Here is a 249,092-nt window from a genome sequence, read left to right on the forward strand (position 1 = left end):
CCCGGGGGACCCCCAAGGTCGGGGGGGGGGGGGGGGTGGGGGCTCTGAGCACCCTGACCTAGATGTCCCTGCTCACTGCAGGGGAGTTGGAACAGATGGTCTTTAAAGGATCCTCACAACTCAAACGATTCTGATACTCTGGGAGGGCTGCTCACGGCAAGCCGGTGACACCTCCCCATGGAGACCAGGTCAGCGCACTCATTCCCCCGCACCGCCAGCCCAGCCCCAGCCCCAGCCCCCAGCCCCAACCCCAGCCCGGCAGCCGCCCCTTCCGCCGGCAGCCCCGCCTCCTCCTCCCGGCAGCCCCGGCCGGCATGGCGGCGCCCGGCGTTTAGCGGCGCACGTGTGATCCGCGCTGCGGGGTTCGGGCCGCCGCCATGAAGGGCAAATCCTCGACCCACAAGTCGGGAAACACGCACCGGGTGAGCGCCCGCCTCACTGGGCCGGGTGGCAGCCGGGGGTGGGTCGCTGGGTTTTCGTCTTTAGTCTTCATTTAGCTGCGGTGCTGCCGGGGAGGGGCGGAGGGCTCAGCAGGGCTGTGGGACGGCTCCCGAAGGGCTCCCGATCCTGCAGGGGAGGTGTCTCGCCGGGCAAACAGCACAAACATGTGTGCCCTTTTGTTTTACAGTTTCTTACCTTCTCGGAGCGCTTAAGTAATGTTAATATCGATATTATTCATCGGATTGACAGAACTGGGAGCAGTGCTGAGGTGAGAAGAGCGACAGCAGTCATTTTTCCACACATCACCACACAAGTAGACACACTCCCTGAAAGATACACTTAAAATTTTCTTTTGGGAAGAATTTGAAAAAAAAAAAACCAAAAACCTCTTCCACGGGCTTCTTTCTAAAGTCTCATTTACTGTTTTGTTCCCTTCTTTTTTTGGAAGTGCTTCTCAGATTGACAGTGTCCCCCTGGTCACTTCGACATAGTGAGTAGGCCTATGGGTGACCATCAGCAATCCTAGGTCCTGTCCTGCGGAGACTTAAGGATGCTGAGTAGTTGCAGTGCTCACGGAGGAGTTGGACTAGATGGCCTTTAAAGGTGCCTTCTAACTCTTTATAGATCATAAAAAAGATCATCTGTGTGTCCTCCAGATCATCACTGTGAATACAGTGCTTTCAACTTATTGTCTATTGGGTTGTTTTTCTAAGCTTCCCACTGAATAGCTGTGAGGATGCCAAAATAAATCCCGAAGCATTTTTTTGTACTGGGTAGCTATGGTTCAGCATCATAGGTTATCAAGTCTAGTCAACAGAAGTCTAAAAAGCAATTATGTAAACAAGTCTAGTCACCAGAAGATATTTTAAAAGGTTTTTTAAATGTAGAAACGAAAGTCTTATTTTCAGACAAATCCCGTAACGCCCTCTGGAAGGAACTCATCGAGATTCCTTAAAATATTCTTAAAATGTTTGAATTGCTTGGCAGTTCTTTTCACTGGAACCTGTCATCTCTATGGGCTACATCCGTAAGAACTGGTGAACTGTTATTTTGTCTTTATTTTGACAGGAGGTTGAAACCTACTTTTTTGAAGGACTACAGAAATGGAGGGAACTGAACCTCACTCAGCATTTTGGTACTTCATTTTTATTTGTTGATATTTTCTGCCTGTTCTAGACTGTTAGAATACATTTCTTCTGCATTCAGAGCAGACTGAGAAAGTTTCTGTAGATTGGGCATTGGAGAGCCATTATTTTTGACATCCTGCTTGTTCACTGAACTATAGTCTTCATGATTTCTCTTTCATGTTTTGAACAGTGCAATTCTACAAAGAAGTGGCCAACAAATGCCAGTCCTTCAACCAGCTGGTCTATTACCAGAATATTATTGTGCAGAGCTTGAAGACACATTTGCAAGTCAAAGGCAGTCTTGCTTATCAACCATTGTTGGAGTAAGTATATGGTGATCAATCATAGAATCATTCAAGTTGAGAAAGACCTCTAAGATCTTCTAGTCCAACCATCAAGCTATCACCACCATGCCCACTAACCATATACCTCAGTGTCACATTCACATATTTCTTGAACACCTCCAGGGGCAGTGACTCCACCGCCTCCCTGGGCAGCCTTTCCAAGCACTTGACCACTGTTTTGGTGAATAAGTCTTCCTTAATATCCAACCTGAACCTCCCCTGGTGTGACTTAAAGCCGTTATCTCTTATCGTATCGCTGTTACCTGGGAGAAGAGATTAACCCCACCTCACTGTCAGCTCCTTTCAGGGCACTGAAGAGAGCGATAAGGTCTCCCCGAGCCTACTCCAGTCTAAATGATCTCAGCTTCCTCAGCCGCACCCCATCAGACTTGTGCTCCAGACCCCTCAGCTCCTCTGCCCTTCTCTGGACACGCTCCAGGGCCTCAATATCTTTCTTGTAGTGAAGGGGCCCAGAACTGAGCACAGCACTTGAGGTGCAGCCTCACCAGTGCGTAGTACAGAGGGACGATCACCTCCCTGCTCCTGCTGGCTGCACTATTTCTGATACAAGCTGTGATGCCCTTAGCTCATGTTCAGTCAGCTGACACCCCCAGTCCCTTTTCTGCCGAGCAGCTGTCCCCAAGCCTCTCCCCCAAACCTGTAGCACTGACTAGGGTTGTTGTGACTGAAGTGCAGGACCTAGCGCTTGGTCTTGTCGAACTTTATACAACTGGATTCAGCCCATTGACCCAACCTATCCAGATCCGTCTGTAGGGTGTTCCTAACCTCACTTCCTCCCAATTTGGTGTCATCTGCAAATTTAGGGTGCACTCAATCCCCCATCCAGATTGTTAATAAAGACATTAAATAGGATGAACAGCAATATTGATCCCTGAGGAGTGCTGCTAGTGACCGTTCTCCAGCTGAATGTAGTTAGAAGCCTGCCAGTATTACAAATATTCCCAAGTCTGTTCTGAGTATTCTTTTTATTTTTTGTACATGAGGAAAGAAATACGAGGTACTCAAAGTGGTCATATTTCCCTGATAGTGCTTTACGATCCTAGGTCTTAAAAAAAAAAAACAACAAAAAAAAAACCAAGGAGTGTTTACAGAGTGTCTGACAGCAAATTAATGTGCTTTGGTTTATGTTGATCATTTATGTTTGGTTGATCCATTTTTGTTCTTGTTTAATGTTACCTGCTTAAATTATTTTAAAAATGTTGCCATCCACAGCTGCTCGCAGGTAAGAAGCGAGAGTAATGTTGTTTGTCCAGAGAAATTGTGCTCATCTGCAAGCAGTGCTTGGCTAGCTTTTTATTGATTTAAAAATATATATATACTAACACTGATATATTTTTTTGAAACACAGTCTAGTGGTGCAACTGGCTCGAGATCTCCAGGCTGATTTCTATCCTCACTTCCATGACTTCTTTGTGGCCATCACCAAGTTGCTGGATACCCAGGACACAGAGCTGCTGGAATGGGCTTTTACCTCTCTTTCCTATCTCTACAAGTACTTGTGGAGATTGATGGTGAAGGACATAAGCAACATATATAGGTAAAAGTTGTTGTTAATGTCTGTGTTGATTGGCATTTATTAAATGTTACAGGAATGCAAGTGCCATACAGATATATGGTTTAATGCTTTAGTATACTTGTTAGCCTGCTTTCTCTGCTTTCTGGGACAGACTGTGAGCCTTGTTGTCATATGCAGCTCCTTTGAGATCCTCCTGACTTACATGGGGCACTGTATAGGAGGAGGAGTGTGCATTGATCTGCTGTGTTCAGCATTCTTCCTTCTTTTCTCCTGGTGTGTTGGATGCAGGTGGTGATAGGAGAGGAAGCAGCTACCTTGGCTGGTTAAACAATGCTCAGAGAGGCACTGGCAGCTTAGACAAGTGTAAATTCAACACAGGTCTCTTGAGTACCTGTTAAATACCTTGGTCTTATTTGTGTTGTTTCTGTCTTTTCCAATTGCAGGCACTTAGACATACAATGTTAAATGAATTCTTTTGAGTCTTTGATTTGTCCTGTTGCAGCATTTTGCCCTTTATGTTCTTGCTGTCTGTTTAGTGAGAGAGCAGACAGGCTGTGCTGTATGCTGTGAAACTTCTTGCCACAAGATTCTCGGCATGTAGAAGTTGAGCATAAGCTGAGAGGGAAATTGGCCAAGGTTGAGGGAATTTCCAAATGCACAGAAACCAATTCTGGCTTGAGAAGTCTCTGAAGTGCAGGTGGTTGAAGGCTGTTTTTGTACGTGCTTGCCCTCTTTAAATTTTTCCCAGACACCTGCTTCTGTCTGCTTCTAAAGACTGAATGCTGTGCTGGATGGACTGTGTTCTGACCCATGATGACTGCTTGCTCACTCTTAGGCTGTAGTGGTGGCAGCTCTCTTCTTTATGTCCTAGCCAGAGGGTCCACACTGCTTCCTACTAGTTTCAATTCAGAACAGATGGAGCAAAAGATGGGTTACAGATTTCCTCCCCAACCCAGCAAAAGCTGTCAGGCATATTGCAAAAACATCTGCTTCTCTGTGAATCTGAGGCATCACTCTCTACACTTAACATGTGCTGAGCCACTTCCAACTGTCACTGGTATTTACCAAAGAATTGCAAACACTTGTCATTCCTCTCAGTTGTGTTTTTGGAAAATCTACATGCACAGGAGAGCTTTTTGGCTCATTTGAAATACAAATGTGGCATATCAAGTAAATTTTGGTTTCACTGAGTGCTGCCGAGTGTGTCTATTGAAAGTCTTGATGCTGCGGTTAGATCTGTGTAGATCCAGAATTGTTACAGGTATCCAAGCTGCAGTTTAAGTTGCCTGGTGTTGTTATTTGATCTTCATACAGGGAGAGTGGGACAGAATGGCTTTAAGGAGGGTATCTGCTGTCCCTAGGAGGATGGATTCCTGGTGCTTGTAAAACGTGGCAATGTAAACTGAAAACATAATTTTTAAAACCAGTTGGTGGCAGTTCTTGCACAGCCTTTAAGACAGTTTATTACCGTGTTTCTTTTTAGCCTTTACAGTACCCTGCTGGCTCATCACAAACTTCACATCAGAAACTTTGCTGCTGAAAGTTTTGTCTTTTTAATGAGAAAGGTAAGTGAGGTGTTTGTACCTTGACACACTCTCCTTTTTCATGGCTTCAATGTATAATGAGTTTTCTATGAATGAGGGTTAACAAGGCCTGAACTGGCATTCTGCGTGTCCTGAGTTGTGATTTTGAGTGGGTGTTTTAAACACACTATGGCAAATAGAGGCCATAACACTCGGTTTTAAGAGCAGTTAAACCGAATGTTTGTAAACATTCATTTAGTTGTTTTCAGAAGTTGCTGAACTTCAGATCCTTAGGCACTGAGGGTTTAAAAATCTATGGGCAGAAATCCTTGCAGTATTCTCAGATGTCATTTTAGTTTTGGATGACTGGATTCTGCTTTCTACTGATGCGTGTCTCCTTCCACTCTGGAGCACTGACCTTTGTATTTCAGTTGGGACCAATTTAGCGGTGCGTTTATGCATGTGCTTAACTCTAAAATAGTAAGAATAACCAAAAGGACATATTTCAGCTGCAGTGGCCTCACCACGTCCTTGGTAGTTGCAAAAATGATGAGGTTGAACAGGTGTAGAAAGGCAGGACTTAAAAGTGCAGTGTGGTGCTGTGGAGCCATTGAATTGCCTCTGTCCGTCTCGTAGCTCAATAGAAGATGACTCTTTTTTTCCTCTTTGTGTTTTGTAGGTTTCTGATAAAAATGCCCTCTTCAACTTAATGTTCCGTGACCTGGGGGAGCACCCCAAGAAGGTGGAAGGTGTGGGACGGCTACTTTTTGAGATGTGCAAGGGTGTTCGAAACATGTTCCACTCTTGCACAGAGACGGTAAAGACAAGAGGAGAAGAAAGTTGGTTTAGTGGTGCTGCGATGGAGCACTCGGTGAAACCAATGAGTGCTGTCGTGTCCTTTCTCTGGATCCTTAGTGATAAACGTGCTGTTTGTAATTTAACAAGACCTGAAAGCCAAGTTCTAAAAATCTTTTTTTGAGATGGATTGTTTTTTAAGCATTGCTGTATGATATCGCTGTATATTGAAGCAATGCTGCTTGATAACACTATGCATGTTTTACACCCTCTAGGTGAATCTAGAAACAACTCAGATTTTAAGTGATAACCTAATTATTTTTTTAGCTAATCATTCTAGTGATAGTTGAGATCATTGGAATATAATAGTATCTTGCACTAACTGATTTTAGGATTTAGGGTTTTTTTTATTTATTTATTAGATGTATTTTCTGAGGACATGATATGCTCTTTCCCTGTACAGGCTCTAAAATTAATTCTGGTAAAGCTGGGGCCTGTTACTGAAGAGGAAATTGAACTACCATGGATAGCCATTGGAGAAGCCTTTGAGCAGATGATCAGATCAGCTGCAGTGCATGTACATAGGGAGCATTTTGACGTTGTGTTCAAGTGCCTGGAGGTATGCTTCTTTCCTTTTTTTTTTTTTTTTTTTTTCCTCCTCTGTTTGTAGGAGGCTGAAGAAAAGCTGTGCATACTTACCAAGAAAACTGTTTGTGCCCTGTTAGACCAGAACTGGGTTTTCTCTCCTTTGGAAACATTAACTTGAGTGTCGTATGTATGGAAAAAATGCCACCCTTTTTTGCAAATCCTTAGTGACCCAGGTGGCTGTGCTGCCATGTAAGCGGGAAGGAAACCACTGTGAATGAGACTTAGAGCTCAGTCCCACATCTGGGCAAGGAGTGTTTGTAGGATCTGCCTTGGCAGAGATGGGTATTGCAGGCCCCTTGCTGGGCTTTCCTTACATTCTGCTGAATCAGATCTACTGGTAGTTCCAAAGCAGCTTTGTAATGGTGAAGTGGAAGCTTCTTTCCCTCCAGTTCTTTTTACATCAAAGACTTGGGGTCTACTTGGAGAGCCAAGTTTAAGCCTCAGAGCCAAGTGCTGAAAGTCAGAGTGTGTGTCTTCTGTTTGTGCATTGCTGTGTTGCATCATGGTGGTTACACTCTGAGGTCTGAGGGAGTAGAGCTGAGTGCCATAGGCTGTGCTGGGTCAGGATGATGTAGAATGATAAGCAAAGGGTGTAGCGAGTGGCTTTTACTTGCCTGATCTCCATGTAGATGTTTTATTCCTAGGGGCTGGAATTTGCTAAGAGGGATTGAAACCTTTTGCAGATGACAGCATACGCTGTCAGCTTTGCTTCTCAGAAGGGTGAAATGGGAAATTGGAGGAAATGGTACATATGCAAACCTAATTTAGGGCAGTCCTTCTGGCACTGATAAATAATCCTATTTGTGTGGTACTTGGACCCATAACTACTCATAGTTTGAAATGGAAAAATAAATTAAACAGGGTCTGATCTGTTTTTTTTTGTTTTGTTTTGTTTTCTGAAGCATTTTCTTTTTCTTTTTTATTTAAACAGGAGTCACTCTTAAACTTGCAGAGCAAAATAACTAAGGCCAACTGCTGTATGGCTTCAGAGCAGATGGAAAGGGTTCTGCAAGCATATCTGATCCTAGTGGAATATGCAAATGGATCCAAAATCTCACATCCAGAAGAAGTCTGTCAGGTAAGGCAGTCCATCACGTTGCCTTGCCTGCCGGAGAAGTATTGATTGAACCTGGAAGAGAGATGGTCAGCTGAAGCACTCTGAAACATTCCTGCTGCAGCAACAGGCTTAGGATTTGTGTTACGTGAACAAAGAGATTTACGGGGAGTATTGCTACCTCTCCAGCTCCATGAGAATTTTCCTCTGTTATGTAATGCTGATGTAGTCTTCCTTTAAATAAGCAGGGGGAAAATTGAGATGCTGCTGCTAGAAACCATGCTGTACTGTAATTCTTGCTACTGTGAAAGAAAGCTAGGCACTCCCTGGCCTCATGCCTGTGGTAGAGCAGTTTCACCAGATTCACATGTGTATTTGACCCTGTGGATTCAGCTGCAGATTTCATGCCTTCAAACTTTGACAGGGCTGTTAGGATTCATTTTTGTGGGCTGAAGCTTACAACACTATATCCTCCTGCTCCAGGGACTGTCTAGGTCATTCAGACCAGACAATCCCTGTCTTATTACATGAATACCAGTTCTCTCTCTTTCATTTCAGGTTTTAATAAAAATGTTACAGACACCAGATCTCTTGTCATCTTGCTGCAAGATCCTGCTGAACACTATTTCTGCATTACTGCTGGCCGAGAATGTTCTCTTGCCTGACTCTTTGACTAAGGAAGCTATTGAAAAGGTAACAAAGGCTTATTACCAGAGAAATACCAGAGTCCAGGTTCCCTACAGCAGCCTGATTTCAGGATACTCCATTTCAGGCTGGGCAACAGACTACAAGGTTCCCTTTAGTTTTTTTGCACTGAAAAGGGAGAAACTGCCCAGTGCCTACAATAATGCCTGCTATGGTCTTGGGGCTCCTTGAGAGTCTTTCACAGACTGTCAGCGTGTTATAACAATGCTACTGTGGCAGACATACTTGCAATGAAAAACAGATCTTGCTTCAAACATTAGCAGCCTGTAGTAAAGAGAGAGAACAGAGAAGGAGCATGTTCTATCCTAGATAATGAGGCAAATCAGTGAGTTGGACTTGATTGAAAAAGTATGTTTTTCACTAAGTTGACAAACAGCATGGGTTAGGCTTGTGAGCAAGGTTCAGGCAAGTTTGATTCAGAAAGTACAGGGGTAGGCAAATTTTAGTATAACTGTTGCTCCTGAAACATTGACAGGATCAGTTGCATACATTCATATAGAGTACAGTGTAGCAGATTGGTCAGAGATGCTGCTATGGGGTGCTATGCTTCAGTTTTCCTGTTGCGGTATGTGATAATTTTGCAATTTACAGATGTAGGCCATGGTTGTACTGTGTAAGCAAAAATATGTATGGAAAATAAAGATGTCATGTGATTTGCAGTTGGAAAGTAAGGCTGTTGCAATTGTTTAGAGAAGATCATGTGGACTTCAGCGTTGGCTGTTGCTGAAAGTTCTGCCTGTGTATGGCGTGAGTCCAGTTCTGTTCAGGAGAGGTGATCCTTGAAACATTTGATTAAATTTGTGTGGGCTTCTGTTAATCTGAAGGAGGCTTAAAGCTGTCCTTATAATCTGAAGGGTCTGGGAAAGGAGTTCTGGATGCATATTTCTGTGTTGCACATCTCAGCATTGAAAAGCACTGATTCCATGTGCAAACAGGGCCTGTTTCCATCTTGTTTCCTTCAGAAGCATATGGATTGGCTCCCCTCCCCATGAAGTGGAAAACTTTTTCTGCAGCCAACTATGGTGGAGTCATATACTAGGGTGTACACAGCAAGAATGCTGAGTTGAAAGACCTTTTGGGCCTGAGCTTCTTTCTAATGGTTATAGTGTGTCTATGCTGCAGTCAGAGAACTTTCAGCCTACATTTTCCACGTTGTTTTAAAGAGATAGCTGAGCTGTCTTTGCACAGAACCAGCTTGGACTTGACAGGGTTTATTACAAGGGTTCTACTGCTTGTATACCCGAGCTGCCACTGGAAACCGTGTTGCTGTGTGTGGCTGCCTTAAAAACTCTGCTAGCTGTGAACAGAAAGCCAGGCTGGGTGTCTCAGAGCTTAAAGTGTGGTTGATTTACAAACCAGAAAAAATGCCCTATGGATAACAGAAACTTAAGTATAGGATGTCTCTTCTTAATGTGTTCCTGTCAACTTTTCATTTACGTCTTGCAGGTATTTGGAAGTGGATTTGAATTGTGCGTTCTTCTGGAATTCTCTGAAGCGATGTTCACAATGAAGCAATTTGAGAGGGTAAGTGGAAGCTCTTGTGCATTTTGTTTCTTTTTTTTGTTGTTGTTGCCAAAAGGAGTGTAAGATGCTATTGTGATGAGGACACCTGAACAGGAAAGACCTTCTACAACTAGAAAATTCATAGTGTATTTATTTGCCTTGTATGATGAATCACTTATCTGTATTGACATGATGTTTAAATAAACTTTTAGTGTGATCTGGTAAGAAAGGAAGAGGTTTTACTTATGCCATTGTGTTAGAATTTGGTGCTCGGGGTTGAAGAGGCTATCTGTGTTCACAAAGAGAATCTTACCTGTTCAGAAGTAAAGATGTGGGATTGTTTGAGACAGGATGAGGAGAGGGTAAGTGGAAATGAAGAATAAGGGATATCTGATAGATCAAGTCTGTAACTGGTGGTCTGGGAGGAGTGAGATAAATTAAAGGGAGTGGGATCTGAAAGCAGAGTTGAGCATCTGGAAGATACTGACGACTGATTTTCTTGGGAGCTGACTGAGTTTTTACATCAAACTGCTGTCCTGTCTCAGGTAACAGGAGGTCTATGTGCTGATGACTTGGAGCACCAGAACTGATGAGAAGTCTGGTGCTTTGGTAGCTCATTCGTGCTTGGCTTCCCCTGTAGCTGGTGTCATGTGCCCTTGTGGTTTTGATGCCAGTTACAAAGACGTTACTAAACTTTGATTATTCTTTTTCCCCTTCAGCACTTTCTTCCATGCTTTCTGAAGTACATTGAGCATTGCTTCTCTGGCACAGATGCACTTAGAAAGGATCAGGCAGCAGCAATTCTGGCTAAACTCATTCTGGTGAAAGCAGAGCCTCCTACCGTTGGTTCAATGGCATTTGAAAAGTATCCTCTTGTTTTCACCGAATCATCATCCATCAGGTGAGACTTCTCAGGTTTAGCAAACACTGCGTGTGTCTGCATGGCTGCAGGCCTGAAGGTCTGCAAGGCAATAAAGTGGGATCCCATTTTCCTTTCTGAGATGATTTAAGAAGAGATAATACTCTGGAAAGGATATCACACATCAAGACTAACCTTCTGTCTGTGCCTCATCTTTCTTTCATTTATGCATACGTCTTCTCCAGGAGCTTGCTGGAAGCAGTGCTGTAGGCTTACCATAGAGCACAGCTGGGTACCATTGTGCATATATTTAATCCAGATAGAGCAGTATGCTGGCACAGCTTGACTGCTTGTGGTTGCAGAACTAAGATGGCTACAGCAAGGTATTTGCTTTCCCACTGGAACCACTTTGGAAAGTTTTGAGTGACTGCAGTCAAGCACTGAATGACCATTTCTAGTCTTATGATGATGACTGTTAATGATCACTCTAGCTTAAAACTTGCCTGCTGAGAGTGGTGACTGATACTGACTTTTATGTAAGATTTTATCTCTCCGAAAAGCAGTTCATTCAGTGGGTTTCCTTCTGTTTTTACTGAGTGGAGGTATCAAGGTTTAGGGAACAGAAGGCTGTGAGTCAAAAATTAAAAAAAAAAAAAAAGAGCAAAAAATTCAAATTTTCTCTTACATTTTTTCTGTAGATTTTTCTGGATTTTCAGTGATACGGAGTACATCGCTGAGAGGATGTTGCTCCTGTAGTGTCAGCGTCTGAACTAAACTTCCTTTGCTGCAGATTAAATCCATTGTTGCTTATCTGCATGAAACACACAGAACAGATTATTTCATCCTCTTTGCATCCAGCTTTTACAAATAACAGACTTTGATCATCAGAAACATCAGAAATCATTTCTGTGGACCAGCAATCCTAATTCCTTGAGGTTTATCTCATAAATTTTATTTATTAAACCTCTAATCATTATTTATGATATGTTTTGTTAGGTGCTTGCTTTCTTGAAGGGTGGAGCTCATGGAGCTTTCCAGCTGTGGTTTTGCAAGTGCTGAGTGGAATGGGAAGGTTGCTTTCTGTGAGGTGTAAAGGACTCCTGTTTATATGTTCCAGTACGGTGTCAGCTCTTTGTGTCTGAAGATACGGCTTTGAATCTGGGCTCAACCTGTGATTCCTTATAAGTCACCGAACTGTTAGCTAGCAGGTTATTTTCTGTCTTCCGTCAGTCTTTGCTAGTATCTGGGTTGTTAATCAATAAGAATAACTGAATCCCAGAGACGACTCTCACCTTAGCTTCTCACCTTAGTTGTGAGGATGTCCAGCTGAGAACTAGTCTCCTTCCTTCTAGAAAGGCTTTTAAAATTTAAAATAAAGACCTGAATTTATTGCATGGGAAACACGGGACATTTCTATCACGGGAGAAAAAGGAACCATCTCTGATGTGCAGGGGGTTTAGTGGGTTGCTAAAAAGATTTGATTTTATTTCTAGCTCTAATACAAGACAACAAACAAGTAGAAGACAAGGAGGAAGGGCAGAAGTACCAGTGCTCGATCATGTGCTGTCTCTAATCCAATTACCAGAGAATGAAGACATCACTGATCTTTCACAGCCTTGGGTTGCCTTGGTTGTACTGCCACATATTAGGTAAGGGATACTTTAGCATGCTATTGCGGTGTATTCTCTAGTACTATCTACTTTGCCATCTATCAAAAGTCAGTTTACTAAGGTAAGCTCAAGAGTTAACTAACCCTAGTTTGGGTAAACTGAGGTAAGAAGGCGGGAAAAAAAAAAGCTGTGTGGAAATACTGGGTCAGTGGTAAAGTCAGGAGTGGGATTTCAGTTTCTTGGTTACGTGCTCCTTTAAATTTAGTACACTAGCATGTGGAGTTGTTCCTGACACGTTTTGGTTATTGTTTTTTAAGCACCATCCTTTCTAGACAGCAGCATTTTCAATAATTATTATATTCTTGTATGACAGAAGGAGTTGGAAAAAGGCTGCTCTTCTGCAGCTTAAATTGTGACTCAGAAATAGCAAATATGGTTTGCTATTTATTGATTTCAGACTTGGGATAACCTCTCTGTAATGTAACATGAGATAGATGTGAAAAGAAGTATTTGTACGTGCCTGGGTGTGAGTGTTAACACAGAGATAAAAGGCTTCCCATTTATTTTGAGCAGACCAATGGACAAAGAAATGATCCTGCCCTGTGTGACAAGTTTTATAGATTCTCTGTTCACAGCCATTGACAAAGGAAGCCTCTGCAAAGGTCAGTTACTGTTAGTTCCTGTTCATTTGCTTTCTGTTGAGACACAAAAGGGGGAATAAAAAAAGTAGTTTTGCTGGTGACACAAAACATGAAAATGAATAGCAGTAGCATTGTATCCAAATGTACTGAGCAATAAAACTAGAAGAGCGAGGCTTGTGGGGAACACCCTCCAGGAAACAATTCTGCAGTTATTGCTGGTAGTCATAATGAAGTGGCAGATGTTCCACAAAGTGGGGGGCAGACTGTCCAAACTGAGGCCTGATCAAGATAATTGAGAAGGAAAAGTCATATAAAAGAGGGTGGAAAGCCTTCCGAACCAGGTCCAGGCTGAAGCAGTCAAGTGGAGGACAGACTATTGACTGGCAAGCGCCAATTACACTGTTCTAAACCTATAGCTCAAATTCTGGGACCTTACCATCTGTGACAGCACCAATAATAAAATGATGTATATTCCCTCCAGGCATGGGTGGTCACGGGGACCCTGCTGATTGTCTTCTATCACTGGCCAGAAAAACAAAAATCTTTTAGCTTAGTTTGCATGGTACAGGGCATTTGTTACTCAAAGAGATTTCAAGCGTTTGGCTTTGTGACAAAGTATGAGCAAGTACTGGAATGCCCCAGGTTCAGTGTTTTTTCTTCCGTGGGTTGAAAGGGCTTATGTAGAGCCTGGCCTTTCTTTCTTTTGTAATCTCTTTATTAACACTGCTGATTATATCTGCCAACTGGTTCTGTTGCTTTTTCCTTTCCAGTGTTTGTCAAGCTTGGTCCTTTTTATTTAGCTTTCTTCCATCCTGTTTACAGGTTTTGCATGGTTTCGTGATTATGTGACTGGTAATTACTTACTCTAGAAAGGGATTACCCATGCCTTTTTGTGAATGGCATTCTTGGTGGCAGCATTAGCAGCTCTGTACTAGCTCTGAGTGTGCCCAAGAAGAGGCATGTTGCCATTTCCTCCTTTGCTGCTAAAGAAAGGATAACACATGCAGTGTCAGTCCTATGTTTGTTTCTTCTGTTGCCCTATACTACACTTCCTTACCTTCCTTCCAAACTGATATTCCTGGGCACTTTGTTCATCTTTTGCATTATCTTCAGCTTCATGATCTCTACAACTCCCTCACCTTCTTCTAGGACTCCACTCTCCTCTCACTGCCTGTGCAAGGCGCACCCAGCCCTGTGTTCTCTGTTAGGTCTGCCTGGCCTCTAGCCTGAGGCAGTGTGCAATTCCCAGAGCCAGGTGGTTTTCTACAGTTGGCTTGGGAGTGCAGAAAAGCAAGTTTAGAAGCTGGGATAAAGCTCAGGAAGAGGCAAATAAGGTAATTTTTTTTTTTTTCAACAACCCACTTGTCAACTTTAAGCTGGCAGGGAGTGGAATTGCCCTTCCCCTTCTTGCCTGGAAGGGCTTTGAATGGCCCATACTGTTGGGAAGCTCTCTATCCCTAGAGGAGGCTGGAGGTTTATGAAGGGGCTGGTGGTGTTGTAACAATATTCGGTAAACCCAATGTCCGTTCACTAACAGGAATTCAGCCTTTAAGTGTACGGGACAGCTTTGAAGATCTCACACAGGGCCTGGAGCACCTCCTGCGCTCCTTTTGCACTGACCATGGTGCCTCCAGGGCTGTTTCTCATTGTTCACTCCTCTCTCCTAGCTGCTGTTGCAGAGCAGTTTTCCCCTTCCTTAAATCTGCAGCGGAGCTCTGTTGGAGCAGCTGGAGCTGGCTCTGCTCACCAGAGCCCTCCTTGCAGCCCCCCCAGCACCCAAACTTAGCCATATAAGACCAATACAGCCTTTGAAGCATAAAGCCAAGGCTCCTGTGACAGTGCTTACTTAGCTCCAGACCTCATCTCTGTGTATACATAGGTGTGATGGAGGCAGATGCAAACTGGGAGCTGCTCACAGCTTTCAACAGTGGCTTCCCAGAGTAGACATTTATTTTGCTAGCCAGAGAAACTTTTCCTTTATGGGTTATAAGTGTTAGAAAATACATATATCAGTTCTGGGATCCATGTGTTACTCTATTTCTGTGACTCTAGCTATTTCAGGAAGGGCAATCGCCATGCAAGCACAAGTCATTGAGACCTGAGTAAATACACAGACTGTTCTTGTTCTCTCTGCTCCAGGAAGCCTGTTCGTGGCCTGCCAAGCTGTAAGTACTCTTCTCAGTTTGACAGAGTCTTCTGAAATACTCCATTTGTTGCCTGTGGAGCGTGTCAAGAACTTGGTGACGTAAGTAAGCTCTGCCTGTTCCATGATTCTCAGAGATTTTCCTTCATATGGCAAAGAGATGACTTGCCTTACATGTAGAAGCATGTTAATGCCTTTTTGTGAGTTGTCTGTTCTGTAACCCTAGCATGTTGCTTCAGTATTGTGGTTATTTAAGGTAGCAATGTTGTAGGCACTATTTAGAGAATTGTATAGGTATAATACCTGTTCAGTGGTATTTTCTCTGCAAACCCAAGCTTTCTTAGCCAGCTACAGGATAGTGTGTTAAATATGTTGCTTCTAGTTTTTCTAGAGCACTACACCTAGTAACGGTGTCTTACATTATAGTAATAAAATAGACAGTAACAATGCATTGAGTTGCGTCAAAAGCTTGAGATTCAGCAGTCTGCTGGCAGTGTTGGGATTCCATTGTGTCCTTACATATTCACATGTATGTTTGCTTCACAGTGGTCAGTTTTATTTATTTTGTATACTCGGTTTTATTTATTACAATTCCCTTCTACTTAAAATTAACACACAGTACTGAATGGCTGGAGAGATTGAGGGAGACTGTTGATCTCTCTCCAGAAAATCCTGCTGAACTTGTCATCTCCCGTCATTGCTCTGCTTAGAGCATCTCCAAGTCTTTGGTTGCTTGAGCTTCAAAACATCCTGCTTAGATAGGAAACCATGCTGCCCATGTCTGGGGCATGATGGAGGCAAAACAATTTGCCCAGATAAAGCAGGAAGTCTTGGCAAGAAGCTTCACTGTAGTGCTTTTGTACCAGCTTTGTGCTGGGAGTGTAAATCTCACTTGCAGCAAGGGTTGTTGGGTGGCAGAAGGAGGTTTCCATGTGAGCAGGCAAGATTCCTGCTGGCAGTAGAACTAATGTCCCACCTAGGCCTGTATTGTTTCTTTCCTATAGCAGTGGATCACTAACCAGGCACCTAGGCAGCGTCAGCGGGTTCGTTTTCAGAAGCTGTCTGTATGTGGGTCCAGCTGGCTAGCCCCAGCTTCATAGGCCCCATTAGTACAAAGGGGGGAATCTCATACCTCTCAGGCTGCTACAGGTACCGTCTTTGAGGCTGTGTGCCAGTGTGTTGGTGAATTCTGACTTCACCAGCCTGAAATCCCTTCATGCTGTTATTGTCACTACTGCCTTGTTTTCAAATATCTGTATTGTTGCAGTGCTCTCTGTATGCTAAATAAAGCACTCTCTTGTTCTAGCACTTTCCCTTCAGATCCATCAGCATTGCTGCTAGCCGATCTCTATTACACAAGACTGGCTTTGTGTGGCTGCCAGGAACCACTTTCCCAAGGGAACCTAATGGACTTGTTTGAGAAGTTGCACCCTAATATCTCCACTGGTATTTCTAAGGTAATCTGCCTTTTTTTTTTTTTTTTTACTAGATGGTTTGTATTTTACAAAGCAATTTAAGTAAGCTAGGTTAAATGAGAAAGACTGAAAGGAGAAACGTGAGACTGTAAAGGAATTGCTTCTGTTACATTTGTTTAGATCTGTGACCATTTCTGAGAGGCTACCACAGGGCATGAGTTTCCATAAGTTAACTTTTATCCCTGGGAGGCTTGCTTCTTCCCTAGAGGTGAAAGCATATCAGAAGTCTACTGTATTCATTCTGAGTTGCCTGCTAGAGGAGCTCATCCGTTCCTCAGCTTTGCAAGGAGCCTGGTGAAATCAAGATCCTGTGCAAGACATTAACCTCTGTGTAACTGTATGTGTGTCTGTATATGTAGCCTGCATTCTCCTGTGTGCTTCTGACATATGTTTCCACTTCGTACAGGTCCGACTCCTAACTGTCCGTATTCTAAACCATTTTGAGAGTCCGCCTTCTACAGTGATTGAGGTAGGGCTAAAACTTCTCATTTAACATTTTGAATCAATCTGATTTTGATGACTGTGAACTGTTTCCTGCCTTGCAGAAGCAGAATGTGTTTGTGGCCAAGGCTGTGCTCTGGTTTTGTGCTTTCACATTCCTGTTTTATCTTTTTATCCCTCTGCCCTCTAATGTTTTCACATGCGTGAGTTCTGATCCCAAAGTGATGAGAACTGGAACAAACCTCTTGACTTTGTTTTCTGGTTCAGAATAGCTCAGACTCTGTTTAGTTTTGTTGAGATACCTTTCAGTAAGAAGAGGATACTCCAACAAAATGTGTGTCACTTGTTTGTTCAGGGTGATGGCACAGGGGAGCTCCAGTCAGTATTTGCTATACTGCTCCAAGCAGAGCTTGTGCCAGCAACAGTGAATGATTACAGAGAGAAACTTCTCCATTTAAGGAAACTGAGATGTGATATGGTGCTGTCTTCAATACCAAGTGGATCTTTGCAGGAGGTGAGTAGTTTTTGTCGGTTGGCATATTTTTGGCATATGTCAGTTTCCCATATTCCAATACTTTTATTCCATTCCATGAGTTACAGAGTTTTTAATGAGTCCATCAAGAATGAATTAGATTCCAGGTCATAGCTCTCATTTGTCCTTGAGACTATTGTGTTTTCTTGGGCAATGGTGGTATCTAGATAAATGGCCCACAGACAGTTTAATCAGTTTTTGTTATTATGGAAAGGAGGGCAACTCATTCCAGGGAGAAGTGAATTGTCAGCAAATGTAAAATTGTGACCTTGCCATAAACTCAGCATGAGTCAACATTAGTAGGATTCGTACTGGCCATTGGCCAACGTAGCTTCTGGATCCTGCTGCAGGGTGAAACTCTTGTCTTCCATCTGGCTATTGCATCTCCTGTATGGCTGAGCAAAAGGAGCTCTCACCTCTCACCTTCTAGATGCTGGAAGGGTCATATTTCTACTAGTAAAACGTTCATGGAGGGGGGGATGGGAGGATTTTTTTATTATTTTTTATGGCTGTTGTAGTACTTTATTTATTTATTGCCTTGACTTGTGAACTCCTCAGAGGAGGGGTTGGTCCAACTGCATTTAGCACTGCTGTGCAGAACTGGTTTTTGCACATTCATGTTATGTAGATGTGGGGACTAGATCTCAATGCAGCTTAAAGTAAATGGGATCTACAAATTTCATCATGTAGCTAGCTATGAGACAAAAAATGATGCGTGTGACTTGATTCATTACAAGTAGTACTTCTGAGAATTTCTTAGATCAAGTTTCTTCTTGGAGAAGAGGAAAGGTTAGAGAAGGTTTGTTGGTCTTTAATTATTTTTAACTTCTCAATAAGGTGGTTTTATGTCATTCTAGGTGCCTCTACGGTATTTACTGGGAATGCTTTATATTAACTTCAGCCCTCTCTGGGATCCTGTAATTGAACTCATAACGTGAGTATATGTGGCTGGATGCTGCAGTCTGTGGTTGTTTCACAGAACAATTCCTTCCATTGAAGGCTGAGGGCAATCTTATTGTGGTCTACAGCTTCCTCACTAGGGGGAGGTGCTGATTTCTTTTCTCTGGTGACAGCAACAGGGCCCGAGGGAATGGCAAGGAGCTGCTTCAGGGGAGGGCGGGGTTGGGTGTTAGGAAAAGGTTTTTCATTAGAGAGTGGTTGGGCCCTGGCACAGGTTCCCCAGGGCAGTGGTCACGGCCCCAGGCTGACACAGTTCAAGGAGCATCTGGACAACACTCTCAGACATATGGTCTGAGTTTTGAGAGGTCCTGTGTGGAGCCAGCAGTTGAAATTGATGCTCCTTTTGGGTCCCTTCCAGCTCAGGGTATTCTCTGATGTCTGTTCTGTGAACAAAAGCTGAGGTTAAAGTGTCTTATTTGGAGAGATTTGTGCGTGAGAGCCTTTGTGTGAAATCTTTCCAAATGGATTTGATCTCTCATTTTATAATCTATGTACCCTGTTAGTTTTTAACTTATTTTCTGATTTTTTTTCTCACTATTAAAAGGAACTTGCAACAAATATAGTTAAGCAGCATCGGAGTTTGAATCCAAGATAGCACAATTTGATTAATATTTCACAAGTGCTTAAGGAACAGAAAGCGCCTTTCAATTTCCACATCTCCTGACTTTTCTGTCTTTACTAGAAAACCTCTAAATTCTACTGAAGAGTAGGGAAGTCTTACCATAGAGTCAACTGAGCTGAGTACTGAAGTTATATCTCTGCTTTCAGCATGACGTTATCTCCTTTTTTTTTTTCTCTGTTGTATTATTACAAAGGATGGGATTTGCCCCCATCAAACTATTGAATTAATAAAATAATTTTAAACCAGCTCTTCTAAAGATATGTCTACACTAATTCTTCCTTTGGTTCTATATGATACTACTGTACAGAAGTCAGTGGAAAGCTCAAGAACATTTTTAGTCAATTTTGAGTTCATTTGAAGTCAGGGGATACAACCTGATTATTTTAATAATTGACTTTTGGGATCCATGAATGAGGGCAAGGAAGAGCTACAGCTGTATCCTGCAGATGTCCTATCTTCGGACACTCTCATTAAAGCTGTAATCAAAGCCTCTGATTGCATTAGCTATTAGCTTCCCTTGATGCATGGCTTTTTCTTTTTTCTTTTTAATTTCATGCTCTTATGTTTTGTTAGTTCTCATGCGAAGGAAATGGAGAATAAACAGTTCTGGAAGGTCTTTTATGAACATCTGGAGAGGGCTGCTGCCTATGCTGGTAAGTCTCAGCTCCTAAATGGTATTTTGACAGTAACCCAGCTAATTGTGAATGACAAATTTACAAGTGATGGAGGAATTCAGAACCAGATCTCTTGACTGCCGGTGTTGTGTCCAGGGTAGGACCGGAGAAGCTTGAGAAAGAACTGTGCCTCCTTTTGTCCTAAGTAGCAAGAAGTAGATAGAAATGTCCCTCATATGGGAGGAGTCCTATGTTGTGGAAACCCGTGCAACAACTTCAACTTCATCTCTGCTTAAGGCTGGCTTTTTCATCTTTCTACTACATAGATTGAGTGGAATGCCTGCAGACGCTATGCCTTTCCTGACTGTACTCTGTGTACTCTTGAGATATATCTATGAATGTATGGAATCTATGATTTCACAGTAGAGATGTGAGCATGCAGCCGTTTGTGGGTTTCTCTGTTATTCAAGAGAACTGAACTCATTTAAGCTGTCAGGGCTGTAAGACATCCTGGCGTACTTTCCTAAGCAATGTGGGCCTTTCAGGTCAGAGTTGAACACAGTTGTCTGAGCAGGTGCTTGGCATCAGGAGTCTTACTTTCACGATGAGGGGAAAGATCTCTTTCTGCTGACTTGAGTAACTTGAAGATATTTACTTCATAACATCTGTTTTATAGAAATGGAACTGCAGAATGAACTGGATGAACAGGAGGAAAGCATCAATGAAACTGAAAGCGAGAAGATCTCAGAAGGAGGGGTGGGCGCTGTCTTCCTGGAGCAGCTGGGGGCGAGAACAGACTGCAGTGAGCGGTTGGACCACACAAACTTCCGCTTTCTACTGTGGAAAGCATTGGAGAAGTTCCCAGAAAGAGTGGAGCCCAGGTCAAGGGAACTTTCCCCACTTCTTCTGAGGTTCATTAGGTAAGTACGTTTTATATTGGTTGGGGGGGAAGACACGTTGCTTTCAGTTGATTTTGGTGTTGCTGAGCTTTGAGTCACCAGCTAGTTCTTCATAGACCTTATTTCCTAAATGCATTCCTGATACGATGCCTGTTCCCAGCTAATGTAACTTTTTGATTGAAATGTGGATTCTGTTAGAGTGTGATGCGCATGGGGTAGATGTGATATCAAGGCAAGGAAGAGTTTCTAACACTCCTTTTCTATGATTAGAATGTCTGTGTTTTGCTTGCCTTCCTGGAAAAATAAACTGCACTGTGCTAAGTTAGTTTCCTGCATCTGCTCTCATACTCTCACGCTGCCGTACACACTGTTCCACTGCCCACTCTAGCAAATACAGCTCCCCTTTCCCTCCTCAAAGCCTCTTTATGGAATTCTCATAATTCAGTGGTTCCCTTCTCTTTTCCCCTTTCCGCCTGGTACCTCCAGTATTCTTTAGTGTATATGATCACTGCCTTACATCTCTGCAGCTTGTAGGCAAAGAAGCTCGTTCTTGATGAAATACACTCCTGGGGGAGTTTTTAGCCATACGGCATCCCAAAACACAGCAACATGAATGAGAATGCTGAACTGTGCAGTTTGTATTTGTTCTTGCCCTGAAACGCTGAAAAATGCTTTTTAATTCCTTTCTTTTTTAATGCAGAAATGAGTACTACCCAGCAGATTCATTAGTGGCTCCAACTCAGGATCTTAGAAAGAAGACTAGTGGTACAGTCACAGCAAAAGAAGTATCTGCTGAAGAAGTGAATGATGTTAATATGGAGGAGGAGGATGAGGAAGAAAAGGAAGAAGGAGAACCAATTACTGTGGGGCTTCCAAAAAAGAAAACAAGAAGAGCTGCTGCTAAGTAAGTATTTTTAGTTTTTTGTTCCTAGTGATTTCATGGAAAGGCAGATTCAGTGGTTCCTTCCAAGATAAAAGCTATGTGTAGGTATATTCATTTCTCTTCTTTTGCTTGCACTTTTTTTCAGTGGATTTTAAGAATTTTAAAGTCATAGACTCAGCTCGCACGTTACCATACAAAGGACCTGCTCAAGCTTTATCATTGTATCTTTATACCTGATAGGCTGTGGTTTTGTTATTCTGAGTGATGTGGTATTCTGAAGCCATTTTGAAGTACCTGTACTCTCTTAGCTTCTCTGTTTCCAACAGTTTGTATCTCTTGGTCTTTTAAAGCCATGGACATTGCCAAACACTTTAAAGAGTCAGACTATTCATTTAGGTATTTTTGATACTGGGATCCTGTCATTACCTACCTGTTAAATATCTTGGTCCCACTTGTCTTCTTGTGGATACAGATTGTTCTACTTTGGTTGCATTTGTTGGTACAAAGCTTCATGGCATTGTAATGTCACTGTTTTACAATACTGAATACTTAGAGGAAGTGGTTCTGTATGAATTCTTTATGATTTCTTTAGTGGAGTCTCTTTACGTTGACAGCATCTGTCAAATGTCCATTACAAGCACTTCATTCACATTTGTCTTCTGCCTGTTTTTGTTGTTGTTTTTGCAAAGAATGGTGCTTGTGATCACAGAGAACTTCAAAATGTCACCTTACGTGTTGGAACACCATGAGTATTTGAGATGTAACCTACATTGATGTGTAATCCCAGGTTCCTTACAGATGTTTCATTTTGTTCTCGGGTTCTGGCTTACATTTATAGATTAGCAGCAATAAAAATACAGTGACAGTTCAAGATTTTTATATATAAAAAAAACCCTTCCATCTCAGAATGTACTTAAGTAGAAACTTTAGCTCCTTGTAGTGGTAACAAGTCTATAAAAGATTTGCTGGGGACATGTTAATGAGTTCTGGAGTGTCCTCTCTGTGTCTGGGCCCTGGGCAGTTCATGCTGCCAGGTCTGTGCTGCTCTCCTGGGGCTCTCACTGACGATGGCTCAGCTCTGGCTGGTGCAGCAGGAGGACCCGTGGCTGCCCTGTGCTGTGCTCCATGTGGGGTTGCTGACCAGTGTTTGGCTCAGCTGAACATCTGGGGAGCTGAGTGTAAACCACTGTGGGTAGCCACTGAATGGGGACAGCCTCTGCCCACCCCGCAACACATGGGGTAGATGAAATCTTAAGTCTTCCTACCTCAGTCACCTCTCTCCTCTCCAGTAGGGCAGATTTGGGGGTGGTGAAGCCTCTTCTATAGGAGCTGCCTCCTGACTGTGCCTGCTGCATGGCATAAGTCCAGCACAGTCTTGTTGCTGTCCTTTGCAGGACAGCAGTCCTTTATGTTGGTGGGAGTTAAGACAGGTAAATAAAGAGGTAAGTCCAACTGTTTGATGTTCCAGACTGGGCTGGGAGAAAGAAGTAAGCTGCATCCTCACTGTTTGTATTCCTTTCACACCAAAGGCCAAGCCCATCCAGTGCTACTGAGGAAGTGGCCTTCTCTTTGCAAAGAGGTGACACCTAGGAGAAACTGCATAGGTGCGAGAGCAGGATACAACCTGCCATGTCTATAAAATGGAAACCTATGGTCTTGGGATCCTGTTGGGTTTTCCTTCTTGTTAATCAACTTTATAAAAAGTTCCCCAAATGTTTGTGGTAACCTGGGATTATTTTAGGCATGTAAAAAAAATAATTGTTTTCTTTTGTTTTACAGGCAACTAATAGCTCACTTACAAGTTTTCTCTAAGTTCTCCAATCCTCGTGCGTTATATCTGGAGCAGAAGTTAAATGCATTATATACCCAGGTACATGCTGGCATTTAGAATAATTGCTCATAGATGCACCCTTATCTTTTCTGAATTGAGTGCCTGCAGCTGTGAAAACCTGTTGTTTTCTGAACTCCGGCATGTTAGCCGGAAAAGGAGCTGTGCTTGAGCAAGCTTCATAGCAGACTTCAGTTGAAATGAGCCACTTAGCAGAGACCTGCTTTTGAAATAACTGGCTTAGTTTTCCAGAAGTGGCTTGTCTGAATGAATCTGGCAACAGAAAAACTAATGGGCCTCAGCAGTGTGGAAATGTGGCTGTAAGGAGAGCAGGAGGCGCAGCAGGATCTGGAAGAGGATTTGGAACTCGAAGTCTGGTGAAGAGCAGAATACAGTATTATATCAATAGATAGCATGCTCACTGTGAAGAACAGATCATTTTGCACCAGCTGTTCTTCCAAAATTGTTATAGACCTACAGCTATCAGCATTTTGCATTGTGGCTTTTGTGATACAAAATGTGTTAAATTCAGGATCTTCATCCTGTCTAGCCTTTGGAGAAGGGAAGTGTGGCAGTGGCCGTCATTATGGAAAAACAAACTTTTGTGGAAAGAGAGAGGAAATACAAATCTCTCTTGTGTGTGTCTGTCTTTTTACTTTGTTTGGTTCTAGGGGCTGGTGATGGCAGTCCTTTGGCTGGCATAGATATGTGCACTGGCAGGGCATAGTGTCATTATCAGTAAAATAGAAACTGAAGATAAACAGACATTAAGTGAAGAAGAAGCAAACAAGAATTAAAGAGTGGAGCCTAGATAATGCCTGTCTAACCAAGACTTTATTCTAACTTTGAATAAAAATCTTGGAAAAAATTAAAAATCTTGGAAACTTTGGAAAACAAATCTAAAAATGGCATGCACCATTAAGGGTGCATTTCATTAATTTTATTGTATTTTGTTTGTTCTAGATTTGTTCAGATGATTGGGTTTTGCTCTGATCCCAGTCTGTGTTCTCTGACAGTGCAGTCTGTGGGCTGTAGTACTATACTAAATGGTGTGAACCTACTGGTTCTCTGCTCTGGGTTCTTTCTGATTCTTGATTTGGTGTTGGAAGGTCCATTTGTTCTCAAACTTGCGAATCTCTGACAAGTATCAGCTCTGGTTCAGTCATCCTCAGAATTTTGTGCAGGAGCAGTTCATCCATGTGTATTCTTAGGAAAATATTGAGCAGATGTGTACAGGTGAAAGCAGTGTGTCAGCATATTTATTGTTATCACTGGTGTGTCCATCTGTCAAAAGAACATTGTGGCAAAGTGGCCTTTGATGACTCCAGCCCGTGCTGTTTGGTAGGAGACTGAAGAGATGATAAGGATGCAGCCTGGGGAAATGATCTGTATTTTGTAGTGCCTAGGCTATGAGGATTCATATTCTAGAGAGGGTGAATCTCAGCGAGGCCTTGCATATCAGGTCTGATGAGCATTTTGTGTTTGTCAAAAGAAAGACAGGTGTCTTGGGTTGATTTGAGTAGCCTGCTTTTTAATTTGGTCTTACCAGATGCACAACTGGGGCTGAAAACTCAAGCCGATGGTAGTCCAAAAGATCATTATGAAAAAACAATTATAACTAGGCTACTGGAGATGAGGAGCTGGGGCATAAGTATGTATGAACTGCCAGCAGTTACGTCTGCTTTTTATGAGTGACAGTTGTGTTTACTCTTCTTGGCGTTAGACTTGCAACACATGTTCTGCTTCTGTTTTGGCAGACTAATCCAAAACATGCTTGAGTTTGGAAGCTTTGGGTTGTTTCACTATTTTTGTTAGGCAATTCTGTCTTCTGGATACGATCTCATTTCCTTTCTTTTGTCACCTGCAGTTACTGTCCCATCAAGACCAGAATGTGCAGAGAATAGCTCTTGACTGTATCATGACATACAAGCATCCTCATCTACTACCATACAGGTAAAAACCTTTGTATTATTTTAGTATCAGTGAATGAGCCTGCTGTCATACGTCTGCTTGGAATCAGTTGCCTCAGATAGAGACATCCTTTCCTGTGTTTGTTGAAGAAACGTAAATTCCAATCTTAGCCAGTTGTATGTTTCCTACCTAAAACAGAAAATAAGGCCATAATGAAGTAGTATGTTAGTGTGTCTTTTTTGTTTACAGAAAAACAGCGATACTTTCATTTTGTCACAGAATAGTATGTGCTTAGCAGTTGCATCATTTTCAAAGAGGTCTTTTGTTGCAATGGCTTATAACCATTGAGTGAAATAGCAGCATAAAACTGTAATTGGTGATGGAATATTCTCTTCAGAACATGTCCGGAAGGCACTTGCTTACCTGATTAGTTTAAACTTGCTGACTTCTATAATATATATTTTTAAAAAGGGTGGGAACACGATATTTATTAATTTATATACAACATAGATAGGAAGGTAGAGATGGGTAGGGGGGTGTGTGAGTGCCTGTTTATTTTTACAGCCCCCACCTGCCCACAAATGATATTTATTACTCTCAGGGAGAACTTGCAAAGACTGCTGGAGGACAAGAGCTTTAAAGAAGAAATAGTCCATTTCAGTATTTCTGAGGAGAGCACGATCGTGAAAATGGAGCATCGACCACATCTTGTCCCTGTTCTTATGAGGTTTGTTACGAAGCGCTGGGATAAAGGTTTCATGTCGAAGTACTGTGAGCAGAGATGTAATGCTGCTGCTTCTCTTTTTAAACAGTTGAGATACATCTCAGGTTAATGGTATAGTTTGACTTTGTGATGTCATACATAGCTTCCTTCTTAATGCCATATGTTAGGCAAATGGTGTCCTCTTTAAAAACAGCATTGTGGTAAATACTGTTTCTTCTAAGGCTTACAGAATACTGTGAGACATTCCAATTCATCGTTTATTACCATTATTCTTACTAAGGTATAATAATACAGGTCGTATAGATTACTTCTTCAGCAGAAACTACCCTCAGGCTAGCCTGCAGTATTTTAGTTTTATATGTGAAGTCTTCAGCAAAACTGCTAAAGTGGAAGCAGAAGCTGGTCTTTCACTGGGATGTTTGTGAGCACTGTGTAGTAATTCAGAGATCTTGAAGGGGGAATTTCCACCTGATTTATTCACGCTGGGCAAAGCTTTTAAACCAAAACAAGCGTCTCCCGCAGAGTAAGAGGTGAGGAAGCAGATGCCTTGCTGAAAGCTAACACAACCTCTTTTTGGCTCTTGAAGAATTCTCTATGGCAGGATGAGAAACAAAACGGGGAACAAAACGCAGGGGAAGTCTGCAGCTGCCACTCGCATGTCCATCGTTCTCCGATTTCTTGCCGGCTCACTGCCAGAAGAGATCCGGATGTTCTTGGATCTGCTCTTTGAAGCTGTGAAGCAATTCAGCCACGGTAGGTGCAGGCAGTAGTAGATCCTGCAGGTGTGCTGCTTTCTGAGCTGTTGAGAAGTAGGAGGATAAGTACACCTGGTGCTGTTTGTCTCTAACAGTTTCCTTGGAAGGATGAAAGGGTGAAAATCCCAGGGACTGGGATTTCCCTGAGGTTTTACTTACAAAGCACGATTGCTGTCTTTTAAAGATCTGAGTTCAGAAAAACGAAATGACTTGCCACAGCTGTGCAAGTAAACCATAGCAGGCCAGGAGTGAGGGATTACTGATGTAGGCTGGCCCTGGCTGCTTGGCAGCCTCTATACTGTCCTTCCCATGTGATGTGCCACTGTACACGAGGCTGCCAGTATATGATGGGAGTAAACAGAGGTTATAAAGAGTAAAAAGAGGTTATAAAGTGCTCTGATACTGAAGCAGTGGGAAATGTCTGAATGTCACAGGGAGGTGGATACTTGGAGCTGCCTTTATTTAAAAAGATGAATCTAAGGAACTGTATTTTTTGGCTGTTATACTATTTTTAATTGAAAAGTATTTTTTATGTTTTTACAGTGCTTTTCTAGGTAAGTTACTGTCCCTTTGTCTGTAACAGGGCCTTGCCAGACCGCAGTACTTCGAAGTATGTCAGAGTTGGATTTAGCTAAAGTCCTGCCTCTTGGGCGTCAGCACAGCCTCTTCAGTGGTCTTGAAGTTGTGTTGAAAAACATGGGACATTTGATCAGTCAGTACCTGCCTGAAATTCTACAAATTCTGCTCTGCATGACAGCTGTGGTATCCTGCATCCTCCAGCAAAGAGAAAAGGTATAGTAAACAACTACATATATGTGTACAAGATGTAGATGAAATTCCTTTTCCTACTCCATGGCTTAGCTTGCAGGTGTACACACACCTTCATAGTTTCAGGTAAAGATAAGTTCAATGCCTGCATGCGGTGAAGCTTAGCAGTTAGATGTCAGTCAAAATAGAGGCCAGTGATACTGAATGTGCTGCAGGGCTCCGACAGCACAAGCAGAGTTGGTTCTGTTCAGGACCCTGCTTTGGAGTGTGTTTTTATTTGAGTTAGTGAAGGCTGGAGGTTGCTACCTGCCTGCTCTGTGGAAGGATGGGCATGAGGGCAAGGTAAATGATTTGTAGTAAGGACGTAACAGGATCTTATGGCTGGAGGTTGAATTTGACCTTAGAGATGTAGCTTCTTGGCTGCAGGGGTAAAATACTGGAGCAGTTAAAGGAGAGGATTTCAAGTTTCTTGCCTGAGGACTTGAGAGTAAAACTTACCTTTGAGGTGCTTTGTTGCATTGCTGGGTCCCAAGGGAACTCAGCATTGTGGATGATCACAGTGATTATCTGTAATGATCATCCCCTGTCATGGGACACAGGGAGAGCGTGGCTGTGAGCCGTGCTTTCAGCACACTAGTAGCACATGCAGCTCTGCATCAGAAGCAGTCGTGTCAATCCAGCGTCACAGTTTGGGTCTCAGCCAGGTACCTGCGGAGCACTGAGAATGTTTTTTCCTTTGGTGTGCAGTGGCTGTACTTGCAGAACAAATCAAGCAAGGAAAATATTCTGTTAAAGATTGGCTGCAACTAAAGATGGGCCATGTTGGCTTATTGCCACCTTGTAACCAGGAGAGCAGTGCGGAGACCGCTGAGCTCATTCCCACACCAGTAATACCTTAACTGTGCCAGCAGGGCACAGAGGCAGGGCTAACTATCCGCGGGGAAGGGATATGGTTGTTCTGCTTTGAGTTGCCTGCTAGCACTTCTTTGTAACACAGCACAGCATCTTGTGGAGGCCCTGCTATCTCGTGGTCTCTGTTACCGGTTGCTTGGAGTTAATGGCTTTGAGCCAGGCTTTTCTGCCTTTCTAAAACTAGTGCCTTTGTCAGGCTTCAATCTAAACAGGACAAAGGATGCTCAAGTCTAGTCCTGTGTGGAGCCTGATGGTATATTAGATGATAAACAAGCAAACTGCACAGTCATCATCACCACTGCAATATTGAAAGGAGTTATGAGGTGATAGACTGAGCAAGTAATGTGTTGAAAGGAATTTTGTAATGATAGACTGAGCGAGGGATGCTAGGTAATGACTATTCTGTCACCAGGTGCGTGTTCCTGCCAGGACCCATCTGTGAGCATCTGAGGCTAGAACTTGTCTTGAAAACAATCCATCAACGATGCAAGCCCTTGCAATCAATTCGTTAGGATAGCAGCATCCCATAGTCTGACTTTAGCAGTGGATTGCCTGTGCTTACATGCTTTGAACTGAGAAAGAAGTTTCATGAGCTGCTTCTTTTCATTGCTGGGATAGTCGCATTTTGACTGGGCTATCACAATAAACCTGTCACCATTTTGTAACTTGAGGAGTGACAGTTTATCATTTTCCTGAACTTAATTTAGCACTTCATTAGTCCATAAGATGTTAAAAACTCCAGGAGGAGTGTGAGAAATCTGTTTGTCTTGGCTAACGATTAGCTGACATTCTTGGGGGTTGAGAGTAATTTATTGCAGGCTGATAATGCCTGGAGAGTTAAACATCTACACTGACAGTTTTAAGCTAAGTTATTCATTTCCCATTTCCTTCTGACTGTGTTCAGTGGTGAGTTTCTTTGTCCCCTCAAAGTCTTGATCTCAGAGGACGGCTCTTCTAGCAGTTAAACTAAGGGTTGCCACTAGCAATAGCAGCTTGGTTTATGCTTGCTGGGTGAAGGTAGGATTAGGTGTTTGGCCCTTCAGGCAGCTTATTGCTGCTTGGAGGCTGCATGCACACCATTACATTACCACATTTTCAGCATAGCTTGGGAGGTTCCAAGCGAGAGCGTCTTTGATTCCTTTTCCACCATCTCCTCTTTTTGCATAGACTTTTGGGTACAAAGGCAGTGTAGCAGTGTTTTACACTGTAGAGTGCGTTGTCTTCAGAAATTTGTAGGCAAGTACAAAAAATGTAGTATCTTTCAGTGGGACTTTGGCACCAAAGCTACTTTGGAAAATAAGGACATACATGTGTTTATTCAGCGTGGTGGACTGTGATGCATAATGGAGGCCCTGAGGATCCCAGGATGTAGTTCCAGTCTCAGTCTGACATGGCTCTGTTGTTTCTGAGACAGCAGTTGGTACCTCTGCCCTGTGCAGTGTACCTGTTCTTGGAATTATCTCAGGTTTTTCCTCTAAGCTGCACTGCACAGTATAGAAATAATATAGGTTATTGAAATCATAACAGGGAGAAGAGTCAGAACGTAGCAGCGTGTGAATAACTTCATGATTAGCTGTATGGCTGATTTCTTTCTGATTTACTTAAACATTTTCCCGAAAACTGTATGGAACATCCTTCTGTAACCAAATGCTGTATCCCACCCCATTCTATTGTATCTGTGGCCAATGAATTGCTGTATTTAATTTCACAGCAAGTAGTTAGTGATTGTTCTGCAGAGGTTTTACTGGGTTTTTTTTTGTTGTTTTTTTGTTTTTACAGGTTCAACCACGGTTGATTAATCCGCTGAAGAACTTGAGACGCCTTGGACTCAAGCTTGTGGTTGAGTTTTTTTCTGATCATGAGACCTACAGCTTTAGTGTGGAAGAGATTGATGCAGTTTTCCATGCTGTGGTATGGCCTCAGGTAACGTGTTTCTTCTTCCAGACCAGCGTCTATGTAACCTGTACCATGCAGAGACCTTCAGTTCTTTGGCATTCTGATGTATGTGTGGAAGGGCAGATTTTGGCTCAAGTCTGATTAATCCTGGGATAATTAAGTCACAAGCTAAAATACAGATGAGTTCTTTTGAATAAAATGGATGTGATATCTCTGTTCTTTAACCACAGAAGCAGACTTCTTCTTTAGGGGAGCAGAATGATACTTCTGGGTCAGTCCTAAGTGCACTTTGCTGGTTTTCTATCTGAAAGTTACTGGACCTGTGATGGGGGTTACAGAAACAAATACAAGTGTGCTTTCCTGCTGCTGCCAGTAAGGAAGGACTACAGCATCATTCATCAGTGGGCTGTGTGCTCTTCTGCTGGCCTGCCAGTAGTCCCATTTGAGCACAGTGACAAAGCACAGGGTTGCAGCTTTCCTCAGAGAAATTCAGACCCCCTTTAAGTTGGAAAAATGCACTCTAGGGAGAGGGAGAGAGAACAAACAGTATTGGAAATAAAACTGTGCTCATCACGTCAGGCAGTGTGTATAGCTCTGTATACCTCTAGGCTGAGCAACAGGGACTTGTCCGTCCCGGTGTTTCAAAGCCACTTGGAACAAAGCAGTGGAAATTTACTTTGGTCCCAGAGCAGTAAAAGCACATAGTTCAGGCTTTGAGTCAGCAAAGCACTTAATGCTTATGGGTGCGCTCTGTTTGGAAACGCTCAGTAAATCTGAACGGGATGTAGAATTGTTGAAAAGTTATAATTCCTGTTTTCCTGATAGGTGTCAGGAAGACAGTGCTAGTTTTGGACCTTGTAGTGTGATCCAGAAGCTCCCTCTAGAGGGAATTTCTGCCACTGAACTCAATGAGGATTTGGTTTTGGCAGAGGAATGTTTTGACTTGTGAGCTTTAAGGCTGTAGAACTGATACATATAAAAACTTGGTTTAATGCAGTGTTGCCTAAAGTTGCAGTTTGCTGCAGCTGGGAAGTTGGAGGTGTGGGAGGAGCAAGTCTTGGGGTTGTGCCTGAGATCTCATAGGCATGTCCAAGAGAGGTGGTTAGGTCTCTGTGGCAAATGTTTTAGCGGAGGACAAAAAAAGTAGCTGGAGCAATGTGCAAAGACAGAGTAAGATAAACTAACAGTGAGGGAAGAAGTATTGAACGAGATGGAAGAACAATAAAAGATTTGCTTTCTAAAAGAGGCAGTATAGTCTGTAGTGGGATTTTTGTTAGAAATGGGGTTTTAATTGGCCTTACCTACTTGTATTGCATAGGTGTCTGATTTATACTCCTTCAGGTTTGCAGGTTGGCTTCAGAGAGCCAGTATTCTCCAACTTTTCTGCTCAAACTCATTCACACCTGGAGTAAGAATCCCAGGTAAGTGCTCTTGCAGTGAAGCTCAAGCACTTCTCTCAAATACACAAAGTCTTTGTTAAAATAATCGCAACACTCTTAATAGGTTATGGATAATTGTGTCAAAACTCATCTTCTCCACAAGGCTGTTACTCTTCATAGCAGCCCAGATGCAGTTGTGAAGCTTTGCAGTTTATGGCAATTAAGATATTTTTAGTGGGCTGCTTTTCCCGTGTATGAACAACCAAACAGATACGTAGACCAAACCCGGCTCACAGGTCAGGAGGAGAGTGAATTCCTAGAGTATGCCTGTGTGTTAACCAATTACTTTTATTTAAGTCATCTGAGGAGGTGGAGGGGATGGTTTGACGATTCATTGATGGTTCATTCTTGTTATTTGATTCCCTGCTTCTTTCTATTTTATGAAAGAAAATGGGCAAATTCAGCACAGAATTCTGAGACTGAAAATTGCAAGAGAGTCTCTTTTGAGGCAGACACTGTGAGAAATTCCGTCTCTGGTATCTTGAGTGATTTTCACCTCTCCCACTGACATATTGCTTTTCCTTTGCAAAAAAATCCATTGTCTCTTTTGAGACTTGGCATTTGTAAGAATGAAGAACTTGTACACAAACTTAGATTTAAAAAATTGGTTTATTAAGATAGGAGCGGGCTCTGACAGGCGACTTGGGCAAACATCTGCCGAGAAGGGATTAAGTTTAGATGATGCTATCTTGAAGTTTGAAAAGGAACTTGATGACCTTTCAATCTCCATTCCTTCTACTTTTCATGACACGTTTCTGTGGTGTATGTATTTTTTCCCATTATCTTTTTTGTATGACTCTGCACAAAATAATTATGAAGTTCTGTACTTAAATTTTCAGTATATCCTTTTTATAATCTTTCTCTCAGATATTTCCCCTTGCTGGCCAAGCAGTATCCAGATCATCCAGAGTATGATATATTGTCAAATGTGTTTGCTGTCCTGTCAGCCAAGAATCTGTCTGAGGCAACATCCAGTCTTGTGATGGACATCGCCGATAGCCTTCTCAACAGCCCCAATTTTGAACCCACGGAGCAGCTTTCCAGTTTGAATGTGACTGACTGTGTTGTCCTAAACACTGGAGAAGTGACAGAAGGTATCTGTGCGTAAGAGCCTTGAGAGGCCTGTTGGGTGATTTGGAAAGAGGTCTTAGATCATGATGAGATTGTCTTTGTCCTGAGTGAGACTACAGGGAAGGGGACTTCAGGGAAAAGTCATTGTACAGATTTGTCTTGGCATGCTCAAAAAATGTTAAGTCCTGCTTGTCTCATAACAAGCGAGATCCACATTTGAATGTGGATAAGGAGAAATTCCTTATGAAGAACCTACACTTATTTGGGCTGTAATGGAAATCTGTGACAAGAGCTTTTAATTTCTGCGCGTGTGTTTTTTGGTCCTCGCTCAGACACACTAGACTCGTTCTCAGCAAATGCCAGTGCATGTTCCTAGCAACATGTTCATAATTCCCACTGACTTTCTTCCAGTGATGAAACCTCCTTTGCTTGCGTTTCCTCGGTTGTTTATGTAGGGCTGAATCTTCTTTCTGTTGTACGGAGCTTGCTTTGTTGCTTGCAGCACAGAGTTGAGTACTGATGGCTGTTGTATCCCCTACAGAGACCCTCAGCCTAGGTTGTCGCTTGGTCCTACCTCACGTTCCTGCCATACTTCAGTACTTCAGCAAAACAATGTTAAACGTGGAGAAAATGAAAAAGAAGAAGTACAGAGCTCAAGTCAGCAAAGAGCTGAGTATACTTTCCAAGTAAGTGATTCTTCAGAGCTCAAAACAGTTAAAGGGTTAGTAGAGGGGAGGAAGAAAGAGTCCTTTCTTAATAGGCTGTAAGTTAGAAACGTTGTCTGAAACTGTAAATTTTGAGTGTTTGTATCTGTCATTGGCCTTGGAAGCTGCTGATGACAGAGTGGAAGTTTTCAGAAATGGACTCTGGCTGTTTCTATTTGCTGGTGTTCAAACCAATACTTCTTGAGATAGGAAAAGGTACAGATGGGACTGCAGTCATGTGGAACTGAATACTTGGGCTGATAACATGATATTGTTGGAGAAGTCCATTAGCCTGGATACAGGTGGATGGGCTGTGATATGGCACTGGTGCTGACTGAGTCCTTCTTTGCTCTATGCTAGTGACTGGGTTGAAATAAACAGTAAATTATGTTGTCTTATCATGCAGGATCAGCAAATTTATACAAGAAAAGAGTCAGAATTCAGTGCTTGTGAGCCTCCTCCTCCCTTTCCTTCACCAGAGTAACATTGAGCAAGTAAGTAGAAATGACTTCTCCTCAATTAAAAATGCAATTTCCTTTCAGTGAAGTAGATTAATTTAAGATGCATTTAAAGGCTGTTGGTTACATGCCATTTCTCATGATTAGCCTGAAATCAAGTCTTCATAAGTGTTTGTAGTCCACTCAGCCGTTCGTTATTGTGTGTTGATGGGGACAAAGCCACTGGATGCTTTGCAGGAATGCCAGTGCCACAGCTGACTTTTGCCCCTTTTCCTGGGAAAGGTTTGCAGAAGTGTTTATACAATCTTTACTTCCGTTGCTGCAGAAGTCAGTTCACCCAATTCCTTGCAGTGTTTGAAATAAATGCTGCCTTTAACTTGTACTTCATACATCACAAATCCCAAGTGACAGAATTTGGACAGAATGCAACAGAGCTTTCATTGCTCTGTTGCAGAATAAAAGGCAGATGTATAATACTATTAACCTGCTCCCATATTTCCTCTTTCCATTTCATTCTCTTTCAACTGTTACTGAATTACTCACCCACCTGTGAGTACAGATGTCAATCTCAGAACTGAAACTTCACTAAAATCTTAAATTCTTCTGGCATGCAAAGCCTGGGGGCTATCATTGAAGGAAACTGAGCTTTCTGTGGCTTACGCTTTTGTAAACCATAAATGAAATCAAGCACTGAGAATATTGGTGTGCTCTTTAGTCTGGGGTCCTCTTTTCTTCTCTGCCAAAGCTTGTTTTCAAACATATAGTTCCATCTATGATGAATTAATCTGTTGATTTTTCAGCTTGATTGCCTGCATCCTTGATGGTGTGGGTGTTGTTTATCCTTAAGTGAGACCCAGTTGCTCAAGGAGAGGTTTCAGGGTTTCAGAAGGAGGCAGCAGCCTCTAACTTCTGCTTTGCAGATGGTCGTATAATTGTTTGTAGTTTCTTTTTTAAATTTGTGAATCATTAGCGAACCATTTATAATTTCCTTTCAAGAAGATCATACAAGTAGCTGTTCATGTTCATTTCACAGATTGAAGACAACTTCGTAAAACTCTTACTAGTTTTCTAACCAGTGAGTAATCAGAGGAAAGACAAAAAAGAAGCTAGCATTGTGACAGCACTCTCCTCTAACTCTGTACTTGTGTCTAATTGAAAGGTTGCAAGTGCTTCTGAAGTGTGGTGGTTGCAATGAATGTCCTCCCAGTTTTGTGTCCAAATTCAATATCTGTGATCTGAATAAAATACAGCAAAGTTCAGTCTATGTCTTGAAATACTTCCCAAGTAATCTCATGAGGTTTCAGTAGTTACTGATGGCGATGTATCTCTTTCAGGATGCAGAGATTGACATTCTGGAGACAGTGCAGAACTTGCTGAGACATTGCTCAAACCCTGCAAGCTTTCTCAAACCTCTGGCAAAGCTGTTTTCTGTCATCCAGAACAAACTGTCTCGACAGAAGCTGTGCTTGGTATTTCAGGTACTGCATTTTTACACATCTTTCTGTTCTTTTCTCTCATTGTTTTAACAGATCAGGAGCAAAATAAATGCATTTATCTTTGTTGCACATGAGCTTAAGAACCTTTTTAATCTCCATCATCTGTTAAGTGGAAATGAACCGAGAGTAATGCATATGGTAGACATTAATGAACTGCAAGAAGACTGGTAAAACTTTTGTTTGCAACCTGCTTGGTGTGAGCATCTCCAGGGGTCTGTCGTGGAAATGAAGCCAAATAAAGCACGCTGCAGCCATAATAAATCCTGTGTCTTTATGAAATAAGAGTGGCTTTTAGCAGCTTGTAGATGACTTTTACTTTTATTCTTCTTTCAGATGTATAGCAGTCAGGCTGTTCTGTACTTTTTGAAGTGACTTATCTATCTGTTGGTGGTTTTTGGTTTTTTTTTAGTAGGAAAACCCAGGAAATCCTCCATGTAAATATTTAGAAACTTAGGAAGTTAAAAGATACTTAGTTCAACTTACAGGAAAAAAATACACTGAAGGCAAAACGACTCTTACTGATCTTATAATAGGACCAATACTGATACTTTTTTTTTTTTTTTTTTTTAAATTTCAGATTATTAGAATTGAAGTAAGTCTGGAGTCCTCCAAATCTATAACAGCTATAACAATTAAACTATTTTCCTTTATGTTTCTTTTCAGACTTTATCTGATTTGGACAGTGAATTGAAATACATTACGGATGTTGTTAAGGTATGTTCAGTTTCTTTGCTCCTGTTTTTTCCCCAGCATTGTGCTGTCATGTTTCTAGCCTTTTTCATGAATGACTTGTTACTCTCTTTCAGTTGAATGCCTTTGATCAACGGCATCTCGATGATATCAACTTCGATGTACGTCTGTCAGCGTTCCAGTCAATCACTGCCCACATCAAAGAAATGCAAACTGTGGATATCAACTTCCTCATCCCTGTTATGCACAACTGCTTCTATACCATCCAGGTGGGCTAAATTTTCCTTCTCTTGCTTTGTGCGTCATGTTTGCGTGGTGAATCCATCTTAAAAATTCATTCCATTGACTGTCGGAGGTTTTTTTGACACTGCAAAACATTCTGAGAGCAGACGGATTCTTTTCACAAACACCTGTTTTTAAGTTTCCTCCACTTGCCTTTTCCCCTGTGTGTCCTGAAGATATAAGGAAAAAGGTTTCTTTTATGATAAGGATGGTGAAGCACTGGTACAGGTTGCCCACAGAGGTGGTGGATGCCTCATCCCTGGAGACATCTGAGGTCAGGCTGGATGGGCTCTGAGCACCCAGATCATCTGTAGTGTCCCTGTTCATTGCAGGGGAGTTGGACCAGATGGCTTCTAAAGGTCCCTTCCAACTCAAAGGATTCTGTGATTCCATGTTTCTGTGAAATGCACTGCAACAAGAAGGATAAGCCAAGTGCCAGTATAGCTCTCTACCAGTGAGTCCTGGAGCTGCCTGGTCCATTTGCTCTGTACAAAAGGCATATTACAGTCTTGATAGGCTGCTTTTGTTTCTGTTGCAGTGTGTTCTAGCTGTGTAGGCTTGCTGCTAAGTCAAAAACGATTTTTCTTCTGTTTGAAAAAGTGGGCATAAGTTAAGGACTAGAACTTCTATAGGAGTTGGTAGAATTACTGGATCGTTACAGGCTTTGTTCTGCTATGTACAGTGTTACTATTCATTCCAGTCTGTTGAGTAGAAAAAGTTGTTGTATCCAGACTCACGTGGTATGATTTCTTCATCTGCTCAGCTCGGAGATATGGCTCTTAGTGACAACGCAAACCTTTGCCTGACCAGTTTTATCCACCGCCTGGCAGAAATTGACCACACAGAAGATGATTACAAGGAGCTAATCCAGCACACTCTCCTGGAGTCTCTGAGAAGGGGGCTGAAGAGTAAGACTGAGGTAAGGCACTGCTGTATGATAGCCTATATCCAGGTGTATTGGGACACCAGAGTGTCTGAGACTTGTATAGATGAACCCTTTGAGTTTCTTCTTGAGGATAAGAATTGGGTTTGTGTGGCAAGGCCCTGGTAATAGGAAGGCTACAGGGGCAGCCTCTGCTAGCAGAGCCCAGCAGCTACCCCAGGTTAGATCGGAGCCAGCTCCAGCTCCAAAAGGGACCCACTGCTGGCTGTGGGGACTCGTGTTGGAGCAATCTGGTCCTGAAGGATGGGCCCTTGTGCTGTGGATCCATGCTGGAGCAGCGCTTGAAGTGCTGCAGCCTGTGGGAAGCCCACATGGGACCAGTTCAGGAAGGATGTCATCCCATAGGAGGGATCCCACGTGGAGCAAGGGCAGAGAGTGACCATGAAGGAGTGACAGAGAGTAATGATTAAGGACTGATCACAGTTTGCATTCTACTGCTACTCTACACTGCTTGAGGAGGGAGGAGGTTGGAGAGGATGAATGGGGAAAAGGAGATTTTAGTTTGCTTTTAATTTCTCACTGCTGTAGGCAGTTATATTTATTTCCCTACATTGAACCTTTTTTGCCCATGAAAGCAATTGGTAAGCAATCTCCTTGTCCTCATCTCAACCCTTGAGCCCTTTTTCATTGCATTTTCTCCCCCTCTTCCTCTGAAGTGGTTGGGGGGAGTGAGTGAGTGGTTGTGGTGAAGTTTAGCTGCCTCTCAGAGGGAAACCACCACTGAAGTGCAGATACAGACTGTAATCAAACTTAACCTTCATTTGAAATCATAATAAAATCTAACAAATTATAGAACCCTGCTGTTGTGTGTGTTTTTTTTTTTTTTTGCCACTGTTTATTTTCTCAGTTGTAGTGCATTCTTTGGAGCAGAAACTTTAATTTATGTGCAGTCCAAACTACAGGTATATTTGATGTTACCAAAGAATGTGAGCTGTTGGCCTGAAACACTGTAAGTGGCAGCATAGTTGTTCTGAGGAGCGTGTAGCTGCCTTTCCAAGGGATGCTTAACCTTCATTTCGTGTTCATTGCAGAGCATCCAGCAAGACTACACGTCTTTGCTTTCCTGCCTCATTCAAACATTCCCAGCAAATCCCGAATTCCGAGATTTGGTCCAGCTGACCAACCGCCATGATCCTGACATGGACTTCTTTGAGAACATGAAACATATGCAGGTAAACAGCAATGCGCATTCCTTAACGTCCCTCTCCCCCTTACCAAAGCAAAAGCATTTTACTGTGGAGTAATGTTTTCCCAATCACCTATGCCATGCCTTTAAAGAAGAATTGAACCCGTATCATTAGATGTCATTTAAAAAAAAGAGGTATGGACATGAAAGTAATGTGTCTGGTAGCCAAAGATGACACATTCTTGTGCCTGTTAATTCACAGTGAAATATCTCATTGAGTTATAATATTTATTGGGGCAAAAACCTAGTGAAAGCCCAGATAAGAATGAAAAGGCCATGGCCTACTCTTGGAGATGACGATACTGTGTTTATGTCATTACCTCATATTGAGCCACCTTCACAACTGCTGTATGTGTATGCTCCCTTGTGCTAGCTGTGACTCAGTGGCCACCTCATTCACTCTCCCTTGTGTTTGGCTCAGATCCACAGGAGGGCACGAGCTCTGAGAAGACTGGCTAAGCAGATGACCGAGAAGAAACTTGTGCTGTCTTCCAGATCCCTGCAGAACTACATCATGCCTTATGCTACTACTGCCATTTTTAGTGAAAAAATGCTAAAGGTAGACTTGTGAATTGTATGCATCCGGTTTTTGTATTTTCACCTTTCTTGGTTTGCTCTCCTTAAAAGACCAAATGCTTTAAAAAGCTGATGGGTTTATGGAGTGAGTGCTCCCCTTTCAGAGGAGAGCACTATGGTTCTTTCAGTGGCAGAAAGAGGGTTCCGAGGGTGCAGATGCAGTCTGAATCCAATTCTCTGTCTGCTAAACCTGTCCTGTTTTTCCAAAGTAATTCTCTAACCTTGTATGGGTTGGGTTTTCAGTGCGGGTGTTGTTGTTGTTGTTTGGGTTGTGTTTTTGTTGTGTTTTGGGATCTTTTTTTTTGACTTGGGTTTATATCAATTTGCATTTTTTTGTAATCTGTTCGGTTTTTCCCCCACTCCCTCCGAACTACACTCTTCATGTTCAGTTGTGAGATTAGGCACTGTTTGGCAGCAGAAAGGGTGTGTGTGGAACGTGGGCTGTATGTAGCAACTGAGTTGGTAATAAATACCATTTTCACTGGGACTATGAGAGGGACTACAGGAACTGATTTCAGAGGTTCTCCGCCAGCAGCAGCTTTGTAAATAATGTTTGAAGGGCAACACCCTTTTAGTTGTGTTCTATACCTTTCATTTAAAGCATGAGATGAAGTTACTTGTAACATCAGTGTAGATGGACTTTCTGCTTATAACTTGTGTGAAACCTTGGTTTTCCATCTGTACAGTTCCCTGCACGCTATCAGGGGAACAGCAGAGCTGCTTGTGTCAAACCAAGCCGATGTCATTTGTGTAATTCACTTACTTTCAGAAATGTTCTTCTAAATCATGCCTGAATTAGTGCTCAGGCACATGACCCAGCACCTGTAATCATGCAGTCTGTGCCCCATTGACAGGGTGAATGTTGCTGCCCTTTGACCAACAAGAGGTAAAGTACATCGACAGAAAATATATCTCCTGAAACCTTGAAGAAACAAACACATTTTAGTTTACATTAGCAGTAGGTTAGCAATGTGTATTGTGATTGCTTTCAGTTCTTCATACAAGTGGGCCCATAGATTTAGTTATGCGAGGAAAGATAAACTACAGAAATATTTGGAGGAAGTGGATCTAGAGATCTGCTTGGTGAGCTGTGATGTTGTATTTGTTTAACCTGGTAACTGAGAGGAGATCTAAGAAAGTGGAGTACCAAACATCCTCAACAGACAGGAGTTACTTGTTCTGGCTCCTGATACTTTGGGTAAAGTATACTTTAGAATGCTTGAATGCTAACAGCATCTGAATTTCTGTTTTTTGGGTAGCATGAAAACATGGTAACAGCCTCTGTTGAAGTTGTTGGAGCCATCTGCCGACATCTCTCGTGGTCAGCATACTTGTACCACTTAAAGCATTTCATCCATGTCCTGCAAACGGGGCAGATCAGTCCCAAGCTGGGAGTCAGGTGGGTACCGTGAGTGATGCTGCTCTAGCTTGAAAGACTAAGGCAAAATTCAGTGCCTTAAGGAGCATCACCTGGATTTTAAACTCTTCGCTGGCATGAGAGATTTCTCACTTATGCGAATGAAAGTGGGCATGGCTTTGCAGTTCTGCATAACTGAGCTATGAAGGATTCATAGGTCACTGCTTTCATTTGCTGTATCTTGCTGTATGCATGTGAGCATTAGAGTTTCTGCTCCTGTTTGGCTTTCCCAGCTCCTGGGATGTCTCTGCAACTCCAGTTCCACTGTCTGTGAGGTTTCACTCTGAGCTAGGGGACAGAGTCCATCTAGCTGAAAAACAACCCATTTTTATTTCCCGATTTCTTATTTCAGGATAAACCTCTTCAAGCTGCACTGCTGCTGAGTCTGAAATATTTTTTTTTTAAAGCATTTTTAAGATTTTCTGTTGTGTTGGTTCTATGCAGCCTCTCCTTTTTTGTGCAGAGAGTTTATCTCTCTTTTTGTGTGTGTTTTTCTTTTTTTCAGCTTGTTAGAGACAGTGCTGGAAGCCTTTCACTTTGACCATGAAACACTTGAAAAACAGCTCGTGACCATTGAGAACCAAGGTGAGCTTTCTGCTCCTGATGATAGAGACACTCCCTCTAATAGCTCAAAATGCATCTGATTGACACATTTTTACTTTGGAGGTTGGCTACTCAGTTTTTTAAAGCGTGCATGTTGGAAAACCAGTTTTAATTTACCTTCTCGGGAGCAGTACAGACCGTCTTCCTGTGTGCTGACGCAGTGAGGAGAGGTTGGGGGAATCACCTCCAGATTACTTCTCCATCCCAGGCTTCCATAAATAAGGCCAGCCCAGACTGGGATTATGTTAATGTGGGAGGTTCTCCATGGTGTACACCCAACTGCGTTGCTGCTACCACATTTTATCTTGTCATTGGTTCCTATCACTGCTAGCCTGAGCAGAGTGCTTTGTGCCCTGGCCCTCTTCCCCTGAGGATTCATGAGGAGAGATTATATCTTTTGACTTGTCCACCATTGTGGTTATTCATTTTGTGTTGTGGCCTCTAGGATATTCTGAGGAGGGAGGAGTATATCTCACAGCTGGGCTTGTCAGTACTTCTTGCCTTGTGAAATTACCACATGTAAATGAATGATGCTTCTCTAAGGTTTAGGGGCATTGACCTTTATTAAACTGTCTGTGGAGTTCAGCTGAAGAACAGCCTAGTCTTTGCTTTAAGCCAAGCCCCGAGGGATGAAACTAGCACACCAGAGCTGCTCTGCCCAGTGGAACAGCTCTAGTGTTTATTAATTGTTTACTGTTACTGATGGTAGGTGGGAGCTCTGTCCAGATCAAAGCCGTCCCAGGAGTCTGTTTTAAAGGCTCCATTTTTGTAGCCTCCAGTATTTACCTGTGGTTTTAATAATTACTTGACAGAAGCTGCTGCCATGGATCTTGAGCCAGAGGTGGAAGGTGAAGAAGCCATGGAGCTGGAACAGAGTGAAGGGGAAGAGGAGGTGGTTGAAGAAGACAAAAGGGAGAATATCCCTGAAGAACCAGCAGAACCTGCACTGGTTCTGCCTGAAAAGGCAGCTGAGACACCCGAAAACACTGAGCAAGTGGCCAAACCAGTTTCCTTCTTACCCCGAAATAAAGAAGAGCTGGAATATCTGATCAAACACATTCAAGATACAGTTATAGTCAACATTTTGCCGAAATTGCACAGGTGCATTGTTGCGAAGGTGAGAAGCTGGCATTGGAAAGGCAATTTGCTGACCTATGCTGCTACTGTGAGGGTTGGGGTGGTATTGGAAAGAGCCCTATTGAAATACAGTACGTAAAAATAATGGACACAACTGGAGAGAGACACCTGAAAGCAGAGAAGAGGCTCCATCCCATTTGATGTGTCATCAAGAAAACGGACAGACCCTCTGGTCAGTGTAGGTGTGAAACAATTCACTTAGTGCAGCCTCTTGAAAATTTCTCAAGCCACTTGTTAGCACTCAGCTTTCCTTATAGAAAATACAGGGATTCATCTTGCCCATCCTTTAGCTGTCTGGGCTTGTCATGTAGTCAGCATTGGAAATCAACTTGCAGTATTGGCCTCTTCTCAGGTTTTGCTGAGAAAAAGCAGGGTTTTTTTTTTTTAAACTGTTCATTACGCTTCTTTATATTTAACTTGCATTGTGTCTTGCTCTGTCTTAAAAAGGTTAAAAGAGATGAAGAACACAAGCTTGTGAAATCCAGTGTTGTGAATGATGATGAGGTAGTCCGTGTGCCTTTAGCTTTTGCAATGGTCAGGGTGATGCAGTGTCTTCCCCAAGAAGTGATGGAAGCCAACCTGCCAAGGTAGGTCCCACAGGAGCTCTTTGAATACTGCTTGTTCTGCTGGGAATTAGTGCAAGCATGTTTATTAAGCTGCGGTTATAGACATGGCTAAATCCTGGAGGGGCATCCTGACCAAATAACATTTCTTTTTCTTTGGAAATACATTTTCCTAGTTACATTCCCCCTTGCATTTGAGTTCTGCGGAGTCAAGTTTGAAAGGGACTTGGAAAATCCTTAAATAAGAGCAGAGTGCAGAGGTAGGAGTGGCAGAGCTGAAGAAAGAGTAGCATACAGAAAGGACAGAATCTGTAAAGTTTTTTGAAGGACAGTAGATCTGTGTGTGACTGTAAAGCCTTTCTTTGAGGTTGGCTTTGGGCATACCTCTGCTTATAAAAACGTTCCTGAAGGCCACCTCCTTGGCTAGCAGTGTAATTAGTTCTACTGTGTTTAGGGGCTGAACTGAGCTGTCTGTCTCTGCTTCCAGCATCCTCCTGAAGGTCTGCTCATTTCTGAGGAACAGATTTCAGGAAATCCGGGATGTTGCTCGTAACACTCTCACTAAAATCATGGAAGTGCTGGGAGTGCAGTACCTTCTGTACGTTTTAAAAGAGATGCAGTCAACTCTTATCCATGGGTACCAGGTAATGCTGAAATTCTTTGTCTTCTGTTCTTTGTAAGTTCTGGGGGTTTTTTTGAGGGTTGTGTGTGTGTGTGTGTGTGTGTGTGTGTGTATGTGTGTGTTAGAAGAATCCAAAGGGAAGTTACTACTGAAATTGTTTTGCACTGGGAGAATAGATGGATATTGTACAACTAAATAGTACTGCTACGCCTACATCAGTCTTTGTTATTCCAAGTAGTATATAAACATATGTTAACTGAGCGTCTATACCCAAAGAACATACAGTCTAAGCAGGGAAGAAGAGTAGATCTCTATTTTCTCAGTGAAGAGTTGAGGTATGGAGTTGAAGAACGAATGTCTGGTTCCAGTAAAATTATTGGGAATCTTTGCAGTAAATTCATTAGGGCCAAGCATCATCTGAGATGAATTGCCACCAAGACTACGTAGACAATATGTAGTGATGATAACTGAACTCTTGCTGCTTAGTTAGCCAAGACCCTAGCTCTTAACTCACCTTTCCTCTTTACACAGTGGTTTGTGGCAAGAGTAATTTCTGATATGAATTACCAGAGTGGAAAAGTGAGAGCTTCTATCTGCTATAACAGTGAAAGCACTGATTAGGAGAGCCTAAAAATAGTTCTAAGAACACTGGAGAAAGAGGAAATTCCAACCCTCTGCCAATGTGTGGAGGGATGGAGGTCCTTTACCTCCTGCCTGTATGAGGATTTGTATCCTCCCAGTATTTTTTCCTGTAGCAAGAGCTCAAGTATATTGTGTGAGTTGTGATACCTCTGTGAAGGAGTCTACCTATCCAGTAATACAAGAAGTCCATGCAAGGGGTTGGAAACTTGATCTGTTCTCTTCCTCTCTAGCTCCATGTGCTGACTTTCACTGTGAACCTGCTACTGAAGGGTCTTACTAGCAGGCTGAGTGCTGGTGATTTGGACCCCTGCTTAGATATCCTGATTGAGGTAAAAGTTATTAAAGATTGAAGGAAGTAGCATCATTAAATGCTTGGGGGACAATCTAAGAGGAGGAGAAGGCTGTGTGTAGATTGCCTCAGACTTGACGGCAAACAGGGCTGGTTGTGCTTGTACTTCAAAGGGAAGAGACTGTTTTCTGCTGAGGTATGAGCATGCTCCTGGTAGAAGAGCAGAGTACTTCTGGGGCTGTTTCCTGAGCCCTGCATCCTGGGAGGGGAGTGATTCAAGATTAAGACACTTAACCGTGTTTCCCTGCAGCCTAAATGGCTGAGTAATAAATGACAGATATCTGTTCAGTGGGGTTATTCCTCCCCAGGTGCCCTTGTCTTTGCTGTATTTTAAGAAATTCCTTTCTGCCCATCGCTTCAGCCTGTTGAAGTGCTTCTGAATGGTCAGCTTGGTCTGACTAGAATCCCACTGTTTGCATCAAAATACCACAGAGGGTTGTGAAAACAGCTTCCCCACCTGGTGTGTTCAGCCTGGGGTGTCTTACCTTAACAAGGGAATGGTGGGCGTGATTTGTGGGGAACCTGAAGAACTAAGTTTTCTGCAGCTTGGGAAAAAGTAGTGTGGTTTTGCTGTTAATGGAAGAATCTTGCTCTGTTTTTCTGCTCCTCTCCTTGATTTCTTCGGGCTGCTTTCCAAAGATTTTCAACCAAGAGCTATTCGGGGATGTGGCTGAAGAGAAGGAAGTAAAGGGAATTGTCTCCAAGGTCATGGAAGCACGCAAGAACAAGAGTTACGATTCCTATGAAATTCTTGGAAAATACATAGGAAAGGGCCAGGTGACTAAACTTATTCTGCCACTGAAAGAGGTAAGAAAAGGCAGCCAGAGTCTTGCCGTACTCTGAGTACTCTCAATTCTCTATGATCTGGAAGAAACTCTAGAGCCTCCAAATGGCTACCAACATAATCCCACTATGGCTCCCTGTTTTTCTTCTGGGAGGCAATACGTCACCAGAACGTATTAAGTCTCTGTCCGTGTGCAGTCATTGCCTTTACAGAGATGCAGTTTTTTGAGTGAGTGTAAGCTCATGCGGAAATGGACCCCTGTTTGCTCATGAGCTCTGGGGTATCCAGGTGGTGACAGGTGAACTGGTTGGAGTCTGAGGAGATGCTGGACAGTATAAAGGAGGGATGGTGGGGCAAAGTTGAGGTGATGGGAGAGCTGGGGGCTTAAGGCAAGTCATGTTGGAGGAATTCCTCTGGCTTTTCCTATGATTTCTGAAGACAGAAGACAGGTATCAGATCACTACCTTCCTGACTGTCATGGCGATGCCTTTGCAGATTCTGGAGAGCACCACAAGCTTGAAGATAGTCCGGAAGGTGCATGAGACACTGCGTCACATCATGGCAGGGCTGATCTTCAACTCGGACATGAATGCAGAATCTCTCCTCCTCCTCAGCCATGGTCTCATCAGTGAAAACCTGCCTCTACTCACTGAGAAGGCCAAGTGAGTTCCAAGAAGTTATCCAGCTGCTCTGTTATCATTTGGGAGGTTTGTTGCATAAATGACAGCTCTCAAACCAAATGTATGAGGGTTTCCTTCCATTCGTATGCCCTTTCTTTTGGGTGTAAGCAAATAATTTGGGCAGCCAGAGTGTGAGGGGAAGCTTGGAAATGGAAGTTATCCTTTCCTGAACAAATGGGAATCTACTCTTAAGAGTGCTCATGGTCTTGAGTAATGTTCTTTCACCATCTGGTAAGATGATATATGTGTTTCAGTGAAGGTTTTTTTTTTTTTTTTCTGGGGAAGAGGAGGCTGAGGAGAGACCTTACTGCTCTCTTCAAATACCTGAAAGGTGATTGCAGTGAGAGCGGGGTTGGTCTCTTCTCACTGGTGACAGGTGATAGGACAAGGGGAAATGGGCTCAAGTTGTGCCAGGGGAGGTTTAGATTGGATATCAGGAAAAACTTCTTTACAGAACGGGTTGTTAAGCACTGGAACAGGCTCCCCAGGGAGGTGGTTGAGTAGCCATCCCTGAATGTGTTTAAAAACCGTTTGGATGTGGTGCTCAGGGACATGATTCAGTGGTGGGTTGTTAGAGTTAGGGTAGAATGGTTAGGTTGTGGTTGGACTTGATGATCTTGAAGGTCTTTTCCAACATGAGCAGTTCTATGATTCTGTGATGGTGAGGAAGGAGCTACTAGCTAGCATATGAGGTGATTGGGGTTCTGGACATTTTCATGGGATCAGGAGCCATCAGATTTCCTCTCCATTTGGTGATGTCCCTTCTTAGAATGGGTTTGGGTGTTTTGCCTTTCCTGCATTACATAAGCTGGCTTGCACTAGGATCTGACAGTTGTTTACAGTTTTTAAAAGCTATCAGAAATTTCAGTAAATCATCAGTAAACCATACAGTGGGTGTATTTGCTTGAAGGAACTACCAAAGTTCTGACTGTTCACTGAGCAGAAAAAGTGGGAATGTTACACAAATCGATGTGCGTTTTATTATCTTTGTAATAGTGACATTGTTCTGAGTATCCCGTCTGTCCTGTTGCTCTTGAGTTCAGTTTATTTCATTGTATTCACAGACCTGCTTGTACTTGCTATGTGGCTATGAGCACACTCCAACTCTCTCCACAGCAAACTTGTTGTGGAAAGGGTTGCAATCTGAATTTTCGCTTTTGCCGTATGCTTTCTTTTCAGAACAAAAGTTGCCCCTCCTCCAGATCCTCGGCTGCAACCAGAGAGCTGCCTGCTGCTCCAACCCACTCCCACGAGGGGGGGGCAAAAAGCTCCTGTCAGCAGAAGGACAAACACGTATATCTTGGTTGAATCAGGACTTCGGGTAAGGATCTCCTCAGATAGGAAGAGAAAGCTGTGAAGTCAGTATTTTTATTAAGAGTATCCAACGAAAGGTATTTTGAATACATCTTGTTAACAGTATAACCATTTGCCTTAACTTTATTTTGCACATGATGCCTCTACAAGAGCTCAGACAGTTGCAAATATTTTAATAGGCATAAATTCTACTGTAACCCAAACCAACGTGGTACTTTACTTGAACTTGAGTTCCAGTCTGACTTTGAGATGAATGTCTTCTGTTTTCTGTGCTAGCTGCTACACATGAGCCTGAAGAGGTCCAAAGTAAATTCTTCTGATGAACACGTTTTGGAAATGTTAGACCCCTTTGTTCAGCTACTCATAGACTGCCTGAAATCCATGGACGTCAAGGTATGGTTCTGAGATGGAGCCCATTTCCTCAGCTAAGAGTCCTGCCCACAGATGTCATCTTACAGTTGATCTGCAAAAACAGAGAAGTGCATTCTGTTTTCAAGCCTCATTTTATAGGTGTACAGTTGTCTGAGGACATGCTATCCCAAAGGTGAGGGGGGATTGTGGCTGATGGGGACTTAGTGTTCTGCCTGTAGTGCTGCTAGTTCAAAAATGAACAAGTTCTCCAGGAGCATGTTCATACAAGGACTTCACAGGCCATCTGTGAGGAGGTTCCTGAGGTCATGCAGCTGCACAGAACAGCTGTGGTTTCTTTTGATCCAACTCTTAATGTCTTTGTGCCCAGCACCACAGCCTCCCTAGGTTTGAGTGAGCCTAGGAGGGAAACTATTAAACCCCAAGTTTCATAGGAATGGGAGATGTGCCCCAGACAGCATGAGATACTTCTAGCGGGGCTTTCAGGTGACATCATTTTTTGGCAGAGCAACTTCTGTGCCTTGAAGGCACCTCTGCTTCAGAAAGAGTTCCTGCCCTCTGCTGAATCAACACTGTATTAATGTCTTTACCTCCTAAAATCCAAGTTGGAGAATTAGAGTGGCAGATAGCGCTCTTAGAACTGAGAAACTCTTTGTATTGCATATGAATGGTTTGAAATATGTTGATATTAGCTAATTCCCTTTTGCTACAGTTGCAAATAGCCTGAAAACATCTGTAGCAGAGTGAAAAGTGTTCTTTCAGTACTGTTGTACCCATGTGCTGATCTCTGGCTCTTTCTTACAGGTGATAACTGGTGCTCTGCAGTCCTTAGTATGGATTTTAAAGTTCCCTTTGCCTTCTATCAATACGAATCTGGAGTCACTAATCAAGCAGCTTTTCCTCTTGCTGAAAGAATTTGCCAAGACAGGAGTAGCCAAGGGCCAGAATTTCCACTTGGTTGTGAACTGTTTCAAAGTAAGTCAGAGCGAGGTCTGCTCACCTCTCTTTTAGAATGAATTCTGTAGAACGAGACTTATTCCACTGCAGATCCCTCCTGTAGCTGGTCCTGGAGAGTTAGTCTGGAGACCACAAGGCAGTGTGGGAAATGGGGTCTTGCCCTGAGTCTTTCCGAAGTACAGACTTAGAGAAAGTTATCCTTTAGAGCTGCGCACAGCTTGGAGCTGAAGGGTGATGTTTTACAGAAGCAGATTTGCCTTCTTCCTTTCCTGATAGTAACTTATTACCACCCTGTCTTCTGAGAGGCATCAGTTTTGAGCTCGAATAGCCTGCTTTTACTGTGATTCGTTGGAATAAACCCTCACAGATGAATTGAGGCAATTGTAGGAGAGCGATTAATTGTAGTAGTAACTGCTGTTATTGTGTGCACTGTCTTCCTTTACATGTCTTCTCAGTGCATTGCTGAATTAGTTACAGCTTCGCAATCATAAGGGATAGTGAGAGCCCCAGCGCCAGAAGGATTTTCTCTTCCAGTCTGTGTTCCTGCATTGTGGCTCATGTCAGTGAGCATCCCCACTCATTTCAAGGGCTGAATTTGTGTATTTGTATTTGTATTTAGTTTTCATCTCAAAATTGCCAGCTGAAAGCAAAGAAAACAGCACTGACAGTGTTAGCTGCACGTTTGAGAGCAGCAGTTTGTCCTGTCAAACCCAGGTGCTATAAACAGCCAGGTTTTGGTGTGGGGTTATATTTTATGGCACTGTATGTGTATTGACAATGTGCAATTTGATTTTGCAGTCTGTAACAATACTTGTGAAGAATGCAAAGAGCCAAATAACAAGCAAACAGCTCCAGGTGCTGCTTGGCTTTGCTGAAGAAGATATTTATGATTCATCACGGCAAGCCACTGCCTTTGGCCTTCTAAAGGTATTTCTGTGGAGCAAGTGTATGAGTTTTGTGAACCACTGGAATGGTAGTGATTACATTTTGGTGGAAGTTTGTAAGGTCTCATGTCTGGAACAGGCTGTAGAGTGACACTGGGGTTCTCCGTTACAGAAAAGGAAAAAGGGAAAAAAAGGAAAAGCAACAGAGCTTTCCTGTTTGACTTGTAGTCTCTGTTTAAAATAATTTGGGAGGCTGTTTGATACACATGGAATCACAGAATTATTGAGGTTGGAAAAGATCTCTGAGATCACCCGGTCGAACTGTCAGCCCATCCCCACCATGCCCACTGACCATGTCCCTCAGTGCCACATCCACACGGCTCTAGAACACCTCCAGGGACTTCCCCACCTCCCCGAGCAGCCTGTGCCAGTGCAGCGCTGCTCTTTCTGAGAAGAAATTGTTCCTCGTATCCATACTGAACCTCCCCTGGTGCAACTTAAAGCCATTCCCTCTTATCCTGCCATGGTGCATATGAGGATGCATTTGGGTGGCAGGATGTTTTTGCTAAAGAATTCACATTCCTAGCCATTAGACCAGGTATTCTGTGTCCTCCAAAAGGAGATGGTATGGATTTGCTAGCCAACTTTTTTGTGTGTTGTTGGTTGATGCCCTCTGGCTATGTTTGAAGATGTGCAAAAGTCACCGTTAATGTACCACTTGGTACCGGTGTAATCCCTGGTTGTAATACTGCGTCTTACACTGTGCAAACAAAACGATGTGACTCCAGCTGTGCTTTCACATTTTCAGGCTATTTTATCCAGGAAGCTGATTGTCCCTGAGATTGACGATGTGATGCAGAAGGTTGCCCAGCTTGCCATCACAGGCCAGAGTGAGCCAGTGCGAGTCCAGTGCAGGCAGGTGGGTACCATGAGAAGTCTCATGTTGTTTACAGCAGTAACAGTCTGGGGGGCTCTGTGAGGCCATCCCAGCTCTTGCAGAGATGTGCCTTAGTTCTACTGAATCCCAGCCCTGTCTCTCCATTCTCCTAATCTTTGTTCCCTTGTTGTCTGGCTGGTTTTAGCTCTTACAAGAATCATAGCAGAATTTCAGGCTGCTTGCCTGCAGTGAAATTGCTTGCCCTGGCATGCCTTCAGAGGGCTACTCAGCAGCACTGACACAGATCCTCCTTTGAAGGCTTTTAGGCTCGTGTAACTTGCTGTTTTTTGTATCCCAGCAGAAGAGAATTTGCCACAAACCGTGATTCCTTCCCACTATTTCTTTCTAAGCTAAGAGCAACCAAAAGATGGAATTGGTTGCTTCATTTCAAGCATTGGGATACAGATGCAGCAGGAGCTGTGTGTGGCCAAGCAGTGCTTTTCTACAGTTACCAGATGAATTATGAAGAATGCTGAGTTTCTGTTAACAGAAGCCTGGGCAAGGCACAGTAATACTCTGAGGACTGATCTGGCAGATGCCGGATGCAGATCCTGTTCCAGGCGTGGAGCTTCACCCCTTGTGGAACGGGGACTAGCGCATGCAGGAGGATGGAAGAGTTTATTCTCCCTTCTGATCCATGACTGCATATTCCTTGTATCTGTTTTACAAGCTTGTCCAAGTGTTTCTTGTAACTCCTCTCTGTTGTGTTGTGTTGTTTTGTTTTCCAGATTTACTTAAAATATATTCTGGACTACCCCCTTGGTGACAAGCTGAAACCCAATTTGGATTTCATGCTCGCACAACTGGAGTGAGTTTATATTCCCCACTTCTCTTTCTCAGTACAGAACCTTGGTGCTTTAAGTATGATTTTAGCATCATCCTTTTTGTATGCTGTTCATGAGGAGGAGTTGGTGCACTGGACTTTTGATTTTTCCCCCTCTAAAGCGCTTCCCTTTTTTTCGGAGGAGGGTGTTTGAGAAATGAAGCAATTTTCTCTTCCCCCTTTCCCAGCTGGTTTTGTCGTTCTTCACCTATGTAAGCAAAGGTGCTGTAGTCTGCCTGGTGCATCATGGGTTGCACTGCTTGTGAATCACCTCTCTGTGAATGTGCCCATTCTGTAGCAGGCGGGGCTGAGTGGCCTGTTTGCTTCTCTTCTAAGCATTAGACCGGGTCAAGGGGCTGTTGTAAAAAGATCCTTGTGTGTTACTAGCACTGGCCATTCTTGTAAATCGTTAGTAACTTTACAGAGTGTCAGCCCAGCCCTAACTGTTAACCATTTCCTCACAGCTACGAGTATGAAACTGGAAGGGAGTCTGCTCTGGAGATGATTGTGTACCTCCTTGACATGTTCCCACAGGTAATGATCACCTCTTGGTACCGTGCATCAGGCAGATGATTCCTTTCAGCTCTTCGCAGTAACAGCGTTTTTAGAGCAGTTTGTTTGGGGAGCACTTGGTATTTCATATTAACTTCTATCATAAGTGAATATTCACTTATCTCCAAAAAACTGGCCTTGCTTCAGGAGAGAAATGACATGCTGGAAAGTCTGCGTTGCTTCTGGATCTAATGTGCTCAGTCTGCAAGTGAAGAAAAGCTCTTGTCAGCAGGAACTTGGATAAATGTGATGGAGATTTATGCACTGGGATGTGATGTGTAATACCGGTTTTGTTGGCCTGACTGGAGAGGGAGGGCTCCTCCGTAGAGTGGATCAAAATGAAAGTTAATAGTAACTGCATCTATGCAGAATAACATACACAAAATGCTAAGCTGCCCCGATGCTTTGCAGCTGAAGCTTGACTGAGCGTACAGGAGGCAGAGAAGTGCAGTCAAGCAAGAATTTGGGAGGAAGGAAGAGAAACTGTGCACAGTGAGCTGTGCTGCTCTGCCCTTGGTTAGCTTTAGTACCTCAGCTCGGTTCCCAGCAACTCTGTAGGGCAGCAAAGCACTGCTTTTTCTGCAAGGGAAGGGCCCTTGGGCCTGACTGAGGCAGTGCTTAAAGACATATGCCTATTTCAATGCCAGTTAGTTATGAAAAGGCCCTTGAAAGCCTGACGCTCAAGTTGCTGTCCTAGGGGCACGTTAGCAAGTCGGGGATGGAGGGGTTGCTGTGCATTCCCTGCCTGCATCAACAGTTGGGCTGTCTTCTGCGTTAGTTCACCTGCCTTGACTTGAAGCTTACTCAGGGCTGTGCCACAAATATCCCCCTTTTACACTTTAAATGCCAGACCCTCCTTAGGGATGTATCGCTGACTAATGGTTGTTTCTTTCCAGGAGCTCCTCCACAAATACTGCGGGCTGTTCTTCATCTCCTTGTGTATGATGATGATAAATGATGACTCGGCCAAATGCAAAAAGATGGCAGCTTTGACATGCAAATCTCTGCTCAGTAAGATAAACAACGATAAACAAGATCTGCTGTTTTCACTGGTCACAGAGTGGTTTCACAGCAAGAAGGTATTCATCCCATGCTCTTTTTGTTGGCTGAGTCTAGACTTTGGGGACTGAGTAAGATTAAGGCAACTGGGATTGCTGCTGTCAGGTGTGGTGCATTGATGGCTTCAGTTAAGTCTGACTTAGAGTTTTAGAAAAGGAGTACGAGCAGGAGTCAGCGTTAGAAGAAAAGCTCTTTAAAGTTGTGCTCAATAACGTGTTTCTTGTTAGCAAGTAGAGAGGGAGAAATGATAAAGGTTTGTGTAGCTGCACAAATGCAGAGAACTGCTGCTGGTGTAGATCAGGATTATCCTACAGATCTCCCAGCTGCATTGCCTGCATTCAAATGGTCTCACCTAGGACAGGTGTTTTGCCATAAGAGCCTCTGCTGAGGTTTAAGATTTGAGCAAATTCCTTATAGCTCTTCTGATCCCATTGACCGTCATGCTGCCTTTTGCTAAGACTTGCTTCATTTTGTGGTCAGCAGCTGGAGGGTGGCAAACCTGGTCTTAGTGACCTCCCATTTGATCTGAGTGCCTGGCTGTTCAGTTATTCTCCAATAGGACTCAGTTTCTTTCCCTTTGCACTAGTAGAGCAAGTGTTCTTCAATACCTCATCCTTGTCATCTCTGTTGCATTCAGTTCTGATTTATAGCTCTGAGCTTTCTGTGGTATTGTGAAGAATCAATGAATGCAGAGTTGCCCCCAGTGCTCTGCAGCTGAGACCTGGGCTGGAAACAGCCCTTTGGGATTTAGTTGTAGGGTGTCTTCCCTGGGATAATGTGTCCCTAACTGGCAGCATCTCCTATTTCAATAGTAGTATGAAAATCAGCCTCTCTTAAAATGCTGCTACTACAGGTAAAAATTGTTGCTACTCACTTGTGGGCGCTGCAGCATTTGATGATCAAGAAGTAACCGGTTGTTGCTCTTTTTGTTGTCAGAGCTCACACCGGAGGCTGGCTGCGCAGGCGTGCGGCTTGTTCGTGGAAGTGGAGGGAGTCATGTTTGAGCGGCGCCTTGAAGCTGTCCTCACCTTAGTTGAGAAAGAAATCAACCCAGTTCAGTTTGAAGACGTAAGTCGTACTGCCATTTCCTTTTAGGGAAGGAAAATGGAAGAAGGGAAGTGTAGGAGAGATGTAACCTGTGGTGCTACTGTTGTGAGGAAATGTATAAAGTACACACACTTGTCCTGAAGGGGACATCAGTGACCTAGAACCATACTTTGCTTGTAGGCCCAAATTTCACGTCGTGTGTCGCAGCACAAGGAGCAAAGGAGCTTTGTGAAGCCCCCTGGCCTCAGCCTGCAGCCGTGCTGTGTAACCAGCAGATACTCTGCTCCTTGTCAGCCTCTATCAGGATTTCTGTGGGTGGAAGGGTTCTTGAGACAACCCTCGAGTCACGGGCTATTGGATTTTTAGCGTGTGTGAACTGTTGTATAGAATCACAGAATCGTTACTGTTGGAAAAGACCTCTAAGATCACCTAATCCAAGGGTCAGCCCATCCCCACCATGCCCACTAACCATGTCCCTCAGTGTCACATCTACCCTTATTTGAACACCTCCAGGGATGGTGACTCCCCCACCTCCCTGGGCAGCCTGTTCCAGTGCAGCACCACTCTTTCAGAGAAAAAAATGTTCCTAATATCCAACCTGAACCTCCCCTGGCACAACTTGAGGCCCTGTAGCAGTGTGTATGTCCAGGCAGCTTTCCCTGCCTGTGTGGCCTTTGCTGTGATGGCAGGAGAGAAGGGATGGAGGAAGGAATGGCAGGATGCATGCATAGCACTGGGATGGCTTAGAATCTCTTCAGTTAGGAAGCAGCTTCATACCATGCTGACACCTGTTTAGCTGGGAAATGTCTGCTAGATGCAGAGATCAATGTGAGCATGGGTTGTGACTGACTGCCTTGTTCATTGTTACCCACAGCTTTAACTTTCTGAGGAATTCCCTTCCTGTACTTCAGACCGTGGTTTTGTTGTTTGGTGGTTGTTTTTGCTTACATGATTAACTCAGAATGACAAGGCTGCCTCAGATCCTGTACGGCATGTGGCACTCCCAAAGAGATCCCAGACGCTTGGGAAGCTGCCTTGTGTGCTACTGATGTGCCAGGGCAGCATGCTGAGCAAGGGAGGAGAGGCTCAGGGTGTGGAGATTGGCAGGAGATGAAAATACGTGCAGTGATGAGAAATGCCCTGTGATCACCCCCTGTGCGGGGCCGTGGATGAGGTGCGGGCTGGCTGCATCCCACCAGCTTGGACTGCAGGCAGTCAGGTCCTGCACGCAGTTCAGTAACACACAGTGTTGCTCTGATGGAGCTACTTCCCTTGAGCTGATTATAGGAACTGGGTACAGGTCGATCCTCTGCTTCCTTGTGGCATTGATCTGAAACGTGCCTCATAGGGAAATAAGCACGGTCTTCACGCCCTGACAAGCACATTTGTGGTCTTGCTGATTTTCTCAGATAACAGAGGAGGAGGAGGAGAAGGCTGCAGATAGGCTGCTGTTCAGCTTCCTTGTGCTGGTGACAAAGCTGATCTCGGAGTGCGGCTTGATTCAGCTAACCAAGCACGGGGACACTGTCAGGCGGATCTGGGGTGAGTATGGAGAGTTACGATGGCTGTGTTACAGGGAAGATCCTTGGTGTGCCTTGGGTTTCTTCATGCCTCAAGGGAAAGAACTAGACGCCGTCACACAAGGTTCACGTGCTGCAGCATGCTCGTACATGGCAGCTGCTGGGCAGCGAGAGCAGATGTTAATGGAAAAGGTTACGTAGCTGATGAAAACAATGTGCCATCTGTCTCAGTTGCTGGGAAGTATTTCTTGTCGTCCCAAGAGCAAACACTTGTGAATGATGGCACGATTGACCATAATTACAGCCTCTTCGATGAAAACTTTCAGTTCTTCCAGGAAGAGATTTCCCTGATGAGATCACGCACGCAGCCAGTGATGACATGTGGTAATGGCACTGTAAATACCACGTGCCTGCCAGCACGATAAGGCCCGGAGATCATCTGATTCCAATGATTTCCATATCAGTGAGATTCTACGATGTTAGGCTGCCTTACTGCTATTTTGTCAGCTTGTTTTCAGTTGCTTTATTTGCTGATAGCAGAAGGCCTGTTGCTGGCTGGGCTCTGTCTTCAGCCTGCCAGGTGCCCTCAGTGGGAGACAAGGTAACCCTGGCAAGTCCTGGATTTGCTTTGGCTCAGCAGAGATCCTAGGAACAATTCTGTTATGTTCTGAGCACCTTTTATTTCCTTCACCATTTTACTGCGGTGTGTGCTGTGGTAGCTCTAGGAGAGATGGGGTGCTTTTTCTGCTCTTGCCAGACTGCCTCCTGTACTGAAAGAGGTTTTCTCTCCCCTAGATCATGTCCAGTCTCACCTGTGGCATCCTCACAGCTGGGTCTGGCTGACAGCCACTCAGATCTTTGGCTTGTTGTTTGCATCCCATAAGCCAGAAGACCTCGTCGCTAAGTGGAGGGAAAGGCAGGCAGTGAAGAGGAAAAAGTCATCAGCAGAGCTGCCTGCTTCCATATTCTTCTTGACTGCTGAACTGGACAGAAAGGTGATTATGTCTGTGCTGCTCCTTCCCCTGTGCCCACGTCCATTCCCTGCCTGGGACACAAAAATCACTTCAGCAGTTTGGTGTGCACGTTTCTCTTAGGTGCTTCTGTCTGCTGCCTAATCCGGATCACTTAAAGCATCTGAGCAGGTGGCTGTGCTGGTGGGAGGGGGCTTCTCTGGGGTCTTACTCTAAGCAGCACAAAGATTCCCTACAGGACTGCAAGGTGCAGGCAGAACTTGTGCTGAGCCAGTTCGTTGGCCTCCCTGGGAGCCACCTTTGGCGACTGCACAACGCTGCTCTGGGGTTCTGCTGCTGGCTTCCTCTCATGTAATAATTCCTTCCCTGTTTTGTCCCACCAGGTGAAGGAACTTGTGTTTGCATTCTGCCATCAGCTGCACTCTAAGTTCCTGGACCAGTCTCTGGGAGAGCAGGTAGGAGCAGCAGCCTGTCTGTGGCGGCGGGGGGGCACATGAGGCAGCGTCACCTCCTGGTCAGGACAGTAGTGCTGCTCAAGGCTCTGGTGTCAGTCTGCTGGAAGAGAGGGTGGTGGGGACAGATATTTTGGGCACCATACAGAGCAGAACAGGGGTCCTTTCTGTCCAGCCCTTGCCCAGAGGGAGTCCGGCTACATGCAGTGAAAACTGGAGTGACTGCCTGGAGCAGGCAGCCAGATCTCTGGTGCTCTCTCTCTGCTGCAGCACTGAGGTCCTGGCTGCTTGCTTGTTGGGAGCATTTGGCTCAGCTTTACACTGTTGCTTGGAGGTGTGACTCCGGTATGCACCATCTCGTGGTGTGCTATGAACCCATTATTTGGTTGGCCAGTTCCTCTTTTAGACTTAACGTTGGCTCTTTCCTATCTTTGGTCACTGCTGGTGCTGGCACTGTGGGAACCCCCAGTGACTGACAGCTCTGCTTTCACATTTCAGGTTATAAAGAATTTGCTGTTTGTTGCCAAAGTTATTTACTTGCTAGCACCTGCCTCAGAAGAAGGTGAACAGCCCGAAGGAGAACTTGGCTGTGAATTGGAAGAGCAGGAAGCTTCTGAAGACGAGGAAGAGAAAGATGTTTCTGCTCAAGGAGAGGGAGAAGGAGAGGACACAGAAGAGAAGGGGCGGCCAGCCACGTTGATATGGCTGATGAAGAAGCTCTCTCTCATGGCAAAGCGAGAGGCGGCATATTCCCCCAAGATCCCATTAAAGGTGAGAACAAGGTAGGACCAGCGGCTTGATGTGGCAAGCACTTGCACAGGCTCTTTGCTACCAGAAGCTGCTGGGAGCTGGTGCTGAGGTGAGGAGTGGTAGGTGCCGATGGAGAAACCAAGTGTTTCAGGTTGGGATTCTTAGGAAGGCCTTCCAGCAGTTCGCTTCTGCTTTGCTGGTGCTTCCAGGTAGTGGAAATGTGGGAAGCCAAAGGCACCAGGGTGCGGGGACAGAGTGCTGCCTTTGAAACATGGGTGTCCAACCTATTGGCTTGCCTGGGCCACACTGAGTGAAGAGGAATTGTCTTTGGCCATGTATAAAACATATAATGTAGTTCACGTATATAAGTACCAGAACTTCTTTCATTTTTTTGTCATTTTTTATTAAAACAGAGGGCAACAAAATGATTAAACTAGCAGGTTGGACATGTACGCTTTAAAAGCTTGACAGTGCTACTTTTATGTGGGCAGGGGAATGGCAGTGTGGAATTACTTGTCAGAAGGGGAGGCCGTGGGAGTGACAGAAGCAGCGCTGTGATTCCCCGTGGTGCAGAGGGAAAGGCTGAGCTTTCGTGTATTCTGCTGCCTCAGTACAGGACAGAACAAGCTTGTTTTTAAAGTGTTACCAGCTAAGAAGTGAAGTCACAGCTCACACATTTACAGATCCCATGGGGCTGTGTCTTGTCTGAAGGCTGTTCTTGGCTGCACTAAGACCTTACACCAGCAGTGACTTTCTGATGACTGTCTGAAATACCTCGCGCATTAAGCTGTGATGCAGTGTTCTTGTAGCTGCTCAGTTAGGCAGTTTCCTTCTTACCTGCTTTCATGTTCCATGCACTCATTTTCAGAGGAGCTGCATCTTTAAGTTCCTTGGAGCAATCTCAGTGGATCTGGGGAAAGACAGAATCAAGCCGTACCTTCCAGCAGTCCTCACTCCTCTGTACAGGGAGTTGAACAGCACCTATGCAGAGCAAGGTAAGTTACATCCTTCGTCATGAATGCCTCCTGTCATCCTTTTCCTCTGTTGAGGACTAGATGCCTTAAACAGTGAATTTCACCTCCTTGCAGTTTAACCAAAATGTCAGGAGAGGAGGAGAATGCATGAGAGCTGGAACAGAAATGTACACGCTGACAAAGAAAAGTCCTGGAGTTAAGTTAGGCAGGCTCCTGCGTGCAAGTGGGTAAAGCTTGAGCTAATTAATGTGGAAAAAGCTCGAGGGTGGACTCATGGCAGCAGGACTGACTCCTCAGCAAGGGGAGGAAGAGAGCACAGGTCTCAGAGAAGCCAGAACAAAGCTGCTGCCAAGTGTCTTTCTTTCTGAATTGCCCTATTAAGGTCTGCTGTGAGGATTAGGGGCTCAAAGATTTATGTCCGATAGCTAAAAGTGTGTTTTGGTTTTAATGTAGCAGTGGGGGGGTGTTTATGGCCACATGATACCGTAGAGCAAGGAACTGTAGAGTTGGGAAGTGCTAGGTTGGTGGTAGCTGTTGTTTTCCCCAGGCGTCCCCATTTGAAATAGAGCATCCTGAAAATGAACTTCAGTGGGTGTCATGTGTTTACAGTGACTGAAAGAGAACAAAGGCTGCAGCGAGGGGAGGAGAGCTGTCTGCTACAGGAATGCTGCACGCTGTGTGTGCAGGCAGACGTGCACCTATTGTATTTCACCCTCCAGAATGAGTCCGGGTCACTCTGCCCCACTTGGTATTACCTGAGCAGAAACCCTTGTTCCTCCCTGGGGACCCGTGTTTATTTAAAATTAAGGAAACCTGAGGGTACCTACTGTGGAAAATGACAGCAAAGATCGCAGGACGGCCTCAGCACTTAATTGCAGAGCAGTGCATCTGTGTGCCTGACCTGTATGAAGCGATGCTGGTTAGAGAAAGACCAACTAATTTCCCATTCTGAACTCTTAAGAACAATCCTGGTGATTACATTGCTCATGAGAGTGTTTTACGCAAATCCAATGTCAGGATAAGCACAGACAACAAAGCAAAAAACAGTTAAACAACCACGCATTTAGAGTAACACATGCCTTCAAAGTATGTTGTGCAGCACTGGGTCCCTAGAGAGGATATAAACGAACAGGAAAAAGGGGCAGTAACGGGGTTCTGGGTAAGGAACAACTGACCTGGCCATTGTTTTTCAGCTGAGTTCAAAACGATACAGTAGAGATGGGTAAAGATGAACTTCTTGCTTTCTGTGTCAGCACACGAAGCGCCACTTGTAGTCCTCTGGGAAAGCTGGCAGAGAACCAGCAGATATTTCATCATTTGCACCAGCGGAGGTTCAGGTTGGATAGTAGGAAAAATTTCTTCTCCCAAAGAGTGATCAGGCGCTGGCACACACTGCCCAGGGAGGTGGGGGAGTCACTGACCCTGGAGGTGTTCCACAGCCGTGTGGAAGTGGCACTGACGGACGTGATCAGTGGGGAAATACTGGTGGTAGGTGGATGGTTAGACTAGATAATCTTGGAGCTCTTTTCCAACCTTGGTGATTCTGTGATTCTGTCTTTGGTACCGTGCATGCAGAAATACTGGCGAATATCCATCAGCACAAACATATTTAGTAAAAGGGGTAATTCCCTATTGCGTTCTCCGCTTTTGCTCCATATGCTGAAACGATTAAGCTAGTTTATTTTGTTTCATTAGATCCAACACTGAAGAACCTTTCCCAAGAAATTATAGAGCTGCTCAAGAAATCAGTCGGTCTGGAGGCTTTTTCGCTCGCCTTTTCTTCTGTGCAGAAACAGGCCAATCAGAAAAGAGCTATGAGGAAAAAGCAGAGGGCTTTGCAGGTAAGTTTATTCTGCTTCCTCTTCCTCTTCTGGGAAATAGGGCTTTTCTACAGGCTTGAGAGCTGACCAGGAAAATGAGTGTTAAGAATAACTTCATCCTGAATTGGGATGGTTTCATTTCAGAAACTTAACAGGAAACTATGGGGGGGCTGATGAGGCACCACAGAAGTCTCCCCAGGGCAGTGGTCACAGCCCTGAGCGGCCAGAGTTCAAGGAGTGTTTGTGCAACACTCTCAGACACAGGGTTTGTTGGCTGCTCTGCTGCAGAGCCAGGACCCAATCATCACTGTGGGTCTCCTCCAACTTGGGATGCTCTATGATGCTATGGTTTTATTTAAGGTAAAATTTGTGGGCAGGTTTTGACCGACAGCGGTGCCCTGCTGTTGGGGTTACCTGAAGAGCAGTGGTAAACTTGGCTCCAGCAGCCAGAATAGCCTCAGTTTTGAGAAGCCTTGGAGCTAGTGCACTGTCTGTCAGTCACACATTCCTTAGGAACTGTCTGATGTTTACAATTGTAACTAAGCAAACAAATGTATTCGTTTTTATTAGACTGTGGCAAACCCTGACATTGCTGCAAGGAGAAAGCTGAAGAGACATAAGAATAAAGCAGAAACGAGGAAGAGAAAGATAGAATTCCTGCGCCCCAGCTACAAGGCCAAGAAGCATCGCAGTCATGCACTGAAAGACTTAGCAATGGTGGAATGAAAAGCCTTTGCCTTCCCCGAGGATTAATTTGTAAAAATGAATTTCAAGCTAATTACTGTTGGGGGAGAAAAAAAGAGTATTTACATATTTTAATTGTATTTATTTGTATTTTTTCCACGTCCTCTTTTTCATCTAGGATCTTAAATAAAAGCTTTTTAATAAAGCTTAAGGCTTTGTTGTGTTTTTTCCAAAACTTGTATATTTATTAGGTTAAACTATTATATTTATTAGAGCCATAACTAATGAGAACCGTGGTGGATGGTTGGACTGGATGATCTTGTAGGTCTTTTCCAACCTAGCTAATTCTATAATTCTATGATTCTATGTATGTACAGTTCATTGGACAACCACTCTGTTACATTACATTTTACTCCATGTTTAAAAGAGGGGTTATATGACGACTGCATTCATGCCTGTGACCCTCCTACCTTCTGGAGAAAACAGTCTGCATCGACCTTGATTTGTCTTTCAGCTTCCACAGCTGTAGGGAGAAAGCTGACTGACTTCCAACTAAGCACAGAATATAGAAGGAACAGCTCCTGGAAGGGGGGAGTTCAGTTAGTGCCATGCCACAGCAGGCAGTTAGCAAAGAAACAGAAAAAGCGACGCTATGTTAATAGGTACAGTATTATCTCAGTTGTACTTTACTTCATTCTAACCGTATCTGCACCAAGGGATGCTGAAGCATAATGACATCAGCTTAAGGAAACCTGCAACATTCAGCCACATGTCTGTTGTAACTGGCTGCAGTTGAACACAGGTCTGCTTCTGCAAGTAAGCAACGCAACTCTGAGTACAGCTGATGGTTGCAGATTTTATTAGTGTTTTAATTACACAAATAGAGTAACCACACCAACTTCAAACTACCCAGTGAACGGAAGAAGAAAAAAAATAAATCCCTTTGCCCGCCAAAAAAACTTTCATACAAATTATTAAGCACATCTTTAAACACAAAGTAAGACAATGAAGATCATAATGTACACAGACATTCACTCGGTTCAGTTTTCTATTTAAGAGAGGCATCCAAATACATTACTTGACTCCAATGCAAACCTGCCCTATTTACAAGTACTTGTGGCCTGACCGTCTTTGACTGCAGAAAGAGGGATGCTGGACACAGTTGAAACTTCTTTGCAGCTGTCAGCTTTGTATCACTGCCTACTCTTCAAGGCTTCCACCAACCTAGGAAAAAGGGTAAACCAGTTTGTTGAGAAGTCATTTCAAAGATGCCGGGACACCTTCAGGAGTAAGCTGCCCTTTCTACTCATGTGGGCTCTTGTTTTGTCAAGACGATTGCCCAGAGCAATACAGCCCTAGCTAGAATGCACAGTGAACAGGCAGGTCCTGAAATGCTCATCTTTCTGTTCTCACAAGTACCAAGGAAGCGCTGCAAACCTGTAATTCATAACATAATGCTTTTACGTCAGACTTTCCACAGATCCAGTCTTTCCAAAAGAAGATGTATTAAAAGACACTTCACTAATGAAGCTAGTACAATTCGATTTCTACTCACCATTCCATTGCTTCATCAAGCCCAGTGCCCTTGGTTGCAGAGGTTTTGAATATCTGCCATTTTCGGTCCTTCAATGCTGGCAAGCCAAGTGCGTTCGCCATTTCTGTGGGAGTCATGGCCTGTTCCATGTCCTGCTTATTTGCAAACACCACCAAAATGGCTTTCTTCAATTCTTCTTCCTAAGAAACGGGAATCATGCCAAGTTGTTTGCTGGGATTTTTACTACATTTATTTATGCAGAGAAAACCCATAGGACAAAAAGGAGTTTATATCATGACTACCCCGTTTGCCAATTGTAGTGCGTTAACAAAAGAATGACACCTATTTTGAATTCCATTTGCTCCCACAGCATGATATCACATAGGAGCACTTTCAAAACAAGGCGGATTTCATAATATAACAGCACTGTAACAGGAGGTGAATTTACCAAGGCATACTGTTAAAAAGCGTGCAGCGATTTTGGAAGGAAAAAAAAGTTTCATTTAACACATCTTCCTTATTACTCTGTTCTATGCACATTCTTCAGCTTCACTACCCAGTCAGACACCACTGGAATTCCTTCGGGCCTGGATTTTCCATGGCTGACGCACTGAGCAGCTGTCCTTGTGGCCTGGTAAGTTTTCATGTGACCAAAAGGCTACATGTAACTTACTGTCCAGAGAATTACTGTGCGCAAGTATAAAACACCTGCAGCGCGTGGAGTTTGCTTCAGTTCAGTTAGAAGTGCTGCACAGGCCTGTTTGAGGGCTGAATCACAGAATCATAGAATTGCTCAAGTTGGAAAGGACCTTCAAGATCATCAAGTCCAACCGCAACCTAACCATACTGCCCTAACTCTAACAACCCACCACTAAATCATGTCCCTGAGCACCACATCCAAAGTTTTTGGACACATTCAGGGATGGTGACTCAACCACCTCCCTGGGGAGCCTGTTCCAGTGAAACTTCACAACTGAACGTGATCCACTGAATCAAATTTCACATTTGCTCCCAGCACTGTAACTTCATCTCCATTTCATCGATACGGCCATCGTTCCCGTTTTCTTACCTCTAGCATAGCAACAAGCTCTGATTTTGAAGTGCCAATTCTGTCTCGATCGCAGCTGTCCACTACGTAAATGACTGCATCTGTATTGGAATAGTAACACCGCCAGTACGGCCTGCAGAAGACAAAAAAAGCCCAAAAAAGCCCTCTGGAGGTTTAGCAGTACTCTACAGGCAGATAACGAAAAACCAACCAGAGGAAGTAACAACTGTCTCTGGGGTGAGAGACAAAGAACTTATCATCACAAGGTTATGAAAAAGACCAGAGTGGTACAACTAATCAACAACAAAAACTAAGAGGAGCTTTTTAAACAGCTAATTCATATAAGTACGTAATTACCAAGGGTCACAACAAACCACCTTTTTCAGGATTATTTCACTGCAGCTAAAAAAGAAAGGAAACGAGCACTGCCCCTTACTACGTAGTGTTCAAAGTACAATCCTGAGGAGGGCTCACAGGGGTCCTGCACAAACCATTACAATTCCACATGGAATGGTTTGTTACAAAACTCAAAGCTCACTACTCCAAAAATTACTGTCTATGTCCAAATTTAGCCTTATAGCTTCACACTCTTAAAAATATGCATATTTAAAGATAATTTTTCAGAATGCTGCCTAATTACACACTAGACAAGTACACGAGCTTTTCAAAGCAGAACTGTATACCAGTGAAATTCACTTGTAGTCCAAAACAGAGGTGGCAGTAACAGGACTCTGTCAGACAAAAGTGCTCGCCTGACAATGTGCTGGTTTTAAATTCAAAGCAAACAACTGTCAGAACCGACAGCTATGAGAACTCCAAAAACTCTGCAAGCGCTTTTTACAGAACTTTGATCACATCTTTTCATTTTAAGACATGTATTACCTTATGCTTGTCTGTCCTCCCAGGTCCCAAACTTGAAATTTCAGATTCTTGTATGTCACCGTTTCAACATTGAAGCCAATTGCTGAAAGAAAGTAAGCAATTTCACTGATGATTCCTTTTTTTTTTTTTTCCTGAAATACACTTAGTTTAAAATCATCATGCCTAAAAATTCCTCATGAGCAACACAGTGATGCCCACACCCGTTGAAAAGTCACTCCAACAGGCATTTATGACTGAAAATAATGCGTCGTAAACGTACTATGCATGTGCCACCAAAGTTAACGTTGTTACAAATGAATAGAAGTGTGCCTGAAAGCACCAGAAGAAACAAAGCAGCAGTTAAAGCAGTGGCTTGCTTTGATAACCAAGTACACATCTGACAGCAATAGAACACTAAGGAACACATCCTATATGTCAACACCAGACCTGCGGTCTCCTAACACCACAGCAGAGACTGCTCGTCAGCAGAAGACTTTACACCATGATATTTGGAAGATGGCAGTGAAGTTACAGCATGTGCATATGTCATTCCTTTCTCTGTCAGCACAGAGAAACACAGAGCAGGAAAACCAATGCGGACTGCCTAAAAGACCTGACCAAAGTCAGTCAGTTTATCACAGCCATTCAGGAAGGCTTCAAGAGACATGGCAAGGATTCAACAGCCAGCATGCTGTTACACTACAATTTAGACTCGACATCAGGAAGAAATTCCTTACTGTGAAGGAGGTGAGACATTGGAACAGGTTGCCCAGCAAGGTTGTGGGTGCACCCTCCCTGGAAGCATTCAAGGCCAGGCTGGATGGGCTTTGAACAACCTGGTCTAGAGGGAGGTGTCCCTGCCTATAGCAGGAGGCTGGAACTAGGTGATCTTAAAGGTTCCTTCCAACCCAAACCATTCAATGATTCTATGATCCCAGCCAGAAATCTTTAGCATGCAAACCTTAGCATTTGTTATATGTGGGTATGACTGCATGAACGCTAAAACAATTGGTGAAATCAGTTTGTGTTTTTTTGTTTGTTTTTTTTAAGTAAATACCCCCTACCATGATATCTCACACTGAGTTGTGACACTTTCTACAGAATGTAGAAGAAGAAACGCAGGTAGTTTTCTGTGTTAAATAGAAATGTTTATATAACAAACGTAAGACCCTTGTCACCAACAAGAAGTGAGAATCATAGAATCACCAAGTTTGGAAAAAACCTCCAAGATCACCCAGTCCAACAGTTTACCGACCACCAATATTACCTCACTAAACCACATCCCTTAAATGAAATATGTGTGATTCGCTTATGCCATCCCATGTGAAATCCTGTATGTACAATAACAACAAACTCTAGAATTCACATCAGCACTACGTTTGGAGACAAAAAATTACAACAGTCCACAGCTACTAGTTAGAGAAGCCTGCCAATCGCAGTAACAACCGTGAGGTCAAGTACTTTTTGAATTCAGAGTAGCATAAAAGATTCTTTTTTGCTGTATTTCTATAGCACACTGTAAGAGCATCATACGACAAAGTTCTTAAATGCAAGTGCCAGACTGCAACAACATAAGGTGCTTTTGTTCACAAAGTAAGCATGTGTGAGTTCAGCTGACAAAGCTGACATATGAGAGCTAACAAACCAGCTGTGTTTAGTAACGGACCAACTGCTTACTTGGAATGGTGGTAACAACTTCTCCAACCTGTAACCTGTAGAGGATGGTTGTTTTTCCGGCTCCATCCAGCCCCAGGATGAGAATCCTCATCTCTCGAGTTCCAAACAAACTGGAAAAGATGGTGGAGAAAAAGCCCCCTGCAAAAAATAGAAGCAGAACAGAAAGCCACCTCCACATCAGCTGGCAAAACAGACGCTGTCCCAGCTTCTCACTAAACAGCAGAACATCTCTTATATTTGGAGAAAGAAGACAAGTTCAGAGTGCTGAACCACATCCTTCTCTCATGGTCTTATGCCGTTATTTTAATCACAAATCTCCCGGGCAAAATGAAGCTTGCAGCCGCATCAAGCTTCCTCCTTGCGGTTAGTTTTCTCATTTGCCAAAATCTGAGCCACCTACTACTTTATTCGCATCGGCCTCTGCCTTGTCAATGCAAGAGACCCCATAAGGACACTGTGGCGCAGGAACGGACTCCTCCTGACGCGCAGGGTCTCCCCCGGGACCACCTGCTTCTCCTACCTTAAAACGAAGCGCAGTTCACCAAGTCACACCGCCAACCACGCATCGCCCTCGCGGAACCGCGCCGTGAGGTGCTTGGGCAGAAAGGCCCCAGGCGCGGGGCCGCACCGCTCACCGCTCCGCACCGTACCGCTCCCCCGCTCCGTACACCCTCACGCGCTTTTGCCACCACAAAACGCCGCTCTAACGCCACGTCCGCAGGTTAGACTCGCGTGAATCGCCCGACCCCTACGTGAAGGGCCTCCGCGCCTCCCTCACCACGAGGACAACCCGGCCCATCGCGCACCCCTGCCCCGCCGCCCTCACCCATGTCGAGCCGCTGCGCCGGGCCCTGCGCGCCCTGCCCGCCCTGCCGCTCCTGTCAGCGCCGCCGCGCCCGCCCGCAGCTCCACGTCGCACGCTGCGGTGAGTAAAGGAAGCGCCCCCCCCCCACCCCGCCTCGCCGTTTCGACACGGGGGCGGGACGAGCTCTGCCTCCAAGGAGGAAGGGGGAGCAGAGCGCAGGGCGACCCTAGCCCTCCTGGTGCAGGGATACGCAGGAGGGGAAGAAAAAGGGAGGAGAAATAAGAAGGAAACGATAAGGCGGGCCAGTGCGGAAATGTGACGAATCTGCCGATGCGGAAGCGGTGTGTGCGGAAATGAGGGCGGCGCGGCCTGACCCCAACACCCCGCCCTCACAGCCCGTCATGCGTACGCGGCGTTACAAGTGCAGGTGTATCCGCTCTGATTATTCCCGCTGTGGCCAAAGAAATAGGCACGAACCGAGTCGCTGCACGAAAGGCAGAGACTTGCGGTGTGTAAAATGGCGGTGGAAGCGTTACCCATTACAAATACAGCGTTCCACACAGCGCTGTGTGATATCTGAGCCACCGGAATCCCCAACATTACCTTCTAGAGCAGGCTTTCTCATTAAATACAGTGCTTCCTGATTTACTGATGAGTAGAGAAACAAAACCGCTGCGAACCAGCAGACAAAAGGCAGCTCTGTAAACCATTAATAACTAGCAATTCCTACAGAACAGCTAGCAGCCCCCAGCTGACAGCAGGGTGCAATCATCCCTGTGTGAAAAATAATATCAGCACAAATTAATTATGTGAAGTATAAAATCCGTAAAAATGTGAAACACTACATAACGGAAGCTCAGGAGACACAATCACAAGGCAGATGTAGAGAGTGAGCTGTAAGATCAGACAGTGTAATACGAAATCCAACCAATCGCACGTCAGAAGTCAGTGGTTTCGCTATTCTTTTTTACATAAGAGACAATGAGAGATGAAAATCTCTTCTGAGAATAATCTGTAAGTACAGAACCAATCTGCCACTCAAACCTGCCAGCTCCCTCTTCAAGCACTGTCTTTGTACTCATGTTCCAGCTAAAGCAGCACAGGAATATTTAGCCCTCCAAGCCATAAGAACATCATCTTAAGTCTGTCACCTTCTGCGCCTTTCCCAATGTTTTTTTTTTTTCCTTGTATCTAGAGTTATCCAAAGAGAGGAAGCTTGTACCTGTGTCAGCTGAAAAAAGGCAGGGCAATGGGGAAGAGAAACAAGCAGCTTACAGTGCAAAAATGATCACCTTTCTCATAAAATCCATATCAAAGAGTCCGATCACATTAAATGTGTGTGAAGCAAGAACAGCATGAACAGACAGACCTTTCCATTTTCTCTGAGAGCATCCATAAGTATAGCACCATCGCAGTCGCAGAACAACAGCTTTTGTTTCCTCTATGTCCTCTATTCGAATTCTTTCTTGCTTTAGTTTTTACATTAATCAGAACTCACTTAAAAATGATTCTTTATTTTTCCTTTCAAGTTGGGAGCAGTAAGAAAGAATGCACAAAACTGATCCAAAGGGATAAGAAAAAAAAAGTAACAAATTTTTTTTTTGACATTGTTTAGAAAATGTGTGATCTATAAAAATCTGATGATCCAGAAGGCCTGCCAACATGCACTGCTTCAAGGGACAAGCTTCATGTATCAGAGTCTTTTAGGTCCTTGATATCCTTAGGAGGCCACGGATTCGTCTAACAAGAGCCTGAATAAAGGTGTAACGTGACCGAACCTTAGAATATAACCCCTCAATGTCCAGAAGCTTCTTCTGTAGAGATTCACCAAAACTGTTGGTGGTTTCAATCTGAAGCTGAGAAAGAGAGATTTGTTTCAGTCAACAATACAAAATCTTATCATTCGAGAACATCTGTTTATCCATCACCTGTCAACTCTTTCACAATACTTTACAATCAAACTTTCGTTTTTTTCCAACTCCCCTAATAAATACTAGTTGCATTCTTCATTATCCTTGGCCTTTCAGTGGAGGTTTTTGGTGACTCAAAGCATTTACAGATTATCCACATATTATAAACTTACAACCTCTCCAAGCACTTTCGGAATTAAACTAGACTTTTTCTTATAGAAGTGCTTGATATTACAAAGGATTTTAAAACTCAGGCTCTCTTCTGTGCTCAAGGAGCAGCAGAAATGTCAATGGAATTTCTTAATAAACATGATCTTTTTTTTTTCTGCTGCTTCTGCACCCAATTAACACAATCTATTAAATTTCTGCGTAAGAATAAATCAATTCTGTTGCTAATATTCACACCTTACAGTCTGCTCGGTTTCTGTTACCCTTCCCAATCTCATTTCTCCATGATCAGTTGCTGCTGACCTGTTGTAAACAGTTATAGAATCACAGAAAATTGGGAATCCTGCCCTCAAATTGCAAATTTCAGAGTGCTGTTATTAATAAATATATAACATTTGTCTGGTTTATTAAAAAAAGGCGATTAGTTTCATTTGTAATACTCTAGTTCATTTTTCATTTTCATTTAATTTTATATATTAAGTCTTGAAAATGTGTGTGCAGCAGTGCAAGTGCTACCTGCTTCATAACATTTCCTAAAAAAAAAAAAAACAACATGCAAGGCATCATTAGTTCTAAATCAAGTTATTTACTGTTGGTGTTACCACAGGTTGTTGAGAGATGGGAGAATCGTGCTCAGACTGCTCTCAATAGCTGTATGGTAACCATGTGCATTTTGTGTTTCTCAGTAGACTGTCACATCTCACCTGATCTATATCATGCTGACTCACTCGATTCAGTCCACTGCCGAAATCCAAGCTAGACTCTGAACCAAAGGAATCTAGCAATTGAAAATAGGAGGTTAAAATTATGTTGGCTACTCAACACCATAATTTTTCCACGTTGTCATAAATTATTTTAAAATGCAATACTCTAAAATTTGTCACTAAACTTGCACATTAGAAATTGAAGTAATTTTTTGACTTAACATATTTTCTCTCAATCATTGAGCAGCTACAATCACACATGATGGCACTTTAAGCAAAAAGCTCCTCCCCAAATCACTACTCTTTCTGACTTACTTCCATCAAAATTCAACACGTTCTGTCAAATCAACAGTGCCTACAATTCTAAAAACACTTTCAAAAACACCAGTCTCCATTCTAGTTCTTCATTTCCTCTTTGTTTACAATATTTTCATATGCACTGTTTTGGATCACTGGTCTGATTTTATTACTGGAACTTCATCCTGTTTGAACTACATATATAAATACAATAGTAGTTCATTTGAAGATTATGTGTAATAGACAAAACCCCGAAGTCTGTGGCTCAATAACAGTTGTATTGTCAATTCTTCAGAGGAAAATACAAACATATGTCCAAATCAAAAAAAACCTCTTTATTAAATATAAATGGCAAAATGTTAGTAGTAACAAATCAGTTTTAAATTGAACCATCAGATTAACTCAAAGGTATCTTGACATTTCAAAAATTTTACCTTGCAGTCTTCCTCTCTTAAATGATGTCCTGGAAGACAGCAATGAGTCTTGGGAGTCAGTGGGCGTGTAATTCAATAGATAGTGTTCCAGATGACGCCAAAGAATGAAGAGACATGTTTCTATAATAACTGTCGACACATTTCTAAGTGAAGGAGTGTAAGTTTGTCTTTAGATTGTACATTTACTACATAAACATATTTACACAACCACTGTGAAGCTGTTGCAGATGTTATTTCAGCCAACTCTAACTTCCTCCAGCAGCAGGTTCCCACCCCCACTGCTGATAATGAGGGCCTGAACAGATCACATGGATCCTTTACCTGCTTCTATACTGGCTAGGCTAGTTCAAATGACTGCTATACATAATCTGAAGAGGCTTTAAACCAGCACTCCACACCAGAGCAAAATACAACTGCTAATGTGCCTTGTAATGGTAGTTCAGTTGCAGTACTGTGTTAGAGCTGAGGTCGTGAAGCTGGAAGTGGCTGTACCAGCTACAACAGGTAAGTCTGCAAGAGCATATCTTTCCTAAGCTGGATTTCAGAGGAAAATTCTGAGCCTCTGCAAAATTGTTTTATGCAGTACTAGTTATTTCCAAAGAATTGCTGGCATTCACAAGAAAAAGCTTATGCACAGTTCACTGTAATACTGGGAACTCCAGTCACTCATGAGCATCTAAATTATTTTTCAAGTACTTTTGCCACCACACTCGTACATATGTGTACATACCTAGCGGGCCTAAACAATGAATTTAAGAGCTGGTCTGTAATAATATTGGCAATATAATACTGGAATAATATTTAAGAGCTGTGCTTCATCATAATATTGAGAAAAGTCCCTGTAAGGGTGTCTCTACGATGGGAATTATCACTAACCTTATCTTCCAGTCAAAGTACTAATTTAAAAATTTACTTACAGCCTGAAAGTTGCAGAACAACGTGCACTATTTTAAGTTCCTGTACTTCAAATTTTCCTTTTGCAAGATGTGTCATTCAGAGTGGTCAGAAATCTAGGTTAAAATAACCTGTTCCTATTTCTCTGCATCTTTGGAGGAAATTACTTTGAGGGTAACTTCAATTTCAGAAGGATACAAGAACAAAGAGAAAGCAGCTTGGCTCGGTTGTTTATTAGCTTCACCAGACGTCGCCTTGCCAAAACATATTTTTGGGCAGTGGAGATTTTATCAACTCCAGCTGGCATAACTGACTGACACAGCTGTGACAAGAAGAGGAAAACCAAGAAAATTTTAGCAAGTAAGAACAGAAGGAAAGAATAATGAAAGAAATAAGCACATAAAATTACTTACTGATATCTAGAACTTCACTGTCAATCAGTTACTATTTCTTCAAAACTCTACTCTTCAATTTTAACTTGCATAACACTGCTTACCAAAACATGAATAAATTAAATGTATCCTCAAGCAACTTTTCTACCAAGCAAAATGATCATGTGGTTTATCACTATGATAGTGTTTCTATATCAAGCACTCATTCTCTCTCTAACCCAGTCATCTCAGCCAAGGTGTGATGCAGAAGTTACACGTACTACAGCTACTTAGAGCTACTAAATGCCATACAAGTTTCATCTATTTAGTCAAGGAGGAACATGATGAACAGTCCCAAAGTGTTGACAATGGTTTTCCTATACAATGAAAAGTCACTCAACTTTTAACAAGTCCAGTATTACTCCCCACCAACTTTATGTCACTCATTCTATGGTCCCTTTTATCAACAGTAAAAAGGACCACGCAAAAGATCTGGAACGGCTTATTTATCTAAGATGATTCAGAGTCCCTGGTACAGCTGTAAGTGTTAACAAGCAACACAGTCCCTACCAAGTCAGCAGAACTGTTACCTCTTTTATTTCATCTGGTGGGAGTTGCTCCACATTTTGCAGTTTGTTAACACTCTGACGATGGCTATCATAGTAACTGAAGAAATCATTAGTGCTCTGTTTCAGTAGATAGATGATAATGCCCAAACCAGGCAAGCGCCAGTATGGGACCACTGGTGCTTGTGTATCTAGAAAAAGATGAGCAAGCTATAATAAACAAATTAAATTAAGAAAAATGATTAAAAAAAAAATCAAGAAGTTAATACAGTATCCACTCTATCAATAAAGCAGAGAAAGACACGGAAGCACTGGCAAGTCTGTGCTATATTTCTGTGCCAGAATTCACACAAATGGAACTCAAGGCAAAAAATTCTGCTGCAGCAGTACTAGAAGGCAGTCAGCAAAGTACAGAATAACACATGAAACTGTAACTAGAAGACATATGGTGTATATTTCTTAACCAATCAACTGCATAATAGCACAGCGTAACCTGTTGCCATGTGTTGTAATGAAGAGTCAACACCAAAATAAATCTTACATGTCATAAATAAGGGCCTAGTATTGCCTAATTTAATTCAGCATAGCTGCTGGAAAAAAAAATCCTTATCTTTCCCTGTTTTGTACTATTTATTTATATCCACATTTTTTCCACTCATGCACGCATTTCTGAGGCTCCAATGGGAAGCAGATTAAAAAGTATTTTTGGTTGTATTTGTTTTAACTTGATTAGTTCCCTGATTTGGACTCGTTGAAGGCTGTAAAAGCATTTATTGCAGAGTATGAAAATGAGCAGCAACATCGTTGGCATAAAGTGTACGTGAAGCTACACTCTCTGCTGTGTTATCTTCTACTAGCCCTGATGTCGCTATCTGATCTCAAAAAAATAGCAAGCCGAAAATCTCACCTTGACGCGGCCCATCTCGGTTGGTTGACTCTGACAGGCTGGGAGTGAACAGGCAAACTGTGTGCTCAAAACTGGGGGCGCTTTGCAACATAAGCGACTCACAGTACTCCATCACGTTTGCGCAGATCTTCAAATAAAAAGAAGGAGACGGTATGCAAGTTAAAACATGGATAAAAGATAAAAGTCAATGCATAACATTTGATTTTTCTTTATCTCTATTCGGTTGAATGTGATGACTCTGATCAGTTATAGCCCCGCTTCCATTTCAAGTCTAGGATTTACAACCTTACCTTTCCCAAAGCTCCTAGTCACAATTTCTGGTCACTCATAACTCCTCTTGGGTTCTAATTTAGTGTTCTCCATGCTCCCTGTATCCAGTCTTTATTTTGAAATTCTCTGATCAGTTTAAAGCTTTGAAGTTGACAGACTTTGTATCCAGAACAATAATGATCACTAATGCAAATTTAAGTAACTAAATTTTCAATGACTATTCTGAATAGAAATGAAATGTGGGATCCTATACCAAACTAAAGATAGCGTAGAGCATTAAAACTAGTCAAAATCACGTGAAAGTACGACAACAAAAGTAACCTGCACAACAGGTAAAATACCATAATTTGAGACTGAGGGGTCTCGCAACTTCTTCTGTCCTTACCTGTTGCATGGCCAACTCAATTTCATCTCTCTTGTTCACTCTGTCACCTTCTGCGTTATCATCCTGCAGTTTAAACTGACGTAGCCTGTCTGAACCACCAAACCGACTTAGAAGTCCTAAGCACTGGCGCTGCCATGAGAATCACACAGTTCAATTAGAATCTCAGCCAAGGAAGTGCATGATCCTTGCCACTCTTAAAAGCAGAAGAGCAATACATAGCCCTTACCACACAAGAGAAAGACAGCAATGCACATAAAACTTTTAGAACTTCATAAGCTACGTTTGAATCTTTCAAAACACAATGCTTTAACTCACTTTTAGTTAATTTAAGCTAATGACATCCTAAAATAGTTCCTTGAAAAATGTGATTCAGAAGTGCACGTTGTCTTATATCTCTTTCAGACTGTTATACTGACGAGCAGCAATGACAGTTTAGGTTTATGTATACCCATTTAAAACACTTATAAAGGAGCAAAATCTGGATATGGAAATACTAAGTTGCATAAAAGTAATAAAAAAACCCAATTCAGTAGTTTCATAAAAAGGAGGAACAACCTATAAATTTGGTTTTAGTTCATACATAGCTGTTAAGATCATCATAGTGACTCAGAATGGAAGTCAGTTTCAAATGAAGTGTTCAAAAAGATACTGAAGACGAAACATTTATTGGTAATTGCTTTTAGGAATAAGTATTTTTATTACTTGATGAAAATAACACGACAAACTAGAGACAAAAGTTACAGTAACAGATGACTGATTTGCAGTTTTGCTCAGAACAGCTCAGTTTCAAATTAACCAATTAAAACTCCTTATAACAAGAAACATTTCTGCTGTTTTGCACGAGAGTTTCCTGCTGACATGATGCCTCAGAGAAACAGCAACCCCAGCATTTCAGCAACCGTTTACATCTTGCTACTCTGCTTTAGGCTGGTCAGTCTAGTAGTTACCATCAAAATGCCCAGAAAACACATCCTTCTCTTGGCAACCAGAATATGAATGATGAGCTGCAAAAAGGTCAACAGTTATAGCTTCTGAGCAAAACTTACTCTATCTTGGCTTTACTTTTGGATTCTAAGTCAGAGTTATTCTTAAGAGAAGCGCAAAGAAACTCAGCATTAGCATGCTAAATGTCTTACATTGCTGAGCTGGAGGCATGCTTGTGGGAGAAGTGGTAACAATATTCTGCACCACTTCACATGCTTTAATGTAGACTTCAAATTGTTCTCCACATAAGGTGAATCCCAAGCCAGGGAGAGCAGAAAAGACTCTGACCTAACTCTTATGTTGCCAAATGATGTATTTTATATTTGTTTCAAAATAACAACAATCACATCCCAAAATCCAATTACAAAAAAAAAAGAAAGAAAATAGAAAATACACACCCCAGCCACAAAACACACACAAAAAACAAGCACTGCACATTCTTTTTAATGTTAGGCAACTTGTTTCTTAACTATTAGAGTATAAAGAACAAGGAAGCAACTCTAATCTACATACACAGTTCCAAAAAGACAGGTTTTAAATATGTAACTTTCTCACCTGAAATCGACCTATATGTCCTTGCAGCTCCATCTGTGTCCCTTCATTAACATCAACATCCAATTCATTTAGCACTCCTGATAAAAGATACAGCCATTAAATTAACTTTTTCAAAGAGAAAACAAATTTATGCAGTATAAAAGTATATTTAAATACAGGCACTGATTCGAAAAAAAAAATCAGGAAAACAATCTAAATTTTGCACATTTTTGAGGAAAACACATTCAGATATGAATGCAGCTTGTATGCATGCTATGTAGCTTACTAATCTGCAAAGTAGTTTAAAAAAAGCACAGTATGCTATACACAAATTAACATTTGGCCTCAACCTGCAATTCTGTACACCTACACCTTTCTATTGTACTCAGATTTTCCTTTGAACAAAACTAGCCATTAAATCAAAATAGAGAAGTTATTTTCAAATTGTAAGCAAGTATTCTAGGATCCAGTAGAAATCTCTATCAAAATAATGATTAGTCCTCTGCAAAGATAAGTCACCCAAGATAAATGTTAGTGTGATAATCCACAGAAGTTCCACGAAAAATAATTATTTTTAAAGTAAACATATAAATAAAAATGTAGAAAACATTAATGAATGTCTTTATTTCCGCAGCTGTAGAATTTTCTGAATGAAAATTGTTTTTCACAGAATCACAGAATATCAGGGATTGGAAGGGACCTCAAAAGATCATGTAGTCAAATCCCCCTGCTGGAGCAGGAACACTTAGATTAGGTCACACTGGAACGCATCCAGGTGGGTTTTGAATGTCTCCAGAGAAGGAGACCGCACAACCTCTCTGGGCAGCCTGTTCCAGTGTTCTGTTTTTGAAGGTGCTACATGCACTTTGAACACTACTACTAACAAGTGATCTCAAAGACAGAAAGCACTTACTGCCAGGTAGCATAATGAAAAGAAAATGAAAATCAAATGCTAGTTTACTAATTCTTTATAGAAAACAAACTCCAAGATACACACAGATGCAGGTAAGAGAATTGAAAACCACAGTTCTTACCAGGCAAAGCTGCCTTGCTGATTATTCCTGTCAGAGAGGCCAGCTCTTGGAGAGATCCAACACTGACATCTTGACACCTCAGGATTGCCTGGATAGTATCTGAATGGGAAATGAGAAACTGCAAAACCTGTACCACAAGAAGAAAAAGGGAAATATGAATCCATCAAAATTTAGCAGTAGCCAAAGTGGAAGCAATGTTCTAACTTCTGAGAGAATTTTAGAGCAATCTCTCATTATCAGCGAAGATGTTGTTTTAAAATAGCTCTGCTTAGCAGAGCAAGATGACACACAATTTGATTGAAGGAACAGTAACAGTGACACTTCAGCATCTTTCAGAACATACCTGTCCTGCTGCTTGCAGGTGTTGTGCCATGCTGGATGTGAGGATCACTTGGCACAGCTGAAGAGCTGGAAGAAGAATCTGGCGATAACGCTCCACTGGAGCAGGAATGAAGACCGGGGGATCTCTCATTCCATACATTCTTAAGAGGTTCAGAAGGAAAACAAGCGTAAAGAAAAAACAATGAAGAAAAGTGAGGCCCACTCCTGAAGCAGAGCCTTGGCTTAAAACCACCCTCAGCCTAGAAGGTTGCTGTCAGACATTTTCTCCATGCAGAGATAATTACGTCTTTGTACTATACTACATGAAAACAGATATATATATATATTTTTTTTTTACATTGTAGAAATAAGACATACGTTTTCATTACTTATCCTGAAATAAAACTAAATATTCTCAAATCTTTTAGGGAGAGATGTGCTCGATTCTACAGCAATTGAAAAGTACAGTCCTCTATGTCGTGGTTTTATGACTTTTGTTATCGGTATTCCACATCATAACATCGTGTAGCGCACTGGGAGTTAAAGAGTTAATGCTCCAGTTCCATGGATTGTCAGTAGTTCTGGGTATACCTGTCTTAGAAGAGAAGAAGAACTACATACCCCAGAGGACTTTTCACTGTTCTGTTTCTGTTTTCCAATCAGAGGAAAAGATAAAACTGTTTGCAAGTCATGAGACATCCCCTTTTCCCTTTCTGCTCATCTCTGCATGTGTGCTCCCTAGCCATCTTGCCTTCAGCATCAGAGTAAGGCCTTCAGTTTTTGGACACTCTCATTTTATTTGTTTTACTAGCTTCGATTCCAATTATATTGTATTACATAGTGTTATCTTGCATTCCGATATTATATTTAGTAAATTAACTTCCCTCCTCAGATCATTCCCGCTGTTTTGTTTTTAGGCCCTTCTCCCTACCCTTTCCCCTTTTCCCTTTTCCAGGGGCATGGGTCTGTGGGTCTCTCTGCCCCATTAGTCACGGAACAGGGCTGAACCATCCCGTAAATTGCTGACACTCTACAAATGCCCTATAGATTTCATATGATTTTATACATGTCACTGATATTTTTAAACAAAGTATTTAATATAACCAGAGAGTTGTTCAGATTAGAAGGGACCTTAATGATTATCTAGTTCCAATCTCCCTGCCAAAGGCAGGGACGTTTCCACTAGATCAGGTTGCCCAAAGGCCCATCCAACCTGGCCTTGAACACTACCTGGGACAGGGTGCCTACAACTGCCCTGGACAACCTGTGACAGTGCCTTACCACCCTCAAAGTGGAGAATTTCTCCCTTACACCTCATCTAAATCTACCCTCTTTTAGTTTAAAGCCATTACCCTTTGTCCTATCATTACACTCACTGATAAAATGTCCCTCTAACAGCTTTCTTGTATGTATGCTTTAAGAAATGGAAGGTTGCCAGAAGGTCTCCCTGGAGCCTTCTTCAGACTTAACAGCCCCAACTTTCTCAGCCTGCCTCCACAGGAGAGCTGATCAAGCCTTTTGATGCAGCCCAGGATACAGTTGGCTTTCTGGGCTGCAAGTGCACACTACTAGCTTATGTTGAGGTTTTAACTAACTAGCACCCTCACATCCTTCTCCTCAGGGCTGCTCTCAAATCATTCTCAGACAGGTCTCTATCCATACTTGGAATTGCCCTAATCCAGGTGCAGGACCTTGCATTTGGCCTTGTTGAACTTTGCAATGTTCACATGGGCCCACCTCTAAAGCCTGCCAAAGTCAACTGCACCACACAACTTGGTGTCCTTGCTTACTTGAAGAAAAAAAACCTGAACAAATGCAAAAAGAATATACCCACAAAAAGGAATATTTACTCAAAAGACTCATAGGTATAAAAAAGATATCATGTGCTCTCTTTACAGTATTTTAGTTTCAAAATCAACCAGGGGAACAACGCTTACCCCTGATGGTCCGTTTCAGGTCGCATGTCGTACACTTGACACTGGGCCAACCTCACAATCACACCAGAACGCAACAGTTCTAACGCCCCTTGCTGACTTTTAGCTACCCTGGTGAGGAATGCCTAGAGAACAGCAGAAAAATCTAAGTACTTGCTATTGGAGATGAGCAAACAGACTTATAAATAATTTCTCTCTTGACTTTAGCATCATTTCAAATACTATTATGTTAGTACATTATCACTGCATACAGTCAGTTTAGAGTTTAGATAAGCAACTCTGATTTAGAAACAACACAAAATTGTTCCTTAGGTGCTCTTACCATTTTGGACTCATAGGTGTACAGTGCTTTAAGTAAAGGTGGCTGAGGCATGAGTAAGCTCTGAAGAGTGAGATCATCATCTGCTAGGCTATCCACAAGCACCTTCAGGTAGCCACTATTGGAGAGATACAATAGCCACTGCTGCTGCTTGTCTACTGATACAATGCGGTCAAGCAAAGCCAATGCCAACATCTGGGATGGAAAAGAAAAAAAACAAGCAAAATTGGAAACAAACAAACAAACCCAAAACAGGATTAAATTGATAAGATGAATGAGATTTCTAACAACTATCCAAGCATATTAAATGCTAGGGAATTGTTTATAATCACTTCTTAAAAGCAGAACGCATTTCTGTCTACAATCGTAATCCCTTCTTTGTAAAATATTTTGTAAAAATTCTTGTTTTAGTATAGGACAAGCCAATTATCTTTCCTCTATTACTCATTCTTTAACAAAACATTACAGATATTATTCACCAATAACTATGCCAAAATATTTTAATGAAGTACTGATACAAGCACTATTAGTAATTAAAATCAGTTTGCGTTCTGACTAGATTCTTGTCTACTGAAGTTATCACAAAATACTTATTTCTGAAGTCAACAAATCTTTCCAAAGTGGGAAAATTAACCAGTAAGTTCGTGATTTAAAGATAACAGATAAATGTCACAGCAGCTCATACCTACAATCTTATGCAATAGTCCTTGATACTTCTGTTTTTAAACAAAGGGACACATTACTTTTTTGACAGAATAATACATATATACATCCATACTTTCAACAGCTTGAAGGATGAGAGGGAGGACAGAAACGTGAAAGAGACAAAGTATCTACAAAGAATGTTCCAGTTTTACCTCATGAAATTTACCTTCTCTGCACAGTAGGAAAATGTTCTTTACAACAAACAAAGCAATGATTGCAGAGGAATAGATTTATTTACCCGGCCTATCTCATGGCCATCACAAGCATCACGACAGACCACCTCCATGAGAGCTGCCCCGTAACTCTCAATAATTGCCATGTTTTCTCGTTGCAATTTACTAAACACATCTTCAGGAGCTGTCAGACGTTCCCACATTGTTTTTTTAGCTGTAAAAAAAACAAAACAAAAAAAAAACAAGTAAAACAAAAAAGGAAAAATACAAAGATGGGCAGCTTGGCATTAGCTTAGCTATAGCACAGCTCAGGCTACTTCCTTCAGGGCATTCTGTGTGTTGAAACAGAAATATAAAAAACATGGGATGATGGGTTTTGATTGAAGCGCAGATGTTTTCCCACAAATCCTTTTTTTTTTTTTTTTTGAAGTATCACATACACACCAGCCAGAAACAAAAAGGGTTTGTGCCTGTATACGTACACCATGATTGTAAATAATCTGTGTGAAATGATTTTAAGATTCAATACACACAACTTAAAATATCCATTAGGGCTAAGAACTTTCACCGGGAATAAAATGCTTGGTTTGAAGGAAAGTAAATAAGATGAGTTAAGTGGAAAAGTCCTGACCTCAAAGCTGACAAAAAACTACAGAGAGGTCATAAAAATTTCAGCATTATTTTCACTTTAGCTCAAAAAGCTGATCAAGTAATAGCAGTCTGTATGCATAATTACTGACCCCAAGTGTTTTTTTTTTCCATCCTCATTCAGTGTCTAAGATGAAATAGCAGTTTTAAATGCTGATGAGTCAAGTACCCAAGCCATTAACAGAGACAATATCATTTTAGCCGTAAGCTCCCTTGGCTGGTTAAGCAGCATCTGACTAGCTTGAAAAATGTATTTTAGTGAGTTTTTTGTTGTGGGGTTTTTGGTTGGTTGGGGTTTTTTTGCTCGTTTTTTTTTTTTTTTTTTGGCTTTGTTTTGTGGTTTTGTGGTTTTGTTTGTTTTCCCCTGGAATCTCCCACTAAATGAACAGGAAGAATATTATTTTTGAGGTTGTTTGGTTGTGTTTTTTTTTTTAAACATAATCACAGTGGCGTGAGTGTACACAGAGGTGCGAAGGCAACGTATTTCTACAGCTGTAACTGTTCTGAGGTCCAGATAATCTCCAGTCTTTCAACAACTTTGTAGCTATGAGACATAGCTTTAAATGAAAACAAATGATATATCTTCTTGAGTGCATATGCAGACAGACAATTCAAATAGACAAGATTTGTATCATAACTGTATCTCGGCATGTACTGAATTTTTTTTTTTTTGCCCTTTCCCAAAATACAATTGAACCATACCAGCTTCTAAAGTGTCTGGTTCATCCGGTCTCTGGGCAATCTGTAAATAATAAAGCAGTGATCCATAAAGGTGTGTCCTCACTCTCTGGAAGCCGCCACCTGTTCACAAGAAGTATTAATAATTAGAATCAGTAGATGCAAACTCCATAAACCTATCTTCCACAGACACATAACTTTTCTGAGGAAGAGCTAGTAAAACAGATTTCTTAAGAGTTCTACTATTTGTATAAAAATGTATTTATGAGTAAATTCAGCAAGTTTATGCTGCTATAAATACTACAACATGAAATTCCCTTTAAAGTAATTTACACTCTCTTCTGTTTGTTCTGATTAAAAAGAAGTCTTTTATTTTAACTGTTCTTTTTCTTATGTGCAATATCACTTATAAACATCAATGTGAATCTTGGAAGATACACCTAACTGACTGCAATTAAAAAACTTCAGTGCAGTAGGTTTGTTAAATTGAGCAGTTCAGTCCATCCTTCCACTCTCAGTGGTTAGAATTCTCACAACTGCCATGCAAATACCTGTTTTCAAAATGAAATCCAGCAGCTTTTTTAAGATGATGTGGAGTGAAGAGTCGCCAATGGAAGCAAAACCCATGGATATGCTCTCGGAGCCAGGTGATGAGGTAAAAGAACCATCCAGCATCAAGACATACTGGGACTGTCCCGTCATTGGAACCGCAAGTGGCTGTTTCTGCTCTGTTTTCACAGACTGGCTCAGGTGGGCAGTGAGGGTGAACACAGCCCCTGCCACCACTGGCATCAGTTCCTGAGCTGCGTCATCATCTAGGATCTTAGCACAGAAGAAAACAAACAAATGGTAGAACAAGAAAGGAAGAAAAAATGAAGTCAGTAAGTGTCCAGTTTCATGAGTATGGGAATCGCTAAGTCATGACCTCAACCAATGACTGAGCACCTGGTGAAGGGACACAGCCAGTCCTGGGAGCACAGATGAAAGCAATTCACCTGTGCAACCGGAAGGGGTGGGTTCCACCCCTCCCTAAGCCTCATTTAAGGGCTGGCTGCCACAAAGGAAGGATCTCAACCTAGAGATCCCCCCTTTTGGAGTATTTGGTGAGCCCTGATCCTTGGGATGGATAAGCAAATCTTCCTTTCTTTAACTGGATTGTGACAATCACCCTTTTTTTTGGGTAATTTAGAACTCGTTATCTGCTACAGCCTTTCCTTGCAGTTATAGAAGTAATTAATTGAGCCTCTCACAGTTATTTAATTCATATATGCATAAGAAATTAATTAATATGGCACTATTTAAAACAACTTAAAATCAGGCGTGTCAGATAAACACGTCCAGAAAGACAAGCTGAAAACATCTGAGTCAATAGTAACTGCCTAGTCTGTCTCAAAATTAATGTAATTCAGTAGTAATCTTTGACTTTAAATATTTTAAGACAAAGCAAGCTCTCCTGGAGTTTCCAGAAAGCTTTCTAATTACAGAATCCATAGTTTTTCTACTATAAGACTCTTTCACTCATCAGAACTAGTGATTGGATTTGAGTATTTAACTGCAATAAATTAACAAATGCAGTAATGGCTGCTTTCATCACTTCAGTGAGTTCTTCTATGTTCACTATCAAAATGGGCTGTCTCCTTCTCACTTATTGGATTTGAGTATTTAACTGCAATAAATTAACAAATGCAGTAATGGCTGCTTTCATCACTTCAGTGAGTTCTTCTATGTTCATTATCAAAATGGGCTGTCTCCTTCTCACTTATCTTTTCCAGACTATCATAATTCCAGTTTACACTAAAATGTCTTTGAAAATTTGCGAGTATAAGGCTCGCAGTTCACACAGCTACTCTGTCCACAGTGCATTCAGACTTCAGCACAACAGCAATCAGAAAGCTGAAAAGAATACTAAATGCAGAGAAATTTTGTTTTGCTTGTGATCAAGAATGCTACATGAAGAGTAGTTTCTCTTCCAGTAAAACAGAGCAACAAAGTTCAAGGAGAGGCTTGTTTTCCAGTAAAGCTTTACCTTGTCATGAACATCCTGTAACAGATCACGGATAATCAATTGTCTGTCTTCAGCCTGTATAAGATCCTGAGGGCAGGCAGTGAGTATAATTTCCACCAGCTGTCTCCATGACTCTAAAGCATGCTTCTTAGCATGGAGGCATTGCAGCAGCTTATTCCGTTCCACTACATATTGCAGGATGGTGTTGATCTCCTGACCGCCCATGACAAAGAAACTGAGTTACAATATGCTAAAAGAGGTTAACGACAAAGACAGATTTCAAGATAACAAGTTTTAATCTATTAACAATAGTCTTTGGGGAAAAAAAGGGTAAGTCTTCAGCTTCAGAAAAAATAAGGAAATTTTAACATACATCTTAAAAATGAAAACAGACAACTGTGGAAAAAGCTGTCTGTGTATTTTCTTCTCATTTTAGTGACAGTCATCTCTCCTTCATCTTTCCATTTTCAAATCCACTGAGCCAATTTCAAATAAAAAGATAGTAGAAGCATCAAAAAATAACTAAGATCCTCCACTCCAAGTTCAGAGAAACTAACTGTGTAGAAGAAAGCAGAAATAAAACCGGTATCTCCTACAAGACAGACAAGACAAACTTGGCTGATACTGTACAGAGAACAGTATATTAAGAACTAGTTTATCTTACCAATGTCTGTCTTTTTTATTCCCCTCCAGGAATTACTAACTCAAAGTTCAGGACTAAAATCTACAAGTTTTCATGGTAAAGCTTCCTGTTTAACACTTTATGAAATTCACTAAGAGAAACAACAGCATTTTGTTTTTTCTGTTCTTACCTCCATAAGTAATGGTCTTTGACCTATTGCTGCCATTCCTTGCAGGGCATTGACTTCTGCAACCAGAACTCTGTGAAGATGCTGAAATGGAAAAGGATTTAAAAAAAAAAAAAGAAATTTTAACCATAGGAAAGATTTAAAATTATTTAGGAGGTAGCTACATAGTAAGAAATGCTATTAAAAGACTGAAATTCAAATGAGTTGCACCCATTTTTTAGGTTTCTCACATATTTAATTCTCTAGCTACTTTTAGCTGTCCAGTCTTTCCTTGCTGACGGCACTTCTCATATCTGCACTTATTCATCTCCTTCCATTCCGAAGTTGTTCAGTCTTTTCATCAGTTCTTCCAGTACTTCACACTCCCTTTTCTTGTCAATCTTGTCTCCTCTCTAAAGCACATTTTACAACATACAGTAGCTAGTCTGTAATGTGGAATAGCAGTTTTCTCATTGCCATCAAGATCACTTTTATATTCTGTTCTACTCCTGCTTCGCTGACTGTCTTTCAGATCACAAATGTTTCAGGTCTATCTACTAGGTCACTTTGAAAATAATGCCTCCTATTTATTTCCATGAAGACTACAACAGATACAAAAAGCACAGTAACACAATTTGATAGAGAAAATTCTCAGCTACAAAACGTTCTTTTTCAACACAGTCAACACCATTAGCTAATTTGTGTGGATGAGCTGATAGAGATGCTCTTTATTTCATGTTGTGACAGTGGTGCATGGCCATCCAGAATATTGCTTGTCTTTCACATCATTGTCACCACTGCTGAAACGCACCACCCACCTCTGCACTAACATCCACTGTTTGGTCTCCATAAATGTTCAGCAAACATCAATGGGCGCAATTTTTTTTCCACATGGAGGAATTTAGTGACACACTTTTGCTCCATTTGCACTTCCATGTCAAACATAAGTTTTGTCAGACTGCCCCTCTGCTGCCATCTGTTGCACGGCAACAAAACATATTGAAATATTGGCAAGAAGGTTCAGCCTCTACTGCCATTCCACCATTGTGGGCCAACACAATAAAATAGGAGGCATTACTTTCAGAGCAGCCCTCATATTATGTACTTGTCAAGTACTTATCCCCATGAGACACTATCTTAACTGAAGCCTTTAAGAACAACTGCAGTACACAACTATTTTACGTACATAATTGTGTACATATGCAGTATTACACAGCTGTGTATTGCAGAACAATTAAAGGCAAAATGTAGAAGTCATTTCTGCAATTTCATTTGGCTATTCTGAGGTGGGAAGATCATTAAAACAGAAAACATTTCCCGAAAGCATCTTGAACTGATAAAGTGTCAAGTGTAAATGAGAAATCTTGCATATAGCTATACTCTTCGTGTAAAAGCAACTTTCAAAGTGTTATTAATAAACTGATCAATTAAAGAAATTATTAATTTATCAGGATATAAATGGCACACACAATTTGAGAACAAAGACTGCTGCACACCTTGACATTGCACACCACTTGCCCGCGTGCATTCTTGTGTTCACAATTAGCAATGACTTGCTCGATCTGAACGCGGTCAAAAAAATCCAGTTGCAAAGGCTCTGGAATGTCCTGACTGAAGTCAATCGAATCCAAGATGCTTAAGATTTTCCTGCGTACTGTAAATACAAAACAATTCAGGAAGTATTCCAAAATACCACAGGGAGGAAAAAAAAAGAGTAAATAACAAGACTGACAATAGGAGCCTTACTTACCTCTGTAAATTCAAATCTTAATGTCATTTCAAAAGAAAACAACCTTCTGAAAGTGCTATCAATCTGCATAAGGGGGTTAAGAACATTTTCTAGGGCCTTAAATTGTTAACTCTGATGTTTTCTATTGTTCTCTGTTACGTATACGCTTAATCTAACTTACAACTACACGACTCTAAATTTTGTCTCTTAAAAACAGGCTGTTTTTCCTGCAGTCTTTTGCTGACATTTAATAAGATGGTACGGAATCTTAAGTTAATTATCTGGTATTTATATTCTGTGGCATGAATATATGAGTATGTTTAGTCTTAGCAACAGTCTCACTGTTGTTACTGATTCCAGTACCTCCCATTTCTCCCTTCCACAGATACTAAAATGCACTGTTCTTCCTTCCTTTCCAGTCTGATATTTTCTACTCTCCAACTACCTATGTCAAGGTTCTAAAATTCATTTATTCCACACTAAATAAAAGTATTCCATGTACTGCTGCTGTTTTGAAAGTCTATTATTTTTTCACAGTGTCCCCTCTAGAGGCAGCCCCAATTCAGGATCAGAATACTTTACTGGGAAATAATCAACAGCCAGAATGGTTACCTTTAGAGGCAGTGTCAAAATGGAGAAAACCGCTGACTGATCGACTTTCGTCTTCCATCCCTCCTTCACCATCAGCTGAAGATAATGAAACAATTAATACATTAAAAAATTAAGGGAAAAATACCACCTATTTTATCAATACCAAAAGAGAAGGCAGAGAGACCACACAAGTTTTCATGTTGAAGTTATTAATACAAATACAGCCCTGACTGCTAATAAAAGTGAAAACAACACATCTCAGAAGTTAGCCAATTATCAAATACAGATTAGACATTGCTGGAAATCCTAAAAATACATCCAATTCCCCAGTATGTATAATGCAGTTGGATGAACACTGTAAAATGCAAGAGTAGAGTATCTGAACCAGCAGCCACATGTCTGCAAGAGAGAATGCTCACTTTTATTAAAGTGAGGGAAAAATGCCATGCTGCTGCAGCCTCTTACAGTATCTTCCTGCTACTCTTTTTCCACTCATTTATATTTCTCTTGATTCACTTCTAATCTGTTCTGAAATTATGAAGTTGGGTTGAAATATCTTTTTCGTGATGTTGTACTGTCAAAAGCCAAATAGACCTGTAGCTACTGTATGAATCAAAGACAAAGCACTGATGAACAAGAAGATGCCCTTCTTTCTTTCACTTTGGTGTATTACAACCATATTCATCATCTTTCTTACTGCCTCTCCAGTGGCAATTCCAGACCTAAGAACACATTAATTTTCAAAAATCAGAAATGAATGTCACAAGCCCATAGAGAGAAGACTTCAAAATAAGCCATTTTCTCACACTTTCATTTATTTGAGTTTATTTGTCCTCGCAACAAATTCTTCTTACCCAAGTATGGTTTCACAGGCATGTCATCAAGCAGCAGATGCAGCAGTCTCTGTGTATGGGAGCGCTGGCGGTTAAGTGATGTCACTCGCATTTCTATAGCTGCAGTTTTCATCAACCACGACATTTGGTTCAGTGTTGAAATCTCATGTTCTGGGTGGGGATAAGGAAACAATCATAAAACTGAACGTAAATAATATTGCTTACTCCAAGGAAAGCATTTTTAATATGAGAAATTCTTTTAGAGGATGCTTTACTTAGTAATTGCTCACCAGTTGTTCACGAGACAAAATGAATGAGGGATCTGACAAAAGCTGTTACATGCATATTAATATTTTGAAAGAATCATATACATGCATGCATTTAGAATTATGTAGGTCCAAAAAAAAGTACAGGATATAACCTGTACAAACAGTCATTGTAGGCAACGTATGAAAAAACAAGATCAATTATGATTTCAGTGAAAATAATCAGACATTTACTAAATGTGAACTATTATTTTTGTTTAAAGTTGTTTAGGCTTGAACTTGGATCTCCAAAGGTCTTCATATTCTATATTCATCTAATTTAGATACTTAAGTTATGCAGGAGATCATCTAAAATACTTCACCTACTTTGGATATGTGTATTTGAATGCTAAGCTTACTATCATTTAACAAATGACTTGTGGTCTAGTGTGAATTAGCAAGTAAGTACATTTAGTCAGTTCAAAACACTGGAGAAGTGTTGGTCTGAAACATTAAAACACCTCTATTTACTTAGAAACTAATGTAATCACCAAACAAAATCAAGATATTTATTTAAAGGGAGAGAAGCTACAAGTGGTTATAACGACCGACCTTCTATTCTCTTAGTTATGCATAGCATTCTTTTCAAAAATACACTTATTTTTTCCATCACCTAAGAAAACTACAATGATTATTAAAATATAGATAAAGATTTGCTTCTGTAGAACTGATGCACTCCCAAAGTCACAGAATCATGGAATCACAGGGGTTAGAAGGGACCCCTGTAGATAACCTAGTCCAATTCCCCCCACTAAAGCAGGTTCTCTGAAGTAGGTTACACAAGAAAGCATCCAAGCAAGTTTTGAGTATCTCTAGAGAAGGAGACTCCACAACCTCTCAGGGCTGCATGCTTTAGTGCTACGTCACCTTCAAGGTAAAGAAGCTGTTTCTCATGTTCATATGGAGCTTCCTGGTTTCCAGTTTGTGACTGTTGCCACTTGTCCTGTTGCTGGGCACCACTGAAAAGAGCCTGGCCCCATGCACTTGACTCCTGCACTTCAGATATTTATTTCTAAGTGTTGATAAGATCTCCTATCAGTCTTCTCCAGGCTGAACAGCCCCAGGTCTCTCAGCCTTTCCTCACAGGAAAGGACGCTCCAGGCCTGTCATCACCTTTGAGGCCCCCTGTTGGACTCTCTCCAGGAGTTTCCTGACTTTTTTGAACTGGGGAGCCCAGAACTGGACACAGTACTCCAGATGTGGCCTCGCCAGAGAAGAGGGAGAGGATAACCTCCCTCAAACTGTTGGGCACACTCGTTTTAATGCCACCACAGAATACCACTGGCCTTCTTGGCCAAAAGGGCACACTGCTGGCTCATGGCCAACCTGTTGTGCAGCATCAACAATCTGAACTTAAATCATAAAATTATACCTATTTAGGCAGAGTCCAATCTTTACAGAAATAAAAGATGAGCAAAGAGGCAATAATTAGTTCAGTCTAATCATGCTACGTGTCTTTCCTCTGTGATTCCTAGAGATGCAAAGGATGCATTGAATTTTAAGCGTGCACAATCTTATCCTAGTACAAAAGTTACCTCTTATAGAAAATGGCAAATACTGCAGCTGAGTGAATAAGAAATCCTGACTGGTCCTCAGGTATCGCATGGTTGGACCCGATGTGTCAGAGCATGCACATAACTGATAAATCACCTGACAATTAAAAACAGTAAATACTCATTTATGAACTTCATTAAAAAAAAAAAAAAACAGAAGAACAAAACAAATCATCAAATCAAAAGCAGCATAACTCTGTTTTACTGCTCAAACAGTATAGCCAGTATTTACAGTAAGTAAATATTATAATGTTAAAGGATTATCAGCATGTGGACAATTACAACAACTAGTCTCAACTTGACACTGAATAATCCTTCCTGTTTGTCCATTTCATTTAAATGTCAATTTTTTTTGTAGGATCCAGGTTCATCAAGACAGGAAACGTCATCTTTTTTTCGCCTTCCACACTAAGTATTTATTTTTTAAAATAATTTCTAGATTTCACAGATTAACTGCATGATAAAGATGTGTAATTTTATTATTTTATTATTTAAGGCCAAACACCAGCCAACCTTGCATACATGTCAAATCCAACTGTCTTCTCTGCCTGCTCCCCCTGACAAGACAGACAGACAGACAGATGTCTCTGCTGCAGAATGAAGAACATAATTTCATTTACTTATTTGTGATTGTCTATCATCTTAGTTGCTGGCAAATTGCAGTTCCAAACATGAAAGAAAAAAAAGACACGTGGTCACAAGAGACTCAAAATCTTGACAAAAATATTTAGATCATTAGTTTTGTAAGTATATTCCAATTCCAAATTCTGCTATAACTGTACACTATCGTGTTGTTAGAAGATGAAACATTTTCACATGGGAAAAGGTAAAAAGAGAACGAGTTCAACATATCCCAGAAAAATCTGCAGATGCATGTTGAAACAAAAAAATTACCCATTTCACCAACCATGAAGCAGCTAATTTTACTTAGGTCATTCACTCCGTGTCAAAAGAAAATATATTGAATACCTGGTAACACAGTTCTGCAAGATGAGGAGATTCCTGAACTGCTGTAGGCCCATTTCTTGTTTCAGTGCCTTTCTCCAGTATGTTCAAAATAGCATGAAGGCAAGTCCGTGGACAACCCAAGACACCTTAAAAATACAAAAATTTCCTAGCATTCTTGATCTTACTCGCCTCCACGACAAATACAGATTAGTACACAGAATTACAGAAACTGAATTCTTCAGATACCTTGCACTGCACTATACTGCTTCCAAGAGCAGCAGAAAAAAACATCCAAAGATTTTTCTGAATTATAATAAAAGGAGGAACTCTTTCAGCGAAAATGAAACAAAAACATCCATAGTTAGTCTGTAGGATTTTGAGACTGGTGAAAGAAGACAAACTATGCAATCAAAACTTAAATAAAACTTTCTCTCCAGTTCTGAAAAGGACATTCAATTGGTACTTTAATATTCTGCATGAACCAAAGGAAAATCAGTATAGCCTTAACCTTTAATTGGATACTCATTTGACAATTTCAAAAGCGAGTTTTAAATCTTTGTATTTAGACATAAAACAACTGTAATTGTTAAATAATGCTCAAGTAGGCACTTGATACTGCAACAACGGGAAAGGGGGAAAAGACTTTAATACTGAAGTAAAAATCCTGTAAATTAGTTCTTTAATCAGCCCAGCAAGGTGTCCTGAAGTAGCAAAGGCATCAATAACCACAGTTCTTACAGATAATCTTCTCTGTTTGGACCCCACATCATTTTTGCTTTAGTAGGAAATTATTTTGAGGCATGCAGCTGTCATCATTTCTGTACATTATTAATCGGATAATTCAAAGGGGTCTGCAAGACTCTTTCATGCCTGTGAGACATAAATAGTCCCCTATGGCAGACCTGAGGTATGACCTGTAAAGCTGTGTGCTTGCAGATCAGTTATCTGCATTCTGTAGGTACAAAATTTCAAAATATCCAAAACATGGTCTGCAAGCTATTTTCCAAATTAAAAAAAATAGGCTGGCATCTTTCTGCACCTTTCTGATACATGCAATAAGGCTTTTTTTCAAATGAAATTTAGGTCCTACCTGCCTTTCTGCAACCCTAAAAAAACAAGATCTGCTGGGATGACAGCATCCAGCACAAAGATGATGAGAAATCACCTTCACTAGCCTATCTGTTCATTCCAGTACGGCATTGTGGTTTAACGCAGCACGCAGCTGAACACCACACAGGCATTTGCTCACTACCCCTTCAGGTGGGATGAGGGAGAGAACTGGAAACCAAATAGAACTCACGGGTTGAAATAAAAACTACCTACTGAGGCAGAAGAGGAAAATGGAAATAAAAATGCAGTGACAACTATGTATCTATATAGAGAGAGATATATTTAGCCACAATGCAATTACTCGCCACCAGCCGAGCAATGCCCTGCTGACAACACAACTGCCCACCAACCAACGCCCAGCAACCCCCAAGCAGTGGCCAACTCCCCACAGCTTAACAGCCTTCCACATGGCCGTATGGTGGCATGGGACAACTCCATGCCTCATTCAGGCACTATCCTGGCTCTGCCCTATCCCCTGCACTATAAACGTGTACTATTTTTCACATCTCTTCAAGAAATATTTTGAATACCGCTCCCGTTGTTTTGGAAGTTTGTATATACGCATATATGAATTCAGAAAATAATGAAAAATGCACATATTCAATAAAGGTTTCTTTTGCATTGTTAAGCAGCAAGACTGACATTAATTATCGAGTAGGTGAAACAAACAAGAGTTAGAGAAGGGGCAGGATAGTACTCAGGCAGTGTAACAGTTCAAAGTGCTGTCATACGTAGGGACTTTCTGAGTCATCAAATCAATTCCTTTGTACTGCCGATACAACCACAATACATGGAAACAGTAAATAAATTAACGCTTCATTTCTAAATTAACTTTTTCTCTCATATCTCTAATTTTGAGTCTTCCAAAAGCAAATTTATACAAAGGATCAAATTCTGAAGTTTAAATACTGCATCTGAGTATCAGCTATCTTTTAACTCAGATTCTAAGGAATAGAACAAGGCCTGTTCTCTTACTCTTAACATTCAGAGGAATTGCTTCTCCCTCCCCATGAATTTTCCAATAGATACTCTCGGTGGCACCAAAACTGAAAAAATGCTAAATCAGCATTTCCTGTTCATACCTGGGTCTTGCAGGTTTGTGGTGCTGACAGGTTTCTTTAGTTCATATCCCAAAAGATACAGAGCAAGGCTGGGAGGACTACACTCAAGAGACGTAATGAGGAGGTTCAGAATATGGATCCTTGTTTCATGATGGATGCGTGCCCGCTTCTTTTCAGGCTCCAACTCTTGATGAAAAAAGATCAAGTGAGCAATGAAGTAAAGAAATCCATTTAATGGAACAATCTTTGGAGTCTTCAGATTAAATGCAACAAAGTTAAGGCATCAGCTTATATTAGTACAAAGTACAAGGCCAAAGTTTCAAATTACTATTAATAAAACTCTAAATAGTACATCCAGAGCAATGTTAAATGGTCGTCTTCTGAAAATGTACTCAATTTCTATTAGGTTCAGCATACTGTGGACATAGCTTAACAAGATGTAAGTTTTTTTCATTCTGTTAAGGGTCTGTCTCTACGGAATGTAAGAAGAGTTTTTTCTGACTTAGAAGCCTCTTCTTTCATTAATTTCATACTATACAAAAGATAAACGTAAATCATTTTTTAAAAGCCTTTTTTACATACCTTCATCTGGATTAATTAATTCTTCTGCATCTTCATTGTCCAAACATTCCACAAACCCGGCCATCAGCTTCTGACTAGTACTCTGCATTCAACAATGGAAGGATGGAAATGAAGGGGATTTTAAGAGTATTAGAAACAGTAACAATTCCCTCCACAGAAGTTGTAGACAAAAAATTAACCTAGTAACCTGAAGAGTATATCCTAAGCTTAGCTTAGCAAGTAGCCACTGAGCAGGAGAAAAAGAAATCTACTGTTCTTGCATATGCTAAACTATCCTTAGAAGTTGAAGACTACAAAGTCAAGAAAAAGTCTCAGTATCACAAAGAATATTGTCTTTTTTCTTCTTACAAAATATGTGTGATTTTGTGGTTTTTTTTTTTTTCAATTAGTGAAGTAGTCACAATGCTGTAAAAGACTTTTTGGAGGCAGGCAGAGATAAAACAGTGGAGTCCACAGTACAGGAGAGACATGGAGCTGTTAGACCACATCCAGAGGAGGGCCACAAAAATGATCCCAGGGATGGAATACCTCCCCTGTGAGGACAGGCTGAGAGAGCTGGGGCTGTTCAGCCTAGAGAAAAGAAGGCTCAGGTGAGACCTGAGAGTGGCCTTTCAGTATCTAAAGGGGGGCTATGAGAAAGAAGGGGCAGACTCTTTAGCAGTTTCTGTTGTGACAGGACAAGGGGAAAAGGTTTCAAATTTAAAGAGAGGAGATTTAAACTGGATATAAGGAAAAAGGTTTTTTTACAGTAAGGATAGTGAGGCACTGGCATAGGTGCCCAGAGAGGTGGTGGATGCCCTGTCCTTGAAGACATCTAAGATCAGGCTGGAGCAGGCTCTGAGCAACCTGATCAAGCTGTAGATGATCTTGTTCACTGCAGAAGAGTTGGACTAAATGACCCTTAGGGGTCCCTTCCAACTCAAGTGATTCTATGATTGTTTTAATGTATTTGATCTAGAAATACAGCTTTGAAAATAACATTATGGAGCACTAGGATTTCTCCACTAGTTGGTCATTCCAGCTCCGAACAAACTGACACTTACCTGATCATGTGTGAAATCACCAACTAGCTTTATCTGGATGTTGGAATTACAAGAAATACAACACAAAATCTTGGCGCTTTCAAAAGCCAGTTCAGGATTGCTGTTTCCATGATAAAGATACCTTCAAAAATACAAGATTATTGTAATGACTGAAGCACTTAACACTACTCCATCAAAAGTATAGGCTGACATGCAAATTTAATAATGACTCCCACAATTTTCATCATTCTTTTTATCTAATATCTACCTGAAACACTGCAAGATGAAGTTAAAACAGCTGATCACAGACTTACATAAAACATGTGGAGAAAGTACTTTCAGCTCACGCAGAAATGAGTATCACTGAACATCAAGACTACCTAAATTCAACTGCTACCTATTCCTAGAATAGGCAAGATTTAAAAAAAAAAAAAAGCATCTTTAAAGGCACACTTTTTTTAAAACTACTCATCAACTACTGTTATGTGAAAAAAAAAATAAGGCAAAAGAAAGACAAAAAGAGAATCTGATTTCTCAGAATCTCACTGCTTTTTTATGCAGTCTGCTCTACTATTCAGTGCCGGTTTGTGTGTAAAGTCTTTGTAAAAATACACAGTAAAACAATAGAAATCACAGTTTCACATTAAATATAGCAACTAATGGATAATACTATGAAACGTGAAAATGGTCAGCAGCACCAAAATGAAGCTTTTGGTTGTCTCCCACTCTACGACATCTATACAAAGCATGTGGCAAATTGAAAATTATATGCCGGGGAACCACTGCATATAAGGCAAACTGAAAGAAATTATGAGGAATAAAAATTAAAAAGAAAAAGCATAAAGCTTATGTTTACCAGCTTGCAGTGCTGGTAAAATGAAAGAATAGGGATCCAATGACTTCTGTGCCTCCAAAACTTCTTCCTTCTCAGTACTTTGAACATACCTAGCGATATTCACCACATGATCTGCCTTTTTGGTGCGAGGATTGATTCCCTGAAGCAGCTGCTCCAATGGCGTGACAATTAGGGAAAGATGGCTTTCCCGTAACAGATCCATAAAAAGATTCTCTTTCTGTAGGGTTAAGTTTAGAAGTGCAAGGCAATACTGTACCGCTTTCTCTAAATGCTTCTTCCCTGCAGTGCACAAACAAGAACAATAAGAAAAAGAAAGGAGCAGCTAAATAGGCCACATTCCTAAACACAGTTCACCAAGTGTCGTACCAAGAAAGAATTCCATCTGTTATTTACTACTAGGAAAATTATGAAACACAATTTCTATGTGGAAGACAAACAAAAATCAAGCTGAAGTTATACATGAGCTTTAGATCCTATGTAGTATGCACTTCAAGTTCACACGGAGAGTAAATTCTAGGCACGTACCAGGAAATGGGGCGTAAGTATCCAGCTGCTTAACCCCTTCCTCCAGCAAACTCAGGGACAGTTCCAGCATTGGGGACTCATTCAGTAGATGATACATCAAATTGAATCCAGGTGGTTTGTATGCTATTATTTCATCTCCTAAAGGCAGAAGTAAAAAAAAGAATACATGAAATAAAAAAGAAGGACTTCCATTACTCAAGCTAGCCCAAGCTAGAAAACAGAGCAGCCCCTGTTGCTGCAAGCAAGAGATGTAAGCAACATCTAAATTTATGAAACTTACTGCATCCAAAGTCTTCAGAGCTTTTCTTTACACACAAGCCATTTAGGTAGCTTAGAAAGTTTGGGAAGAATAGTAATGCCAATTACCATTATTTTCAATATGGCATGATTTCAACTTTAACCAGCTAGACTCTCCCTAAGTTGATCTGGCCTTGAATTCAGATAAACGATACGACTTTATAGAATCACAGAATCATAGAACTATCTAGGTTGGAAAAGACCTACAAGATCATCCAGTCCAACCATCCACCTACCACCAATAACCCCACTAAACCATGTCTCTCAACGCTATATCTAAATGTTTCTTGAACACATTCTTATACTACATTGGAGCTACGTTAAATGGTTTTGTGAGGCTGAAAAGTCACTGAAAAAACAACTCCCAAAGCCTGCATGAAGATCCAACATGAGGAAAAAAACATTTCCAGAAACCAATGTTGAGAAGGTCCACTGAAGCACTGATGCTTACAGTCTAAGATACTTGCTTATCTGCTGCAACAACATACGTAAAAAAACAAACAAACAAAAAAACCCAAACTACTAGCCTGAAACACAAAGACACAAAGTTCCTCAATAAAATAAGAGAAAAGCAAAACTCAAGATTGATGTTTCTGGCTTATCCAGTCTCCTAGAAAACTGTGGTTAAAAAATAAACATGACAGTAGTCAGAATAATTTTTCAATATGTAAGTGAGAAAGAGTGTGCAGTTTCTTTTGGCATTGGAGACAGCTTAAACAAATCCTTTCCCTCTCTCCTTTTTCCATTTATTCTGTGTCTGTGCTTCCCCCTAACATGTCGATAGACACACCATGACACTGCAGACACAATTAATTCAATAAATGGAGCTGGCTAAAATAAATAGTTTTCACCCATTTTTCCAATACATCACATAACTCACAAATAATCACACAAGCTGAAGCAGTAGCTGAAGCCAGGAATGAAATAACAGAGATTGCTCAAGCCAGTTCAGCTAAAAACTGTCAAGATACAGGGCACAGAGACCTCTACAGTGAGCTTGCTGCAGTCTCAGAGTGTCTTCAAGTTGTTTTCATTTCAGAAGTGATTCTAACAGCTCTCTACTGGTACAGCAAATCAATAAGCATCAGGTCAGCCTTCAATGTTAAGAAGAAACTTTCTATTTAAAAAAAAAAAATCTGTGGCCCAATGGAGTTCACATAAGCCTTACAATGAGGTAAACGCAACCTGACTTGGTCTTTAAAAGAACAGCTGTACAGAATTAAATGATTTCAGATCATAATTCTACTATTATTGACTGCTGTGAATAATTAATATATTATTAATACTAAAGTATATATATCAAATACACTGATACTTTTAAATTAACCCTATGTATAATGGGGATTTAAATATAGACCAAAAGAAACAAATCCAGAGGGATAAGCCCACCAAAATTTTTGGATTTTATTTTCTACAAGAGTCAAATGCAGGTACTAACCAAATCAGCAATGCAAGAGAAATGTAAGTCACCCTCCTAGTACAGCTAGAGATGTTCGCAATCATTTACACAAAGCTCTACTGAATCAGGAGTATAACTCCCTATAGTATGTGGACATTTTTAGTGTCTTCCTATCTTATTGCCCTGACCTATCTTTTTGCCTGCTTACTTGCCATATTAACAAGATCACAAGATAGAGGCAAGAGAGCAAAGCAAGTTACAGTTCCGTTTGTTGTAAACAAATGTAAGTAAGTGAACAAGTGAACCTTGTAACTCCACATATTGGTCCACGAAGTCTTCAAGCTGAGGTTCGTAGTCCCGCAGCAATTTGTAGAATACCTCCAGTACTACCTCAGCTACTTCCCACTGTAGATAATCAAAAAACAAAGAAAAATCATACACAGAATTTGACTAACGCTGCAGCAACAAGACCAGAATGCAAATACATCAGAATGCAGCGATGTAGTGGATCAGATGCACAGCATGATTGTCTCATTCTAAAGTACTATCCCACAACACTTTTAATCCATCACAACAAATAGTATAAACTGCCAACCTTCCTTTTTGAAGTAAAATGGAATACTAAAACAGATTTATTGTCTATTTTGTCCTCTTTCCTATATTACACATATTAACGTATTGAAAACTACAAGTAATAAACAGACTATAGGTATACAGCTAGTAACAGTTCCTTCACAGCTTTCAGAATACAGTGTAGCATGTATGCTCATCCAAAAAGAAATTCAAACTCCTTGCTTCAGGGAGAAAGAAATATTCTCTGACTTAATAATGAGGAAAGGACAAAAGTGACTTGTAGACTTCAGTACGTGAGGTTCAGAAGTCATTAGCCAATTGGTTCAAATAATTTTGATCACAGAATGCGTAACATAACCATACCTAGAAATAAAAATTCTTCCTTTATGAGCTGCCTGCTCTTTTAAGTAGCTGAATGTCTGTCTTCAGCAGTGGATTACTCACAGTGCCAGATTCAGTATAACTCTTATCCCTTCCCTTCTCCTCAGCTTTTTAGAAACAATCGCTGTCAGAAACATTTAGGTGCTTTTTGTTTGTTTGTTTTTTACAAGGCAATGATTTTTTCACTCTTCTTTTCCTAGGTCTTTAACGCTTTTGTAGTTTAAACAGGCTCCTAAGAAGTAGTCCTAATGTCATATGAGTTGAAAAATCATCTGTTTACAGAATGAACTGCTCCAAGTTACCTCTGCTGGATCGAACTTGCATATAACAGCTTTTCAAACAGATCTACGCTTCATCAGCAATCTCAAATCATTTTAAATTAGATATGTACCAGTATATCCTAAAAAGAAAAAAAAAGAATTTCAAACAAACATTACTTTCTCAGCAGCTCTTCGGTAAGCTCTGGTCCGGAATCGAAGAAACACAGAGTCCCTGAGGAACTGGAGGTAGGGATCAAAGCCTGGTGGGCGGAGACCTGCTCCCAGGTTTGAGGGGAACGAACTCTCTACGAGAGTGCTGATGAGTCGACAGAATGCACGGGTTAAAGGATACTCCTCACATCTGGATTCAATCTCATTCAGTTCAACCTTCCCAAGAGGACAGCAAAAACAGAAAAGCAAAGATTTTGAGTGAGAAAGAAACACATGAGAGCAAATAAGACAAGGGCATCATCTATAACCTGTTTTCAGTGAATTGACTTCATTGCACTTCTGTCCACAGAACATCACAAACAAAGCAAAAGCAGTGAAGCAACAATACTGTCATTTAAGTTCAGCTCTTCATTCATTTCTGAGTTATTAGGAGATATGCTTCAGCATTTAACTGCACTTAGCTTTTAATTACCATTTTATTAAAAATGGAACTGAATTGTATTAAGATATAATAAAAATGACTCAAATTTAGGAAAATAGGAAAATCTTAAGATGAGCGCTCGTAAGGAACTTGAAGATTTAGACACTGTTCTAGTATTAGTACAATGCTGCACTAGATTCATAAATGTGTAAGATTTCCAGAAATTGTAACAAGCCTCCAAATTTACCCTGTACTCATATGCAGAAGATGAGACAGTCTGCCTAGGGACAAAGAAGCCCTTACCTCAATACCAATTGCTTGTCTCTGGCCTGGAGTTCTCACAGTTTGTAATATCTTCAAAACAGAGAGAGGAAAAAAAAAAAAACAAAAAAAAAAAACAGATGAACAATACACTTCACATCATCAAAGCATTTCTCCATCATTCCTAACAGTACTAAAAGGTACTCATCACTTTGTAGCTGTAAGCAGTTTTCTATATCCTCTTAAAAACCAAAAAGCTAAGATTTGTCTGTCTGAAAGGCTGAATTAGATGTCATACCCGTACACGCTTTTAGCTCTACATCCCCAAAGAACTGCACCATGCTTATTTTTTTTAAAAAAGAAGTTTTTTCACTAATTTATTAATTTTCTTCTGATAGTGGTCATGGAAAAGACATCTCCTTTTTAACCTCTTTCAGCGGTGTACTTTAGGGAATGTAATAAATTAAGAAGCAGAGGTGGTAAGCATTTTAAATTCTACTATTATAAGATGTCATTACTGTCAGTGCCTGTTAATTAGCAATTAACAACAAGCAAGCAGACACAGTTCAAATGTCTCAAGTTCTTTCAAACAAAACAGAAATGAGTCTGAACTATAATACACACTATAATGTAATTCCATTCCTTATAATTATTGAGTTAACAACACTGAGAGTATTTTCATTTGAGATCAGTCTTCTTTAGGAGTCATATTTACACTTTTTCTCTGAAATCAAGAGAAAAAGGAAAAGCTACTTTTTAAAAATATCCATCTGATGTTTGCCATCTAATTGTGAAAGCCAGCAACCACACACTGTAAATTGCAATTAACTTTCCCTCTGAAAACCCTGAAAGCAGAATTTCCCTTCTTTCTGTGAGCACCACTCACAGCAGGAGAATATTATACATATTCTAAAAAATAATAATAATAACACCACAATGGAAAAATATGTAACCTGTAAAACATTAATTATTAATAACAAACATGGAGGGAAAGAATATACTGGACTGTCTGTTACAAAGCATATTTATGTAAAAATAAGCAGAGTCAGCGAGATCTGAGACATAAAGCCATACCGTCATTTTCAAAGTTGTTTCAAAATACAAACTGCATTAACTAAGTGAAAAGCCTGATATTCAACAATGGAAACAAGAAATTAGAAGAAAATGTAATACTCTTGGTACAAATGCATCATTTAAACACTCTGACAGTTTTATCAGACTGAGATGCTATAGTTGTAAGCGCTGAAAATCCTAGGTTACCTGGGTGTATTCCAGAGATTGCCAAAGTGAAGCAGCTATTTCAGGAGATTTCCCAAAAGCAGCAAGAGTTTCTAAGAGCTCAGCTTTCAAAACAGGAGGAATGCTGCACTGCAGAAGTCCCAGAATGACAACCACTGGTGTCCACTGCGGGTGCTCACAAAGAGCCAAGCGAGCATTCTCACTCTGGAGTTCAACATTAAAAAAAAAAAATTGTATGTTATAATTCTGCAGATTATTTGTGATTTATAATCTCTAATTTATTATCACTAACTCACAAGTCAGTAATAGCAACAACAACTGCACAGGTACACAACACATCAAAAGAATGGCAGACCATTCCAATGCAAACAGCTTTCATTCAACAAAAGCCCAATTTAACGATTCAAATTTTGCCTAAAATTATACTGAAACAGTCCCTAGCCATAAAGAAAACTTATGTGCATTATAAATTCATTATAATAGCCTTTTTTTTTTTCCTCGAAGTATATGTACATACATGCAATTAATCCTAAACAAGTACCTAAATTCTATCTGGACATTTGCTAGGAACTTACATGAAATAGTTTAAGTCTAAGAGCAGGATCATCCTCATTGTGAGCTCATTTGAGACATTCTGATCCACTTCGAAGCACTGGGCAAGATCAAGCCTCTAGTCTCATCAAATGATAACTGCTTACATACTCAGATGTTTACTTCTTCCCAATTTATGATTTGATAGTGCTCAGATAATACTTTTTCCTCCACTCATTCAATGCTGACGTGACAGTTAATGTAGGTTTCACTGAACTAATTTGGCTTTCAGGAGTAACATCCCAACATCAGCACCACAAAAGATAATTTTTTAAAAGCCTGATTAGTTTCACTGATCTGTCTTGTGTTTGTGTCAGTAAAATCAAAGGCATCTTGCTAAATCACAGAATTTTTAGGCTGGTATTCTTCAAACCTCTCAACTGCAGACTGGTGTGTTTTAAAGAACTGAATTCCACAGTATCCTGAGTTATACAGCTAATTCACAATATAAAGCCTGTTTTGCAGTTTTATTTTCTTAGATTTCCTCTTCTGGCCACTCCATGGCACATTTTGCATTATTGGTTTGGGGATATTTTAAATTTAACTCCGGAGGCAAGTTTCAGAGTAGATCAGCTTCCTTGCCAAGTTTCTACCATTTCCCTGGAAAGTCTTTTATTTATATCCTTATCAAAGAACTTTCCTACTCTCTAAGCATTTCTTCTGAATATATTTCACTTCTGAAAGGCATCTTCATGACAGAAAAGCGTCAGGGAAGTGACAAAATCAGTAACATTGGCAATATGTCATAAAAGTTATTTCTCACGCTTCTCATACTTTTGAAGTTCCCTAATCAAATGAAAAGAGCTGCTAGGTAAATTTGCCCCAAATAATCTTTTTGGTCTAGTGAACATCACAGCTGAATGATGACCTTCACAAAACAAAAATTAATATATTAAAGAATAACGAATAAAACTTCACTTACCCAATTTACTGTAACAGTGGTCAGCTGTAAAAAGGCAATTAACCCATCCTGCTCTTTCTGTGTGATTCCTCGGAGGGGCAGGTGACGATACTGAACGCTGTCTGCACTTGGCAAGTCTTTCCTTAAGTGTTCATGATAAAGCATCAAAGAGTGGAAAAAATGCTCCCAGGAGACAGGGCTGCCACCTGCTCCTTGGATGTTTTCCGCTAGAAAAATGACAAAAAGGTGACAAGATTTTTTTTTTTTTTTTACTCTTTCATAGGGCAACAAGGAAGGTAGTTAAATTTAAAAGGAAAACTTTCTTATCTTAACCCAACAATAAAGTTCAAAGGAAAGCTATTGTTTCTGAAATTAGCGGTTCTGTTGTTTCGCTGGAAGTTGTTTTGCTTCTTTGACAACAGAGACATCAAAGTGCTAATACAAAAAGCCAATAGAAACAAGTTTTCTGTTTTATTAATCAGAATGTTTGTAGTACTACTTGGAGGTAGTTTTCCAATTTGATCATTGCAAAATACAAAACTGACTACCAATTCTTTATCTGTTCTTTGAGAATTTCTTATACACGTAATATTTCTTAAAATACTTCTGGAAAACAAAAAAAAAATAGCTTCAGAAAAGATAGCTGTATTTAAAATATATTTAACCTATGTTGAAGACATTACCCATTTTATATTTCACATTGAGCTATACTAGTATTTTCAATCTTGTTGTAAGACGTGCCTTTTTGAAATGCACTACTTGGTTAAGTAATTTACTTGCTAAGGTACTCAGACACTTAATTACCTAATCAGCCTTTTTTTCCCCTGGATTACATTTTCAAGCAAAGCATTTTAATTTCATCTGCGTACTAATAATGCAAAGTGTATAGCCATAGTTCATCTCACATGAGTCTTCATTTTTTACTTTATTACTTTAGAAGGAAAAAGAGACGAGAAAGAGCTGAAGCGTCATTTTTCTTACCGTGACTACTGCCATTGACTTTTAGCAAACTAAAGCAGTAATGAGCACACTGAGGCCCACTGGCCAGCCCCCGCAGCATTTTCAAGTACGGGATGTAAATTGTGGAGGGAAGCAGATCACCCATTTGCCTAACAAATTTTGACAAGACAACCTAGAACAAATTAACATCAGTGTTAAAAAAAAAAAAATCTGAGTATTTTAGGAGAACAATAGCCAGCCAGAGTCAGAAAACAGATTCTGAAGTAATCATAGGGGATGGGGGGGTTACACTAAAATGTATGTACAGGTCATCAGACAGAAAACACAAGAGCACTGACTAATTGCAATAAAACTAACGTTTTAAAGAGGTTAATTAGACTCTCTCTTACTAAAGATATTGACAACCGTGAGTAACTTGCAGTAGTTCATTTTAGAGTAAGCAACAATAAACATATCCTGCAGAACAGAACATATGCGGTTAAGCCAGGGAGAAAAGATAATAATGTCTTCTTAGAGGCTAGCTGTAATAAGGTAATAAGGATACCAAACTTCTATTTTTTTAACTCATACTATTGTAGAAACTGCTTTTGCTTCGGCGTGCAACTATTATTATTTTAATTTGACGTTAACAGTAATTACTCAAGAAAATAACTTTCTTCCACTTAAAAAATGTAAAACTGATAAATGTAGATAACCTGGCGTTGAGGAGGTCGCTGATGAGCTACTCCAAGATAGGACCCCATGATGGTAGATGTCTGCAAAGGCTCTGATGGACACCAGTATTCAAGCGCAAGTTCCAAATTAAAGGGATCTTTCCTATACAATTCAGCAATCTGTCAGAGAAAGGAGGATGACAAAAAACATCAACTATGTAAAGATGAGATTATTTCTGTGAGTACTGCCTCTAGGTAAGCTAAACATGTCTGAAACACAAAGCATTCCACACCTGATGTTCCATTCCTTAAAACTCTCTGAAAAATGTCAGCTGCTAAACAATAACATCAGAACAAATGGCAGCCAGAGAAATTAAAAAGTGCGTCAAACTTTCATAGCTTTGCTACTTTCTATCTAATTCCTGTAGATGAAAGCATTGCAAATGAAAGAGTGGCCTTTCTCCTTAAACAATCATTTGCATACCTTGCTGTACTGACTTAACATACCAGTTGGTATCATGATCAGAAATTTGACCTATTAAATGAACATACAGTTTCTCAGATAACTTCCACTTCTAGATCTTCATATAAGTTTACTACATACTTCAGAGCTACTTAAGAAAATATGTCACTAGAACCATTTATTTCAGTGAAGGCCTACCTTTACAAAAGACAAGTAGTCCCTATGTTAAAGACTGCTATATTTAAAACTCCACACTTGTACATCTGCATGCTAGTTAGTGGGAAATACACACTTGTTTTTAATTAATAAATGAACAGAAAACATAAAACACAGTCACTAGATTTAAAATTTGTTTTCTGATTTTTTTTTAAGTGTCATTAGTGACTAATACTTAAATTAACATACAGACTCTATTTTCTTTCTTTTATTAAAAAAATATGACAGAAACAAAAAGACTTTTTTTTCCAAATGTGGTCATAACCAGGGAAATGCTGGAACAGCATTAGACTTACTGGGGTCACCGTGCCTAGCCTACTCTGTTGCAAATATAAAATAGTCTTTCAAAAGTCTCATTACAAATATATCTCATATTAGAAAGAATTGTTTGAATTATTATCAGATTAATTGGCAATAATGGGAAAAAAAACATAGTTTTCTCCCCATTTACTACAGATGATTTTGAAGAATTACAGAAAGATCAAACATTGGGTAAATAGTAAGGCATCGATACACAGAAGTGTTTAGAACTTCTTTTTGTCAGATCTTAGCTTCAGCAATAAGAATTTTAAGAATAAAGATTGTTTCTCAGTTACATTAAAATGTTTATATTATATTACTTTATAATATTATAATATGTAATATATGTTACAATCTAATATAATATGTTTAAGAAAGCAGTTAAGAAAATCTTGCTATAATTTAAATTATAGATATTTAACATTTTCTACAATAACAATAGCTCAAGAATTCTTCCACCGGAAGAAACAACATAGTATTTACTCACTAAACAGGAATGAATTCAATCAGAAGCCAGGGTGGTACATTCTTCTAACAAAAAGTTATAGCAAATGTCAATACTAATGTAAGAAAAAATTCAATCCAAAGAGGGCAAGACCCACTGCTGTAGTTTATCATTCAAATACAGACTTTCTGATGAAGAAGGAAAGTCACAATCACTTTCTTTTCTATGATAATTTCAAAGAAAATGGGGCTTACTAAAAGCATTAAATGCTCCAGATCTCTCCGAAGAGAAATAGGTGGATCGTTTCCCATCTGAATACTCATGTGGATCATGCGAGCATCTTCATCAGCACGGTTTCTCAGCTGCTTCACCTACACAATTTAAGAATTGGAGAAAAACGCCATTCTATATTTAGCTCAGAATGAAACAGAATAGCCGGAATAACTGCATTACCTAAACAGCCTATTAAAAAGTAAGAAAGCAAATGAATTTGCTTATATGTGACAAGCAAATTTAATAATTTCAGTGATTTACTTATAATAGAGCCTACATTCAAAGATATGTTCCAGCAGCTCTTTACTGCAAAGGCCCTGACTTCACCAGATCCCCTGGCTTGGCTGTGAAAGGTAGATCCTTTTCTTCTTTTTATTTTGAAAGAAAGCTAAAGTTAGCTAGGTTTCAAAGAAACTGTGACTCAAAAGGAGTGAACAGTAATGAAAAATACCAGGAAATATTGTCTTCTATATAAAGATCTGTGGACTGCACCTTTCTTAGCAGTTTAACGCTACCTCTAAATACAGATACTTTATCTTTTGAAAAGTTTTGGATTGATGCAATTACTTTGGATCTAGGAATGTTGTCTATCACAACTAATAGCACCACAACACATCAATAAATACAATAGGACAAAGGAGAGAAGGGAAGAAAAACTGCAGCAATTAGAAAAAAAAAAAGTTTTAGTCTGTCCTGCAAAATTCTGGGTGTCAGAAATACTAGTTAATTTAAAAAAAAAAAAAAGCTGATTTAATTTTATTGTCAAAAAGCCTTTCACAAAGCATGCTGCTAGACGTGTAAAGAAAAAACAGCCATGGGATAAAAAGTTCAGCTGTGTTAAATATTAAACAAAGATCGAGAAGCAGCCAATTCTACACGCCACAAATTAAAATGCAGTGATGCCCAATAGAGACAAGTTCACAGTTCTATAATATATCTTGAATTGCAAAATTGAATGATCAGCTAAAGAACTGAGTTATCTCAAAAAGTCAGTTGAAATTAGAGGTAACTATGGAAAGGTAAGAGCAAAGTATCCAAATCAGTATACTAACAAAACTAACACACGGACAAAACGGTGTTAAGTTAAATAGTGAATTATCTAACTTACTAAAGCTAACTATAAAATTATGAATGTAATGCAGTAAACCAAAAGATTTATCCAAACCATCACTGGCAAGCAGCAAATGCATTAAAACTATACAGAAGAGTTAAATAAAATGCTGACTTACATAAAACTAAACAAAGATTATAAATGCCTTAAAAGAAAAAGGATCCTGCAGAGCAAACACTTCTATTTCCCTAAAAATTGAGACTCAGTAGAAATAACTCACAACATGTAAGCTAAGCACTGAGTAACTGTAGTTGGACAAACGAACCCCTTCTATGGCTACATCCTAATTGCCTGCCAAGTCTTTCCTCTAAAACAACTGGTGCCGGCCTCTGCCAAGCAGGAATACGAGCCAGTGGTCAGACTTTTGTTTATGAACTTATTACAAAATCCTGTTTCTAGTGAAGAATTTCTCTTCATATCTAGGCATTAAGTATTACAAATCACAGGTCTGAACCAAAGCAAAAAAACTGCAGTACTCTTCCTAGAGCCTCGCATTCTATAGTGCAACAAAGAGAGATGGAACAACAGACCAACAAACTGCCTTGGGGTTTTCATGCAGCTCTGTGGGATACAGGAAACAGGGTCAGCTGTGCATCTAGGAAGTCAGCAACTTGAGCCTGAGTCAGTCTCCAGCTTTTCCACCTTCATTCAAATAATCTGTCTATATCTCTTTCACAAAATTTGTTATACTTACAGTAATACATGTAATCTTTGGTGAAGCAGCACTATCTTCAGAACTACCTCATAAAAAAATAAAAACCTCATTAAAAAGTTCCAAGTGTATTTGATTGTTCAAGGAACTTTCATAAAATACACCTCACATACTGCTCATATATTTAAAATATTCCTAAGGGCTACTGCTTCTGCATTACAGAAGACTCCACTGCAGGCAGCCTTCAGAGAAAGTCCGTAGTCTGTTACAACGCAGTAAGTTTTGTATGCAGGCAGCCACTGCAGCAGAAGTATACTGCTAGAGTTACCAACAAGAACTTGTTTGAAATGACATTATATTTGTTCTATGGATATTCTGTGGGTTAAACCGACAGCTTCAGAAAACGACATGTAAAACCAACAGATTATAAATCAGGATTAAAGATAAAAGCTATCATCTCCAGCATGATCATGTGCCCTCAGAGATTCTTAAGGCTCAAACAATGTTTTCCTGCCAATACTGTTCTTCTTCTGCCAGTTTATAATGAACAAAATGTATTTTAAAATCCTTCTTTTTTTCCACATTGAAAGAAGTAATTATTTGCAACTCCAATTACAGCTCAACACAATGAAGGTCACAAAATAAAGCTTCTATCAATTAAATAAAAGTATTTTCATAGCATTTTAATTTTCCATGCCCAGATACAAGGTCTTACACAAATAAAGCTGTTGTAATTGCTTCACACTTTTTTAAACCACTTTCACAGCATTTCTGTTCTAGCTCTTCTACCAACAACTGATGGTACTGAAAGAAATGGCAGAATCCTTCCCCTTAAACATGCAAAAGTTCATCAGTAAAAGAATGAAATAAACTATGAAGGACAAAAACAGACTGTTCTTTTAGGTTACACCACTGCCTGTATTGAAAGAGGAAAAAAAAAAAGACAAAAAACACATATATTGGCCAACAACCCCAGAATTCATTAAAATTCTGAGCATTTAAAACAAAACAAAACCACTACCACCACAACAACTTTCTTTGCACCGAAATAAAACATGATTTTTAAAATGCTTCACTGTGGAAAACAAATCCCACATGTTATGGATTCCACAAGAGTTTTGAACTGCAGGACCTCAAGGCTGAGAGCAGATTCTCCACATTATCTGCCCCAGTTATAGTAATATAGAAGACACGTCCACGTTTCTCAAGAACTGCTATTTGCAGAAAAAAAAAAAACTTACTTTCATTGGCATGAGCGCAAGGAAGTCTGTGACAAGGTTATGAATCTTGCGAATGTAAAATTCCTCCTGGTAGAAATTTTCAGATCCCACAACTGATTCCGTCAGGAACAGAAAGACATTATCAGCAACCGCCAGCTCTGCCATTGCTTCATCTGCCTCTGTGAATTCTGCAAGAGCTGAGCAGTTAAAAAAAAAATAAATTACAAAAGAGGGAAAAAATCAATTAGAACTATCTGTTAACAAACTAACGTATTTCAGAACACCTATCTGACTATCCGCTAAGTTTTTTTCCACTATATAGGAAAAGCCCAGACTAGAAAAGACAAGTTAATGTAGGGTGATAGTCTCAGCTTTCTTCTTTAAGTAAGATAAACAGCATAATCCATTTACCTGATCAATTCTAAGGCTGTGAACTAAGAAGCACGAACCAACCATAATTCAACATTAATTACAATGATTACATTTTCTTTAACAAATATTCCGTAGTAGACTCAATTCTGACTTAAGAGGGAGCATGGAAAGCTTGTGAAGTACAGGAAAAAAAAGAGATTTGTCCTCTTAAGATACAGAGGTTTTATATCTCCAGAGACAAAAAGCCATAAACATGAATCTATTTTTAATTTAAGCATTCAAGTTATATTAAAGCAGGTAAGATGCAATTTTTCACATTTTTCAGTGTATTAAAACACCTTACTTAGATACAATATTAATGTCTAATGACTAATTATTTCTAAACTTGTGTACTTACCAGAGCAATTTAATTCTCAACAACCAAACTCACGTACTGAGAAAGCTTTGAAGCAGTGTCAACAGTAGCTTTATCATGAAAGTAAATGCCAGTGCTTCAAGAAGGGAACATAGTTTGACTTGCAAGCTCAGAATATTGAAGTGCAACAGCTGCACTTTGGGGTAATTTACCTGTCACATCAGATAATTGGGATATTCCTCGTAACGCCAGTGCCCAGGCTAATCTAACAGTCGCTTGCAGGCCTGGTAGTTTCCAAGGCTGAGACTCCTGAAGACGAGTGTGAATTGTTGCTATGTACTGTCTTTCTGCTAGTAGAGGGAGCCGGTGCATCAGATCTTAAAGAAAAACAAAGCCACAAATGCAACACCATCACCCCGTGAACGTGAAAACAAACATGCAAAATTCTACCAATTTGTTATCAACAAACAAAACTGTCTAAATAACGTATCCGTCTGCACAGCATAACCTTCCTGAGAAGGAAATCTGTCAGCATTACCTTCACGGTCCTCTGTGCCTTGCTCCAGAAAGCTGACATCGAAGCAGTAGAGGAGCGCCATGAGAAGAGACAAGTTGACACCGTCCAATGAGCCATCAGCTTCTACTGTTACTTTCTCCAAGTAACTTATGAGGATTAGAGTGTCATCCTTACTCAGCGGTGACTGGCAGGTCCAGACAAAGAGACTTTCAGCCAAGGACTGTCGGCACTCTTTGATGAGGTCAGAAACCTTTTTAAAAGAAATAAGGGTATGTAAATGTACCAGCAACGCATTCAGTTTGTCTTTCTTAGTCAATTATGATGACCAGAATAAGTTAAAAACAACTCTAAAAACAGCAAGAGAAAACGCTGATTTTTTTTTCCCTCGCTGAACAACAAAAGGCACATTTTTTTCTTGTTAAATGCCTTCATATTTCCTGCCATTACACGTGAGGTGTGACATGGTTATCTCTGAGTATGACAATATGCAAACCAGCATGACAGTCAAGGTCAGAAGATGTGAATCTACACAGAATTTTTGCAGCTATAAATGTAATACATACAGAAAACTAGAAGGATATTCTTTGCGTAGTTTCTAGATAAATAGCAAAAATGTAAAACTGGTTATCTGGCAGAAAATGAATTAGCTGATTACACCACAGAATAATTTTTAGATACATCACGTATCAGAAAGTTCAGGAGTTAAAATGCTTAAACATTTAAAATCTTCCCGTTGCAAACACACTGTACAGCAAGTCACAGTCTCAACTGATTCCAAGGAGTACAAAAATGAGAACTGGTTTTCAAGCAGTTTTTACTGTTTACAATTCAAGATGCTTCTGATCATATTAACACAAGTGGATAATTAAAAAAATGCATTATTTGCCTGACTAGACTTGGTTTCATTCTGTTCTAATCATCTGTGCATTTTAGTTTTCTATTTTTTATTCTATTCTACTGTTTTTATTTATGGCGGTGGTAATGGTGGTGATGAAAGCAGATGATTAAATATACACTCTTTAGAATACAATAGCAAAAAAAAAAAAAATTGCACTACATGTAAATATTATGTTTACTTCTATACAGCCCTGAATTCCTTTCCTTCAGAAAAGATAACGTGTGTCCTAATATAAAGGAGCAACACAGAAACAGAAATGCAGGTAGTAATCCTGATTGCACAGTGATATAGTGTAAAATGCAGAGTAGTTACTTTTGTGTCTCAACCAGGAACCTAGCTTCCAAAGGCAGAGAAAAGAAACCAGAAAGTAGGGAGAAAAACAAAAATCCATCTGTATCTCTTCATGATCTGACTGCATTTTGTCCTGTGCAGTGATTTGGAAGAATAATTGCACCCAGTCCCCTCTTTACCTCTTTGCGATGTTTCTCACTGCCCAATCCTCGCTCTCTCTGGAGTTTATCAAATTCATTGTTTAAATCAATTTGAGACACAAGTGTGAGGATTTTCTGAGTCAAACCCTGCTCCATTAGGTCATCTGTAAAGCGTGTTGTCATGGACACTAGCTCTTGACTATAACAGAGAGAATATAAATTTAACAATTAATCTTATTATTCTCAGTCACAGAGGAATTCTAAAATAATGAATCCCGTCAAGTGCATATGCTAGCTGACATAAAATGTACACCTACATTATATATATAAAATAATTAAATATACGTCAGTGATCAGTAAGCAGTGCTCTCTCAAAACATGCTCAATGGATACAAAGTCTGTAGGTAACTAGGTTCAAGAACATGGAGTATGAGAAGACAGCATGGATTAGGTAGCTTCAGATTTCTATCAAAAGGCAAAAGTATTATATAAAAGATGTACATACTTCATAAGCTCAGAGCCTCTTTCTCATTAGTAAATGCAATTGTCCAATTATAGATATCGTACTGAAGCAGTAGAATCCGTTTTAAAGCAATACTTTCTTTTAAGTTACAGAATTTAATTTATGCCATAACACATCTTTTAGTCTTTCTGTATTTAGGCAATCACAGTGCGCTGGAACTAAGCAGTGCGTAATGTTTTTAGTAAAAAAAAACATTATGCTTGCCAGTAGACACTGCATCCATTTTAAGTAGAAGCCGGAGCACAATTCTCTGCTTTGTGGGATGTGGGAAGTCAGAACACAGGCAGAAACTCAGTCTCTCAAATACTGAGTAATCATCACTGGTTTGAACAGCACTGACTGGGAGGGTGTATGAAGCAAAACACTGCTGAGAGCTGAAGCAGTATGAAAGAAGTGAAAATAAAATGGATATCCTCATAATCTGCTAAACGTACTACTAAGACAGAGAATATTACGTTTAGGCAGGAAAGCAAAAAGCAATAGCATTAGGTTATGAGTAAGACAAACCTGAGAATAATTGCATTCCCTCAAGTCTAAACAGTCCTAAAAGCTTTAAAAGTAGCTAACCCTAATACAGACCTGAGTTCCAATGTCCACGTCTTGCCTTGGCGTGACTGGATGAGAGTTCGCAGTGAATTGGCTATGCATCTTTTTCCATCCCAGTACAACAGCACAGCCACGAGACCTCTTGTAAGGCCAGGAAAATGAGGTTGCTGGTGTTCTCCTATTGAGTGAAAACGCACAGAACATCTAATGACATTTGAGCATGCATATTTTGATAATAGCTTTATATTGTTATATTTCTAACTGAAATATACACATAGTATTCAAAGCAACCATCCTTACTCCTTACCATCACTTTGATTTGTTTCAGGCATTTCCAAGAAATTACAGATATTTGGGGTGATATTAAAACTCATATTCAACTATTAAAACTTCCACAAACTTACGAGGAGAAGTGCAAGTCCATGAATAACCGAGGTCAAACGGTATTTGCAATATCTGCCTGTCTTAATAACCGGTTCAAGCTAATTATCAGAAAAATATTTCTCCTTTGTTCAAAATGAAATTTTTTGTCTGAATTTACATCAAAAATACAAGTTCCAAATAGAAATTGAGACTCGCTTCAAGGTGTCTTTCCAAAGGTGACAAACTAGAAAGTCATTTCTTTATGAATTTGAAAAAAGTTAATGATGAACAGTAGCTAATAATGGTATCTAAGATATTATATTTTAATAACATTGAAATCAAATTTCTATGTGGAAGGCACTTGTCACTTTCCAGAATACATCTCTTACTAACCATTTATTAGATTATAGCTAAATACAGCTACATATTAATATGTAACTAATACATAATTTGCAGAACCAATGTCTATTTTTAAAATATTTAAATTATTTTTAAACTATTTTTAAATTCAGTGATAGAGAAATAAATCATTTTAAGAAATCAAATTACTCCCTTTTGCAAAATCTGCATGAGACATAAACATAAAGGTTCAGAACACTGCCTTTATATTAAATGACAGTGGGTAGTGGAGTTTGTTTTAAGAATATTCTAGATGTTAGGAAACTCGGGCCTTGACCAAATCATGCATTCATGTTAAGCATACACTTAACATAAAAAGGAGGCTCTATTTAAGCTGCATTTCTCCAGCTCTTAAATGTTTTCCCTTCTCACCAGCTAGAAGAAGCTCAACAGCTGCCAACTCTCCGATATCAAAGAGGTCACTGAGGATAAAGGCTTCTCTGATGAGCTGTTCTGGCAAAAGCCTGGTTCCCTGCTGACCTTGGATAGCAACCCCTTCTGTACTTGCTTTCTGAATTTTCTCATGCTGCTGAACATTCTTTGGCTGGAAGAGAAACAGGCATCGGAAGTTATTCAAAATGGCAAGATGAAAAACCAAACGAAGCTTTACACATTAATCCCTTTCTCACAAATACAGTTCTGACAGGTTAGATTGTCATCTTAAAAACAAAGGCAGCATTTCTAAACACAAAGATAGTAAAGGCATCCTAAAAATACTTTATGCTTGCACAGCAATGGTCTTGTTGCGGGAATGCATCAAAAACAGTATTATATAATCCAGATGGAGCTGGAAATTAAATTTTGATAAAATTCTCTACAGAAATTGGTATCAGTTCAAGGAAAGGTATCAGGAATGTTGATCAGAACCGCTGCATTTCTCCAAATCACTATTTTCTACATCATTATTTTTTCTATTAAACTCAGACACTCAAATACGCTGACAAATCTCTATACCTCACTGCTAAATTTTCTGATCTACCCATCTCATAAAGCCACACGCTACTTCAGAAGTAACAACAGGACACATTTATAGTTATTGCCTTATGATCCATTAGCCAAATCACTTCACACTCTGAACAATTTATATTCCATATTTCGTAAACTCACATGTTTACCTGTTCTGTGGGCTCATTTATCTAACTAACTGAAGCACCAGCATGGACCAAAGCCAGAAGAAATAGTTTTATGCTTCATTTCAGACAAACAGGAATACTCGGGAAAAAGGAACACTGAACCAACGGATCACCAGATACTCTTACTATTCCTTTCAAAACATTCAAGTAATCAGAGGAAAAAATGTTACAGATACAATTATCCTCTACAAGAAGCAAAATAACACGTATTTTTCAAGCTATTTCTCTTCGTACAACAGAAGATTTCTGTAAGACATTTGTGTTGCGTATTGTAAAAATGTAGAATAAAAGCTATAGTCAGTGCCAAAATAGTATGCAATCCAACAATACAAAACACAGTAAATCATCAATTCTCCAAAACATTCTGCAAGAGCATTAGTCCAGTACCGGATTTCTGAAGAGAGAAATGAAGTCAGATCTGTGTTTCTTTAAAACCTGGTCGAGGCGATGAATAGCTTCAGGCTGCCTTTTCCAAATGGCATTCATTACAGTCTGCCATATGTCCTTATATGGACCCCACAAGCTGGCAGCTAAAAGAAAAAATACAGAGAAATAAATAAAAATAGAAATTTTTAAAAATAGAAAGAAATGAAACAAAAAAAATGCATATGAAATAGGAAAAAGAAAAAAGAATTCTTCATATAGTATTTTCAATAGCCTTTTTTTAGTGACAGTCCCAGCTTGGCAGTATGGATTGTTACGCACACCGAGCAAAACATATTTTCCCTTTTTACGGCACGCAAAACAACAGTCATCTAATATAAAACCTAACTGATTTAGAGATTTAGGGAAACAGAAAAGATGATGCGAGCAGGTAAGTTTTGGGGCTAAAAGTCATCACCCCGTGTCCTTACATACCAATGAAATTCCACCCACTTCAGTAAGATTAAAGAATAACTACAAACTGAGCAGCAGACCCTGAAACTGAATGAAATTCAGCAAGGCAGGCTTCCTGCTTTCTGTTTTTGGCAGAATGACCAAAACAACGAAACACCCAGTAAGAGGGACTATGAATGAACAATTGTGCTATCAGAATGTAATGCATCATCAGACTATGCAGAATAAAATATATATTAGAAACCAAAACCACAAGTGTAAAGGCAATGTTATAAAAATTATAAAAATCATAAACCTAAAGACACTTTCATACGTTCATCCTTCTTACTCTAATTTAAAAAAAAAATAGTACTTTGAATTCATGACACATTTGCTGCTATCATTCTGCATTAGTTTCTTAAAGATATAAATTTCCTTTAATAGAAGTAGACAGATCAGCACAAATAATTACCTCAGTACATTGAGAAGAGACTAGGTTATTTCTGGAAGCTAGCAAGCACAAATTTAAGTCAAGTCTGAGCCTATTCCAGAATCTCTCCTCCGCCTCAGTACTGAAAAAGAAGTTTCCTTTGCATACTCCAAACCTCAATTCAGTACTACAGCTGTCAGTACTCACTAGAAGTAGCATCATTCACAAACCAAAGTCTGCAGTATGAAGATTACCCTAGAATTTTCCCCATTTGCCTCAGGTCTCATGAAAATAGTATGCCAACCTATTCCCCAGACTCCTGGCAGTATTACTGTGTAAAGTGACAACCGCCACCAAGTATTAACATCCCATTAAAAAAAAAAAGTGAGAAAAGAAGAACACTCAAGATTATAAGGCCCACATTACAAGAAGTACCAAAATGTTTCCCTTGCTAAGGATCATCTGTAATCATGGAAGTTTCAGATTCTACACACAAGCCACTGCTAAGAGCACGATCACATCTATAATCCAATTTGCTCTGTGACAGGCATGAACCATACAAGCACAAAGATTTGCAGAGAAAGGAACAAGCAACTGGGATGGAAATCAGCTGGATCCTTTGGCTTCTTTTAGTGACCATGCTAACTTTTACCACTTACATTATTACTGTTACTCCAGTTTTAGATGGACTGCCCATTCTACCAGGGTATGCAAGGGCAGGCTGGGCAGCTTCTTTTGACAACAGTAGCTGATGCTTATGCCTGAACTTTATGTGAAGCTATAGACTCGTCCCTGGTAGGTCTGTCCTCACAAACAACATATTATAATCTAAGACAAAATCTCCATTAGCTCTAGTGCTACATCTGGCTTAATTTTTATCTTGTCTTTTGTGCATAAGTTTCCACCTTCTTCATCTATTTTTCTTTTACCTGCAAGGCTAAAGAATTTGTTGTATAAATTACATAGCAAGGAACTCTAGTCCCACTTGAATGACTATCATTTTCACCTTAACAAAGTCACTGTTCTGATTCTGGGGAGTTGTAGGAATAATCACCCTTCCTCCACCCTCAGATGAAGACTCTGTTTTATTAACATTTTCTGAGGTGGGGCAGGGAGTGTAATTGTTTCACTTAGATCAAGGCACCTTCTATGTAAGTTTATTCCTTGCTGGGTGTAGGAGCTGAGCTTTTAAAATCGGACAGCTTTATTACCTACCTCACTACGACAAACATCACCTTTTGTCCATGCCCACATCCTAGTCATAGTCACAACTGCTTTTCAGAACATCTCTGCTCTCCATTTTAACCCAGTCCAAGACTAGCAAATGCAAAGTCCTGCACCTGAGAGAGAATAACTATGCAGCAATGCAGGCTGGGGAAATCAACTTTAGAAAAAAGCACCTGTGTGTCCTTGCAGACAAGAAGCTGAACACTCTCACAGAAAGGGCAGCCTATGCACACTGAGCAGCATTAACAGAATGGCAGCCAGCAGTGCACAGAAGTGAAACTGTGTCAAGTTTTGGGCTTCCCAGAGCAAGCAAGACAATGAAGCAGGCAGGCAGAGAACATAATGAATGAGAAGGCTGAAAGAACTGACCTTGTTTGGTCTTAAAAATAAAAGGCTAAAGAGGGAATGGGGGTTTGTTGTCTTCAACTACCTAGTGGCACTGGACACAGAAAACAGAGTCAGAGATATAGCAGCAGAAGAACGAGCTGTCATGGAATAAAATTACCATGAGGGAAGAGATGCCTAAAGCTAGTTTGGATAAGGCCTTGGGCCACTGCACCAAGCTGGCCCTGCTTCAGGTGGGCAGGGGGTAGGTGCTGCACCGGGTGACAAAAAAAAATCACAGAACATCCTGAGCTAGAAGGGACCCATTAGGATCACCAAGTCCAATTTCCGGCTCCACACAGCGCCACTCAGACATAGATTTTGGTTTGTTTGTCGTTGTTACCGTCGTTTGGTTTGTTTGCTGCTTTTTTTTTTTTTTATGTTGCATTTTATTACATGTGCTATTAAGAGCACAATACAGATGCACCGAGTTACCACAGTCCACCCCGAACAGAGCGGCAGCTCGGACCCTCCGCACCCTGACCGCCGGGTCCAGGCCTGCACGGAGCCCTCCCTCCCCACGCCCGGCGGTCCCGAGATCCGGCTGCCCCGCTGTTCCCTCCCGGCCGGCTAGGGGTGGGCAGAACGCGGCCGCTCGCCGGGCAAAGCCGCGCTCGGCGCCGCCGCCCAGAAGGGAGAGGAGGGGCCGCGCGAGTTCCTCTTACCCGAATTTACCGCCAACGGCGCCGCCATCTTGGCGAGAGGAGGCGCGGGCCGGCGCCGCACCCGAGGAAGGCCCACGGGGAGCGGGGCTGCCCGCCGCAGCGCCTCCGGGGACAGGGGCAGCGCCGCTCCGCTCCGCTCGCCTCACTGCCGGACGGGGCGAGGTCCCGCAGCCGAACCCCGCTCCCGCCTCGGAACTCGGGAGGGTCAACGAGGGGCGCTTCAGGCCTGGATATCGGCAGCCCAAGGCCGCCTTGCGGCGGGGCCTGTGCCATGCGGCGGGGCCTGACGGGAGTTGTAGGCGCGCCGTGGCCGTCTGCCCGCTGTGGGCAGGGAAGGCGACGGCCGAGGGCGCGGGGCGGTGCGGCTCCGTCCGCCACACAGAGAGCGCTGCCTGCGTGGTGCCGAGGTGCGTGGTGCTGTTTGTGTTAACGCCTTTCCACCGCCGCGACTGCAGGGCGGCACAAGGAGGTGGGATGCCGGGACAAGCGGAGCTCCATCGCGCGCTGAGGTTCTGCGTTTCCGTATTCGTTCGTATAATGTAAATAATGAAGTCACTCTTATTTCATTCATTTCCTCATTCAAGAATGGGGATTCTTACCATCCTAAAGGGAATCTTTCATGTCTCACCCATATCAAAGAATGCCTGAAGTCAGATTCTGCAGCAGGGTGTAAATTTATTAGAACATTCCCTTCAAGAAAAAAATGTACGTTTTTTTCCCCCCTCAAAATTAGAGTGATTTCTGTTTGTTTCTATGTTTGCAAACTTAAGTCTTTATAAAAATAAATTATTTGTAAATGTTGTATGGCAGATGATCCTTGTTTAAAATACAATTAAAACGACGATCCACTTAAAACTAGTAAACTATGTTTTCTGATCAACTTTGCTAGCAAGTGTGGGACATCTGAAAGCGATATATTTCTTGGTCTTCTATGCTAAACTAAGGTTTATAATTTTGTATAAGAAAAGGACCTTGATAGGGGTTATACCATGAAGAAATATGCCTTTAAACTCTTAAGTATAAGAAAAAACTACCAGAAGTAAAGGAAAGAAAGAACATTTATACACGTTGCTGGAGCTAAAGAGTGAGTGTTACTATCTTAGAAGTGTTGCCCATCTGAAGTCAAGTTACTGTCCTCCATCCCAGCAGTAATTATCTCATTCAGAAATTCTCTCTTGTATTACCATTAAGATAAAAGAATCCATCAAAACTATGTATTCGTTTTTAGTGTCAATAGTTTCTCCTCTTTATTAAAACAGTATTTTGCCAGTTGCAAAAGAGCGTCCAACAAACTAGACTCATGGGAAACTGGCAAAATAAATAAATTTGCTTCAATATAATTGGATGGCAGAGGGGGCACTATAGAGAAAGTAGTGGTCCTGGGGTGAGAGTGAATTGGCGAGATAGCTATAGGAAAGAGACCAAAACCAGAGAAAGTTTCTGGAGAGAAGAGAGAGAGAAGAAAAAAATAATAAAATAAAAAGTCCGTCTTGTCAAGAATAGCTTCTCACAGATTTCATTGGACCTCATTTATTCATTTGGTCAAAGGGCTTATATCTCCTTGATATTTCCATTTTTCCTTGTCTTAGCCATGAGACTGTGCAGATCTATCATAAGATTGGTGATGAATTATTTATTTTGTTCTAGGAAAAAAAACTCAGTGCTAAGCGAGAGGTAAAAGTAGAAAAGCTAAATTACTCCACAAACAGGAGAACTAATGCAGCCTGTGTACAGTGTTTTTGCACCTTCTCTTTTTACACTCATCACTGCAAAGCCATCTCCCTGCTCTTACAGTACACATGTGCCACCCCAAGACTTGTGGCTGTGAGAGAAGGAGGGGGCAGGTATTAGGATAAATTCACAGTCATGTGCTGATCACCTGGCCATGGCAAACCTAACGAATACTTGAGGATTTGTTTCAGACTTTCCAGCTGCAGAGGCCCTGATTTTCATCTTTTTCCATATTCCCTGATTTACACAAAGCTTGTGAGGACATAAACTTTTGAGCCCGTTAGCCCCTGATCATATTATGTTGGAAATGGTTCAGGGATCACAACAAGTTCAAAAGCTACTGAAAAAAAATGGGCAGACAGAGTGATTTCCTAAGACTCATTTTCTTAAGAAACAAGACCCAAAAAGAGAAATAAATAAATTAATTTTTAATATATATTTTTTAAAAGCCTTTTCCAGGCATTAAGAGCTGTCATATTTCTTTTGGCATTCGGATGCGGCCAGATTGCATGCACTTTTTTTTTCATCTCTGTTGGAGAAAAAATCCTGACAAACCACTGCAGATTTAATACTTCAAATTTCCAGATAATTCTTTCCTGATCTTTGCCAAGTGGCCAACAGTAACATAGCAACATGAAGAAAAAACACCATGAAAAGAGAGGATGGCATGGGGCAGGCTGTTGGGCACTTGAACTTCAGAAGAAAAATACCACAGTTAGCTGCAGCTCCCTTCATTCTCTGTTGGCAATGTGATTATTTTTTTTTTAATACAAAATAGTTGTGACAGTATAGTACCTAGTATGGATAGAGAGATGCATCTAGGTGAACCATACAGTACATTCTACACATATTTACATCAGCATAGCAGCATTCATCCACACTTTGATGAGTAGGCAAGTTCATGCATGGTAATTCTTTGCTTTTTCTTGCTTTATTGGCTGTTCTTTAATTTAGGATCTTATTGTTTACCATGATCACTTGCTGGCACGGTAGACTATTTTTACCAAGTCACTAAAGGAAAAGACTACCTCATTCCTCTTCCTAACAATAGCTCTCAGCAAGTTCTCCTCCAAGACAGCTGGGTTCAGCGAGGGACGCATGCTTCCTTCATCCTTAATTAGAGGATGGAAATCTGCAAAATATCAAAGGCAAGCTGACACTAAATATCTACGATGGACATTAACTCCTCAGGATTCCAGGGAAAGGAGGTCCCCACATTGCCTGTAGGGTACTGAATTCTGCTTGTGCCACGTGAGATCTTGTATAAAATATGTTATTTTCTGGAGTTAGAAATAACTACTAATAAGAATTAAAATGAGCTGCACAATGGAAACTTCATCTTTGTTTTGTGATGTAATAAAGGTAATATTAATACTAGATCTACTCATTGTTTTTCATAGCCAAATCACATACCAAAATAAAAGATAGTAATGATGATACAATTTACTTTGTTTGCATCATATTATGATTAGGAAGAACAATTATTAGTAATATACAGTTCTTTCTAATGCCCGAGAGACCATCCTTAATCTCCTACCATTAATCTTAAATATTGTTGTGATCACATCCTGCACGATATAAAACGCATTGTAGCTGAAAAAGATGCCTTGTAAAAGTATTTTTACATATAGACCAGTGTTCACCTTCTGAAATATGCCTTTTTCTCCAAAAAGTCAGAAGCATTTCTGGCTACTGATCAGACTATAAAACTTCTTTGAGCTTTTATTTTGACTGATGCTAACACTGTGCATCTCAGCTTACTCATCTGTAAAAATGGATATAACATTTCACAGTAGCCTGGAATGCTGATCAACTGGATCTTTAGCCTGGCCCTATCTGAAAAAAGAATGCATTTTTGGGTTATATTAGCGGAGTAAAATCCTTGACTTCTCTTGCCATGCAGGATAATTTTCCTGAAAACTTAGCTGGCTAGAATCCTGTCTTTGTTGCAAAAAGCTGTGTTTTATACATCAAGATAATTAGCTCAGCATCAAATCTTAGAAGAAAAGTGTGAGACCTTTGCCTGCAGTGATTCTCAAAAAAATTACTTTCTAATTTCTCTGTCTTTCATCCTAGATATTTCTACTGTCACCATGGTATCTAAGCTCATCGGAGAAACTGTGTGAGGTTGTTGCTAGCTTGGAAAAGTGGTTTATCTAGTCCAAGACAACAAAGAGCTAAATGTTCTCAAAGTTATATGAATACCTTCCTCAGGATCTGGGAGTGAAGAAAAGGGAGCAGAACAATGGCAAGTGCTGTCCTTCCTATGTCAATTACAACAATTATTGACTGTAGGCATCTGGTCATAAATGAATGCCCTGGTAAATGCCGTCAGTAATTTCCCTGCTCAGCAAATGGGTATTTATGATCCCTGTTTGAGCTCAGGTAAAATGAAAAACACTGTTCTTGGCTGTGTAATATCTCATGAACTGTTTTGGCAATTAACTTTTTGCTATTCTTCTCTCTCCCAGAATTAAAAATAGTGTTTGCCTTCATGGCTTTTTTTTGCTTGTTTGTTTTTTATAATTCCTTCATTTAGGTTCTGAAGGGAATGAGCCAGTTACTAGCGTAGGAGATATGATTACTGTAGTGTTGTAACAGTTAGTAACCGACAACAAGAGGTAGAGAAACATACAACAGGGAAAATGAGAGAAAAATGAAGTAATGTGGAGCTATTTAATATAGTAAGTAGAAATGTTGGCACATCAACTGCCTTATTGATATTCATTCTGTTCAGTGATTTCTGTTTCAGATTTACAGATGGTTGATGTTTTTGCTAGTCGCCAGCCTCACAATTTCAGACTTTGTTCTGAAATGCACATTGAGCTATTTCCAAGGCACCTTGTACCCTGCAGGCTGACTTACACACTTAACTGTTGGATTCTCATCAGAGAATGGCTGTGCTGAAATAGATGTAAAGCACAGAAGTGTAATGAGGTCACTGGCGAGACTGAAGGTGTGAAAGGTTGCACAAAAATGTCTGTGCTAATACTGTAAAGCACAGGGTTTTTTCAAGCGGCAATGATACGGGAGATGGGAGAGAAAGCATCTTGACAGTCATAATCTGAGCTAAATTGGAAAAAATCAGGACTTCATGCCTACAAACTGAGTTAATTTGATATGGGAACCCGTGAGACTCAGGAAAAATGGCATCTCAAAATGCTTCCTCTATTGCAACATAAATTTGCCTCATAAATTATAGTACCATTCATTATTTTCCTAGTGCCATCTACTCCTTTGGAGTTCTCTGAGTACAAGATGATAAGCTCCTCCACACTAAAAATGTGTGTAGAATTTGTCTTGCACACTTCAGGCACTCAGTTACTAAAGTACTTCCATGTCTTGGTGCTCTGAGATTGCCTGTTCATACAGGGGTCTCTTTCAAATAGGCTACGTAAGAAAAGATTTGCTTTTAGCTCCAGTCCATTTTTGGTTTGTTGAAGTTTTCTGAGGATCAGGAAAAATTATCTTCAGCTGCAAGAATCTGAAGGACATGGACAGAGCAAATCAAATTTTTGGAATGGGCAACTGTGTTAATTGGCTGTGTTGTCAAATTATTTCACTAAAAGTCACCAATCTGTTAAAAGTCTCCTCCTGCCTTATTTGGTTATGACTCTGCTGCAGAAGGATAATGAGAAGCAATGTTAGCTGTTCACATTTAATAGGGCAATTGTTGAGACCACATGTTCAATAACTCCTACCAAGGTGACACCTTAGACGGTGAAGCACCGAACTATATTACATGCTTGAGTAATCAAGGCTGGAGTTTATGGCTTATGCTCATTCAGTTGCTTGAGTGCTTAATAGTATAATAGTGGAAAACCTTTATCTTATGTGCAGGTTTTCCAAGCTTCTTGGCACATATAACTTTCATACCTTTCTTCTAGATGGTGTCAGATAGTCAAAATGAATTTCCCTTATCAGTCAAGAACATTCCTGTTCTAAATCAGACAAAGCTAAGCTTCTGTCTTTGAAATGTAGTGCTGAAAAACACCTTGTCAGCTAATCTGAACTCTTAAATAAAATGAGACCTAACCAATGGAGAAGACAAAATCCTTAGAGTTAATTTTGTGTCTGTAGGTGTCCAACATGGTAGAATGGTAATCCTTCATGTCTTCCTGCAAGTCCAAACTACTAATGTGGTAAATTAACTTTTGTGGAATTATAATGGATAACAAAGCATACTTAGGTGAATAGTTCACTCCACAGTTAATGACCTATTGAAAGCATACATTCAAGAAATACTGATTTGAGGAACAGAAATCCAAAGGTCAAGAACATGCAGAAAAAAATATAGTGACCCACATTCATCATTACGGTTGGTATCCGCATAAGGGTTCATACTAGTTCTCATTCAGTAGACAGCAGTAAATTGTGGTTATGATCTCAGGATACCTTTGCATCTAGTGCTATCTCTTTACAAACGGCAATCAATATTTGCTTGGAAATAACACTCCAAATGTGTCATTGGGCTGCATTCCTAGGCATCTTGCTATTAACAACGTCATTCGTTTTTTTTTATGCATCACACTCTCTTATTTAATGCATAGTCTGTCTGGAGAGACAAGAAGTTGCGGTAAAGTCCAGCCCAAGAGAAGCTTGAGGTACATACCCATTCTAAGACACCAAGAAAAAGTTTGCTTGTAGGTGTATTTAGAATGTAACTACACAAGGACACTAAGCTGTGTAAAACACCTGAAAATGAGGTGGCCTTATTTCTAATGAAGATTTGAATGCGCATTTTGGGTGGCTTAGTTTAACATTGTTTTATCTTGGCAGATGGCAAATGTGCATCAAAGTAATTTTCCAGAACTTCAGAGAAATTTGAGTATCAATTTTGCAGTAAGAGCCAGCTAGCGTTATACGAAGAATTAATGTCTCCCTTTCACTGGAGGAGTTGAGATCATTTGTTCAGACTGTGAGAGGCTTACTGTGTCTTCCTCCTCAGTTTAATACGTATTCCCTATCTCCCATAAAGGTTGGAGGCAACTTTGGCCATGTACACTCTCAATCTGTCTTAGTGCCACTTCATTTTGCAAAAATAATTGAACTTTCACTGGATATGGAACTGGAACCTGTCAGGGGGGCTTAGAGATAATTCCACCATTCAAATGAGAAACCTGACCGCTAGGTAAAGAATATTTCTCATGCAGTCTGCTTCAGTCTGTAATTCTTTTGGGAAAAAGCATCTGCTTCAGCCAAAATTAGTGAGAAAAGCACAATCCAAAGCATCTCTTTTTACCTGAACAGGAGCTCTGGGCATGTGAAACTCAAATACTAATTCCCTTTCTGCCTAAATAATGAAGAAATATAACCTAAATTCCTACTACTTTGGAGAGTTCTTGAAAGCCTGAGCCATGCGTGAAAGGGGACACCTCTTCCACCAGGTCTGTGAACCTGACCAGCTATAACCTTTTTTTCCTTCTAAGTCTTTAAACCAAGCTAATCTATATTCCCATCTTTTTTTTTTCCTGATCTCAGCAAGTACAAAATTGGGGTTTTATTTGTATTGATCTAAACCACTCTTTTAATACTTCGGTTTTTTTTACCTACTCAGATAATTCAGTGAGTCATATAGCCTCAGCACTCTCAGTAGACTGATCTCTTGTCTGAATGTTCTTTCTTTTCTCTTTATTCATAGCTCCATGAAAAGGATCCAACTCCAAGTCTGGCTTTCATGCATTACCCCAGAAAAAGGACTTTTTGAGGAATTAGTCTCCCTCAGGATATAACAGCTTTCTTTATTGCTAGGACTCCTTGTTCATATAAAAACTTACCTCCTTATCTCTTTAAATACAGTGCAAACACAGACTTGGAGAAAATTAGGGAAGAGTATTAATCGTAGATATATAAAATTAAGGGGGGAACTAAAAGGAGACAAATTAGTAGGTTCTGCCACCACACAGAGCAAGTGTCACTGAGTGTGATGTATGTTCTTGCACGATGCTTCTGCCAACATCCTTCTCAACCAGGTTGTGGCTGGAGGAAGCTTGCCTGCCAGAGCCGGCCAGCACAAGCACTGCTGTGGTGGGACAGGAGGAATCACCTTTCTGGTTGCCTTTTGTTGCATGTGGTAACACGAACAAGCTAACCAAACTCAGACTTACAAACCTTACAGGCAGTCTTGCTTCCAGTCCGCTCTTCTGCAGCCACAAGCTCTCTGCAGACTGTGCTGCCAGGGCTCACTTTTAGAGCTTTTATTTAAATCCTGCTTGAATTTCACAGGTATGAAAGCTTCAAAGAGGGCTTAAAGCAGCCATCCTTTTGAACCTGTGCGTGTTGAATTTCTTGGAGACTTCTCTCATGAACTGTTTGCTTCATGACACACAGAGCTACTAAACTGTAAAGGCCTATAAAAGAGACAGACAAGTCATGAAAACCTAAGGCGGCTCTATTTATCCTCCTAATTCCTCAGTTATCTGAGATGAAAGGTACCATTTAAACGTGGATGCTGTGTCATAACCAAGTTTTCATAAGGATTTAAACTACTCAAAATATTAGCCAAGTGCCTTTTACAGTTTGATTGTTCAGTCACATCAACAATTAGAAAGCAGTGCTTAATAAAACTCAATTAGGCCATCAAGTTTGCTTTTGTATAGGAGTACAACAGAGCCATTGTTAGTCTTTTAGCAGTTTTACTTTAGCAGATTTTGAGACCTGCATTGTTTCTACTCTCTGACTTTTCATGAAAATAATTTTACCTCGATAAATTGATACTGTACCTATTCAACTATTTTAAAATGAAATCCACATTGGTGTTTTCTCTTACTAAACTGAGACAAGAAGCTTGGATTTTAACTAGATCTTGAAGATGAAACGTTAACTTGCTCATCTTTGTTAGGATCTCTGCTGAGACGACATACTGTTCACCCGTCCTGAGGTGAGAAGATACGACTTCATTCTAGTGAGGTGTGAGAGATCTCACTCTGATTCCTGCACCTTTGAAGTAAGACAGCAGTGAGTCAAGGTATAAACTGCTCAGAAGAATGAGGAAAGGTATATATTACTCAGAAGGAAGAAAGTCCAGTGTCTAGATTCCTATCTGCAAAGAGGACTAAAGAAGAAAGCAAGTAGCAGCTCACTTCCCTCATGTCCCTAATTTTGGCAAAGTCTCATTACCAAAGTGGGAAGCAGCAGGCTGCCCACCGGCTCTTGATGCTCTTACTCTGCTGGTTCTGTGCAGGAGGGTGAGGAAAGCACCTACCCACGGGTAAGCTGAATGGATACCTCTGGAAGGCAACAAAGCTGCCTATGTGCAGGTAACCTATAGCAAAGCCTCCTCTTACACATCACTCTGTGCATCTTGCTCTACAGCAAATTCCCTGCTTTTTCCTCTCAGCAGACTTTTTGTTACACACTGTTCTTGCTTAGTCATAGCTATACCCTGAAGTCTTTGTAAAATCCATTGCAACATAATATGTCGATGAGATTAAACATGGAAATCTCTGGATACATTTGGTAGAATCTGGTGGGTGCCTACCTCTTTTTGTATCATGCGTAATAGTGTACCAATGCTTTCCACAGTGAAGGTCTGATATTAAGTGTGGAAATCCTGTGCAGGAAACTGCAGAATGGAAACTCATCTATCAGAGGAGCTGAGTTTTCACTGTCCTCAAGAAAAGTTGCCAATGTTCACCTGTTGTGGAAAACAATACTTTCATGGGATCATGCACAAACAGAAACATCTGAAAGTTTTTGAAGTTGTGGCTTTTAGACACTACATTGTTAATTTCTTAGAAGAAATGCTGCTAGGAATGGACTAAAACAAAAATTTCAGCATATCCTTCCTTCTGCCCACATCAACCCAACAACTGTGCAGTATGTCCTAAGGCCCACCAAAGAGTGAGATTGCATAAAACAAGCTTCACACAAGAGTGACATAAGACATTAACAGTGGAAGTGCTGATGGCATCTGTGCAGAAGATGGTCCCTGCTCTCAGTGGCTCTTGGTCCAGCCCTGCTGTGTCACCAGAAGAGAGATGCTCAAGGGGAGGTAGAGCAGAAGGAGACGAGCAGACTAACACCAGGCACACAGCACAGCCTTCACTCCGTCAGCACGTCAAGTGCAGGCTGTTAAGAAGAGTAAATGTTCTCTACCAGAATATAAGGGCCCGATTTCTCTGTACAACAAGCACATCTATGTCACACAGAGTCTCAGCTGTGGCTCTGCCTATATGCAAGACTGATCTTATTATTCTGGGATCTCTCATTTGTCATCATTAAAGTCAGGTTCCTGCAGCTCCTTAAGGAACATACTCATATTTCTGATTAACAAATGCTTCAACTTTCCTATTTAATGTATTATTTTGGCTATCTTACCTACCTAATCTCAGGCTTGTCTCTCTATCAGCGTTATTTATATAGCATAAAATTAGCTGCAGTTGCTCACATTCCTTTGGCTAAAGGAAGCAGAGCTGCCTGGAAAACTGCAAGGTTGCAGCTAGAGCTTGGCTGGTGCAATATATTTACAAGCACAGAATTTCACCCCTGCCCCTTAGTGCAACATCGTACTCCTTGACAGGAGAGCTCCTGCCACTCCCGGCCTGTGCAGAACGTGGACTCGAGTGCTGCAAAAGACTGAGGAATTTCTTTTTACTAACACTCTGTGTTTATATCGTGACTATGGAATCAATACACAGTATAAAGTATTGCATTTTCCCAAGTCATGCACTTTTGAATTTACTCTCAGCAAATCCCATATGGCTGAGGCATTTTTATAAGAATGCAAGCAATTCTGAGCTCTGTAGAAAATGCTGAGTGCTGCTGGATGCAGGCAGAGAAGGGCAGAAGAGAAAAAAAATACATTCCTTTGAACACACTAATATAGAAAGCAATTAAGGAATACAACAATAATGAGCAATAGTTTTCCCTCATAATGTATGCCAAACTTTAAAGAGCAGGTGAGGACTCACTGAAAACAATAACAAGTAGCATAATGAAGTCCTGTCTACACAGCGATGTTACTTCAAATGCTTTAGATGAGTTGTCTCGCGTGCATTCTCAGGGATTGTTTTAAAGTGACTGGGCTTTCGTTTTGCATGAATGAAACCCAGGCTTACCAGCTATAAGCTGCATTGAGCTCAGACAAGGATTCTGTCCATTCTCTCAATGATTTTCCCTCATTGCATAACATGATATGGTTTATTTGCTGTCTGGCCCCTGAGTGCCCTCTTCTGTTACGAGATCATCTGGATTAAATCTAGCTGAATGCTGATGACTTCCTTTGCAATTCCAGCCCCGCCAGCCAAATTTGCACACTCCAGAGCACAGCCTCTTTTCTTCCCCTGATACTGTACCATGGGTTGCGTGTAGCATATCCATACCCAATTCTATGACATGCCTCAAGTACCACGATTTGTCGAACTGAATGCAAGAGAGAAGCATTCCTGAGAGAGGGACCAGTGCCACCAGAAAGCAACTACTGGTTGGACTACAAGAGCACGAAAGATGTGAGCAGGACCTCCAGGATTTTCCCTTCCAAATGCCCAGAATTGGGTGAGTTGGAAAAGATTCATACAAATCACCACTGAACCCCCAGTAGTTATGGGATTTACAATAGCTGTCAAATGATGTCACTTCATATGGGGAGATGTAGAGCTAAGGTATTTTTCAAAGCGCTACACTGAAATACAAAGGTCGGAGGTTACAAAAATGCTTTTTGAAATCCAGATAGATGATGAGCTTGAAAACGCTGCAGAGGGAAATCCTGCTATCACATCCTGTATTAGATTGCAGTCCTGCACCTCTAACCCAGGCAATATCTGGATCCCATCAGTGACAGTGGAAATGAGCTGCGGGAACCACAAGCCACTCTCCACCAGCCTGGCACTGCCTTCCCCAGCGTGGTCTCTGTGGTCTTCCACAAATGAGAACCCAACCCACGTCCTCACCTCGCGCTGCTTGGCTGCTGCTCTCCCTGTCGTGTAAACAGAACGGAGGCCCTGCAGGAGTTAAAGGGAGCATGGATTGCAGGGCATGCTTGCTGTTAACGGTGGAAGTAGAAAGAGAAAAGGCAAGAGCAGAATTGTTTTGGCTCATGCTATGTTCCGCACACTGCGCTCTTAGCTCCTTTCACATTTTATGAGACAAATTACCAAAATTAAACATTTCAAAATGCTGAGATTATGAGACACTTACAATCAAATCTTTAGCAATATAAAATTCTTGGATTTGGGCCAGTTGTTCTAAAGTCTGTTTCTTTCTCGTGCACATGGTTCTGACCTGCACGTGCTATCAGATACGTTAATGCAAAGACTGCATTCCATTTTACTATTTTACTATTTCACTATCACATAGAGCAGAGCAATTTTACCTTCTTGCTTGTCAGTATGATATCTCTCATTTACTCCTGCAGTTGAATACATTTCAGTACCGTTCTATGCAATGCTGCATTCCTTTCTGATCTATTCATTGCCTTTTTTGGTAGGACTTTTTCTTCATCTCTTGGAAACACACTTCAAGGTAACATCCCCACCAACATGCACATAGAACTTCAAGCTTGAATCCTATTGCTGGTCAGCTGTCACCAATCCTGGATCTTCTTCTCTCCTTCCCATTCCTGCACCAGCACAGGCTTTCTATAGAAAGGAGATGTGAAGTGGGAGGCATCCTACTTAGTTAAACACCACTGGCTTCCCTGGGAACATCAATTTCCTAGGGAAGCCCAGGCTGAAGAAGCAGATGGTAATGACATCCCAAATTTGAGAGAAAAAAGAAACCTATTATCATTGGCACTGTGTTCTGTGTAGAAATGACAAATATTTGCAATTTGTCTTTGGCAACCAAGACACCATAATGATGACGAACATGAGCCCTGCAAGCTGCTTGATGCATGAAAAAATGTTTCAAAATAGAGAATAGGAAGGAGTTGTCCATGAATCCTGTGAATGGCTTCTAGCACAGGAAGCAGAAGGCACTAAAGGAGCTGGAAGGATGCTTGTGACAATTTGTTTTAACTTGCATGCAAGTATCTAGCTTCACAGGAGGCTGGGACAAGGAATGCAACACACAGGGAAATTTGCTGGAAATTATGCAGAAGGAAAAAAACCTCTGAAAAATATTTGGATGTTATATTCATACCAGTACCTCAAGTGCATACCAAGGTTAATAAGAGTAGCAGTTACTTCCTGTAGGTCCCCAAGGATCTCTATGTTCTTTCCTGAATGCGGGAGTCATTTCTGCTATCCTTTCCAAAGATAAGTGTACTTAGCACTTAAGGTGTGTCCTGCTGGAGTTAAGCTGTGTAAGTAAAGGTCATCGTGAAAAAATGGGCAGAGGCATCCCAAAGTTCTCACCTTCCCCTAATAACAAAAGTTCTTAACAAAAAAAACAGTTACAAAGATGCTTCTCTTTCATATCTTTGGCTACAACACATTCATTTTTCATCTCTACATTCTCTCACTTAAGGAAGAGCAGAACAAAATCCCTCATCCTGTTTCCCTGAGCAGTTTGGACACTTCCTCCTTCTCTCCTAGATTTTGAGCAAGACATGGTGAACATCTGTCACTTGCAGCAAATATTGATCAGTGTCTGCAATGCTCCTCCACCTGACCTTCAATTTTCCAACAAAGCCCTTCATTATTCTGCAGTTACTTGGAACAGTCATCCAGTTCCTTTCTCCAGCACATTTGCCCAGTAAAAGGCATCACTGGCCAGAGAAGCAGAACTATGTCTAGGTCTCCCAGAGTGACAAGAGGAACGGCAACTGTTAACATTCACAGCAGTCCAGGGAGAAATTCTTATTTTTAATGCAGAAAAGAAGCCTGAATTTCTAAAAATCCTGTCATCAACTACTGTGTATCATTCTGTATAATTCATGAACTTTCCACTGTAATCTATGAGACTCTGCAGAAGCTTGAAAAACATCTTTTTTTTCTGTTTATGAAACCTGCAGCATTAAACAGGTGCCCCCATCCAACCACGGCTTCCAGCATAACTCAGCAACATCAGCTTTCCAAACGTTGAGGGATTTTCTCAGTCCTAGCATGCTTGAAGGTCACACGTGGTCTGTATTTCCAGAATTCTGACAGACCAGGATCATTCCAGCGAGCAGCACCTATCCAGCTGACTATTCAGATGGCAGCCAGAGCAGATGCTTTGCAGCCTTTACCATCTTGAAGTCCTAGCATAAGTACTCCTCATCCAGACTAGGCACGGAGAAGAATTACTCTGTTTCTACCTTTTTTTTTTTCTGCCAGGATCGGAAGGCCACAACCACGTCTCTTCCCAAGATGCTCTGCTGTATCACTGACCTGTTTGTATTAAGGGCAGGTGGAGTTCTACCATGTTTCCTCCATGCAGCTCAGCTGCCATTAGAAGTGGCATTGATTAACAGAGGGATCATGAAAACAGCTTGGTTTCACCCCAAACTGCAGAATCTAGTTGGCTCCTGTATGCAGTCTACACAGCACTGACTGTGCAACATGGCAGTTCTGCTACACAGTGTGAATGAATGGAGAGCACGGTGCATGCATGGGGAAATGGAGGGCAAACCAAAAAATACATCATTTGGATCCACATTTTTACTCTAGCTGATATACATTGGTTATTTCCAAGAAAATGTACTCTGAAAAGTTTTCCTTGTAGATATGGAAATGATTTCTTAGAAAGTCTTACCAGACCTATTCAAAACTGAAACATTCAAAAATGAAAAATAAACCTTTCTGAAGGCAACTAAGGTGTCAAAATGGGGCCATGTCGGATAATCTATCAAAACAGTTACAATTACTTAAAAATCAAGAAAATAATTTAAGGACATCTTACATCTAACAGTGGCCATGAGGTGGCCTCCTGAATTATTCTCAGCAAATTAAAGTAGGGCCATGGGTAACCTCCAGGAATGTCACTCGAAGCAATCTTCACCCGTGAAGGGGTTTTTCAGATTATTATTGGATGGTCCTGAAATCTGTGTTCATATGGGGCTCAAGCAAAGGAATACGAACAGCCGCTTAGGAAGGGAAAGTCCCCTCAATAGTGGATTTAAAAAAAACATAGACAGTTTTAACTCTGATCCATGAATTGCAGTTTTTAGACATATTCTTTTAATGTATATTTAGAGTCAAAGTACTTACTTTTATTCCACAGAACACATTGCCAGGTATTAGATGTGTCACCAATTACATTATTTATGTAAGCTACTTACATAATAGGCACTTATGGAACCTAATCGTTTATATAGAGCTTGACACAGAAACATGCAAAATATACACTTTTTCACATGGATATTATTTTTATATATACGTACTTGAATTTGATTATTATGTAGCTCTATATATGATGTATGTGTTCCAGTTGGATATATAAGCAAAGAAGGATTTTCTCGCATAGTATAGCTGTTTCAATTTCACTGTGTGCTTTGTTTCCCAAAGAGCACTACATTTGTGTTACATATGTCACGACTACTAATGAAAACTATTTATTTTTATGCGATCTGTAGCCAGAAGTAGTAAAGTTAATTCATTGAGCTTTCCTGGTACAGATATACTTATATCAGTAGAAAAAGTTACACGCATGAGGTAACGTTAGCTTGTCTCAGGAAGAACAAGCCATGTCAACATGAGGCACTTTACTGCTAGTGGAGCATATGGCTCAGGGCTGTTCAGCACCTTGAGATACAACCGTGAATCACAGAATATCCCGCGTTAGAAGGGACACATAAGGATGCTCGAGTCCAACTCCTGGCTGCACACACCACCACGCAAAAATCAGACCTTATGTCTGAGAGTCATGTCAAACGCTCCCTGAACTCCAGCACCTCAGGGCTGTGACCTCTGCCCTGAGCAGCCTGTTCCATGCCCACCGCCCTCTGGTGCAGAACCTGTCCCTAACCCCCAGCTGCCCCTCCCCTGACACAGCTCCATGCCGTTCCCTCGGGCCCTGTCGCTGTCCCCATAGAGCAGAGCTCAGCGCTGCCCCTCCGCTCCCTGTGAGGAGCTGCAGCCGCCATGAGGCCTCCCCTCAGCTCCTCTGCTCTGGGCTGAGCAAACCGAGGGAAGGTGAAGAACATCATCATGTCACTAAACAAAGCAGCCATACCAGCATGCTGTGTGACAGCTGCTCCGGCACGAACACCCCTCCCCTAGCAATGGCTGAAGTAACGAAGCCCGTACGAGTTTCCGACAGCACGGAGACGAAAGGCAGGGGAGAGATGATTCCTTCCTTCAGAACTGGCAGGAAGGAAGGTGCTTCGGTCAAAGTTACTCACGGCCGCTACACACGAAAACACAGTTTCCCTGGATTTTGCAAGTGGAGAGAGGAAACCAAGCACACGCCAGTTCCCGTGCCGCTGCTTTCTGCTTCGGGCGGGCAACGGGCCAGAGATATCCGTCAGCACCGGCCGGCCCAGTGCCGACGTCCTCACGGAGGAGCGGGGGGACGTGACACAGTTGCGGGTCGGGGGTCTCCGACACTCCCCGTGGGCGGCGGCGGCGGCGGCGGCGGCAGCGAAGCGTCCCCTCGCGTCCCGGCTCAGCCGCCTACAAGTCCCGTCGCGCCCCGCGCCGTCGCGCCCGATGCCGTCACGCCCCGTCCCCGCGGCCGCCCCCCGCCGTTGCTCCCCGCCCACTGTCGGCGGCGCAAGCGCACGGAGGAGGCGTCCAGGGCAAGTCTCCCTAATGTAAGATGGTGGCCGGGCTGGCAGCGGAGCGCCCCGAGCTCGGAGATTTCCCGTCTCTCGCCTAAAGGTCGTCGGAGCAGCCGCCTGAGCGCACGGCCGGCCGCCGTCACAGGTCCCGCCCCGGGAGCGCCGCTGCGGTTTCTTCCCCGCGTTTCTCCTCGCCTCCTCTCGCTTTCCCTCCCCACCCTTCTCCTCCTCCTCCTTCTCCCCTCTCCTCCTTCCCCGCACGCTCACCCACCGCCCGCCCCCGCCGGCCCGGCCGCCGCCGCCGGGCAGCGCCGCGCAGGGAGAGCCGCGCACACGCTCCGCGGGCCGGGCAGGGACGAGGAAGGCGGGTGAGTGCGAGCCGAAGGCCGGGCCGGGGAAGGAAGGAGGGAGAGGCGAGGAGGAGGGGGGGGAGCTGAGCCGCTCTGCCTACCAGAGCGCCGAGGCTTCGCCGGGACGGCGCAGGCCTCAGCCCACCCCCCCCGGGCCGGCCCGGCCCTGGCGGCGGGGGGACGCGCTGGGCCGGGGCGGCGCGCGGAAGGGCCCGGGCTGGGCGGGCAGGGCGCGGGGTGGTGCCTCCCGGGCCGGGGGCGCGGGGCGCGGGGCAGGGACCGGGCCGGGTGCTGCGCCCGGAGCGCCGGGCCTCCCCCGCCGGGCGCCCGCCGCCTCCCGCCCCGCTGCCGCCGGCCGTGCGGGGAGGCCGGGTGCGGGGATCGCGGCGTGATTCACTTCGGGGCTGCGTGGAAATTTCCTCTCTCCTCTCCTTCCTCCTCCCCAGAGCTATGGGCTCCATTTGTTCTTATGATTTGCACTTTTTTTTCTGTTCCTTGAAAGAGAGGCAAACATGGTAAATGGCAGCATCTTGTTTTTCGTGTTATTTTGGACCGTCTGTGTAACCTCCCGAGATTTGTCTGTTAGTAGAATAATTGGTATGTAACTTTCCGTCTCCGACTTGCAAAACACTGCGAGCTCTTTCCATTTTGTGCCTCAGCAGAGGCAAATGACAGGGCTGCGTGCGGACTCTGCGCCGACTTCCAGTGACTGTCAGAGCTCTGCCTGCCAATCTGAGCGAGCTGCTGCTGGCTGTGTGTGTGTGCAGGAGCGGGGGGGGAGGGGGGGGGTATATGCTGGATAATTACCTCAAAACGCTTCTTTACTATACCCGAAAGGATGTAATTGGCTTCGGCTTAGACATGTGTGTCAGCACGGTAATACCAAGCGCATCGTTTGCAGCAGAAAGTTCTCTTTGGACCATATGTTAATGTAAATATGTTAATGTAAGTCCTCAGCAGGTTAAAGCTGTGGACGATCTCTGCCTGCAGATGTTAGCTCACTCCTGCCCAAAAGTTTCAGAAGTTACTGTTGGCCAAGGGTATGTTTACCGAGCCTGTACCAATTTCTAACTTGCTGGGTTTTAACTCTCTGCATTTCATTTTAGTTTTAAGATCTCTCCGCTTGAGCATCCCTGTACTTTGTCTTCGTGTTCACGTGAAGATTGACATGAGCAGAAGACAAACTCGTACAGACAGATGAGTACACGGAGGAATGAAACTGCTGCTGTCCTCCCTGTATTCCTGTTTGTTTCTTGGTAGCTTTTTTCCCTTTTTGTTAAATACAGTCTCACAAAGAGCAGAGAACAAAATAGCTGTTTGGTTTGAGTAGAGGAATTGTTTTCAGAAGGCATTCAAATACTCAAATGTGTGTCTGATTTCTTAGCATCTCTCTAACATATCTGAACCCTAGGCTATACTCTAGTTCACTGAGTTGTACCTTAAGCCCTTGGGACTCTGTGTTAGTTCCTAGCTCATAAGCAAGATGAACACATGTAAGTGTTTAGAAACGCTTGGCAGTGGAACTTGGCTGAATTGCAACCAAAGTTCATTCTAGGGGAAGAGATTGTTTTGGAAAGGGGGAATACAATGATAAAATGATCTCTGCTGTGAACTTGCTGTTTCTTCAGGTGCCTCTTTTACTTTTTTTAATGGTGACTCTTGGATGATCCTAACAGCTGCTCTTTTTCCAGAGAAAAGGTGGTGAGCGCCTTTCAAGAATAACACTCAGTTAACGCATTGGTACCCCTTCTTCAGAAAGTTCAGGAGCTGCTAGAGAGTGCCCTCTGAATAAAGGGCTGGGGTTAAAGGACTTGGGGAGAGAATGTGTGCAAGTATGTGCCTTTTTTTCTACTTTTTTCTTTTCGCTTCATGGCAGTTGTTCAGGAAAGTTAGGGTAGTCTGTATGCAAGTGAAACATTTTGGGATTACTCTGACCAAGATCTTAAGTACAGGCCTTGAAGGCTTAACTTTGGCAGCTCTCTCAAAATTTTGCTTACCTCTTTGAAAAAAGTGAGATTATCTCAGATAGCAGTTACCTGTGCTTACGAAACATCTTAGCGGTGGCTGGTTTGGCCTTGGCCTAAGGCCTCTTAGGCCTTGGATGGCTGCCTTCATTGCCCAGGTAAGGTGAGACTGGTCACTAGACCTTACCACATGGAAGGAAATCAATTGCTCAGCAAGACCAGTAGCATCAAGGGTTGCTGAACTTTCATACGGAGGATAGTGTCTTAGGTTGTACAGACCACTGTTTGTCCCGCTTGCATTTGTGTAGTATTATTCCTTCGACAACTCTGTACAAAGATTGCCTAATTTACATTTTTCTGATCTTTCGACTGAATGTTTCGGTCCTTTAGGATTTTGGCGCTTTCTTTGCTTTTTAGTGTGTATCTTTGGCCTGTTTCATCACATGGGAACAGAGTAGTCAAGACTTGGTGAATAACTGGACATCTATTCAGGCCTCTTCTAGTTCTTGGAGAATAGTCTAGGAATTGGTACCTTTCAAGACATGGTTTAACATTTGTAAACACTTACCAGAGTTGGAAGCTGAAGTTAGGTAGGCTCAGGTCTTCTGGTGCTGCCTGTAAGCAAATCGGGAAGGCAATGTAAGTATCTAGCAGGCAGTATGAGTATAACCTCTGTGAATGAAAGTGTGCTTATGTTCTTGTGTTAAACTATTTAGATCTGTTAGGTGCGTGTTTTCATCAAACTAGGTTTTACTGTGTCATATCAGAAACTTTGATTGTATGTTTGGTTTTGTCAGATGGCATTCTTCTTGATGAAGATTCCCTTTAAACTCACACTTCTTATTTCAGAATTGTGTTAAACAGTCTCTCTAGTGTACATTCAGAATTCATGTTCAGATTTCTGGTTCTGGCTAGCTTTTATTACACTGCTTACGCTAGCTTAGAGAAAATAATCGGTGTTTAAAATAGTGATTTCCCCATAGCACTTAAATCAGGTGATTAGGTTTGGTGTCCTTTTTTTGAGCAGGTGTGGTACTGTTTTTTTTCCTTCCCCTGGCTGTTCTGAGGTCATGGCAAATCCATGGTATTTTTTTGTAGGCAGTCTTTCATTTCAGTGGGCCTTAGAGTGTTTCCTTGAACACGCATTTACAAAGTAGTTTATATACGTGTTATCTTTCCTCAAGGTGTTGCAGCATGTGCATGCATCTAAAAACACTCCAAAAGTACAGGCCAGAGAATGACAGTCCTTCTCATCCCTTTTCTGTGAATCTTAAAAGCTCTGCACTGTATTCTGGAGCAGGATATGATAGAATTAATCTCATACAGGTGAATCGCTCATTTGAGTATTTTTATCAGTTACTCGCTCTCTTGCTGGTTTTCAAACTGGGGAAAGGGGTTGAGGTCAATGTAATGGGTTCAGTGAGTCTACTAGTCAGTGAGTTTAAAGATGGATACAAAGGCCAAGCAAACAGGTCACTGAATTTGGTGGAAGCAGAGCTTAGCTCTGGGCTGGGGCTTGTTTCCAGAGCAGTACTGCGTGCTTCTACCAAGATCTGCTTTCTTATAAACGAAGATGGCAGAACTTCAGTTGTCTGTGAGTGACCTTCTCCTGCAATCTCAGCATCATTTCTTCAGTCTTGCTGCTCTCTCAAGAATGCAGGATAGCTACAGTGAAGTGAAATTTCAATTGAATGCAATATCTAATGTAAAATAACAGCAGTATTAAAGTTTTGGTTGTGAGCTGAGAAGTTCCCTGGTGTAGCACAGATCACTGGACTATGTCCTTCCTTTAGGTTTGTTACTTGTCACAGCAGTCCTTTATTGCTGGAAGGTAATGTTGCTATATCTTGTATCTGAGGGCAAGTACTAGTTAGCAGCACTATGAATTTCATTTCTTTCAGTTCTTGACATTGGATTTCTGCTAATGAATTCTGAGCAGAATCTCAGGAACTTTGTAGGAGTGACAGGAGTAAGTGAGAAAGTACTACGGCTTTCAAACGGTGCTTCATTCCTGCTACTACTTCAGCCCACTTTTGTAGGCCTCTGTGGTGAACTGCAGCCTAATCTTCTGGTTCTGACAACTGAGTTCTAATCTCTTCCACCCTGAACAGAAGGAGCAGTTACTTTCCCAGTGTGGATGTCCTTAAACAGTTTCTGTCATATAAAACTTATTACAGAGAAGTGGCAACTAAAAGGGCAGGTATCTTGCTTGTAGTAGGGCAGAATATGTGGCATACGAAGACTTGCCCAACTTCTCACTTTTCCACAGCGCTAAGCTGGCAGCAATTTGTTTTAAGAACAGTGAATTCAACAGATGAGACTTGCAAGAAACACATGTTGTGCTTATGTTAAGCTTTCTGTCGTGACTGTAGATTTAATGTGAAACCTGTTTGAATGATATGTATTAATTTTAATTTGCAGGGGTGCCGGCGCTAAGAGTCATAGAACTGTGAAGTGCTGTATCTGCCGCTGAAGTAATTTTATTACTTCGAATCGTGTTACAATAACTAACCCCTTTAAAATACGTATGTTTAACAATTTGAGTGCAGGAATGGAAGGAGACAATTCAATGATATAAACACCTGCTTTGGCATTGCTGACCTGAGGGAGTTTCAGTGATAAAAGTTTTGATGCAGGTAATGTGCCAGATAGGTAAGCATGGTGACTCATTCAGAGTTCCTGGTTTGCAATCCATCCTAGAAATTAAAAATTTAAAAAAAAAAAAAAGAGGAGGGGGTGGGAGTGAAGTACATACTGATAGTCACTAGATGTGTGGAGAAAGTGCTCAACTGCTTTCTTCCATCTACATTCTCTACAAATGTAGTGAATGAAGACAGGTATAGGTGGCTACAGAAGTACCTGTCAGCTCAAGGCCTAAAGCTTCACTGTGATCGGTAGAAGTTACCTTGGGCTGCTGGATAATTTAAAAATAGAAACTGTACCCCCTGTATTGAACAGCTACTGCTTCATTACATACGACTTTATTCTTTTTTGTCTTTTAATGACATCTAGAATTTGTCTTCAGTGTCTTATTTATAAAAAAAAAAAAGTCCTCTGAGAGCTCCTGAACTAGCATCAAAAGAAAGGCCAAAACTTGCTAGGTCAAAATCAGTTTTTATAGGTCATCTTGCCTTATAGTTAATGAGTGCATTTCCCCCATCAGTATGAAATGTAGGGGCCTCTAAACTGCTGGAATCAGTTAAAAGCACTAGTCGAAATGAGAGGGACCCAATAACATTAATCCAATTTGTCTTGTGACTTAATCTTTTCGCCATTTACCGTGCAACTGCTGCTCCTCTGAAGCAGTGCCCTTGCATGTGCTTCTGTTGCTTGTTTAGCAAGTTCAGTCCCTCTTCTGAAGACAGTAGGCTTTCCTTCTACATCATCTTAAGTTAAGGGTCAAGGAAGTTGTAACTGAGGAACCATGTTTGAGAAGTTATAGCTGCTTCTCATCTCTTAAAGCTTCCTTGCTAATACTTTCATTAGTGAAGTGTATACTTAATGTATTAATGTTGTGGTTTCAGTTATTGGCGAACTGGTTCTAGAGCACAAGGTGGTAAGCCTGAAAATAGAGGATGATGATCACTGGTGGCTTTCTTTAACATAACTGTTAGTGTATGTTGAAAATAAGAAAGTATAGCTGGGAAATTTAAGGGAATGCCAGCTTCATAATCATCAGGGCTGTCTTCTGCACATAGGTAGTCATCTTCCGGCTTGTTTACAGGTTCTTTTACCTCAAATAGTAGTTAGAACTGCAAGCATGCTTTGAGGTAGGTCCATTCTTTTGTTCACACCAGTTGTAGTGGCTTCCTGCTCTAATTGAGCCCTCTTAAAGCCATTAATTTCTTTTTGCTCATGGTCTCATTTTGATTTAACCTTCCAGGCTCGTGATTCCCTGGGGGTGGGGCAGTTGCATACCTTGTACAAGAACTATTGCTCTGGTTACTACTATATAAATACATAGCACAGTGAAACTTGGTAAGAACCAGCTGCGTTGTGTGACCATATGACTCCTTGACAGTGTTAAGAAAACACCTTACCTCAGTTGGAAACTGCTTTGAAATGATTCTGTAGACAGCAGTGTCTTTTTCTGGGCCACCAGCAAACTGCTCTCAAGTTCACTGGCCAAAAGGAAAGCAGCCATCATCAGAAAGAGGCCCACAGTGGCAATGCTTTTGTTTCTTTGGCTTTGTTATACAGAATGTAATCGAAGTGAAGAACAAGAAAACGGACATTTGGAATTTAAGTCCTTATTCTGTCCTTACTGATTGTCCGTTTAAATTTTGTGTGTGCGCACGCTCACACATCTCACCCTAGCGTGTAGAGGTGAACCAGAATTTTTCACATAAATGTAAATTGGTATGAAGAGGTGAGAGGCAGGTTCCTTTTGGTGTTTACAGTACTGTCATCAACCATGCTTAACAAATGAGCCCCTTATTATTGGTTGAGTGGAACAACCAGCTGCTTTTTCTATTCCAGTGAGAATATACCTCTGCAAGCTTGAAGACCTCTTCCATAGAGGTGCAGTGCAGCATCTTCTGATAGTATTGTGTTTTCCTAGGATTGATGATGGACTAAGGAACTACGCTATTACATGGAAATGCAAGGAAGGAGAAGGACTCAGTGCCACTGTATGTTTTATTTTACTAAATAGAAAGCTAGATATTAGAGAGCATCCTCTGATAACAATGTAAATGTTGGTGAGGCCTCCTTAACGTTGTATTCCTCTTGTATATTTTTCCTTTAAAAAAATAAAAGTGTGGCTATTAGATTTCTCTTAAGGCAGTTATTTGAATCTTGTATGTATTCTGGTTAGTTTATGTCTCACATGGGTGTAAACTTCTGAAGGTACTGCGTTCAGCTGCTTTTGCTCAGTAAGAATTCAGAGCTATCTGTTAGCATGGGAGGAAGCAAATAAAACCTGTGAAGTAAAGCCACAGCACTTAAAGAATATGCTGGGCAAGTGCATTTGCAGTGCACTTGAGCTTCTGTGCTTTTTATAGCGTATTTGTCATAGTCTGGCAGATTTTTTTTTTTTGGAGATTGAGTTCAGTGTTTTGTACGTATCTAGTGACTTCTTAAATTCACCTGTCTGAATGAAAGCAGTTCCACATAGATTAGTAGAAGGAATTTATCTAAAAAACAGTACTCTACACTCCACTGAAGTTTGTGGAAGTTGGTGCTCTGTTTTTGAGTGTTTCTTTTTAGAATGCATTTTTTTTTTCCTTTTTTGCCCAGCCTTTTTGGATAACAATCTGGAGAATGATGTCCCTAGGATACTTCTTAATATTCTCCCTTCTTTTTTTTAAGACAACTGTTTTGTAGGTGACTATCTCTAGAATTTGTTTACTACAGCATAAAGGTTATCTTCAAGCAATTATATACTCTTCCCCATTGAGTTAAAGATACTTCCCTGAATGCAGGTCCTGATCTTCCTCAACATTGTTGTTTAGTAACAGATATGTATTTCCCTGTACAGTAGAAGATTGTAGCTCATGTACTAGACATGTGGGAGGCAGGATTTATGATCTTGAGAGAGTACTACACAAAGCTATCATCGCTCTGGATATATAGCAGTTGTGTGGAATGAGAGTGATAGGAAGATTCTTCCATCCTCTGAAGTTTACCCTGCCGCTAGGTTGAATATATGAAGTTTGGTTTGCTTTCTGAAATATAATTCTTTTTTTTGCAAATACAAGCCAACGTATAAGCTACAACTTATTTTAATCAGTTTTAGACTACTTGCAAGTGCTTATACCTTCTTATTGTAAACTTGTGAATTCTTGAAGCTCGCTAGTATTTATCCTGTTGGAGATGCAGCCTTCTCTTGGAGGCATTGATGCAATGTTGTTATCAGGTGTCTTTAAACTCCCATTTTTAATTAGAATAAAAATTCCAAATTATTCCAAGTTATACCGAATTTCTGCCAAAAGGAATTGAACTTAGTTCTTTGTAATGTAACTTACCAGACTGTCTTCTGATTGTAGTTTCAGTCTTTATCTTCATTTGTATACTGTCTTAAAATTTCTTATCCTTAATTCTCTCTGGTAAAAGTGAATGATAATTTGAATGATAATTAATAATTTCTGGGACTTGTTGTCTCAAATGCCTAGGCATGTGTATCAGAGATCTGCTCTGCATTGTTTTTTGTTGCAGTGACAGTCTTGTTAGGTAAAGAAATGCTGAATTAAGTATAATATCTCACTTTCTAAAAGGTATATTTTATAGAAAACTACAACGTATGCTAAATTGGTAGAGAAGCTAGGAACAGAGTGGCTACTTCTGAAGTAGATTTCACTCTGGAATTGCTAGTATTTCTCCTTTTTGCCCCAGCAGTGTCTTCAGGAGATGTAAGGTTCTGAACTACAACCCAGTCAAAAGTGAGCAGGGAGGACAAACTTTTTAGTGAGCAGTTGTTCTGTTTGAGTTCCTGATATGCTTCCAGTTCTACGTGGGATATCTTCTGTGTTCTTTTCCCTACCAAGTAAAACTTAAAACATTCTCTTAAAAAACAGTAATAATCCCAAAATGTGCTTGAATGTGACTATGACATGATAAACATTTATGCTCTTTGCTGTTGCGTGAGCTGTGACGGTGAATCTCTTGAAGCAACATCCTACTGTCGTCTGTCCCAAGAGTGACCTAAGCACGGTGTTCTTATTTTCCATGGTTAAACCAAACTGAGTCAGTGTTTTTCTTCAGCTAGTAGAACAAATGTGTCACTGGCTTTATTTGATACTGCATTTTAGCTAATTGTGCCTATATTCTATCCGACTAATTCCTCTAAGTTGCGAAGAGATAGTAGATATAATTCTATACATTAAACTGTAGAATTCCAGATTTTGGCGAAGACCAATCCTTTGATGCTTTCACTGTAAATCAAGAAATAGGTGGAAGTTATACCTTTGGTTTGTTTCAGTAGTGTCACAGATCTGGATACAGCGCTATATTTGCAATCAACTTTACCTTCCAGATGTGCTTACACAACAAAAAAAGTTGAATTGCTTTAATTGTGCATTTTATTGTTACTTTGCTGTTGCTAACCACAGGGGCTAATACTTCAGTTACTTGCGCACTCTAGAAGAGTTCTGAATGTAGGTGCCTAAGTGTAGATATTTTGTCCATTTAAAGTAAAAATGGACTTGTGTATGTTAAACTTCTTCTGTAACTTAATAGTTTCACTGTAACAGATGGTTTTACATGCTAAGACTGTTTCATTGTGCAACAACAATCTTTATGCTTTATTAGAAGATTCTCTAGCATAACTTTTTGTACCTGATGTTGCAAATACAGGCTTTGTTCTGTGATTTGAGCACACTTCTAAATCTCATTACAGCTAAAAGATAAATTCCATTGCGTGAAGTTAGATACTACTTAAGTGTTTGTAGGAATCAAGGCATTAATTTTTAGTGTTCTGTTTTCTGCCTTAAGCGCTGTACAAGTTCACCTTATAATGCATTGCTGTGTTGCCTGAGGTTTAAAGTGAAAGTATAGGCAAGCTATTCATCTAATATTATTGTATTTCCAAGCTGTTAAGTGTTCCTTTGCCCCTGGTTAACAAACTGACTTGGCTACTCTGCGGTAAAAGGTAAACATTGTCACTTCTGCAGAAGTCAAGTTTGCTTTCTTTTGCTCTCACGTGGCTATAAGGATCCAAGTGAGTCAGTGTCTGAAGCAATGGTTGTGCTGTTTCTCAAGTTTTAGAATAAGATTGAAGGCACTGACCCATTATTACTTTTGCTGTACAATTCTTGGTAGCTCAGGGATACTGAATGATTTTCAAGCAAGTGCAAGGTCTTACTTGGGGGAATTGAGGGGAGAAAAAGAGAACAAACTCTTTGGATAAGGAATAGAGACCCTGCTCGGTTATAGAATCATACAATCGTTTGAGTTTGAAGGGACCTTTAGAGGCCATCTGGTCCAACTCCCCTGCAATGAACAGCTGATCAAGGAGCTCAGAGCCCCTCCAGCCTGACCTTCGATGTCTCCAGGGATGGGACATCTACCACCTCTCTGGGCAATGTGTGCCGATGCTTTACTACCTTTATTGTTTTTAAAAAAAAAAGTTTCCTTATATTCAATCTAAATCTCTCCTCTTTTAGTTTGAAACCATTTCCCCTTGTCCTGTTACAATAGACCCTGCTAAAGAATCCATCCCTTTCTTTCTTAGAACTCTCTGTTAGATATTGAAAGGCTGCTCTCAGATCTCTCCATAGCCTTCAGCATGTCTGCTCTCCTTCAGCTAGGAATGAAAGAAAGGAAGGGGGGCTTCCCTAAGAAATGCAGAGAAGATTTCCTGTTACTTTTATTTAATTTTTTAATGAAACGTTGCTGTTTGTTCTATTATCTTTAGATCTCTCATCATTCTTTTGAGGAAAAAGAGATGGAAGACATCTTGGTTATGGGATTTCTCAGTAGCTAACTATTTCTGATTTTACTTGCTTCACCCAAGAGTGTCTGTATATAAATAGCTAATACTGCCCCAAAGTATCTTGCCATTAGCCTGCTCAATTACTTTGGACTGAATGGAAGATTTGGGAAACTGACATAAAAAAACTTATAATTGTCAGTAGGGCACTATGACTTCCCAGAACATTGGAGTGCTTGTGGCTCTTTTGTTGTTTCACTTTATCACCTGATGGTTTAGATAGCAGCCCTAGTAATGCATTCTTATTCTCTCTTTGAAAGAAAATAAACTTCCTCAAAGTACACATAGCAGAGTTTTTTTGCTTAATTTCTGTGGATCTTATTTACTTGCCCTGCTAGATCCAAATATATATATGTATTGACTGTAAAAAAATTCTGCTCTGCTCAGCAGAACTGTCGTTCATTTGCGTGGGTCTTTTTAAAGTTTTTCCATGAACTAGAATTAGTTAGAAACAGAGCTGCAGACTATGTATGAAATCTTCATTCTCCCTCTCTCCCCCCCCCCACCCCCCTCTTTCTGTAGAGATGTATCTTGGTGAGGGATTGTTGTGAGCCTCAGGAAGGTGGTGTGCAGCTCCCATTTCAGCTTGTAGTGTGGCAGGTATTGGTATGTCTTGGGTCCTGCTGTTGTCTTTGGGAAAGTGCAGAGATGAAGCAATACCCACCCTGATTCAAACTTCATATTGTTACATGAGACTTGAACTTCTCGTGTACACCTAGTAAAACTGTTTTGCTGAAATTCTGTTATTTGTTTAATACCAGTATTGACTATTGCTGGTACTCTTATCAATGCTGATTTTAGGCATTACAGTATAAGAGGGTGACAGACTGGAGCGGGTTCAGTGGAGAGCCATCAATGTGACCCAGTCAGTTTGGTGTCCTTTTACACTGGGTGAGAAGAGATGAAGGGAGGTATTCAGCCTGGAGAATGGGCTTCAGTAAGGGGAGAACTAATAGTGACCACTGGTACCTGTGGGCACGCTGTTGAGAATACTGAGCCAGGCTCTTCACAGTATGTGGAGGGCAGGGTGGGCATGAGACAGCAGGATTGAGTAAAATAATTGGATTTAAGAATAATGTTTCACAGTGAAGATGTTAACTGTGGGAAGAGATTGCTGGAGGAATTTACTGTGTCTATCTTTGGCTACTTATGTTACCCAGCTAGATAAAGCCCTGAGTAGCCTGGGCTGTTCTTGCTGGCTATGCTTTTGAGCAGAAGGTCAGTCAGAGAGCCTTTTAGGTTCTTTCCAGCCTGAATGATTCTATGATGTTGTAACAGAAAAGGCATGAAAACTCAAATTCATAAATAGGAAGTTGTCTGTGCTGGCATTTGAAACTGAGTATCAGTCCTGAGCCTATGTTAACAGCATTAATGTTGATAATGTGGGTTGAGTGGAAGCACAAAAAAGTTTTTAAACTTCAGGGAACTCCTTGAAATAAACACTGGAGCTTATGGGTGTAATACAGAGAACTGCTGAATTTCTTTCTCTGGATAAGTGTGTTATTTAAAAAAAAAAAATCAAGAAGCTTGAGCTGATTGCTTCAATCATCTCAAAAATTCAGTAGTTCAGTGCTTAAATTCTCAGAAATGAAGAAACTTTTGTATACACTGTCCATGGTACTGCAGGTGCAGCCTGTGCCCCTCTGCAGCTTTAGTAAGCCTGAGAATGCAACAAAAGCAGTGATGATGGGACCGAAGATGGGTAGCTTGTGTGTCTGTTGTTTTCTCTGCTTTGTTTTTCTCTCCTGTAAGGTTTTCTTTTCATTTACCCTTTGAGCTAATATTTCTGTTTGAAGCCTCAGGAGTAGTAACAGCACTGTTTGTGGCTAAATGCTGGTTTTTGTAGTTGTCTCACTGGGTAAAGCATGAGAAAGTGAGCATGCTTCACTTCCGTTGGTTAAGAAGTACAATTTTATTGTAGATAATCCAAAATCTACTTGAAACTGCAAGTATGCTGTAATTTGTCTTATAGCAGAATTTAAAGTCTCAATTTTTTGCTTAAACCAAGTCCTTTAAGTAGCTTGCTAGTGAGTGGCAGTTATGGATCAACAAATAAAATATAAAATTAGCTGTTGAACATAGCTCTAGTGGTTCATAACTTCCCCAGTGTCCCCTGGGAGCATGCAAGTGAGAAAGGAAATCTAGTCCTAGCACCCAAAACGTAATTCTCTTGTTCTTTGCGCTGTGCTTATGGATAGTATCCTTTATACTAGTTACTCTAGACCTTACAGGTATTCTTTTTTCATTCTTGGGAATTTTCTTTGTGTAATTAGGAAAGCTTTTAAACTATTCCTTTGTTATGATGAAATTGTTGTTAGATGGAAGTGTAAGGATACAAGTAGCAAAGTACTGAAAAATTATTTATTTGCTTTAGAAGAAGACTGAACAAGAATTCTCCCTTTTCTAATTGTTACATACTATTTTGGCTTAGTGGCACTTGGAATTGAAAACTGATTATGGACTAATGAACTAATACAGATATTTGTAAAATATTCAATACCTTTAAAGAAAGCTGTGAAGAAAGATAGTGCTTGAACTTTTTGCATGTTCAGTAATATTCTTCGATTCTTTGTCCATCAAATAAGTTTGGCAAGAATAACATAAATAATCATACAGATGTACCTTAATTATGGCCTGGAGGAATGGGGAGGTAGTTTATTCAAGTTCACGCTGGTTTGTGACTTTTCAACACAACCGGTAACTTAGTGTGGTAAGGGCAAACTGGGGAACTGTGTGTACTGGATATCTGGACTGCAGCTGACAGTTATGATGAGTAGTTTACATATCATGGTCACCACTAACCCTGAACTAGATCTGGGCACCAGCTAAAAGGTCAGAGTTCTTAAACTTTCAGTGTCTGCTGGAGAACTGAAGTTCTGCAAAGGACATAATTTTGGCTTTCTACTGTAAGCAAAGCAGAGTAAATGAAGGACAGGATCTTCCTCTAAATGTGTAAATACTTTCTTGGAAATGTGGAACACAGCAGTACCTTTTCTGTTGTGAGTTGTTGCCATTTGCCTCTTGTGTAACTTATCAGTGGATTACATTTGTTATTTTGACTATTGTTAGATATATTGAAAATAAAATGTTAATAATGTTTCTCCATTTAAAAATGCAAATGTAGTGCTTAGCTCAAGTGTTATTTTTGAAGAGTGTGTGTAGGGGGAAACTACTTACGCCATATAAGCACTTCTGTATCGTAGTCCTTTTATAGGTAATTAGTCTAAGGGAATGATTCTGAAAGACAAAATGACCTGGAAAGGTTGGAAAAAAGTTGAGAAGCAGACTTTAACAATGTATTTTATGGTGAGAAGTAAACTTCTAAGCTTTTTCTTTAAACTCATTTTGTCAGTTAATGTATTTTTAGGGTAAAATACATTATGAGAATTAATTCTAGCAATGATTGACTTCAGTTGAATCTAAAATATTTGACGTCATTTACATATAGATATGTAATGGATTTTGCCACTTATACCTTAAATCCATGTTGAACTGTGGGCAAGACTAAGAGCAAGCTTTATAGACGTGTCTAAATGGGAAGCAAGTGTGGCTGGGGTGTTCAGCAGCTATAATGCTGCATGTTATAGATGCAACGTGATCATTCTGTAATAGATAGTTAAAAGATCTTTGATCCCCTTTTAAACTGCTGCAGGATGTTTAATTTACTGCGCAGATATAGTATGAAGAAAGCTCTATTGTCCTTTTCCTCCCTTGTCTGAAAAGACTTGGCTGTGAAGGGTAACTTGTGATGTGTTCTCTTGCAAGAGTATCATAAAAAAATCCCTTCTTGCTCCTTCCCCTATTGGTGTAGCCGTTGTCTTCCTCTGCAAAGCCATAGTTGATCTTGAACTTCCAAAACAGCCGTGCTTCTTTTTGCTTTTTATTGAGAATTTTTAAATGGATTTAATAAAGTATTCAATTTCGGTGAGAATTTAGGACATCAGAATTTGGGATCAAGGGCTGAATATATTAAGGAGCCTATTTATAATTAATAGCAGTCAATAATTACTGAATTTTTGAAGTATTGTATTCTGTCATCCTGTCCCACTGTGCAAAAATATGCTTTGCTATAAGCTGGCTGAAATTGACACTGAGGATTACTACAGGTGTGCAAGGCTTGGATACAGAGGTGGTATCTTTTTGTAAAACCAGTATGCCTGTTTACTATATGTGTTGATTTAATAAGATACCACCTCAGCCTGCAAACCTTGCTGATGTCCTTAAACCATGGTGGCTGCTTTGGCGTAGGATAGGAGTATATGTGAGACACAAGGATATGACTTCTCAGTCTTTGGCAGCCCCAGGACTCTGCAGCGGTGCTCAAAGCTAGGAGGAAGATGAGTTTTCTTTTCCTATATGTGCGTTCTCACCCCTTCTTGTGACTGTCCTTGACTCGTGCCCCACTGTTCAGGAATGGCTGCTGTGGTCTCATGCTTTGTTTTTGGTATTAATACGTTTGTGTTCAAGTACAACAAAGTGACTTGTGATTTGAAGTGGTAAACCTTGATTCTGAGTAATGTTATATCTTTTTTTATCTTACGTGCTGTGGTCTTAATCAAGGAATTAAATACCCAGTGGCTGTTAATATTCACTGAATAATGTTTGGAACACTCTTCAGGCTTTCACTGAAACTGTTTTCCTATGAAAATCAAAAAGCTAAACTGTAATGCAACTTTTGGGCAGTAGTACTTTACCTTGGGTCTTCTTGCAGGATTGGTCTTGGGGAGCAGCAGGAGAGCCTGGCAGCTGTTGTAATCTGTAATCCTAAGGAATGGGGGCAGTGGGAAGAGTGTCTCTGCTGCTGTCAAGACTTTTTCTCCTGGGAGAGGACGTTACTCTTCTGTTTCTCTTACTTTGGATTTCTTCTTCGTGCTGCCTACTCCACCCAATGAGAATTTCCTTCCAGAGTTTGGGAACTGAGTTGCTGACGCCAGCAGCAGCAGGAGCGCTTCATCCATTTCCAAAGGTTTGCTGCTAGTATGAGAGCTGGGAATTTATCTGACTGGTGTTCTAGTCTAAATTTGGGAACGATGAGGTAGTTGAGACATGCATACATCTACAGGTTTCAATAAACAGAGTGAAGGAAAGCAGTAAGAAAAGCCCATAAAATTAAAGCTGCTCTTCATTCACCCTGAATTTTCATTGCCATGTTAATGCTTTACAGGTTGTCTGAACTACCTGTCTCTTTCTATGTGCATTATAGTATCAAATAAAACTCTTGATAACATCTGATTTATCTCTCCGTGTGCACAATACTGATTACAAGCCTTTCTTTACTGTAGTACCTAAGGGGAAAAAAAACTGCTTTTCACATTCAAATTTTCTTGCTTGAAAAGCAGACAAACATTTTCTTCTGCTGTGTGTCGTACAGAGTATTTTATCCTCTTTGTTACTTTATGGATCTGGCCCTTATGCAGATACATATTAAAGACTTGGAGTATGTAGACTGTTCCAGTGAGGTGACTACAGAACTTGCCAGGAAGCAGATAACCTGTGTGCTATGTCTGTGAACATGATCCTCCCACCCCCCAGACCTCAAGGGAAGGTGTTCTTGGACTATTTTGTTAACTAGATAAATGGTTTTGAGAAGTATCTTTTTAAAAACTGGAGTATGTCTTTGGTGTGGTGACTTCTGATTATTTTGAAACTGGGCATCTTTATTGGAGGCAGCAAAAGCACTCCTCTGCTGTTGGAACATTAATGAGAGTTTTCTGGATGCCCTCTAAAACATTTAATTGCTAGTCAGCGCCTTGCAGATGAAGGCTAAACAACACTGTAAAGTTGCTGTTACAGGTTTGTAATCACATGGTAGCCCGTACAAAAGTGGCTAGGCATGAACACCCATTGTTTTATTTTCTAATTTCTGCATGCATATTTCAATTGGTGTATCTGGTTTTAAGACTAATTTTTGGAGATTTTTTTCTCATCAAGATAAGCTCCGTGCTTAACTGCTCTTGAAAAACAAATACAGCATGTTAGATTCCAGGCTGTGTTGGCTGCCCTGTGATTTATAGCCATGGTAAGTGTAAATGTAAAAAACACCTATTTGTAACTCATTCTGGTTCATTGTCACTCAGCCTCCTGATGCCAAGACCCTAGAAATCCTGAACACTAAAACAATAGATTGAGCAGATTATTTCTCTTCTGGAATGCCGCTGCTGAGCTTATTTGGGTTTATTTGCATATTAATATTTCAGATACCTCAATTAGTAGGTATATGTGGCTGTATATATAATAAGCACACATACAAGCAATTTTCTGTTTTAAAACAGAATTTACAAATGGTCTTCTACACTGGTAGTGTTGGTTGTATTTCTGGAAAACAGTTTTAGGATATGTGCAATAATGCTTTAGTTACATCCAGAATTCAAACAACAGAAGCTTACTGTGTGGAACATCTTAAGGAAAATAAAACGATGTCAGAAAAATAGCCATAAACAGTTGAGCTCTGAAAACTGGAGTCAGCAATCCTAAACCTAAAATATTGGATCGTGGCAAGGGAAAAAGATGCTTTAATGCTCGCTGGATTCTGTTCAGTTGTCTTGTGTGTGGATCTGGCCGCGGTGAATAGCTGTGTACAGAGCAGCTTCTGTAATTGGCCTGTGCAGCTAAAAGAATAAGTCTGGTTGGGGCAGCTTTTTAGTTCTGCATCTCCTGGATTTAAGAATTATTTGTTGTGTGTGATAGACTATATGGCTGCTTGCAGTGTGAGGCCTGTTTTGGAATATGTTGCTTGTTCAAATTGCAATTCAGTGGTAATGACTTTCAGAGTAAAGCGCCTAATAATAGTTATTTGGAGAAATCCCTGCAGCTTTTTTAACTTCATTTCTTGATGACCCACCTCTTTTTAATATGGGCTCAGTTTCTCTAGGAAAAGCCCTTAGAGTTCTGTTCTGTCTTCTATGACCAGCATCTTGAAAAAAAGTTCTACTCGAAGGCTCCTGTTGGTTTGCCATGCTGATAAATGAACTAAGGTGTTTCTGTAACCTACTGTAGGGAACCTGCTTTAGCAGGGGGTTGGATGAAATGATCTCTAGAGGTCCCTTGTAACCCCTGTGATTCTGTGATTTAAGTCTTTTTGGACTTGGTAGTTTGAGACTTCCTTTGAATCTCTATTCTGACTTGTTTCTTTAACCTAGTGAGGTCTGTCATACTTGCACTGTTTTGACTTTAAGTTTTTGGTGATTATCACTGTGCTAGCTGTGCAGTCTTGTGCTGAAACAGATCTCAATAAACAAAGCTTTCTGGTTGTGTCGGGGGGGAAACTTGGAGCCAGTATAAAGATGCAGTCTGCAAAATTCCTTTCCTTGTCTGAGCTGTCTCGGCTGTATCTCTGGCCCCCAGCACAAAAATTATTTACTAGTGGCAGACAGCTATGTTTCTTCTGTGCTTCTTCTCATGGGAGTGAATAAGGGTGGTGATAATCGAGCCAAGGGTTTTCAGAAGTACTATAGCCTTTCAGAGGAGGCATAATGGTATGCTAGGATATATTTGTTGGCGGGCAGGAGGTTGGTTACTTTCTTTGTTTGGTTTCCCTCTCTTCCCTGATCTTGGAATCTTTAATCATGTCAATTTGGATGATGTAAACTGCCATTTACAAAGACAGATCTCTGGAATCTTCGAGGGAAGACTGCAAGGCAAACCCTTCCAGTTTCTTTTTTAGAAAGAAATACTTCATAGGTGTACCCACATTTTACTCTGCTCTGTTTATCTTTTGCAGAAAATGTGTGAGGACGATCTTTTTCCACCTAGTGGGAGTCTTGATATGTGATGTTTGTTACCAGATGAGAAACAGAGACCCATCTGTTGGCTGTTCAGACTAGGCTTATATAGCCTCTCTTGTTTGGAGATGTGAAGGGGGAAACAGCAGTACCTCTAATTCTTTGCAGAGTTCTGTGTATTATGTTGCTGTACTTTGATTCCAGAACTGACTTCAGTCACTCTTCAGGTAACACTGCACTTTCCGCTGTTAAGAACTATTTGCTAATAAGAAGGGACACCATCTGTATGAAAAACATCAGAAAAGGCCCTTCTAAACAGGCGATATGAGGCCATGAAATGTACGGACTGTGGATGAGTTGTTTCTTCTTTCCTTTAAGCACTTAAGATTTCAGTTGTGGCTGCCACTACAGTTTATGCCTTCTTGTGGTAGATAAGGAGATCTGAGGTGCTTGAATGTGGTTATGGGAGATGCTGCTATGTCAAGAAGCAAGGCTTTGCTTGTAAATCTAATCGCAGGGAGTTGGAAGAGACCTCAAGAGATCATCTCATCCAACCCCCTGCTAAAGCAGGTTCCCTACAATAGGTCGCACAGGTAGGCATCCAGACAGGTCTTGAATATCTCCATAGAAGGCGGCTCCACAACCTCTCTGGGCAACCTGTTCCAGTGCTGTCACCCTTACCGTAAAGAAGTCCTTCCACGTGTTTGTATGGAACTTTCTATGTTCAAGTTTTAGGCCACTGCTCCTTGTCTTATCACTATGCACCACTGAGTAGAGTCTGGCCTCAGAATCACTGTGTCTGTTGAGTTGTAGTAATCATGAAAGTGAGTTTATAAAAACATTAGTCAGCTCTTGTAGATAGGAAGTGAAATCAAAAAGATGTGGAAGGATTTTGGTTTCTAAAACATCTCAAACTCATTGGTACGTATTACAGGATCTTTCCTTCCTTTTGTGTTTCTGAATGTGGAACTTTCTAATAAATTAGACCGATACTGTGTTCAAGAACTACTGTACTTGATCAGCATAGAATTACCTAGTGTAATGTCTTGCCATGGTTAGTGACTGGTAGCGGATGCTCTGAAAGAATACAAGATCGGTGCAAGCATGGTGTTGCTTCCTGGTGGTGGTCCCGAAGTCTCTACTTCTCCAGCTCAGGAAGCATTGGGAACAGCAGCTTCCTTTGCAGTGTATTTTGTGTTCTATAGTGTTGAAGCTACACACTCAACACAGCTTCTTCCACCCATGGTCATTTGTGTGATGACTTTTTAGCCTTCTAAATTCTATTACCGGCAACCTTTGGCAAGGATTTTCACAATTTACCAGACATGTGGAATATTGGGACTTCCATATTGACTTCACCTGTCAGTTTTAAATGCTTTTGCTTGTGTTTAAAGCATTTCTTTGCTTACTGCTTGATAACGTATGCACGTTCCATTTGTCTCCTCTTTGACACATATGCTGTCTCACATGCTCTCAGCGCCCTTTTTTCCAGTGCATCAGTTTTGTTCCTTACAATACACTTGGTAACACTTGTTACTGTTCTGTTTCCTCACACATGTGGTAATGGATGAGTTGTCCCAAGTATGGGGTGCGAGTGCGCTGTTGATTTCTACGTGTCCCACGATCTGTGACATTCTTCAGAATCATTTGTGGAGAGTAACTTCTCTCCACAAATAGCTGGATGTTTCTCTTGTTCTGTCTGCCTGCTGACTGGCTCTGACTTGCGTGGCCATTGGGCTTGATTACAGGCTAAACCTTGAGAGCTTCTGGCTTTGCGTCACTTGCTCACAGCTGGAGAATCTGACCTGTTACTGTTCATAAGCAGATGCTTCTTTGGGTGCCTAATGTCGGGTGGAAGCCGAAGTGTACCTCTGATTTTTGTAAACCTAGTAGGAGGAGATGCAGTGATGTTTAAAGTACTTATTTTCTTGGAAATATGTTAGCGCTTTTCTAACCAACAACACGCACTTGTCCTTAATTGAAGGAAACAAAGTTCCTTCTAAAAAGTCTTTACAGACAGTTGCTGCTCTTAAAAACCTTCTACAGCAGCTGTTTGTTAAACAGCGTTGTGTAAACTCTCTGGCAAAAAAAAATTAAGTATGGGTTCCTGGGCTGAAAGCTGCGCTGCTTTCAGTCCTGTGTGTACTACTGAGCACAGGCTCTGCAGACAACTTCTCTACTAAACTTGCAGAGAAAAGCCTGGTCAAATTCTTAAGCAAAACACCTCTAAAAACAGCCTACAACTTGCTCTTTTGCTTAGTGTTTGTCAGAGGATTTATCTTTTACTCTGTTTGAGTTTGATTTTAAAATAATCTGATGAACCATTAATGATATTTGGTATTAGAAATTTGCACTCCTCATCTGTCCTTAGTCAAGCTTGTATTTAGAAAAGGTATCAGATAAAATCTAAAGGTATTGAGGGAAAAAGTTTTTGCCATTTTTTCAGGCTGTATGTATTAACGCACTGGGGCTTTTATGATTACATTCTGATAAATGGAGGTAAGAAATCCCGGTTGTAGACAACTGTTTAATGCAAACAAGATTTTTTCATAATGCATAGCAGCAGCAAATTGCAGTTCGCACATGAAGATTCTGTTACAGGTTTCCCGATATCACTGCTTTTCCCATACTGAGTTTTCCTTGAAAAATGAAAATGCAACTTGGTTAACTTTGCCTTGATGCTTCTAAAGAGGGGAAAAAAGCAGCTTTGTTCTTCCTATACTAACTAAGGAACAACTTGAACCATGAGATCCTTTAGATTCTCTCTTGCTCTCCCCTACCCCAGTCAAGAAATGGCTAGACAAAATGTAATGGCTGACTTTCACATCAAACCCATATGTGGAAATTCCTGTTGCTGTTTGTTGTGGTTGCTTGCATTATATGTCTGGTCTGTACAAGTAGCTGTAGACCACAGCATAGTCAGAAAATGTGACATTCATGAAGAGAAATCACTACTAAGTTGCCTGATTATTTAATGAGGAAAAAAAAAAAGATCGGGGTTGGAAGGTGTTTATCGTGGTTTGACCAAGTGTAACCAGAGTCATTAAAAAGCAAAATGCTCAATTCAGCCATGGAAATACTTAAAATAAAATAGTATGAAAATGCTGATAAAGTAAACCACCAATGCATGAGAAACCATTATTGCTTAGCAGTTCTCGTTGCACTGTCTCCTCTGAAAAGGAACAGTAGAATAGCTGCACAATTGCTTGTACACATTGTCTTTGGCTCTAGAAATATAGTGATTCAATGGCTGCAAAATAAATTTTAGTATGTCTGTTCCATTTCTAACCTTTTCAGCAATGTATTTCAGATGATTAGCAGTCACCTCTTGATTATTGCTGCTTCCTTGTTCTCTTGCTGTCTTCAGTTGAAACCAAGTGCTGTAGTTAATAGCCGCCTGCCAAGGCTTCTTTTCATAGGCCAACCAAGGTATGTACAGTTCTGCCTTGAGAAGGGAGTGGGGGGAAAGTATGGGTCCTGCTTGCTTTGTAGGGGAGCAGTCTCAGCTCTGGAGGAGAGCTCTCTCTGCAATTCTCTCCCTTGTTTTCCTTTCTACATGTTTGTAAGGATATAATATATATTCCGTTTGCTTTTCCTGTCTGTAGGAACTTCCAGGAGTGAGACATGTTTGCTGATACCAAATAGTATCATTCAGACTATTTTGTTTATCACAGTTCTCATTTAACATCCTGTGCAGGCTTCATAGCATCCAGTAGGGTGCCTTGAATTGTCAGGAATGAAGCCTCATCCTGGAGAATCAGAAGGTGATTTACTTTTTTTTGTAAATCACCCACGTAATTCTAAGGTGAAAGAAACAAAGAACAAAAATCGCACTTAGTTTTTTCACGAATAAAGGTTAGACTTAACCTACTGTTAGAACTGAAGGCAGGTGTTGATATAGGTGCTTCATGGTTTCTGGCCAGGGAACTGACAAGAAAAGAACAACTTAGTTATTTACTTGTGTAAAACTAAGGAGGCATGTTCACTGTGGTGCTCCATGTGGCTGTTGGTTTGTTGGGCATACAGAACACTGTATGCCAATCTGCTGGTCTCTGGCATCAGCTGTCAGTGAGTTTTGAGATGGAGATGTGCGTGGGCTTTGACAAAGAGTTTTTATTCTTTTGAGGTCAGTGTTTTGCGTTATTCCTTGAGCTCAGCAGAAGCGCTCGAGCTGGAATCAGTGCTCCTCCAGAACCTAGAGATGAGCTGCATAAGGCTTCTTCTGTACAGATTTTTCCATCTAAACCTTATTTTGGTGCTTCTCTTCCCTCCAATGCAGCTGAAGTACTTAGGCTTGTTTTTTCGGGGGTTATGAAAAAGCATAGGATATCTAATGCCATTGTTGCTAGGAAAATAATTTTAGGCCAGTCCTATGTTCGTATTTTTAAATGATTTGAAAATGGCATAAATCTATCACTGGTAATATTTAAAGGCCAAGTTATCCTTTTGTTCTGTCTTCATCATGTTGAACAATTGCAGGACTTGAAGCCTGGAATAAGTTATGCCTTAGTTGAGAAGCTGGGGAGAAAGCAAATCAACGCTGGTTTATCACCAATTTTCACAAAGTTTGTTAAGGAGTTTTAAACACTTCCAAAAAAGAGCTTTGATCAGAATTATTTAAAATGTGTTGCCCCTTTCAAGTTCTTAAAGCATAAGCTGAGACACCAAACTTGAAGGATACTGCTGAACAGAGTTGTGGGGCTGTCAGTAAGATTAGCTGCATCTTCCATATCCTAATTCTGGAGCACCTTAAGCTGAGGTTAAGCTTCAGAGTGAATAAGTCTTCATTTCATTCATGTCACAGTGATGCTGTAATAGTTACCAAGTTGATTCAGTTATACTCTGTTCAAGAAAACTTACTTATTTTTGTGTTTTATTTTGTGTGAGAATAGTACTAATAGAAGGTTTATCAGCCATATGTCTTGTTATCACGTAATACTGATGTGGCAACTCGGTGATTCAGTTGGGAGAGTTAAGGAATTTCAAAGGTTCCTGAGATATTTGGTCGCTAGAGACAGGAAGCCAAAAGCTGTGCTCATCCAGTCTTCCACTTAGTACTCAGCTTTCTGCCGGTCACTTGGGGAATTCCTGCAGGCTTAAAGAATATCTTTGGCACTCTACAGTGAATAACACTACAAGTAAGAATGCAGATGTCTTTGTGATCAGCTTTTATTGTCCTATTCTGTGCCCTTTCCCCCAAACCTAACTTACAGAATTATTATGTTTAAGATAACTTCACAGTTGTGCTCCAAGTACTAGATACCGTTCCCTGGAGCAAAAGATAACACTGGACTTCTAACAATTAGAGATCCTTGAATACTTTAATTTTCACAAACATTCTGAGGGAAAATTTCATGTGTGATGTGCCTTAGCTCAAATTGTATTTTCCTTAGCCCTGGTTTCTGTAACTGCTGCTTCAGCCAGCAAATAACTGGCTATAGTTATGCCACTGAAGAAGGCATTTATGTGGAAGATAATGTTCTCTGGGGATTTGTTTGCAGGAGGTTTAGCTGAATATTTTTTCCTTCACTTGGATAATTTAAATATCTAGGAACTAATATGAAAGCACTAAAGGCTTTTTGCATTGTAGTACAATTACTGGCTACAGTTGGACAGGCAGGCTGCAACTTCTGAAGATGCTGCAGCAATCTTGTTCATCCTGCACCGTGAAAATGCAAGTGAGAGTCTTGTTTAATGTAAAATCTGAGCTGTCCTTTAGTGCAAGTTTAAAAAAAAAAGTGAACGTTTCTCTGTGAGCATCCTACATTGATGGTGCTCTGTGCTGCTGTGTACTTAGTGATGTGCCTCTTGTTCTTCAGACATCCTTTGAGATCAGACCAGCTGTAATATTAGGCGTATGTGAACAAATGCAGCTGAAAGCAGCAGGTCAGAAATAAGTCCTGATAAGTTATCCAGATAATAGTTGGCAGCAGAATGTTGGAAACTTATTTTCAAACAGTCTTGCAGCCTCAACTGGTGTGATTTTTGTGTGAGAGAGTATTTGTGGGTAGTCTCCCTAAAGGCTGTAGAGCTTGTCAGAACTGAGCTTTTTTGTAATTGGGCCAGGAATGCTGGCTATTATTACTGGGCAGGCAGTCTAATACAAGCTAGCAGAAGGTGTTTTGATTACAGAATGGCATGTTCTTACCTCTCTTCTTCAGTGGAGAAAGAAACAGACTGATAAAAAACTCCAGTAGCCGGAAAACTGAAGCAAAGTCTTGAGCTTCTCTTCTCTTGGATGAAGACTTCCTAACTAAATAACTAAAGTCTCATTAACAGCTGTACTGAGTTTTCTTAAAAGTGCAGTCAGGCCACGTCATTTTAATTTACTAGTTCAATGATCTGTTCCCTTTCTTTGGAGGAGCTAGTTCTCTTAAGGTAGAAGAGCTTTTTTATTTTTTTTTTTCTCAGGAAACGAATATGAGGATATGCTGTATTGGTTTGGAAATCATGTGGAATTATTTAGTGATAGCAGCTACTGTAACATCATTACTTCTGGTTAATGTAATAGGTTTCACAGATTCAGGGCTCGAGGGGGGGGTTGTAACATGTCGAATGAAGCTTTAAGCTGTTCCAGCCAAACAAACAAACATTGTTCCCCAAAGTTACTCAGGGTATCATCAGTGAAACCTCTGTTTAGGATTTTTTGATCTTCAGAGCTAAAACTGTCAGGAAAAAATTGTCGTTGGGAAGTTCTGTGAAGCACATGAAATCTGGTCTGGTGAGGTACAGCTGCTGTCACTCAGCCTCTGTGCCTTGCTACGGGGAGCTTGAGTGGCTGCAGTCTATTAGCCAGTTACGGTAACACTGAGCACTTGGTCTGCCAGGATACTCTGCCCTGGTGTTGAATACTCTTTATTATGTTAGTGACTACCTTTACAATTAAATGCTGTCATATCACAAATTGCTGAATGTACATTAACTAAGCTTTTAATCGCTGAACCATCTGTCTTCTACAAAATGCTTTGTTTTGCCAAAGTACTGTTCTGACTGCCTAATAATGTTTCTGTATTGGAATGTGGATCTCTTACAATGAAAGTGATAATCTAGACCTCATACACAGAAAGCTGGGGTGTTAGGACTTGGAAAGAATATTCCACTTCTTAATACTAGTGATGCTTTACAACCATACAAGGGTGATAGAGGTAAGTAGGTGTGCACTTGTTCTTGCTGTGGGCTAGGGAGAACACAATGTTAAGGAAAACTTGAAGTATTGGCAGGCATGTGGGTACCCCCATTGTGGTTGTTGCATGGTTGAGCAAGCTGATCCATTTCAATCCTCTTTCTGACAATGACTATCAGCAGATGCTGTGAAGAAAAAAAACGCGAGAAATGGGAGTAGCATTTTTTTCAATAGTAATGACAGATTTAGGGAACTTAGGGTAGTTCTGAATTTTTTCATGTTTAACAACAGCTAATAGATGTAAATCTTGACTTTTTTGCATGACATTTTTGCTGTCTGCAATATTTGATAATTTATTGTATGCGCATCTATGGAGGTATGGCTTTTTTGGTTTTGCTGCTTAAGCATTTCCTGCTAATGTCCCAAGAAATGGGAAATAATCTTGCTGGAATATTTATTCTCATGTTGTGTGGTCACTGACTGTGACATAAGAAGCTTATGAGTATCTGAGTTTCTAATTGTGTAGTCCATTTCTCATACATTTTCAAAGTTCTTTTGGTATTTTACTTGTAGAGTGAAGTTATAGGTTGGAAAAGAATTCAAATGAAGTCACATAGAAAATAAAGAACGTTAGCATTCATGTTAATAGAATCATAGAATGGTTTGGGTTGGAAAGGACCTTTAAGAAGGTCTAGTTCCAACTCCCCTGCTATAGGCAGGGACGCCTTCCACTAGACCAGGTTGCTCAAAGCCCCATCCAGCCTAGCCAGGGTAGGAGCATCTGCAGCCTCTCTGGGCAACCTGTTCCAGTGTTTCACCACCCCTCAGAGTAAAGAATTTCTTCCTAGTATCTTGTCTAGATCTATCCTCTTCCAGGTTAAAGCCATTTCCCCTTGTACTGTCTCTACATGCCTTTCCAAAAAGTCACACCCAAGCTTTCCTGTAGGCCTCATTCAGGTACAGGAAGGCTGCTATAGGGCTCCCCTGGAGTCTTCTGTAGGCTGAAGAGCCTTAACCCTCCAGCCCTCTGATCATCTTCATGGCCCTTCTCTGGACCTGCTCCAACAGCTCCATGTCCTTCTTGTGCTGGGGGTCCCAGAACAGGATGCAGTACTCCAGGTGGGGTCTCACGAGTGCAGAGGGCAGAATCACCTCCCTCAACCTGCTGGACACGCTTCTCTTCATGCAACCCAGAATACAATTGGTCTTCTGAACTGCAAGCACACATGCCAGCTCATAGTGAGTCTTTTGTCAATTGACACCCCCAAATCCTTCTCCTCAGGGCTGCTCTCTAGCTGTTCTCGGCCTAACCTGTTCTAATATGAGTGAATGTGAGAAGTTAATTTATACAATTACAGATCAATATTATGCTTTTAATTTCTTTGAGCGAATCAACTTAGATGCTGGAATATTTTCTTATTGCGTCCAAGGCTTTATTGTGGATGAATTTGTCAGAATCTTATTTGGCTTATTTTCTTTCTGAATAAAACTCAACATCTTGGTTCTACTCATGCTTTGTAGGGAAGTAAATGAGGTTGTGGGAGGAAAGGATCACACTTCCTTTCCAGACTTTGTGAAGATTGAAGTGGATGGAGGACAGCATGTGAAAGGGATGGCCTGAAGAAGGTCCCCAGACTTCTGAACTGTGAGCATAACGTAAATAAAGCCTGAGATAAGAAGTTTTGACTGGGCTAGTAGTAGATGACTTGAGATGTATGTAAGTGATCTTCCTCTGTCACAGGTTTGCTAGATGACTTGGTCTCCCTCAATTCTGGGTGCTTGAAAGCGTACCTTTCTGTTCAGCCTCTGCGTTAGTGGGCATGGTGGCTGATGGTTGAACTTAATTTTAGAGATATTTTCCAACCTTAATGATTCCATGTACACCTTGCGATGACCACTGTGATAGCCTTTCATATGTTGGGAGACTAAATAAGGCTTTTTTTCCTGATAGCAGTAGTACTAGTGCAAGGGCCTAATCCAAATGTGGGCCTCTGGACACCAGACTGGCGCTGCCTGGAGGAGAGTGCTGTGCTGAGAAAGCTGTAGCTTTGCTAGATGAAGGAAGCAGAGTAATCCATTATAACTGACGTTTTACCTTTCTTTCTACCTCTAGCTTTTAAACAGAGTCACAGTAGAGATTAGGTTTGAAAGGGGAATTGATCCTTCATCACAATGAGGATGGGAGTTTCCAGCGGCTGCCTGTTGTGTGAAGTTACACAAACAGAATCCCCAGTTCATTCTCGAGATTTCTCAAGGCCTAGATGAATTTCAGAAGATACAAGACTGAAAAAATGCATGAGTTTGTGCAAGTTTAACAGATGTTTACTGAAGGTTTTGTGCATAGGCTCCGACCTGTTTCACTTCAAGTGTCAGGTGTGTTTGAACTTCATGTGAACCATTAGCTGACACATGCCTGGATTTCTCTTTCAAGTGGCCTTAAGTCTCTAAAATATTTTTGGGGGTGTGGGTCTTTTACTCAGTTTTTTTTTTACTTGATTTTGACAACTTCAGGCTGCAATACTTTAAGTATCCTAAAGCGTGTAGCAAGGCTGGATTCAGCCTGTTGCCTGGCAAAGGGGCCAAGGCATCTGCATCCTCTGGGGAGACCTGCCCTCCTGAAAGGGGAATTAAGGAACACTTACACTAAGGTGAACTGCTAGCAGATAGAAATGTTCTAGTATTTATTATGCAAAGATGGACTCTGTGTGTCTGTCAAGTCTTGAACTAGTGCACTTGAGGAACAAGAATGAATGACAAGATAGTTGCTTTCCACCTGCCCCCCCCCCCGCTTTTTTTAAGACCTCTTCTAAAACTAAGTCAGGAAGATTATGATAAACTGTGGGAAGCTAAACTTGCTCACCTCATATAAAAACCAAAAAGGTAATGTCAGCATCCTAAATAGACTGAAACCACAAGTTGTGTTAGTTTAAATATTTTTTTTCATTCTGTATATGTTTGGGGAAAAAAGGAACGCTATCTTTGTGTGTCTTATCCCTTCTACCACACCAACTAATTATTTCTATTTTCTGATCATTACCTATTACGAATTCACTGTATCTACGAGATGCTGCTGGACACTGTCCACCTTTGCTCCTTCCTGCTCCTTCCTCTGTGTGAATGTTTTCACACAGTCTTCTTTAAACAGGATGGAGCTGCTGGAGTGCTGTTTGATGGCAGTGTCAGTTCTATGGAAAGTGTATAGATAAATTCTAGCTGCTGTTATTTTGTGTGTGCATGCACATACATGTACACAGCATTCCTTTTTTTTTCTACTGAGATGCTATTAAATTAATCCCTGGGAACTTGATCCCAAACACCACATACTCTGGTCTGAATACAGTATGTAGTATTGCCTTGTGTGGTTTGCTGTCACTGCATTACTTTTCCTATGCGGTTAATTTTCAGAATGAATTCTCTGGAATAGCCTTAGAACTGGCCAGTTTTGTTGTGTTTCTTGGTAGCTTTGTATGAATGTTACTTCTGTGGTTTTGAAAAATGAGCGTTATTCTGATGCAGAATTGGGCCACAGTCCCTGGTTTATTAACCCCTCTCCACCCCCCTTGACCACCCCCTCCCCCGCCCAAAAAAAAAGGAAACAATTGGAGAGAATCTTTAGATTGGATGTTTGAATGATGTTTTCCCAAGCAAATAAATATTGCTTCTCAGTTAGTTACTTGAAACATAGCACACAGCTGTTCTTTACTCCTTGTTGTGAAATAACAGGCCATTTACTGACTGATGCAAACTATTGGCATTATTGCTAACAGATGCTGAACTCTAAGTGTTAACTTAAACAGCTCATAAATGTCAATCATGTTGCAGTTTTGTTAAGAGTTTGTCTGCATATCCCAGAGGCACTGGCTAATATGTCACACTCTTTTTACATGAACTGATAATGTTTCTAGCAGAGATTCCAGAAACAACTTCATAATTCAATAGGTTTATTGTGATGAGCTGGAAGTTCTTCAAAGCCGTGCTTCTACCTACAGCTTCACTAGTAGTAGCGTAGCTTTACTTACACACATTTCAGCAGGTTCGAAGTTGCTGGATGTGCAGTGGAATGAGTACAGTGTTGATTAGAATATGCTGTTTACTTACTGACCTGTTGTTTGGCAATCTGTAGAAAGTCAAATCCAGGTGAAAACTGAACAAAATCTGTGCAGTTTATTGCGTGCTTCAGTTTTTGAAGTCACTTTCAAGTTGTAATGCTTTTTCTGCCATACAAGTGTGAAAAGTTTGTTATAGCAAACTTAATTTGCATACAGGGAATGCAAGAAGTGTTAGAGTTGCTGCAGAAATGTGTATTATCTGTGTAACAAGCAGTTAAGTAGTGTGCTGTGGCCTTTTAACAATCCTTGCAGCTAATGTGAATGGTTTTTTTAAAGAAGTCAAAGCTCCCAGGCAAAGTAAGCCTTTCCTTCTTTCAGGCCAGATTCTGTTCTATCTAAAACACTGGTAAGGTCCCATGATATGGTTTTGAGATGATCAAAAGAATTGTAATATACCACTAATTAAATCACAGATAATTAATGGAAAGCTGCCATGCTATTGTAGGAGTTGAACTTCTTTGATTTTAATCCTTGTGAAGGTCAGAAAGAGGGCAGTGTTGTGGCTAGTGCATGCCATGTAGAGAGAGAAGATGATGGATCTAGTATACGTTCTCCCTTCTTTAGTTTTATTTGAGCGTTTAATGGAACTTGTATTCTTTGTTTTACATCTTAAAGGCAATGCTGTGTGTTTACCAGAATTGTGTTTCGTACCTTGAGGCTATACTCACTACGAAAACAGACTAAATTGCAGTTAGTCTAGGATGCTGTATCAGCTGGTGAACACATATAAACCTGGCTACAATGCAACAATCCCATGCAAAGCTGTATACTGTTTTTTGTTCTACTGTGTATTTAGTTTGTGCTTTGACTGAGTGTGTCTGTGCTGTTACTCCTCAAGCTTCTCTCCTGGCTACCTGCAGAAAATGTTGTCCCTGAAGAAATGTGTAGGACAGAGACAAGCATTGCGGGCTGCTTCTGAACTGGTCCTGTCCTTCAGAGTGGTTGGTCCCAGCATGAGCTGGAACCTAAGAGGCATTATGAGATGGGTTTCATGTGAGGAAGTGTGGTTTAGAGCCAGAAGATGATGATAAACAGAACTGGGTTTTGTGGTAGTTTAGGTATAAATCACAGATATGTAAGGCTGATACTGCCGCATACGCAGATCTGTGCGCAAGGAATTGATCTCAAAACTCATTTCTGAGGATAGGATTAAATGTCACTCTTCAAGTAGATGGACCTAAGAATTTCTCTGGACTTTCTCCTAAAAGCATGGGGAAGGATTGAATTGTACATGGTCTGGTTTGTTTTGTTTTGCTTTGGATAAAAATGAAATGGAAAACTCACTGGGAAGGTAGAGGAGACTCCACATGGTGTGTGACCTTAATTTATATCTCTATTTGCATGATAACATGCTATCGGAGGTAGTGTGGTCATGCAGGTATCAATTCTGGTTGGATATTTTTCAATGCTTGGGGTGAAGAAGGCTGTATCTGTAGGCGTGTAACTAGAATATCAATCATGATCTTGGGGGAGGCTTAGTGGTGTGGGGTTTTTTGTTTGTTTTCCTCCAAAAGATCCACTTTAAAATTCTGTTTCTTTAATTTTCTTTTATATAAGTGCATATTTCCTGTGGCAGGTAAAGACAGCTTGCTGAGACTAGATACCACTTCAAGTATCCATGTTCATAGTTAACTGGAGAGAGGAGGAAAACAATGAGAAAACTAATTGAATATCCCAGTTAGGACTATGTCCTTTGTGAATATGACAGTAACTTTTTCTTGTTCTGCATTCTTAAGCTGACAGAAAGGAAGCATGTTCAAATGACTGAGATCAAGAGATGAGTTAAGAAAATAGTGGCATGAATTTTGTTTCTTTTTCAGAGTTCTGATCCAAAAAAGCTGTATTGTCTGATCTCTTAGCTGAAACTAGGGTGCTTTTGTTTTTTTTTTGTTTGTTTGTTTGTTCTGGGCACATAGAACATATTTCAGCTTTAGTTTGAATTAAATGCTGATAATAAGTGTAAATGACGTGATGAAAGTTGTCTGACACGTGTAGAAAGTTTTGTACCTGACAAACCTTGGTTAATGCTACTTTAAAAGTAGTCCTAAGGTTTGGTTGGTCTCCATACAAAAAAAAATAAAAGGGGATGGACAAAGAAGTGAATCATTCCGTGTAAGAAGCTTTCGTTGTTTCTGTTCAATAATTCTGTAACCCTACTGAAAAGTCTGAATGGATGACCTAAATGTCGTTCCAAATCCCTGGGAAAAGGAATAAATTGGTCTTGAGCATGAAGTCCTGAGTTGAATTTGTAGAAGTTTTCAAGCAAACAGTCAGTAAAAGGAGCTGGAAGAACTTGACAGTGTACATCATACATTCTAAGCATTTCTTTGCAACTGTACAGCTTGAAACCCAAATAGGCTACTAAATATCAAAGAAGTGCTTACGTATCCAGGTAGGGAGGTACATCATCAATAGCATCTTTCATATTATCTGTGTGACTCATAAGTAGGAAGGCAGACTCAGACTCTGGTTATTAGCTAGTAACTCTTGTGGGGAGAAGGAAAGTGATGGAGAAGTGAAATATGAAAAGGGACAAAAGAAAGGTTGTCAAAAGTACTAATCATATTCCTTTGTTTTTTTTCTTGCAGCCCCTCAAGTGCTGACCTTCTTTATCTATTAAGTTATTATAAACTTTTGCTGCTCTGCGAACATATAAAGATGTCTCGCAGCCCTGATGCTAAGGAAGACCCTGTGGAATGCCCTCTTTGCATGGAGCCTCTGGAGATTGATGACATCAACTTCTTCCCTTGCACCTGTGGCTACCAAATCTGTCGTTTCTGTTGGCATCGTATCCGCACTGATGAGAATGGACTTTGTCCTGCTTGCAGAAAGGTAAATATCCTGGATCAGCGGCTTGTCTTGCTCATATCACAAGGCTCTTGCCTTGTGATGATACCAAAGACATCCTTTTCCTTCTGGGAAACATTCTTCTAGTAATGGCATAATTCAGAGGTGAGGTGTTGGATCTTTGAGGTTTTGTCTGCATGTGTCAAAGCTGTTGTGCAACTGCTAGTCTTGGTTTGTTAATTTCAGAACTGGATTAGTAGGGGAAGCTGTGGATCAGAACCAAGGCATGCTGATGCTGGGAGAACTGCCAAAAAAAAAAAAAGTCCTCTGATTTGGAGTGCTCATGCATTGCCAGAGTTTCTTTCAGGAAGGACAGTGAGGATTCCAGCATTAGGGATTTTCTAAGGGCTGAGGTTCAGCTAAAGTAGCAGAGCTGTCTGAGGCAAGCTTATAAAACACCTGCTTGTTTTGTTTGTGGCACCAGAGCTCTTAATCCATTTTTCTGGACGCTAAACATGCAAAACCTTTGGAAAATATATCCAATGGTATTAAACTTTAAAGCTTTTCAAAATCTAGGCTAAGTCTATTTGTCTAGTATTCTGATCTTGTTGCCAAATGCTTAAAGGTAGTATTTTCAGAGTCTCACTTATTTTTCCCTATCTCTTAACTAAAGTCTGGCCACTACTGTGGTTGGCCGCAACTATAAACTTCAGCTTCACTAAGTTGCCCGCTTTTTCCTTTGAATTATTTTCCTCCTTCTCATAGTGTTTTGTATAACTTATTACTTCCTTATCTTCAGTGTTTACTATAAAATTATTTCTCAGTATCTTCTCTTTAATTCTAATTGTATCCCTTGATTGTAACTTTCTTGCTTGGCCTTCCTCTTTTTGTAACTGCAGCTACTTATATCTGCTTTTTCTCCTGCTATTTAATTGTTTTCCTACCCTCAGTTTATGCCTTTGGCTTCCTGTCTCATGTTACAGCTCCCTTCTCAGACCCTGAGTAATCTTACCTGAGTTCACTATCTTGATTCACTGCCACAGCTTTCCATAAACACTTCCAGTCATGTTTTCTTGCTGCTCTTTTGGGCTTTGGCTATGCTAGAGCTCTCCCTGCTAACCTGTCTTTGGATACCTCTGCAAGCTCCAGGGCTATTGCACAGCAACACTGTTAACATATTGCGACAAGTTTGTGCAGTATTTGATCTGTGAGTCTACAAGGAAGATCTGCCTGTCATTGGCCAAACTGGTTTCCACATGTGTGTCACCTGCAGCAGGCATTGTGCTGTGTAGTACTTCTTATAGTACAAGCAAATTCCTACTCTACAAACATGTGATTTCGTGGTACAAACATGAGATTTTTTGGAATTTCCTCATCTGTATAAGTTTCTTCGTGTATTTGGATATATTATGCTACTATTTTGCCAACAACTATTTGATTTATCTCTGATCGTTCATTATTGGAAGTTTGGGGAATATATCTGAAAAATCATACGATCAGCATGATACTCAGTGCCTCTGGGATTCTTTGAAATATGGATATTGCCACAGCTGAACTTTCTCATGTGGAATAATCTGCCTTATGATTGGTTATGCAAATATTTTACTGAGTTGGATACAATTTGCTTGGAAAAAGGAGAGGTTCTGGAAGAAAAGCTAGAATGAGCTCTGCAATCAGAAGGAAGGAAGCACACCGTTCCAGGAAAGGAAGGAGATTTATTTCACAATGGATGTGGATTATATTCTCGATGTTTTCTTCATCTGTGGACTGCAAGATGCTCCTAAGGAGAGTTGCAGCTATTTCATTGGATTGTAAAAGCATAGAGGAAGCTGGAGTATGCACCTTTTTGTGGCACAGACGGACATTGTGGTGCAAAGACCCCACTGAGATCCTGGGAGTAAACCTCTTGGAGCCATACAGTTGATGGCAGCATTGAAGAGGCCTGAAGAAACCACCTTGTGAAGTGCACTGAACCTTCTGTACCAGGTGTGTGTTTTGCATGCAGTGTGTTTATGTATTTCCCATCTGTACGTAGTAGGGTTTCTGGGGAAAAGGTCTAAGTAGTCTTCTAATACATGTTAACTGTGCTATGCATTGGCTGCGATCACTTAATGCTGAAGTGTAGAAAATGGCAAAGCAGTAAGATTTCTGCATATGCTTTCATTGTAGGAAAGTTACAGTAGGTACTGTGCTCTCAAGAGTTACCTCTTGTTAATAATGCATATGCCAGTGCGGGATTCTTACTGCAAAATGGACTGTGAATATGCATATTCAAGCAAGACCTCATATGTTAAAGCATAAAAGTATGTCATGCACAGTTAAGAGGAAAACTGTTCTTAGTGCCAAGGGTGTTGAGTGGCAATTAATGTTCTCCAGCGGTTTGGCTGTTAGTCTGTGGAGAGTAGCAGTGAAGTTCCCTGGCTGGGGATTTTGTCTGAAAGGTTTGGGGAAGATCTTGAAATAAGTCTATGATAAAATCTATTGGCTCTACTCTTAGAGTGGTGTCTGTGCCATATGTTTGACAGACTTGGACTGCATATTATGTGTATATTATTTTCCTAAGTTTCTCTAACTAGCTTCTAACCAAAAAGATGTTAGCTTGCATTATTTCCCACCAAGGAGAAAATACCTCTACATACTTGAACTGTTAGATAGCTTGACATGCACGTGTGCAGAAAATAGTCACATGGTTGTAGTTAATTGAGTTAGTATGTATTTTTTTCTGGTTATTAATGATAGTAGACACACATTTGCTTGGCTTGTGAGAGTAAGAAAGTATGACTTAAACTTGAGTGCTGATATTAGTGTTTGTTAGTCTTAACATAGCAAAGGCATCGTAAACTTTAAATGGCTTTTGAATAGACTTACAAATTGTTTCTACTTAATTCATTAGCTATAAGAAATCCTTACTTTAAAAAAAAAAAAAATAGAACTGACCTGTTCTTGAGTTCTTGATGCCCTTCAGAATTGTAGGTCTAGTCAATCGTAAGATGCTAAGCAAGCATTTCTGTTTTTTCCAGCCAATTGGTTTCTTAACTGTGAGTGAAATAGACACTAACTGGTCAAATTAAAATGAAAATATGCTGTCCTTAAGAGCTACTTTACAAGTCAGCAAACTCACTAGTTTCAGTTGTGCAACTGGTGATTTTTCTTTGTGATTTTTTTCTTTAAAATTCAGTGGCCTAAGTACTGTTTTTGTATGAATGTCTATAATTTTTAGTGACTTATGTTGCTTTGATAGTGCATAGCACAAAAACCTTAGTGTCAGTTATTACAACTTTTAGATGTCACTAAAGGGAAAGCTTAAAAAACCCCATAAACAATCAAAAAGCGTGATTTCTTCACATTTCTTAATTGCTTTGCACTTCCACCAAAAAGTATAATTTGATATGCTGCTGTTCTTGTATCTTGTTATGCCAAGGAACTGGAGAACAAACCTTGTTCGTCCTGGTGCATTGTATTGGAGATGAAGATTAGTATTAAGCTTACACATTTATGACCAAGAAACTAACATGTTTTACACGTGTTCTTGTCTGTTTTTTCTGTTCCTGCCTCTGTAAAAGCAGCAGTCTTCAAACATCATTTCCTCCTATGCTGCTAGTGCCATAACTGAATAGTTCAGTGCAATAGTTGATATTTAGGAATTACTACTTGTTGATATAACTAGTGTGATGTATACTATAACATATACATAAACCTTATTGACTTTTTCTGTATTTCTCATTTCAGAACCTATTTTGTAGCAGTGCAGCAACCAGGAAATGTTGGTACATCCATTGTGTGGAAGGAATGTGACCCATCTGGGAAATGACCAAATCAAAATGCTTGATAAATACCAGCTCAGCTTTCAACAAATGGGAAAATGTGGGGAAAAAAGTCTGAAAGAAAACAAAATTTAAATGACAAGACAAACTTAGTGAGGAGGACTAAGAATTCATCAAGGGCCATCTCTGCTAAAAGAAACGAGGCTACAGAAGAGACGTCTGAACTCCTGAAGTTCTTGTAGGACTACCAGCAACTTGTAGATAGTGTAAACAGTCGGGTCACTATTCATCTTGGCAGATCTTGTCCAGTTGTTTTCCTTAGGTTTTTGGGAATAGCTTTTGTAGAACTCAAGAGAACTATGTCAAATTTAGGCAGTGAATCAGTGATGTTGACATCTCTTAATGTCCTGTATCTGAAGGTATATAAACGCTGATAACATTTGATGTAGCTGCTTTGCTTGGAGCTCAAATTCTCTACCATCTAAGGGAATTGGTGATAGTAAGTTAAACAAGTACCATCTTATCTGTCTTGGCCTTTAGGAACATCTAGCCCCTTGTTTTATGCCATGCAAAACAGAAATAGATTTGTGCTTGACTTAAGTTTGTTGGGCTTTTTTAGGCATGTCTAGTAGCGTATTCACTTCTACTGGCTGAGAGCTTGTGGGGATCTATGGTCCTCCTTTGGTTTCGTAGAGTTGGACAGAGTAAGCAGCAGGCGAAATGATATTGTGAGATTACCCCCACAGTCAGTTCACTTTGGCTTTCAGAGCCATTTGCCATCAGTGTTTGCTGCTTATATTCTGTCTGTAATTGAACTGTCACCTGAGTTCATGAACTTCACTGTCAGAATCAGTCACTCTGAAGATGAAATCATTTTTTGTCCTATTTGTAGACTGAGTTTATGCCATTATTTGAAAGTAACGGAATTCTTAGGACTCAGAATTTTTAGAATGAACTTCTCAAATGCTGTTGATACTGTGCTTACTTGTCTCCCTCCTTAAATGCATAATTTTACTCAACTCTCATCATGCTGCATGTTTTATATAGATAGTAATTTATCACTTAGAATTGGGTTTCTGATTCACTCTTGGGAGTCAAGAGGTGCGTAGATTCATTTACAGGTTCTGCAAGTCAGGATGCCCAACTGTTCGTATTCCTTAGAAGCATTAGATATGTCATGGAAGTCTTAAGTATACATATGAAACACTTCATATACAGTACAGCACTACACTATCTAATGAGAACTTTTGATCATTCTGTTGCTGAAACAAGTTATCTATGGTGGCAAATAACTGCTGCTACTTTTAAATGATTAAAATCCTTATTCAGGTAATCTTGTACTACCTGATGAGAAGGCGTTTCTACTCTTTGATTTTGAAGTTACTGCTGTTTAGTTGCGTGTCTCCCAGCAATTCTCATACTCTCCATTACAAATACAAAGCACTATTCTTATTATGGACAAATGCTCTCCTCAGGCATATGCTTAAGCCATGTAGGAGGTTTGCAGACTAGTGTTGAGGACTTCCATTAACAAATTGCTGTACAGAGAAGGGATGTACTGTCTCCATGCTTCTCATTTGAAGATACGCTCTTAATGTTACTATACATGGCAAGAAAGAAGTCAGTGAACTTTGACACTGTTTGCTGTATTTTCCTTGGGTCTTTGTGGATCTTACAAAACGTACTGAAGGCACAGTACCAGATAGTAGCATGTTTGTAAGTCTTGCCTTGCACTGTATGAAATTCGGGGAAGAAATTTATCTGCAAAAGTCTGATTTGTCAAGATGACACCGCACTGTTCGCTGTAGGGCAAGCCATTTTATTTCTGGAACTCCATCTTGTACTGCTGCACTTGTTTTGTTTCTTTTCCTGAACTCAGCTTGATCATCATAACTGAATTATATCTCTTTGAGCACTCTTTCTCTTCCCCGGAACAAACCAGTATCTCCTATATTCTGAGACTTTGAGAAGTTCTTTAAGTGAAGCATACTATAGGATTACTCTATATCTGTTTTTTCATGTACGTGTTAAAAATCAAGAAAATCATTGGCTATAGCTAGTTTGAAATGACCTTACTAACACGGGCCCTTATCATCAAATGATCACTAAATGTTCAGTAAGTGAAATCTGCATTAAGTGGTCAGTGTTACTTATGAATGGAATAACTTAGAGCAATAGTACAATCTTAAGTATTGTTCTTAAAGGATAATGTGAGTCCTTATGGTGTTTTCATGCAGAGCACTTAAGTGTGTACTTCTGATTAATGCTAGATATCGTACGAGTTTAAATTCCATTGTGATACTAAAAACAGATCTTGATGTTTAAACTTTCAGTACCATCTGCTGAAGTTGACCACGGTGTATTTGCAGATGTTGTCTCAAGTATAGTGTAGTGATGCTAGACTTGTAACTTACTAAACTTGAAAGTGAATCTTAGTTTTGTTGGGAGATGTACTCAGAAGACTATCAGTTGTAAGAATTCGCTGAGTGGCTCTTCCAGTATCAGAATATATGTGTTTAAGCCAAACCTTATTTTCATTTGCTGCTGTAGGTTTTCTTAGGTCATTTAGTTTGACAAAGTTTTGTATTCTGGTATTAACAAAGGGCAGTAAGGAAGGTTAGTACATTTTTTGTTGGAAATTCAAACCTTTGGTTATTGTAGTATAGGCTAAGAGCTTGGCTTAACATACTGGTCAGCTTAAGTTCTTTATCTCAAATCTTTACCTTAATGCATGTATCCTGTACTACTCTTCTTTTTTTTGACTACCTCTTCAGAGTTTAGAAACACTTTGAGGTTTGTTCTGTGCACCTTCTTCTGTGCCTTAGCATTGCTTTGTACATAAAGTATGAAATCCAACTTCTCAGTATGAAAAAAGTGGGACAAGTAAGGAACATGGACTGCTTTGAGAAGTAGTCTGGGACAAAAGGTTGTGCACTGTAGTCTAAATGACTGGGCTAAAATACTGCCTTTATAGCAATAGGTGCACACTCTACATGAATAGAGCAGTCTTTCTAAGTAATAACAAGGACCTCTTTTTTGCTAGTCAATTTTGAAATTAAAAACTAGTGTTGGGTCTGTTTGAGAAGTCATCTGTAGTTTATAATATTAAGGTTTGAAATACAACTTTGTCCAGGGAAGACAAAGACCAGGTTTCAAACTGATGAATAAGCATGGCAAAAATACTGTCAAATCAGTATGCAGTTAGCTATTCTGAAACCTGTCTCTTTGATCAGAGAAGGTAACTGTGTAAAGACTGAGTCATGTAATAGTGTTGCTGTTGTCTTGGGTCACTGAAATTACATTAATACTTCAATTTCTTATCCTGTAGTCTTCATGTTTGTTAATACAGATTTGAATGTATCAAACAACTAAATACAAAGTGAATATGCAGAATACTTTCACTCTTACTGTGCAGTGTTAGTGAAATCTTAATGGGACGTGTTGGTTGTCATGTTGTAGCTGCTTTTAATGTTGCCAGATAGACCAGGCAGCTCAGTTAGAATGTGGCTCTTGCTTACATCAGTATCATGCCCATAAATAGGAAAACTCTGAAAATTTGCAGTGTTTACTTAATATGCTACTCTCATGATGTGGTTGGTCATAACAATCAGAACAGTCTGATGGAGGAAAGAAATGCATGTGTTAGAATGTTGGGATTAATGATTTTCAAATATGTTGTCTCCTGTATGGGTTGTTTTTAATTGTATTTGTTATATCTAGCCATACCCAGAAGATCCAGCAGTGTACAAACCACTCTCCCAGGAAGAGCTGCAAAGGATAAAAAATGAAAAGAAACAGAAACAAAATGAGAGGAAACAGAAGATATCAGAGAATCGCAAACATTTGGCCAGTGTACGGGTTGTACAGAAGAATCTCGTCTTCGTGGTAGGGTTATCTCAGCGCCTAGCAGACCCAGAGGTGAGCACTTCATATCTGTAGATTTTGCTCTTAACTCGCTATCAAGAAACTATTGGGACACCTTTGTGCCCACCCTTGTCTGTGTCTAGTGGACACTAAATGAAGCAGCTTTCAAAAGGCTCCCCGATGCTGACTGGGGCCTGCTTAAGGCAACTACTGAGCTTCCTACTCCAGAATATTCAAGGTCAGGCTTAACTAGGCTTTGAGCAGCCTGATCTAGTTGTAGATGTCCCTGTTCATTGCAGGGGAGTTGGACCAGATGACCTATTAGGGTATGTTCTAACTCAAACGATTCTGTGAGAATAAGCTCACAATAAGTGATTTGTGTCTTTTGTTTTTGAGAATACAGATGCTTTATTTTTTAAGGAAATTTTCTTTGTATTTCTTCAAAAGAGTCTGTTAAGATAAAATGAGCTTAAGGATTTTTGTTATTCATCTTATTATGCTGGATCTGCTGGCAGTACCCAGCTCTGTCACGCACAACCTATTCTGAAATGAGAGCTAGGTCAGGTTATAAAGAAAAAATATAAGGGTAGGACAATCCTGTAAGGACAGAAGAAGAAAGCGAACAGCTAAGGCATGCCTAGGAAGGAATGTAAGGGTGATGTCATTTGAAGAAAAAATTAGTAAGAGGAGGACCCAGGAAAGAGGATTGTTACTCTGTCATCAAAAAGAAGCTTAGAATTAGTATGTGAAAGGAGTATACTACAGGATAAGATGTCTTTGAAACTACTGTGCCAACTTGAATTCACCTGATTGGACTAAACTGTCTGGAGTAACCTCAGATGTAAGTGAGGACTTGTTGAGAATGTGCTGTGTTTTGGTAGACTGGAAAAGAGCAAGTAGAAAGCTGCTTATAGTGGAGGGGAGAAAAGGATATGAAGGGAAGAGAAATATCTCTTAGCATTGTGGTTTTGACAGTAATGTAGGAACCAGTTAACTGCACTTGCAAACCGCTGTTGACATTGACTCAGTGTTATTTATGACTAAAAGATGTATTAAATTTCTTGGACAGGGTAGTGGATTTGCAAGTTAGAAAATAGTATACACAAACTTCTTTTTAACCTTAGGCAGATTCACGCTAACTTTTTGGTGTAATAAGTTATAGGGTTTTATTAGATTTTGTAGTGATGAGTATTTTCGCTGACATACCAGCTGATAATGGATATGTGCTGAACATTGCAGCACCCAGATGACATGATTTCCAGGAAACCTAGCCTGAAAAAGAGAGAGGCTAAAAAGAAAAAATGTATTAAATATGTCCAGTTTAAATTTTCCACTTAAGGAGGCAAAAAGCTCCAACACAAATAGAAGTGAGTTGAGAGGGGAGTCTGGCTGCTATTTTCTGTTTCTGAAGATAGGTTCGTAGATCAAGATAGAGTGCAGGTGGATCCAATCCTCTTGACATGCTCTCATGAAAATTGTGATGGCCATTCTGCCTCGTGTTACCAGGAATGTAATCTATAAGATGCTTCAAGAAGTTCTTCTCTCAGGACTGACAGTCTCTGTAATGGTGTCCAAAGGTAGGCATAGGGTCATTGAGGAAGGATGCAGATCAGTTGAGGAGAGGTCAGAAGAGACCAGCAAGAGATTCTGGTTGAATGTTGAAAAACCGTCTGGATGTGGTGCTCGGGGACATGATTTAGCGGTGGGTTGTTAGAGTAGTGTTGGGTTTGGACTTGATGATCTTGGAGGTCCTTTCCAACCGGAGCAATTTTATGATTCTGTGTTCAGCTTGCTCAGTAGTTCTAAAGGACTTTCCCAGTGTGAATAATGCTGCAGGATCTTGAAGACCTTGATACTACCTTAAGAAGAGAGAGTAGGAGGTCAGGTGTAGTTCTTGGATCAGTACAGTTTAACTATGTTATAGTGATGTCTGAAGATGGAGCTGATGGATTTGGGGCAAGTAGAATCCTGCTGGTGGGCAGAAGTTGGACTCAATGATATGGTTGAGTCCCTTCCAACTTGGGTTATTCTGTGATTCTGTTCTTGCTTCCTTTCAGGCTGTAGTCTAGAACTAGAAATAACCTTTACTTGACATAAATTCAGTTTGAGTAGTTGCTGCCACTGTCATGGGATGGAGAAAGAGAGGCTTTTGGTTACAGTGTATTGCCAATGCTATTTGCACACAGGGAACAAGTTTTTTAATATGCTGAAGATGTTGCTGTTTTGAGTAGGATCCCCCAGTGATTTGTTATTGCTTAACTGGTGCAGCAAAGAGCAGAACAGGAGGTTTTTTCCCCTTCTGGGGTTTGATATTCAGTCACTTGTTTCGGTGCAGTGTTGATTCTGCTATGTTGGTTGGTTTTTTTTGCCCCTGGGAAGTGTCCTAAGTTGCTCCAAAAGTAATGATTCCTATTTATTTCCATGGAAACTATAACAGATACAAAGAGCACAACAGTACTATTGGATAGAACAAATTCTCAGCTACAAAATACTTTTCAACATAGTCACCGCTTATAGCTGATTCACATAGATGAACTGATTGAGGCAGTCTTCATATTGTGGTATGGCTATGCATGGCTGTTTGGAATCTGGCTTGTCTTTCACGTCACTGTTGCCACTGTTGAAACACACCACCCACCACTCACATCCACTGCATGATCTCCGTAAGTGTTCACCAAGCATCAGTGAAATGTCAGTGGGTGCAATTTCTTTCTCATTAAAGAATTCAATTCTACTCCTTTGATTCACGGGCACTTCCACATCAGATGCTGTTCTGTCATGCTGCCCTCTGCTGCTATCTGTGACACAGCAACAAAATGTAATGGCATGTTGGTGGGAAGGTCCAAACTCTGCTGCCATACCACCAAAATCTGCCTCTGGCATTGTGAGACAACCCAAAAAGAAAATAATAGGAGGCATTACTTTCAGAGCCACCCTTGTATACTGTCTTCCTATACTTAGTCTAGTTTTCTAAATGGCTATCTTGAGTTAATTGATTTACTTTTTCTCTTTGGAGTAGAGCAAATGAGTCAGAATTCAGTATTTTGTTCCTGGCAGTTAATATATCAAGGTGATTATTTTATTCATTTCAATTTTATAATTTTGAATTTTTCCTCAAATTGTAAAATAGGTATGTACGGGCGAATGAGATGCATGTTACCAGAGTAGGGTTCGAATATTCTGGATTAAAAAAATAATAATAAAAAACCAGATGATAAAACATAATATCCTTCCTTTAAGTTCTTTACTTCAGTAGCATTGCACTTGTGTTGTACGTCACCATAATTCTCATTGAAAACAAAATCTCCGTCTACTTGCTCTCTTCCACTTCAACAAAAAGCACATCTCTACAGTTACAGCTCCTGATTGCATAGGTACACAGACTACTGATAAGTAGTATAGCGCTTTATCTTTTTTCTTCTTTTTGTAGGTTTTGAAACGACCAGAATATTTTGGGAAGTTTGGTAAAATACATAAAGTTGTAATTAATAACAGCACATCATATGCAGGCTCACAGGTAAGTCTGTAGAGACTCTTGTGATTTTTATTCCTCTAGAGAAAATGCATTTGTGCCAAGTGAACGTGGAGCTCTCTGTTTCTGACTAGGTAGTAGGTCAAAGTAATACAAGGGAAAACTACAATATTGTAGAATAAGTTATTGTACAAACTGAGACATTGTCCAAACAGTCTCAAAGTTCAGTTGCAAGATGCAAAATAAGTAGAAAGATTAAAAATTGGTAGATAGGATGGAAACCTTCAAAGCAGTGGAAACACTGCTTTTTTTCATTATTATTCTGCATTTGAAGGTCAAAACACCACATCTGCTAGCTATTTTTGTAACTTTAAGCAATATTTTGATGTTTCTTCTTTTGTTTATTATTTATGCATCACATCTAAATTTCTGTGTATTCTTGTGTTTTTGAAAATAAGTGATAAAAACATCCGGCCTTGAATGTACTAATTTATTTAGTGAACTACTATAAAAGCAACTTAATGCTCAGGTCTGAGGAGATTTAAAAAAAAAAAAAATTGTGGCCTGTTTTCTTTCTAGGGTCCAAGTGCCAGTGCATACGTAACCTACATCCGGTCAGAAGATGCTCTCAGAGCCATACAGTGTGTCAATAATGTGGTGGTAGACGGCAGAACACTTAAGGTGATAATATTTCTATATTTTCACATTTTATTTGGTAGTACGCTAACATCATCACATCCTGTAAAATGTTATTTGTATAGATATGCTTGCCTTCTTGAAGAAAAATATCCATATAAAGCTTACTGCGTCATCAAAACTACTCCTGTCTGTCTTTGCTTCATATTTTCTTAATACTCTTTGCTTCTTTAATTAGACTTGCATTTATTCCTTCCTACTGAACTTAGCTCATTTTTTTTATATTGCATGTAGAATCAATGGGAATCTGAAGGTCTGTGCTCAGTCGTCTTAAAATCCATGCTGTGATATCACATGATTTTAAGTAGTTTAAAAAAACAAAAGCGTCTCAAATGCTCTGTGGAAGTGTAAGATTTTTTCCTCTTGGTGTCAGTATAAATGGGTATAGAGGATGACTTGGCAAAATTGGTTCAATTAATTACAGAAAAATTTTGGTTAACTTTCATTTCCTGACCCTGTTACAAAATATTAACCAGTTGAACACAATGCAAACTCCTAACTGCTTTCTCAATTTAGCTTCTTAAGAATGAAAACATTTACTGAGGCTATTATTTTGAGATTTATTTAGATTAGATGAAAATAGAAATCCGTTCCATCTATCTTATGCTTGAGCACATGGTTTTCTCACAGATAGACTTGTTAGTCTATCTGCATCAAAAATGCATTACATTGGAACTTTAAATTGTGAGAAGAAACTTTTTTAGTAAATACAGCCTTTTTTCTTCTGCTGCAAATGGTATCCTTAACTTTTGGTACTTAATTTACCTAATTATTTCTTTTTCCAGGCATCACTAGGTACAACAAAATACTGCAGTTATTTTCTAAAAAATATGCAGTGTCCAAAACCAGACTGTATGTATCTACATGAGCTAGGAGATGAAGCAGCCAGTTTCACAAAAGAAGAAATGCAGGTAAGAATAATAAATGGAAATGCGTGAAATGTGGCACTTATGTATTTTCTTGCATTTAATTTAGTACAACATTTGTATAATGTAGTGATTTGCAGAATGTTACAGAGTCGAATTTTGAGTTACACGTGGTGTTTAGATGTTTTACCAATTGGTTATTGCAAGTCAATATTTATATTCTTCATTGTGTGCTACCTTTAAATGCTGAGAAGTTCACTTAGTGTTGGTGAGAGAAAAAAGTTGAGCTTCACTCCATGTTATTTTAATTTCTGATTAGGAGTTTACTACTTGCCCTTTCTTCATACCAGTGTTAAGTCGTGTTATTTTAAATTTCTGTGAAAGAGACGTGTATGTGGTCGGTTATCATGGCTTAACTATTGTATTGCTATGTAACTGTGCTATCTGGATTCTGTTGCATCTGTTAGCCTGTGAAGGGTATAGAAACCATTAGAAAATACAATATTGGAGGTAACTAAAACAGAGCATGTAGGTTTTTTATGACAACCTCCACAGCAAAATGTTTACCATGTAGAGCAGAGAAGCAAGTAAATGGATAGCCTTAATTTCTCGATGGTGGTATGTTCTGAAGTCTTTTGAGATTGTCCATCTACGTAAGGTACGATACAGCTTTTAAACTCAACCTTAAGTGTACTGAATTTGCATCTATGCTGTAATTTTTGCATGTGGTCTGTCCATGAAGCAGATGGTCCACACCTGCAGTGCTAGCACAAATGTACAGGTGGATTTTATTTAATGTGCCACACTGATTTAAGGCAGAGAATAAGGAAGAATGTCTTTTAAACGTTTTTAACAAAGTAGTAGTTATTTCCAAGAATTTAAGTTTTATTTTTAATTCAAGAAAATATATATACAAGCAGGATATATCTTCTCTCGGATGATTAGGAATAAGAAGTAAATTTCAAGAACTTAGAAACCAGGCAACTTCCTCTGTTAATTCTTTTCTATTTCTACCACCAGTTAGATCTGTTAATAGACAGGAACATATCCTCAGACATGTACAGTCATCTTAGTTTCTTATAGAGCTGTCTGTTGTGAATTTACTTAATCAATTTTGAACCTACTGATGCCATCATGTCCACAGCCTTTTGTCCCAAAATTTCACCAGCTGTTTTGTAAAGTAGTACTTTTTATTGTTAATGTTAAACTGATTTCTAGTTAGTTTTGTCGGTTGTCCCCTAATTGTAGCATTGTGGTAATTGCTAAAAGCTAAATGCTTTGTCATGTTATCCATTGTTTCTGTGGTGTTCTGAGACTTGGTTTGTACCTCTCTGTCTTCTCCCCAAATTGCAGATTTTCTGGTCATTTAAACTTTGGTAAAGCCATTTCTCCCTTTCAGTGATAATTTTTGTTGTTCTTCTCTATACTCTGTGTCATCCTTGAGACGCAGAGACCAGACACGTTACATTCAGGATGCAGAGGCAGCAAAGATAAATATGGTGGTCCTCAATCAGAATATTTCCTAATGATGCCCAGCACAGATCTGGTTTGATTATCAGTGCATAATGAGCTAGAGATTTCAGAGGTCTGTTGACAGTGACTTCAGTATCTCTGGGTTTTAACACCCAGTTCAGAAGCCAATACTGTGTAAGTATAGTTTTAGATTAACTTTCCTTAAGTGTGTTACCTGACAGGTCTCCATGGTGAATCTTTGCCACTCTTTGGCCTGTTTGGGATAGTGGGTTTCTTCTGGAGTTCCTCATTATCGATGTGGCATTTTACTACCCAAAGGAGTTGGGTATCAACTAAGAATATGATGTTAACTCCTTTCTCACACTCACTGATGTTGTTGCGTAACACTTAGGTCAGTCATCAGTCCTTATTGCTTGCTTCTGCATCCAGTTATCAGCAAGTCCTATCTTTGCCTTTCTGTTTCTGAGCCAAGAACCTTTCCTGCATCTCACGGCAACTTTGTAAAAGCTTTTGATATGAAACCTTATGAAAGGGTTTTTGAAAATTTCATGAATTCTCTTTATTGGTGCTTATTGACACCATTGTGAAGCTCCATATTAGTGAAGCAGGATTTCTCTTTACAGACAATGTTCTGACTCATTCTCAAACAAACCGTTTTTATCCATATGCTTCCATTTTTTTCTTAAATTTTTTTTTGAAAATTGAGTTTATCATCTTATGAGGGCTGGAGGTTGAACTCAGCAGTGTGTTCAGAGGATCTCTTCTACACCCCTTTTTGTAGATGTCAGTTACAGAGGCAGTCTGTCAGTGCTCTGACACAGCTGCTAATTAAAACTGTTAGGCTCACTTCAGCCAGCAATTTAGCTTCATACTTCATCTTGACTTGCTTACCTTTCTTTCCTGTTTCTTGTTAGATTGCTTAAACTTACAAACTTATATTTGATTATGTTTTCTTGACAATCATTTGGAAATAATTATTGGGAAGTACTTTGTGTTTTTCGTGTAAGCTCTGACTGAACTCGAAGTCTCCAGCTTTCTTGTTTTGGTTGCTGTCAGGGAATTTGTATTTATGTTCTTCATCACTAAATGGAGGAGGGAAATGGAATGGATGAACTTAATTTCTAGGTTGTATAATTGTGAACAGAACTAAATATTTTGATGAGCTGAAAAGAACTGGTAGAACTCCAGGAAGTCTCTGAAAGTGAAGTTGGCAATTTAGATGAGATGGGTTAGAGATACTGGTTTTGACCTCTGGAGTGGTTCATGTGAAAGACATTAGTGGAAGCTTCTATGTAGGAATTTAATCTTGATTCATTCTTTCATTTGTGTAATGGGTAAGTGAGCTTAGAGCTGGCTTGACATTACTGGCCATAGAGTTCAGTCTCTTGCAGCTGAACAGTTAAGCTGATATCTCAGTGAGTTTCTCCTTGCTCAGCTGTTTAATGTTTGCAGCGTAGTATTTGAGCAGTAACATATTCTGTTCTTAGCAAATGGCCGAAGAAGCATTTCTAGGGTATAATGGATCAAAAAAAAATTTTGTTTAGATGAATCACATTCTAGGTGTAAATCCTTACTCTGCTGTAGAAGTAGCTTGGGTATAGATAAGTACAAAGATGGGTAAGAATGCATGCCACTAGATGTTTCAATGCCCTTTTGGGGATTTGTGTAGTGTATGTCAGACACATTCAAAATCAACCAGTAATAGAGAACTAAGTACCAAAATCATTAAGATACCTCTAATGTTTGACTGATTTGGAGAACTTAGTTGAAATGGGGTATGGAATTGCCTTTCTAATAGCACCCATAAAGACAAGTTAAAGTTAGCTATTTAGTATGTGGATTTTCTTATTGTTTTGCTAGATTTTGTGGGGGGCATTTTTGTTGTTGTTGTTTTGAATCTTGTTTAAAATGTCAAATTTTCCTGCTTAATTTTTGGAGGCAGAGAAAAAGGAATAGCGTTCTTGTAAGCTATAGTGTTTCTCTAGGAGGATGTCTGTATTGCCAGTACACTCACTTCGATTCCTATCCCAACAAAACCTGTATAAAGGGAATAGATTAGGTAATGAACAAATGTTGATTTTTGTTGTATATATAGTTAGAGAGCCTTCAAATCCACACTGAGGATTCCATAGGTAACTCTTGTTTTCAGACTCAAGATTGAGAAGGTCTAAATCTTGACGATTACTTGCTAAAGGACATTTTGTAATATCTGAAACCTCTAGATAAAAGCTATTGAATTCACTGTTCAGTTTTGCATCTTGATTCAAATTATTATAATACTTGCAAAAAGTATTTTAACACAGTGTTTATAGGTAAGCTAGAATGAAAAATGCTCTCGCTCATCAGGCCTAGCATTCTGAAGTTGGATCAGTCCTCAATTTCTGAAGGCAAGAAAATGTTCTCAATTATTTCAGTTAAAATAATTAAATTTTTCAATTACTGGGAGGAATGATTTTTCAATTACTGCTTAGAGCACACTCCTTGTCACATGTTAGGTAACGCTTATACTGCCTCAGTGGTTTTTTATTAAGCCTGTATAGAATGATTTATGTAGTAAAACTTCTGACTGAAAACAAACTTTCTGGTTTTGTTCACTCCTGTCTTCTGAAAAGATTGGTATAGTCAATACACAGAATGCAGACTGTACACTTGTCTTTGAGATTAAGCTATTTACAATGTAGAGGTTATATAGTCAAACTTGTTATTAGAACAGAAGAGTAAGTTTTAACAAGATTGCAATTATTTTTCTGCTTTAGAACAACAACAAAAAATTATAAACTGGCTAAATTCATCTGAGTTATTTCTAGGCAAGCTTTAGGTTTGCTGGGATCACGTCAATACTGAGGTTAAGAAACACTTTTTGAGTCTGTCAGGGTGACCTCTTAAGCTGGTATAACTCAATTACTAAGTTTTGGGATGTATGTCAATATGTGAAATTAATGTCAGTTCATTGTGAGTTCCTCTTTCCTTGTAGGCGGGTAAGCACCAAGAATATGAACAGAAACTACTGCAAGAACTATACAAACTAAACCCCAACTTTCTTCAGTTAGCTACGGGTACAGTTGACAAGAACAAGAACAAAGTGACAGCACTGCAGAGGTACGATGCGTAAGTACTGATGCTGGACTACTTGGCAATGTTTTCTTTCTGGCTGCTCCACAGAAAACATTCTTGTTCCTCTTGCATTCCTTAAGTTGCCTGCTCTTTTCAGTGTTTATTATGTGAAAAACTTGCATATCATTCCTCTCTGAAGTTAGAGGCCTGTGCAATGCTTTGTTCTAATACTCCTACCAAACGTGCATTTGGATCAGCATCTCAAAGTGAGGCTTTCTTATTCTAAAAGATATTTTATTTCATATTTTTGTAAATATGTATTGTAATAATTAAAGAGCAGATGTTAACTTTCTTGGTATAGTGTTGATAGATAAATGCAGTCTAGTTATACAACAGACACCTTATTGTCTTGATACGCATTTCTTATTTTGTTTTCATATCATGACTTTGAGTGTAACTCTTGTATTAAGTATAAAAACCCTGGAATCTGGAAATTTTCTTTGTGTAGTAATTCACAGGAATGATTTATTTTCACTGTTTTAATCACAAAATAACACTTATTGCTGTTTCTTGTAGTAATGTTCTGTTGTGGTAGTTTTTATTCATTAAGTTATGAAAAGATTTCTGTCCATGTGAGTACAGTCATACAAACATGAATGAGAGTCTAAGGTTATCAGTCCTCGTGTGAATTATCTGCTCAGATCTAAAATATAATATGGAAGCTATTAATAAATTCCTCCACTCCTTTTTCTCATAATAGGATTCTTGTAATGAGACTTGTAGGGTGAAATGTAAAACTTAAATTGCACTTCATATGCACTTTGGCCTTGTGATCTTGTTTTGTGTTGTGGGCCAATTCATCCACTGAATTTTCAGACCGTTTGTCACTGGTAACATCACTGCAGAACAATTTAAGGAAGAAAGGGAGCTCTGTATCTAAAATAATGTCAGTGGAGCTTCAATCCACAGAATACAATCCTGAGAATTGATATGCCAAGTGATATGCTGGAATTATTTTCTTGAACTTCTACGGGAAGTGTCATACACTCTTTGAAAGTGGTCAGGGCCTCCAATTTGATTTTTTTTCTCAAGGACCTGTTACATCTTTTGTTTCTTGTGCATGGGGTCAATATTGACTTGGAAGGAAGAGTATAGCAAAGAAAGCAAACACACCACTTCCTGCTTTGTTTGGACATTGATTAGTTCAGGCTTTGAACATAAAATAATAATAATTTGAAACCTAATTAGATCCAAGCAAGACAAATGGAGACAAAAGATACCAGATATGAGAGAATGCTCCATCTAAAACTGCAGCAAGTATTTACGCCTTCAGAAAGCAAGTATGAATTGGAGTGCGGCCAGTCTGTGATGCTAAAATTTTTGGCACTTCTGAGACAAATGGCATGTTTCTGTAAATGGAACAAGTAATCTGGAGTGGGATTTCTCTTTTCACCTGAACAGCATCACCACACGGAATCTGTTCTTTCCTAATGACTAGGCACCATCTTGTGGGTTGCGAAGAGTGTTTCTTCTTGCAGCTGGGATTCTTAAGTATTTTCTTAAAGTCCTGTCTTATCGGTACAATCTTTAGCTTGTGAGCTGGTGAACGTTTTGTTTTTCACAACTTTCTACCTAGTCATGTACTGATTTGTTTTGATTCACTAATATGATACTAGATCTGTGTCATTCTTTGTCACGGAATCGGGCCTAACGCCCGTAAACCATTGACAATCTGCCAGTTTATCAGAGCTTCTGACAACTTTGTGTCAGTCACATTTCTCGCATGCGGAATTTCTTTCACTTTGGAACAAAACCATAGTTGGCTTATGAATAGTAGATGGATATTTATAAATAAACAGTAATAGGGAAGACAGCGTTTCTTAAACTCTGCAGAAATGCTTTTTCAGAATTCTGTTCTAATTTCAAAGATCCTACTCAATGTTTTTTGCCTACTGACTTTTCCCCGAAGAGCTGAAACAAATGTTTTCATACGCTGGAAGGGGAAAAAAACACTTGTTAGGCACTTACTGGTCTTTTAGAGAAGGCTTTTGGAAGCATATGGCTTTGAACATAAAAGAAAAAACAACAAAAACATGTACAAAATGCCTCATAAGACTGTTAAGTTTACTTTTTATTTTGGTTGCAAAACTGATTGTAACTGTGACACTTTCAAATTGCAGTATGAAGGTGACTTTATAGTGTTGTGGACTTAAGTGTATTTGAAGTCTGTTAATTGATTTAGTCTTGTTAAATCTAGATTTGTGACTCACCTTTGTGAAGGGGACAGTACGAGACAGTATTAAATTACTACAACGATGTACAGGTTGTCTTCATTGCTCAATATCTGATCAACTTGCTATCTCTCTTTCAAATGTGTACAAGGCAAGGATGAGATACATAAACTGGTTAAGACTCTCATCTGCATGCCTGTTGTATAGGTAGGTGAGAAGAGGTACAAGTAGTATAGCAAGTCTTTAAATACTAGTAGGTATTTGAGTTTAGCTAGTAATACCAGTCCTATCTGAATGAAACAGCTGTAAACAGCTACAGGAATCTCCAGATTATGACTGTTAACTTAATAAATTGACCCAGATGTGTAGAGTAGATGTTGGACCAGTAAGAACACTAATGAAGGAGGCAGCAGAAGAAACATATTTACCAAAAAAATATATTTTTTGAAAGCTTTGTTGTTACTAATACAGCATTTGAACTATACTACTTGAACACTAAAAATAGCATTGTAATTGATACAAACAAAAAGCTGAAGCTAATAGGGGAAAAAATGAAGGTAAAGACAAACCTTTCATATTGAAACTTCAGGTTATTATAGTTTTATTGGATGACGTACTTGAATGCATTTGGTTATAGGTAATATTCTAGCATACTTTAATTAGTATAAAATATAACTTTTCAGTGATACTTTTGGCTTTGAGTCTTCTGAAATTTTCAGATCGAATGTGCTCTCTGAAATGGAATTTAATGGGTCTTTGTTATGAAAGAGGAGTAATTATAGCTTTAAACTGGAAGGGAAATGAGCAGTAACTCGAATGAAAAATGTTCATCTGACTGGCCTCATGGTCTGTTAGTAATGCTGTGGACTCTTATGCAGGAATAAAACACAAACTTAATCTGAGCCAGGCTCTATAGGTTCTGGAATGTGAAAGGTTTTTTTATATAAAAATGGTTTAGTTAATTATTTAAATGACTTAAAATGCTTATGGGATGAAGCCAGTAACTCAAAACGAGGTATACATAGGTCTGGATACTTGAAACTGTCAATGGATTTTTTTTATTTTTTCCTGAGTGAACATGTTCAGGCTCCAGCATTGGCAGTGCAGCTATCTATTCAGTGAGGAAAACTGAGAGTTCTGCCCAGTTTTTTTTCCCCTCGATTCTTTTTTTTTTAAATCATCACCATTTAAATTCTAATATCCAGATAAATCTGTTCTTATGGATTATCTGGTGGAAGGATTCATTGCCTCAGTGCTTACAATTTTTTAAACACTTTCTTCATAACTTGAACTCTTCTTTTTTTTTCTTTCTTTTTTTTTAACTCTTGCCTTTTTCCAGACCCAACAGCAGTAATATCAAAGATGCCTGGCCATCATTACAGAGTTCAAGTAAATCAGCCAACGGCTTAACAATGGAACACAGGAAAACGCCTCCTATATTAGAAAATGGCACAGACCCAGAACACATGACTCCAGATGGTGCAGACTCAGATTTCGGGTAATTGTGCTGCCTTTTATACTTCAGATAGCTTGTTCTCTCTCACTGACTGGTGTGGAGAGAATTATTCTTCAGTCTCTCTGGTTGGAGAACTGGATTGAAATCCTGATCAGGACACAGAAAACCAAGCTTGGCTTAGCCCATGTCAAAAAGGCTGATTGGCAGACTGCAGGAGAACCCTCACATTGCTAGTGAGGGTACAGGTAAGGGCTGAGGGTAGCTGCATAATCAGGGCATCAACAGCTTATACAGCTGCCTGCTGCAGGGCATGTTCCCAGCCAAAACTGCGCCCTTCAGTTCTATACAAAACCTTTTACAAATATAACATGTCAGTTGCTATACATCAGGAGACTTAATACTTGAAAAACCTTCAAGAGAATGAAACAAAGTATTAGGGTTGAATATTTGTCATCTCTTCACTGTAATGTGTTCCAAAAACACAACCACAGAAGTAAAGATTCCATGATTTTTGATCAGTAACAGGAACAAGACAGCACGTTCAACTGAGGCTTCTGTGTAGAAAGCAAGTAATTCATCTGCCTGCAGTAACTTCTTTATTATTGGCTAGTATTTTTTTTTTTTGCCCAATTTTGGTGCCTCCCTTGCATAGAATTGTTGTGTTCTCCCATCATAAGCATCACTTACACTTAAAATCATACTGTTCCAGTTTTTTACTGGACCAAATTGCTTGGGCCCATTCAGAGGATGAATGGGAAAATAGCAAGGTGAATACTAAATATTTCAAGAGGTAGTGTTGCTGATTAGGCAGCTGATCCTCATTTTAAGCCAGTATTGAGCTGATACTGAGTGCTGCTGTAAGTTGTACCTTCTTAGATGTAATAGCAATTCAGCTGAGATGTGGACAGATCCTATTGTTGCATCTCAGTATTAACATGTAGCTTCTTCCTCATCTTTTCTGGAAAGAATGTACTACATCTAAGTAAAAATACTATGACCAGTCAATAGTGAAGAATCGTGCTCATTCTTGAGGACTGGAAGCATGTCTTAAAATTAAAGGCTCCTTAAGCAGGTTCAAGTATAATGGTCATTGTCTTTCTGCATCTGTGTTGCTAAAAAACAGTTGTCTGTTGCATAGCTTTAAGCTGTGGTTTTGTGACTTCTTATCGAAGGCTTTGAGAAAGTGTACCTGGAACATGAGCTCTGCAACCAACTTTCTTTTATTAGTGAAGTCTACAGCAAACTTCTGTGCTGTAGGAATCCAGAAATTACTAACATAAGGGAATTTATTCAAAGTGGAAGAACTTTTAATGGTTTTCAACTACCAAGGACTCCAGTAAGTCCTTACTGGAGTAATACTTGATTGCAAATATTTCTCTGATTTTTCTTTTGTAATCGTAAATATTTGACTTTCAGTTACCTTTGGGATACCAACTCAGCATTCTTTTGCTCCCAAGTTGCTTTCATTGATGAGTAACTTGTATACAATTTCTTTAGAATGGAGAAGAGTTAATTTTACTGTCTTTAGACTAGTTATTCTGGGAGGGGGAGAACAAATATTAGTGGAGGAGCAAATTCTTGAGTTCTGGACTTTGCTGTGTGGCTTTATGCAATGTTATGCTTTCCAACAGCAAGGAGTGTTTGAAAACAAAGTGTAGCTAGAATCTGAGGTCTGCACCCAGTTAAAATGACTTCTATATTTATATTTACTTTGCACTAACAGGTTACGCCTGTAGTTTGTCACATTTATAAGAATCTTACCTCTGGTCATTGTCTATAGGACCAGTGTTCTGGGCTGTGTAGTCAGATGTTTGTCTGTATTCTCTCTTATGAGCTGATAAAATATCTTTAAGGTTTAAGGCAGATATTTTCAGCTGAACTTTAACTTTCACCATTTACTTATTGCAGTATTTAGTATAATTAAGGCTGTTCACAAGTGCTTGTCAAATCTTGAATCCTGAGGTGTGCCATTTTAGCTGAGTCATGTTAATTCTCAGTAAACAGCTTTCTGAGGCAGCTTTCTGCTGTACCTTCTCTTCTTTCTACATTTATTGGCATTTTTTTGTTATATTTTCCTGCATTTTTCCCCTTCTGTCATCCTAAAAATCAATTTTCTCACCTTGAAACTAATTTTTACTAGGTAAAGCTTCAAGGCTGACGGGAAGTTTGTCTTACCACAAGGATTAAGTAGTTAATTTAATCTTTTATTTCCCTAGAATTATTTAGGATTTATAACTGACAATTTAGGTATTTAGAAAACAAATCTGTTCCCGAGTTTCAGTCCAGTAATAGAATAGATAGAACTGACCACAAACGGAATACTGCTATAGTACGAGTCCTTTTTTTGAGTGGTGAAAAGTTACTCTGAAGATGTTTATAACTTTTCTTTTGTCCCATAACAGGGTACTCCACAAGCAGAGTGGAGAGTGGTGGGAAGAAATGTTATATGGCAAATGATTTGAATGTTTACAACTAAAGTCTCATAAAGAATTGATTTTTTTCCTTCTTAACTCCCCCAAATTTAATTTTGGTTTCTTTTTATTTCAAGGCTTTTCTATCACTACAAAATCAAATGTTGATGTTCACGTTAAATACTTGAGTGACTTACTGACTCTTTCCCTTCCCACTTCTGCAGCCCTATCGACAAACCTTCAGATTCCCTCAGTATAGGAAACGGTGACAGCTCCCAGCAGGTAAGACAAAGATGAATCCTGTGAACATAGTAATTGAGTTTGTTTGGTTTGGTGTAACTTATGCTTTGAGAGGCATATACTTTCTGAAGTGTGGCGTAATTTTAAACAAAACTAAAACATGCTACTGCTAAGTTGATTTAATATTAAACGTCATACTGATGTTTAACTTACAGCCGAAAGTTTTGAGGAGAATTTTCAACTATTAGAGAAGGATATATATAAACTCTCATGATCTAATTGTCTTTCTTCCTCCTTTGCTTGTAGATAACAAACAGTGACACACCTTCACCACCGCTTGGTTTAACAAAATCCAATCCAGTCATACCCATCAGTTCATCTAACCACAGTGCACGGTCCCCTTTTGAAGGAGCTGTAACAGAATCACAGTCACTCTTCTCTGACAACTTCCGGCACCCTAACCCCATCCCTAGTGGGCTTCCTCCGTTCCCCAGCTCTCCACAGACTTCAAATGACTGGCCTACAGCACCAGAACCACAGAGCCTCTTCACATCAGGTATGCACACTTCTACACCCAGCTTACAGTGCTGTGTGTTGCTTGCTTTTGCAACTGATGTCTAAAACTAAACTGTAGGATATGCTTTATCTTCTTCCATTCACAAAAGTATATCGTGTTTCACTACCATAAAAGTGAATTGCATTGACATAAACTTTCTTCCAAAAGAAACTTTCGGAGTTTTCCAACTGCATGGCTAAGTGATCTGAGTGTTTGCTTTTGTTTATCTTAGCCATATGCCCATTTCTGTGCAGCAGAATTCCAAATTTTCTTTGGTATCCTGCTTAGTTATCTGAAGATGAATAATCTTTCTGAAGAGAGATTATATGTATTCAGAAAAGATAGAAGTTCAGTTAATGGCAGTAACTGAAAGGCATAAAATACCACTTCATATGAATGAAACATCTTTTTAGGTCTATTGGTACGGTCTTGAGTATGGTTAACAGTATTTTAGAGTTCACAAACTAGAAACCTGGGATATGGTAGAAAATTAAATGAAACAAGAATGTTAATAAATAGAACGTAATGATACTCTTATGTCCAGTAGTTTAGTGACTAATCTTTTAATGCTTTTCTTCCCTCTGGGAAATATTTTTAAATAATATTATCAAAAAAATCACATGCTGCTAAGATACTATAGACACAATATTGTAAATATTAAGTAGCAGTGAGAGACAACTTCCAGGTAGCAGAAATTTTTGTTCCATAATTAAAGTATATTATTGCTTTTACAGTAAGAATTTGAAGGACAGGGATTTTTGTCTGTCCGGTGACTTTTTTATTCAGGAAATGGAATTGTAGTTTTTTTTTGAGAGGACACTAGACTTAAGCAGCAGTCTAGGTTCCCTACCAGCAGAGGGAGTTAATGTAAGTGATGCTACCTTGTACTTTGCTTTCTTCAGTGCACTTTTAAGGAGAAATATTGTGGAAATAGGATTGGCGTGCTCTAAACCTGAACTAAAAAACTTAAGCAGTATAATGAAATAAAGTGCTAATTGAAAATTCAGGAAATACTAATTTTTTTTTGCAATGCTGCTTAAGAATATTTAACAATATCTTGTACTGCAGTGCCTTATTTCCTGTGTTTAATCAGAGTGCACACTTAAGAATTTGGCTTGTTTTTTCCATAATAGAAGACAATTTTTTCTTTAGCTACTACTCAGAAGTATCTGAGAGAGAATACTCCCCCTCCACCCTACTTCCTCACACCCAGTTTCTTGTTCAACATTAATACTTAAAACAAAATACTAAGCTGAATAGCAGCTTAAAACTCTGGTTACACATTCCTCCAGTAACTGGATGTAAAGTATGTTATAATGTTTATTGGTCTCTTTCTACTCTACTTTTACTGAAAAATACTTATTTGACAATAGCATCTATGCAATTGAAGGAATTCTGCAGTAAAACTACTACTTGCTAGTTCTGCTGCTTCAACGAAAGTAGAAATTTGTCTTTTGTCTGAAAATGGAGTTCCAAGCTGATGAATAAAGAGTCTCTGAGCAGTTTACAAACAAATGTTACATGAGGGATAAACTGGTGACAGTAAAACGCACTAAGGCTGAGATTTTTGTACGGACAAGTACTTACTAATCCTTGTTCTAAATCTTATTCCTCTCCAACAGAAACTATACCAGTATCTTCCTCCACAGACTGGCAAGCGGCTTTTGGGTTTGGTTCCTCCAAACAGCAAGAGGACGACTTAGGGTTTGACCCCTTTGACGTCACCCGCAAAGCCTTAGCAGACCTGATTGAGAAGGAACTGTCAGTTCAAGACCAACCTTCCCTCTCGCCCACATCTCTTCAGAACCCTTCCCCACACACTACAACTGCCAAAGGGCCAGGCTCTGGGTTTCTGCATCCTGCTGCACCTGCAAATGCCAACTCTCTCAGTAGCACCTTTCCAGTCATGCCACAGAGGTTCCCACAGTTTCAACAACATCGAGCAGTTTACAACTCCTTCAGTTTTCCAGGCCAAGCAGCTCGCTATCCTTGGATGGCCTTTCCACGCAATAGCATCATGCACTTGAACCACACAGCAAATCCCACCTCAAATAGTAATTTCTTGGACTTGAATCTCCAACCACAACACAGCACAGGTCTGGGAGGGATCCCTATATCAGGTAGGTGAATCAGGACAGCCGTGAATGTGATTTATTTCATGCTTTCAGCTTAGAGCTCTGAGTCAGGACAGGAAAAGGAAATAGCCAGCTACAAGTGGTAGAACTGTATCTCTTAACTGTCATACTAGGCTTATGAAGAGAGGGAGAACATCATTTTAAATATGCCCTCTCCATATGTTTTTCTAACATGGACGTTTAGCCTTGTAACATTGAGCTTTATAAGGAAGGTGGAGTATTCTGTGCCCATTTAATTTTGTGCCAAAACAGATTGGTATTTTGGTTCTTCAGTCTTGCCAGACTGAGCTTTCTTTAAGATTAGTAAGTAGGCCCTGTAAGTGCATTGTGACTTCCGTGCTGATGTGCAGGTGCTGATCAGAGTTCCTAAAACTGTGGAAAAAAATTAATGTTAATTTGTGCCTGATGTCTTGGCTGGGGTTGTTCCCTCTTGCGCATAACCAAATGACTGCATAATAAAACATTCAGTGCTCTTCATTCCTGTACTTTAGATGGCCTTACTGTTATGATAATATTTCACTGATTGGATGCTTGCAATGTGTGTAAGAGGATTCATCCTGATTGTGAGGGCTGTGATGTTGGAATAAATAAATGTGCAGTCATGCCATCCCAGGCTGCCTTGAGTGAATTGATACGCTCTTACAGCAAGCATTACAACTAAGGAACTAATTGTAACAATCATTGTTCTGATTAAAAGTTCACTTCTGGAATTTGAAATCCTTCTATGGTTACTACATACCTTGGCCCACACAAGTTCTCTTTTTCTAGTAGGGAAAAAAATGTTAGTTGTATAATGAACTACAAGTAGAAACTCTGTAAGCTCTTTGTAGCCTTGAGGTGAAGAAAACTGCCGCTTGAGATGTTGCTGATGTCGTTGTTGTTGTTGAATTTTGAGAAGTATCAGCTCTACTGTGAGACAGTGACCTAGAAGAAGCTACTTGGTTTTAATGCTCTGATATAAGAGCTGATTCTGGCTGTTATTTCTCTGTTCTTTGTCCTCTTTGGAGGCTTGTTGAGGCTACAGTACTGCACTAGGGTCCTTCAGCTGATTCATAATATAACCATTTAGTCCCGAGGACAAATGCAAGTAGTTCAGAAGTTTTTATGCTGGTGGTGACTAAGGTTTTAAGCAAAGATGACCGTTACTGGTTACACTGAAATGTTGGGAGAGGGTTGGTTTTTTTATATGGAGTTATAAATGTGTTTGCAGGAGTGCAAATTGTTGCTCTCAATGCTACAAGCCAAGTTTTGCCTTTACCTCAGAGTTCTAAAACCTGCCAGTCACAGGGCTGGTAGCAATACTGTCTTGTGGACTAGGAGGGTGGGGAAAAGTCATTCAAGGTTGAAAAATAATCTGTTTCAGTACAGGTTATTTCTAAGCTTGCAAAAGTATTCTTTAAATTGCATTATTTTAATTTTGGCAGTTTGAAATTTGATTTCTTTGTAGATCCTTGTAGTACTCCTTGAAGAGCCAGTTGTGTGTTCCAGGTTGATACGCACAGCCCATTTTGTGTGCTTTCCCTGTATGTTTTAAGGCAACAGAAATGATACTTAAGTGTATCCTTTTTTGTATGCAACTGCTAGAACCAATTGATCTCATTATCTTTGGCAGTTACAGTGCTAAGAGTGGAAAACAAACATCTGCTGTAGTTTCTATGGAAAGTTCCTTTGTATTGGTTTTAGTCTTTTGTTAACACTGTTGCCTAGTTCACAGTTAGCACCAGTTGCTGCTGTGCAAATGCTCCTCAGCTGATCTGCATGTTAGTTCTGATGTAACTTGAAAAAAGTCTATGCAGACACAGATTTTCTGCTTTTTTTCATGTTGTCAGAAGTCTCAAGTAGATCTGGTGTTGCTTGCTAGTTGGAGCTTGTGTTATTTGTATAGCATGTAGTACCTTAGATTTCCTTCAGTGATTCTAATAATTTGAACATCAGGAAGTACCCGTGTGCTTCTTGTTTTGATATGCTGACTTGATAGTTCTCAATTTATTGAATTTATTTTCAAACCTGTAGTGTAGTGTACAAACCTCAACAAATTATTTTTTGAAAGAATAATGCCAGTTCCTTATGCTTGCTTTTAATCTATCAGCAGCAGGTATGTAATTGTAGGACTTCCCTAGTTTCCCTATTTGATTTACAGATTCACCTATTTGATGGTCTTATGGGGAGGGAAGTTGTATATCAATAAAGAAACCACAGAAACAAGGCTTTACTAGTGGTTTATAACAGACTCTAGCTGACCTAAAAAGGCCACATGTATCGTTACACCCATTCAGTGGTATGGAGAGGTTAACTGTAATACAGCTGGAGCTCCTCTTGTTAGGTTTTTTCTTAGTCTGCATTAGGGTGTTTTAGAAAATGTCATCAACTTGGCTGTTTCAGCTGTAACAGCAAAAGAAACCAAATGTAAGCAAAACTTGAGATTGTTTTCCAGCGGAGATCCTCAACTGCTGTCAAAGTTGCGTTTCCTAAGATTTCTGATCAATTTTTACAGTACTATACACTTGTAAAGCAAATAATATTTGACCTGTCATTAAAATAATGGAAAGCATTCTTTTCTGTTCATCACCTGATTAGTTTGTCTGCTGTGGTTAACCAGTCCTTTTCTTGTTATCCATTTATGTGAAAACAGGGAGCTTTTAAACTCACCTTAAAACCTCATTTCGAATTTTGTGTGCTGTTTTCTAGGCTTTTTAAATCCCAAATTTAGTTGATTTCACTTAAATATATTTTGTTTTTGAAACTTGTATGAGGAAAACAGTGTCTTCTGAACTCCTGCTGCTGCTTTTTTGTGGGGGCATTAGTACTCACATGAATGTGAAGTATTTATGTTTGGCATGTTATGTGTAATATTCTAAAACAGTCCCTTGTCTGGTCTCAAATCAGAGCTGTGCTGTGTTTATACCTCCACATATCCAAGTAGTTCTGTTCCGTGAAGCACAATAGATTTAAATGGGAGGATGCAGGCCTTACCTAAGACTTTTAAGCTCTCATTTGAAAATAATTTGTGTGGGATTTGGTAGCCTCTTTCTCAGAAGTAGTATTTATTGATCTTAACTCTACTGTTTCCAGTGAAATGCCACCATGACACAGTTGACTTAATAATAAAATTGTGTGTACTTGAAATTTCAGAAATGTCTGTCCCTGGTCTTTAGAATCTTTTGAATCTCCCCCAGAAAACATAATTTTGCAAAACAGGTGATGCGTGGTCCCACTGTAAGGGACAGTTCAGGCTTGTTGTTGTTCCGTGGGGTGGGATGGGTTAGAAGGTTTACAGTGTAATTAAAACTATAAATATGCTTTGGGAGAAAAGTTTAGTGATGACTTTCCAGACAGCTTGCTTGTTGCTAAAACCAATCTTAACCTAGATTATGTGGCTGTCCTTTATTCTTCAGCAAAGCCAAAGGAAAGATGCACTGACAGCAATGCTAGTGGAAGTATGTTACACCTTTTTTTTTTAAAAATATTACTTTAGGCTATTAGGAAGCCTTGTACTGTGATAACTAATACACTGTCATCTTTGCTACTCTGCTTGGTGTTATATTCTAAAACTGCAGGAATAGTATCAGTCACAGAATAGAGTAGATCTCACATTATCAGCGTGTTTTGAGGCACATTATGATAATATGAGATACGTGCATATTAACACTGGAAAAATAAAAAATCCATAGCTTACTGGATGGTTGATAGCTGTGGATTTTAGTACATGGAAGTAGTGTAAAAATAAAATTACACAGTTAAAAGTAGAATAAAAAACTGGAAATTAGTCTGCCTTTCCTGTCAGTTTTATGTAAAATGGGAGTAATTGACATTCTGAAACACTGGCTATTATTTCATGTATTAATTTCATAATTATCCTGAGTTTAATTCCAAATGAAAACATACTTGCAAGAACTTCTCAATTCAGTAGCAATGAGGTGGCTGAATTCTAACTTTTCCAAGACTAATTCTATACCATATTGTGTGTATATTCTTCCCACATATATTAGGAATCTAAGATAGATTAAATAGACAATTGCATATAGAAAGAGGTAGAGAACATAAGGAATTAAAGCCTGTTTAGAGTAGGGAAAGAAAATTTATCTGTTGTCTTTGAAGACAACAGCTGTAAAATCCATCAAGTTATTTAATCTGTGAAGACCATTGGAGATTGCAGCAGACTTTTGTGAATTGTTGCTGGAATTTCAAAACGGGTCTTGAATGTCGTAAGTCTTTGTACATGGAAATAATTGGTAAATCCAAATATTGTTCTGTCAAGGGCTTTCTGTTGTAGCTTTTATCTCTTTAATATGCACAGTTTAACTGATGGAATTATGCATATTTGAAGACTGAACCAATAAATAGGTGGACAGATCTATTGCTAGATTAGGTGCCATCCAGCACTCATTGCAATAATGGCATCACATACCTAACTAAGACTGATTAGGCAAGACTCAAAAGTGTGCATGATACATTTAGACTTAAGTCCTGAGCTTTTCCATGTTTGAACAGCTGTACTTGTTTACATCTTCTCCTGATTCTGTGTCCTTAGCTATCGAGCTCATCTTGAACATCAGATTCTTCCTTATCTAATGCCACCTTTGGGGCAATGTTTTAGTGGAAGAAGGAGATGTCCTAGTATGTTGGTAATGACTATTGCTTTAAAGACTTTATTTGGACTATGGAGAAGGGTGAAGTATCAGAACTAGTACTGTCCTTCAGTACTGAGAGTCTTTGGTGTTTTCCCAAAATGCAACCGTATTTCCCCTTCAGACACAAATTGCTTTGTTCTTTGGACTTTGTCTCCTGTCTAGGTTGATGCTTAATAACAAAACCATGGCTTGTTTTACACAGAGGCAGAAAACCAAAAAACTGAAATGACAGCATAGCTGCTGACCTTTTTCTATGGCTTTTGGCTTAACATTTGGTATGAAGTTTTTCAGGATTTGTTGGGGTTTTTTTGCTTTCTAAAAGAGGGTCTGACCTGTGTCGTACTGCTGTTGAATTCTGCGTGTTGTAAAACTCAGTCTCAAAATGCTGTGTACAAAACTTATTTAATCCCATACATCTAACAACAGCTAATGCAGTTCAGATAGTGTTGCCTCATGTCCCTTTATTTGGTTGTGGTGGATTGGAAGAGCATTTTGCTACACTTTTCCTCTTCACCTGGCAATGTGTGGAAGGTTTAATGCCAGTTTTAAGTACAGATGGTCTTACACTTAACAGTAAGATGCATTAGTCTGTTAACTTTGTTCTAAGCCTTTAAAGAAGACTGCTTGCTCCCTTGTTGGTCGGTCTTCGCTGACATTTGGCATTCTGTCAGCAGCAGAGTAGAAAGCACTGCAGCTTGAATGTTTGTCTTTTCTGTGCTCCTGATTAGATCCATGGCTGCCTGTAGCTCAAGTCTTATCTGATGAGGTATAAATATTGGAAGTGATGCGGCTAATAGTTTAAGTGTCAGATTTGGCACCTCTGAAGGCCTGAATCTTTGCAGAGTACAGGGAAGCTGCTCTTTGAAATGGATGTTACACCAATATCAAGATCGCTGCTCAGATGAAATAAAAGGGCTGAACCTTGCTTTTAAATTGCCCTTGGGAAAGAAAATTTAAAAAGCTGTTTGGACCACTGCAGAGGTCATGTGTGTTCTGTTCTCCTCAAAAGATGATGCAGTTCTTGGTGTAACCTTTGCCATTGAATATTCTGCTATTCTCATCAGTCCGTGTGCATGAGGTACCAATTTCTGTCAGAGAGGTTCTGGGGCCTTTGCCTTCCTCTCTCCCCATCTTCTTCTGGCTGTGCTTTGTGCCTATGTGTGTTCTCCCCTTGAAATCCAGCACTTATAAATGAGCTCCAGTTCTTGTTGTTCTCCTTTTATTTCCAGTTAGAACTAATGTTGTATTTTACTCGTGAAGAGGTGAAGTGTTCAGCACCATATGTAACAAGTTAATTCAGTCTGGAAATGAACTCTTGGCTTGGTTTCTTCCCTTCCTCTGGAGGTGCTATTTTTAATGCTGCTAAATTAAAAGTATGTGGAAGTAGGATTTCAGATTCATTTTTAAAACATTAAATCAGCGTCAAGATTTGTCGTTGTTTGAAACCTGCTATGGATATTCATTATTGTAGCTCTGTTATCTTGTTCCTCGCTTCCATGTACTTTGTATTCACTGTTAAGTCCTGTCTAACATAACATAGTCTTGTCACGATCTGAGAGAATTTCATCCGCAGTGCTTGTCCTTTAAGTCTTGCTATTTCTCCATCTGTCTTAAAATCTCATCTCACCCCCTCCTTGCCCCATTGCCTTTTTAGTGCCGATTTTTGCAACTGTTCTAAAAAAGCTGTGGATTTCTTTCTTACGATTGTACAGGAGATGTTGTCCTAAAGAAAGCTTAGAGAATAAATACTTACGTTTTTATCCCTGGGAGCTTTGTTTATGCTCTTACAAATTATAAAAGCCTTTGATTGTATAATTATTAAGGATGGCAGTGTAAGCCATTTTTTGAGTGGCACAATGCCTGTTTTTGAATGTATAATTTCTCTTTGAAAGAGTGACAATGTAAAGAAAAAAGTGTAATAAAAATACTCTAACTTGTCTTGGCTGCAGCATAAGAGAAGGAATGACTAATCACATTAACATAGCTAGATTTGAAATAAATGCTGTGTTGGCTAAAATTTGCCTTAGTGCCTTACCTAATTTGCATTCTGGCAGCTCTGGGGTAAGTCTCCAGCAGCATCCAGGGGAAACAAACAGGGGGGAGAGATTTCTAGTCAGACTTTCCTGACTGTGCCATGTCTCTAACATTCTCACCAAAGGAACTTTAGCAGCATGGGCACTGTGGCCTTGCCTGTGTTTTAGGGATGGTCGACTGAACTTATTGGTTATAAAAGCAAGAATTTCTTACTGCCAAACTATTAAATGATGATTCACCAAATGTTATAAAAGCTGTGTTGAACAAATAGTGTCAAACAGGGCCACATCTTGTGAAAGGGCTTGAAACTTCACGTCCTTGTGGATCAAGCCAAATATGCAAATTTCAGTTTGATTGTTCTTAACAAAAAGCACAGACAGCTAATTAGCTTTCTACGTAAATTTATTTTTAAATAAGCCTAATTTTATTTAGGTATGTATTTATATTTAAAGTGGGTCATCTCTGGAGGATAGTAACTAGAATTTATTGTCATGGAAGGTTTGCTTTTTCTTTTTAAGTTTCTTGAAGCTTTATCTTCCCACAGAATGATATATCCACAAATACACCTCAGCAGTAACTGTTACACATTACGTAGAAAAAATGGGTTTGAAACTTCTCAGTCTATGCATTCACAGTACAAAAGCTGTTCTCACAGTCTGGGTCAGAAGATGAGTTGGGAATTCTTGGAATCCTGAATCTTCAGCAGTATAGACTCTGGCTAATTATTGATATAACTCTGGAAATGGATGTATTATCAGTTCTAGTTATCAAATTTTCCCTTTGGTCAATATAATATGTTTTCTTTTATATCCCTATATGCATGCACCACAAGTACCCTTAGAGGGCTTTCATTTGAGATGAAAGCTTTTTTCAACTGAGAAGTAAGCTGTAACCTAGTGAGATTGAAGTCTGGTGCAGGAGCTAAGAGTAAGCAGCAGATACTCTTTTATTAAAATTACTACTCTTCCTCCAGTGAATAGGAATTGCATGTCTTTCTGGGATTTATCAAATTGTCCTCTATGTAGAATTCAGATTATCTTTTTAATTGCAGTGCAGTGTCTTAACAGTCTTTGTGAGCTCAGTTTAGGTATACATTAAGATTTAATATTATCACTGGGGAGAACTGTGTGTATTCTTAGAGTATCCATTTATGGATGAGGAATTAGCTCGTGAAAGGATATTTCCTGACAAAGGTGAAGGTACTAAAAAATATGCTGTCATTTTTGTATGTAGATGGAGGTGGTACACTGTAATGCTATATACTTCCAGCAATAAATAATGAAAGTCAGTAACAAAAAGGCTGCAGTGCTCCAACATACTCCGGAAACATCTGACCTGAGCTCGGGCGTATGTTTCAAAGCGAGCTAGAATCTTTGATGTGAAATTTCTTAATAGCTTAAAATTAGATGGCTGGTTGCTGTGATTATGTATTAGATTTGATCTTTAAGCCACGGTAAGTATAAGTCAGTCACAAGGACAGTATACTAATATAAAATTGCTTTTCTCAAATCTAATACAAGTTCTGATGTTGTACATTGAAGTGAATACGAGCCTTCCTATTGAATATCTCTCTCAGTAATTACTTAGTCACAGGTTATGCTGTCAGATCTTCAGGAAAAAAAAGCAAAACTTTAAAAAAAAAAAACACAACTTATTTTCCCCTTTAAAGTATGTTCTTTAGAATTCTATGTATTCATTTTGTACTTGATGGTTCACTTTACTGGCATGTTAAATTGCACTTTAAAAAAAAAAAAAGAAAAGTAGTGCTTTTTGATTCACATGATCTCTCTTAAACTGGGTAGATGTGGAATTGATATAACCGTAGAAATTGATGTGGAGTCAAGATAAAAGCTGCTTTACTTGCATTACTTCGAAGTTCAGAGCAGAGCAGTGTCTCTATTACCAAATCCAATTTTGTGTGTGTATTTCCTTGTTCCCCTTGCTCCTGGAGCTCATGACCATATGACCTTCATTCAAAAACTGCCCTGGGGAATGATATTTAGGAAGGTCTAACTTTTGTAGATTGCCGATTTGCTTCCTATACATAGAGAGCGTCTGTGAAGCTTTTACATGTTTTCCTTAAACAGCTTTATTTTCTAGTACTCCTGTCACCTGATATCTCCCTTATTTGAAGGGGTTATTTGTATTTCTGATGAGTAGTGCTGCAGTATGAATGTGGACAGATTCAGTCTTCTTCTGACAGTGATGTTTTCAGGCCTCTGTGAATCTGCGTGAAACCTCATGTGGTTTAAGCTTTGTGAGATTCCTAGAAATCACAGGTTTCAGAAATCTGAGTACTAAACCTTTCAAACTATGGAAGTGGTACGTAAAAATTCTGTGAGGAGACAAGCTTTATTTGTATTAGTGATACAAGCATAATTTTTATTATCACTGTCTTGATGATGATTAAGTGAAGAGGCTTTGGTTCAGAGACTTTTCAGTGTATCTTCCGTAATGGGAATCACTTCATTTTAGGATGTATGAAAATGTCCTCTCCTTCTCTTCCTCCTGCAAAGCGAATTACTGGACAACCAGAGAAATACCAACAGGGGAGGGTCATCTTGAAGAGTCTGCCCCGAAGTGACAATGGCTTCTTTAGGAGGGTGTTTCACAGGATACGTGGGCTACCTGTGGTATCCATTAAAATGGAACTGATAGAGATTTCATTGCAAAAGTGCAGGGTATTTTTTTTGGTGGTCACACTTGTCTGTGATTAAGTTGAAAAACTCTTGCTGAACTCTTCCAGGTTCTCTTTCCTGTCCCTTTTTTTATTACTGTTATTTTTTTCTCTCGGACCCAACTTTGTCATTCTGGTTGTTTTGCCAAAGCTTCAAAGCCTTTATTTTACAGTATCCGTGAAGATTTGATAAGGGCTTTCTTTAAGGGCTGATCTTTAAGTCAGATCACTGCAATAAGCATTCAGTTACTGAGTATACCCTGATGCTCTCTGCACTTGTTGCTAGCTTGTGCAGTTAGTTATGTGATGTTACAATACGTTCATTATTTTTCTCATGCAGTGGTTTTTCTTCTGAATTTCTTTGGTTTATTTGAGGCTCGTCTGCAGCACTGTTGAGTGCCTTGGTCACACACATTGGCATGCTGATGGATACTGTTTATTAAAAAAAATAATTGCAACCTACATTTGTAGAATTGTTGACTTTTCAGCAGGACAAGAATATATAGGACTCCTTGCATAAAGGTATTTTAAGTTTTATGCAATTAGTACAATCAGACTCTTGTATTAACTTGGAATATAGTTCTGGCAAAGAACTACACTTGTTGTGCACTTAATGTGATGATCTTGTGATCTTTGTTTTTAATTAAGAGGGTACTGTTTAAATGTTGATACGGACTGGATTGTAGTGAGCTCATCTCCCACCAAACGTGCTGTAAGACTTGCTATCCTATTACCCTGGACATAAATCTTAAGGAACCAGCATCATCAATGTGGCATAGCCAGATTTGAAACAGCTCTGGGTCTACATTGTAGTGTTGCCTATCAGAATATATTAAGTTATGAAAAAACCTGTTCAATGCCATAACTGTGGGACCTGTTCACCTCTGGAAACTGAAGTTTCCACTTGACCAGATGAAACGCACATCAAGAGAAGACTGAAGTTTAATACCGTCGGAGAACACTACTTGATTCTATTTTTCATGCAAATAGTGGCGCTTTCAGTGGAGCTTACCAGGTTATTTTCTTGTCCCAGAGACTAGGCTGGGAGGAATCTCTAATGTATTCTGTTTTATCTTGATGTATAAAGTCTTTTCATTACTGTTAACTGGATTTGAACTTGTTTTCTTCCATGTTTTCCCATTGTCCTTGGTCATCCTGCTTTAAAATAGGATGGGGCTCTTGAAGGAGACAGTATTCCTACTCCTTGAGAAAGGGAAGGGGTAGTGTATTGGTTCTTGTGTTCATAGGTTATGGTGTCCAGCTGAAGTCTGTTAGCTAGTCAAAAATTAAATGTATTTGGTATTGGGAAGTAAAGTTGGGTGAGATAAGAAAATGCTATTTTTAGTGGATCTGTAGTAACTGGAAGTTAACCTTTTGTTTATAAATATGGTACTAGCTTTATGATAGCCATAAACTTGATTAACAAAAATAATGAATTGAGGGGGCTCATTTTCTTAAGATGGTGGAAGTAACTTCTACCTGTGTGGTCGACTTGTATTTTCACTTACTCACTTTTACAACCTGTCAGACTCCAGCAGAGACATGCTGATTTAATTGTTTTGGTTTGAGTCCTGCTGTATGGTGCACAGAGATTATTCATGATACGGGTTTGTATCAAGATGCTTTCTAGCTGAGTGTTTCACCTGGTCACAGCCATTAACTGAGGATTCAGAGGGTAGTGCAGGAGGCGAGGTAGAGCCTTGCCATCTCTACTGATCCTATCTACTCGGACACCCTAATGTGTGTAATCCCTTACCACATCCCATGTTACAAGAGTGGCTGCATTTCTCCTTAGGGGCTGGGAGAAAGCTGAGAAGCTTTGTTTGGTTTGCTGTTTTCAACTCTGTGTTTGTTAGTGAAGCTGGAAACCTGTTACAGGCTCTTGAGTAATGTGTTGCTTGCTTTTTCTCTGCTGTCAGAAATCAGGATTTTTTTTGTCAGTTTGCCTTTCAGCCTCCACAATCTCAGCTATCTGGGTAAGGGATGTCTGGAATTTGTCTCTTTTTGTACTCAGGAGCACAAGATTTTAACAAAATCTTCATTGTTGCTAGCAAGTAATACAGCTTTATGGATGTTAAATCCTTTTAGCAAGTGCATTTTGTACTGAAAGTTTTCCTTTTATTCTTTCTTATGTTCTGTTGGAGTAAATATCAGTGGTACATAGTACCTGCCTCACAGGTGGCCCTTCACCAGAAAGTATCAGTCCCTTCCATTCCTCGAAGAGTTTCCATAGAAAATCTTGTATTGCAATTGCTTGTTATCCTTCTGGACTCCTACGTACCATGTACTATGTCTTCAGTACATGGAGAATAACATGACAACAGTCCATATTTTCTTAGCCCAAGATGGCCTATTGCCACATGGTATTTGTTTTCCTATCCCATTTCTTACAAATGGTGTCGTCTTGGTGTCTTTGTCTTCACTGAACTTTCTCAGTGATGTTATTTAGCATAGCATGTGTCATACATACATTGCAGATGTGTGGTTTATTTGCTCGCTCATGAACTTTGCAGATGTGCTGGAGGTTAGTAAAATCTGTGATTAAGACCATGTGGAGCTTGCAGATCCCCAACTCACAAGTATTTGTTAAGTGTGTTGGCTTATATGTGGTCTTAGTAAGAATCTTGTGTGTGCGTTTTGCTCCGTAGTTGAAGTAATTAAAGTGAGCCGCATTGCTTTGCACAAGCTTTTGGAAGCAGTAGTGAGAAAATAAAGTGGAAACTGATGCTGTGTGATGTGGAATCCATCATAAAGTTATTTCTGTGATGGTGATTTGGTTAATTTTGCTCTGAGAGATGAATTTTGGAGCTTCTCAGGCTTCTTTTGGATGCTTGAGGAGGACAGTGGGCAAAAGTCTATCAAAGATATTTCCGGCTAGCACTTAAAAAAAAAAAAACTTTTAGCCCCAGGAAAAGAGATTTAAAATAAATAAATCTTACAAGTCTCAATGAAGAAGTAATTGCACCAAGTTCCTTAGAACTGTCTGTGTGCCTTCATATTGCAAGGAAACAAGTGGGAGCTCTACAGAAAACAGGAAGTAGATCACATTTACACAGTAGGAAAAATGGAAGTAGAAATGGAAGCTAGCCGTATGCACTAGGACTCAGTAGCAAATGAACAGCAGTTAGGAGAAGTCACTGATAAGCCTGCTCTTTTCGTCTGCTGTGACTTGTAGACCACTTTCCTGCCACACGTCTGTATGGATATAGCGATGCATAAGCTGGGACTCTGGGTTGCTTTTCTCATGTCTCTGTGCTAAGGTTACTAAAAACTGGTCTAAGTTACTTGCTTGAAGCAGAACTGCAGTTCTGTTACAAGTTTTTTTTTTCTTTTCCTCCTGTAGCACTTAAAACTTGAATCTCTAGATGAGACATGGTGCATGTATTGGACATAGTGTCGGTCAAGATTTGGAGTTTACTTCCACATTATTTTTTTCCCTGTTTCTTTGCTTGTGCTTGAGTTCTTTCTTCCCCTTTGGGGTAGTTCATGCACTGCCCTCTGGAGAAGAGTGATTGCTTAGCCTCAACCAGTGAATGGGGATAATGTCACTCAGCCATCAAATTGTATCCCACAAACTTGTCCAGGCAAAAAGGATGATCTTTGTAGTACACTCCTTCCATTTGTGCTTTGCCCCTTTCCAGGCCCCACAGGCAGTAGCAGTTTGGCCACAGACATTCTAGGTATCAGCTGCTGACCTGGTATGCAGGGATGCACACGCGGATAGATGTTCGTGCTGGAGTGGCTGTATCAGGCATGTGAAGGGGTAGAAACAAATGCAGATGTTGTTCCAACAGTCGCCACAGTGCATATAGCAGATCAGCACAGTTATTTGTTTTTGAGTTCAGCTGGTGAATAGGCTGAAGTATGACTTACTGTTATTCGTGATTGAAGTTGTTACAATTCTACAGTGAAAGGACATCTTAAATCAAGTTCATTTTAAAAAGAGAAAATAAAAATCCAGTCTCAGAAGGGAAAGTTCATTATGAAAGCACAGGATTTCAAGAATTTGCTTTTTTGTTTTTATAAAAGCATGACTAGAGACATCGGTTCTTCCTGAGCATTACGCTTTACAAAAATTGCCTAGGGAGGCTTTGATAGCAAGTGAGCCTGCTTTTTTCAGGCTCCACATACAGAGTTGCAAGTTAACAATATCCTCTAATTTTCCAAGAAGATGTAAATCTCTTCTGCTGTCGAAGTAGCAGTGTTGTGTTTGTATCTTGCAGTGATATTCTGGTTAACATCAAGATCTTTTCTTCAGTTAGGACAGGCAGATATGGCTTGAAAAAAAAGTTGTTTTCTGAGTTTCCATGAGAGTGTAGTGCAAGCGTACTACCCATCATTCTCCTTTTAAATGTATTTGACTGCAAGTTAATCTTAAATACGGCTTTCTATATTGGTTATAAATACTAGGATATTCTTGTTTGTTTTGATTTTGCATACCTAAAGCAGGAGATGGTTTGTAGAACCTGATGCTCTGTTTTAGGTAGCATGGTTTACCACTTGTGTTTGAGGATCGTTTGTAGTGCTAACAACCAAATTATCCTATTTCGGTATGTGCCATGAATAACTTAGCCGAATAGTTCAGATCTGACAGTTGTGGTATCCAGCTGGTTTCCTTTTAACCAAAGTTTGAGGATATTGTTGTGCCAGAACTTACTCTAACAGGTCTTTAAAGAATTTTTTCTACTGTTCTTCAACTGCAAGAGGAAATCGCATTCCTTCCAACTTCATGAGAACCTAGTTACCATTTTCTTCGGAAGAACACCTGTAGGGCTGTGAATGAGCAGCCGATATCAAAACAAACAAAAAATGTGATATTCCCCTGCCTCCCTGGTTCCTCGAGAGATTTAATTATGTTCGGTTTCTGTAGCAAAGCCCTGCCTAGCCTTTCTTCATTTTAATATACTTCAAAGAAAACAACCCTTTCAGATCTGCTGCCCATTGATAAAGCAGATGAATTGGGTTGCCTAGCTTGTGCCAGAGGTCTTCTCGTGAAGGATCTGGTATGTTTTACCTGATTAGTAATGGAGGGAGAGCCTCTGTGCCCTTGATTATTTGAGTCCGTGAACTGAAAATATGGGGAGTTGGGGGAGGAGTTAAATCTTTCTCCCACTCCCTTGCACTTGGTTTAAAACCTGCCAGTCCTCTGGATAATTCATCAACCATATAAACATTGACCCTAGTTTTTGGACAGGGAAAGTATTAAATGCTTGACTTAAAAAGTAAAAAAAAAAAAAAAAAAAATCCCATACCGCACCAAAGAAGGACATCTGTTTCTAACTTCAGCTTTTTATTTTTTTATCTTTCATTTTTTTTGTTGGTAAATCTCCTAGACAACAGCAGTTCTGTAGAGAGTTTAAATATGAAGGAATGGCAGGACGGGCTAAGGGCACTTCTACCGAACATTAACATCAGCTTTGGTGGACTGCCCAATGCTTCCTCCCCCTCCAACGCCAACCACAGTGTACCAACGTCCAACACTGCCACCACCGACAGCCTGAATTGGGACAGCTCTGGCAGCTGGATGGACCCCGCAATCATCACAGGTAATCGTTTCTCACTCCTTCAGCTCTGCTGGCAAGCCATCCAATGGGTGTTTGGCACAAACTGATTTACATCTGGAAAAAAAAAAGTCAGTATGCGGTGGTCTCTTCCAGCTTCCATCCACAAAACCTCAAGGGTCCAGGAATTTGTGTGGAACCTCTAGGTATAAAGTGTCACCTGACCTTTTGCAGTGCATGCCTGGGACCTTTGCAGGCAGTCAGGATGATCAGTGCTTATCTGTAGGGTCAACCTAGGTGTCCCTTCCGCTGGATGGCATGTCCGGTATGTGCGCCGCTGGTCCTGAGGCACTGAAGGCATTAACTGGACTTTCCTATTTAAAAAGGGACGTACTCCACTTGTTTATAAAGCTCTCTTTTATAAGGCTGTCTGGTTGTGTTTCCCTGCTAGAGAGGCTGAAGCATGATTCAAGTAGGCAGAGTAGGAGCTGAAGCATGCAGGGCACTGGTAGGGGATCGGTGTGGTAAGGTCATGGAAACAGGGATGCAGTCACTACACAGAATGCTTGATAGAAAAAGAAGTGCTCTGAGGGGGAACTTTCTCCTATCTGGATTTAATATTAAATGTTTTGTGGGCAGGGTAATTTATATATAACAATGTAAAATGCATTCTCTGTACAAACTAATCATGTTTTCTCACTGTTGCTTTGTGTTAGGTTAAATTGACCTCCTTCATGCTCAGCTTTTTGCTTCTGCTCTGACTTGCCTGTATCCTGTTTTTTCTTCTCTTTGTAGGTATCCCAGCCTCCACAGGAAACAGTTTAGACACCCTTCAAGATGACAATCCTCCACATTGGCTAAAATCTCTTCAGGCCCTCACAGAGGTGGACGGTCCCAGTGCAGCGCCGTCACAGACACACCACAGTAACCCCTTCGGCACACAGATCCCTCTGCACAGAGCCAGTTGGAATCCCTACTCTCCTCCTTCAAACCCAACCAGTTTCCATTCCCCGCCCCCAGGCTTTCAGACAGCCTTCAGACCCCCCAGTAAAACCCCCACAGATCTACTACAGAGCTCAGCGCTGGATCGTCATTAGGAAAGGAGGAAAAAAAAAAAAAAACGTTAGAAATGCAGGAATTGTCCCACCCCGACTCCTCCCCATGCCCACCTACTGTTCCTTGTCATATCTTTCTTTCTGAAGAATCCAGTTCCTGATCAAACCTCCCCCCCAAATGCAATGCCATCACAGGGTCATGGCCGAATCTTTTCATTAAGTTTCTGCTGAGCCAGTGTTTGAAATGCACTGTTGGAAATAATTTCTACACATTCTAAGAAAAAAAAAGAGAGAGAGAAATCAAAACGCAGTCTCAATGCTTAAGGAGAATATTACTGTCTTATGTCTTTTGCACATGAGTATTCCTGCCTAGTGGGAAAAGTGTCAGTCTACAGTAGGAGAAAAATGCAATGCAGAACCAAATGCAGAAATATGAAAAAGGTATTTAATTTCAGTGAAGTTACTGAGCATGTGGGGCAAGCAGTGGCCTACCATTTATTTTGCATTCAGTGTGGCACTACACAGGGAAACTGCCGTTTTTTTTTTTCTTTTCAGAAAAGAGGACTTTGTGTCACTCAGTAAGAGGTTTGACATGAAGCGTGTTGAAAGCCAAAACACTTATAGCTATGAGTAAATGGCATGTTGCTGAAGAGTGGTTTAGAGACAGGAGAATAAGATTTTTTTTTTAATTTTGGCTTTAGATTTAAAGTAAACTTTAATGTTTTAAAAGTATTCACAGATTTAATACCTAGCATATACGTAATATAATTATAAGCAGCTGAAACACGAGTGATATTTACTTCAGTCTTTCTGTCTCCTCTGTCGGTCTCTCTTTCTTTTTTTTTTTTAAACAAAGATTCACCTGATTGGGGCACTCTGGGATAGCACTGCATTGGGGCCACATGATCACCATCAGGAGCAACCTCTGACCTCCTCTGCCTGCAGCTTTTACTTAACCCTGTAGTTTCTGGACGTTTGTGCAGTATTGAAAAGACAGGAAAAAGAAACAGATAAACATGGTTATAACCTGACGCTAAAACTAAAACCAAGGAAATGTACCTCTTTCTTCAGAATTAAAACTAAAATCTTAAATAAAACAGAACTTGATGATGACTTTGTGTTGGCTTTCCTTTTTTTTTTTTTTAAACTTGGATTTTGAAGTGCTGCATCTGGGAAAACTGTATGTTCTCAAATGATTTCTTCCTCCTGTTCATCTGAATTGGAGTGACTTTTTCATTGAAATATTGCACTGTATGATGACTTCTGTACCAAAGGATGGAAAAAGCATAGAATTGTTAAATTTTTAAAGGAATTCTGTTGTCTTTACTTGTCGTAATAGCTGGAGGATGCCTTTAACCTTTATTGGCATTGTTTTAAATCTGAAGCATGAAACAGTTAAGTTTAGGCTTTCTCAATTGGATATACCATGCCACTTAGGACAGACAGAATATAATAATGTCTCAACATATAACAAGAGAATTCTAGTTAGAACCTGTATCTTTCAGCATCCTTGCTGTAAAAAAAGGTGTAAAATATTTCCACTGCGCCACAGGGGCTGAAGACTTAGCCTCCAGAAGGCCTCCAGCAAGCTCTTACGCTTCCAGCTGGAGACCTGCTCTGATATTTAAAACCAGCAGCCTTGTCACTGAGGTGCCGTGTTGAATCTTTCAGTGCCCAGCTCATGGAAATGGCTGGGAGCCAGCACTGCTAGAAATGTCTGGGCAGAAGGAATTCTCACCTGTATGGCTTGGTCTGGCTGCCTTTCCAAAATGCTCCCTGTTGGCATGGGACTGAGAGCAGAGCCCCAAACCCTGGGCTTGCAGGGGAATCCAGCCTCCTTGCATCAGCTGTTGAGTCTGCATGAGGTTATGGCAAATACCCCGCTTTATACAGTGTCACTTAGTGGGCACTGTCCACTTCTGCTTCTCTTACCTGTGCTGCTGTTGAGCACTGTATTCGCTGCCTGCTAGCCAAACTGAATGTGCTCTGTCCAGGCAGGCATTTTGGCAGCAGATCAGTCCTGTGCCCTGGTTACCTGGAACCATGTTTACACTCTGCTCATGCCAGCACCCTCAAAACAAAGGAAGTGTTTGTGCCCCAGTCAGCCCTGCATGATCCCTGCTGTAACATGAAGTGCTTACTGCTCGACGTTAGGAAGAGGGATTCTCTTCCTCACCCTGAAAATAAATCACAGCTACTTTAGGAGAATTGCTTGCTTCCTGTTCTGCGCAGCAATTCCTGAAACTTGGTGTCTTCATTGTTTCTTGATGTGCCTCCTTGCCGCAGTTCAGGAGGCACTGGAGGAAGGCTGTGCCTGTGGTCTGTTGCCTCTAAGCACAGCCTTCAGCTGTTCAGGAGAGAGCTGTATGATAGCTTGTGGCTGGCCTGCTGACAAGCCTCTAGATCGGAGAAAGATGTGTAACTAGAATGACCGTCCTCTCTAGTGCTGCTCCACCCCCCAAAAGGGCTTCTTGTTGGGCCACGTAATGCTAAAATGCATCAGTGTTCAGGTGGATGGTGTGGTGGCTTGTGCTCCTGTTAGCTTATTTCTATATGCTATCCAGTGCTGATTCCTGCACCCCTGCTCAAAAAACAACTGGACATTTCGCTCTGTTCAGCTGCATGGGGTTCTGTTGGTTTCTCCTGAGGTTTTTGTTGTTTATGGACTGTTGTACTGCAAGAAGGTCTGTACAGGCGCTTTAATGAAAGGAGAAAGTTCACGTGTCTGCTTCATCTCAGTGTGTGACCTATTCTTGTTATATGCATTATGAACATGTTCAGCTCTTCCTTGTGTGATGACAAGAACAGTGCTTGGCTAACAGGGTGGTGGTGGAGATGAAGTTGGAGAAAGAGAGAATGGATCATACGCCTCCAAAATGAGCATAAATGCACGCTGAGGGAAGGAAGGGAGTTGTTAGCCACTATTGCATTGGTACCAGAAGTTCTGCTGTGTTTTCAGAGAATTCTCTGTTCAGTTGTAGTAATTCTGGCGTCAGCAGTGCTGGGTTGATGCTGAAGGTTGATTTTAAAAGTAATCATCATCATCTAATAAGGAAACTGCATTTATCTAGAGCAACAGCAAGGAGTATAATGTCATCTCCTAGCTAAAATGAAGAGCCTTTGCATGAATTCTTTTTCCATCTATAAATTCTATACTTGCCCAGCAAGTGTAAGCTCGTGTCCTTCCCAATGCAGTGTCCCAACAGGGCTGCTCTAACCAGGCTTAAAACACTATTGCCAACTTCCATGACAGTTTTAAATCATAAAGCTAAGCAGTTTGTATTCTAAATTTTTGTTTTCCCTTCCCGTCATAGCTTTTATCCAAGATGCTCATTTAATCATAGACACTCAAGATGCAGAATTTCAGGGAATGTGCAGTAATTTATAGTTCTGTATAGTGGGCTGTGCTGCTGTAGAGACTTCTGGCTTTAATGTATTTTTCCCTGGGATGGGGGATGTGCACTGATGTTCTCCCTCACCCTTGCAAGAGAGCTTGGAAAATGCACCCGAGAAGATCACAGAACAGTTCTTGTTTGTTCCTCTCCGCAGGATGCGTGGAAAATGCTATAAGTTGCAAGAGAGCTTAGGAGCATATATAAATCCATGGAGTGGAGGGTGCTGTAGTGCCTAGGACTAATCCCTTTGGGGAAAGCTGTAGTGTTCAAATAGAAGCTCGTACTGCTCAGAACTGTGGCGTGTTGAGCTTTGAGAGGTGGTACAGCACTTCAAGGTCAGGGCCCTGGAGCCATCACCTATCCGACCTGAAGGGGCCATAGGTACTCCTAACTCCTGAGGTGGGTGAATGCCAGCAGACAGGAATTAGTGCACACAGAGCGGAGATGTGTGAAGTGCTGTTTGCTGTGAATGCATGTCTGTTAAGAATAGTGCTGCTTTCGAGCTTCCAGCACTGTGCAGCTCTGTGGCTAGCTGTAGGAATGCCTTCCACCGATGTATTCCCAATCACTGCTGTTGAATGTGCAAGTAGTAACTCTAAGAACTTGTGCTCCTTCCTTACCTCCCAAATCCAAGCACCTTTTTCCCCTGCTTTGGAACCCTGTACTGATGGGAAGCAGCTCTCGAGTCCTCTCCTGTCTGTGGCTTTTGCTGTAAACAAAGCTCCTAAAGAGGAAGAAGATGAAGTATCATCATAGCTTTGGGATACAGTGTAAGAAATGGTGTGAACTAAGTACACTTAGATCTCGTATACAGCACTTGAGAATTCTGTGTATGAGCAAGATCATCTTTTTCCCTTCTTCCTGGAGTTTGCCCTATGCTTGCTGCTGTTAGGTTTGTGTAGTATGTGACGAAAATGGTTCGGGGTGGAGCTGACACAGTGATGCTAGGTGTGGTAAGTTGTCTGAACAGAGGGATTGTTACTGCAGAGGAGGAAAAGAGAAAAGCTGTTGCTCCAAACCACCCATGGGTGAGCGATCTGCCTGACCTCTGGTGCTCCACGAGTCCATCTCCTGAACACAGAGGAGGTGTGGTCAGTGTGATCAGTCATCATGTAGTTGCTGTTGCTTTCTCCGGGAAAATCTTGCTAGATTATTATTTCTTCCTTCCAGTCCTTAGGCTTGTAAATGTGACAAATCCTCCTTTCAGTGATGCACGGAGAGAGGGAGGCACCTGCTCAGCTCTCCTCTTCCTACCGCTGCAGTGACACTTAAAGCAGCAGTCTAGAAAGCTTGTACTGGCAGAGTGTGGCTGTTCTTTTCGGGATCACAATGAATGCATCTTGGGATTTCATAGCTTTAGCGCCTGAGCGTTCCAGGTCTTGATGCTAATCTTGCCCAGGTCTTCAGAGGGGGTCTGAAACCTCTTCTGCCAGTGCTGACAGTCCATAGAAGGCTGATAAGCTGAGCTTATCTGAGGAATAGAAAGTTTTGACCCAAACTTGTTTTAACTATTTCAAAATAAGCATGCAGGCTGAGGTTTCACAGTGTGGAGTCTTAACCTTAATGCCTTGTTATCAAAAACTGAGGATGCATTCTCTGTTCAAACAATAAGCAACTGATGGTGAAGTTTGCTTGGGATGGAAATTGGCACTACAACCTTGCAGGCAACTCCATCGCTCTTCAGATGGTTTCCTTCACTTCCGTGGCCCACCTTTGTACTGAATATTGCATAAATACAATTAAAAAATATATTGCATTTAATACTGCATAAAATATTATAACTAAGCCTCTGGGAGACCAGGATCTTGTCTGGAAGCCCTCTTCCCTGGTGTGGAGAAAGCTGGAGGAAGCTTCTCTTGGGAAGAGCAGCCCCGCATGTGCTGCGCCAGTGAAGAAGCGTTCGTTAGATGGTGGCTCCAAAGGGGGGTGGAAGGTGTGAGATTACTGACTTGCGAGTTGTTTTTCCTTTCTGTTCACAAATTACCTGAAGCTTGTATTGTAACTACCTTCCTTCTCCTTCCTCTTCTGGCAAGCGGTGATTCCCATTGCCTCACTGATGACACCTTCCCTAGGGCAAAGCTGATCGTGGATCTTCACGATCTTAGCTCTTTGCTGGGCTGAGGCAAGGTGAGAAGGAACTGCGGTGAAGATTGCGTGACTGATAGGGAAACCTGCAATAGAGTTGGGCTTCCTGCCCTTACCCCGTCTTCCTCCCATTGGCTTTGGTCTCCTGCCAGTCTGAGATGGATTTCAAGGACGGTCTGCAGGTTCCTCCCCGCTGAAGATCTGCTCTTGGAGCTTAGACTGCCACAGGCTTGGGATCAAATTTCTCTGATAGAGATCTTAACTTTTCACACACGCGCGCGAAGAAGTTACCCCCAAGGAAACTTTTCAGTTTTATCAGATGAATACTTTTTGTTTTAATATATCGGTCATATAAAATGCTTGTTTCAAGTTGATGTTTTTCTCAGTGAGGAAAAACTACTCTGTCATACTTTTATTGCCAATGCTAACTTTTTGTTATGACACTTGAAAATTGGCATCTTTCTGGGCGTGGGTTATTACAGTCAGCAAAAGATATCTAAAATGTGCGTCACTGCAGCCTGCAGTGAAAGCAGGTGTCAATCTCTATGTAGCAAAAACAAAAAAATAACCCCACTCCACTTCTCTTTGTAAAAGCTTGCTTGGGTCCAAGGAAATGTGAACTCCGAATGTGTCCCAACTGGTTTTCTGGTTGGGTTTTCTTGCATGAAAATATCATTGGACAGAAGGGAAATTGTAAGGAGGTTGTTTTTTTTTTTTTTTTTCCCTGAAGTTTGATAAAGGAGAGGGGGCGAAAAGGAGGGGTAGGTATGAAAAATCTTATTACCTTATTTTTGTTTCCCTTCTATTTTTTTTTTTTCTGTTTTTTTTTCTCTCACTGGCATGAGCCAGTGACTGAGCAGTACTGCTCCCAGGGCAGACCCTGTGCTGAACCCCCACACATTAAAATGCATTTTGATGAAACAGAAGCACAGCCTGTGGATATGGCACAGTGGGCGTGCCAGGGTGATCTGAGAGGCCAGAACACCCTCAGGACTGCGTCCAAAGTCATACCACAGCGAGCAGGGCAGAGATTCCACTGGGAACCATTCTGGGGCCCTGCCACTGAATGGGAGCACTGGGCTGGTCTGATGCTTGTGGAGGTCTGCCATGGTCTGTGCAGTCTGCCAAGCCCCGCAGGGCTGAGTTAGGCTCAGCTGGAAAAGGAGGGAGGGGGAAAAAAAAAAGTTAAGGCTAGGGCGTGAGCCAAAAGGAAACACAGGGTTGGTCTTGTTTGTCCCGTGCTTTCTGCAGCTTTGCTTGTTACATGGGAATGAAAGGCTTTTCTTTCTTGTGGTGTGGTTGCTAGTTAAGTGTCTGCTGTAGGTGACACCTTCTTGAAGGGTGTTCCTCTGTGGAAGCTGTTACACCTGCCGCCTCCCCACCACCACCCAGCCCCTAGCCCATGCTGGTGTGAAAAGACAACTCAGGAGGTGGAATGGGGAGAGATACCTTTATTAGAAAAAGTGTCCCTGACCTCTTTCCAGGGAGAAGCAGCAGTGTTTCCAGGGATGTCTGCTAATAGGTCTTACCTTTATCACAAAAACATTCTACCTTCTGTCTTTTCAAGGAAAGAAGTCCTTATATAATTCAAACGTTGATGGAAACCAAGGTGGCATCCCAAAACCCCCAGCCTTTGCAGCAGGACAGTTTGCATCTGTCAGTGCTGGATGGTGATGCTGGTGGATCATGTTCTGGGTGCTCACTCTTTGTCCCTACCCTGCACACCTAGCAGCTGTAGGGCTGCCGGCACCTCTTCATTATGCAGTCAGTAATGGCTTCTGAGCATCCCTGTGTGCTTGTGTTCCTCGAGCCCATATGCCCAGCATGCATCGAGCACGTCATGTATGGCCAGGTCTGTCCTGATGCTGCTGGGCAGGCTGTGTGTGCGCTGCTGGACAGGAATATGGGTGCTGGTGCCTTCTGGGTGCAATTTATGGCACTTAGCTAGCTCTTCACTCACTGCTGTTGGTCCTGATATGTGTGATGTGAATTTCTAATGCAGGAAAGAAGGGATGAAAAGCCCCGAGTTTTGTTTTGTTTTCTCTAAAGGTGCTAGGTCTTTTGTATTGAAGATGAACTCATGTTTTCCTCTTGGCTGGTTATCTTTACACACTTGTCATTGCATCTGGCAAGTCCAGGAGTGTCTGTAGAGATGGGAGGATGGTGCAAGTTCTGAACAATAACCAAAAGCCTTTAAATCTCAGCCTACATTCAAGTGTAATGAATTGCAAATATTTAAAATCATCTAATGAGAGAGAGTGCTTGTTCTGGTACCCGGCAGCATTCACTTTCTGCCTTTATAGGAGCCCTGAACAGAAAATCTGATTTCTGTGTTTGAAAAGGGGAAGTCTGCACGTGCCTATAGCTTCAAGTAGAGCTATTACACTTGGCTTTGTGCATCTCCCCTGAATGATCAGCCGAGAAGCCGCTAATGTGGCAACTTGTTTGAAACGTGCACTTCTGGACACGGGGGCAGAGGGGGAGGATTATATCAAGAAAGCCTTTCCCGGAGCAGCGTCCAATTTTCTGTTTGAAAACCCAGGTGCAGTAAGTGGCTCTGGTGAACTCTTTCCTGAGCTCTGTGGCATTTCAAGGAATTGATGCTGGGAAAGAATGAAAGAAAGGGAGGAGGGAAAAAAAAAAAAAAAAAAAAAAAAAGGAATGACAGCTTCCGTTTTCAAACTGGCCTCCCGCACGTGTCGGAGAGCTTGTGTTCCGCATAGCTTCGGTAGCAGCCGGGCAGCAGGACGCGGGGCCGGTCGATGCGGCCTTGCCCGGGGGGCAGCTGCAGGCAGCGGGGCCGGCGGCTCGGCGAGCTGCGGGGCGCCGCGTGGGGCTGCGATGCCGGCTGCGGCCAGAGCCACGCTCCGGGCTGCGAGCCGCGCTGGGGCAGGCGATCGGGGCTCCTGGGGAAGGCAACGGGGAGAGAGGCGGTGAGAGGGCTGCGGCCCTCGCGGGAGCCCACAGCCCAGCAAGGGGCTGCTGTGCCACCGGGGCCGTAGCTAAGAGGATGGAAGGTGGGGGGACCGAACGCCCGCGTGGCGCGGGCTTTGGGATGGGGCTGCTCCTCGCACCAGCTCGCCCGCCGGGGCGGGAGCGGCCTCGGTACCTTTGGAAGGCCACGTTATTGCAGCCCGCGAACGGCCCCGGGAACACCGAGCTGGAGAGGGCCGAGAGGTGGTAATCGCGGCGGTGGTGGTGCTTCAGCCTCCCGAACGCCTTCCTGCCCCGCTGTGCGGCCCAGCCGTCGCCCGTCCGTCCCGCTCTGGGCTTCCTCCCCGGCTGCCGCCTGCGAGGGGAGGAGAGATGCGCACCCGGCCGCTTTCCGCGCAGCTGCCCCTTCCCACCTCCCCGCACGCCGGGGCACGGCGCGGCACCGTGCGGCAGGTGGCAGCACCGGCCCTTCCCACCCGTCCCGACCCGCCGCGCCCGCACTCACCGCCCGCCGTTCCCCGGCCCCAGGCCGCGGCTCCTCCGCGCCCGCTCCCGCCAGCAGCACACGGCGAAGGAGGCGGCCAGCGCCAGGATGACGGCTCCGCTCACCAGCGCGGCGGCGACGGCCAGGCGGGAGCCCGTGTCCGCGGGCGGCGGGACGGCTGCGGGCAGAGGCAGAGCGCGGCGCTGAGCGGCGGCACGGCGCGGAACCGAGAGCCCCGGGGCGCTCCGTGAGGAGCGCGTCCCAGGCGGGCCCGGGTCAAGTGTCCCCGAGGCGCTGGAGATCACGGAGTCGGAGAATCGTTTCAGCTGGAAGGGGCCTTTAAGGGTCACCTGGTCCAGCCCCCCTGCAATGAGCAGGGACGCCTACAGCTGACCAGGAGCCCCTTGTCTCCAGGGATGGGGCATCTACCACCTCTCTGGGCAACCTGTGCCAGTGCCTCAGCACCCTGACTGTAAAAGACTTTTTCCTTATATCCAACCTAAATCTCCCCTCTTTTAGTTTGAAACCATTTCCCCTTGTCCTGTCCCAACAGAGCTTGCTCAAGAGTCTGTCCCCTTCCTCCTTACAGCCCTCCTGTAGATGCTGAAAGGCTGCCCTCAGGTCCCCCCTCAGGTCCTCTCAGAGCCTTCTCTTCTCCAGGCTGAACAGCCCCAGCTCTCTCCGCCTGTTCTCATAGGGGAAGTGTTACTCCTTTAGATCATTTCTGTGGCCCTCCTCTAGACGTGCTCCAACAGGCCCATGTCTCTCCTGTACTGAGGACTCCACGGCTGGATGCAGTATGCCAGATGACATCTCACAGCACAGAGCAGAGGGCAGGATCACCTCCCTCTTCCTGCTGGCCACACAGCTTTTGATGCAGCCCAGGGTACGGTTGGCTTCCTAAGATGCAAGGGCACACTGCTGGCTCATGTCCGGCTGCAATCCACCAGTACCCCCAAGTCCCTTCTGGCAGGGCTGTGCTCCATTCTTACATCCTCCAGCCTGTACTGATAGCAGAGTTTGCCTCAACCCAGGTGCAAGACTCTGCACTTGGATCTGTTGAGCCTTATGAGGTTCATGGGGGCCCACTGCTCATCCTGGCCAGGTCTCTCTGCGTGGCATCCCATCCCTCAGGTGTGTTGACTGCACCACACAGCTTGGTGTCATCTGCAAACTGCTGAGGGTGCACTCGACCCCACTGCATTGGACCACCCACCCTCGATGTCATCAGTGGAGATGATGTGGGCAGGCCACTGCCAGCCTGAAGGTGCGTTTCTGCTGGGGCTGAGTTAGTAAACACCAGCAGGGACGTTAACCAACTTGTGTCCCTGTGCGTCTACTGCTTTTGGAATTTTGTCGGCGAGGCAGCAGTGTGTGGCCGCTGCCTGCCATGAGGCTGAAGAGATCAGGTGCCTTGCATTGGGATCAGGCTATACAGGGAAGCTAAGGGCGTGGGTCTTTTTGTCACTGAAGATATTCCTGCCTTACACTGTGTACAAATGCAGGTCTTGCTTAGAGCTAGGAAGATAAGATTTGCTAATGAGCATTTTACTGCAGAACTATGTAAAAACTGTGGCAACAAAGTTCATTGCTTTTATTTTGCTGTGATTGCCTGTATCATTGCTTATCACTGAATTTTACAGCTCTAGATTGAGGGCAAATTGCTTTATTAGTGTTTATATTTAAAGAGCAAGCTCCCTGCAGCATTGTAGGGGCTGCGCCAAAGCATCCAAACGTAGGACCTATGGGGGATGTTCTGCTCTTCAAACACGTGTTTCTGGTGTGACTTTTGTGAGATGTTACCTTTGTAAAATGGTTTTGCTTGGCTTGATCGAAAGGAAGAGAAGCAGCAAAAGCTCTCAGACCTTTTCCATTTAAAACCTTCCTTAACCAGCTGTTGCACCACAGGTCTGCTTGTAGGTAGTTTTGGAAAGGGCCCCTGAGTCTGTAATTCCCAGTGGCCAATGTGATCAATAGTTCATGGCTAGCTATATCGTATTTACACTTCTGTGTTTTTGCTTGTTGCTGCAAAAATAAATAGCTTTATTGAGGGCAATTTTCCTGAAATTATTTTATGTATGCACACAATTCAGAGTGCACGAGAGAAAGCTTTCGGAGCAATAGACTTTGTTCTTTTGGTATTAAGCCATTAGCTCTTAATGAGTTCCTAACACAAAAAAAAATCGGGCCATGTGAAGTTGCACATTTTGCATGTGCTTTTATAAAGTTCATGTGTTGTGCTTTTACAAAGTTCAGCATTCTTCCCCCCTGAAATGTTTTGGCTGCGACTTGAAGACCTGGGTCCGTACCAGTTACATCTGTGCCAGTTCTCCCACCTCGAGCACCAGGTGCAGGTTTGGGTGCCACAATATAGGAAGGACATAAAGCTTTTAGAGGAGTCTGAAGGAGGGCTACAGAGATGGAGGAGGGCCCGGGGGGCAGGGTGTATGGAGTGCGGCTGAGGTCCCCTGGTTGGCTCAGCCCAGAGCAGAGGAGCTGAGGGGAGGCCCATTGGCGGCTGCAGTTCTTCACAGGGAGCGTAGGGGCAGCGCTGAGCTCTGCTCTATGGGGACAGCGACAGGGTCCGAGGGAACGGCATGGAGCTGTGTCAGGGGAGGGGCAGCTGGGGGTTAGGGACAGGTTCTGCACCAGAGGGCGGTGGGCATGGAACAGGCTGCCCAGGGCAGTGGGCATTTCCACAGAAATGCAGTTCACCGGTGCTGATGACCGCCAAATGGAGAGAGCTGGGCCCCTGCTGTCCCCTGTCAGAGCAACTGGGACACAGTTTTATACGGCTTGCTATCTGAGTTTGGTGAGAACTACCAGTGAGAGAATGGTTGGTGACCCCTGCACCAGGCTGAAACCCTACAAGAGAGTAGAGGTGCTCTACGATGCCAGCCAGTGTGGCTGGGGCTAGGGTTGCTGCCAGGCTCCTTACCCTCACAGTGGGGCGCGGGGTGGCTCCAGGACAAGGTGCTCTCCTGTTGGAGGCAGGACAGCCTCTCGCTGCCCACCAGCCGGTAGCCCTCTTCACACCAGTACACAATGACTGAGCCCACGGAGACACCCGAGCCTCTGTCCACATAATAGTGTCCGTGGCGCGGTGGGGGCAGAGCTGTGCACTGTGCTGGGGGAGAAGGGGAGGATTGAGTGCAGGTGGTGGCAAAGCCCCTTGCCTTGATGCTTGTGAAATGGCTGCCCATCCCCTCTGTCACTGTTGCAGGTCCTTCAAGTCTCTGAATTTTGTTTTTGCATAACCCTACAGGAGGGACATAAGGAAGTCTAGTGGCTGTATTTGGGAAACAAGTTGCAAACTCTGTGACATCAAGTGTTCCTGACCAGCAGCAGTGAGACCAGAAAGGTACAGAATGCAGACAGGGTGCAAATAGCACCCTATAAGAGAGAAAGGAAATGTATAGGCATTTTTAATACCAAAAATAGCTATATAATTTGGGTGGAACTCAAAGCAATAAAAAATACTACTTTATGCTGTGGAGAGATACTCTGTTTTTGCTGAGATTATGTTGGGCTGGCCATAAAGCATCAACTTGAGTAAGATCTGACTTTCTCCGAGTCCAGCAATAGTGGTAAGTGGCAGTGGATGCATCTGCATGCATAAATGTAGCTGTGCTAGGGACATTGCCTGGATGCCTGGACTGGATCTGTTACATGGCTAAATTGTCCAACACTGACCTGCACCTTCCCCAATAATCCCTAGCAATGGTATGAAGATGAGGTGGTCCAGGGACTGTTCCCAACAGGTACTTTGAATACAAGACATACTGGGGAGAAGTCTGGGAAAGTAATGGTTCAGTAACACAGCACTGGGCAGGCACCCTGAGGCAGCCCCAAAACTGAAGGGGACAACAGCCCTTCACTGGGGAGTTGCACCTGTTCCACACTAGGAACCCAATTAAAAGCCATAATCACCCTCAGCATTTGGAGATTAACTGTGCTTTTAACCGATCTCCAACCTCATTTCTTCTTGAGGGTCCCAGATCAGCCTGTAGAGAGGGGGATGTGTTTGGTGGGCCCATCCCATGGCTGGAGAGCCATTTTCTCCCTGTGCTTGCAACTTTGCCTCTGATGTGACACAACCCCCAGAGCACAGCACAGGACAATGCAAAGCCCTGCAACACCTGCACCTGCCCTGCGCACCCTCTACAGAAGCACCTGTGTGCCCTTGTGGGTATTCCCGTGCACCGTGGGTCCCCCCGCAGCCCCACAGATGGAGAGGCTCCCTCAAGTACCTGAGATGTTGCTGTGCTCGTAGGTCCCATTGGCAAAGTCTCTGGGCAGCCTTTTCCCGATGTGTTCTGCTGCAGGCCCAGCAGCACTGTTCCGGGCAACACTCAGGCAGCTCCAAGGCAGTAGGCAAAGAGCGATGCATTTTTCAAGCCTTTGTCCTGTCATGGTTTGAGGAAGCACAGCATCCTCAAGCGTCCCACGCGCCTGTGGTTTCCCTTTGCTTCTGAGCAGGAATCAGCTGGGCTTTAGGGCGTTAAGCCCTGAGCAGCAAAGCTAGCAGCCGCTCTCCTCCCTGCAGGCACAAGCCCCACGTCCTTGCTCCTTGCGCTGCCAGCCCTGTTCTGGCTGCACACTGCTTCCCTCTGTCCCCCTCCCAACCCAGGCCAGGATCCAGCAGCCTCTCCAGCACCACACACCCCTGGCCCTAGGCTGCATTACTGTGAGCCTGCTGCAAGAACAGGCATCCGGCAGGGAGCAAGAGACAGCAGGTGTCCAGATCCATCTTTCACAGCTGCCTCCTGCAGCAACTGGCTGTCACCAATCTTCCAGCTATGGTGGCTTCCTTGGGTGCTGGAGCTGTGTGTGCTGGGCATCACACTGCCCTTCTGGCTTTTCACAAAGCACTGCTGAGCCCTCTGAGCACAGACCTTCCTGCCTGTATTTCTTCCCTCCTACCAGAGCTGAGGGCTGATGTTCCATAAACCAGTGGAGCCAGATAAGTGCCACTGCAGTCAAAGGGGGTTTGCAGCAGCAACTCCACCACTGTGGGAACCACAGAGAAATCTGTTTTCCTTTTTCCTTGGGCTTCTCCCTGCACAGCATCTCTTGGCCAACTTGTGATGCTTTACAGCTGGAGCTACCTGGGACTTACTGCAGCTGTAAGGATTCAGGCCTAGGCCATTAGTCATTAACAGCACTGACAGGAATATGAGGACTACTACAGCATACTTAGCAGCCAGGCATGAGGACACTTGCAGGAAGTTACAGGTTAGCAAGGAGATGCTCTAGTTTTGTGAGTCATTTAGTTTTTGCCCAGGGGCTGTAGGCACAGCCCAGGAGGGATGCCTGGGTGCCAGCTACCTTGTGCTGGCTGGTGTGCTTGGCTAGTGTGCACGGGCACAACACTGCACAGCCAGGCTTCCCGAGCACCACCTCCAGCCCCATACAGCTCCCAGGCACTGGGCTCAGTACACACCAGAAGTGTGGTGCCCAGCACAGGGCTGGTGGCAGTCCCCGCATCACATGTGCCAAGGAATGAACGGGCTCAGCATGGCGCCAGGAACACAATAACCACACTTGAGCTAGTGCTCAAAATGCTGTGTAGATGACAGGGATTATTCCTTTGCTAATGCTCTTAAGAGCTATTCCAGAGCCCAAAGGAGATGAAGGGGCTTATTATTGCAAAATTAATATCCTGCAGGGGAGGGATTTCAGTGCTGTTCCCCACACCCTGCTTTCTGGTGGCAGCGGTCTGTGCAGAAGTGGGAGCTGGGCACTAGGCCGCATGGGGCTCAGGCAAGGAGCATGTCTGTGTCCTGGCTTTGAGAGCCCTTTTCTGGCTGGAAAGAAGGACAAAGAGGCTGCAGCCTTGGGGTCTTGGCTGGGGTCCTCCAACTTCCCAGCAAAGCAGAACATGGATGAATAGGTGTGTGAGTGATCTCCACCACAGCAGCCTGTGCTGCTAAAGCCAGCTTAGAGGCCCTTCACACCTGCTCTCAAGGTCTCAGCTGGCTGAGGTGGGAATTTCTACTTAGGGATAAAGCTTTGCTGTGTCCAAGCAGCATTTTTCCCTACCTTCTGTGCACCTTTGAACCTTTCAGATCCTCCTCTTTGCAAAAATACCTTCCATCTTGTCCCTGTGCCCCATCTCCCCTCATTTTGGTCCTCTCAGCCAGAGAAGCAACAACTCCCTTCCCTAAGCACAGGCAGCCAAGCAGAGGTGTGTTGCCATCAGGACAGCACCACGAAACTGAGATGTCTCCTTTAATCTCCTGTAGGTGTCTTTTCCATCCAGGCTCAGCCCACACCCTCATAGTGATCTCCTGATATTGTCACAGCCACCATGAGCTCTGCGGTTTGTTATTGTGCTGCTGTGACGCTGGAAAACACCAACTCTGGAGAAGAACAGCAACTATTCTTCTGCCTTGAGAGAAAGGATATCTGGAGGCGTTTCTCTGGAGGAAAACAGGTAGATGAGCTCTGAAGACAGCCAGAAAAGGCCATGTGGCACTTGGGATCATAGTGTGCCCCAGGGTTTGGCCCATACAGGGCTGGGCGTGGAGAGCAGGTGGGGCGGAGATAGTGAGTGCAAACCCCCATCCCTGTGGGGAAGCGCTTGTCTCCTGGAATTGACACACTGCCCTGGCAGCAACAGGATCGAGGACCCACACTGAGGGTTGGGCTATGGGTGCAGCTAGAAGAAGGAGGGAAGAGGAAAGGCAGACTTGCTGAGAGAGCTGGGCAACAGCAATGGTCTTGCTAGAACAGAGTTGGGTGACCTTAGATGTTGCACACAGACAGGGGGTGTTGCTGCGTGACTGGATCCTGTGCAGTTTCACTGTGACACTTGTTTCTGCTTTCACAGGAAAGTGGCAACAGGAAGGTAGACATGTACCTCAGCACTTCAGTTACATACATGTGTTATGTCCTCTGGATGAGAAAAGACAACCACAAGATGTGGAAAGGGGAACGGTGAGCACAAAGGTAATTCTCTGGCTGAGACTTCAGACTCAGTTTCTTGCTGTGCTATAGAGATCCCATTTCAAAAGTAGAAAGAAATTATTTTTTACTATTTAAGAGAAATTGCTATGGTCAAGTTTATCCCCCTGTTGTGTTTTAATCAAGCATCCTTACAAGTAAACTTTGCTGTATATCCCAAGTGCACTGTAGTGTGTTGCATTGGTTGCACTTAAATGAGGAGATCCTGTTTTCATAGGAAATACAGTTTGCAGTCCAAAACTAAAAGCATTGCACTCATCCAGTTCCATTAGAAAGCAGCGCAGAACTTTTCTGCAGAAGCTGAACCTCCACAATCAAACACAAAAGTAGTAATTTCAAGCCAATGAACATGGGTGATCCTAATTGCTTGCAGAAGGTACCACAGACAGAAGGGTGAAGAGGTATTTTGTGACTAAATTACTTACTGCTTGCTCATTTGCTTAGCAATCTTGCTAACCAACCAGGGCTAGCTTTGTAGAAGCTAGGAAGATGTTTCCAAAATTTTTGGTGCAAGGTCTCCATGTTAACTCTCTTCTATACTGCATTGCTTTTATTTCATACCCCAAGTTCCCTCTAAACCCATGTTTTCCCAGCTTCGGTAGCTGGGACTTAGTGCAAGAAGTTTGTAATAACACTGTGGATGAACCTGCCCTCCCAGCAAGGGGCTTGATGTGAATCACCAAGTCTGCACCTCCCTAGGTTATGTGTGCACATGGAGGGGCTCGTCTTACTCAACTTCAGATGCCTTTCTCTGTGCTAGTCATCTTAGTTGTTTCATAGTTCAGGAGAGTAACAGGACTTGCATGTACTTGTGGGTACTTGCCTCATCTGTATCTACTCATAGAGTTTTGTAAGTCCCCATGCTGGTGCCACCCTATCTGCAGTTTACTGAGGATACTGCGATGTTGTGTTCTCCCCTCCCCCCCTTTCTTTCTCACAGCTTCATCCTTCAGCCTGGCTTTCCACATAAGGCCTCGCACAGAGTAACAATGAGCAACAGTACTGATAACACTCTTGCTGAAACAGATTAATTACCATAAATCTGTCTCAAGTTGAGGGGCTGAAAGATCTGATAGTGTACACCTGGTTCAACAGCTGAGGGCCAGCTGAGCATGCACCTAAAAACAAAGTATGACTATGAGGCAGTCATCTTACTCTGTAAATAGAGAGCAGCCCAAGAGCCCCTTGAGCTCTGCTACACAGCAGCTAGCTGTACAACAGGAACTGCTCTTGAGAAGGGCTACCTCTTGAGGTTACACCTGTGCAGAGAGCCCTTACACCTTGACGTCAAGATGCCTTACCAATACAGATTCTCAGTAAGTGACTAATAGTTTGCTTTAAGCTTTGTTAGCTTTGCTAAGATTATATCTTAGATTGATGGTGAGCTTTTTTAGCTTCACTAAGACAGTGTCTTTGATTGTGCACGTATGATCTCTTAGACATAATCTGTTGACCAAGTCTGGGACTAGGAGTGAATCCAGCCACACCTAGGTTCCTTACTTCCATGGTTCAAGGACTTTAGAATGCAAAGGGTCTGCTCTAAACCTCATTACTCATGGGTGGGTCTTCTGTGTGTGTGTATTTAACCCTACCCTCTATGCAGTAAATCATCAAGTGTATCTAGCCATCTCAAATCTTTTTCTGTAACTATTAAATCACTACATTATATCTATATTACATCAATAAATGTATTTCTGCTTCTCTCTCGTGAGTGAAGTGTATAGTGTAGTCATTTCTGTCCATGACAGACACCCATCTCCTAAAGAGGGCAGGAAGCTCCTTGATCACTGAAGCATAGTCCGGGGCAGTTCAGGTTTGCATCTCAAGATGTCATTGTAAGTTGATCCATTGTGAAATGCTTCCTGGAAAAAACTCAGAGTTTCAGGGAGAAATGTAGCACAAGAAAGAAAATGACCCTGTCAGGAGAGTCGGGACGCAGATGGTCCAGGCTCTCCTTGTGGGTACGGAAGGAGATGGGGTCAAGATAGAAGATTTCAGCTGGGTCTCCCGTGCTCCCAAGCTTTTCTTTGATTAGTCAGTTAGCAGTTTATGATATTACTGGTTCAGCGTGCATCTTTGCTAACTGGATAATTCTGTTTCTAAAAATCTCACACTTCGTAATTTATAACTAATCTTATATATGCATGTGTGTGTATACATATGATGTAATCAGACGTTTGCATGTGCACAGATACTCCCTACAGTCATCGCTAATTTCCAGGGCTCAGGCATCTCGGGCTGGGGCACTTCATATGGAATCTGTTTTGGTGTGTACTTTGTGCTATTTCCTAAACTTCTAGATTCCACGTTAGCGCATGAACCTTTTCTTTTGTCCCGAGTCTGATAATGGTAAACTCTTCATTCCTAATAGGCCTACTCTGTTGTCCAGGCTTTGGGCTACTTAGGGCTTACGTCCCGCATTATTTCACGAACACCTGCAGTCTCTTGGTACTCTTAAAGTGCATTTTTTGACTGCAGAATTTACTAGAATGGCAAAATGATTTTCTGCCCAGCTTTTTTTTTGTGAAAATGGATTGTTGTTCTTACTGATAATTTTGTTGTTGTTTTTTTCTTACTCTGTTTACTTAATACTCCTTCTGTGGGCAGTTTCATGTGCTAGCCTAGTTGATACAGGAATTGTAGTGCAGCTGTTCTGTTGTGTTGTTATACGAATTTATACGGCCAAGGAGATGAATTGATTATTGAATACTTAGACCTTGTTTGAAAATGATGTTATGGCAGGGCTGAGGAGTCATTGAACAGATACTGGGCTAAAATTAAGGGGTGGAAGACTTTCCTGATGCATGGTCTCATTAACATCTACTGGGAAGGTGAGGTAAAACCAGAGGAATATTGTGCCCTGGCTTGATGAAAAAATTCACAATGAGAGAGGTTGCAAGGCACAGAGCGTGGCTGATTCATGGAATGGAGAAGGGGGAATGGAGAATATCAGAATACACAGATGGAGGTGGTTGCTTCAAGAACTGTACTGCATCCATAGAGAAATGAAAGCAAAAATGTTCCTTTATGAAAGGAATTAGGAAAACTAATGCTCCTTTTCTTAGAGCTTTGCAATAGTGTATCCTCACTGGTACTGCCTGCTGGACATTGTCAATATATTTGATACCATGTGAAACTGTGTATATTCAATGAACTACAACCATATAGTGAATAAGAGATGACCAAGTCTATAAAACAGGGTGGCTTTTGCTGCTCCTTCTGCATTGGGAATGGATAGAGTGGAGGGCAAAATTGTCCAGGGTAGTTTGACCAGGGAAAGAGTTCTCATTTAGAGCTTGCAGAAAAAAAATGTGGCCTCATGCCGGGATCAGTGGGACTTGAAATGCAGAACCTCTGTAGTTAAAAATGTCGGGAGATCTGGCAATACCATGAATGTCTGAGGGTTTTGATACCTTAAGATTGAATTACCCAGCAGCTTATAACTTCATTGATGTTTAGGCAAGGTTGTCTTCTCTCTATAATGTAGTCCTCATTTGAAGATGCCTGAGAATACTAATGCTCTACATAAGAAACAGAACAGAACTTATTTTTGTTATGCTGATTCCTGCCTGGAATCCAGGAGGTCTGGGCTATCACTGTGCATGCAGTAGCAAGCCCCTCTTCATGGGACCTCTATGCAGCTGGTCTGGGAAGTTCACTGCCATGGGGAGCCATTAAATTAAATAGATACTTAAATCTGAGGAGAGGTGGCTAGAGTGGCTTGATGGAGCATTAACACTGTTAGCTATTCATTAAGATAAGGGCAACTGGGCTTAAATATGTCTGATTATCTCCATTCAGCTAGACTTCATAGTTGAATGAAGAAAATCAGATGACCCAAGGTAGTCTTTTTTTTTTTTTTTTTAAATCTGATTTCTTTATACCTCTCTGACGTCTTCTTCTGATGACTTGCTTTTGTTTTTTTCTGTCTTAAAGAGTTTCCCAGTAAAAGGCTCATTCTTTTCACGCTGTAATAGGCTTATAATACAAGATGACTGCAGTTGTACCTTAGCCAAAATACACAGCAATTTATGTGCATAATAAGTGAAACCATCTAGAGACTGCATTTTCTAAAGGCAAGCACAAAGTTCTTCAAAGAAGTCCAACCCACACAGAAAATGAAAGTTGCTGTAGATCAATAAGGAAGCAAGCTTCAAGACTGGGCTAGGAGAAGGGGGGGATACCTTGCCTCTCTGATACTCTCCTTGAATCCTTAGCTGCTGAGGAAATTATTGCATCATTTGTTACTTTTTCGCTCTTTCTGAAAAAGATTGCTTTGCAGTTTGTTTTGAATGCCAGTCCCCTAATCAGCTGGAGAAAAGGAGTCACTTATATAAGCCAAGGGGTTGGAAACATTTCGGTGATAGTGCTCACGTAGGACGGACTGTTGGCTGACTCCTGGCGTCCAGTTTCTGCATTTGCTTTCCAGTTTCCTTAGGGCTATATTGACTAGGACAAGTGGCAATCTGGGAGGCTTTCCTCTTATTCGTCTTTCTTTTTCAAGGCAGTCGGTGAAGAAATCTGGAAGGCATGACCCCCTCCTCAGACAAAGAGCTAAATGGGCTGGATAACCCCAGCTTCATGGTGAGTCTGCTCTTCCCTGAAAGGTAATTCTTGCGTAAATCGGTGTGAGCCCTGCAAACTGAGGAAAAGGGGAAAGCTGGGGGATCAGACTGCCTGCGAGGAGGCTTGTCTGTGATCTGTCTCAACTATTCTGTCAACAGGAATCTGAGGTACGATTGCCTTACCGAAGTCTGCTGCTGCTGCAGATTCAGTGCAGTTTCTGCTCTCTGGTGCCCTTTTCACTTTTCTCCCCATTACCTCTAAAATGATAGAGTAGATGAATGGCAGTGCAAGTGTATCTGTGTTGAAAAGGAAGCGATCTGGTAGATCCTTGTGCTGGTGTCCCCGTTTAGAAGTATTTATGTATTAATTAGTAGAATTACAAGAGAAATTTAGCCCACTGAAGAATGTGTTTCTTTGTCTTCTGGATCTATTTCTATTGAGGTAAACTGGGAGAGAGGTGAGTGAAAAAGGGATTTGGGGGTCAGTGGGTGAGAGTACCCTGTAGAGTTACAAATCTGTAAATGATGTGTGAATTCAGCAGTCTGCAGTGCACTGGGGATACTGGGAGCTGTAACAGAGCCACAGGGCAAGGACTTGGGGCACAACAGCCCCGTTCCTATCTCATGGCAGAGGTCACCTCCATTAGAAATGAGAAAAGCAGCTTATGTTCTGACAGTGGGAATAGAAAGGTGGGATTCTAATGTGTTGGCATAGACCCCCAGTCCAGGGGACCTTGGAAGAATCATTTAATCTCCTGGTGCCCAAGTCTCCCATTTCTCAGCGTGGGATTGCTGGGAACAGTGGAGGTGGAGTGCTATGTGTGCCAGCTGCAGGCAGAGCCTCAGTGAGGTACTCAGAACAGTGAAGAGGCTTTCTTTCACTGTTCTTAACAGTCTTAGTTTTTACCTGTTCTGCTGACGAGTCTGATGAACTGTAAATTCCTACAGGTTGAATCACCATTTTCTTCTACCTGTGGGTCCTGCAGTTCACTTTCTGACCTCCTTTCTGATGCACTTAATTTAAGATACAACACAGGGAGCGCATCCTGGGCCCCTGGGCTCATGAGAGCAGCCAGGCTGAGAACCACTGGCAGCAGCTCTGGCAGCTCCTGTGAGGGCCTGTCCCTGTTCCAGGCTGTTCCTGCTTTGTCCTCCTTCCAGCACCTCAGCATCACAGGATGGCTGACATGGGAAGGGACCTCTGGGTCGTCTGCTCCAACCCCTACTCCAGCAGGGACACTCAGAGCAGTCTGCCCAGGATCATGCCCAGATGGCTTTTGAGGATCTCCAAGGAGGAGACTCCAAAACCTCTCAGGGCAACTTGTGCCAGTGCTCTGTCATCCACACAGTAAAGGAGTGCTTCCTGATTTTCAGGTGGAACCTTCTGTGTTTCAGTTTGTGTCCATCACCTCTTGTTCAGTCAAAATTTGTCTCTTGTCCTGCCTCATCCTGTTCTCTCAGCTTCATCCTTCTCTTCACCCCCTCCAGCTCCTGCGGAGAGTCAGGCACTCATGTGATGGTCATGCAGGGCTGTGACTAACACAGGCTCTGCCTGGCTGGAATATATCCCCTGGTTAACACAGGAAAAGTTGCAGTGAAAGGAAAGGAGCTTACTGCTGTCTGCCTAGCTTAGGCTTCCTTCATCCGTGGTGTTATTCAGGAGTAGCTGTCCCCAAATAACTCCCTGCATGAGCGGTCTTAAATATCTTGCTGCACATTTGTTAATCCACAGATCATGCTCCCCTGTTCTGAGATGAAAATGCCTCCACAGGGAGGTATTCGGGAACGCCTTTTGCTCATGAAGTTCATGCCTGAGCTCACTTGGAATTAACTCTGCCCTCACCTATTTCTTTTGAAGGAGCTGTGATACTCCCAACCTGCCTAGGCTGGGTAAATACATGGTATTTTGAAAGGTATCAGCACACTTTGACGGTGTGATCATAAATGGGACCCAACTGCAAGGCTGGAGATTTCTTGAAAGTATGCAGTCATTTGGGACTAATTGGCCACACCTACAAATTTACAACTGAATGGAACATTGATTTTACATCCTTGTTCCCTGACCACAGCATTAGCTCCAGTATAGGTAGGTCATGAGTGTTACAGCACACTCCTTCCTTTGGGTCTTTCAGCATCTTTATGTTCTGGCAGGACTTAGAAGATTTAAGAAAAAGGAGGTTTGGTGCTGATAAACTGGTTGAGCATCTCTTGACAGCAGATTTCTCTGCCACATATGTGTGCACGGGGTCCCCATGCTGGAGACGAGACCTCAGCGCACTCTGCTTTTGCCAGTTGGCTCCTTTGAAATGGTTCACCAGGATCCCATGCTCTTTGGTTTCCCCCAGTTCCTCTGTTTTAGAGTGGTGTTCTGTGTAAGACCCAGTGCAGGTGTGTTTATTGATGTGAAACACTTGTAAGGATGTGTGAGGACATGAGATTTAACAGAAGGAAACAAAATGCAGAAAAGGATTCTAGTCAAATTGGTCAAATTGTTTTAGGGTATTTTGTCAAAAGAGTTCTTTGGGTTGGACAGATAACAGGGGCCAGTGCAGCATTCAAGCATTAACCTGCTGCATGCTCCTAGAGAAACTTCTACTTACAGTTTCTCTATCCTTAATGAGATATTAATGATGCTAGCACACTTTGTCAAGATGTCTCTTTGAGGCTGAGACACCCTCAGACACTTCTCTGACTAGACACACACGTGCAAATAAGCATATAAATAATTTATCTAAGTGTTGCTCTTCTTTCCTCGTCTTGACCCTGTTGTAAATTACATTTGAAGTGCTCCCACAAGACATGGAGCACAGCCTCAAGGCTGCGCTATGGCTAATGAATGGTTTTTCTTGTTGTCCAGAGTGAAGATGGGAGCCATCACTGTACCTCACTGGATCACGCTGCCCAGGGCCCAGAGGAGGGCAAGGGCAAGGGGCAGAGCAACAAGCTGGCCTACACTGTCACTGACATGCCCCCCTGGTACCTGTGCATCCTGCTGGGTATTCAGGTGCGAGAGGGTTGCAGGCAATGGGTGGGGATGGATGGAATTTTACCAGGTGTTCAGCCAGCTAATGGGGACAAAACCTCTATTTGGGAGTGCTTTAGGACATTGCTGGAATTGCACTTTCTCCTGATGCGCCTGGAGCTGTGGGGCCAGATCCTGGTGTCCTGAGGTCCTTCCCACCACTGCCTGAGCACTGATTGTTATCCTTCTGCCTGCAGCTACATCCTCGCCCTTGATGTGCTAATAGTGAGGCAGAGGCCTAGGGCTGGAGCCTGAACAGTTAATAAGAACAGGTCAGATACCTCTGCTGAAGTCTGCAAAATGTCTGTGGGCTTCTAAACTTCTGCCTTTCTGCTGCAGTAATGACTAAGCAGAGGCCAATGTCCATACCCAGGCATGTTAAATGACCCAATGCAACCCAGAGTTACTGGGTATAGAGCATCAGGGAACAGAGCCCGCAAAATGACTAAGGAAACAATGGACTGGTCTTGGATCTTGATGGACATTTTGTACTTTGTTTCCTTAAATGATCACCTCAGATTTGGAATGTATAAAAACAAGGTTTTGTGAACACATCTAGATTGTAATTTTAATAAAGCACACCTTTAACAAGCACAGTGAGTTTCCAAGTCCCACCAGTTCCACCACTGCAGTCCTGTACTATGATGAGTGAGAACTGGGAAGTTAGACTGGGTGAAACAACCTTGCCTCATCAATTGCTCACCAAATTATCTTCACATTTAGTAATTAACCAAAGGTCATTGTTAAAATATGCCTCCGACTGCTTTGAAAAATACAGTGCTTGATCTTTCCATTCTTTGCCATCCTTTTATATGGCTATTCATAACTGCACCGTGTGAGAAAAGTTGCTGATTGCAAAGAGTAGGTAACTGCAGTTTACAAATATGTTATTGGTTGAGGTGCAAATGAAACAGATTGAAACATTTGTACTCTGCTCACTTCATGTGATCATTCTATTACCTTTCCTTATCATGTCCCCTCCTTCCTGGTAGACTAACCCCAACATTTTTTTTTTTTTTTTTTGAAGGGCTAGGAATAAACCTGTTGTGTCTGACAGTGATCTGGGGAGTCCAGAGCACTACAAAAGGTCTTTGGGCATGGAAGGTGGGAGAAGTTTGTGGGGGTGCACTGTGGATCTTGTAGGTCCAGCCCCTAACAGAACGTTTAATTTATCAAAAAAGAGAATGAATAGTACTGGTATCATTCAAATACAAATGTGCAAGTTACTTGTAGATTTCCCTCAGTAATGCAGTAATGTTTTATTGCCAGTTCTGTGTCCTTCTTCACTCCGTCTTTCTCTGTGGCTCCTAGCATTTCCTGACAGCCATGGGAGGTCTGGTAGCCATCCCACTGATCCTATCCAGAGAGCTTTGTCTCCAGCATGACCTCCTCACCCAGAGCCACCTGATAAGCACCATCTTCTTTGTCTCAGGAATTTGCACCCTGCTTCAAGTCCTCTTTGGAGTCAGGTAGGTCAACTGCAAGAAATGGGACACAGAAGAAAATTTATAGATGCAATTTCTAAGTGCTCAGCAGCCAGCTTGCTGTAAAGTTTATCTAGTAGTGAGGGTCATTTGTTACCCTTAGGCAATCAGGTCACGTGGCAAAGCATACTGCAGTTGCTGTACATGACAGCTTTGCAGGGCTGCCTCACTGTTTGACTTTTGCATTTCCTGGTACTCGATGCATCTTTTGTTGAGCTCATACGGAATCTGCTATGCAAAATGTAAAGCATTAAAGGTACAGTAAACAGTATCTGCCTGCTCCTTACCAGAGACCCTATGGCTGTGGCAGGTCCCTTTCAATCTGGCCCTGAGAGCACAGAGCCCTTCAGAAACTTTAGGGCAGGAGATAACCAGGAGAGACTGAAGCCCTTCTGCCTCCTTTAGGGACTCAGGAGAAAGTTAAATACTTTGTAAGAGACATATCTGCAGTGCCCAAAAGATCCTGAGTCTTTACTGGCCTTGTAAAATTTCTTCTATTCCCTTTGTCGTAACTCCGGACTGCCTCTCTCTTTCCATTTTTGTTTTCCTCCGTTATGGCAGGAACAGAATCACACAGAACCACAGAATTGCAGAGGTTAGAAGGGACCTCTGGAGATCATCCAGTCCAACCCACCTGCTAAAGTAGGTTCCCTACAATAGTTCACACAGGTGGGTCTCCAGGCAGGTCTCGAGTATACACAGGGAAGGAGGCTTCTCTGGGCAACCTATTCCAGTGCTCTGTCACTCTCAAAGTAAAGAATTTTTTCCTCATGTTTGTATGAAACTTCCTATGTTCCAGTGCCCATTGCCCCTTGTTCTGTTGCTGCACACCACTACGCACCACTAAAAGTCATCCCTTTGACTCCTGCCCAGTAGATATTTATAAGCATTGATAAGATGCCCATAAGCATTGATAAGAACTAGTGTTTCCTGCTTCAAAAGCAAAAATTGCATGTTGATTGGCTTTCAAATCTGAATAACCTGGTTAAAACTTTCCTACTGGCAAATCACAACATGTTTTTCTCACCTCCTGTGCATTTCCCTAGGGTAATGATTTTCCATCATTGTCTGTCATAAGGAATGGCTGTAGACAAACTCCTCCCTGGAGGTAACTCCATTGCTGTGGGATTAATGGAGAAAGGAGCCTGGGGGGTAACATGCAATGCATTCCAGGCCACCAGAGAGGCAACTTGGTTCTTCTGAGTTCAATTAAATTCAGGCTAGGGCACACAGCTATGGTGCGGGCTGCTTGGGTGATTCAAATCCCGAGTCCTCCCAGGCTGTCCCCAAAATGACTTGGTGAATATCTGAGAGCTGTGATGAAAGTGTGGCAGGGAATGAGACATTAATACCTCATTAATGTCTCTTGTGGCTCAGTAGCTAAATGAAGAACAACAGATCAAATCAAGCAGTGAGTAGCTGATCCTATAGGATAAGCTTAAATGGCATTTTCTGCACTAAGGATGCAATTGCCTTATTGCTGGCCCCAATTATAAGGCATGAGGACATTCCCTGTCAGAAAGGTGGACTCAGCCTGGAGCAGAGCCAAAGGTAGTGATGGCAAACAAACCAAGCCTGGGGAAACAGTTAGAAGCAGATTTCTTTTTCTCCTTTTACTGCTTTCTCAAAGCCTGTAGTAGCTGATAATTATGAGTCACCAGCAAGACTGTTGGGAAAACAATAAATATGAGGTTGAGGGGTTGCTTTTTCCTGGAAAACATCAGTGCTTCTGATGGGCCCTGAGGAGCCCTCAGCTAAGTGCTCTGCACAGTTCATGATGTCCATGTTTAAGAAAGACTGATTTGGGGGAGAAGAGGTGAGAAGAGGGACAGAGACAATCTGTTAATGTGGTGTGGTAATGGGAGGCAGCTCATCTTGTGGAGGTAATGTAAGTGAGATCGGCTGGTTTAGCTTGGCCAAGAGGTGGCTGAGTGGGTCCGGCTGCAGCCTGCAATTAGTCTGAGAGAGAAGAGATGGGATCGGGCAGGGAAAAAACATTTCAGCTAAAATACAGTGCTGGCACTTGAACAAAGAGATGGGAACTGGCCGTGGAAATGAGAAGGTTCCTTCCAAAAGTGAGGTATGATCTGGGAGCAGCCCTCCAAAAGCAGTAGCTGGTGGAAAATCCCAACCCGCTGTAACCTGCAGCTCAGTCATGTCACAGAGCATGAAAAAGGAATGATGGGTCCCAGACAGTCATTAGAGACTATCCAAGACGCTCCTGAGGAGATACATGTCACTTACTGTTATGGTGACCCTTAGCAGATGCTTGGGCATCATGCAGTGATGATCAGAGCATAACATCTTCTCTAAACCGGCAATCTTGCAAACCCTATTGGAAAAAAAAAACATGTCCCCCATATGCATCACCTCAGCACCCCAGTGTGCTGTTAGCCCACAGCACCAGCTGGGAAACAGCTTCAGGGCCAGCACACCAGGAGCTATAGAGCTATTGTTAATTCAGCAGTGGTGGCACTAGGTCTTCTACGTTTCTTTCTTTCTTTTTTTCTTTCTTTTTTTTTTTTTTTTTGCCTTGCCCAGCAAAATCCTTTGAAGGCTGCAACATGTTTGGATGAATGTAAGAAATAAGTGACTCCATGGATGACTGATGTTCAACTATAACTTGCTGGCTAGTTCTAACAGTGCTTCAGTTGTACATGGCATGAATAATTGCAGCGATATAAATACTTGTTGTAAGTGACAGAGATGTGGTGCTGTTACAGCTATGCCATCTTTCATTTTCCTGTGCTTTCTGATGAATGGTGGAAATGCTTCTGCTTCAGGGAAATTGCAAAAGCATTCATGTGGATCACTGCCCTGCTGCTTTTCTGAGCAGGTGCCACTGGAGTTCTTGGCACAAGGAAAGGTTGCTTTGGGAGCTGCTCCCAGGGAGGCTTTCTGAGCAGATAAAGCCAAGGCACTTTGGAGGTTTCTCTTGGCTTTTTCAGAGCTTGCTGCTGTGTCCATGTAGGTCTCCTTTCCAGCATCAGTGGAAAAAAGAGTGGAGGAATTAGCTTTAAAAAACAATCTCCTAAGTGGTAAATCACATGTTCCAGGGCCCCTAGTCTGAAGATGGTTACAGCACAGAGAATAGCCAGTGTGTGCTTGTGTTTATAAGCAGGTTGTGAAGAAAAGTGAGGCAGATCAAGGGGACAGAGGAAATAACTGGATATTGGTGAGATTTGGGGACAGGTCAGTGCTAAGCTTTTCTTCAGTCTCAACATCTTTCTTCCTTTCTCTTCTCTCTTCCTCCAGCATTTTCCTTTGGTTGCTCTTTTACCATATGCAGCTCTGTGACCTAGTCACACCTTAGAAGGACACACACTTCCTTAAAGCAGAGTAGCAGTTTGACTCCAGAACCAATGTACCTCTCTCTGTCGTGGTCACTGCTCATGAGTACAATTGACAACAATTCCCAGGCATTGTTAGTGATGGAGACCTGCCAGAACAGATCAAAAGACACTGCCAGAGACCACAAGCAGGCTGTTTTGTTTTGTTTTGTTTTGTTTTGTTTTAATATATAATTTATTTTGCTTTCCTTTCTCTCACCTAAATGGAGCTGTGATTCCAGCATTCTCACTTGTCAGCTTTTCCCTCCGTTCTCCTTCTAGGTTGCCTATTATTCAAGGAGGAACTTTTGCATTCCTGACCCCCACCCTGGCCATGCTGTCCCTCCCCAGGTGGAAGTGCCCTGCCTGGACGGAGAACGCCACGCTGGTGAATGCTTCTTCACCAGAGTTCATTGAAGTTTGGCAGACACGGATGCGAGAGGTACATCACATTTTCAGTGGCACCTGTTCTGTGTCAGGGCTGTTTGCTTTCAGAAAAGCACCTCACCATGGCAGGGCTATCAGGTGCTGGGGATCTTCCATCTCCAATGGCCCTTAGCCCCTGCTAGGGGTGGCCCCTAGCTTCCTGGGCACCTAGGCTCTGGTGCTTTGCTGCCATTGAATGGGAGACAAAGAGTCCTTGGGTGATTACAGTCCCTGTGAAGTCTCCACTGGTTCAGACAGACCTGTTATCCATAGCCCTGCGTTCCTCATCCCTTTGGAGCCAGCATGAGGGAAGATGCTCAGTACTGCAGGTTTATCACCAAATCTGCAAAGAAAGCAGCTTCACCTCTGAGTCTCCTGGCTGGACGTGATGAGAGCAGCTAATGGCATTTCAGGACACAGTCACTGGCCGCTTAAACAGTGATTGTCAAACACAGAAAAGTTCAGAGTGATGATTGTGTCCCCAGAGGTAAACTGAAACTCAGAAAAAAACAGAGGCTGTTGTGACATCCTGCCCTACCAGTGTGCTGAAACACCCTAAGCCCTTCTCAGGTGGGAGGAGAGTGGAGGCCATGGCTCTATGCCCATTTGCAGAGCAAGAGCTTTTCCCCTGCATTTTGGGGGAGCAGAAAGAGAGGGTGCAGGGAAACTGATGCGTGCTTGGGTGGCACAGAGGGCAGGCACAAGGGATGTCTGTAACAAAACAAGCCCTGATTAGGACTAAATCCCTCAGCCAAGGAGGGAATTGGTGTGCTGGTACTTTGGTGGCCCTTCCCCACATGTGAGGCTCCTCAGCGGAGCCCTGCTGCGGTCAGTGGCAGGCCTCCATACCTGTCTGTCTTTGGAGGCGTGCCTGGCTCTCACACTGGTTTGGTACTGACTTCCTTAAGAAAAAGCTTAAGAAAAAACAGTTGGAGGTCCGTTCACTGTCTGCTCTCTTCCTTTGTTTTTCCAGGTGCAAGGCGCTATCATTGTAGCTTCTTGCTTTCAAATCTTCGTTGGATTTTCTGGCCTTATTGGATTTCTGATGAGATTCATTGGCCCCTTGACAATAGCTCCCACCATCACCTTGGTTGCTCTACCTCTCTTTGACTCGGCTGGGGATCAGGCTGGACAGCACTGGGGCATAGCGTTCATGTAAGTATCGCTTCCTCTGAGCTTGAGATTTATTTGTGGAGTGCTAACATGCAGAAGGCTTGTGCAAGACACCAGCATGATGCAGTTACCTCCCGAGAAGCTTTGAGCTCTCAGCAACACCAGCAACAAAGCAAAAAACCAAAAATGAGTTTAAAAAAAAAAAAAAAAGATTTTGTGAAAACTCATAGTTCTTAGCTCAGTAGAGAAACAAGTCTTTCCTATGTGTCATTGCTGAGGGCAATTTCTGTTACAGTTGCTTATGCACACTATCCTACACATCCATTATTTAAGTTAAAAAGACATTTCTAAAATAACCAAGTTAAGCACTCAGAGTTATGTATTCCTCCAGTTAGAATAGCTGCTGCTTCATGTCTTGTTTTCAAGCCATGAGGAGGAATTGTTTTCTCCCTGGAGGCCCTGGGGGAGCTCTGGAAATGTCTGCATTGTGTGCATGTGCCTTTGCAGCATTGAGAGCATTCTTTCAGGGAAATTTCTGTGTGTGCCTTTATGCATGAGTGTACAAGTGTTCTTGGTGGCAGAATTGCTTTGATATTTATAAAATCATAGAATCATAGAATGGTTTGGGTTGGAAGGGACCTTTAAGATCATGTAGTTCCAATCCCTGCTATAGGCAGGGACACCTCCCTCTAGACCAAGTTGCCCATTCAGCCTGGCCTTGAATACTTCCAGGGAGGGGGCATCCACAGCCTCTCTGGGCAACCTGTTCCAGTGTCTCACCACCCTCAGAGTAAGGAATTTCTTCCTAGTATCTAGTCTAAATCTAAATCCAATTACAGAATTTAAATATAAATTTCAGAAACAATTTCAAAAAATAGAAGTGCCACTGCATGGTTCCCCGTCAGATAAGCATTTTCAGATCCACGGTGCAGGTTTAAGATTGGGATAGTACGCAACAGCAATAGGTTGTTTTCCTCTATAAGGACTCCCAACAGTTTGCTAGTGCTTTCAGAGTTGTTTTTGGAGATTCAGAGGTCAGCCTTGAATGCCGCCTGGGAAGGCAATGTGCTGTCATGGGGACGTGATCAGGCCCCAGGTGGGGCTTCTGCTCCCACCCCCACTTCTCCTGTCACTGCTGGCTGTTTTGCATGCCCACACCTGAATTCCCAGGCTGCACCTCTCTTCTCCACCAATAGTTCCCCACCCAAGTGGTCTCTTCCACAAGCACCCCATAAGATCCCAAACCCTGTTTGTCCCCCTGCTCCTCAAGTTCCCTTTCATCATTGTTTCTCCCACTGCATCTCTGGCTTGTCCTGTTCTCTAGCTCTAATGATTTGTCCTAGCCCCTTTGCTTAGCCAGTCTGAATTCTCTCTTCAAAATCTATTTCCTTGTTGGTACTATCTCATTCTTCTGTTTCTCTTCTCCAGTTCCTAGCTCCTAACCTCTGTTTCTCTCCTGACTTCTTTGCCCAGCAGTGCTGCTCCATTAACTGGTTTTTCCTGCCCGTGTCCGGCCCTGGCACACAACCCTGGCCGCCCTTTCTGTTCCTCTCGCTTCTGTCTGAACTTCTACCTGTGCTAATCCCAGTCTCAGGCATACACAGGTGAAAGAGAAAGTAGAAGATATGGCCCCTGTGGTCCCTGGCCTGCTGTCCAGCCCTGCCACATCCCAGAGCCTCCATAATGGGACATACCCAATGTTGCCTTGAGAAACTGGTTTGGTGTGTGCTCATTTGCTCCTTGGTGATGGTACATACACAGTTCATCACTTCATCACCAGAAAAAAAAAAGCTTGAAATCTTTGTGGCTTGCAAATGCCAGTCAGGGATGTTTTTGCTGAGTACTTGGGACCTGAGATGAATGATCATTGCTGCAGACTTACCATACTCAAGCAGAGGTTTGTGAGAAAGAGCAATACGCCTCTTCTCAACAAACAAATTCTACTAAATCTCAAATAGGCAGACCTTACGACTGCTCAAGGCAAAATGACCTTCTCAGCTATGTCTATTTCCTGAACATTGCTCTTTGAAATAGGTTTAGGATATATTTCTCAGAAATATTTGGCCCAGGGCAGATGTTTTCCATGGAAATTTTCATTCTAAATGGAAAAAGTTAGGCAGAATTATAAGCAGCTGAAAATAGCATCTATTAATGGAATGTGTCAGGCAACCTGAATAATAAGCAGTGACACCTACCCAAGATAGACGAGCGTTCTGCAGTGATTCATCAGGCTGCTGAGCTCCTTTGTTAATGCAAATGCAGAAAATGTGCACTGACGCAGTTGGTCTGGGCTCTGTAGCTTTAGAAACCAGGAATGGAAGCTGGTTCCTCCTCAGACGTTCTGCATCCAGTCATTCAGTGCTCTGAATGGTGATTGATAACCTTTGGTTGTATACTGTGGTGTGTCTGTGCAGCCCCGTGCTGCCATTGGTGAGAGGTGCAGTCCCACACAAGGGATGGGAGAGGAGCTGCACCTCCTGGCCACCGGAGCAAGCCTTGGAGGCTTGGGACAAACATGGGCATCACTACCTTTGGTGCTGACAGCCTGTTTTTTGGGGGTTCTCTGGAGTCCTGGAAATCAGGTAGCCAGGCCTCCAGTTCACATGGGGACAGGTGGGCATCTGAGCACACACTTTGTCTCATGGTCTGTTTTTCCCTCCTCCCAGGACTATTTTTTTCATAGTTCTGTTCTCTCAGTACCTGAAGGATGTCCCTGTGCCACTGCCATCGTATCAGAGAGGCAAGAAGTGCCACTTCTCCCCCATCTACCTCTTCCAGATCTTCCCGGTATGTTAGTGCTCCCGGTGACCTGGGTGGCGTGGCAGAGGGATCAGCCTCACCCAGCCCAGGCTATCTGGGCTGTTTCCACTCACTTCAAGTGGACTTAGCACTTCTCAACCCAGGCTGCGCTGCAAGGGGCAACGGGGAGAAAGGGAGAAGGACTCATGGCGCTGTTTGTGGGGCAGAAAGCAAGGCCTCCAGGATACTTGCTGTCTCTCTCCCTCCATCCCATGTGCATGCTCACATGTGCAGAGGGAAATGGTTGGGCAGGAAAAGGCCTTGTCCCAGACCTGTCTGTTGTTGCTGGGGATGCGGCTCTGCCGTAACCAGATCTCACTGCCGAATGTGACGGCAGGTGCTGCTGGGGCTGTCCCTGAGCTGGCTGTTCTGCTATGTGCTGACGGTGACTGACGTCCTCCCCATGGACCCCACTGCTTACGGCCACCTGGCACGGACAGACACCCGCGGGGACGTCTTGTCTCAGGCTCCCTGGTTTCGACTCCCTTACCCAGGTACTGCAACACAACTCCGCAACCCTCTCCCCTATCCCTTGCTGCTGCACCCTGCCCAGCTCACAGCCACCACAGGGAAGTGAAGTGCCCAAAATCGGGCAAATGCACACAAGTACCCCTGCTGTTCTTCCCTCTCAGTAGATTTTGGGGTAAACGTGCCCCACTGACCTGAACCAAGCTCTTCATTTGCAGGACAGTGGGGAATGCCAACAGTCAGCTTAGCTGGGATATTCGGCATCCTCGCCGGGGTGATCTCCTCCATGCTGGAGTCCATGGGGGATTACTATGCCTGCGCCCGCCTGTCTGGTGCCCCACCGCCGCCGAAGCATGCCATCAACCGTGGGATCGGTGTTGAAGGCATTGGCTGCCTCCTGGCTGGGGCCTGGGGAACAGGGAACGGCACCACGTCCTACAGTGAGAATGTGGGGGCCCTGGGCATCACCAAGGTGAGCCTCACACAGCAGAGTGGCTGCAGTGCCCTGCCCTCCTGCGGATCCCCCCCTGTGTGGTTACAAGTGTGTTGTGTACGTTGGTGTGGAAGGCTCCTTTAGCCCAACTCTGCAGGATGTGCCACCCAAAAATGAGCTTGCTGCCCACAGGCATTTGATAATCATCTCAGCGCAATACGAATCATGTAACATAGGTCGTCAGTCCTTCTCTTTAATTGCTCATGGTCTGCATATGGGAGAAGTACAAGCTATTGTTACTCACGGCTCCTGGCTTAGGCTCCTGTAAAGAGAATATGTTACACTGAGCTATTCTGGAAACTTCCTGAGGATCGAATTTATCAAAGACTATCCATCTATCTACCTGTCTATCCTACTAAATAAATGGGAGGAGATCTTTAACAGGGCTTCAAGTTTCACAAGTTTCATAACCTAAGGATGGCAATCGTGTGAAAGGTAGACCATTTTTTTGAGATTATAAAATGTGATGGCAAATGGTACATGTTTTTACCTCTCTTTAAAGTTGTGTGAATTCCTTGAGTATCTGATTGCTCTTATAAGGGAAAGAAATTTCCAGAGATAGATAAACTTGACAGTCAGATTGCAGATTTTTCACTAAGCTTTACTGCTAGGGGATGGGTACATCCAGCAGCCAACTTGAAAATATTTCTAAATCATTGTCAGATGAGCTGTGAGTCTGTAAATAAAAGCAGAAGCTGACTTACAGCTCCTGAACTATAGTATTAGTTATTTCACTGGATTTTATAAACCTCAAAATAACCATTTTTTGCAGTATTTGACTGAAGTGGTTGTTTCCAACTGCATGGAGTCCAGTTTAGCCTGTCACCCATCCCTTGTCACAATCTGGTTGGTGCATACTGACCCTATACCTGAGCCTGTTCTTTCATGATGTAGTTTGCTGATGTGACCATATTACAGAAGTGCCCAGACCCATAACTGTCTGTTTATAGGACATGCCTTGTCTGCATGTACTCCAAGTCCTTCCACAGACATGCCATCTGTTCTGATTCATGAGATAGTTCACTTAGACCCCATCTCTGCTCACCTTGTTCAGACTTAAGAGACCAGAAGACAGTTTCATAGAATTATAGAATGGCTTGGGTTGGAAGGGACTTCAAAGGTCATCTAGTTCCAACCCCCTGCAGTGGGCAGAGCTGCCATCCACCAGCTCGGGCTGCCCAAGGCCCCATCCAACCTGGCCTTGAACCTCCAGGGATGGGGCATCCACAGCTTCTCTGGGCAGCCTGTGCCAATGCTTCATCACCCTCTGAGTGAAGAATTTCTATCTTAGTCATTCTTAAATCAGACTCTAGTTGGGATAATTGGGGTTGCTGAGAGCACAAGGCAGATTTCATTTTGTTTGTTTTTTTTTTACATGAGAAACACGTTTTTTGATAATAAAGGGAAGCACGAGGGACTTATTTCCTCTGCTTAAACACAGGTGTCCAGCACCACCTGACATGACTTTTTGAGTATTTCAGATATCCACAGGCAAAGGAGAGGCTGCCAGAAACTGCCATGTTCCAACAGCTTAAATGGCACCAGACACCTGTGTTTTAGATCAAACCCAGCGTGCCAGCACTGAGCTCCCACTACCAAGAAAGCAAGAGGAGAATTTTAAAGAGGGATAAAGATTTTGGGAAACTGCAGTTTCTTCAGCTTTAAGAACAAAAACCAGCTTTCTTTTTCCCTGACATAATTGAAATAAACTCTAAACTAGAAGCTTTAGAAGCAGATGCTCCCAGTTGTGGATTAGTTAATTTGCCTTTGAGGCCAACTCCATATATTGGGTAATTTGACATTTGACAATTTTGGCAAATTAAGAATCTGAAGCTTCATTCTAATCCTGGAACAAATAGATCTTTTGGCTTTTATTAAATTACTGCTTTGATGGTAACACTCTCCCAAGGCTTTAAGCCAAAGAATATAAAAAGTGCACCTGAAGGCAATGCATGATTTTATTTTGAAACTCCCCACCAAATCTTACTCATCTCTTTCACAATCAAGTAAAACTTAGTATTTCATAAATATGTGCCTTCAAAGTATTTTAAGAAATTTTTAAAAAGGGACACTACTAGTTACTGGCAATGTTTTGGTTGAAAGCATTTGCAAAAAGCCCTTGCAGAAAAAAAATGACATTCTTCAGATACTTCAATGGAAGGATTAAAATAATTAATTGAATTATAAATTGTTTGCAGAGGATTACAGAACTTCTCTGCCTAAGACATGAATGCTGTAAATCTTAGTGTGATTCTTTAAGCCGTCCAAGTTTTGGTGTGGCAAAGCATATCTTGAATTGAGAGTCTAACAAATATTGCTGCTTTTCTGTTTAATTTCTGTATTCTCTCAATGTCTCTTTCGTCCCTTTGTTTGTCAGATACTCTTTTTCTTTCCTATTCACACCCTCTAACCAGCTCTGAATGAAAGGCATGGCTTGGTGCTTCCTCCCATCTTTGTTGTGATGCGGGACTAAGAACTACTCCCTGACTCTTCCTAGGGAAGAATGAGAGAAAGGTGGGTTGACTGAAGCTAGGGGGGTGATGGCAGGTAGGGGCAGACCAAGAAACCTTCCCGTTTCTTATTAGCCTGCTGTTGATCGTGTAGAGGATATAGCAGTTCCAAGAGCTCAGGATGGAAGCAGCCAGCTTAGCCAGCTCTGCTTTCCCATGTCTTGGTCCCCGGAGAATGGATGGCTCGGTGCAGGACACCTGGCTGAAGCCATTTTTAGGTGGAAACCTAACCTCTGGTGAAAGTGTTGTCCAGTAAATTAACTGGGAGTAGCCTGTGGGTATGCCACGACGTTTCTACGCTGCAGTGAAAGCCAGAGCTGTATGTGGGGATTAGTGTGCTCTTAATAATGTGCTTTTTGTTTCACAGTGAGGTGTTAAGTCCCGGCAGCAATGGGGAAGAGGACAACAAAGCAAATAGGTGTGGATCCATGATTGTTCTCAGGGTGCCTATTGCGATAAATATTTCCTAGTCTGCAACTACGGGGACTTTCCCCACAGGGAGAGCTTCCCATCTGAGCCCAAAGCTTGGAACTGAACGTGCCACCGAGTGCCTTGGTTGGATGTGCGAGCCCTGCCCGGCAGGTCTGCGCTTGCTGGTGCGTCACTGCCTCCTCTTCCTCCCGCCCCAGGTAGGGAGTCGCATGGTGATCGTTGCCGGTGCCTGTGCCATGCTCCTGAGCGGCGTCTTCGGGAAAGTGGGGGCGATGCTTGCCAGCATACCCACCCCTGTCATCGGGGGCATGTTCCTCGTGATGTTCGGCATCATCACCGCAGTGGGGATTTCCAATCTGCAGGTAACAGCAGTGTGAGCGCCTTTTTATTCCGAGGGAAGGTTACTTTGGTTTCAAGCCAGATTCTCACCAGCCTGAGTCAGACTTAAGCTGGGCTGTGGCAAATGCAAACATCTGTGCTGGCGGTTCTTTGGGTGAAGATGAGGGCGCTTATGCAGGGAGACCAAATCACCAAGAGAGGTTTCTGGTTGGGACAGGGCTTGCTGACACCTGGTTAATGCCCCAGCAGTGCCAGGGCTGCTCATCCCTCTCTCATGGTTTGTCTGAATGAAGCTGTTATCAGCAAGGAAGGAGTTTCTGTAGCTGCTCCTATGGATGATTTTTCTCCATGTCCTATGCTAACGTGCACTTAGAGAAGGGCTCTTTGAGTAGAAGACTCAAACTGGGCAAGGGTCTCAGTAAAAGGCTTCATTTCTGGTTCTCCCAGTGGATATGGCTGAATCACACCTTTTCCTAGTGTCTCAGCTGGAGATCACAGAGTGCTTTGCCCTCTGACTGTATCTGCCATATGCAGTTGCTAGTGCATGCCATACGTTTTTGAAAGCATCTGCTAATTTCGGTTCAACTTCAAGCAGAACTTTGTTCTAACACCTATCATTGGGTTTGTGTGTACGTCTGAGCATGGCTCACTAATGAACAGCAATCCATGGATTTTGGTCATTCCAAACTGCCAATACTGATGCACGCAATTTCTCTGTGCAGTACACGGACATGAACTCCTCCAGAAACATCTTTATATTTGGATTCTCTGTATTTGCTGGACTCACAGTTCCCAACTGGGCAAACAAAAATAGTGCACTTCTAGAAACAGGTAAGCAGTGACAGCACATTTTTAGAAGTGTTTCCTGTAGCATAAAACAGAAGCAAAGGCTGATCCAGAGCAATCTTTAAAAACACATTTTTTTTTTCCAGACAAAATCCTGAAAGCTGTGCTTTGACTGTTGTCTGTTGCATTCTGGGAGTGCTGCTCTTGTCCTCTGTTCTGATGCCTCCCTTGAATTGCCAAATCTCAGGCTCTCTGCTTTGGGATTTGCAGGTGTTGCCTAAACAAGTATGCAGCTTGCAGCCTTTTGGCACTGAATATGTTGCTGGTTAAATATGTGTCTCTTTGCACCATTACCCAAAGCTATGTTTTTCTTCTAGGAATCATCCAGCTGGACCAGGTGATCCAGGTGCTTCTCACCACTGGCATGTTTGTGGGTGGACTCCTGGGGTTTATCCTTGATAACACCATTCCAGGTAGGATTTTGCTGAAATGAGCTAAGCTACAAGTCTGGGTCTGCCCTAGGGTTTGTTGCCCACTATTTTTTGTCCTCATCACCACTGCTCTATGGGTAGAAGTTGTGATAGCGACCATGAAACTCTGTGTTACTGAACTCCTGGAGAGGGGTGAGGAACAGGAGAGACAAGGAGCCCATTAATGGAATTGTCTCTGGTTCCAAAACATTATCTTATTAAAAAAAAAAGTACTTGTTTTTCAAGAACAACCTAGTTTGAGGAAAAGTTAATTTAGTAAAAAATGTCTTTTACATAAAATGCTAGCCTAGGTCATGTTGTTGGTTGAAAGGAGAGAGAAAGGCAGCTGTAGGAGGGGGAACATAGTAAGAAATATTTCTTCCCTGCTTATAGGTTCATGTTGGCTATTAGGAAAACCTTCTTTTTAGAAAGAGCAGTGCTGCACTGGCACAGGCTGCCCAGGGAGGTGGTGCAGTCACTGTCCCTGGAGGTGTTCAGAACCATGGGGATGTGACACTGAGGGAGATGGTCAGTAGGCATGGTGGGGATGGGCTGGAGGCTGGACCTGGATCCTAGTGCTCTTTTCCACCCTTAATGATTCTGTGATTCTATGATTCATGATAGGCAACATATTGATGTGTGCCTGCTTACGAAAGCTGCTGAAATTGAGGTCAAACTGCTACCACATGAATAGAAAGCAGCAGGAAGGGCTGATGACCAAAGATAGGTTATAGGACCTGTAGCTGCCCCTCACAGCCCGCAAAGACCCTCTGATTTTCATCAAGGCTAGGGAGGGATGGCGTAACAATAGGAGAGGAAGTTCTGCTATGGAAAGAGAGCAGGAAGGGCACTCTGTTAACCAGACTCTTTTATTGTCTCAGACTTTTTGAAAAGTCAATATCCTTTTGGCTCATTAATTTTATTGTACCCTTGATCTTCAGCTCCTCCAGGCAGAATTTATAGGTGTGCTCACTCCCTTTACCAAGAGGGACTTAGCCGTTGCAACAATTACAGGCATTTAGCAATTGCTAGCTAAACTTTATTCCCTTACCTCATGGTATCTGAGCAGTTAACAACCAGAATTGCTTTTCTAGCACTTTACGATGCCTCTTGAATAGTTCTTCCGTCCCCCATGGCTCCTGAAAACCTGTCTTAGTATCTTTGATTCCCATGAGAAGCAGTAGAGAAGACTGAAAGCCACTGCAGGAAGATGGGTATTGTCTAGCAGCACAGTAGCTAGTTTTTGTAAAGAGCTTTGGAGCTAGAAGGGTTTAAATGCAGGGGATCTCTATGTTGTAGTGGGTCTGCTGGGATTTGAGAGCTGAATGTGGAGTGCAGAAGGCAGTCATATGTTCAGAACACCCATTTCAGTGTTTGAAACACAACAATTTCCTTTTCACTTTCACAGGAACACAGGAGGAGCGGGGACTCCTGGCATGGAAGCACAGCCACAAGGGAGAGGCGGGCAACTCCCAGCTCATTTCCAAGGTCTATGATCTCCCATTTGGCATAGGCACTAAATACTGCGCTGTCTCTTGGTTTCGGTATCTCCCTGCTTGCCCCAAAAAACTACCTGGTGGCAAGAAAATGGATGAACTGAAGGCTGCTGGACAAGAAAGCAGTGTTAAAGCAAGCTTGGAAAGAGACTCTGAGATAGGTGCTGATACAAGGATATAAGCACCAGGCCTGAAGGTGAATTCATCTCTCAAGCAGAGGTATGAAGAGCGTGTCTGCAGCCCCCATCATCTGAGCATGAGCTGGAGCAAGAGAAGGACAGTGCCTTTCTTTTCTTAACACTGTCTCCAGTGGTGACTGGTGACCTTGAGGGGATCATTTTTCTTCTCCCTGCTCCTGCCTGTCCAGCTCTAGGAAGAACACAGTCCTGCTTTGGGAAATGCCTGGGAAGGATGTTCAGCTTCCTTCCTTGCACTGAGCCTTGGGGACCCTGAGGAACAGTTGTCAGTGAAGCAGAGCTCTTCCTTTCCCCTGTCCTGACTGCTCTCGGGGCCACAAGGAGAAGGCATCTCTACTGCTCTTACGCATCCTTTGGGCTGAGGTTTATCCCCTCTTCCTTAATAATCTGTAATGGCAACGTTCACCTCTCAGCTTGTGGTTTACACCTTTTCCTGGCCAAAGGGAAGAAGCAGGCACCTCTAGGCCATGACTCATCTAATTCCTGTGACACTCTAAAGTCAAATGAATGTTGCTGGAAAAGCAGCATCTAAGGTTAATGGGATGAATTGTCTTCTGACGTTGCCTCTCCCTACCTACACTGCAGAGGGATCTGCAGACTTTAGTTAGGTTATTGACCTGCTAGAAATAACCAGCTTTACTGAAAGGAATCCCATCCCAGGGGGTGCTGGGAGCCAGGTTCCCCAGGGCACCAAATTGCAGAGATGAAGGAATCTTCATGAGAGATGAAGGAGAAAATTTCTGCTTGTAGTGTGATGTACCTCTGCTACTGCTAAGTTCGGTGTGTCCCCACTGTGCCTGATTTGGTTTGGTGATTGTGTGGTGACAGCCACTTCTCTGGAAAACAGCCTGCAGGCTCTTGCTGCTTTCCAGTCTCAGCAGAAACAGCCTTAACCTGTTAGTAATGTGACTGCACATGGTGGTGGCTGCTGCTGACATGTAATAATATTGCTGTAACATTAAGCTCTCATTTCCTGCACTGAGATTTATACTTAGGTATTTTTGGGAAAAAATAAATAATATATGCAACTGAATGATATTTCTTGGCTTGACTGCCATAGTGAGTGGTGGGTTGTATTCGGGGAATCACAGAAAAATCAGGTTGGAAGGGACCTCTGGAAGTCACGTGGGCCAATCCTTCCTCTCAGACCAGGTGGCAGAGGGCTGTGTGCAGTCAAACTGTGGCTGGAGAGCCAGAGCCTCTTTGGGCAGCCAGTTCTGGTGTTTGACCGCGCTCGTGGTGAGAAACAGCTTACCTCACCTCTAACTGGAATTTCCAGTGCATCAACTTGTGTCTGTTGCCTCAACGTTGTTCCCCTCTCAGAAAAGTCTGACCCAGTCATCTTCTCTGTACTCTGCACTGTACAGCTGAAGGCTGTGATGTGGTTTCTTCTTAACCCTCTCATCTCAGCAAAATCTGTGTGTTTTCAATGAAAACCCTTTATTCCTCATGCTTATTACAGTCTGGGTCTTTGGCCCCATTCTGCAGCTTTAGTGGCAATGTTGCTTATTTTTACTGTTAAGGGGCATATTTTGCCCAAGGATGTGGTGGAGTCACCATCCCTGGGAG

The 249,092-nt window shown here is 41.5% G+C and overlaps 6 protein-coding genes across 20 annotated transcripts; 3 read left to right on the top strand and 3 right to left on the bottom strand.

The window, feature by feature from the left end:
• On the top strand, nucleotides 283-61,116 carry UTP20 (UTP20, small subunit processome component). Of its 2 annotated transcripts, XM_021412365.1 has the most exons (62): nucleotides 283-422; nucleotides 629-709; nucleotides 1,510-1,576; nucleotides 1,759-1,891; nucleotides 3,282-3,470; nucleotides 4,933-5,014; nucleotides 5,652-5,789; nucleotides 6,231-6,386; nucleotides 7,347-7,493; nucleotides 8,028-8,162; nucleotides 9,621-9,698; nucleotides 10,397-10,578; nucleotides 12,030-12,185; nucleotides 12,720-12,808; nucleotides 14,927-15,032; nucleotides 16,237-16,387; nucleotides 16,812-16,874; nucleotides 17,202-17,360; nucleotides 18,236-18,312; nucleotides 19,534-19,613; nucleotides 20,251-20,494; nucleotides 21,174-21,377; nucleotides 23,136-23,226; nucleotides 25,052-25,137; nucleotides 25,697-25,822; nucleotides 26,406-26,572; nucleotides 27,158-27,366; nucleotides 30,034-30,177; nucleotides 31,492-31,571; nucleotides 32,457-32,683; nucleotides 33,202-33,346; nucleotides 33,771-33,858; nucleotides 35,157-35,300; nucleotides 35,982-36,032; nucleotides 36,125-36,277; nucleotides 37,054-37,209; nucleotides 38,265-38,405; nucleotides 38,841-38,978; nucleotides 40,255-40,394; nucleotides 40,918-40,997; nucleotides 41,828-42,132; nucleotides 42,600-42,739; nucleotides 43,203-43,359; nucleotides 44,210-44,308; nucleotides 44,968-45,135; nucleotides 45,608-45,774; nucleotides 46,972-47,113; nucleotides 47,383-47,499; nucleotides 48,280-48,450; nucleotides 49,231-49,359; nucleotides 50,125-50,235; nucleotides 50,982-51,061; nucleotides 51,541-51,610; nucleotides 52,525-52,707; nucleotides 53,624-53,755; nucleotides 55,144-55,276; nucleotides 56,050-56,249; nucleotides 56,609-56,680; nucleotides 57,176-57,448; nucleotides 58,296-58,422; nucleotides 60,097-60,242; nucleotides 60,792-61,116. In XM_021412365.1, the coding sequence occupies exons 1-62, from the start codon at nucleotides 378-380 to the stop codon at nucleotides 60,945-60,947; spliced, it is 8,406 nt and encodes a 2,801-aa protein (XP_021268040.1). In that variant the 5' UTR covers nucleotides 283-377; the 3' UTR covers nucleotides 60,948-61,116. The 2 variants fall into 2 exon arrangements, with proteins under 2 accessions (XP_021268040.1, XP_021268117.1); XM_021412442.1 differs by lacking the exon at nucleotides 60,792-61,116 and having other exon boundaries at nucleotides 57,176-57,459; nucleotides 60,097-60,233.
• Nucleotides 61,742-67,055, bottom strand: ARL1 (ADP ribosylation factor like GTPase 1). 2 transcript variants are annotated; one of them, XM_021413920.1, is made up of 6 exons: nucleotides 66,852-67,055; nucleotides 66,026-66,163; nucleotides 64,370-64,451; nucleotides 63,509-63,620; nucleotides 62,461-62,639; nucleotides 61,742-62,129 (listed from the first exon to the last, which is right to left on the bottom strand). In XM_021413920.1, exons 1-6 carry the CDS (start codon nucleotides 66,853-66,855, stop codon nucleotides 62,099-62,101), a joined length of 546 nt encoding a protein of 181 aa, XP_021269595.1. In that variant the 5' UTR covers nucleotides 66,856-67,055; the 3' UTR covers nucleotides 61,742-62,098. The 2 variants fall into 2 exon arrangements, with proteins under 2 accessions (XP_021269595.1, XP_021269682.1); XM_021414007.1 differs by lacking the exon at nucleotides 66,852-67,055 and adding an exon at nucleotides 66,546-66,819.
• NUP205 (nucleoporin 205) lies at nucleotides 68,325-116,993 on the bottom strand. The gene is made up of 43 exons (XM_021412577.1): nucleotides 116,821-116,993; nucleotides 113,686-113,828; nucleotides 112,538-112,709; nucleotides 111,437-111,581; nucleotides 110,374-110,533; nucleotides 109,027-109,255; nucleotides 108,701-108,865; nucleotides 107,783-107,958; nucleotides 104,760-104,876; nucleotides 103,124-103,261; nucleotides 102,450-102,600; nucleotides 101,490-101,695; nucleotides 99,998-100,180; nucleotides 98,780-98,830; nucleotides 98,062-98,271; nucleotides 96,976-97,075; nucleotides 94,975-95,112; nucleotides 94,539-94,728; nucleotides 93,615-93,735; nucleotides 92,572-92,653; nucleotides 92,011-92,175; nucleotides 89,840-89,964; nucleotides 88,853-88,967; nucleotides 87,034-87,183; nucleotides 86,201-86,275; nucleotides 85,356-85,513; nucleotides 83,884-83,964; nucleotides 83,093-83,284; nucleotides 81,618-81,888; nucleotides 81,091-81,189; nucleotides 79,806-79,954; nucleotides 78,866-79,057; nucleotides 78,547-78,668; nucleotides 76,632-76,770; nucleotides 76,289-76,415; nucleotides 75,276-75,352; nucleotides 73,737-73,865; nucleotides 73,082-73,208; nucleotides 72,199-72,365; nucleotides 71,436-71,559; nucleotides 70,344-70,472; nucleotides 69,613-69,686; nucleotides 68,325-68,686 (listed from the first exon to the last, which is right to left on the bottom strand). Exons 1-43 carry the CDS (start codon nucleotides 116,846-116,848, stop codon nucleotides 68,534-68,536), a joined length of 6,045 nt encoding a protein of 2,014 aa, XP_021268252.1. The 5' UTR covers nucleotides 116,849-116,993; the 3' UTR covers nucleotides 68,325-68,533.
• Nucleotides 133,133-208,843, top strand: CNOT4 (CCR4-NOT transcription complex subunit 4). Of its 9 annotated transcripts, none has more exons than XM_021412834.1 (13): nucleotides 133,133-133,277; nucleotides 165,416-165,659; nucleotides 173,099-173,296; nucleotides 176,673-176,759; nucleotides 177,294-177,395; nucleotides 178,196-178,321; nucleotides 182,724-182,857; nucleotides 186,374-186,532; nucleotides 189,126-189,183; nucleotides 189,448-189,697; nucleotides 191,320-191,817; nucleotides 206,508-206,720; nucleotides 207,471-208,843. In XM_021412834.1, the coding sequence occupies exons 2-13, from the start codon at nucleotides 165,486-165,488 to the stop codon at nucleotides 207,770-207,772; spliced, it is 2,301 nt and encodes a 766-aa protein (XP_021268509.1). In that variant the 5' UTR covers nucleotides 133,133-133,277; nucleotides 165,416-165,485; the 3' UTR covers nucleotides 207,773-208,843. The 9 variants fall into 9 exon arrangements, with proteins under 9 accessions (XP_021268509.1, XP_021268369.1, XP_021268454.1 ...); XM_021412694.1 differs by lacking the exon at nucleotides 133,133-133,277 and adding an exon at nucleotides 133,433-133,500; XM_021412779.1 differs by lacking the exon at nucleotides 133,133-133,277 and adding an exon at nucleotides 133,433-133,500 and having other exon boundaries at nucleotides 182,724-182,848.
• Nucleotides 214,645-221,041, bottom strand: LOC110397713. Its single transcript, XM_021394434.1, has 5 exons — nucleotides 220,879-221,041; nucleotides 219,643-219,755; nucleotides 216,650-217,011; nucleotides 216,320-216,499; nucleotides 214,645-216,116 (listed from the first exon to the last, which is right to left on the bottom strand). Exons 1-5 carry the CDS (start codon nucleotides 221,039-221,041, stop codon nucleotides 215,888-215,890), a joined length of 1,047 nt encoding a protein of 348 aa, XP_021250109.1. The 3' UTR covers nucleotides 214,645-215,887.
• Nucleotides 222,924-248,556, top strand: LOC110406648 (solute carrier family 23 member 1-like). Of its 5 annotated transcripts, none has more exons than XM_021413535.1 (14): nucleotides 222,924-223,064; nucleotides 223,461-223,579; nucleotides 228,099-228,178; nucleotides 231,017-231,163; nucleotides 232,493-232,650; nucleotides 236,277-236,436; nucleotides 237,394-237,575; nucleotides 240,200-240,320; nucleotides 240,670-240,826; nucleotides 241,019-241,272; nucleotides 244,433-244,597; nucleotides 245,297-245,405; nucleotides 245,738-245,833; nucleotides 247,239-248,556. In XM_021413535.1, exons 3-14 carry the CDS (start codon nucleotides 228,125-228,127, stop codon nucleotides 247,505-247,507), a joined length of 1,872 nt encoding a protein of 623 aa, XP_021269210.1. In that variant the 5' UTR covers nucleotides 222,924-223,064; nucleotides 223,461-223,579; nucleotides 228,099-228,124; the 3' UTR covers nucleotides 247,508-248,556. The 5 variants fall into 5 exon arrangements, with proteins under 5 accessions (XP_021269210.1, XP_021269381.1, XP_021269295.1 ...); XM_021413706.1 differs by having other exon boundaries at nucleotides 228,103-228,178; XM_021413620.1 differs by lacking the exons at nucleotides 222,924-223,064; nucleotides 223,461-223,579 and adding an exon at nucleotides 224,756-224,910.

Source organism: Numida meleagris, chromosome 1 (assembly GCF_002078875.1).
Source record: "Numida meleagris isolate 19003 breed g44 Domestic line chromosome 1, NumMel1.0, whole genome shotgun sequence".
Classification (NCBI taxonomy): Eukaryota; Metazoa; Chordata; class Aves; order Galliformes; family Numididae; genus Numida; species Numida meleagris.

What these genes read in the sequence shown, in the direction of transcription:
- UTP20 (XM_021412365.1), top strand. Translation starts at nt 378, where the DNA reads ATGAAGGGCAAATCCTCGACCCACAAGTCGGGAAACACGCACCGG. An exon ending in GCTTATCAACCATTGTTGGA is followed by an intron (nt 1,892 to 3,281) that starts GTAAGTATATGG and finishes TTTGAAACACAG; the next exon opens with TCTAGTGGTGCAACTGGCTC. An exon ending in CTCTTATCCATGGGTACCAG is followed by an intron (nt 43,360 to 44,209) that starts GTAATGCTGAAA and finishes CTTCCTCTCTAG; the next exon opens with CTCCATGTGCTGACTTTCAC.
- ARL1 (XM_021413920.1), bottom strand. An exon ending in GGAGGACAGACAAGCATAAG is followed by an intron (nt 63,621 to 64,369) that starts GTAATACATGTC and finishes TGTCTTCTGCAG; the next exon opens with GCCGTACTGGCGGTGTTACT. An exon ending in AGCTTGTTGCTATGCTAGAG is followed by an intron (nt 62,640 to 63,508) that starts GTAAGAAAACGG and finishes CCCGTTTCTTAG; the next exon opens with GAAGAAGAATTGAAGAAAGC.
- NUP205 (XM_021412577.1), bottom strand. Translation starts at nt 116,848, where the DNA reads ATGGCGGCGCCGTTGGCGGTAAATTCGG. An exon ending in CCAATATGTGGAGTTACAAG is followed by an intron (nt 95,113 to 96,975) that starts GTTCACTTGTTC and finishes TTCTGCCTTTAG; the next exon opens with GAGATGAAATAATAGCATAC. An exon ending in ACACCTATGAGTCCAAAATG is followed by an intron (nt 78,669 to 78,865) that starts GTAAGAGCACCT and finishes GCTGTTCTCTAG; the next exon opens with GCATTCCTCACCAGGGTAGC.
- CNOT4 (XM_021412834.1), top strand. Translation starts at nt 165,486, where the DNA reads ATGTCTCGCAGCCCTGATGCTAAGGAAGACCCTGTGGAATGCCCTCTT. An exon ending in TTTGTCCTGCTTGCAGAAAG is followed by an intron (nt 165,660 to 173,098) that starts GTAAATATCCTG and finishes TGTTATATCTAG; the next exon opens with CCATACCCAGAAGATCCAGC. An exon ending in ACGGTGACAGCTCCCAGCAG is followed by an intron (nt 189,184 to 189,447) that starts GTAAGACAAAGA and finishes CTTTGCTTGTAG; the next exon opens with ATAACAAACAGTGACACACC.
- LOC110397713 (XM_021394434.1), bottom strand. Translation starts at nt 221,041, where the DNA reads ATGACAGGACAAAGGCTTGAAAAATGCATCGCTCTTTGCCTACTGCCT. An exon ending in CGAGCACAGCAACATCTCAG is followed by an intron (nt 219,756 to 220,878) that starts GTACTTGAGGGA and finishes CTTCTCCCCCAG; the next exon opens with CACAGTGCACAGCTCTGCCC. An exon ending in GTGAAGAGGGCTACCGGCTG is followed by an intron (nt 217,012 to 219,642) that starts GTGGGCAGCGAG and finishes GGTCAGCTGTAG; the next exon opens with GCGTCCCTGCTCATTGCAGG.
- LOC110406648 (XM_021413535.1), top strand. Translation starts at nt 228,125, where the DNA reads ATGACCCCCTCCTCAGACAAAGAGCTAAATGGGCTGGATAACCCCAGC. An exon ending in TGGATAACCCCAGCTTCATG is followed by an intron (nt 228,179 to 231,016) that starts GTGAGTCTGCTC and finishes CTTGTTGTCCAG; the next exon opens with AGTGAAGATGGGAGCCATCA. An exon ending in GGCAGACACGGATGCGAGAG is followed by an intron (nt 236,437 to 237,393) that starts GTACATCACATT and finishes TTGTTTTTCCAG; the next exon opens with GTGCAAGGCGCTATCATTGT.